This window comes from Equus quagga, chromosome 8 (genome assembly GCF_021613505.1).
Source record: "Equus quagga isolate Etosha38 chromosome 8, UCLA_HA_Equagga_1.0, whole genome shotgun sequence".
Lineage (NCBI taxonomy): Eukaryota > Metazoa > Chordata > Mammalia > Perissodactyla > Equidae > Equus > Equus quagga.
In genome coordinates this window covers 113,308,802-113,570,474 of record NC_060274.1, presented here as the reverse complement: position 1 = coordinate 113,570,474, position 261,673 = coordinate 113,308,802, and the positions used below count along the sequence as shown (strand labels likewise).

The window sequence follows — 261,673 nt, the reverse complement described above, 5'->3', positions numbered from 1 at the left end:
ACCTCTGTTTTTCATTTAATCTGTGCTAAGACCCAAACTGACAGCAGTCAGCGGAGCTGAAGGAGGGAGAAAGTTACCTGTGATGATGGCTGGGTCTGTCCAGCTGCCAGGACCGTCCCAACTCAGGCTGTCGGTGGTGGCAGTGTTGGACGTTGGTGCACTGTGGTTGGCGTTGGAGGGGGAGGAGGAATTGGGCAGTCCACCAAAGTTGATGTTAATGTTGGGTAGAAGTGCCCTTAGCCCGTCCTGCCATTCCTTCACATTTAAACTCTCTACAGAACTGCTGTTGTCTGGGAGATTTACCAACAAAAAATGAAAGATAAAAAAAAATAGGGGCCAACCTGGTGGCACAGCGGTTAAATGCACAGGTTCTCCTTCTCGGCGGCCCGGGGTTCATCAGTTCGGATCCCGAGTGTGTACATGGCACCGGTCGGCAAAAGTACCTGTGGTAGGCGTCCCACATATAAAGCGGAGGAAGATGGGCATGGATGTTAGCTCAGGGCCATCTTCCTCAGCAAAAAGAGGATGATTAGCAGTAGTTAGCTCAGGGTTAAACTTCCTCAAAAATAATTAATTAATTAATTAATTAAAAAATAAAAAGCTGACGTTAGAAACATATGTTGTCCTTTAGTGGTTAAGCGGGAGAAGAATTACTCTTTCTTTATTGAGCATGTAAAATGGCTTGTCCTGGCAAGATAAACTTGATTAGGATTTTGCTCCTGAGCTCAGAGCCCCTGAAAGAAGGGAGGACAAACTTGCTCAAGGATTAGGAGAGGGAGCTTCTTGTCCTTATGATAACCTCTTCACCATTTTGTGTTTGAAAATAGATACTCCACTTTAGACTCAGCGCTCCAGAGCACAATTTAGTTCCAGCTACACTGTGGAGTTTCAGGTAGTGAGGCCTTCAGCCAGCTGAGCTGCTTTACGCTCTGAAACCAAAGCAAGCCTGCAAAGTCCAACACAGGAGCTGGTTTCTGAGCCCGTCAAATGGAAGAAAAGTCATCTTATGAAGAATAAACATAAGCCGATAGGAAAAGAAAAGTAATTACGTTCTTCCTGTTATAAAACTTAATAATGCATTTCAGAGGAGAAAGGCAGTGATGAATAGGCTTTTGAATTTGAAAAGAGTGTTTTTCCACTAGTCACAAAGGCCAAGGAGGTAGGGGCTAAGCCACCTTTCAGATGGAGTAATTTCCAGAACAGGCTGCCACCTCTACTCAAACAGCGCCACCAATCAATGAAAACACGAGTCCTGGCGTCCTGCCGTTCCCTGGTTATATTTATGAATAGTGTCAAATATGGTAAGAATTATCAACGTAAAAAGGCTTTTTATAAATTGTGACTAAACTAACTTGATCTCCTACCATCCAGAATCCACATAGTATAACTAATTGGTTGAGGAGGAAAGGGTAAGTGTAACTACTACTCAGAATAACTGTTTTATTGAAAACAGGAATGTAGGTCAAACTACCAACTGGGGTTTTTGAGAAGAACGTAGAAAATTATTTCTAGTTCTACGGAATTGATTAGCAATCACCATTAAAGATGATGACAATGGTGATGTTGAATGATATTCTATCAAGCACAGGCTACGCTTGGTGAATTCAAAATTTTCTTTTTATAATTTTTCTTCTCACCAATCACTGATCTATGCCAAATTATATGTTTCAGCAAGTGAAGCATTTAACCCTACTGACCTTATTTATAAAAAGATAAAAAACTACAACCAAACCCAACAAAAGTCATCCCTGAATCTACTAAGATGAAGAAAAGGCAATTTACACCATACAGACAAATCAGTAGAAAGAATAATGAATTCTTCACACCTACTTCCATTTCACAATGAATGCAGGTTCCTGAAGCTCAGCCTTCTATTTGCATCCACTTTACATCTGTATTGTGTTGTACAACTTACCAGGCACTCTATAGTCAATTACTGTTTCACCTGATCCTCATGTTGTAAGCTAGGCAGAGCTGGGGGAATAACCCGCATCTAACAGATAAAGACTCCAGAATAACGTGCCCAAGGTCACAGAACTTATACAGTGAGAACTTGAAGCTAGACCCTACCTGAGTTGTTCTTTTCTTAATAGCATTAAGCTCTCTCTCCATCTACTTTGTATAGGCTATTAATTGACTTTTTAATGGGTCAAATATTTAAGGTGAAACTCAGGGGCCTATGAACCTCATGATTAAAAGGAGGCGAAAAAGAAACACAGCAGTTTTACAGAATGTCCATCAGCCCTGATTAGCAGGATAAAGAAATATTTTCCTGAAGGAACAAACTGGACTTTGCAGCCGGTGGGGGGGGAGGCGTGCGGAATTCTAATCAACAACACAAGCATTAGTTTCCCCCGGCTCCAACTGCATGAGGCATTAACAAGATGACACTAACAAAGTCCTAGAGGACCTGCAAGTACAGGGAAGTTTGGTGGCTGCGGCACATTCTAACCCTTAAAGTAGTCAAACTATCAGACCCGATGGTTTCAATTAATCAGAAATTGAACTCTAAACAGAGATAACTTCCTAGGAGGAAAATAAAATCCCCCTGATATAAAAGGCTGATGTACGACTACGTGGGAAACTCTGAGGAAGATTAATGCTCTTGAACATTTCTTTGTTGGCACAAAGAAAGGGTGACAGAAAAGAAATCAGCTAAATCTAACCCCATTAAAATAGCTCCCTCAGTCCAGCCACACTTGAAATCACCTCCTTTACCTCTCCCCCTGACTACCTCTGACTCACAATTGTTGTACCTGTGAGGGCTTCTGGTAATTCCATTCCTTGCGATACACACAGCAGGATTTATTCATCTCAGCACTATTGACATTTTGGACTACACGATTAATTCTTTGTTGTGGGGGGCTGTTCTTTGCATTATAGGGTGCTTAGCAGCATCTCTAGCCTCTACCCACTAGATGCCAGAAGCCTGTATGCACACGCACATGCACACACACACACACCCCTAGTTTTGACAACCAAAAATGTCTCCAGACATTTCCAAATGACTCCTGGCAAGGCAAAATCTTCCCTGGTTGAGAACCACTGACACAAATGAAGTTGATGCCTTGGTTCTAGGGCTCTAAATAAGCCCACTGGAGTACATATTTCCCTTTAAAATAGTATCAGGTCTCTGACCACTGGACTCAACTTGTTGCAACTTCATTTCCCTTTATTTACATAAGACTTCGCACTGGGGTACAATCCAACATGTAGAAGTCGGAAGATCTAATGGAGAAAACACTGGGCTGAAAATGGCGGACTTGCTGTATAAGGCAGCTCCACACTGGTAATTAACATAACTTTAGGTATATAGATAAGTCTCTTAATATCCCAGGACCCTGCTTCTTATGGAGCAATAACATCTGTCTTTCTCTCTCGTAAAGATAAACTAAAACAAGAGAAGAGAAAGTAATTTGAAGGCCACTTATTACTTGAGAAATGCCTAACAACAATTTTTTTCTCTTGTACTCAATATTGAACAGAGAGTAAAACTTTCCATAAAGCCCAGGCAGAGGATTCTCACTTGCCCGGTACTGGCTCCATGCACAACAATCTCCTAGGAACGCAGGGATAACACCCAGCACTCTCGCAGAGGCACTGTGTGTCATTCTAACTAATAACCCTTCGCACCAGCAAAATATTGCAAAGACAAAGAAGATATGGGAAAGCACTTTAAACTTTCCACAAGAAACTGAAAAAGATCAAGCAAAGTACAGTGAAAGTCAAGTTACGGAACATACTTTATATTAAAAATGACACTAATTTTATTTTTCAAGCGTTTAATTACTAGTAGTAGAATATGTCAGGAGCACTGTATATTTTTAAAGGACTGCTAATATGTTTAAATGTTTCATGATGTTAAAAAAACTAATTTCAATGTATACAAATGTGTACAGCAAAACACTATTTTCAGTTCTAAATAATTTGAGGGCAGAAGAGCAGGTCAAGTTGTTTGTAGTAGTTTTATTTTTCAGTGTAGAACTCAGAGACAGGATTTAAAGTACTGTCAAGACGCCACACATCGCACTCCCACAGTCCATGTGTAAGAAGTATCAGTATACTGTCAGTTTACCTGGCTGAGAAAGCCTTTTATTAAAGAAGAAATGATGGTTACAATTCTGCCAGCTTCCTGGTAGCCTAATACCCAGTCCATAACAAGTTGATCATCACACACCGAGCAAGTTGACAAACCTAATTTTCAGCAACAGCAAAAATTAGTATAAAATGCATGAAGATCAAAGTCAAAGCAACTATTTGCTGAGTGCCTACAGTGTGCAAGGAGGACAAAGCACATAAACCATGACTCCTGATCTCAAGGATTTTACAGCGTAGATGGTGAGACAAAGCAAATACGTGAGAAGTTCAACAACTACAATCTGAAAAAATAACAGAACAAATGTCCCAGGGTTGCAATAATTAATAAATGCTATAAAAGCTTAGTAAACAGAGAGTCTAGCCCCGAGGCCAAGTGATTAAATTTGCAAGCTCCACTTTGGCAGCCCGGGATTCACCAGTTCAGATCCTGGGTGTGGACCTACACACCGCTCATCAAGCCATGCTGTGGGGGCATCCCACATAGAAGAACTAGAAGGACTTACAACTAGGATGTACAAGCATGTACTGGGGCTTGGGGGAGGGAAAAAAAAGCACAAGATTGGCAACAGATGTAAGCTCAGGGCCAATCTTCCTCACCAAAAAGCATACCTTTGAAAAGAAAAGTTTAGTAAACAGAGAGGTCAGTTAGGCACACGTGTGGGAATGTGCAGGCAGGTGAAGGACAGAAGCAGTCATTCATTCATGAGTTGTGTTAGTTACTACATAGTCTCCCTGAGCCTGAAAAACCCACGACAGGTTGAAACTGTCTTTGGTATTTCTACATAACACTAGACTAGTCCAACTGCTTACTAGGGAGTATCGAGTGAGGCATGTTTTTAAGTGATGACTATATTCCAAGATCAAATTAAGCTGTGTTCTGATATCAGCCCTTTTATAGAAAATCACAAAGCAGGAAAAGATGAAGGGCTTAAAAAAAGAGCACACAGTTAGCATTATAGCTGCCAAAGTGGGTTTCTCTCCTTCCTCTTCCTCAGATTAACTGCAATATGATAATTATTATGAAATGCAAAACTACAGATAGCAAAAGGAGAAGATCTGCTCCTTAGGGTACGTTGTCACTGGTGACGAACCAATGGGTTTTTCTAGTTTGCATAAAATCTCAACAAATTAGTTTCACAGACTGCAAAACCATCTGAGGAGCCACTGGGGAGGAAGCTGAGGGGCCAGGGCACTAGGACACACATCCCCCCATCCTGATTTCCAGATTTCACGTATTAGGGTACCAAGTAAGATTGCATTTGAAAAACAAGGTCTGCTGCTAAGAGTGAAGACAGAAGACCTACTTATGACAACACAGTGAGAAAAAACATGTTTAAGAGGAATTCTAAAACAAAAAGCTATTCCAAGTAATTGTTTCCTCTAATACGGTTTATGCCACCAGGTCAGGGTTTTCTGTCTCTTCTTGGAATTCTTGCCTCTACCTTCTTTTGGGTTCCCCCTCCTCACGGTCTTTGCATTAAATAATAAACACACAGGCCTTATTAATTAAACCAGCCAGATGCAACTAAACACACAATCCACCAATCTCTACTGTCACGTTTGGGTGGGGACAGCTGGCCCACATATATTCAGCCCCAATCCTTAGGCTACTCCATTCTCTACTGCAGCCCTAGGGCCTGATCTTGTTGTCTAAAAAGCTTTCCTCTTCCTTTTCTTCACTGCTGTCCTTTACATTTCAAAGTCAGAGGCTCCCTCCAGTGTTTAGGTTACTTAGTGCAACAAATCTCTGTAGGTACAAGAGGTTGTGCATCAGAAATCTAGTTCCCATTATGGTTACCCCTTGCCAGTTAGACTGTCAAACCTTCACACGTTATAGAAGGACATGGCGTACAGCCTGTCTCAGCCACTACACCCCTCTCACACACCATCACCTTGCCCTGATTTATACCGTTTCCTATCAGCTTGGGGACTGAGTACATCTCCACCAGTGTTTGAATTTTTTTTTTTTAAAGCTTGGCACCTGACCTAACAACCGTTGCCAACCTTTCTCTTTTTTTCCTTTTTTCTGCTTTTTCTCTCCAAATCCCCCCAATACATAGTTGTATATTTTAGTTGTGGGTCCTTCTAGTTGTGGCATATGGGACGCCACCTCAACGTGGCCTGACAAGCGGTGCCACGTCCGCGCCCAGGATCCGAACCAGCGAAACCCTGGGCCGCCACAGCGGAGAGCGTGAACTTAACCACTCTGCCACGGGGCTGGCCCCACCACTAGTGTTTGATTTTAAGAAAGCATAAACTTTCTCAAACTTTAACCATATATCTCTAATCAACTCAAATATAAATGGATTATGCTTGTCTTATGTCAAACCAAACTTTAAAGAGCACCCAAAATTTCTCCTATTGGATCTTAAAAGAAGGCCTTCATGACACAGCTGAGCTGTACTTTAGGACAGCTACCAAAATCATTTCAAATTATTAACCAAAATTCACAGGAAAAATGACTACTTTGTGAATAAATTCTTTCAAACAGATCTATAAAATCAGTTTGTTTATGAAAAAGTGTTACTCTATTTAAACAAAAAGAACTGACACTCGAATTTCTAGGATTATGCTCATTATAAAGCAAGATAAACCAGTATTGCAGAGCAGATTTGCTGGGGCAAAAACAAAAATAAAGGGATTAATAGATCTGAAAGTAGAGATTAAACTAAGTGAATAATTGTAAGAACTCAATTGAAAAAGAGTTCTGAGAACAGAAGAACTTCAACAAACTAATAACAAAACACAGTCAAAGTTTAGTCCTACTAGGAGAAAGTAGTAGAAATGACATGAACAGGGAGAGGCCGTGAGGATCAGCTAAATACGATTCAGGCTTTCTGTCTTTACCTCCTGCCTTTCTCCTTGTCTAGAATGCTTTCCTGATCTTTTCAATTAAATTTTAGTAAATCTTCTAAAAGTCTGAGTCTTTTCAGTCCACTCAGATCATTCTAGATGATGACACTTGTGGTCTGAGCCAAACTCATTTGGCAGCAAACTGTGCTGTGCCACCCACTGGAGTTACTGTTTACATTTCGTGTACTCACACTTTCTCTCTCACAACTCTACTGAAAGGTTTGCAAGGGGTATTTCCTACATTCTTCAGCACGGAGCTCAATGTCTCTGAAACCTGACATGCTTCAATGCACTTGCTGAATCAAAGATTCAACTTGAGAGGAGCTGGAAAATCCCTTTCCCAAAAAGATCCTCTTTAATTCATATCTGTATCATGATATGGATCAAATCGTTCTCTCCAAAGAGATGCAAATCTTTCTGAAAGCAGGAATCAATAAGCTCTGGGCTCTAAAAGGCTTCTCTGCATGTAAACCGAGGGAAAGGAGTCACTAAGATTATATGTTTTCGATAGTGCTTGAGATGCCAAAATATAAGCAAATATAATTTTTAAAATACAATGCACTAAATTAATTTAACTTATTTATTTACATAAGGAACAGTTTTTAAAAATGATATTCAAATACTCTGTGTACAGGATGGTAAACAATTCTGCTAGCTCATAGTCTACCCATTTTTCTACTCTAGACACTACTCATCCACTCACTATGCACTTCACATACTTGATTACTTTAGTACCAACAATCCAAAGAGCCAAGTAGTTGCTTCGTTTTACACATGAGGAGACTGAGCAGGCTCTGGAATGTTACAGAATTTGCCCAAGGTTAGACAGTGAACAAGTGCTGAAGTCACTAATCAAACGCAGTCTGTCTCTAAAGCGTTTGTTCCCACCACCAAGCACACCACCAACCAGTCCTTGTCCTGGCAGGAGTCATGGGCCAAGAGAAGGGGGACACAGACAAGTTTAAATAACTACACTATGTGACAGTAAATGCTATTCTGGTATGAACAAAGCCCTGTGGGGCATAAAGCTAAATGATATGGGGGGACAAAAATCCAATGTAAGAAATCTATAAAATCTGAAATTGGGACAAAAGAATAAAACTGAGCCCTGACTGTGAACAAAGGGCTGTGAGGAGATCCAAGGACGATTGAGGGAGCTTGCCACCCGGGACAGGATACAGAGACCACCAGAACAGGATTTCACCAAAACAAAATATAAACTGCAGAGACATGCAAGGTGTCCACCACCCTAAGATCTCTGAGGTCTAAATCTGTTAGAAGAAAATAAACCTGATAAAATTCACTTCCTGACCATCTCTCCTTCCCAAGGTGGAAACAAGGAAGGAAACTTTTATTGTGGACATCTGACCAAAAAAGAACTGGTGGGCTATTGGGAACATAATAGAAGCCCTAAAAGTATGCAACATAATTTTAGGATTACGGAAGCAAGGACTGAGAATAACTAGACTTGAGTGCTTGGAGGACCGGCATCCTGGCGATTTTTGAAACTACCACGGTGTATTGCAATCACCTGTTCACTTGTTAGTTTTTTCTACTAGACTGTGAGTTCCTCCAGGGAAGGGCCCTTGATTTAATCCTCTTTGCATACAGTGAACAGTTCCTGAACCTGAACCTCAAGAGATATTTAACGTTTCCTAAATGAACAGCCCTGAACAGTTGCTTCTAGGTTTTTTGAGAAAACAACTTTCCAAAAAAGGTCAAAAAAGGATGGGTCAGGGTGGTCCCATGATTATAGAGGGTAGTGATTCACAGGCCACCAAAAATGCCAAAATATGACATTCTGACTATGCAATAATAAATAATCCTAATAAGGAAAATAAATTGGGAAGAAATCTAAAGCAACTAGTTGTTGCATGGAGAGAATCTCATTAGATTAGACTTTAAAAGAAACTTAGAAAAGATGGATGGAAGTATACAACCCACCTGTATGTAAGAGTATCATGATCTTTAAGGATTAAAATCAGAATCCATAATGATCTGAGGCTTGCAAAAAATGCTGGAGGCAAGAAAAAGCTAAGTTTGGAATAAGAGAAAATTAGGAAAAGCCACCACTCAGCCTGATGTCATAATGTTACGCCCCGACAGAAGACAGAGCTATGTAGTTCCATCACCATTATGCTTCCTTCCATCCTTTTTATAAGACAGCATGATCCTCAAGCCAGAACAGACGGATTAAGCAATGTGGAAATGAGAATGGATGTGGAGAAGAAGATGTCCATAGAGATGCAAAGACAGTAAAGGAAGCTCTACTCAATTTAAATGAGTTTAAAATCTCTAGGTGCAAAATGAATTCTATCGCAGGTATTAATCCTCACAGGTGTGATCCCAAAACCATTGTTAAGAGAAGTGCCAGAAAAGGAGGAAACAGCACGCTCTAGAAGCTACATCCCTATAATTAGCTCTTGGGAAAATTCAGAAACAGATTAGGAGCTGACGATTTCTCTGGAATCGAATATGACAGGTTTAACAAGCACTGACCTATTTCTTGTGTCTGGGGACATTTTTCATGGGAAATTACATGTAGCATTTTGGCTTAGAACCTCAGCTCCCTTCCAACTGAAATACACAGGAACTTAAACTTTAATTTTGAAGTGGAACAAGTAGTCATGTAGGCAGCTTCTACTGACACCTGTTTTCCACTGGAAATGTCCTCTTTCTATATTCCATGGTCCATTTCCTTCCCTCTTCTGTTGCCGGCCCAAATCCAAAGACTTTGCACTTAGTTCCATTCCCATCCCACTGACACATCAATCCCATAAAACAAATGGAGTAGAGTGACCAATGAGAGCCAAAATGCATTTCTATAGAATCAATCACATAAAAGTAATTTATTCTTTGGATAGACTTTTAGGATGTCATAAGTATAATATCTCTTGAATTCAGCAGTTTCTGGTCAAGTTCTCTGATGGTAACATTTTGGAATAAGATGGTAAAGTACAGCATGGATAACAGCAGTGTTTAGATGAGTTTTCACAGAACTCAAGATACTGTGCATCAGCCTCAAAGTTTCAGAGATGCTGCTTGGCTTAACTTTGACTCCATGCTTTTTATTATAGTAACAAAAGCCCCAAAGTTTATTTAAATATGTAAACGGACAGCCAATCTAGAGGTGACAGAATCAATAATTCAAACTATAACTATTCTCTCTTTATTTTTTACTTACTTATTTATTTATTTTTCCTTCTTCTCCCCAAAGCCACCTAGTACATAGTTGTATATTTCAGTTGTGGGTCCTTCTAGTTGTAGCATATGGGACACCTCCTCAGCATAGCTTGATGAGGGGTGCTAGGTCCATGCCCAGGATCTGAACCAGCAAAATCCTGGGCTCCCAAAGGAGAGGGTGTGAACTTAAGCACTTGGCCACCAAGCTACAACTATTCTTAAATTAAAATTCTTAAATTCATCACACAATTGATATTAATAACATTACTAATAACACTTATCTATCACATTATAATCACATAGTTCTTTTATATGACAAACTTGTAAGATGGTGATATACAAACAGGATACACTCTAACTACACCAATGAGAAAACATAAAATTTAGCAGGTATACATGCAGATTTTTTAAAATGCATTAGGAAAGTACGGGATGGAAGAGATCTAACTAACCAGTCGTGCGTATGAAAAAAGGTCTAGAGTTTTACTTAACATGCTTAAGTAAACAGTTTTACTTAACAATTTTACTTAACAGTTAAATCATACCTAATGTGACAGCTGGGTAATGGAACCTTTAAAAAAGGTAACATTAAGACCATTTAAATAGATGTGCAAAGTCTAAATCAGTAATTGTATGACACGGGGCAAATCACAAATGGTAACCACTCTAAGCCTTAGTATCCCAATTTACAAAATGGGAATAATACCTACCATACAGGATATTTTTATAAAAGCATTCTGGTAAACTGTAAAGGAATATATAAATATTAGTAATAAGAATAGTTTTAATTAAAAAATTGATCTATTATCTGTATTATAATATGAGATTTATATTTTAAGGAAGGCATTCATTGTCAAGTCAAAATATGTGTTGAGAAGAACAGGACTATAGAGAGAATTAGAAACCATGTTAAGTGTAGAATAGCCATTATGATTTAAAAACATAAGACTGTTGTGCTTTTTCTTCCTCCTTACTATTTATTCACATACTAGGGGAAAAACTTTTGCTTCCAATTTTCAAATGATGTCTCAATTTAAAAAGAATTAGTCCTAACAAGAGTACATCCTTTGCAGACCTACAAATATGATACTCGTGTGCATGATAGCATTTCAAAAGACCCTGATGAATTCAAACACTTATATGCTCACCACTAGTCCACTAAGGGACCTTAGTTTAAAAGTAGTTTAAAAATTAGGCCAGCCCTAATGGCCTAATGGTTGAATTCAGCACACTCCTCTTTGGCAGCCTGGGTTCAGTTCCCAGGCACAGACCTACACCACTTGTCTGTCAGTGGCCATGCTGTGGTGGCAGCTCACATATAAAAAGAGGAAGATTGGTAGTGGATGTTAATTCAGGGTGAATCTCCCTCAGCAAAAGAAAAATCATTTAAAATATTTATTTATTTAAGTGTTCATCCTTAGCTATGATTTATTAAGGTTGAATTTGGAAAAGAATACCAGAGATGGTTTTGATAGAACCAATTCTCAATCAGCGTTGAGTCTTACTGTGAAGGAAGAAAGGCAGGAAGAAAGAGGAAAGGAAGATCAGATGAATACATTCTCAAATATAAATGAGAAACTACAATTATTTTTTCATTATATCCTGGAGCTTTATACTGAGCTAGAACAAATATTTTAGTGAAGAAAATTAATTCTACTAAAAATCACACATATTTGTAAAACACTGAATTTTAGTCACATTGTCTAGAAGTATTAAGTGATTTTTAAAAGAGGTAGAACAATGATGTCAGCAACATTGCAGACTGAGCTGTTCCCTTTGTCTCTCCCCCTCTGGATTACAACTAAATGGACATTCATTGACCAATGGGGGATGCCCACACAACACAACAGGATGCCTGAGAGACCCATGCAACTATACATCTGAAGGTGGATGAGCCAGAACCCCAGAAAGCAGTGGAGATAGGTGAGTGCAGCCTTCCCACTCCCTGGCAGCAGTGAGCCAAGTTGCAAAGTCTTACACAGTAGACAGTGCAACTGTAAGGGAGGGATAGGCAACCACTGAGCATGCAAATGCTATCCTGGCCTTTAGAAGCACTTGCCATGCCACAGCAGCCCTGCCACTGGGTACACTCCTCACCAAGTAGCCACAGCAGATCTAGCTAGGGAGCCCCACCCACCAAGCACAGCAGCTGGCATGAGTTTAAGAAGAGGCAGAGGCAGCACAGCATGAGTGTGAACACCTTCAGAGGGGTAGCCCCACCTGTAGGAGCACCCACTGTGCCCCAGTGGACCCACCAGTGGGAACACTCCCCACAAAGGAGCTGCGACTTGGCCCCCATGAAGGTTCCCTGCCCACCAAGCACAGTAGCTCACTCAAATCACCAGTGAGCACAGTGCTGGACTGTGCCTGCACAACCCACCCACTGAGCTCAAGACGCATAGAGGCATCACACCAATGAGAGAGACCCACCAAGTGGTTATGGCCAGCACATGCAAACACAGATCAACCACACCCACACAACTTCCAGCAGAGAGGCAGAATCAGAAATACAGCTCCCACTTCCCATCAGTGGTGGCAGGTGGAATCTGTGACCTGATAATATGACAAAAGCACCAGCAAAGTTTCAGTTCATCAAACACCATGAAAAACCACAGAAACACTTCACAGCAGAAGGAAAATGACAAATCTCCAGAAACCAATCCTGAAGTCACAGAAATTTACAATCTAAATGACAGAGAATTCAAAATAGTTGCCATAAAAACTCAATGAGTTACAAGAAAACTCAGAAAGACAGTTCAGTGAGTGCAGGAATAAAATTAATGAGCAGAAGGAATACTTCACCAAAGAGATTGAAACTCTAAAAAATACCCCACAAAAATTGTGGATAGGAAGAACATAATTAACAAGATAAAAGATAATCCAGATTCCTTAAAAAATGGAGCTGACCTTAGAGAAGACAGAATTACTGATTTAGAGAATAGAAATAAAGAAATGTTTCCGGTGGAGGAGGAGAGATAACTAAGACCTAAAAAAAATGAAATGAAGAAATTCTTTGAGAAACATCTGACTCAATTAGTAAAAGCAACATAAGTATATGTATTAGTATAAGCAACATAAGTATTCCAGAGGAGGAAGTGAGAGAGAAAGGAACAGAGAGTTTGTTCAAAAAATAATAGCTGAGAACTTCCCAAACCTGGGGAAACAACGACTTACAACTACATGAAGCCAAGAGAAAAGCTAATTACATCAATGCAAAAAGCCCTCCTCTGAGGCATATAATATGAAAACTGTCAAAAGTCAATAACAAAGAAAAAATATTTGGGGCAAAAAGGTAGAAGAAAATAATCTGCAAAGGAACTGGTACCAGGCTTTCAGCAGATTGCCCTACAGAAACCTCAGGGGCTTTGAGAAAATGGAACAATGTATTCAAAATACTGAAAGACAAAAACTTTCAGTCAAGAATATTCTATGCATCAAAACCATTCTTCAGATATGATGGGGGAATTAAAGCTTTCCCAGACAAACAAAAGCTGAAGGAATTCACCAGCACTAGACCTCCCTTATAAGAATTCATGAAAGAAGACTTCATACCTGAAACAAAAAGGCAAAGATCTAAAAAGCTTTGAGTAAGAAGATAAATAGACTGACAAAATCAGAAAATTACACCTCTCTAACAGAACAGATTAGCAAACAATTATAACATTAAAGATAAAGGGAAGTAAAGCATCAAAAATAACTATAAATCCTCCAACTTAGTCACAAACTCACAACAAAAAACAGAATAATTTGTGACTACAATAATTCAGAAGGGGAAGAGGGAAGGGATGGAACCTGCTTAGGCTGATAGAGATAAGAGGCTATCAAATAATGAACTATCTCATATATGAGATTTTTTATACAAACCTCAAGGTAACAATGAAACAAAAATTCAGAGCAGAGTCACAATTTGTAAATAAAGAGAAAACTGAGAAAATCATCACAGAAAAAAAACCCAAACTGAAATGGCAGTCAGAAACACAAAAGAAGAGAAACAACAGAAATATAGAACAACCAGAAAATAAAAAATAAAATGGCAGTATTAAGCCCTCATACATCAATAATCACTCTAAATGTAAATGAACTGAATCTCGAATCAAAAGACACAAAGTAGCCGAATGGATTAAAAAACAAGACCCAACAACATGCTGCTTCCAGGAAACACATCTCAGGACATAACACTCACGAGTATATATGCACGTAACACAGGAGCACCAAAGTATATAAAGCAACTGTTAACAGACCAAAGGGAGAAATTAACAGCAACACAATAATAGTAGGGGACCTCAACATCCCACTTACATCAATGGAGAGATCATCCAGACAGAAAATCAACAAGGAAATAGTGGAATTAAATGAAACACTAGACCAGATGGACTTACTAGCTATATAGAGAACACTCCTTCCAAAAACAGCAGAATACACATTCTTCTCAAGGGCACATGGAACATTCTCAAAGAAAGGCCATATGTTGGGAAACAAGGTAAGCCTCAATAAATTTAAGAAGATTTAAATCATATCAAGCATTGTTTCCAACCACAATGCTATGAAACTAGACATCAACTGCAAGAAAAAGGTTGAAAAGCAACAAATTTGTGGAGACTAAACAACCTGTTGCTGAAAAGCCATTGGATCAATGAAGAAATGAAAGGAGAGATCAAAAAAATTCCTTCAGACAAATAAAAATGAAAATACAACATATCAACTCTTATGGGATGCAGAAAAAGTGGTCCTAAGAAGGAAATTTCTGGCAATACAGGCCTACTTCAACAAACAAGAGAAGTCTTAAATAAGTAACCTAACAGAACTAGAAAAAGAACAAACCCCAAGGTCATCAGAAGGAGAGAAATAATAACATTAGAACAGAAATGAATGAAATAGAGACTAAAAAAACAGTAGAAAGGATCAGACCGAGAGTAGACTCTATAAAACACCATGGAAGAGGGTAGATTCTCTTTAATAAATCTTGGACTCTCAAGAGGGATTCTTTAATAAACTCCTGATTAAACAAGCTGTAGGCTGGTATGTCCAGTAATTTTAGGTTGCTGAGAATAATACTTATGGTGGCAAATCACAGGGCAGTAAGGAGATCCAAGGAGCAGTGGCTTGTTGATCCAGCAGCATGGTTTCACAAACACAGTACTAGTGAGCAATGACTTGTACTTTGAAGCATTATCATTTTTAAATATCATAGTTGATATTTCAGCTGACACATATTGAATAAGTCCAGGGAGTTTAAAAATACTTTAGTGTCAGGAAATTTAGAGTTCTTCCATACTAGGCATATTTGCTATTAATCGAATAAGGAGACAAAAATATGTTATATATCTATATCTCCATCCCTGTTCCACTACATCTTCAGTAATTTTTCTTAAAGGTCACATCTAAGTATACAAATTATGAGGACCAAGAGTAGATTAGTTCAATAACTTGTATCTATTCACACAGCACATTCTCTTTTGGGGAAAATTGTCAAAATATTTTTATAGCCTGTTATGACAAAATTCTTAAGTTCTCTCTACCCTTCACCAATTTACTGCTTTTATTTCCACTTTGTTATATAAATAAAGCAGAATGGTCTAGTCCAACTAAGTAAGAAGGGATACCTTCCCTATGTAGGTGGCCCGCTGATTCTTCTCAGTTTGTGTGTGAGCTTGGTGGAAACTAGCTCATACCTGTAATATGGGCTCCTCAACTACCAGACTCACCATATGCCACACCTGCTCCCTGTCTAAATCCTTCCCAGCATAAGCAACATGTCTACCAATCCCTCACACTCACTGGGCTTACCTACTCCTCTCCAATCTCATCTCTGGCTTTTCCTAGGCCTTCCCCTTCACTCTGCTTCCACGTCATCCTACTGTGCTTTGAATAAGGAATGTTTATTCCTTTGTAGGAAGTTTTCCTTTGGATACTCTTCAACTTATGGGAAAACTGACCCAGGAATCCCCGGGCAATACCATGCTTTCTACAATTCTCTCTGATACAGTCTGACTCCTGCTCTCAATAAAGGACTGGAGGCAAAGTGGGTAGAGAAGAGACCATAGGGGTTAGAAAGCTAGCCTTCTTTCCAACCTCCAGCCCCAATATTAGACATCTATCTATCATCCTTTCTCTGGTTCGCACTCATCATTCAGCACTGAGTAGTCATCACACTGACCACAGTATTCTAATCTGTCATTCCCTTACAGAACTATGCCTGTTCTTTGTCCTCATCAAAATCTAAAATCACTGAACTCCCTTCAACACATTCATACCACCGGTTCATTTCCTGCCTCAGTGGACTCTTCTTTAAGCACAAAATTAGGTATTTCAATGTTGTCTTCTTGAATAGCTTTGTGTCCTTTTCTTCTTCACCTTCTGAAGAAATTCTCAAGATTTGCTTTGTCCACTCCTGATGCTTTGTGCTGAACCAGAGGAACACACAAAGCCGTATATGGATCTTCTCCCCAGGAAAAACTGGACAGCTGTACATACACAACCTCATAACTCTACAAGTACATCCAAGAGTTCTAGACTCCAGGTTAAAAATTCCTGATTCAAGGAACAGACTAGTCACTCTTTAAAGGTTAAAGATGAGAAAGCATATAAAGTTTCCCTTATGCATCATGCAGGATGTCTGACCAATGACGCAGGAATTTACCAAAAACTAATTTGAAACTTTTAGAATTTCTCATTCTTTACTATCATTTCATTTGATCAATGTACTTGCTTCTGAAGCAGTACTTTCTTTTACATGTTGTGTAATTTTTTCTTTACCTTAGTAGAATTACTTATGACTATGATTTTAAGACTCTACTTTTTTAAAAAGCCATCCTATATGAAATATTCAATAAGCAAAATGAGGAGGCTCATTATTCTCAAGCTTATAAGGTCTCGGAATTATGACGTTATTAGTTACAGGACAATCTTTAGCTCGTCTATGTGAAATATATAAGTTGAAGCCTAATTGCCCAAGAAGCATTTTCCTTGTGTGTGGTGTGTATGGAAGTGGGGAGGGAGGAGAAGCTGGCAGGGAGACAGTTCTGGGCTCTAGCAAGTCTGGACAAACAATCTTGGCAGTTTTGGGGCACTGGCTAAAACTGAGAAAGGAACGAGAAATTTACCACAGGAAAGAAGCCTTGTTTAACAGCTGTATCTCTCATTGCAGAGAAGTAAGTAAACGGGAACTAACCACCTCTCATGTCTTCCTTTGGTTCTTTACAAATCTCTAAGAGAACTGTTTTAAAGTCTTGGTCTACTATATCTGCCATTATGTCTTTTTGGGTTTTTTCATTTGTGGGACAGTTTCTACAGATTTATTTTTCTTTTGAATGAGCCATACTTTCCTGTTTCTTTGTATGGCTTGTGATGTTTTTGTTTGAATCTAGTAATGGGGTACTTCTGGAAATCAGATTCTTCCCCATCCACAGTGTTTTTTCTTGTTTTTTTGTTTGTTATTGATTTTGTTTTGTTTCTTGTTGTAGGCTATCTCTGTGCCAAAGATCAGTCTTAGGTGTAAGTCTTAGGTCTTCTCAGGTCTTTTCTGAGCCATCCCTGGAGATGCACACTCATTTTCCAATTTTCCCTGTATGCGCTGTTGTTTATGAATGTCCTAGTCTTTAGTTGATGGCCCTCAAAAGGGGGAAAAGTGAAAATGGAAAGGGAGGAAAATGTGCACTAGCCCTGGAAATCCCCTGGAAATCACTTCAGCCAGAGGGGGTGGGGCTTGCAACAATGGCATAGATGCAAGAACAATGGCTACCCACATCTTTGTCTGCATTTCTGTGATCAGAAGCAGTAATCAATAATCAGAGCAGAAATCCCCAATATTTGGAGGACAGGGTCCTTTTTGCCCCCTCTGACTCCCCCAAGCTGTGTGGAAGCTGCTCTGGAAGATGTGCACTGCTGTCTACCATATGACTAGGGGCGAGGCTGGGTAGCTGCTACTATGCTAAGAGCTGAAATTGACCAAAATTAATCACCAAATCTTCCCCTGGAAGTTACAAGCCTTCAAGAGACTTCAGAGTTCCAAAACAGTTGTATGAGACAGCTTCTGCCAGGTCAGTTGTTGTCTGGGTAGAGAGATGGATTCTTGGAGCTATCTACATCCCCATCTTCCTCACACTTGCACTGATCTTCTAATGTGGGAATAAAGGCTTAAAGTTGACAAAAAGCAATAATAATAGAAATTAAAGAATGAAAGCAAGATATTACAAAGGAAGAACAGAAGTGTCTTGATCTTGGTTCACCTTCCCAGCCACCATGATTAAAGAGCACTAAATAATAATTTTCCATATAGATGAGGTCATCCTTGCTAATGTCAAAGGCAATATATGAAAATATTATGCATTGAAAACAAATCTTAAAAATGTTTCTGGATTAAGACTTTGACGATGAAGATTTGTAATGCAGAAGGGCTGGGAGGAGGAGGAAATGGATGAAAGTGGTCAGTTTCCGTGTCTGAATGCTGGCAGCCAAGGTTGTATCTGCCTCACCTTTCCAGAAAGTTCTGGAGTGGGCTGTCCCAAAATATTTTGATGGTTCTAGTTTCTGATTATTATAAAGTATTTAAAAATGGCTTGTGGGGCCGGCCCTGTGGCTAAGTGGTTAAGTTCGCACGCTCCACTTTGGCAGCCCAGGGTTTCACCAGTTCAGATCCTGGGCACGGACATGGCACCGCTCATCAGGCCACACTGAAGTGGTATCCCACATGTCACAACTAGAAGGACCCACAACTAAAATATACAACTATGTACTGGGGGGATTTGGGGGGGAAAAGCAGGAAACAAAAGAAGATTGGCAACGGTTGTTAGCTCAGGTGCCAATCTTAAAAAAAAAAATAGTGGGTTGGGCCTGTGTTGGCCTTTCAGGGTTGTTTGGGATAAGAGGCTGGTCTGCTGCAGGGCACACTGCTGCTTTCACTGAGCTCCTACTCAGGGTTGCTGGGTGCAGCTGAGGCCTAGGCCCTAGGCCTTTCACATAGAGGACAGGTGGGATCTGTCCCCGGAGGTGCCATAACACTGGCTACTTGCAGCACATCCTGGGTTCAGGACACTGTTCTGATGGGTTCTAGAGAGTTCTGGAGGCCACTCACTCATCCTGCATGTTCTGGGAGCCCAGGAATGGTGCTGACGTCAACCCTGTGCTACAGGACATCACAGTAGAACCAGCTCCATCTGCTTCTTCTGGTAATAAAGACTCCTGTTGGAGTCCAAGCCAGATTCCACAGTGTTCTGAGCACTTTCTGGGGAGGTTCCTGGGCAAAGAGTGTATAATGTCCGTGGGAGAGCACACTGGATGTGGTAGTTTATTCTGTGTGCCAGCATGGCTAGGCCACAGTACTCAGCTATTTGATGAAACATTATTCTAGATGTTTCTAGAAAGGTATTTTTGGATGGGATTAACATATAAATAAGTAGATTTTGAGTAAAGCAGATTGCCCTCCATTATGTGGGTGGGTCTCATCCAGCCAGTCGCAGGACCAAATATACCAAAAGACTGGCCTCCCTGGAAGAAGAGAGAAATCTGCCAGTGACTGCCTTCAGACTCGAACTGCAACTCTTCCCAACCTGCCAGCCTACCGGGCAGATTTGGACTTGTCAGCCTCCACAATCACATGAGCCTACTCCTTAAAATAAATCTCTCTGTATATATATACATATGTGTGTAGAGGTATATATATATCTGTGTATGTATGCGTGTAGATGTATACGTGTATACACACATTGTACACCCTATTGGTTCTGTTTCTCTAGAGAACTCTGACTGATCCACTGAGTGTACAGAAAGAATGGGTCACCTGGCTCTTTACAGTTTACATGTCATTACAACAGTGGCTCCCCTCCACTGAAGGCCTCCCAAATGCTTTGACTGTTTCATTTTCCCAAGAGAACCTGACACACGGGTTAAGTAAAGATACCCTGAGATACAATTCCTGTATTCCTACGTAGTCCTAATGAGGACTGTGGTATCTTGTGTAAAGAAACTTGATTAAGTGCCAAGTTCAAAGACTTGATCTCAATTGTCCCTGTATTAGTTTCCTGGGCAGCTATAACAAATTACCAAACACTTACTGTCATGAAACAAATAAATTTATTCTCTTAGAGTTCTGGAGGTCAGAAGTCTGGAATGAGTCTTACAGGGCTAAAATCAAGGTGTTGCCAGGGCTGGCTCCTCTGGAGTTTCCAGGGGAAAATTCATTTCCTTGCCTTTTCTAGCTTCTAGAGTTGGTCCATATTCCTTGCCTTGTGACCCCTTCCCCAACTTCAAAGTGCATCTCTCCAAACTCTGCTTCCATCTAACCATCTCTTTCTCTCTCCTTTGACCTTCTCGACTCATTCTTTTAAGGACACTTGTGATTACTTTAAGGACCCACCCAGTTGATCCAGGATAATCTCCCCCATCTCAAGATCCTTAATTTAGTCACATTTGCAAAGTCCCTTTGCCAGATACGGTGACACTCACAGCTTCTGGTGTTTAGGACATGGATATCTTTGTGGGTCATTATACCATCCCTGATTAAAAACCCAATAATAGTGACCTTATAGTACGGCAGCTGTTCCTTAAGAACCTGAGACTGAAGACCCTTGCTTCCTGGGGGCAACCGATGTGCATAAAGATCAAAGCCTCTTCAAATCTGCTTCATTGACTACATTTTCTGCCTGTGAAGCCAAGTCAGCTCCCACTGGCCAGACGGTTTCCTGGTCACCTTGTCACTTCCACACTTCTACATACACTAGCCAGAGTCAACACAGAAAGTGTCCTCCTTGTGTATAACCTTAGTTGGTGAAAAGTCATGTGTTCTTTTATCACCATTTGCCGGTGAAGTTTTTAAACCACTTCTGCACTTTTGAACAGTTTTTCATTTCTGACATAGGCATCTTGTGTTGATTTATAATGTGTCCAGTCTGTTTGTTCTTAGAAACATTTTGCAGTCTCAGCCCATGAAAAACTGACAGTTATCTTTACGAAATCTGTGATGAGCCTCTACACACTTTTCTTTTTGCTGAAATTAGATAACATACTCGAGTGAAATGAAACCTTTGTAAAACTCTCCTGGAAGTTGATTAACAAACAGAAATTAACACTTTATTTTAGGATAGCGAGAATGGGGAGGAATTTTAATTCCACTTGCTACAGGACATCTCCACTCTACTTCTGCCTTGAACCTCACGCCATCAGACTTTCTGCCAGTGCCCCTTTTTGTTGGTGGCATCTACAGACCCCTGTTACTAATCCCCCTTCCTTGAGGATGTCAGTGCACCTGGCACCGTCTCTCCAACAATCCTTCATTGTTGAGTTCATATCCGCATAGCTCATCCTTCCCCACCCTGGTCTCCTGTTCCTCCTCCAATAACCTGGTCCTTCACACCATCTCAGCAGCTCATTCCTATGGCCACATTCTAGTCTAGACCTTGCGATCCACTTCCTACAGTCTCAATTTCAAGTAATTCTCTGACCACTGCCTCCTATTTTTCTAGCTCACTACCTCTAGTCCCTCAAGTCCAATAACACTTTAATTGGCCAGCATCTGAGTCCACTGTCCTCTCACCTCCTTCTCGTCCTCTCTTCTCTCCTCATTCAGGTTCAATTCCATGGTCAATCATAATAATCACTTTCTTGGACTCTTTTTTTCCTTATTATTTATTTATTTATTTATTTTTTGAGGAAGGTCAGCCCTGAGCTAACATCTGCCATCAATCCCCCTCTTTTTGCTGAGGAAGACTAGCCCTGAGCTAACATCCATGCCCATCTTCCTCTAGTTTATGTGTTGGATGCCTACCACAGCATGGCTGGACAAGTGGTGCATAGATCCACACCTGGGATCCGAACCGGTGAACGCTGGGTCATTGAAGCGGAGTGTGTGAATTTAGCTGTTGCGCCACTGGGCTCTTGCATTCTTAACATCATTGATCTGATTTCTCTTCATCGCACTCACTTGGCAAAATCTTAATGCTGATCAAAACAACCTTCACTTACACTGTGTCTGCACCCATGAAGCTGAACTGAGCTGACTGCTCTTATCTTAGATTCGTGACCATGAACTTCACATGGGTCCTCAATGCTGCCTGGCAGTTATGCCACTTTTCCCAAGTTCATTTGTTCTCTCTTTTTCTTCTCTTCAGAGACCCCTTCCACCTCTGTCCTCATCCTGATTCTCAGTTTCCTGTTTCACTGAGAGATCTGTGGGGTTGCAATCAGAAGCATCCACATCTCTCCACCTACCAGCTTCTGCACCCCTGTCCTTGGCTTTCCGTCCTGTTACAGTGAGTTAACTAATTCTTTAGAGCTAGCTCCCTCCCCTTGTGCTACAGAGCCCACCCCTTTGTTCCTCCTTGAGGATTCACTGCAGAAATTCCCTCCTCTTTTTCTTGCATCATCAAATTTTGTCTTTCTTTTAATAATTTTTGTTAGTATGTACACCTGCCATTATCTCTGTTATCTTTTAAGAGTCTAATTCTGTGGATGTGTGATAAGGTGGAGTTTAAGTGGTAGGGTCTGCCTATATAAAGTGCTGTAATAAATATGCTGTGGATCCAGGACCTGGGCTTAGCTCTAGGGGAGCCCAGATGTCTCTTGAACTACTCAAGAGCAGTCACATCCCCTCTTCTGTCCTTCTGTTCTTTAAATCCTGTCCAATTCTGCCATTGGATTTTATAGAGAAGCCACTGAAGCAAAGCAAAGACATTATTTCATTGGCCATTGCTTACACAGTTGCCTTATTTGAGAAAGCCTAGTTGGCTATTTGGGATGGGTTATTCTTTTTTTAAAAAAATTATTTTATTGAGGTCATATTGGCTTATAACATTGTACAAATTTCAAGCGTACATTATTATGTATGACTCTCTATAGATTGCATTGTGCTCACCACCAATAGTCTAGTTTTTATCCATCGCCATACACACATGCCCATTTACCACTTTCACCTTCCTCCCACCCTCTTTCCCTCTGGTAACCACTAGTCTGTTTATCTTCCACATAAGGGTGAAATCATACATTGTTCTCTGTCTGGCCTATTTTGCTTAACATAATACCCTCAAGATCCATCCATATTGTTGCAAATGGATTTTGTCTTTTTTATGGCTGAGTAGTATTCCATTGTATATATAAATACCACATCTTCCTTATCCTTTCATCAGTTGATGGGCACTTGAGTTACTTTCACATCTTGGCTATTATGAATAATGCTGCAATGAACATAGGTGTGCATAAATCTCTTTGTATTGTTGACTTCGTGTTCTTTGGATAAATATCCAATAGTAGTATAGCTGGATCATATGGTATTTCTATTTTTAGTTTTTTGAGAATTCTCCATACTGTTTTCCATGATGGCTGCACTGGTTGCATTCCCACAAGCAGTGTCTGAGGATTCCCTTTTCTGCACGTCCTCTCCAACATTTGTTATTTTTTGCCTTGCTAATTAAAGCCATTCTGACAGGTGTAAGGTGATAACTCATTGTAGTTGTGATTTGCATTTCCCTAATAATTAGTGATGCTGAACATCTTTTCATGTGCCTGTTGGCCATCAGTATATCTTCTTGAAAAAATGTCTTTTCATATCCCATGCCCATTTTCTGATCAGGTTGGTTTTTGTTGTTGAGTTATATGAGTTCTTTATATATTTTGGAAATTAACCCCTTGTTGGGTATATGATTTGCAAATATTTTCTGCCAGTTGGTGGGTTGTCTTTTCATTATGTTCATGGTTTCCTTTGCCTTGCAGAAGCTTTCTAATCCGACATAACCCCACTTGTTTATTTTTTCTTTTGTTTCGTTTGCCTGAGTAGATAATGGTATTCAAAAAGATACTGTTCAACTGATGTCATGGTGTACAGCCTATAGTTTCTTCTAGTAGTTTTATGGTTTCAGGTCTTATATTCAAGTCTTTAATCCATTTTGAGTTAATTTTTGTGTATGGTGTAAAATAATGGTCTACTTTCGCTCTTTTGCATGTAGCTTCCCAGCTTTCCCAAAACCATTTGTTGAGGAGACTTTCCTTTCTTAATTGTATGTTCTTGGCTCTTTTGCCAAAGATTAGTTGTCCATACATGTGTGGTTTTATTTTTGGGCTTTCAATTCTGTTTCACTGATCTCTGTTTGTTTTCCTGCCAGCATTATGCTATTTTGATTGCTATAGCTTTGTAATATATTTTGAAGTCAGGGGTTGTGATACTTCCAGCCTTGCTCTTTTTTTCTCAAGTTTGCTTTAACTATTTGGGGTCTTTTGTTGTTCTACATAAATTTTAGGATTCTTTGTTCTATTTCTGTGAAGATTGTCATTTGTATTCTGATTGGGATTGCATTCAATCTGTAGATTACTCTAGTAATATGGACATTTTAACTATGTTTATTCTTCCAATCCATGACCATGGAATATCTTTCCATTCCTCTATGTCCTCTTCAATTTCTTTCAATAATGTCTTATAGTTTTCAGTGTATAGGTCTTTCACCTCCCTGGTAAAATTTACTCCTAGATATTTTATTCTTTTTGCTTCAATTGTAAATGACATTGTACTGGATTATATTCCTGACTTCTCTTTCAGCTACTTTGTTATTAGTGTATAAAAATTCAACTGATTTTTGTAAGCTGATTTTGTATCCTGAAATTTTGCTGTAGTTGTTGATTATTTCTAATAGTTTTCTGGTGGATTTCTATATATAGAATCATGTCATCTGCAAACAACAAGAGTTTTCCTTCTTCCTTTCCAATTTGGATTCCTTTTATTTCTTTTTCTTGCCTAATTGCTCTGGCCAAAACCTCCCGTGCTATGTTGAATAAGAGTTGCAAGAGAGGGCAACCTTGTCTTGTTCCTGCTCTCACAGGGATGGCTTTCAGTTTTTCACCATTAAGTATGGTGTCTGCTGTGGGATTGTTATATATGGCCTTTATTATGTTGAGATACTTTCCTTCTTTACCCATTTTATTGCGAGTTTTTATCATAAATGGATGTTGGATCTTGTCAAATGCTTTTGCTGGATCTATTGAGATGATCATGTGATTTTATTCCCCATTTTGTTAATGTGGCGCATCACATTGATTAATTAGCAGATTTTGAACCATCCCTGCATCACTGGTATAAATCCCTCTTGATCATAGTGTATGATCCTTTTAATGTATTGCTGTATTTGATTTGCTAATGTTTTGTTGAGGATTTCTGCATCTATGTTCATCAGCGATATTGGCTTGTAATTTTCCTTTTTTGCATTGTCCTTGTCTGGTTTTGGTCTTAGGGTAATGTCGACTATGTAAAATGTGTTAGGAAGCATCTCATCTTCCTCAATTTTTCAGAATAGGTTGAAAGGATATGTATTAAGCCTTCTTCGAATGCTTGGTAGAAGTCTCCAAAGAAGCCATCTGGTCCTGGACTTTTGTTTTTTGAGCTGTTTTTGATTATTGTTTCAGTCTCCTTAGTTGTGATTGGTCTATTCACTTTCTTTATTTATTCTTGATTCAGTTTTGGGAGGTTGTATAATTCTAAGAACTTATCCATTTCTTCTACGTTATCTAATTTGTTGGCATGTAGCTTTTCACAGTATTTTCTTATAATCCTTTGTATTTCTGTAGTATCCATTGTAATTTCTCCTTTTTTATTTCTAATTTTATTTATTGGAGCCTGGTCACTTTTTTTAAGTTAGTCTGGCTAAAGGCTTGTCAGTTTTGTTTATTTTCTCAAAGAACTAGCTCTTAGTTTCGCTGATCCTTTCTATTGTTTTTAGTCTCCATTTCATTGATTTCTACTCTAATTTTTATTATTTCCCTCCATCTGCTGACTTTGGGCTTTGTTTGTTCTTCTTTTTCTAATTCTGTTAAGTGAAGTTTAAGACTCCTATTTGAGATATTCCTCGGTTTATGGGTAGGCCTGTATTGCTATAAATTTCCCTCTTAGGACAACTTTTGCTGTATCCCATGAGAGTTGGTATGCTGTATTTTCATTTTCATTTGTCTCTAGGTATTTTTTTATTTCTCCTTTGATTTCTTCATTGATCCAATGGTTGTTCCGTAGCATGTTGTTTAGTCTCCACATGTTGGTGACTTTCGTAGCTTTTTTCTTGCGGTTGATTTCTCATTTCATAGCATTGTGGTCAGAAAAGATGCTTGGTATGATTTCAATCTTCTTAAATTTATTGAGACCTGCCTTGTTTCCCAAAATATGGCCTATCTTTGAGAATGTTCCATGTGCACTTGAGAAGAATGTCTTCTGCTGTTTTTGGATGGAATGTTCAATATATATCAAGTCCATCTGGTCTGGTGTTTCATTTAAGACCACTATTTTCTTGTTGACTTTCTGTCTGGATGAACTATCTATTGATGAAATTGGGGGGTTGAGGTCCCCTACTATTATTGTGTTACTGTCAATTTCTCCCTTTAGATCTGTTAATAGTTGCTTTATATACTTTGGTAATCCTCTGTTATTTGCATACACATTCATAAGTGTTATGACCTCTTAGTGGAATGTCCCTTTTATCATTCTATACTGCCCCTCTTTGTCTTTCATTACCTTTTTTATCTTGAAGTCTGCTTTATCCGATATAAGTATGGCAAGACCCTCTTTCTTTTGTTTGCCATTTGCTTGGAGTATTATCTTTCCTCCCTTCACTCTGAGCCTATGTTTGTCTTTAGAGCTGAGATGTGTTTTCTGGAGGCAGCATATTGTTGGGCCTTGTTTTTTAACCCATCCAGCTACTCTGCATCTTTTGATTGGAGAATTCAATCCATTTATATTTAGAGTGATTATTACAATATGAGAGCTTAATATTGCCATTTTGTCTCATTTTCCAGTTGTTCTATATTTCCATTGTTTCTTTTCTTTTGAATTTCTGACTGCAGTTGCAGTTTAATGGCTTTCTGTGATGGTTTTCTCCATTTTCTCTTTATTTATGATTTGTGGCTCTGCTCTGATTTTTTGTTTAGTGCTTACCATGAGGTTTGTATAAAGATCTCATAGACGAAACAGTCCATTTTCTGATAGCCTTTTATTTCCACTAGCCTAAGCAGGTTCCATCACTTTCCTCTTCCCATTTTGTGTTATTGTTGTCCCACATTATTCCTTTTAGTTTTATAAGTTTCTGACTAAATTGAGTGTTTATAGTTATTTTTGATGCTTTCTTTCTCTTTATCTTTCATGTTATAATTCTTTGCTAACGTATTCTGATAGAGAGCTGCAATTTTCTGATTTTGTCTGTTTATTTATCTCCTTGCTGCAAGCTTTCTAAATCTTTGCCTTTTTGTTTGAGTTGGAAGTGGTCCCTTCATTGTTTCTTGTAAGACAAGTCTGGTGAGGATGAACTCCCTCAGGTTTTATCTGGGAAAGCTTTCATTTCTCCATCATATCTGAAGGAAAATTTTGTCTCAATTTTTTTCCTTGAGGAAAATTATTCCTGAGCTAACATCTGTGCCAATCTTCCTCCATCTTGTATGTGATATGCCAACACAGCATGGTTTGATGGGTGCTGTATAGGTCCATACCCAAGATCTGAACCTGCAAACCCTGGAGAGCTGAAGCAGAGCATGCAAACTTAACCGCTGAACCACCAAGCCAGCCCCCCTGAAGGATGATTTTGCTGGATAGAGTATTTTTGGCTGAAAATTTTTGTCTTTCAGTATTTTGAATATATCATTCCATTCTCTCCTAGCCTGTAGGGTTTCTGCTGAGAAATCTGCTGAAAGTCAGATAGGGGTTGCTTTGTAGGTTATTTTCTTCTTCCTTGCTGCCTTAAATTATTATTATTTTTTTTTTTTGGTCATTGACTTTTGACAGTTTTAATATTATATGTCTTGGAGAAAGTCTTTTTACATTGATGTAATTAAGAGTTCTACTGACTTCATGCACTTGTAAGTCCTTCCCCAGGTTTGGGAAGTTCTCAGCTATTATTTCTTTGAGCAAGCTCTCTGCTCCTTTCTCCCTTTCCTCTCCCTCTGGGATATCTATAATCCTTATGTTACTTTTCCTGAGTTGGATATTTCTCGAAATATTTAAATATCTTTGTTTTCTGTCTTCCTCCACCTGAAACATGTCTATATTTCTATCTTCTAAGTCTCGAATCCTGTCCTCCATAGGTCTGCTGTATTTTTTATGGTTTGTACATATTTTTAAATCTCATTGTGTTCTTCATATCCAGAATTTCTGTATAGTTTTTTTTAAGTGCTTCAATCTCTTTGGTGAAGTATCCCTTCTCTTCATTAATTTTATTCCTGAGCTCATAGAACTGTTTTTCTGTGTTTTCTTATAACTCATTGAGTTTCTTTCTGACAACTATTTTGAATTCTCTATCACTCAGACTGTAATCTTCTGTAACTTCAGGTTTGGTTTCTGGAGACTTATCATTTTCCTTCTGTTCTGCAGTGTTACTGTAGTTTCTTCATGGCGTTTGATGAATTGATCCTTTGCCAGTGCATTTGTGGTACTATCAGGTCACAGATGCCACCTGCCACCACTGGAGGGGGCAGGAGCAATGTTTTCTGATCCTGCCCCATCCACTGGTAGTCCTGCAGGTTGAGCCACTCTGCATTCACACAGACTGGCTGCAGCAGCTTGGAGGTTTGCACACACATGGGCAGGGCCTCTGTGCTCGGTGGGTGGGCCCAACCAACCTGCTGTGCTTGGCAAGCAGGGTGCCTTTGCAGGGGCTGAGTCACCACTCAGTGGGGAGTGTTTGCGTGGACAGGGTCACCTTGGTAGGTGGGCATTCCCGCCAGCTGGATTACCACTCTAAAAGCATTCATATGAGGGCCAGGCTGCCCTAGCCTCCACTCAAAGTCATGCCAGCCACTGTGTGAGGATCTGTGACCTGAATCACTGCTGCCAGGGAGGAGGAAGGATCCACTCACCTAGTTCCACTGCTCCCTGGGGATCCAGTCCACCCACCTTCAGGTGGATAGCTGAATGGATCTCTGAGGCATCTTGTTTTGTTGTGTAAGGAATATTCTGCTGGTTAATGGATGTCCATTTAGTTGTAACTTAGAGGGGAGAGACTAGGGAACAACTCACTCTGCCATGATGCTGACTTCACTCTGTGATGAGTTGGTCTTAAATTTCACTTTCTTGGATTCGGATGCATTGATTCTGGCTTAGGTTTCACTTTGCTTATGTAGGCTACCAAGACATCAGAGCACCCTCAACCTAATTGTCTCCTGTTTAATTATTTTCACAGGCTTCAAGACTGCAGCAGCAACAACTCCTGACTGAGTTTTCAGCCTGCTGATCTGCCCTACAAATTTCAGATTTGCAGTCTCCACAATTGTGTGAACCAATTCCTTAAAGTAAATCTCTACACCTGTACCCACACCTATACCTGTACCTATCCTATTGATTCTGTTTCTCTGACAGATATAGTACTGGCTGACACAGGAAGATATCATCAGTCAAGATAGAGGAAGATACCTGACTGATATAGGAAGAGTCCTTGGTGGGGAAGAAGGGAGAATGAGGACCATGTGAAGGTGGTTTTATGCAACAAATTCATCCCAGGCTATGCCAATATCCAATGCACACTGCAGGAGATGGGGAGGGAAGGAGAGGGACTGTTGGGGCTGAGGAGTGAAGGTGGGGACAACACTCCTAGTACCTGGCTGTGGGGAGAAAGGACACAGCATTTTGCTGAGGTCCACTTGACCAGGGGCCCACTGGCAGATACTGCTCCAGGAATGAAGTCACAGCCTTAGACTAAATAGGCTCAGGTTGGGGGTGGATGTAATGAGGGATGGGCTAGTCAGAGCCAGTACACATTGCTAAAGGCCTACTATGTACAGACACCTCTGTAACAACACATTTCTTCTTTCCTACATGGTGGCTTGTTCCTGGCTTGCTGAGTTGCTGGGGGTGGCTGGCCTGAGCACTGGTGCCATGAGCACTCCTCTTTCCTTTCTTCCCAATACAAATTCAGACAACTCACAAGCACAAAGACCCTGCCTGCCCAGCTGCCTGGAAAGCCCCGGTCTGTGCCTTGATTTGGACCATGAAGTGCTGGCAAAGCCAGGAGCCCTGCATATCCTCAGGGGGAGTCCTTGGGGGTCGCTTGGCTCGTGCCTCATAGGATGGAGCAGTGAGGCAGTGAGAGCTGGGGCTGTGGTGTCAGACAGACTGGGTTTGGATCCTAAGACTTAACCTGCATGTCAGTTTCTCACGGGGAGAAGAAAGAGTGAAAGCATTTGGGAGGCCTTCAGTGGAGCGGAGCCACCGTTGTCACAATGCATAAACCATGAGGAGTTAGGCAAACCCATTCTCTCTCTCTGCACGCTCAGGGGATTAGAGTTCTCCTGAGAAACATACATATGCACACACAACACACACATATACATGTCTACACACACACACACATACATATATATATATATATATATACAGAGAAAGAGATTTAGTTTAAGGAGTGGGCTCATGTGATCGTAGAGGCTAACAAGTCCAAAATCTGCAGGGTAGGCTCGCAGTTTGGGAAGAGATGTGGTTTGAGTCTGAAGGCAGTCACTGGCAGATTTCCCTCTTCCTCCAGGGAGATCAGTGTTTTGGTATATTCAGTCCCGCAACTTATTGGATGAGGCCCACTCACGTAAGGGAGGGTAACCTGCTTTACTCAAAGTCTACTGATTTAAATGTTAATCTCATCCAAAAATATCTTCCTAGAAACATCTAGAATAATGTTTCACCAAATATCTGGGTACCGTGGCCTAGCCATGCTGGCACACAGAATTAACTATCACATCCAGTGTGCTCTCCCACGGACATTATACACTCTTTGCCCAGGAACCTCCCCAGAAAGTGCTCAGAACACTGTGGGATCTGGCTTGGACTCCAACAGGAGTCTTTATTACCAGAAGAAGCAGATGGAGCTGGTTCTACTGTGATGTCCTGTAGCACAGGGTTGACGTCAGCACCATTCCTGGGCTCCCAGAACATACAGGATGAGTGGGTGGACTCCAGAACTCTCCAGAGCCCATCAGAACAATGTCCTTAACCCAGGGTGTGCTACAAGTAGCCAATGTTATGGCACCTCCGGGGACAGATCCCACCTGTCCTCTTTCTGAAAGGCCGGTGGCCTGGGCCTCAGCTGTGCTCAGCACCCCTGAATAGGAGCTCAGTGAGAGCAGCAGTGTGCCCTGGAGCAGGCCAGACTCTTATATCAAACAACCGGGAAAGACTGACACGGGCCCAAGCTACTTTTAATTACTTTATAATAAGCAGAAACTAGAACCATCAAAATGCTTTGATACAGCCCACTCCAAACTTCCTGGAGGCTGAGGCAGGTGCAACCTTGGCTGCTGTCATTCAAACTTGGAAACTGCACACCCTCGTTCATTCCTCCCCCTCCCAGTCCTCCTGCATTACAAATCTTCGTCGTCAAAGGTCTCCATGCACCTCAACATTATCATCTCATCGTCCATGGGAAGATCTGGTTCCTGCAAAACACAGGGTGGAAGAGGATTAAATTTTTATTCAAGGACTCCAGGCCCCAGGCAGAGGAGAAGGCCCCACCATCTCAGGTGCGCCCTGCTCCCTTAGTCCCTACTCCATGTTTCTTCAGCTATATCTTCTTCTCTAGCTTCCAGCCAGGTAAGGGCCACAAGCAGGGAGGAAGGTCCCATTTCCTTTTGACTCAACTCCATACTCTAGAAGCTCCAGAAAGGCTTTTCCTGGATATAGCAGAGCTGGCTCCTTTCCTACCCTGGGGATTTCCAGGATCCCATAAGAGAGACAGGGGAAATCTTAAAGCTTTATCCAAATGTCCATTAATAGGTGATGGTGAATTACACCATGGTGCACCTACTGATGGAGCACCGTGCAGCTGTTGCTAAAAAAGGAATGAGATTGCTCTCTCTTTGTGGGATATACTATTAAAAAGGGCAAGGTGCAAAGCCGTGTGCAGAGCAGGCTACCATTTGTGTTTGAAAGAACATATGAATGTCTGTAGCCTCCCTCTCAATGGCCGTACAAGAAACTGGTAATGGTAGTTGCCTTTGGGGAAGGGAATGGGGGAGTAACCAAGGGATACTGTTGGAGGTTCTTTGCATATTGTTTGGTAACTTTCAAATCGTAAACCATGTATGTGGGTTAGCTGTTAGGAGATAACATTTTTTAAGAAGCAGCATTATGTTTTTTTAGCAAGTGTTTCTCATTCCCTTTCTGATGACCCAGCCAAGCTCTCTGACTCCCTATCTCCTCTTTCCCTAAAAGAATATTCCAGGGTTTTTGCTTTTCCTGTCTCTCCCAAGCCAAGTAGAAAATGACCCCTGTAATTTGTTAGCCCTCCTGGTCAAGGGTTGATCCTCTTGTGCCTTGGGAAGCATCCCTAATCCCAGTCAACCACCTCTTGAATGCAGGACCTGGTCCCAAGGGTGATGGCCAGATTAGGGGATGAGCCTGCAAACGAAGCCTTTCCAGATCTGGAGAACGGTCCTCACTTACTGTGCTCTACCGGTGGAGGTGGGGTGCAGGGGGAGCCAGAATCTCAAAGAGGGGGGATCAGGTGGTTTCTGGGACAATCACCCAGGCCCCTTGTCCAGGGTGAAGGCAACAGCAAAGGTTGAGAAAGGAGGGAGTCAGAGCATAGGGGGGGTGCCAGGAGGCCAAGCATCCTTCCAGGGAACCATGCACTCAAGTCTCTGTCACTCAAAGGGCTCAGATGTCGTTCAAAGTGCTCCACCTCCTTAAGCCCCTGACAATGGTGTCTGAGGCATGTTTAAGCTGCAGATTTGTGAAATCAATGGGCTGTGAGAAGTGTTCGCTGGCATTGGGTGTTGAAGTGTGTTGGATAGTGTTCCCCCAAATTCATGTCCACCTGGAACCTCATTTGGAAATAGAGTCTTTGCAGATGTAATTAGTTAAGCTGTCAAGATGAAATCATCCTGGATTTAGGGGGTCCTTCAATCCAAATGACTAGTGTCCTTATAAGAAGATGAAAGGGACAGAGACACACAGAGAAGGCAGTGCAGTGACTGGAGTGACACATCTACAAGTCAGCGAATGCAGGGATTGCTGGGAGCCACCCAAAGCTAGGAAAAGGCAGGAAGCATTTTCCCCTAGAGCTTTCAGAGATGGCACGGCCCTGCCAACACCTTAATTTGGCCCTCTGGCCTCCAAAACTATAAGAGAATCAATTTTTGTTATTTTAAGCCACCAAGTTTGTGGTTATTTATTTATTAGAGCCCCAGGAGGGCAATACAGGTGCTCACTGGTTTCATCCACCACCTCCCATGGAGCTGACAGAGCCAGGCAAATGGGGAGGAGAAGGAAATCTCGCTCTTTCCAACAGTGGCTATCAAAGCCCGAGGCCTCCTGCAGCAGAACCTCTCAGACAGCTTATTCAAAATGTAGATTCCTGAGGCCCCATCTCGCAGCCCTGAAAGAGAATCTGGCTTCTGGGGCATCAGGACTCTGCATTTCCATAAGCTCCCAAGTGGTGCAAGCTGGAGCACCTCTGCTCTATACGGATACGCCAATCCCGGCTTGTTCTTCCTCCTCTGCCCTGTGTGGAGACAGGAAGCAGGGACAGCTAAGAGGGTCCTGCCAATCCGTTCTCAAGTGGGAAAGTGGACCAACTTCACTGTGTCCCACAGAAAGAGGGACGCAGTGGTGAGGGAGGGGTGGCCAAGGATTGGAGGGAGGAGGACACAGCACAGGGAGGGGCCGTTGGCTCCAAAGGAGATTCGCCCTGGTGGTCTCTGCTGAGGACCATGAGGGATTAGCGGGAAGAGGGCCACATCTTCCTCGGCCTATTGAAAAGCTGTCCTAATGGTTCTTAGACCTTTTCATTTTTACCACTTACCTTTTTAAATAAACACTTGTAGTTTTGCTAAATTAGTGAGAAAATCCATGGCTACAAGTCTGAAAGGGCCTGTCCCCTTGCCGGCTCAGGTATAACCCCAACCCCCATGAAAGCATCCAGGAACGAACTTTCTAACCAAGACCCCCAGGACTTACGTCACCACAAGCTGCACAGTCGGCTTTTTGGAAGCAGAAATGAACATCCTTCAAAAGCTGACAGCAAATATTACCCCAGGGTCTCAGAAGAGGAAGAAATAATTTGGCCTCTTGGAAAGGCATCAAGGAATCACACAACATTTAGGAACGCCTGCCAAGAGCCAGGCCCCTGGGGTCGGGTCTCTACTTCAAGGCGCTCCCAGTCTCAGGGTGCCCTGAAGAGCATCCCTGTGTCTCTTCCCTCAGTTTCCCCAGTCATCTTCCACGCCACAGGATGCATCAGGCTGAAGTCAGGCATCCACAGAGCAGGCCAGAGAGAAGGAAAGAATGTCCCCCAACGCCAGTGGCTCCTTGTGATGTGATCTGGGTGAGGTCCAGCTAGGGACCACCCTAAGGGAGGTGAGCGGAGGTCTCATTGCACTCTGCTCTGTCCTACCTGTTTGAACTGAGTGTTAACACAGCAAAGGCCTTTAAAAAAATCGATGATCTGCATATAGAGCTGAAACTTCTCCTCTGGATTTTCTGGGTTGCAGCTGGCAAACACTGAACTGACAACAGAAAGGAAGAAGAAACAGCAAATATTTAGAATCCTCATCTCTCCTCTGCTTGTGCCCCTAACATGTTTGGATTACAGTGTGAACCAAGCCCTTTTCAACACCCAGTTGAGTCATTGGACAGCCGGGAACCTTCTTGGAAGGTCTTCATTGCCTCAGTCTCAACGTCATGTCTGTAACCTGCTGGGAAAGCGAGACTTTAGGGAGACGGGCTCTTGTGTCCTAATTCAGTGCTCTGAGCTGTGGCCTCTGGAACAAGGGAGCAGGATTTCCTCTCTGCCTCAGAGTCAACCTGGTACAGCGCTATCTCCTGTGGCTGCTGAGGCAGCTCAGGGGGCACACTGCACGTCTGAGTCCAGTCCCTGGAGGTGCGTCCACTCAGCAGGTCTAACAGGAGCACCAGCTCTGACACAGAGAGAGGCCTGCTTTGCAGAGTCCTTTCCCTCTGCCTTCCTGGGATGAGGGGAGACGCCAACAACCAGGGCCACAGAGCAGAGGAGCTGGGAGTCGTGCCGGGACAACCAGCGTTTTGACCTCACTTCCCCCTGGAGGGAGGTCCCACAGTCAGCTGAGGAGCCCTCTGGCAGCAGCCCCTACCTTTTCTAGGGAGAGTAGCCAAAGATTTTAATAGGTTGTTTTTTGATCCACCAGCAGAGTAAGGGGTTCCAGATATGGCTTGGCAAGTACACTTTGGCAGCTTCTCCACAAAGTTGTCCCAGCACCTGAGCCCAGCTGAGAACCAGGAACGTCTGCCTCCAGCCAGTTTCAGCCAAACCAAGCTCCACGCACAGCTGAGAAGAGCTTGAGGCACCGCATAAAGTCGTTTGGAGATTTTGGACAAGTCTGTCCAGGCCGAGGTGGAGCAGGTGGAGCAGAGGAACAAAAACTGATGTCTGATATGCCTGCAGGAGGCCAGGTTCCCAGGGACAGCTGAGGTGCCTGGCCTCAGGGGAGAATGGAGACATTCGCTGGGGTCATGAGGACATTTTAGCCGTGACACCAGCACAGGTCTCTGAAGGGCCTGGTCCTTCAGGCTGTAAGACCACAGCTTTTCAAAGCAGTGAGGGAAATTCATTCCACACTAGCTCTGCCTGAGAAAACGCCCTGATGTTCAGATTGAGTCAAGCTGCTTGTTTTAAAGGCCCCCCAGAACCTGTTTGGTGTCTTCTCACTTCACGGGGTCAGCCATCCCCTCCCCGCTCCTCCCACATCCATGCCATCAGCACCAGGAAAGCTGCTTCTCCCCCTATGCAGCTCAGAGACCCCCCTAAGCTCAGGGCACAGGCCTGTTTTCATGTCGGCCCAGGTTCTCCACACCCCAGAGCCCCCTGCCCACCTCTCAGACTAGACCGATGCCATAACGGCCCTCAGCCACCTCACCCTGGGAAAACAGCGCAATGTGAACAATTCAGAGCTGATAGCCTGTTGTGTCTCAGCCCTGGGCCAGGATGGAAGAATTTTCTGCTCTGATGGAGCCCCAGACAATCTCATCCCCAGGGCGACGGCACAATCCTAGGGCCTGCAGCGCCCTTCGCATCCCAGAGAAAAGTGGGTCTCCAAGAAATGCCACTCAATTATGCGCCCGTCTGGGGGGCTGCCGGGGAGAGGCTCCTAAACATCCAGCAGGGGTACACACGCACACACTCACACATTCATCCGCACACCATCACACACACACACACTGTCTCACACCTCCTTCCTCACCTGGAGCTAGAGGTACTTGGAGCCTCACTTTTGTCGAGGAAACTTGCCACATCAAAAGCATCTTCAAAAAGGATCTGAAAGAAAGCATGGAACTTCGTGTGTCAGAAATAGCTCTAGGTTTGGCGCTTGCTCTGGGCTGCTGGGGGAGAGACAAGTACAAAGGCTCTCTCTTCAGCCCTCATCCCCAAAAGATGGGCATGTTAAAGCTGGGGCCCACATCCAGGGTCTCTGGTGTTGACCTTCCCAGGGTGTACGCATTAAGCTCTTGCCCGCCCAGAACAAACTGCAAACCCCGGAGGTGGCCGAGAGCGACAAGGAAGCCCTGTGGACTGCAGCGTCCTCTTTCTAAAGAAGGTGGGAGCTCAGGTGCAAGATGCAACAGCCAGAGCTGAGCCTCATTTCACACCAGCAAAGGGCTCATCCACACCGCCCGAGGTACAGAGACCATCTGAGCTCAGGATCCACCATCTAGCAGTTTCGTGCCAGAGCAGCAGAATTTAGAAGATGAGGGCGTTCTGGAGTCAGGCTGCAGGTGAGCCGACTCTCAGCCCTGCCGCTCACTAAGCTGTGTGACCTCGGACAAGTGACTTAGTTTCTCGAGTCCTCCTCCATGAAGGAGAATCACAGCAGTGCCACCCCACGGCGACGCTGCAGGAACGACACGCTGTATGTGAAGCCACCGCTCACAGTAACAGCTCAAATGTGCCAGCTACTATGGACACCACCTGCTTGAGAAAAGAAATGCATGCTTATCGTGGAAATGTTGGGAAATAAAAACAGATAGCGAAAATAACATCACTGAGAAACAATTCCACCCAAAGATGCCCAGTGTTGATATATTGATCTATTTCCTCCAGTCATTTCTCTAGGGGTATTTTATCACATATTCCCAATTTTGGAATCTTGCTATTTAGATAATTTTCAGTGCTGCTTGTCTTTAATTTTTAGAATAAGAAATATTCCACAGGATGTGATATACATTTGGGATTGAAAGATTTAGGAAATAAAAAATAGGATGCCTAGTTAAATTTGACTTTTACATAAAGAACGAGTAATTTTGTATGGGACATTCTTATATTAAAATTTTAACTGGGCATGCTTTATTCTGTCTGGCACCCCATTTACAGAGGCAGTCACTCAGAAGCGAGGGAGTTCTCTGGCCCTGAGCTGGTAGGTTCTGGCACATTCTGGCAGCTTCCTCAGGGTCTCTCCTCTCCCCTGACCTGGAACATTTTGCTTTTTTCCTGGAGGCCTCACATCTGCCCTGCGTGTCTTCTCACAATTTGCTTCCCCTGAACTGAACCCCTTGGGACTCTGGCCGTGTGAACTGGCCCCCTCCTGACTTCTGGATATTTTCAGGTGTCCTCCTTTTTGTCATCTGTTTGGTCACCTCAAAGAGGATCTGGAAAGGGGTCACTGAAAGGCCTGAGCTCTTGTGTCCATCAGCCCAGAAGCCCATCGGCTCCATGTTCCTCCCCAGCAGGCCTGAGGCAGGGACCAGGACCTAAACTCCTGCCCTCAACCAATCAGCCCACCAAAGGTGCAGGCGACACACTGTCCTCACCTGTGCAAACCACCCTTCCAAGTCAGCCTGGAGTGGCACGGCCAGGCTACTGGGCCCTTCTGGAGCGCCCAGCCCACTGATGGGGCCGCGCACCTCCCAGCACTGAAGGGCACCGTCCAGGTGCCTCCTGGGCAGGCCTGATCCAAGTTCAGGGGCTGCCCGAATAGCTGCTCCACAGCACGACCTCCCCAGGTGGACCAGGAACTACCGAGATTTCCTTGCAGCTCGTGTAGAGGCCAAAGCAGGGCCACCACGGCTCTGTCCCCGCCCTGGGCACAGTGTTCTCTGTGCCCTCACCTTTTCACCAGCCCCCAGTCAGCCTAAGGCTGGGGACGGCGTGAGGGCAAAGCCCTGCTTTGGGCACGGCTGAGGGACTCTGCTGCCAGCTCCCCTCAACACCAGCAGAGCATGAGCCCATAGCCCTTCCTGCAAAAGCCCAGAGAAGCCACTTCCATGACTAAGGGACATTGGATTCGGGGCGTTTCTCTTCGGCTCTGCTCTTCTTTAAGGACAGGTTCATGCTTGCACACTCACGCATGCGCGGATCTCAGCACTGAGGGAATGCTAATCCCAGCTGATGCTCCGCTTGCCGACCGTGGCCGTTCTTACAGCATGAACTCTGAGAGTGCGTTCACAGTGGAGGGGACGCAGCAGCCACCTCCCCGTGTGTTCCCCTCTCTTCACCGAGCGGCAGCCATGCTCTTTTGGGTGGAAATTAAACTCCTCTCAGGGATTGGACCTGATTGGTCCAAACGTAATCCTATCTTGGTTATGCCAGTCATTGGCTCAAGAATCTGCCAATCTAGCCAATTCTGGCCAATGAGAGGGCAGGAGAAGCATGGTGGAAATTTCTGGAAAAGTTATTCTTTGACCCATAAGAAAGCCACAGGCAATCTTTCTCTTACCTGATGTAGAGGAGGCAGAATGACAGCTTGATTGCTACCCGCTGCCATATCACAGTCACAGTGGGTGGGGACAATGGTGAGGGGAGAAAAGGGGAGAAACTAGCCTTAAGATGAGGCAGAGCAGGGAGAAGGGAAGAACAGAGTCCATGGTGACATCACTGACGTCACCCTGGGCATGAGTAGTACATTTCCTCTTGGCTTAATGAGCAAGTAACTTGCAACCAAAAGAATCCCAACTGATACAACCGTCTAAGCCTTCTCCTCTAAAATCCCCATGGAAAGGCCAGGAAACTAACAGGAGAAGAAGAAATGCTGTTCTGTGGCCACGGAGATTATGTTGGGAAAATCAAAAAGCCACCGTGTGAGCCAGACTCCAAACAGCACCCCAGACTTGCTATAGGACCGGAAGCAGATCCCTGGTGTGTCCAGGCCAGAGGTGACGGAGTCATTCCTGCGCACCCTTCCACCCCACCTGACAGGGTCTGCTCACCTCCTCTGGGGTGGAGACGAGGGAGCAGCTGGCCCCTTGGCTGTCGACTCCACTGTCCTTCACGCTGCCCTCGGCAAAGGCTGGCTCCTGACAGGCCCCTGTGAGGCCCGGGAGGCCACTGTGTTTCTGTGCCCAGGCCTGCAGGAGACTGGCCTTCCTCTCCTCAGAGAGATTCTGCCACAGGTGGGAGATGGCCGCAGAGACGATGGGGAGTGTCACCTCCTGCGAGGAGACAATCCCACTCTCGATCAGAAGGTCCATCATCTGCTTGTAAAAGTTGAGATACCTGCAACAGAAATGCACCATCCCCCAGACCTGAAGCTAGTGGCCGAAGGTCCCTCCCAAGTCATCTCCTTAGGGTTCTGCTTATGGGGTGCAATGTACCAGGGGCTTGGCCTCACTAGTCTCTGCGTGCCCCTGACCCCTGGAGAGCAGAAGCCATCTTGGGGGCCATGAATCACATAGATTTGTGCTCCCGGGTCCTTCCCCAAATCCTCCCAGAGCCTCCATGAAGTCTCTGCCCAATAGAAGAGAGGAGAGAGGCGTGACTGGCTCAGCTCTTCCCCACGGGAAAACTGCTTAAAATTCTGAGCCCATGAATGCGTGACATGATATGATGCAATGCCCACTTTAATGTGAGGCCTGAAAGTCAGGCTCAGCTGTGCAGTGAGCCTCTTTCTACTGGGCGAACGCCTCTGGAAGCCAACATTGCTGTCCAGGGTCTCAAGTGTGTGGAGGGGCAGTGGCAGTGGAGTCTGGGCCAGCCATTTGCTTGCCATTCTTACTGTAAGATCAGTAATGCTGCTGAAAGCAGACTTGTGGGGCATGTGTGTGTGTGTTTGGGAGGGGGAGGGTATTTAGCCCTCATAATCCATATCACAGCTCCCCAAAAGGTGCCCCAAATAAACACACAGTCTAAGTAAACACAGTGTATGTGCTGTGCCAATGTAGCTTCAAGACTATTTCTCTAGACCCTCTGCTAACCCCATCCCCAAGCTCCCCCCATATGGAAATTCTGGAGCTTCCATGACTCAGGCCCTGCTCTGAGAGTACACTGAGGCTGCAGCATGCCCCAGCTGGAGCCTCTGTCCCCTTCCCCACAGGAGCTCCAGGCATGCCCAAACCCGCCTCTCCCAGCTGTTCACACCGTTCAAATTCCATGAGGTCAGGCAACAAGGTGACTGGGGAGTGTAAGAGCTCCACATTTTTCTCCTCTTCCTCCTCGTCTTCCTCCTCATCTTCCTCCTCTTCCTCTTCTTCTTGGTCTTCCTCCTCTTCCTCCTCCTTTTCTTCCTCCTCAGCATCCTTCCCAACTGTCTCAACTGGGTACCAGGTGGTGAAACCTTTCTGATGAAACTTATTTGAGATCAGGCTGGGGTGAAGGAGAAACAAGACAACAATAGACTAACGTCCCTCATGAAATCAACACTGAAATTCTTAACACAATTTTAGCAACAATACATACATACATAAAGGTTAATGCATCATGACCAAATGGGGTTTGTGCTAGGAATGCAAGATGGCTGCTTCAAACTTTGAACATCAATCAGCGTAACTCACCATATCAACAGACCCAAGAAGAAAAACCACACGATCATCTCAATAGATGCAGAAAAAGCACTTGGCAAAATTCAACATCCATTCATGATAAAACTCTCAGCAAACTAGGAATAGAGGAGAACTTCCTCAACCTGATAAAGGCCATCTACTAAAACCTACAGCACACATAGTACATAACAGTAAAAGACTGAACATTTCTCTGTAAGATCAGAAACAAGACAGGGATGTCCATTCTTACCACTCTATTCAAAATTGTGCTGGAGCTTCTAGCCAGTTCAATAAGAAGAACAAAGGAAATAAAGGGATACAGATTGGAAAGGAAGAAGTGAAACTGTCTTTATTTGTAGACAATGTGATTATCTGTGAGAAAATCCCAAAGAATCTACAACCACACAACTTGAATTAAGAAGGGAGCTCAGCAAGGTTGCAGAATACAAGGTCAATATACAGTAACCAATAGTATTTCTAAATATTAGCAATGAACAATGGGAAGTTGAATTTTAAAAAGTACCATTTACAGATATATCTTCAGAAAGATGGCACTGTGAGCAGACGTTGAACTCGCCTCCTCCCACAAACACAACAAGATTACAACAATTTTAGGAAGAATCACCCTGGATTGAAAACTGAAAACTGGATAAAAAGAACCCCCACAACAAGGGACAGTCCTGACGAAAGCAGAAGAGGCAGTAACTCTGGCCAGAGAGGAAAAAAGCCACCTTTGGGAGCAGTGGAGCTTCTCAGCTGGCCAGGCGGGAGCCAACCTGAGGATATCCAGATAGCATCTCAAGACGCCTAAGAGTCTCATACTACTATACATCGGAAGGCGGATGGACTTCCCCCCGGGAGGAGGTAGAAATAGGTGAAAACTCTCTGATCCCCGACCCCCGGACAGCCTAATTCCTGCAGGAGGCTCTCTTCCAGCGGACTCCCCCATAGCATCGCCACACACCAAGGGCGGGAGTGTGCACTCACCAGCAGAGCGACGGTGGAAACAGGTGACAACAGCCCTACTCAAGCCCCCCGCGATTACACCTAAGCCCAGGGGGAATCCCCAGGGTCCCACACCCACCGGCAGCGAAGGCCTCCGCTTGCCGTTAGCAGGGAGGCCCTTCCCAGAATCCAAAACAAAGGCAAGCTCCTGGTGGGTGGATTCCCCGGCACGGCACCAGACCGCAAGCTGCTGCTGGGCCCACGGTCTCCGGCACACGGGTCGGTGCAGGGGGCACCCGGACTTCCCGTGGACGTGCTTGGGGACACGGTTGGAGCTCCAGCGCCCAGCTCTGCAGCTTGGGGGGAGGCTCCAGGGTCCTGCACGCCCCCCCGGCAGGGAAAGCCTCTGCTCACCATTAGCTAGGAGGCCCCTCCCAGAATCCAGAACAAAGGGAAGCTCCCGGCGGGCGGATTCCCTGGCAGTGAACCAGACCGCCAGCTGCTACTGGGCCCACGGTCTCCGGTGCACGGGTCGGTACAGGGGATGCCCAGACTTCCCGTGGATGTGCTTGGGGACTGGGTGGAGCTCCAACACCCAGCTCTGTGGCCCAGGGGGATGCTCCAGGGTCCCGCACCCCCCCAGCAGAGCAGGCGTCTCTGCTCTCCATTGGCAGGGAGGCCCCACCCAACATTCAGAACACCAGGAAGCTCCCTAGGGCAGAATTCCCCACAAGGCAGCAGCTTACAAGCCACCGCCAGGCCCACGGACTCTGGCTGTGTCCCAGACGAGGCAAGGGGCTCCCAGAGATCCCATGAGAGTGGAGTGGGGCAGAGTGGAGCTCCAGTGAAATGGCTACGTAGCCCAGGGGGGAACTCCAGGTTCCTACAGCAGCCTCAGCAAAAGCCTCTGCACAGCACTAGTGGAGAGGTCCCGACTGGCAATCGCAAGGCAGGAAGGCCCTGGGGCAAAAGTAGCACAGCTAGGTGAGCTAACGACAGACTGCAGAAGATACCCATAGCTCTGCTGGGACCTATAGTGGACAAGTGTGATCTTGTGGGCTCTGTTAGGGACAAAGCGGCGATTATAGGTGATCCTGCTCCTGGCTGCTGGGAAAGCCCATAACACCACTGCAGACCACAAGGAGGGAGTGCGTCTAAGTGGGCTGCAACAGTAGGCACCAGCAGCCTGAGGCCCCCTTGCAATTGCCCCCACAACCGACGAGGGACTCCACAGGACCACTGTGACTACGAGGAGGGGTCCAGGTCCAGTCAGCAACAGCTGACAGGGTTCCTGGTTGGTGCAGTCTAAACAGCTGCCCCCCCCCCGACACCAGTCGCAACAAGTGGAAGCAGTGACTAAACTCTATCCCTATCTGGAGGCACAAATCCACACCATCAAGCAGTATGAAAAAATATATTAAATCTCCAGAACAGAAGGAAAATGATAAGCACCCAGAACACAATCCCAAAGACAATGAAATCTGTAACCTAAATGACGATGATTTCAAAACTGGCATTATTAGAAAACTCAATGAGTTAAAAGAGAATTCAGATAGACAACTCAATGAGTTCAGGAGATATGTCACAAAAGAGCTTGACACTATAAAGAAGAACCAATTAGAAATACTGGAGATGAAGAACACAATGGAGATTAAGAAAAATCTGGACTCTCTGAACAGTAGGGTTGATAATATGGAGGACAGAATTAGCAATTTGGAGGATAGGAATATAGAAATGCTGCAGACAGAGGAGGAGAGAGAACTAAGACTAAAAAGAAATGAAGAAACTCTCTGAGAATTATCCGACTCAATTAGGAGATGCAACATAAGGATTATAGGTATACCAGAGGGAGAAGAGAAGGAGAAGGGGGCAGAAGGCCTGTTCAAAGAAATAATAGCTGAGAACTTTCCAAACTTGGGAAGAGAGATGGAACTTCATGTGACAGAAGCCAATAGATCTCCAAACTTTATTAACGCAAGAAGACCAACCCCAAGGCATATAGTAGTGAAACTAGCAAAAGTCAATGACAAAGAGAAAATACTAAGGGCAGCCAGGCAGAAGAAAATAACTTACAAAGGAAACCCCATAAGGCATCCAGCAGATTTCTCAGGAGAGACATTACAGGCTAGAAGAGATTGGAATGAAATATTCAAAACTCTGAAGGACAAAAACCTGCAGCCAAGAATACTCTACCCAGTGAAAATATCCTTCAAATATGATGGAGAAATAAAAACTTTCCCAGATAAACAAAAGTTAAGGGAGTTCATCGTCACAAAACCTCCTCTTCAAGAAATGCTCAGGAAGAACCTCATTCCCGAAAAATCAAAAAAAGGAAAGGGGTTACAAAATCCAGAACAAAGGAGATAAGCAGAAGGACAATAACACAAAGTAACAGCTTTCCATCAGGACAAAATGCAAAAGAACCAGAAAACAAGTGATAAAATGGCAACAGTAGGCCCCCACGTTTCAATAATCACTCTAAACGTGAATGGATTGAACTCTCCAATCAAAAGACACAGAGTGGCAGGATGGATCAAAGAACAAGATCCAACAATATTCTGCCTCCAGGAAACACACCTCAGCCCCAAAGACAAACACAGACTTAAAGTGAAGGGATGGAAGAAAATACTCCAAGCTAATAATGAACAAAAGAAAGCAGGTGTTGCCATACTTCTATCAGACAAAGTAGACTTCAAGGCAAAACAGATAGAGAAAGACAAAGAGGGGCAGTATATAATGATAAAAGGGATGCTCCACCAAGATGACATAACACTTATAAATATATACGTACCTAACACAGGAGCACCAAAATTTGTAAAGAAACTATTACCAAAACTAAAGGGAGACATCAACAGCAATACAATAATAGTAGGGGACCTCAACACCCCATTAACACCAATGGACAGATCATCCAGACAGAAAATCAACAAGGAAATTATAGAATTAAATGAAAAATTAGATCAGATGGACCTAATAGATATATATAGGACACTTCATCCAAAAACAGCAGGTTACACATTCTTCTCAAGCGTGCATGGAACATTCTCAAGGATAGACCATATCTTGGGAAACAAAGCAAGCATCAATAAGTTCAAGAGGGTTGAAATAATACCAAGCATCTTTTCTGATCATAATGCTATGAAACTAGAAATCAACTACAAGAATAAAGCTGGGGAAGGGCCAAAACTGTGGAGACTAAACAACATGCTACTGAACAAACAATGGATTATTGAAGAAATTAAAGAAGAAATCAAACATTATCTGGAGACAAATGAAAATGAAAACACACCGTACCAAATGATTTGGGACGCAGTAAAGGCAGTCCTAAGAGGGAAATTCATTGCAATACAGGCTCACCTCAATAAGCAAGAAAAATCTTACATAAACAGCCTCAAACGACACCTAACGGAATTAGAAAAAGAAGAACAAACAAAGCCCAAAGTCAGTAGAAGGAGGGAAATAATAAAAATTAGAGCAGAAATAAATGATATTGAAACAAAAATGACAGTAGAAAGGATCAATGAAACAAAGAGTTGGTTCTTCGAAAAAATTAACAAAATCGACAAACCCTTAGCCAGACTCACTAAAAAAAAAAAGAGAGAAGTCTCAAATAAATAAAATTAGAAACGAGAGAGGAGAAATCACAACAGATACCTAAGAAATACAAAGGATCATAAGAGAATACTATGAAAAACTATATGCCAACAAATTGAATAACCTAGAAGAAATGGATAAATTCCTAGACTCATACAACCTTCCCAAACTGAATCAGGAAGAAATAGAGAATCTGAATAGACCAATCACAAGTAAAGAAATAGAAACAGTAATCAAAAACCTCCCCAAAAATAAGAGTCCAGGACCAGACGGCTTCTCTGGAGAATTCTACCAAACATTCAAAGAAGATTTAATACCTATCCTTCTCAAACTATTCCAGAAAATAGAGGAAGATGGAGCACTCCTTAATACATTCTATGAAGCCAACATCACCCTGATCCCCAAACCTGACAAGGACAACACAAAGAAGGAAAACTACAGGCCAATATCACTGATGAACATAGATGCAAAAATCCTCAACAAAATTTTGGCAAACCAAATACAGCAATATATCAAAAAGATTATACACCATGATCAAGTGGGATTTATACCAGGGACACAGGGATGGTTCAACATCCGCAAGTCAATCAACGTGATTCACTACATTAACAAAATGAGAAACAAAAACCACATGATCATCTCAATAGATGCAGAGAAAGCATTCGACAAGATCCAACATCCATTTATGATAAAAACCCTCAATAAAATAGGTATAGAAGGAAAGTATCTCAACATAATAAAGGCCATATATGACAAACCCACAGCCAACATCATACTCAATGGACAAAAACTGAAACCCATCCCTCTCAGAATAGGAACAAGACAAAGGTGCCCACTTTCACCACTCTTATTCAACATAGTACTGGAGGTTTTGGCCAGAGCAATTCGCCAGGAAAAAGAAATAAAAGGAATCCAAATAGGCAACGAAGAAGTAAAACTCTTGCTGTTTGCAGACGACATGATCTTATATATAGAAAACCCCAAAGAATCCATACAAAAACTATTAGAAACAATCAACAACTACAGCAAAGTTGCAGGGTATAAAATCAATTTACATAAATCAGTAGCATTTCTAAATGCAACAATGAACTAACAGAAAAAGATCTCAAGAACTCAATCCCATTCACGATCGCAACAAAAAGAATAAAATACTTTGGGATAAATTTAACCAAGGAAGTGAAAGATCTATACAACGAAAACTACAAGACCTTCTTGAAAGAAATCGATGACGACATAAAGAGATGGAAAGACATTCCATGCACATGGATTGGAAGAATAAACGCAGTTAAAATGTCCATACTACCTAAAGCAATCTACAGATTCAACACTATCCCAATCAGAATTCCAATGTCATTCTTTACAGAAATTGAACAAAGAATCCTAAAATTCATACGGGGCAAAAAAAGACCCTGAATTGCTAAAGCAATCCTGAGAAAGAACAACAAAGCTGGAGGCATCACAATCCCTGACTTCAAAACATACTACAAAGCTACAGTAATCAAAACAGCATGGTATTGGTACAAAAACAGATGCACAGATCAATGGAACAGAGTTGAAAGCCCAGAAATAAAACCACACATCTATGGACAGCTAATCTTTGACAAAGGAGCTGAGGGCCTACAATGGAGGAAAGAAAGTCTCTTCAACAAATGGTGCTGGGAAAAGTGGACAGCCACATATAAAAGAATAAAAATCAACCATTCTTTTTCACCACGTACCAAAATAAACTCAAAATGGATCAAAGACCTAAAGATTAGGCCTGAAACAATAAGTCTTCTAGAAGAGAATATCGACAGTACACTCTTTGACATCAGCTTCAAAAGAATCTTTTTGGACACCATAACCCCTCACATGAGGGAAACAATAGAAAGAATAATCAAATGGGATTTCATCAGGCTAAAGAGCTTCTTCAAGGCAAGGGAAAACAGGATTGAAACAAAAAAACAGCCCACTAATTGGGAAAAAATATTCACAAGTTATTTATCTGACAAAGGGTTAATCTCCATAATATACAAAGAACTCACACAACTCAACAATAAAAAATCAAACAACCCAATTACAAAATGGGCAGGGGTCATGAACAGACATTTCTCCAAAGAAGATATACGGATGGCCAATAGACACATGAAAAGATGCTCATCATCACTAATCATCAGGGAAATGCAAATCAAAACTACACTAAGATATCACCTTACACCTGTTAGAATGGCAAAAATATCCAAAACCAAGAGTGACAAATGTCGGAGAGGCTGTGGAGAAAAGGGAACCCTCATACACTCTTGGTGGGAATGCAAACTGGTGCAGCCACTATGGAAAACAGTATGGAGATTCCTCAAAAAGTTAAGAATAGAAATACCTTATGACCCAGCCATCCCACTACTGGGTATCTAGCCTAAGAACCTGAAATCAGCAATTCTGAAAGTTCCATGCACCCCTATGTTCATCGCAGCATTATTCACAATAGCCAAGTCACGGAACCAACCTAAGTGCCCAGCAACTGATGATTGGATAAAGAAGATGTGGAATATATATACGATGGAATACTACTCAGCCATAAAAAAGGACAAAGTCATCCCATTCACAACAACATGGATAGACCTTGAGGGTATTATGTTGAGTGAAATAAGCCAGACAGAGAAAGACGAACTCTGTATGACTCCACTCATAGGTGGTAGTTAACATATGGACAAAGAGAACTGATCGGTGGTTGCCAGGGGAAAGGGCGGTGGGGGGAGGGCACTAGGGGTGAAGTCGTGTACCTACAACATGACTAATAATGATGTACAACTGTAATTTCACAAGGATGTTAACTTTCATAACCTTAATAAAAAAAAAAGTACCATTTACAATAGCCCCCAAAAACGTGAAATACTTCGGTTAAAAACTTAGATTTAAACGAAAAGCTCAGTCTAGAAAAGACAAAATGGATAAGTTGGACTTTACCAAAATTTTAAAATTCTGTTCTTGAAAAGACAGTTTTAAGATGATAAACAAATAACAAACAATAGGATATATTGGAGTATATGAGGAACCCATTTGCTGAAAAACTAATTTGGCCTAACCTTGTTTTTTCCAAAAGGGCCTGATGTGGCCCTTGCACATGCATTGTATGTCTGCTTTGAGTATTTGCTATGTCCCAAAGACAAGAAGAAACGCCCTCAAGATGAAGGTGCAACTTCCCCCACACTGGCATTTCCTTAAGGATACCCATCTCTCCCTAGGCTAGGAATTGATTGCTGCACTCACCTGTGACCACCCAGCTCCAGACAACAGACCTGCTACCTGCTGTGTCCATTGAGACAGCAGACCCTCTACCTGCTGTGTCACTGTGCTCTCGGAGCAATCTCGTGACTGTTGCAAAAGGGACATTTCAATCACATGTGATACATGTTCTTTGAGGTATGTAACCACCCTGTACAGCCCCACTTCTTTGGAGTGCTCCATTCCTTTGTGGAAGGACTCTCCTGGGCTAAATGGTCCTCAAATCTGGCTCATAATAAACTCAACCCAGTTTTGATTTAGAGATTGGTTATGGATTATTTGTGTGGACAAAGACAATGACACAACATGACACAATTTGGAAAACCAGGGAAAATTGTTTGCTAGCCATATACTAGAAAGAGAGCTAATTTCTCAGTATACATAAAGAGCTTTTACCACTAAATAAGAAAAAGACCACCAGCCCAACAGAAAAATGGGCAAAGAAGAGGTACAAAAAGTGCCCAGGAAGGGAAATATAAATGATCTTGAAAAAAGGCCCTTCGGCTCACTCATAATTTAAGTAATTACAATATAATAATCATAAGATATAATTAATCTACTCCTATGCTAGTACCACAGTTTTAATTATTGTAGGTTTATAATATTTCTGGTGAAAACATCCTCCCTAATTATTAAAATTTTAAAAGAAAATTAGCCATTCTCACATGGGCAAGTGATATAAGTATTGATAAGACTTTAGAATGTGATAAAGTTTGTATCCTAAACCAGTGAGGAAAGGATGGCTTATGTCATAAAAGGGGTGGGATCAGTGATTAACCGTTTGGGAAACGCCAATGCAGACACCCATCTCTCTGAGACTATCTCCCAGGCTGATTGTGAGGAGAGGGACAGGCTGATTTGTAAACTGCAGCCACAAACATGCTGCCACGTACACTCAACACATACACACACCACAACTGCCTCCTGCCCTCTGGGACCAAAATGGTGACCGGAGCTGTCTGCATGGAGTGCGATTATGGGTGCCATGTCCTTCTTTATACTTCTCTGTGTTCTCACATTGTCTACAATGTGAATTTTACTTAATTTTAATAATATGTCATTTCTCCTGATCATCTCCCTTAGGATATACTACACATTCATTTTTTTAAAAAATTCTGAAAATACAAAAAAGCACAAAGGAAAAAGTAAAGTCAGCAGTAACCCCACCAAAAACCATAGGACACATCACTTCATCTAGGCGGGCTCTTGGTGGGTTCTGAACATCAAGCACTTTCCGATCTCATTTTGCAGATTGAGTAAAATTTGCACTCTTGGGTCTCATCAGAGGCCAACCTGGATACACACTGTGCTTCCCATGCCATGGGGCCACCAGAGACAATGAGGGCCCAGCCATTGCCCCTAAAACCCAGGCTGGGCTTGAAGCAGCTCTGCAGGATGAAACATGGTGCAGGGGTTAGGTCATTCTGGGAGAGCACAGCAAAGGATATACCTACACGGCACACGTAAAGAGCGCAGATAGCGTTAAGAGTTAACTTTCAAATGTGAGATCATAAAAGGAAGAGAAAGACATTTCTCAAATCAGTCTCTCTTTCAAAGTCTGAGTCTGACCTTATGAACAAGCTTCCCTTTCAGCCTCTGTGACATCTGGGTGTACCGTTTTTCCCTTTCCTCTCTGAAATCCAATTTGGCTTATCTTAGGTTCCTATGAGACTTGAAAAGTAGAAAGAGAATTGGAGTTTCCTTATTTTCCTATGCATCCTTCAATAAAGCCATTAGTTGAGTTTTTTAAAGCTATAATACAATATGAACACTGTGATCTCATTTCTCTGTAAAATAATGTGCAAAATTAAAAAACTAGAATATTCTTTGAAACTAACATTGATTTTCCTTGAGAGGTGAGACAGTATGTGTTTTTACTTTCATTTGCAGGCTTTTCTGTATTTTTGACATTTTCTGTAATAAGCATGGATTATTTTTATAATCAGAAAAAAGCCAATGAATGTTACTAGAACAAAATAGAAAAGCATTCTCTCTGGCACAAGACTGTTCTAAATAGGTCAGCAGCTCCTCTTCCTCTGTTCTGCACTCTCGAGGGAAATTGAGCTGCTGTGACACAGCAGAGCAGTGGGAGAACAGCAGGTTCTGCTGTCTGGCACTTGGGGATCTTACCTGTGATTCCTGGAGTACATGCTGGCGTATTCTTCCTTGACCTCCTCTAAGCTGTTTGCATTCCCATCCTTCAGGCTGAAGTATTCTGTCAGGGAGTTGAAGGCAAGGGTCGGAGGAGAAAGTCAGGACTGTGTCAAGTCTCTCCTGCCTTTCTGTCTGGAGGGACCGTGGGTGTCCCTGAGCCTGCCCAGGTACAGTGCTAGGGAGTCAGGAGCCCAGTCCCACCTCTCCTTCTAGATGCGAGGGGAGAACAGCAGACCAGGGGGAAGGACTTCTTGAAGCGGCCCTTCTCAATCAGGACATCGAAAGCATCCCTTTCAGAGTTCAGCTTCCAGCAGCCTGCTACACCCCAATCCTCAGCCAGCCATCTCCCCCAAACTGAGCACCAAGGAAGGGAGCTGGGTTCTGCCCTCCGCTTTGAGTATGACAAGCCCTCATCCACTTCTTCTCTGGCTTCTCCAGATGAGATCAGTTCACTTCAACAGCACCCCAATAAGGAGCTCATCCTGCTCATGCAGCCTGATGACCTCTGTCTATCCCAGCAGACTGCAAGCTCCCTGAGGACAGGGGCGTGAATCCCATGGTACCCCTGGCCCAGGCACAGTATCTGGCACAGAGTAGGCACTCGGTAATTATTCTTGTTCAATCAATTTAACCCAATCTCTTCAGTTTTCAATAGAAAAATGGACCAGTCTTCCCCTGGGAGGGAGACAGGGGGTGGCAGGTGGGGCTCCATTACCTTTCAGCTTCAGCAGATTGTCCAGGGTTTGTTCCAGTTCCTGAATATGATTCTTCGCCTTATTCAAAACCTGCCACTGAGGACAGAGATAGACAATGCTGACGGGCTGGCCTTCCACCGCAGGGACTGGCTTTGTGGACACCGCAGCCCCTTGCCTGGTCTGAGACCATGCTCCTTCAGATGCAAAGTCACAGCCCTTGCCGTTGTCAGTAAAAAAAAGTAGGAAGTTTGCTCTGATGCACAGAAGGCACGGAGTTTAGTTTGTATTCTAGAAATGTTTCTCACCGAAGTACCAAAGTATTTGGAAACAACCAGGCTGCGTTCAGCAGACCACTGGCTGTGCCACTCGAGGCAAATAATTCAACTTTCTAGGGCCTCAGTGTTCTCATCTGTACAATGAGGGCGATATGAACAGAATTGTGAGGAATGAATGAGGCAATCCGATGGGAAGTGATACTAACATTTTAAACTACTGAGGACAATGCTACGTCTTTTCATGCCATTATCTGGATAAACCCCATGATGGGCCTCTAAGGAAGCCATGACTGTTGTCCCTGTTTAATCGATGTGTTAACTGAATTAGCAAGCAACTTCCTTCACATGGACTGAGGCCACCTAGCAGCCAGGCTCTCAACTACCACGTCATGAGGTACAATTTCAGGGGATAGAAATGGTTTTCTTCTAGATTTACTTCCATTTCTTACTTCGAGGCCCTGAGTGCCTGTTCCTTCTGTGGTCATGCTGTCAGTCTGTGCACACTTCTTCACTGGCTGATGACAGGGACTTTGGGTTTTAATGCACCGCTGGAAGCCTGCAGCATATACCTCCTCATGCAGGGGCCGTGGAGCAGAGCCATGCTGGATAGGCTCTTTGCTGCGAGGCCCAGATGTGGGATGTCTCCCCACCCAAACCCCGAGCACTGAGCCCCTGAGCCTGGCTCAGCAGAGAGAGGAGGAACAGCCCCCACACCTCTCACTCTCCAGATCTTGCTCCGAGAGCAGGTGGGATCTCTGTTGATTCTTCCAGCTAACCACAATCATGGCCCTATGTGGATCCCTGCACAAGGGTGCTAGGGGGCCTCTCTATGATTTCCACAGTGGTCCTGACCCTGTGCCTGCCGAGGAGCCCTTCACGGGCCTGCCTCAGAGAGAATCCCGTGCCAGCTCTAGCAGCAGAAAGCTCATGCCCCTCAAATCGTCCCTTTCCGGAAGTGTCACTCTGCTGAAAGCACCAGCCCAGGAAGGAAAGTCCACTGGCTGGAAACAGTCCCAAGATGATGAGCCGGTCTGGAGAGGCGGAGGATGGAAAGATGCCAGGTCTGCAGCTGTGCACTGGGGCCCCTTCCTGGGCCTGTCAGCCACCAGCTGACAGGTCCTTTCTCAACTCCAGTTCCCTCCTCTGTTACTAGAGGCTCTTGGGGACCTCTCCACTACTGCAGACCTCCTAATATGCTTCCTCCAATAATATCAACTCAAATCCTTCTACTCCCGCCCAAAACCACCCGAACCTTCCTCCATGGTCTGCCAGGGGCACCAGTCAGCAATAAAAAAGCCCTAGAAGGAGAAGGGCAAAATTAAGAGCAGGAAAAGATAAATGCTTACCTGGAGAGCCCTATTGCCTAGGGAAAGACCTGCTTGGTGCATAAAACCCAAGGGGCACACACACGCACGTGTGTGGGGGTGCGTGCATGTGTGTGTGTGCATGTGGGGTGTGTTTGGGGTAGAGATGCTGGGTCTGGGAGCAGCTCCCGGAGGCTCCCAACTGCCCATGAGAAGGAGGCCTAGCATCTCTGGCTCACCAGGCCTCTCAGGCCCAGACTCCATTCTGACGCGAGGCACGTCTGCAGCAGGTAGGGAAGGCCCAGCTCTCACGATTTACCCAGGTGCAGCAGCATGAGGGTCGCAGCTGATCGCTGACCCCACCCAGGCTGCAGCCCTCAGGGGTGGGGTGGAGCTCCAGGCCAGCCCCCACCTCACTCCTCAGTCCCTCCACTTGCAGAAACTTCTCCCCACACCCAGGTCCCCATACCTTTGAGGCTGTGAGGTCAGACTGGGAGTAAACGGTTTTCCTGAGGTTGCTGAAGAGCCCTGCCAGGGTGGCTCGGTGGTGGGCCTGGGACAGGCGTCTGCGGGCCACCCGGGTCTCAAGCTCCTGTAGCTGCGCCAGGGGGCGGGGCGTTGCTCTGTCGCTGGGGTTGCTGCCTTCTCCAGAGGTCTCCATTACAAGCTGCAATGTGATATTATGCTGTTTTTGCCCCAAATAATAAAGATACAATATTAAAGGAAACGGAAGGCAGACTGAAGCAGACAGAAAGTAGGAACCACTTCCAAGTAAAAGGTCCCAGACCAATGAATATAATCAATAACAGGTACACAATAGATAACAAATAACACAAAATCTGTTATTTAAGCTTGACTCCTAAAATCACAAGCCTCTCATATTTGACTTATAGTTGCCAGGCACTGCTGCTTTACACCAGGAAGTTTCCAGAACATTGCAGGTGCTCACCAGGCACTTGTTAATTGACTGTTGAGGCCAAGGAGAACAAGCCATACCCTGAGATCTCATTCTTTACAGTCTATTAAAAGCTGAACAGGTGTGTGTCCCACCCATTGAGGTGAAGAATGCACCCCTCTTTGATCGGAGTAGTGGTGACACAGGTGTGTATATATGAAAAAAATTCACCAAGGCGTATTCTCTAGATTTGTGGACTTTTCTGTACATATATTACATCTCAAAAAGAAGAGAATACACTCTTCTACCTGTGAAAGCAAAAAGTCACATGACGACAGAGGTGGAAGTGGGTTTGCCTTGTCCTGCTTCTGGTGGGCTCTGAGATGACCATTTTGTTGTCCTTTGTCACATCTGAGTTTACAAACCAGGAGCCCTTCCCTAGGAGATGCAATTCTGGGACTGACATGTAACAGTATAAACAAGAGACAGGGACCAGGGTCTCTCACCTGAGCTGTGGACCCCTGCATCAGGCGCTCACCCCACCACTCAGAGGCAAGCTGGCTCCCCACTGCTCAGCCAGCTTTCTGAACAGAGAGGCTGCGTCTTCATCCCTCTATAGCCCAGAAGGTGCTCAGTGCTGGGGTTTTGAGTGAATTAGAAGGGGAGCTCTCCCCTGAGCTCAGTCCTGCTACACAGGACAATGCATGACCTCACCAGGGGTCTGCCAGTCTCGATGTACATCAGCCACCTGGGGAGACTGCTGAAAATGTACTTGGCCAGACTCCACCTTGAAAACACTGGATCTGAATCCACCGGGTGGGCCCAGGCATCTGGTGGGCACACGGTCCCAGGTGATTCTGATACCTTCACGGTTTGAGCCCCACTAGGGCACGTGCAGTGTGACCTCTCAAGGCACCACAGCGGCAGCAGCTGGGAACAGAAGCTGTTCCGTAGCAGGAATATGGGGGGTGGAGGTGGAAGAAAGCTTCCCCTCTAAGTTCTGGGAAGAGAACTGGCCACAGGGATAGTGAACCCCATCAGGCAGCATGGGATTCTAAAACATCTTTTAGGTCAGGAAGCAAAACTCCTGTCCACAATATGGTCTTCACCGGCATGTCTACTTTCCCTCGGTTTGCTTCTCAGAACAATGACAGGAAGAGCGTAAGTGGGTGACACTTTACTGGGCAGATCCTGGTAAACTCCTGCAACATTTATCACCAGGAGTCACACCATCAGTGCGGGGAGGACAGCACAGAATCTGCAGAGGCCCAGCGGACCCGAGCGCTAGGTGAAGTTGGAGGCCCCATTTTCACAGTCTCCAATTTCCAGACACCGACGACAGATCTTTAACAGGAAGCAAAGTGGAACAGTGATTGTGTTGAACTGCCCAGGGAAAAATGAGACCCTTTGACCCTAAGAACATTGGTTTTCTTTGCTTGTTTAAATTAAAGAGAAATGAATGTACCTGGACACCAGGGAATATAGGTCAACGTACATAAAAAGAGACCCTGATGGAAACATTGTTCTAGATGAATGGAGGTAAAAATACCAGGGTCCTCCCAGGACCTCAAATTCTCTAATAGTCTTGGAATACTAATACCAAAGGCCTTTGGGCTTGTGGGTGTCTGAAGCTCTCTCAGTGCCAATGCTGATCATGTGGGTTTCCTCCCAGACTTCTAGTTAAACACACTCTGCCTGAACTATCTGGATGGCTGTGTGGACAGTTTGAGTCACTGGATAAGGGTGCAGCCCTAGGCCTCTCCCATAGGGGGCAGACCCTCCCATTACTGGCTCCCGCTGGGGGCAGTCTTCCCTGCCGGCCTGTAGGGGTGAAGAGGGCGCCAGAGCGTCCTGTTCAGCTGCTGGGAGCTGTGACCTCCAACTCACCCCGCCTGCGGCAGGCGCCCGGGTCAAGAGCTGGGAGATAGTTCCCCCTGGGATGAGAGCAGGAACACCTCAGGGAAGATGGGAGATCCTTCCACTCTGCTTAGAGGGGAGAATCAAGCCAAGTAGATGTTAAACTTGCTTAGACCTGTGCAATTTAAATCTCCCTCCCCGACGTGCTCCGTCCTGCTCTCCTCTAGGAGTGATTTGCTGTCACCCCCAAAAGGCGTTCTTCTCGAGTTATTTTTATTGACTTGCACTGTGGCGCTGACAGGAGCTTAGGTCGGCGTTTTTCAGACAAAGCTTTTGGTTGCAATGATACCCTTGGATGTGACCCGTCAGCACCTGGGCCAGTCATTTTAAAGCATCACGTTATGAATAAAGAACGCTCTACAAAGCAAAGATTGGCACTTCAGCTAGCATCTGTTGCCAGTCTTTTTTTTTCTTCTTCTCCCCAAAGCCTCCCAGTACATAGTTGTACATTCTAGCTGTAGGTCCTTCTAGGTGTGCCATGTGGGATGCCGACTCAGTATGGCTTGATGAAAGGTGCTAGGTCGGCACCCAGGATTTCAGCTCACCAAACCCTTGGCCATCAAGTGGAGCGCGGGAACTTAACCACTCGGCCACAGGGCGGGCCCCACATAACATTCTAATGATCCATTCTCTTTAGCAAACTCTAGGAAAATGCATGCAATATGCCAGATAATGTTCTGCAGGTCGCAGGCCGCTTCCTTTGATTCCCCGTGCTTATCAGATCATGTAAAAAGAAATCCAGAATCATCCTCAGAAATACATAGATCGTCACAGTGACATATGCAAACACTCATATTAAAGTCCGGCGCCAGACCTAAATGTTCACCTGTTCAGAGTCACAGGCTTGAATCAGTTCCCACGTACATAAACAGCCACATGGCCAAGTGCACCTTTCTGGAGGTGAGTGTGCTCCACAACCGCAGCGCTAAGTGATACTCACCCTTGGAACGAGATGGGCAGCCTTGCACACGACGTTCACACTGCCCGGACACGCGGGCCCCCTGAAGCCCTGACAGTGGTGACAGCGGTGACAGCAGTCATGGGCCTCGCGCACCAGCCCAAGCGGGGACTGCAGCTTCTGCCCGGGCCAGAGACAGATCTAGGACCTCGGCACAGCGGCGCGGACCAATCACAGCGCGTCGCCGGCCCCACAGCCAATGGGGATGCGAGGCGGCGGACCAATGAGAGTGCGGGCAGTGGAAGAAACAGTTACCAAGTTGTCAGAAGGCGACACAAAAAGCGGGGGAGAGTGGGGGGAGGAGAGGGACTGACCTTCTCACCTTGCCAGGTGGCTCCTTTTCAAGTGCAAGCCAAGTGGGATAGGAAGGGGATACCTGTGGCACCTCAAGTGTCCCACATGGCCTGTATGTGCCCAGGAATGACTAAATGGATGTCCTCCACAGTTCCACTCACCTGACATTGAGCTCCAGTTTCCTGATCCCTCCAGCGGACCTATGACACTTGCCTTATGGGGTTATCCTGGGGCTTAGAGAAGACCCCTTAAATACAGGGTCCAGAACACGGGCTCGTGTCTCAGGGGAAAGGATGAAAAGACGTCGGTGTAGAGGAAATAAAGAGATGCATAAAGGCGGACAGGGGATGATGTTTTAAATAAGGGAAGAAGGAATGGGGGGTAGGGCATAAGAGGGATTGCAAAGAAGAGATCTCGGATTTTAAAAAAAAGCTTGGATTAAAATTATCAAGAAGAAAAGGGAAAAAATGCTCACTCTTTGGGACAATAGGAAGCAGACGTTGTTCTAGCTTGGAGGAAAAAATTCTCTTTTCCCCAAAAATACAGATATACTCTTGTCTGTAGGCCCCTTTTTGCTTGAATCCCTGCACCCCTAAATATTTCATGATGGTCGTGATTCCGCTGCATCAGTTCCACACTAGGAGCAGCAGCCAGATGGGCGCCCCCTTGCTGCTCTGTGACCTGGGGCAGGGGTTAAACAGAGGTCACAGGGCCAGAAGAAGCAACGTGGGCTTGGGGATACAGGGATTTGGATTCTGACCTAGGATGCACCTTGCACTGACTGTGAGGACCGTAAATGAGCCCTAGAGAAAGCATGAAAATAGGGTACCTGGCTTGAGTGGACACTCCCGAAATTCAACTTCGAGGAGTGGCAGACTCATCTTTTAAAGGATTTTAGTGGAACATTAAACTGAACACTGTGTTATGTATAAAAAAAAAGTCTCTTGGAAAGCACCCAGTAAGAGTCAATTCTCCTTCTCCCTTTCACGTAAATGTAAAATGTTCATTTCACTGCAAAATTCTGCCCCAGTCAAGGCTCTGTCCCTTCTGGCTCTCAGGCAGCCTCTGATTCAGGGTCTCTGGGGGCCGCTGAAGAGCTGCTTTCTCCCTCTCTCCCCCCTACTCCTAGGTTTCTCCCCCCTGGCCCTACTCCTTGCCTCCCACCACCAGCCCCACTCACAGCATTGCTGGGACCCCGTGGGAGCAGAGGGTATTCGGGGAGTCTGTGCACCTCTGTCTTGGAGAGCCTTACCACTGCATCGAGAGGACACACAGAGGTTCTGAAACCTACCTGCCCCAGGCTTTCCTCTTAGTCACACCTCCCACTGCACCCCTCAACCACTACACACATCTGCCTGCCTGGATGCATCTCACTGGGGAGCAGATCTGCATTCAGAAGAAACACAGTCCCAGATGGGATGTTACTAAGAGGCTTATTTACCTGCAGGGTGAACCCTGGGACCTCCTGATGGCCTCTCACCAGCTTTGGATACATCAGAGTTCTCCCTGGCAACATCCACACACACCATCACCTGACGACCCTGACGCCTCCCTCACAGTAGCACAGATCCTGCCCTGAGATGCCCCCTGACACACACACAGCAGCATGGATCCTGCCCCGAATCACCCCCCTCCTTTCACCTGTTCATGAGCATTCCGTCCCCCTAGATCCAGCTCAGCACCAGTCCCACCAGGGAGCTTTCTAAGATCCCTGAATTAAGGCCAAACCAGGCATTCTGCACCATGTTCTGTGCCCCTCAGCTCTGGCTTTCTGGTTGGAGGAACAGCCTTTTGCACTTGTTCTTCATTGTGGCTTTCTACCCATTTCATGTGAAAAAGGGAAGGGGCATCAGGATCTCTCATCTTTTTATCCTCCACACAAAATGGGAGTGATGGCTCATGTACTGAGTATCTACTGTGTCCCTAATCCTCATGCACAACCCTGTGAAGGGTCTTGTCTCCATCTGCAGATGAGGAAGCCAGCCTCAGAGAAGGGTGGTGACTTACTTAAGGTCCAAACACCAAAGGTCCTCTCTGGTCCTCTGCTCTCCCTGCCTCCTTGGATGGCATTTAGTTCAACGAATATCAATGATCTTAGGTCAGAGAGAAATTTGCATGATTTGGTAAGTTTCAGAACAAAAGACCCTCAGGCTTGAAGGGAGCTCTGGACAGTGGCTCCTAAGGAAGGATGAGACAGGCAGCGGTCAACAGAGGGGCATGATCTCTGACCCCAGTTAGGGGCTCCCAGTACTTCTGCCAAGAGGAAACTCAGGTGCAATCCCAGGTGGGCTTTTGCCCACCATCTCCTTTGCACAGGGCCAGCCTTTGGCTTCCAGGGAAGCCTGTGAATACAGTAAGCTGCTTTGTGGGGAGCAGGTATTGCTAGGTCAGTATGGCTGGGCACTTTCTGCTGTAGGAGGGCAGACATGTGACCCCCCAAAGACGTTTCCCAGGGTGAGAGTTCTCACGCTTTTCTGAGCTCCAGAGTAAAGCTCCCAAGTGTTCAGGACCTGTCATCACAACTCAGCACCAAAGTCCAAGGGACTTCCTTCCAGCGTTTCTGTTTTATGGGTTTAATGTATACGAAAGTGCTTTGAAATGTGGAATGAGCTATACAAATACTGATAAAGTTGAGGCTTGAAACTATAAAACTCCTAGAAGAAAATATAGGGGGAAATCTTCATAAAGTTGGTTTTGGAAATGATTTCATGGGTATGACACCAAAAGTGCAAGCAATGAAAGCAAAACAGACAAGTGAGACTACATCAAACTAAAGGGTTTCCACACAACAAAGGAAACAATCAACAGAGGGAAAAAGCAACCTGTGGAATGGGAGAAAATATTTTTATATCTGATAATGGGTTAATATCCCAAATATACAAGGAACTCCTACTACTCAATCTCAAAAAAATAAATAACCTGACTTGAAAATGGACAAAGGACTTGAAAACACATTTCTCCAAAGAAGACAAACAAATGGCCAAAAGGTACGTGGAAAAGGTGTTCAACATCACTAATCATCAGGGAAATACAAATCAAAACTACAATGAGATATCACCTTACACATATTTGGTTGGCTTCTATAAGTATTAAAAAAATAAATAATAAATGTTGGTCAAGATGTAGAGAAAATGGAACCCTGTGCATGGTTTGTGGGAATGTAAAATGGTGCAACCATGATGGAAAATAGTATGGATGTTTCTCAAAAAACTGAAAATAGAACTACCATATGATCCAGTAATCACACTTCCAGGTATTTATCCAAAAGAATTGAAAGCAGAATCTCGAAGAGTTATTTGCACTCCCATGTTCATTGTAGCTTTATTCACAATAGCCAAGAGTTGGAAACAACCTAAATGTCCATCAGTGGATGAATGGATAAAGAAAATGTTGTATATACACACAATGGAACATTACTCAGTCATAAAAAAGAAGGAAATTCTGTCATAGTCAACTACATGGATGAACTTTGATGACATTATGCTAAGTGAAGTGAGCCAGTCACAGAATGAGAAATACTGCATGATTCTACTCATATGAATTATCTAGAGTAGTCAAACTCATAGAAACAGAGAATAGAATGGGGGTTTCCAGGTGCTGGGGGAAGTGGCCAGGGAGAAATGGGGGGTTACTGTTCAATGAGTACAGAGGTTCAGTCATGTAAGATGAAAAAGTTCTAGACATCTGTTGTACAACATTGTGCTTATAGTCAACAATACTGTACTGTAAAATTACAAATTTGTTAAGGGTAGATCTTTTCTTACGTATTTTTTACCACAACAACAAAAAAAGAAAGTTGAAGCTAAGCGATTTACTCAAAATTCAAAAGCTACTCAATGGTGTCTTAACATGAGATTTTCCCCATTATTATAGTGTCACTCATGAAACTTTGTGGTTAATGTAGTCTTTACTCATTCAAAAACTATTTACTGCATGTTCGCTGGGTGCTAAATGTTGTTTTAGGTGCTGGAGGTGCATTCATTAACATAACAGACATAAATGTTGATCTTTGTTGCATTTTAATTCTAGTGCTGGGGAGATTAAGAAAATAAGATAAATGCATTTATAGTGCATTAGAAGGTGACAGATTAGCCCCGTGTCCCAGCTAGCCAAGACACCCCCTTGCACCTCCCGACCAATGTTTCAACAGACCTCAGCAAAATGCCATGTCAAATGGAACATATCATGGAAACCATGATGTTCAGATTTCACAAATTTGCTAGGGATAAAGGCTATTTAACAAAGGACTCCTGAGAGTAGTCATGGAATAGGAGATCTCTGGATTTTTTGAAAATCAAAAAGACCCTCCAGCCGTGGACAAAATAATGAAGGACCTGGACCAGTGCTGAGATGGGAAAGTGGGCTTCAGAGCCTCTTTTTGCTAATTGCTGGGCTCACCATTGCGTGCATGACTATTCCATAGTACACGTGGAGCAGAAGGGAAAGAGGTAGGCAGAATTGAGCAATTACTCCCACTAAGATAAGTTCTCCCAAAGGGTCGCTGAAGGAATCTGCCCCATGGTTTCCCCAGCATAAGGACTTCAGGAGCAGATCAAGACCCTTAGAAAAGTATAAATGAAATCCAACTCCCCTTCAGCAAGCAGAGAAAGAAGTCAATTAAAGCCAGATAAGTTTTTGATTTTTATATTGCTCTTGACCTCTATAAACAAATTCCTTTTTTAGTTTTTTTTAAAAAAAGAAGGTGATAAGCACTAAGGAGAAAAATAAAGCAGGGAGGGAGAAAGGGTGTACAGGGGACGGGGTCCATTTTAAATAGGGTGGTCAGGGAAGATGCTCAGAAATGATGAGATTTGAGACACAAGTTGAAGGGGGCCAAGGAGCAAGCCATGCATATATGATGTGGGAGAATGCTCTGGGTGGAGGGCACAGCCAATGCAAAAGCCCTGGGAGTGTGCCTAGTGCAAAGCAAGGTGTCCCTGTGGCTGGAGCAGAGTGAGGGAGTAGAAGGAGGAGAATAGTGAGAGGTGAGGTTAGAGGGGCAATGGGGAGGGGTGCAGGGTTTTCATGGGACCACTCTGGCTGCTGCCTTGAGAACAGACAGCGAGGGGGCAGGGGTGGAAGTGGGGAGACCAGTTAAGCCATTACAATAGTACAGGTGAGAAAATATGGGAGCTGGTGGTGGAGAAGGTTAGAAATCACTGGATATTGGAGGCAAAGTCAGCAGACTATCCTGATGCATTGATTAGGGAGGGGCACCACAGCAAAAGGAGAGTCAAGGGTGGATCCCAGGTTTTGAGCCTGGAGAACTGGAAGGATGAAATGAAAGGATGGGCAAGACCATGGGTCAGGTGAGTTCAGTTCTTGTAAATCAATCATTGGTCAACTCCTTGATTAATTTTCTACATAAAACTAATTTTAATTATGCAAACAATACACATTCCCGTTGTAAAAATGAAAGGATTTTGACCCCACCCTGGTCTTCTTTCAACCTTTACAGAATTAACTACTGTTGTTAGTTTGGTATGAATGCTTCCAGATCCTTTGCTAGATGTTTACACACCTTTGGATATTCCCTTGGAAAATATAGTTTTGTTTTGTGGCTTTTTGGAGGACAAAAATTTTGCATAAGTGTATCACTCTGCACCTTGCTGTTTTCATGCAATGATATGAGTTGGGGATAAGCTCATTTTTGTACGTAGAGATCTACCTCATTTATTTTCACTGCTGTGTAGTATTCCATATATCAGACAACTATAAAGGAACGGTGAATTCATTTGAAAGTGAAGAAACCTTTTGCAAGGTGTATTAGGGTTCTCCAGAGAATTAGAAAAAAAATATATAGGGGCTTGCCTGGTGGTGCAGCGGTTAAGTGTGCATGTTTCCCTTCTCGGCGGCCCGGGGTTCACCGGTTCGGATCCCGGGTGCAGACATGGCACCGCTTGGCAAAAGCCACACTGTGGTAGGTGTCCCACGTATAAAGTAGAGGAAGATGGGCATGGATGTTAGCTCAGGGCCAGTCTTCCTCAGCAAAAAGAGGAGGATTGGCAGTAGTTAGCTCAGAGCTAATCTTCCTTAAAAAAAAAAAATACATATATATATATATATATACACACAGAGAGAGAGAGAGAGAGAGAGAGGGAAGCTGCCCTAGCTACTGCAGAAGGTGGAAGCAGGATTGCACAGGCGAGGAACTGTTTTTAGGAAGTGTGGCAATAGAGATGGGACTCCCCCATTCTGTCCTCCACTTGATGTTTGTGAAAGGAGTATTACTTATTAACCTGGGAGACTTGAATTGTTCCAGCAGTGAAAGTGAATGATTTTATAGACTCATAAATCTATGGACCTACTGCTGGCAATGTAACTCCATTATTGGTGGTTTACTGCCCTGTGCAAATGGGGACTTCACCACCTTCTAAGCTGGAAGGCAGAGGGGTTGGAGAGAGGCAGGTTCTCATTCTCACCTGAGCTAGCCCTGATGGACACGATCACAGTGCCCTGAGAAAAGGTGGCTCACTTTCAGTCTCTGGAATGTGTTACCTTGAGACAGACAGACCAAGGATCCCAGCAGGTGCCTGATACCAGCATGAGGCCCGTGGACTGTAAGAGCTGGAAGGACCTCAGGCTCCCTCTCATCCAAGGTCTTTATGTTGCAGATGAGGAAGCTGGGAGCCAGGGAAGTGACACAACTCGATAATCAGAGTTGAGTAGTGAGGTCGTATATTTGGTTCCAAAAACGGAATTGTATAAGCACAGGATTGGGAATTTCTATTCAGCAGCAGTTTATATTTAAAAGTGTTGGGGGGTTACTTGATAATACTTTTGTGTGAGTCAGCACTAAGATATGGTTGTTATCACAAATGAATATGTTATGTTTAAAGATATTCACTATATCTATAAAATAAAATTAATGTGTTCATAGTAAGGAAATTGAAAAATATTAAGAAGTATAAAGACAAAGTCAGAAATCACCCATAAAATCCAACACCTCTACCACCTAAAGCCAATAATTGTAAATATTTTGTGTGTACATATGTATCAAGAATATTATATAAAGCAATCATACCGCATCTACAGTTTTCTACCACATTTCTTAAAATTGAACTTTTTATTCTGAGATAATTGCAGAATTCACATGCAGTTGTAAGAAATAATACAGAGAGATCCCATGTACTCTTTACGAAATTTCCACCAATGGTAACATCTTACGAAACACAGTTCCATATCACAACCAGGATATTGACATTTACAATCTACTGATAGTATTCAGATTTCCCTGTTTTACTCATACACATTTATGTGTGAGTGTGTTTAGTTCACTACAATTTTATCACGTGTGGGCTCATGCACCCACAACCCCAGTCAAGATGCAGAACAGTGCCATCACCACAAGGAGCCCTTATGTAATCACACCTTCTTTCTCTCATATGACCCCACCCACCGCTGAGCCCTGGCAACCACTAATCTGTTCTCCAAAATCTCTAAATTTTGTCTCTTCAAAAATGTTCTATAAATGAAATCATAGCTTTTGGTATGTGTGTAACCTTATGGCATTAGCTTTTTTCACTCAGCTTAATTTCCTTGAGGTCCATCAAGGTTGCATGTGCGTCACTAATTAATTTCTCTTCATTGCTTCATAGTATTCCATGGTAAGGATGCACTGCAGTTTGTTTAACCAGAAGAGGCGAGGTAGACTGGCCTTGTCCTGGGTCCCAGTATTGCCTGTTTATTTTAGCTTTTACCCAAAAGAGCTGAAGGACATTTGAGTGGTTTCCAGTTTTTGACTATTATGAATAAAACCGCTATGAACATTCGTGCACTTGTTTTTATGTGAAGATAAGCTTACATTTCTCTGGAATAAATGCCCAAGAGTACAATTGCTGAGTCACACAGTAACTGCATGTTTAATTTATAAGAAACTGCCAGAATTTTTTTCTGGAGTGTGAAACGTACATTTTTAACATAAAGTGTGATGATGTCTCTAATTAGCCTTTAAAAAGAACGTGATTTTTAAAGACTACATAATATTGCATAGGATGGATGTAGCATAATTTATTTAAGGTCTTCTCGAATGCTGAAGATTTTGGTTGTTTCACATTTCTTTCCACACAGAAATCATTAATAGTGCCCTGCATGTGGAGTTGGCACAAAGCACAGGCCAGCAGGAACTGGTTCTTGCAGTGCCCAGAGGAGAGCAGGTTCTGAAAGACTGACTCATGCCAACTGCACTGCACAGGGGCCTCGGGAGACATCAGGCTGTCACTGTTTTCATCATTTGATAAGAAATATAACTGTCAGACAGAGAGTGTTTATGGTAGCACTGGCATAAACGACACCCCTGCCACCTATATTGGAAGGCTGTCACAGTCAGAAATTCTCTTGTAGTTTACCAAGAGAAAGACGCCGGAATGTCACAACTCTTCATGTTCTCAAGTGCCAGGAGAATCAGATGATCCATTGGTGCACTTGGCACCAGGAAAAGGGTGGGATGCCGCCAATGGCTCAATTTTGAGTGGTCTAGACTATCCTTCTCATTTTGGGAATGGCCTTGTCATAGGACAGAACACAAGACCTCTGCTGGCCAAGGCGCACAGAGAGCTTTGACGGGCTCTGCCCACAGTCACTGGCTTGATTTCTGTGTTTAAACGCTTTTCTGACTGACGCCATATTTGTTTTGTGAGTTGATGCCCTCAATCAAGTCCCGTGTTGTTGTTAGTGCCGTGGAGTGGATTCCATCTCCCAGCAACCGCATGTACAGCAGAGTGGAGCCCTACCTGGTCTTTTTGCACCATCCTCCCCCCTTCCAGCCTATATCAGACAAGGCTCTGCTGCTATTCATGGGGTTTTCATGGACAACTTTTGGGGAGTGGGTGGCCAGGTCCTTCTTCCTAGTCTACCTTAGTCTGGAAGCTCTGCTGAGACCTGTCCACCATGGGTGACCCTGCTGGTATCTGAAATACCTGTGGCATAGTTTCAGCATCACAGCAACATGCAGCCGCCACAGTATGACAACCAAGAGATGAGTGATGTGGTTCCCTGACAGGAACATGAACCCAGGCTTGGGTGGTGAGAGCGCCAAATCTTAACCACTAGACCACCAGGGCTGGTTCAATCCTGTGAGCCAGTAGCTTTTCTCTCTTTTTCCACTAACTGCATCTTTGCTTTCTGAGTAGATTCTGCAGTTTCACACTCAATGGGAAATGCAGGTTCCTCATCCTCAACTTCTTAGGGGATACCTCACTATAGCCTCCAAGTACTTACAACTTTCACTATCGTAAGTAACTTTCATTATTACAAATAACTTGCACTTTGATAAACAACCCATTCTACATGAAGCTTGCCATTTTTTTAAGGGAAATTTTAGAAGTGAAATTATCAGGTTCAAGAGTATGAATATTTTGGGGGGTTTGATCATTTATAAATTTATCCCTAGAAAAGTAGCTCATTCTGGAGCTTTATGAGAATGCCCACTTCACTTTATTTTTATCAACACTAGGCAGTAGTTTTTTAAAAAAATGCAAATTTGTAGGTGAAAATGGTATGTATTTTAATCTCTGTGTCATTATTTTTGGTGAGCTCCACACTAACGTGTAAACAAGCTGCCTCCTAAGCCAAGGCTGAGGATCATCAACAGGGAAACTGGGAATTGCTAGTGAGTCATGGGGGACCACTTCCGGCTTGCAGAAGTGCTCATACATTTTTATGGCACTGGCCACAGTAAGAAAAGATGTCTCTGCTGAAGGCAGTGGCAATGGATGCTCTGGACTGAGCAGGTATCTGGAGTTCCAGGCAGCACAGTCGTGTGGACTTTATTCACTCACTCATTAATTCACCAAACAGCTATTGAGCACCTACGCTGAAGGGACTATACCAGGCATGGGGGAAACTAGGACCAGCAAGACATACTCTCTGCTCTCGGAGTTTATAGTCAAGGAGGTAAGACAGACAGTTACAAAGCAATGTGGTAAGCTCATACAAGGTGCCATGCTGTGGGAACAGAATGAGAAACACCCAGTGCTACTGGAGAAGTAAGCTCCAGGGATGATGAGGCTGAGTCTTAAAGGATAGTAAGAGTTCAAGTGAACAGCCATGGGCAGAGTCAGGCAAAGGACTGGGTAAAAAGAAATCTCGGAAATTGTAGGGCACACAAATGGCAGCCCAGAGCATCAAGATTAGAAGTAAAGGCTGGCAGCGAAATTCTAAGGAAACCCCAGGACCTGGGATGGCTGCAGGCGCTCTTGCGCCTCTGCCCTGTTATTGCTGGCTGCCCAGGGTTAGAGAGAGTGACCCCTGCCCCATGGAGAATGCTCCAGCCATTAAAGAGACCCTGCACGGTTTTCTGAGCTCTAATGCTCCTCAGGAGGAGGGGTTCATCCTCATTCACCCAAGTGGCCTGTCTCACGAGTTGACTGACTCAGAGATGCTGCCGTGAAGCTCTCGGCAGAGCACTGGTGGACTTGAATCAGAAACGTGAATTTGAGACCTTAACTAAGTCATTTAGTCTCCCTAAACTTCAGTTTCTTGTTTCAAAGATGAATAAAAAAGGACTTTACAGGGCTGCATGAGGTTCAAATGAAATAAGGTATGTACAAGTGTTCTGCAGCTACAAAACATTATCAGTATTGCTATTAAGCTTAAAATAGTCACTTATACATGGAACCCTGTTGATGGGCAGCTGACCCCGTCTACCCTCTCTTACCATGAAATAAGTGATTCTCAAAGATATGTGTCCCTAAGAATCTCCTGGAGCTTGCTCCAAATGCACATCCCCAGGCACCATCCCAAGCAATTCTGACTGAGTAGGTCTGGGTTGGTCGCAGGAATTTGTAATTTAACAAAACCCTGAGGTAATTCTGAGGCAGTGGTGACACAATTACACTTTGGATAAACAGGAGCTGAATTCTACAGTCTAATGTAGCAATGTACAATGTACAATGTAGCTCCCTCTGAGGAGCAAGACTGAAGCCCTCATTCACCATTTCGACTCAGAGCCTCTGTAAATGCTTCTCACCCGAACCGGCACAGTTAAGTTTGAGATGTCTGTGGAATATCCAGATGGAAATATTGCCAGGGATTGGGGCGGGAGCTCAGGAGGAAGGTCTGGGCTGCAGGGAAGATTTGGGAGTCCTGAGTGTACAGGTAATAGTTGAAACCTCCAGGGGGGTGAGGTAGGATGGTGGCCATGCTCCAGGTCCCAGTCTTATTTACTGTCTACACGTCCCTGTTTGTTTTAGCTCCTACCCAGAAGAATGTGTCTGGATGCCCCACAGTCTCCTCTTCCTGAGTTCTGTCGGACCATGAATGGTATTATCATCCATCCAGACGCCCAAGCCAGAAACCTGCCAATCACTGACTGCTCCTCTCCTTACTCACCTTAGCCAATCAGTCACCAAGTCCAGTTGATTCCACTCCTCGATAATCCTCAGATCTTCCCCCAGTCTAGTCTCATCTCTTGCTTGGAATGTCACAGCCTCCTAACTGACCTCCATCCTCCTCCAAGCCCTGCTCCCATCCACTCCAGACTCTACTCTGCAGCCAGAGTGTATGTGCTTCAGTTGTCTCGCTTCTCCGACCAGCCGGAGCTGGTCCTGAGGGCAGAGACAGTGGTCTTGCTTATGAATACGTCCCTGACACCTAGCACAGTGCCTGGCTTCTAGTAGCTGCTCATGAAGTGTACACTGCCCCTCCACCGTCCCCGTGCTCCTTGTCCTCCCTTCTCTTCCAAGTCTAAGGCTCAAAGGCAAAGAGAGATGACTAGATTGGAAGAAAAGGTAACTTGTGGTTCACCTCATAGGCACCCACATAATTCTCTTTGCATAATGGAACAGCTGTGGCCCTGATAGTACCTTCTTAAGTGACCCCAGGCTACCTGTTACTTTCATAGCAGATGCCAGAGCATAAGCAGTAAAGGCTTAATCAGATCAACTAACTGCAACTAATGAAGGAGCTGGCGAATCCAGTGCCTTCTCCATGACATAAGACAACTCAGTGAAATATCTCCAAAAATCTTTAAAGAGGAGTAAAATGGTATGAAGAGAAGATGGGAGAAGAGGAATGCTTAGGATGGGAAACCGGTCAGAAGCCCACACACAGGAGTAATTCAAGAGTGTATATTCCTTCCAATAGGGCTGCCCTGCTGGGACCCTCACTGAAATTGCCCTCACTCATGCATTCAGTAAGTATTTATTGAGCATCTACTGTAAGCCAGATACAGTTTTAGGCTCTGGGGATATAGAAGCAAACAATTCAGACAAAAATCTCTGCTTTCACGCAGCTTATATTTTAGTGTGGGAAGGGAGACAATAAATTAAATAAGTAAAACATCTAGTTTGTCAGATGGTGATAAGCACTATGGAGAAAGACCTATCAGGGCCAGGGGTTAAGAACACTGGAGGTGAGAGCACTATTTTGTACAGGATGGTCAGAGAGGGCCTTTCTGAGAAGGTGACATTTGCACAAATCCATGAAGCCTCCTTCCCATGTTTGCTCAAATGAGCTCTCCACGTGGGAATCTAGGAGAAGACACTCCAAGCAGAGGAAAGAGCTTGTGCTAAGGCCCAGAGGAACTGCCTTTCATTGATCCGAAAACCAATCTTAGCTGGTTTTATAGGCTCTGGTCTGGGAAGGGCCAGGGCAGGAGGAGGCTGGGGAGGTGGGAGCTGTGGCTGCTCACTTCAGAAGCCCTCAGGGAAATCTAATTCACAGCTTTCCCCATAGAGGAAGGTTTTGGCGGTTGCTACTAGTCCAGATTTCCCAAGTTCACTTTTGAAGATCTGAGATCCCAGGCAATGTAGGATCTGGTCGGGTCCTCCCCGCAGTCACTCTCCTTTCCTGCCCGCAGGGCAAGGCTGGTTGCCTGGGGATACTTACAACTGTGGAGAAAGGTAAAGCAGGCGAAGAGACGGAACCAGTCCCTACCTTGTCTTGCTGTGGCTTGCTCTTTGTTATCTTTTCAGGTTCCTCTAGCAGAGATCAGAGGCCCTGGGGCTAAGTTCCCATATAGTTGGCTTGAAGGGTCTGGGCAGAGCAGCAGAGATGACTCTCAGTTTTACTTTGACAAATACAGAAAGCCATTCCACTAAAGGGAAAGAGAAAGGCACAAACCTTGCTTTTTAAAGGTGGGCTATTCACTGCTAAGCGTTTCACACACATTATCTCATTAAATTTTCAGGACTACTCTGCAAGGTAGGTGCTATTGTCACTATTTTACAGACAAGGAAAGTAAGGCTCACTGATACCGGCTATTTCCATGCTTACAAAAGTATTTACCCTTTGTAAACATTTCAAACAAAAAATCGTAAAAGATAGGAAGTGAAAGTCCCTCGTAATCTCACCTCTTTGAGAAAACTACAAGCGGTTAGCGTATGATCTTCTTGAATTTTTAAAATGTACAACACACACACACGTACTTTTCTTTTCCTTCTTTTCTTTTCTTCTTTACAAGAAACTGGGACCCTATTATACATACTGTTCTGAAACTTGCCTTTTCCTCTCAACAGTGTGTCTTGGTTATCCTGCCGCATAGTTAATCTTATTAACAAGAGCGGGGCTTTGGGGGGAGTTAGAGCTCTCTGACGACAGGCTTGGCTGTGGGACTTCCCACAAGTCACTCGGCCCCTTAGGGACTCCAGTCTCCCCCATTTGTAAAACGAGGGCAGGACACAGAGGAGTCTGCGCTGTAATGCCAATGAGCAAGGCACCTCAGCCCCCAGCCCGCCTCGTGACTATCTCCAAGGTCCAGCCCTCCTTGACTCGGACAGCGGCCGCTGCTTTCAATAACTCGGACGACAACGCCGCCGCCAGCGTAGCCAGGAAACTAACGCAAGCAGCGCGCCTTCCAGTCGCTCACCCGGAGAGTGCTGATGACGGACCGGTGGGGCGGGGCCGGGGCGGGGCCTCAGGCGCGCGGCGCGCGGGGCGTGTGTGCTGGTAGGCCGGCCGCGGCGTGACGTCCTCGGCGTCCGCGCCCCGCCCCGCCCCCCGAGGCCCAGGCCCCGCCCCCCGGTCCTGGCCCGCCGCGGCTGTCCCCGCTCTGGCGCAGCGATGGCGGAGGCCGTAGAGCGCACTGACGAGCTGGTCCGCGAGTACTTGCTCTTCCGCGGCTTCACGCACACCCTGCGACAGTTGGACGCCGAGATCAAGGCGGACAAGGAGAAGGGGTTCCGGGTGAGGGGCCGGCGGGCGCGACGCGGGCAGAGGCGACCCCGAGGGATCCCGGAGCGGGTTGTCCCCCAGCGCTGCCCTCCGGGGCGGGAGCGGCGCTGTCACCGCGCCGGGGGGACCGTCGACTTTGGCGCGTCAGGGCCTCACTTGACAGATGAGGAACTGAGGCCCTGAGAGGGCACGTGACCTACCTGAAGTTGCCCAGCGAGTCAGGAGCATCGCCTAGGCTAGAGCCCAGGTGCCCTGACTCCTGGTCCAGGGCTCCGTTCTCCATCCCAGCCTCTCAGCAGCTGCTGGCCTGTCGTGGGCCAGGATGGCCAGGAGGTTTTAGGAGCTAAGGTTGGGTACCTGGTTGAGTTTTGGCAACAGAAGTATTCCAAAGTTGGCTTCCGAAGGTACTGGGAGCAAAGGCTTCTGCAGCCCTCAGTGTTAGCAGGGTTCAAGTATCCGTGGTGTTTGTGTAAAATGGCTTTGTCACTGACTCCTTGGCAGTGTTCTTCGGCAGTTGAGGAAGCTTTTATTGAACATTTTAAAACGTTATACTTCCTCTGCTCAGACATGATTTTCTGCTGAGAAGCTCTTGGAATTTGTGTGTGTGTGATTTGTTTGCTAACTTCAGTTGGTGTTGGCAGGTGAATTGAGAGAGACAGTGAGCCATCAGCAAGAGCACTGGAGAGGAGTTAGGAGATCTGGGTTCTTGTCTTCCCGAAGCTAGTGTCTGCTTAGTGGCAAAAGCACATCATTTCAGCTGTCCAGGCCTCAGCGTCCTGATCTTTAACATGGGCATGTTGGATTGGTATTGGTATCCAAAACCTCTTCCAGACTGTGTTCTGGTGTGATTGTTCCTCACAAGGAGGTGACTTCTTTGGCTGACACACTGAGCAGTGGTCAGGGCTTTGGTGGTGCCTTGATGACTTGAAGGAGTCATCTCACTGTGAGTCGTGGAATCCTGGCCCGGCAGAGCTAGGAGGAGGACCATGGAGACTGTCTCACTCTCTGTATTTTCACTTGTTGAAGTCTTAGGCAACTGAGACCAGAGAGATGAAGTGACTTTGCCAAGTTGGATGAGTAAGTCAGGCAGATCCAAGACCTGAACCCAGATCCCTTGCTTTCTGGGCCAGAGCACTTTAACATCGTGGAAATTTCAGGTGTCAGAGAGTCAAACCACATATCTAACATCAGAAAATAACCTAAAAGCCATTACTGTTTTGAAAGTTTTATGGATTGCTAACTTTAAAAAAAAATAACATCTAGAAGCCACAGCAAAAGGAAAAAGCCATATTAACTCTGTGGAGTGAGGGGAGAATTCTGTTCTGTCCTTCATCACCTTCTCCATCCTTCTTTCTCTCACCAGGTGGACAAGATTGTGGACCAGCTGCAGCAGTTAATGCAGGTGTATGACTTGGCTGCTCTTCGGGATTATTGGAGCTACCTGGAGCGTCGGCTCTTCAGCCGCTTGGAGGATATATATAGACCCACCATCAACAAGCTGAAAACTAGCCTGTTCCGCTTTTATCTTGTCTACACAATCCAGGTGCCTGTTGGTACAGGGATCCCTTGTGGAGAGAGTTCTTTGATCCAGAAATAGATTTTCTTTTAACCCCTAGGGAAGACTCGGTATGTTACTCTGGGAAAAGGTGAAACAGTCACAGTGCAAGTTATTTTTGGCTGTTTTCCTGTGTTTTTCCTTCTCATCTTTAGATCATCTGATTTGTCCTCCTCATTCCTGATTCCCCTCTTGTTTTAAGCACGTAAGCCTGGGTGGTGTTTCAAAGAACATAAGTAGCTGGGTTAAAGTTTGAGTAATAAAGGTTATAGCAGACCTGGGGGAATAAGTTACTTAGATTATTTGAAAATCAGCTAGGAATTAATTTTTAGGATGGAATTTATCATCAGGGCTTCTGTTTAAACCAGCTTCTTTGAAATTACAAGGAACTTGAGAAAAGAGTGGTGATTTCCTTTATTTTATAAGTTTGTAGATCATGTTTGGCCACTTACCTAGCAGGCTGGTATCCGAAGGCTCTGTCTTGTGCAGTGATGAAGAATCTTACCTCTGGACTTCTGTCTCTTCCCCCTCCTTGCTCCCTCCTGTCTTGGCAGACAAACAGAAATGACAAGGCTCAGGAGTTCTTTGCAAAGCAGGCCACGGAGCTCCAGAACCAGGCCGAGTGGAAGGATTGGTTTGTCCTGCCCTTCCTGCCATCCCCAGACACCAACCCCACCTTTGCCACCTACTTCTCTCGACAGTGGGCTGACACCTTCATTGTGTCCCTGCACAACTTCCTGAGTGTCCTGTTTCAGTGCATGCATATCCTTTCAGCTGCCTGGGGCTCTGGGCCCAGTCTGAGGCATCTAGACAGTGTGATCAGTGGCCGCTGCTCTTAATGCTGTCATTTCTCTACAAAATGCCCAAGGATCGTGTGAGGGGCTGCACAGATTGTGGTTATTTTCATCAGTCGGCCGGGGAATCATAGGTCTCAGAGCTGACGCTGTGCACAGGGATGAGACTGTCATGGCAGTGGGGTGTTAGTGCTGGCCTCTGAGAGGAGCCCTCACCCAGAGCTGACACAGGTTGGTAGGCAGCTGCTTTTAGTGAAACTGCCAGCCTCCAGAGCACCCTCTCTGGGAGTGGCCTGTGCCCTGGTGGAGATTGCTTGCCTTTGTTGGGGTTAGGTAGCAGGTAAGAAAACTTCTTGGGCTGGAACTACCTCCATGTGACAGTGACCTCAGTGTTCCTCAACTTTCCAGAAACCAGAGCAGCTTTAAGACTATATGTGTGGATATTTGAGAGAGAGAGAACGTAAGTAATTTACAGCCTGCCGTATTTACCATTTTGTCCTGGAAAGCCTGCGATCCCGAGGCCGAGGCCAGGGGCATCCTCTGTTGCTCGTGCTCTAGGCTAGAAGTCTAGGGGAGGAGAAGGGAGTCTAGTTTGATTGGGGCTGCCTGGTGAGTCACTGATAAATTGGGCGTGTGGAGGCCTGCCAGCCCGCCGCCGGAGGCTGTTTGGCCTCTGGGAGGACCTTCTTCTGCGGGTGGTAAGAAGGGCACTCTCCTTTCGTGTTGTGGGTGAGTATGGATTCCACCCACTCGTTCCAAGTTTGTCTTTTTTCTCTCCCTGCTGCTCTTCGTGCTGAGGGCTTTCAGTTGAAACTAGCAGGGGGCTCAGCCCAGAGATGGTTATGTCAAGACTACATGGGACCTCTAGGGAAATTGAGAATGTCACTCCAGATCTTATCAGTAGAAGACAGTGCCTTGCAAACCAGGCCACGCTCATTCCAGCCACAGTCTCTTCCCCAGCACTGAGGCCCTGCCTGCTGTGTGCCCCTCCTGACTGAAGCTGTCTGAGATGTTTGGGAAAGACAGACACCCTGACCCAGAATGTGGATGTTCATGGGGTGGCGTGTGGCCAGCCCTCCTGCCCAGCTGGTAGAGCAGCTGGCCATCTGCCTGCAGAGCCACTGGCTGCCGAGCTCTCTTTTAGCCGAATGTGGCTAAAGCTAAGTAAACTGGCTGTGAAGCCCAGGCTCTTTACTGCTGGTATTTGGCAAAAACCACTCAGGTTTGGATTTATGTCCTCTCTGTGGGCTGGCTGGGCAGATTGTCATGTTCCTGTGAGTCTGTCTGAATGAAATCAGGCCAGGCCCAGCATCGGGGGAGAGACTTTTCGTAAAGCCGTGAAGAGCCCACAGCACCGAGTCTGTTCTCTCTTCCCCGCGTCTCGTGTTCAAGGATGTGGCTGCTGTGTCAGGAGTTTGGGAAGGACTTTTAATCGTTTCACAGGCAGGCTTACTCTTTAACCTTGTGCACCAGTCCCCGTGATCCTGAACTTCGACGCGGAATGCCAGAGGACCAGCCAGGTTCAAGAAGAAAATGAAGTTCTGCGCCAGAAGGTTTGTTCTGAACAATCTTGCTGCTTGGGAAGTGCTTCTACTTCTCGTGTGTGAGATAGGGTAGCGGTAGCGGAGGGCTGATCAGTATAGGAAAGCTCTGATGTCAGAGGAGCGTGTGTCACCAGGGAGTCAGTGTTGGGGATTCGGGGGCTGTAAGAGTCTCTGAAAACCAGATGCGAGGTTCATCTTTTAAGTCCTGTGTGTAGCATGAACAGCATAGAAACAGTAATGAACTTCGAAGAGGAAAAGACTGTATGTGCTCATGCCTTACGACTAACCTGTTTTCGTGTCTGTTTTGTACCCCGAGTCCTTTTCCACGTCTATATTGTTTACAACCCAGATATAGCTGTTCTGCTCAGCTCTGTGTTTCTCTAGTCTGGTAAAATGGCAGAGCCAGGAGACCCACGTTTGCTTTTACATTTTGCCTGAGGATCATTTTTCTGTCCTTGAAATTAAGATATCTTCAGAAAAAGGAAGATTTTCAAAAAAAGGAGAATTATAAGTTGTTTACATTTTAGAGTTTAAGATTTTTGGGTTTTGAGTGTGTGTATGTAGTTTTCTTCAGGCAAAAGGTCAAAAATGCTGAGCTTCATTTAAAACATTTTTTCTGGGAGAGTTCCAAAGTTTGATTGTGTAGATTCCAAAGATTAAAGCGGGATTGGGCAGAGCTGTTTTTCTCAGCGAATTCAGGAAGAAGCAAGTCAGGTGATAAAAGGGAAATAAGTCAAATGATAAAAAGGAAAAAAAGTGGCGGGCCAGCCACATGACTGAGTGGTTAAAGTTCTACATGCTCTGCTTTGGTGGCCTGGGTTCACAGGTTCGGATCCTGGGACAGACCTGCTCTGCTCATCAACCATGCTGTGGAGGCATCCCACATGTAAAAAATAGACGAAGATTGGCATAAATGTTAGCTCAGGGCTAATCTTCCTCAAGCAAAAAAAGAAAAAAAGAGGAAGATTGGCAGTGGATGTTAGCTCAGGGCAAGTCTTCCTCACCAAAAAAAAAGTGGGTTTTGTGTATTGAATGGTTTTTAGGTTTCTCACCTCCCTAGAGTCAGGTAACAGTGGCCACTTGCCCATTTTTCCAGTCCACGGTGAGCAGAGAGGGACACAGGCACTGAGGCCAAGGGCCAGTGGCCTTTTGAGCCAGTGAGGAGGGTGGGTTTTGGATGTTGATGTGCCTGATCTTCACCTGGGGAGGGAAGATTAGGCGAGGTCACCTTCTAACTCGCCACCACCCCCACGTAGCTTTTTGCACTGCAAGCGGAAATCCACCGACTGAAGAAAGAGGAGCAACAGCCAGAAGAGGAAGAGGCCCCAGTTCAACACAAATTGCCTCCTTATGTCTCCAACATGGACCGCCTGGGAGACTCGGAACTGTGAGTGTGCACTGCACCTTGCCACTCGGGGGGCCATGTCCCCTCCACTCCCCTGTCCCCTGTGTTCTCCCCTGGGGAACACCTCGCCAAGACCCTCCTCCTGGCACTCACTGTTCTTGTCTGAGCTTTCTGAGGAAGGTTCCCAAGGAGTCATTCCCCACTCCCAGCCTCTGAGCCTGCCCAGGGAGGGGGAGCTGCACAGCTCTGCCAGGGGCCTGTACATCCAGATGTGCACAGCCTGGATAAATAACCCCTGTCGTAAAGCCTTGGGAAGTTTCGGTGCATTGAAAGGAGCACCTCATGGATGAAAAGATGACAACCCCAGGTTGGATGCGTTCCGCGGTAGAAGCGTGTTCCTGTCAGGCTTTGAAGAGGTAGGCGGATTGGGAGAGAGGTATTTGAGTGACTGTAAGAAAGAGCCAGTTAAACATCCAGGTGATGATAATCAAAGTAGCAGTTGAAGAAACAGAGGCATAGACAGGTCACAGTTAGTGACTGTGGGTCAGGGTGCAAACCCAGGCAGGCAGACTCCAGGCCTACCTATGGCCAAGCGCTGCTCCAGGTGAAACTGCTCTGGTTTCTGAGCTAGTGCCGCCTGGTGGAAATAAAATGCAAGCCAAAATGTAATTTAAACATTGTTAGTAGTTATGTTAAAAAAATTAAAGAAACAGGTGAAGCTAATTTTAGTGATATATTTTATTTAGCCCAATATAACCAAAATATTATTTCAACATGGAAGGAATATAAACAAAATATTAATTTTTACACTTTTTTTCATTCTAAGTCTTGAATTCCAGTGTATTTTATACCTCCAGCACATCTGGATTTGTACTAACCACATTTCAGCAGTACATGTGGTCAGTGGCTATTGGACAGTGCAGCCCTGAGCTTTCCCACAGCCCTCAAAGAAGAGCCACAGGCTTCACCATTGTGCCAGATAGGCTGCCAGCTCCCTTCTGTACAAGAAACGGTACCAAGGATAATGCCGCCTTACAGCCTGGGCGTGTGGACCCAGCTAAGGCCCTGGTCACTGGCACTGTCCACAGCCCAGTCCCTAGCTAAGCCTCCCATGGTCCCCCCAGCCCTGTGACCTGCCGGTGTGTCTGCTTGACCAGAGCCATGATGTGCAGCCAGAGGAGCGCTGCCCTGTCCCAGTCGCCTCGTGTGGGCTTCCTGTCTTCACTGCTGCCTCAGAGTAAGAAGAGCCCCTCAAGGTTGTTACCTGCCCAGGGCCCCCCTCAGGCTCAGAGCTTGGCCAAGAAAGAGTCCTCCAGCAGTCAGGTAAGTGCAAGCCCTGCCTTTCTAACTCTTGCCAGAGGCCTCTGACATCTGATTGCACTTCCAGACCTACTGGTCAAGTGCAGACTTGTCTGCCCACCCCTTAGGCCGGGTTTCTTTGGTATGCTGATGAGATCCTAAATTCATGACTCCTTCCCTTTCTTCCTCCTTCCCTGCTTTCCCTTCACAGACAAGTGATGACTCGGCAGGATAAGAATATAGTGCAGGAACTGAGAGAATAAGGAGGGAAATCCACTTAATGCATTCTCTACCCACCCCCACATCCTCACCTCCGGCTAGAATGGCAGGTGTTGCCGCCAGCTAATGAGGTGGTAGGCAGATGCACGTGTGCTGACTAAGGGTAGTGCCAGATCTCGGACCCAGGTCTAACCCAAAGGGACTCCCCTCCTCACCCAGCCCGCTGCCGCTCTGACCATCGCCTACGCTCCTGTGCTGGCTCTCGAAGGCCTGCGACACTCTGCGGATGACGGCTGGATGGCAGTGAGAGGAAGTGTGCTGTGGAGGTCCCTTCCCTTTTCTCATAAATTTTCTCTGAACTCATGAGGGCTTATGACTGTGATTTGGTGACTCAAGCGTGAATTCAAGCAATTCTGGAATTTTGAATTTCTGGTGATATTAAGTAGTTTGTAGATAAAGAGTAAATTAGAGTTACTTCTGAATCAATGTATTTCTTTTACAACTTGGTATTTACTGATTCTGCAAAGGACTTTCACTTTTGTAGAAGCTTGCAAGAGATTCTTGTAAGAGAATTTCTTTTATGTCAGCCTACATCCAAAACAGCTGAGGGTCCCACGGACTGGTTTTCCTATGAAATTCCTATGGTCAGAATTCATTGCTTTCAGAAATGCCTGCCAGAGGGAAAGTTTAATGATCCAGAGTTACTCTTTATTGCTTGGGTAGGGACCCTTTCTCTCTTCATATATTTTTTTTATTAGTTACAGATAAAGTAAGTCATCATAGTGTCTCCCTTCCTCTCCTGCCACCCTTGGCTTGAGAACAGTTGCAGGTGACACAGCAGTTTGGGGCAGCTTGCTGCCTCAGGGAGGTAGGGGTCCACCCCAGGCTGCCATCGGGAAGGCGGGCCTTTTGCACAGCACTTGGGTTCAGTATTGCTGGTGAAGTGCAGGCGCTGAGCAGGACACTGGAGAAGAAAGAGCCTGGGCTCTGGAGTCAGGCAACTGTGCTTTCAGCTCTGGCTCCGTATTTATCACCCTGGCTCAGATTGCTTAAATTCACCCCAATTTATTTGGGATGATAATAATAGTATTTACTCGCTGCAGGGAGAGTTACTTGAGCTGATAGAAGAGCCCTTGGGATATGCAGTGCCTGGCAGATTATAAGGAGTTTAGTAGTTGGTGGTGTATCTGTGAAGGTACTGGCTTACTTGGTACCCGAGTCAGTTCCGAGACCAAAAGTGCCAACTCTGCCCAATGACTACAACCTTAGCATCCGTGAGGTTTGTTTGAGGCAATCAAAAATCAACCACGGTTATTCCTACGACTGTTTTTCTGAAGTTCAAACCTTAAGATTAGAATTCCAGTCCTGTGGAATGTGGCCGAGTAAGTCTTACTGTTTGCTTTGCAGATGTCTCTCACCCTTTAATCTTTTATAAGTGTAATAGATGATGTCTGGAGTGTTTGGTCCCTTGAAATGTGCATAAAATTATGAAATTCAGTTTTATTAACTTGAAAGAAAACAGAGACAGCTTCTCTGGGGTTAAGCCTCGGGCCTTGCTCTTTGCGTGTTCAGGAATTAAGTGTCATATGATGAGGTTGAAATGGGACTGGGAATTTTTTGTGCAGTTCATGTTCAAGAGATGGGGGTAAGAATGTGTAATTTGCAGCAAACCTTCCTTACCTTGCCTCTAAAATAAATTCAAACAAAGCTTGGGTCACTATGTGATATGTTAACAGAGCACACCTCTTTCCGTTTCCTGAATGGAGATCGTAGATGTCTACCATCTGAAAAATCCGATGATTGAGCCACTTGCTTTTCATTGATTTATTAATTGGACTTAGCATTGATGTTTCAATTCTAAAAATAACTAGTTTATTTGAGGTTCAAGAAAGTCACAGAATTTAGAGATGGAGTACCTTTTCCGGCCCACCCTCCTATTGAGTAGAGGAGCACACTCTGCTTGATTGCTTTCTGTGGTGCCAAACTCACTGCTTGTCAGTGTGGGGTGGTTTGCCTGTTAGAAGCTCTTTGTAGAAACCTCTCTATCTGTTGCTCACTGATCTTAGCTTTGCCCTGGAGCTACATAGAATAAGGCTTCTTGTTCGGACGTCCCTTCCTGTCTTTTCCGTGCTAAGCACTCTGGTCATTCCTCTATCTCCCTTCAACTGTTTACCCATGTGGTGTGATTTCTAGACCCCTCACCATCCTGGTCCCCCTCCTCTGAGAGGACATTCTAATTTTTTAATTTCCCTATTACAATTGATGCCACATTTGAGTGTACAGTATGAGATGCTCTCTTACAATACGAAGTGCAGTTAGTGGTCTCATCACTTCCTATGATTGTAATGATGGGTAGCTTTTAACTCAGTAGAAGATGACATTGGTTTTTTAATAAGCCACATTGCTTATTAGTGCATATTAAGCACATAGTCTTTTTCTCACTAATACCATGCCAGAGCTCCGTGTTTTTTTTTTTTTTACTATTAATGAATAAGCAAACAAAAACACGAAAGCTGTGTGACTAAATTAGCAATATGTGAAATGTTTAGGCTTTCCTATGTTAAATATTATTTACATATAGCATTGTAAATTTCAGTCACATCAGCATTTTGCCCACTTGTGATAGGTCAGCATAACTGTTGTCATGATTACTGAAATGTTCATAGCATTATGATGGCAAAATATGTGGTGATATACTCTCCATGCTTTCAATACGAATCTGGAGGCAAAATTTAAAACACAAATGGAAGTAACTGTAAAACCACACTTCCCAAGCTTTCCTGCCATCTCTATGATACTAGCCCTGTGGGCACCTCAACAGCAGGCGCACCCAGCCTGCAGTTTTACTCCTTCCCTCCAGCTGTGATTCCGCCCCTTCCACCCCAACTCAGTAAGCTATGGGACTGCAAGTGGGAATTATGTTATTATAGAGATAACCTCTAATTGGCTGTAATGTAAAGAAAGCAAAGTGTCCACAAACTTCTGTATTTGTAACTCTTATTAGTATCAAATTACCTCACAGCTACTGAGACCTCAGCGGTAAGAACAGCTGCCCTTGGGGCTGTTTCCATGGATCTTAGCAGAATGGGGGAAAAGGGAGCCCTCTTCCGCATCTTTCATTTTGTAATTTCAGTGTTATGAGGACCTGCCTTCTGGGTGGCCTTATTTTGCTTCAGGTGAGACCAAATTACTGGAACTTGTTCTCTGCCCCATTTGGATGACTGCCTGGCAAGCCGTCTTCAGGCCACTGAAAATTAATGTATATCCTTGTCCAGAGTGAGAAGCAAGAAGGTCAAATGATACAGCATAGGTTCAGATATCTCTGCTGAGCGGTAGGAGACAGGTAGGTTACGATAGAATATGACAGAATGTAATCTGGACAGTTGGAATGTTATATGAATCCAGTAGTTAAGATTTTTATGAGGTTTACTCTTAAAGTAAAACACTCAATTTCCGGTTATGTCACAGTAAACATTTGTTTAAGTTATGTACTTTTGTAACTAGACACAAGTTTCCCTTAACCTGCTTCTTAAAGTCTTGTGTGGACAGCTGCATTATTATTGTTTGGTGGTGTTCACCCTTCTTTAGTAAATAACTGAGATGCAGTTTGAGGAGAAGCTCTCTTTAAGCAGGCTCTGATGGGTCTGTAGCTCTCTTGGTGCAAACTACCCTGTCATAAAAGTAGTTCTTCTTAATTTATTGCAGTGCCCTTTGTTAATGCCTGTTTGAATTTTCATTTTGGAGTATAGTCCAGTCCCCAGCCTGGTGATGCACTGGACAACTTCCTTGCTTTCTTGCCTTAGGGGGAATCACACCCTTTGTACTTCTTATTGTTATATTTCCCCTGCTTGCTGGGGAAGTGTAACAAGTGGCTCTTGTGTCAGCTAGAGGAATTTGAAGTCCATCCTAAACCTCCCTGGTCCATCAATATGGGCCAGTTGAATTGAGCACTCTTAACACCAAGTGTTGAAAAGAGAAAGACACCATTTATCAGGTGTAGTGGGTGAGTCAGGAAAGAAGAGAGTGCCAAAAGGTGCCTGTCTCCCCTCTAGCATTCCCCAACTTTGGTCCCAGGCAGGATACCCCTGTGGTCTGTGTGCTTTCCCTGGGCATGAATGCGGTATTATATGGGTTCTTTTCCCTTTTCTTCTCAAATATCCAGTTTAAAGATATTGGTCAGGTTAATAAATCTGTCAAACCTGCATGATAGTTGTTTCGGTATTTCTGAGACTTCCTCACTTGCCATGATCCTGCTAGTTTGGAAAACAGCTGTCAACCCAGGAAACCGATTTTCCTTCTCCTTAGCACTGTTTACATAGCTAGCTGTGGAGTTCCCATAGCTGTCTTTTAGGTTAGGAAAAGGTGACCCTTACCACCAGTTCTTCTGTCCTTTCTATCAAAATGTTAGAGCTTTTTGAGACATGTTTTAGAATTCTTTATTTCTAATTTTATTTATTTGAGTCCTCTCTTTTTCTTGGTAAGTCTAGCTAAAGGTTTGTCTATTTTTTTTATCTTTTTAAAAAAAGAGCTTTTAATTTCATCATTTTTATTGTCTTTTTAGTCTCTATTTCATTAATTTCTAGTCTGATCTTTGTTGTTTCCTTCCTTCTGCTGACTTTGGGCCTTGTTTGTTGTTCTTTTTCCTTGAGAAGATTATTTATTTGAGATCTTTGTTTCTTCTTAATGTAGTTATTTATTGCTGTGAACTTCCCTCTTCGAACTGCTTTTGCTGCATCCCATAAGTTATGGGATGTTGTGTTTCCATTTTCATTTGTCTCAAGGTACTTTTTGGTTTCTTCTTTGACCCATTGGTTGTTGAGGAGCATGTTGTTTAATCTCCACATATTTGTGAATTTTTTAGTTTTCTTCTTGTAATTGATTTCTAGTTTTATTCCACTGTGATGCTTGATATGATTTCAGTCTTCTTAAATTTATTAAGACTGTTTTGTGGCCTAACATATGATATGTCCTGGAGAATGTTCCATGTGCACTTGAGAAGAATGTGTATTCTGCTTCTGGATGGACTGTGCTGTAAATGTTCATTAAGTCTATCTGATCTGATGTGTAGTTTAAGTCCAATGTTTCCTTATTGATTTTCTGTCTGGATGATCTCTCCATTGTTGAAAGTGGGGTATTAAGTCCCTAATTCTTATTGTATTGCTGCCTGTTTCTCCCTTCAGATCTGTTCATGTTTCCTTTATATATCTAGGTGCTCCTGTTTCAGGTGCATAAATATTTCCAGATGTTATATCCTCTGGTTGGATTGACCCCTTTATCATTATATAATGACCTTCTTTGTCTCTTATTACAGTCTTTGGCTTAAAGTCTGTTTTGTCTGATATACATTTAGCTACCTCTGTGGAATTCTTTAGTCTAATTTGCCCTCTGGATCAGTAGATATGGGGAGGACTCAATGGATTTATGTAACGAGGGCTGGCACCCTTTGGTCACATCCCAGGGAGTGAGCACGGCCCCTCTGGGGACCATGTGAGGGACGCCATGGTTACCTCAAGACCTCTCTGTTATCAGTTGTCTTGCCCACCTCTTGCTTCTGGGAAGGTAAGAGAAGTCTTCCAGTTTCTGAAACCCTGGAACCTGTTCAGTGTTCCATGGCCCATGGGATACCTCTGAAGAATGGCCAGAAGCACAAAGAGAGGGCCTTGTCTTAGTTATGTTATTTAGCTTCAGGATTATGACATTTCTTCTTATCTTTTCTATTCAACATCACATGTCTTCCTCTTTAAGGAAATGTTTTTGATGTTCTTAGGATGGTACCTTGCAGATGGTAAACCATTCAATGCGTAATATATTTTGGTGCTATTATCATTATTGTTCTTGTTGGTTTTCTTCTTAGGTTATTTCTTTTGGCTTGTCCAAGAACCCTACTTCTCCCAAAATAAGCCAGAATTCAGAGAATGAAATACCCTCTCTAGAAGAAACATCTGTTACAAGCATAAGTAGATACCACTGGAGGTCGCCTTGGTCAGAAAAACAAAAATAACAAATATCCTGTAGGTCAGCCATAGTTAGGCTCCAGGTAAACTGATCGTCCTTTAAAATTTTCTTTCTTAACTGTTTACATGGCTCCAAGGTCCCAAGGAATCTATGTTAATCATTTTGAGTTGTTTAGTGTTAACAAAAAAATAACAAGTAAAAGAACGAGAAAGCAACAAGCAGACTGTAGTAAGTTTATTCTCTTGACTAAGGTCTTGTGTAGAGACGGCTTGTGAGGAGGTTGGTCCCAAACTTGAGTGGCTGTTTGCATCATATCCCTTTGCTAAGAATATAAAACGAAGGGTAGGGGAGGCAATGTTGACCATCACAGTTTGTGGAATAAGGTTGGAAAAAGGCCAGCCAGAGAATCTGGAAAGGTGCTGAGGTGACAGCTCCTGTTAAGAAGGCTCTAGATTAAGAATCTTCTCTCCATGGGGGCAGAGTGGGGGTTATTGAATACATTTGCTATAACCTTGGTTGACCTTATCACTCTTGTTAGGAAAAGGAGCCAGAAGATGCCAGTTTCTTTCCTGTCTAGTTTGTCTTGCTCAAAGGTCCTTGAATTTTCAATAATTTCTGTTAAGAATTTCTGGTTGCCTAGTGATCATTTCCAAATACCTCAATATTTGTTACATCAGCTGGCTTAGTCATACACTTGGCCCAAAACAAGAGAGGGTCTTGTGTTCCTTTTTCCCTCTAGATTGTGTGTTGCATAAATATATATTTCTTTGTATTGCCCAAACATACAGTTGATAATGTTTCTAACACCAAGCGTAGGGCCTGACCTGCCTCATACTCATCACTTAGTAAGTGCTGGTCTCCTGCCCCGTAACTAAAGGGAATTATTCTGATCAGATGAAGGAGATAGATGTCTGTCTACCTCCAGGTGACAGCTGTGGCAGGCTCAAGGGTGCTGGTGATCTGTCCTCTTGTGATAGGAACTAGAGAGAGGAGAGGAGGGGCCCAGACTGCTCGTGTTTCACTCTTGCCCTTGCCCACCAGTTGAGATGGTAACATTTTAACTCCCTGCTCAGCACAGCCAGGGGACCCTTACCCAGGAGCTGTGGGTGGAGACGCTACCCCCGGGCTCCTGCTCCCTCCTGGCCCAGTGTCATGGCCTGGGCACAAATGGCAAGAGACTTCCCAACCTACTGTCTCTCCCTCTAGACCGCTAAGGGGAAGGAGCCGGCGTGTGGGCCCAAGGACGGGAAGAGCCTCTTCAGTGGGCTGGCCACCGGGGAGTCCAGCTGGTCGCAGCACCGGCAGCGGCGCCTGCAGGATCACGGCAAGGAGAGGAAGGAGCTGCTCTCTCTGACTCTGCAGGTATGGTTTGGCCTCTCATGCCTGCCGCAGGGACAGCATATGGCTACTATGGAGGGCTGTGGGAAATGGGGGAGCGCGCAGGACCTGCTCTCCTCTCTCTTGATTTCTGCTGCTGTGCAGAGTATGATTTTGCCTAACTGGGTCTAATTGCCTGCGCTTTGGCTGTTTTGCTCATATTTTGCCTGGCTCCTCTGTGGTCCCTTTTCCCAAAATAGCATTTCCCTAAGTAGGGGCCATAAGATGCCAACTGAAAATGTTCCCACAAGATGAGTTCTGTGATTGAATTGGTTTGGGACCCCTTGCATACAGCGTCCTCCCCCGAAGTTAACTGTGCATGTTAATAGCAGCATGCCGCACGCTCTCAGTCTTGGCAGAGAGACACTTGTTTCCCTTGGTTTAACCCAGAATCCCCAAGACTTGCTTGATCACAGGAGCCTGTCTTCCTGCACCGCCTGAGGCCCATCTGCTAAAGTGGCGGCCCTGAAGGCCATGTGCCCACACAATGTCGTGTGGCGACCCAGGCCCTTGCCATGCTGCCCCTGAGCCTCCCCTTGCTGCTGAACATAGCTCAGGGTCTGTTCTTCCTGGTAGCATAAGCTGCCTCCATTGTATCAGATGCTCTGGATTGAAGACAACAAGCCCAAGGGATTTACTGCCTGTGTCTCTTGTGTGTGCCACCTTGTTGACCATTTATCTCCTAATTGGGGCTACTTGCCTATTTTAAAGGCATTTCTGCCCCTGCCCAGCCCTGTAGTGGTTCTGCTTTGATGGTAGTAGACCCTGACACTCCCATCTCAGATCCTTCTGTTCTGGCAGGCCCTGCAGGATTAAAGATGCACCTGAGCTCAGCCCCTCCCATAAGGCTCCTTTCTGAGCTCCAAGGTCTCTGTGCTCTATTTTTTACCATAGAACTGCTCTTCCTGTGACCCAGAGGAGCATCAGGAGCCACAGGGTGGCGGAGGTTGGCTGATGCCCCGGCCTGGGTTATGTCTGGGTGAGCAGGTAGTGATGTGGCGGCCACCACTTAGTGCACCAGGAGGCGGAGACCAGGGCAGCTGCGGACCCCGGGGTGGCAGGGTATGTGGGGTGCCCTCTGGCGTCTGGCCTTGCTCTGCTCCGCTGCTGTCCTTGGGTGGCCATGTTTATGCCTGGCCCGTGACCTCAGCCTCTCAGTCACCCCCTCCCAGGAGGAGGTGCTGGTTGGCATGGTGGAGTACTCGTGAGGGCCGGGCTTACCTCTGATTGACCCGGCTTCACATCCACATCCTACCCCTTGCAGCTCGTGACCTTGGGCAGGTTACTGACCTTCTGCAGCTTTCTGTCTTAGTTTCCATGGCTGTACAATGGCGTTAATGATGGGATCTCAGATGGTTTTGGGGAGGATTAAGTGAGAGAATCACTCATACTCACATGGCATGGGGCACACAGTAGGCACTCACTAACTGGATTCTGTTGTAATTGGCCTGTGTAGGCACTGTGTATCCTGAGCCCCATCAGCCCTGACAGGGAGGGGCGCCGGTGACCCCTCCTCCCTTAGCAGGGCATATGTGAGGTGCAGGGTCTCTAGAAAGGGGCCGTCGGCGAAGCAGGCCCCTGCCTCTCCCGGGGTGAGGGGGCGCTGCTCTAGCAGTTCAGAGCTCTCCTCTAGGCTCTGAGACCACTGAGACCTCCCTCAGAGCACTGCGGCCAGGCATTCTGGATATCCCGTCGTGTGTCCCTGGAGGAGGCTAATTACTGGGCCCAGCGCAGACCTGTCACAGTGACTTGTCCCACTTTGTTTTGCACAGTGTGCAGAGAAGAAGCCTGAAGCCAGTGGCCCAGAGGGAGAGCCCTGCCCAGAGCTCCACGTGGAGGCGGCGGAGACGCTGACACGGGCCTCCACAGCAGGCCCTGACGGCGGAGGGGTCCGCCCCGAGCAGCCATTCATTGTGCTGGGCCAGGAGGAGTACGGAGAGCACCACTCCTCCATCATGCACTGCAGGTGGGTTCCAGCCAGGGCGAGCCCACCAGGGAGTACACTGACCGGGGTGGGGGCTGGTCTTCTCGGGCTGTGCCTGTGAAGGTGTGACAGGCAGGAGTATGGGGGAGAACAGAGGTACAGATGGTGGGATGGTCCCAGAAGGACCGTGGTCACCCCTGAACAGTCAGAGGAGGGCACGGCAGCTGTCATCGGGGGTCCTGCTCAGAGCTGCTGTTGGCCTGGTAAACCTCTCCATCCTTTCTAACCATGGGAGTCTGAGCTTTAGGAACAAGTTACCTCTTATTTAACCCTCTCAGACTCACTCAACTTTAATTTGCTTTATGTGGGTACTTTCAGGTAAATATTTGACATGGTAAATATTTTACATGGTAAAAACCTGCCCTTTCATGAACAGACCCTCCTGGGGTGGACAGAGGGTCGGTGGGTTCCTTGCTTTGACAGCCCTGATGGGCTCCGGAGCTGTGAGGCTGGAGGCTCTCAGTCTCCAGAGCCTGCGAGTGCTGAGCGCGGGGCCGGGGGCATCTTGCCCACTGTCCTGTCCCCAGGGTTACCCACAGGGCTCGGCAGACAGTGGCTGCTTCATAGGTAGTTCTTGGACAAATGAGTGAGTGAATATTTCTGGAAATCGTCCATGCCTATCCTTGGTGTGTAGGCATTTGGCGATTATTTTTTAAAACAACTGGCAAGTCAGAACAGCCATCACCTGGACGTTAGCTGAGGAGGTGGCCGACTGAGGCAAGGATGCTACCAGCTTCCCTCTTTCTTTGGCCTTAGAGTGGACTGCTCGGGGAGGAGGGTCGCCAGCTTAGACGTAGACGGGGTCATCAAGGTGTGGTCCTTCAATCCCATCATGCAGACCAAAGCGTCCTCCATCTCCAAGTCGCCGCTGCTCTCTCTAGAGTGGGCCACCAAGCGGGACAGGCTGGTGAGTAACGTCTTGCCTCGTGCTCGCTCTGCGGTCTAAGTGACGAATTCCCCAGGGCTCTCCACCGTCGCCTCTGGCACCACAGGCTGAGTTGAAGCAGCCAAGCCAGGCTGCCTCCCTTCTCTCTCTCATTGGGAGTTTGGGGACCACACATCCAAGAGTGTCCCAGCAGGCTTCTGTCTGGGGGCGACAGGGAGGGTACTGGACTCACAAGAATTGAAATTAGACTGCGGTGGGGCCTGGAGAAAGCTCTCTGGTCAGACGGCACAGGCCATCTTCCTACCTGTGGTGGTCTGGTCCCCTCTCTATCTGCCCTGGGAGGGACCCGCTACCTTCCTGTTCTCCCCCATTAGCTCCTGTCGTCTGTCCGCGTTTCTAACAACCCACCACAAACATTCTCAGCGGCTCCCACCTGCTGCTGAGACCTCTCGCTGTGCCAGCCCCGAGGGAAGCAGCTTCAGCTGTGGGTGGTGTCCTGTCTTGTTACAGGTCTAACGCAGTCGTGTTAGGAGAGTCTTCCTCCTTCTGGACTTTAATATTTGCGATAGGATCTGTAGTTAAGCAGGCAAAGTTGATTTATAGTTTTTTTCTTTCGTTGTGTTCATTTTGAGGGGATCATAACTGGCCCCCCAAGGGAAAAACCTTGTTTTTTCATAATTTCTGACAGCTGCAGGAATTATCTGCAGGAGCTTCCCCACACCAGTGTGATTTGTCCAGTGAATGCCGAGGTCATAACGTGGGTGACGCTCCTGGGAACACCCCCAGACCTGCCTCTGGTGCTTTCTTCTGGTGGTACTCGTTATTACCTTTGAAGCTTTTCACCATTAAATCACAAATTCCTGAAGGCAAGGAGAACTGCTTCTGCTTTTTCTAGAGGCCTCCACAGGCCCAAGCTGGAGCTGTCTCCAGAACACGCACACGGGGCAGTGACGCAGGCCTGGGGAGCACCAGGGCCGGGACCTAGGGAGGTGGTGGGGAGGTCAGGAGCGAGAGGGAAGGTCTGGAACATCTGGGATTTCAAACGGAAAGAAAAGGAGGGCAGATCAGAGGGTCTTCTTTAGTCAGCTAGAACATTCCCACTACTGCACATCTGAGCTGATGCCTCTCTGCCATCCAGATTTCTTTTGTGATTCTGCTTGTGTTCAAGATCAGCTCTCATGTCTTTATTAGATTTCAAGGAGGTCCTTTTTAGCCAGATTTCACTGATCTACCTGGAGAAGTGCCAGGGCCTCACCCCTGCAGCCTGCCCAGACTGGTCCCTCACAGGAGGGGGCCTGGCCCACGGTGGTCCTGCCTGACCAGCCTGACCCTGGGCTTTTCTTCACACCTCCCACCCTTTCTCGTTCCAGCTCTTGCTGGGCAGTGGCGTGGGGACAGTGCGCCTTTATGACACGGAAGCCAAGAAGAATCTCTGTGAAATCACTATCCACGATGATATGCCCAGGTGAGCTGTTGGCCGCCCCCCACTCACTGTGCCCTGTGGGCCTGGTTCTTTGCTGAGCCTCTTACCCCGTCTCCTGTAGCAGGGCCCAGCCTCAGAGGCATAGCTCATCTTTCCTCTGTGGCCGGCGCAGTGCTGACCAGCCCCACGTGTGTTGCAGAATCCTGTCTCTTGCGTGCAGCCCCAGTGGGGCCTCCTTCGTCTGTTCGGCTGCGGCTCCGAGCCTCACTTCTCAGGGGGACTTCTTGGCCCCGGACATCGGCAGCAAGGGCACTAACCAGGTTCCTGGCAAGCTGTTGCTGTGGGACACGAAAACTATGAAGCAGCAGGTACGGGCCCTGCCCCTGGGGTCTCCCTGGGGCTGTCACCCTCCCAGACTCTACTTCTGAGTCTTTTCACTCTCTTTGCTTTGGTCTCCTCAGGTTTTGATTTGTCAGGAAATTTGAGAGTTGAAGTGTTGAAAAGGAGTAATACCCCATTTGGGCAGATTGCTAGCAACTTAAGTCATTCACAATTGTGCCACAAACTGAGAAGTCACACACAGCCTATTAGAGGGCCCTTGTGGCTATTTAAAAAAATTTTAATTTAATTTTTGTTTATCTGTAAAGACTTCATTTATTTTTGAGCAGTTTTAAGTTCACAGCAAAACTGAGAGGAAAGCACAGAGATTTCCCGGGTAGGCCCTGTGCCTTCACGTGCACAGCCTCCCCCACTGTGCACAGCCCACCGGAGTGTGATACGTTTGTTACACTTGATGCATCTGCACTGACTTGTCATAGTGACCCAAAGTCCGCGGTTTACATTAGGGTTCACTCTTGCTTTGAACATTCTGTGGGTTTGGACAAATGTGTAATGACACGTATCCCCCATGATAATATCATACAGCGAATTTTCACTGCCCTAATAATCCTCTCTGCTTCACCTCTTCATCCCTCCTCCTGCCTACCCCTGGCAGCTGCGGATCTTTGTACTGTCTCCATAGTCTTGCTTCTTCCAGAATATCATCTAGTTGGAATCACACAGCCTTTTCAGATTGGCTTCTTTCACTTAATATCGTGCATTCAAGTGGTTGATTTTTTAGGAGACAACTGGAATCTCCTTCTGACTCCCTGTTAACTTAGAATTGCTTAAAAATTATAGCAGCAGCTAGAAGTAGTGAGGACACATGCGTATTCTTGAGAAGTGACAGCCGTGTGAAAGCTTGCTCATGGGGCCATGTGGCCCACCTTCCTCAGGAGCTGAGGACCTGTTCCCACCCAGAACAGTAGATGCTTGCAGCTGTGACCCGAAGGCCTAGGGAGATTAAATGATGTTTAAAGTCACCTCTTTAAAAGGCAGTGATGTTTCTTATTAAAGTTAGTTTTGTGCTCAGAAGTGGTGTGGCCTTAAGTTAAACAGATTGTTTCCTGATGTTGCTGGACACTTGAAGGGTCCCTGTCTTACAGGTGGGCTGTGTTCTGAGTGTTCAGTTTGCCCCTCACTGCATCTGCTGGTAGCTAGAAATGGTGTAAATTCCCATCCGGAAGTCTCACAGGTGTCTCTAGCCCATCAGGGCCACACCCGAATTCTTGACCCCCGCGCCCCACCACGCCTGTTCCTCCTCTCGTTTTCCTCATCTTGGCAAATGCGTCCCACTGAGAAACTGTGCCTTTCTGGGCCCAGCCTTCTCCCTCACCCTGCACAATCAATCCATGAGCAAACGTTGTCAGTTCCACCTCCAAGATGTGTTTCCAGTCTGACCACATCTATGCACTTACAGGGACACACCCTAGACCTGCTCTCTAGCGCCCCTCAGCGGACAGCTGCAGGACCTCCTACTGTGGCCACCACACCCTGTGCTCCCCACCGCACCCCCTGCCAGGGGTAGGCAGACAGTGCAGCACGTCATTCTTCTTCCTGCTCTGCCAGGTTTCTCATCCGCATTCCCTCAGGCCCTGCATGGTCCACTCCTCCCCACGCTCCAGCCTCCTGGTACTTCCTGCCCTTCTCATCCTGCACCGCAGGCCCTTCCTGCATGCTGTCCCCTCTCCAGAGGGTTCTTAGCCCACTCTGTCTGGCAGACATCTGTCCTCCCGCATCTCTTAGAAGCTTTCCCATATACAACCCAGTTTTATTAGGTCTTTCTTAATCTTTCTGTTTTCCTCAAGGCACTTACCATGATTTGTAATTTCTGTTTACTTGTTATTTTAAAATTTTTGATTAAATATGGAATACTTACAAAAGAAGATTGAAATTATAGGTATATGGTATAATGAGAAGAAAAGCCATAAAATGAGCACCTATATACCACGACAGTTTAAAAATGAAAGATTACCAATAGTTTTTATGCCCCTCTGTGCCCCTCCCCAATTTGGGTCTCCTTCCTCCTATCAGAGAGAATTATCTTGAATTTTGGTTTATTATTCCATTACATTTTTGCATTTATTTTTTATTTTTATGTTTTTTGCTAGCTTCAGTTCTCCCTGGATCCAGAGCCCATTGCTATCAACTGCACAGCCTTCAATCACAATGGGAACTTGCTGGTCACAGGGGCGGCTGACGGCGTCATCCGGCTGTTTGGTAAGCAAGTGTGCTCATGGCAATCCTGGTCCCCTCCTTAAATGGCCCAGGGAAGAGAGTTGGGTTTTTCCCGCTGGACTATAGGCTGGCAAACCCGATTCAAGATGCTCATAATAGAGATTAACTTTGGTCAGGGTCTGCTGTTTCCAGAACACCCTCTGTAATCACCTTGCACGTGGTCAGTTTCAGTGGACGCAGGAGGGGTGGAGCTTAGCAGCCCATCTGTCTTGAGCTGTTCCATCTGAGTCCTCAGGCCTAAGTGAGATCCAAGAGGACACACGAGAGTAATGCTGTCCTGTCCTCTTGGTGCGGCTAGTTGATTATAACATAAAAGCATTACAACAGTGTGCACTGGAATCATCTGGCGTGCTGTTTAAATATGTTCATGCTGCGCCTGTCCCAGGAGACCCAGAGTCGGAGGGTCTGGGATGGGACTAGTGACTGTGTCTTTAACAGATCCCCAGGGTGCCCTGGTGGGAAGTTACAGAGGCCTCCTAGGAAGGACTTGTGTGTCCTCCTAGACATACGGGCTCTGCCCAGGGATTGCTGAACCTTACTTATGACCTAGGGAAAGAAGCTGCTTGTGAGGCTCAGAAGCAGCCTGGCCTCTTCAGCAGGTGCCTCCTGTCATGGGCAGATGTCTCCCCAGGGCCCGGGCGGGAATCTTAGTGGCGTCTGTTGCCTCAGATATGCAGCAGCACGAGTGCGCGATGAGCTGGAGGGCCCACTGCGGGGAGGTCTACTCCGTGGAGTTCAGCTACGACGAGAACACCGTGTACAGCATCGGCGAGGACGGGAAGGTGGGTGAGCAGGGTCTGGATCAGGAACTTCCCTCCCTCTGGCTCAGGCATCTGAGATTCCAGAGCGCACCAGAATAGCATGATGGGCTGGGTTTAAATCCTGACCATAGCTTTTACTAGCTCTGACCTTGAGCCTCTCTCTACCCTGTTTTGTTGTCTGTAAAACAGGGATAATAAAAGTGACCAATCTGAGGGGATCTTTGTAAGATTAAATAAGTTCAGTGTGCATTGGCCATTCTTATGAAAGAGGAGTACCCACATCCTTCCTCCTTGTTGTAGCAAAGTGACTCATCCCGCTGTAGATGGAGAGGTGGGGTCCGGATTTGGGGCCAGGTTGTGCTGCCGTGAGCTTGGTTGTTGGGTGGTCACAGCATGGATGTGTCAAGTTTGCCAGGGACAGCTGCATAGGCCTGAGCAGAGTCAAGAATTGTAAAAAGGAAGCTGGGGGAAAAGGTAATACTAAGTGTCGCCTTGTAGATTCTCTGGAAAGATACGTTAGGATCCTTAGAAAGGTAACTGGGGTGGGAGAAAGACTTACTTTTCCTGTATACTCTCCTGAACCTTTTGGATTTTATACTATCTACCTGTGTTATCCATTGAAAACAGTAATTAAGAAATAAATTTTTCATTTGAAAACTATGGGAAAGGATTTTTAAATTAAAGCTTGACTTCCTATTTATTTGGGTAAGATTCTCAATTAAGAGAGGGTCACAGCCAGGTAGCCTGTCCACCTGGTAGCTGAAGGATTATATACACTACAGTGCATGAAGCTAAGTTTATAGCTACATCACTCATATTCAATTGATTGCACTACTGAGAAACTGGAAATATATTTGGATTTTGTCCTTTCCACTTTGTTCCTAAGTCGGAAAGATCTAGTTGGGTTCTGACCCTAAGAATAATGATGATAATAGTAATAATAACAACCACGATAATGGTCATGTGAAGTGTTCTCCCTGCTTGAGAGACGAGGAATCCATAAAAAGGAAGTTGCCTATCTTTGTCCCTTCCTGGGATCAGGCCAGAGAGAAAGTTCAGACTTTAATGTGAGGTTGCTGATTCTTTTTCTAGATTTTCTTCACTAAAAAAATTGCTTAAATTGTGTTGGGAAGAGATCAGACTGGGGAGTCATCCTACCACCTTTTCTGGTGGCCTGTAGACCCATCACCTCGGCTCCGGGGTCTGTCCCCACTCCTCCTCCCAGGCCTGGGTCCTGGTGGGCTGTGGCCAGCCCCTGCTGAGAGAACATTCTGGATGTGCTTTGTGGTTGCAGTTCATCCAGTGGAACATCCACAAGAGCGGCCTGAAGGTGTCTGAGTATGGGCTCCCTGCAGATGCCACGGGTCCCTTTGTGCTGTCTGGTTACAGCGGCTACAAGCAGGTTCAGGTCCCCCGGGGCCGACTCTTCGCTTTTGACTCAGAGGGAAATTACATGCTGACGTGTTCTGCCACAGGAGGCATCATCTACAAGGTACCTGGCAGGGTATTTTGGTGGGCAGGGAGGTTTCTCCCTGGAGGTCTGGGCTGGGCTGAGCATGGGCTTTCATCCCCATCCCTGTCTCTGCCCCACGTGACCATGCAGAAGCCTTTGACCCAGGATGGACAGCACCTGGAGCCTCCTTGCTAAGGCCAGGCAGGGGGTGATTCTCAGCTCCGGGAGAACAGGCAGGAGTGGGAGCAGAGAATGACACGCCTGTCCTCTCTGCTCATCCATTAGCTATCTTTTGACAAGATTCTGTCCCTTTTCTGCCTCTGTTCTTTGGGAATAATACTTATTACAGTTATGTGTCACTTAACGGCGGGGATTCATTCTGAGAAATGCATCATTAGGCGATTTTGTCATTGTGTGAACATCACAGAGTGTACTAACACAAACCCAGACGGTATAGCCTATTACACACATAGGCTACATGGTACTAATCTCATGGGACCGTTGTCATATATATGGTCCCTTGTTGACTCAAACATTATGTAGCACATGACTGTATAGAAACATTAAGAAAGAGGGAGAAGTGTGTTGGTTTGGAGGTGGTCTATTTTAGTTATTCTAATCTGGTATAGATTTATTATTTTATTAGAGGTCCTGTGGGTCAAGGACACTACAATCCATGGCTGAGACAGAAATTTGGGGGTGTGATTTGTCAAACCAATGATGTTTTGTTCCTCAGATTATATACTTGTTTGAATTCTCATGTCAGAGCTTCTCTGGCTCATGTGCTTTTTCATATAATTGTATGAAATTACAAATATCTTCTGTTTTACTAGTATTATCAAATAGACTCGCGCTGAAGATTTGTGTTGGAGCCTAAGCACGTGTTTCTGGTACCACGTGAATTCAGTTCTTAGCCTCAGGGTGAGCTCTTTGCCTGATGGTGATGTTTCATCTGTAGGTATAAAGAGTCACAAGGTGGAATGTTCTCTGCTCGGGGGCTATCGGTGCTCTCACGGCCGTGGCTGGGCAGGCAGTGGACAGCACATGCTTTGAGCAGCAGTTGTGTGCAGGTATTGGCCATGCACACAGGAGGGGGAAGTGTGATCCTGTGATCCTGGGCTGACATTTAGAAAGAGATGCACAAGCACCAGCACTGGCGATGGTGCATGGTTAAGGGTTCTGAGTGAAGGAAGCTGAGGGACTGTGTCCTCAGGGAAGACCCCTGGGGGCCAGTCTGTGGATGTGAGGACTTTGAAGGAGGAAGAGAAGTTGGGAGGGTGGGGAGGAAGGCAGGCCTTGGGGCCCCACAGGGGCAGAGGTGAGCGGGGTCACATGAGTGGAGTGAGGGGGAAAGGGAGAGTGCGAGGTGGGAAGGAAGGAGCCTTCTGGCCTGTTGACCTGGATCGTGGCTCCGGGAACTCTGGGTTTACCTTCAGTAGCCTCCTCTGTTCCACAGATGATGATTTGGGTGGCTCTTGTTCTCTCCTTAGAAGTTAGCTCCATAATTTCTTCTAATTGCTATTGGGAGATACTATAAAAAGCTTTCTGTTTACAAGCCTAATTTTATTTTATTATTTAAAAGTTGAGTTTCAGGTAGGCTATACTTCACTCTCCATGTGATTTTATGTGTGTTATGTGTGCGTTGTATGTATGTTTTGTGTGTATATATATGTATTTTACTTTTAATCATACAGCCTTTGTCATTTGTCCTGACCACTTTATATGATTTGTAGTCAGACTTGCTCTATAACCAATAATATATAACCAATTAATTGGTTCAAGGATTTTCCTCTGTATAATTTTTAAAATGCCAATAATGGGGTCTAATTACTTAAGGAATATAATGAACTTCAGATCACAGTTTTACAATCTATAAGCAATTTATGATTTCTAAAGATGTTTCTCCACAAAGGCCAAATACTTCCTGCCTCTTGCTCATAGATGATATGTGTAGGTGGCTTGATCGTTATTCACTCTCTCCTGGATTCCCCTTCCTTATCACCTTTGACCGACTCTTCACTCCTGTGCAGAGTTCTGGATGGCTGGTGCAGGTGGACTGGAGGAGAGCCATGAAGCTTGTACACTGATGGCCAGTCTGCCTGCCTCAGTGCTGTCCTGGGTGCTGCGGGCTGGCCACACTGTGGGAGGTGACCACGATCCTGTCCTCATGCAGCTTGCGTTCCCTGGGGGAAGCAAACATAAAACAAAGAAGCAGATACAGTCTGTGATATAATGCCAGGAGCAATAAATGAAGCTGGAAGAGAACAACTGGGGTGGTGCGGGGGGCACTGGCCCACAGCAGGTTAGAGGCGGCAGAGAAAATTCTCTGACTTTTAGCATGTATCAGGGACTTGTTTTCCACTTAAGATGGAATAACTGTAGTCAGGATAATGAAGTTATTTCCTGGTCTAAGAAATTAAACTGAGACTTTATGAAAAGGTGAGCATGTGTACCTGGGCACGTCCTCAGATTGGGGTGGCAGCCCCCAGGCTCGAGGAGATTTGGTGGATAAAGTGATTGTGTTTGTGAATGGTGTCTACTGATACTTCCTACTCTCTCCTGTCCTCTTGCAGCTGGGCGGGGATGAGAAGGTTCTGGAGAGCTGCTTGAGCCTGGGTGGCCACCGAGCCCCTGTGGTCACCGTGGACTGGAGCACAGCCATGGACTGCGGGACCTGCCTCACTGCCTCCATGGATGGCAAGATCAAGCTGACCACCCTCCTGGCTCATAAACTCTGATGGGACCTGCCCCAAGGGATACCCACGGAAACAGTATTATCCTGGGGGGTTGGGAGAGATGAGGCAGGAAGGCAGATGCTCCACTTCTGGCTCCTTGCCAGTGTGTGGAGTCTTCAGGGAAAGACTGTCTGGGGGCTTGGCGCACTGCCTAGCTGTGGTGACTGGAACAGGAGCCACACAGAGTAGTGGCATGTGTTCCCCGAGACCAGCATGCTGGGCTCTGCCAGAAGCATGCTGCAGATGGCGGGAGGAAAGCTCAGGAAGCAGGAGATGCATTGTGATGGCTGCTCTGTTGGCCCAGGAGAGATTGACAGTATTTTGTATATATTTGCTCATTTTTCTTCTTTTTTAAAAAAAGAATGCTCCTGTGGTCACCTGGTATCTCTTTCTGGAATGTGTGTGCATCAGACCGTCTCACTTCACCCTTTACCCTGGCAATGGTCAGCCGCGAACCTAGGTCCCCCACCCAGCTCTTACCTCCCGGCTGTGGGGCTGACCCGTATTGGAGGTTTGCTGGTTGCTTTGCTGTAGAAGTAAAACATCCTCTCTCTTCCCTTCCACTGGCTAACTATAGTTTGTGCTGTGCCAGTTGCTTTGGGCTCAAGTCAAGGAGGCCATAGTGTTCTTTTTCTTCTCTGAGAGTGGTGGAGCTTCTCCAGATGAGGGCAGGGTCTGAGCCTTCTGCTCATGGCTGCCGCTCTCCATCCAGTGGCAGCAGTTCTCCAGTTTCTGTCATTGGTGGCTCCTCTCCTCCTTTCAACTTCACATCCTGGAGGTTGAATGGAGTCCCGGCCAGCACCCTCTGCTGGTGAGAGGCCAGAGGAGCAGAGCAAGTCCCCCAAGTTGTTGGGGCTGGAACTTGGGATTCAGGTCATTCCTGCTGTGGCTCAACAGAGCCTCATTCCACTGTGTCCACATCCCTGCCCGTGACCTGCCCTCTGCTCCCTGGCTGGGATGGGACCGTGAAGAGGCAGATGCTCCCACAGGGGGAGGAGGAATGAGTGCTACTCCCCTTCTCTCACTTGTATTTCCATCTGAGGTGGGTGAGGCCTGGGCCTCGGGCTCCACCCTTGACAGGGTGCCCTTGTTGCTAAGCTGCTCAGGACACTCATCGTAGAGCCTCTTTGGGCTCCAGCCCAATTCTAAGGGGGCAGGTCTGGAGTGGGGGTACTCCCAGTTACCTACTTTTGGAAAATCCTGAAGAAATTGGTACTAAAGCCTTGGCTGCATTCTCCTGGGAGTTGGTGGAAAAGTAGGGAGGTATTTACGTGGCTTAATTATGAGAAGACACCAGAGACTTGGTAATAAGTAGTTACACATTTTTACCCATTTCTACCCTGGTAATCTTCCCTTTAAATGAAGAAGACCAAGACTTTTCCATTTATAATTTTTCCCATCTTCTGCATTGAAATAGCAATCTTATTTACATCCCCCAGTTATTCTGTAGGACATTTAAAAAGTGGTCATGTGTTTCATTTGAGTAAGAAAATTCATTGTTGACCTTTTCTTCAAAGTTTTTTCTCAGTTGCTGTCTTATCACCCATCTTCTCAGTATGGTCTCCACAACTTGCTGAATGTCTTTAAGGATTGCAGAGCAACAAACAACACGTGGAAAGCCATGTCTTCTCTCATGTCTTTATGCCATGGGCTCAACACCCACCTGCCTCTTGTTTTGAGCTTGGCTCGCAGCTGGTTGTGATTGAGGTTCCGCCAGGAGGGAGTATGTGGGGTTCTACAACATTGCCTAAAAATACAAAACCACAACGCTGTCTAAAAACATAACCCACACTAAACCCCATTAACCTCTGACCTTTGGAAATCAGCAAACACAGTATTACAGTGCTGTGGCCAGACCTGCCTGCTCCTGGCCTGTCTTTCCCCGGCTTTCACTCCACCCTTGAGTGCTTGTTAGGATGCATTCATCCTGGTGTTCCTCCCTGTCCCACCCCCTACCCGCTCCAGGATGAGCTCTCATCCTCCAATAAAGCATGTCAAACTTAAATTTACCTCTCCTTCCAATAGCTGCTCAGCCTCTATCCAAGAAAGCCAGTAAGAGCCTCCATTATCTTGGGCAAGAGCAGTATAGAAGAACGCCATCAAGCCAGCCCAGCCTCAGGCCTCAGAGCCTGCACACCTGGCACAGGTGTGGACCCTAGCTCTGGCCTGGGCAGCACGAGGGCCTCGCGGTGCTTTCCCCTCACTGTCCTGGGACCTGTCTGCACTTGCCCACTTCTGCTCAGGCCCCCTGAGCGCGGCATTCAAAATGCTTCATGGGGTAACTCCACCCCTTCCAAATCCCACAGTTTGGGTTTCCTACTCCTGCTTGGGCTTCTCTCCCTTCAAACAGAAAGCTTTTTATGCAGACACTCAGGGTTCCTGCTCCTCAGACCTCATTTTTCAGCTGGCTGTGGGAAGAGGTTTTAAGGAGACAAATCAGGAGGGATTGGTTCTGCTAATAGCAAGTATTTTCTGTTCCTTTATTCACAAAACAAAATGATGCTTCTCCACCAGTTAGACTGGGGTTTGTCCTGGCTCACAGCTTGTGAGAGCAGAGGACCCTCGAGGTCAGTGGTTCTAACACCTTCATGGAACCAGAGGAGAAGCAGGGCCTGCCCACTGGGTCACCCTCCTGAAGAGGCTAGAGGCAGAGCCTAGGTTCAACCTGCAACCAAATGGCCCCAGTGCACGGCAGCTTGGTTCTGTGATTTGAAACCATTGATTTATCTCCTTACACCTTGATCGATTTGTTTCCCTGGCCCAAACTACTTCCCTAGGATTGAGGATCGGTTTTCAAGACAAGAGGTGGAAGTGCTTCGGAGAAACCAAAGGCACCACGCAGTCGGAAGACCTGCAGGCACGAGTCTCCAGACCTTGGATCGAGCTCCCCTGTCCTGTGCCTCTAATATATGGAGAGAAATTATTCTATTAGCTGACTTGTTGTAAGTCACACTCCAAATGGCTGTCAGGATAATTTCATGTTTTGGGGGGGCAGACTGTCAGTTCTGATCATCCTTTTGCCTCAGTGCGGTAGGAGAAACTTCACCTATGACTGCTTGTGCTTGCCTTTTGAGTCGTGTCTTGGACCTGGGGGTTTCTTTGCCGGCCTCTTTTATGCTGCTTTAAGCTGTGAGTGTGATTTTAATTAAAACTAGATGCTGACCCCACATGTGAACCACAGTGCTCAGCATTGGGCTGAAAGGACACCGGTGGGGACACTGCGGCAGCTCTGTGGAGCCATCCTGTTCACAGAGGGGACACGTTGGCTGCCAATCTGAATATTAAATATTAGAAACACCTACTTCCTTTATTTTAAGATAACAAACATAAGCAGAGGCTTTAATTTCTCTTCCTGCACCCGAGGAGCTCACCTTTTCCCCCTCCCCCTGGGATGATGGCCATAGCAGGGTGCGTTGAACTTGGTTCCTGTGAGAATCCTGAGCTTTCAAAAATGCAGACCCGCACCACAATTTCTGATTCTGGGGGCCTGAGAATCGACACTTTAACAAAGTCCGACCAGCAAACCTCAAATGAAGCCACTTCTGGGGACTGTTAAAAAATATTCTGTTAAAAAGAAAATTATTCATGCCGCTTGTTAAAGACGTTAAGGCAGACTTTATTTCAAGGGGGGCACTACAATGGGATTTTACAGGGGAGGAGAGAGATCAGGCTTAACTTCCAACACAACAAGAAAAAGTGGTAATTTATAGCCGCGGAGCAGGATGGGGGTCAGTGGATGGAAGATTACTACTAAGAAGAAACATCAGGGCTAAGGGAGAATTTCGGCTAAACCGACTTCACAGGATTCTTGCTGAAGGTAATCTGGGTAATCAGACATCACCTGGGATGGTGGGGGATGAGGAACCCGGTCAGATTCTAGGGTGATCAGAATTGGAGGGTGGGGGCTCCTGGCTAAAATGACTTAGCAGGATTCTTGCTAAAATTGGACAGTGGAGAGAGGAGCAGGGAGCTCAAAAGTCAGGGCTGAGTTGAGAGTTCAGAGGAGACTAGAGTTCGGTCAAGGAGAGGCTGTCAGGACCCCGGACAGTGGGGCTACCCCGCCGCCGACCTCCCCGGCATCCGCTGGCGAGTCCCGGTCCGCGAGCGCGGACATCGGAGCTGCCTGCAGGGGGCGTAAGGGGGCCGCCGCGGGAGCAGGCGGCCGGGAGGCGGAAGTGCGAGACGGCGCGGGCCAGGGCAGCGCCGGGGAGGAGGTGCGTGCGGGTAGGGGTGGGTGCCGCCGGGCTCCAAGGTCCAGGCAGGGCGCAGGGCGCCAGCACCGCCCCGGGTCTGCGCCCCGGAAGCCAGGAACGGGGCGCGGGCCAGAGGAGCGCGGTGTGCTGGACTGGGCTCGGCCGGGCCGCTGGGTGATGCCGGGAGCGCTAGGCCCCGGGCGGGCGGCCGGCCTCCTTCTGCGGGCCGGGAGTCAGCGAGGCCCCGCGGGGATGTCCCCGTGCTCCCGGCCTCTCCCCCGCAGGTTGGCCCTGGTGCCGTCAACGCCTGGGCGGCCCTGAGTCGGGGCGCGGGCCCGGCGGGCCCCCGCAGCGCCGGCTGTGCTGGGCTCTCGGGGCTCTGGCCAGCCCGGCTGTGCGCCCCCGCCCGGGGCAGCGCGGCGGCCCGCAGGCTCAGGATTTGGGGTCTGTAGGACCTGGTTGCGCGTCCTGGCTGGCTATTTCAGACTTTTTTGTGATCTTGTGCAAATTGCTAAATCTCAGTTTCTCGTTTGTAAAATGGGCTTAATAATGTCTGCCTTAGGATCAAATATCTATCATCAACGGCAGCGCTGTGGCCGTGCGAGGCGGTTGGAGTGATCCTTAGAGGTGGGAATGACTTTTACCACTGCCTGAGTTGACACAAATGAGCTACATTGACAAAGGTCTCTCCCCTGTGGCCAGACAGGTTAGGATGATGTCCTGCTAATTTTTTTCTTAAGTTTTAACCATTCTAGGTGAGCAATAATGATGGAGTTATGTGTCAGAGAGGAAAATCTTATTCTTGGCTGATATTTTTCTAGGCAAATTATCTCTGCTCCAGTGAGATCCTCCCTAGGCAGGAGCCCTAAACCACTTTCACGGTTAACTGCTAAGTGGCAGGTAGAGAAATGCACCCTTTGAGTCACAGAGTGGGGACTGAGCTTTAGGTGGAAGCGCTGAGGTGGAATCTATTCAGGGTGGGGAGACGAGAGGCCAAGTTAGATGAGGGGCTGCCCCAGCCCTTCTGGTTGCCACATCCGGGAGCCAGGCAGAGTTGTGGTCCCTGACCCCTACTGCTGACTAAAATCTGACCAGTCAGAAGTATCTTTGGATTAAGGGAAGGGGTGTTGGCCAATGAAACCTTATTGTGAATCAAAATGGGTTTCTTGTAACCACACCAAGATAGAGGAAAGGAGAACTCTGGAGCTGGGGGAGCCAGGGGTCATTGAGAGATTTTAAGGGTAGGACAACTTGGGCACCCTGGGGACAGTGAGATCTGGGTGGAGAGGGAAAGAGGGGGCCGACTTCCTTTCGCCTGAGAGGGTGCTCATCCCTCTGCTCCTGCTTCAAATGGCTCAGTGCAGAGGCTACTGGAGGCATTTCTGGTTGGGCCTGGTGGCCTGTGTGGGGCCCCGGGCCCTGTGGCAGGTTGGAGGGTTGCTTCTCCTGAGCCCTCGGCCTGCCCGCCGCCACACCTCCCACTTGATGCCCTGTCAATGGCCCGTCTGAGTCTCCTTGCTCCTGCTCACTGCCAGGCTCTCCTCTGGCCTGCACCGACCAGCAATTTCAGCTGATGACTGGAAGTATTCTGGCTTATCAGAATTCACTAGACTTTGTTCTTCTCTGTAGGAATTAAAGCTTGACTACCACTCAGGACAAAGAGACCTATAATCCCTGACGAGACTGGGATTTGCTGTCCTGAATAAGAAAAGCAAGTCAGGAAGCTTGGGCTCTGACTCCTCTTCAGGAGAGACTGGAGAGATGGAAGCTTTAAAATCTGGGAATAAAAAGAGGGTCCTTCCCACATGGATGACAGCCCAGGCGGCTGAGAAAAGAATGGTGCCAGTGAAGACCCCCAAGAGGAGGAGAATGGCAGCAGTGCCGGCGGCTGCCTCAACCAGGTGGGACAACTTCTGGTCAGGGTCCTCCGGGGGAATCAGGAGGAAGGCGGGGTTGGGGGCGTCACAGTTGCGGGGCCCAGGTCTTCCATGTTGGCAGAGCAGCAAGGTGGGCGGGTGTTTCAGTCCCAAGACGTCTCTTCAGCTCTTATGAGGAGCATAGGCCGTGAGGGGCAGAGTGAGCAGTCCCCTCACACACAGGCGCCTGCTTCTGCCCGTTGGTGAACTTCCACCGTCAGGCCCTGGTGTGTCAGCTCCCAGGCAGTGGCTCCCCGTCCTGGGGTTGCACACATTAACCAAGCTCTTGGACACCAGTGGTCCAAATGCCAGTCTCCGTTTGCAACAAAAATCGTGACCATCAACTGGCCAAGATAAGTGGGCCAGGTGGCCCTGTCTTCCTGTGGCAGGTCTCCAGGGACAGGCAGATGAGCAGCAAGTCGCTGGGCCAGCATGAAATCAGAAGCTCTGGGGCGGGTTAGTTGAATGATGGTAATTTTGGGGGTCTTCAGGCTGCCAAGGAGGGGATGTCCCTGCACTCTGCTAGCCAGGGCACCAGGCACTCAGTGCTGCCCTCTGGCTCTTCGTTTTCTAAGTTTCCTTAATGGACCTGCCTCCCTTTCTGATTGCTGCAGCCCTTCTTTACTGTGTTCGCACATTCAGGTAGGTGTCAGTCAAGTCTTGGCCTGATGGTCTGATCTGCTCACATCCATTGTGTGTGGGTCAGTTTGACTTTCAGGAGCTGGCCATCATGCCCTATTTCCAGATCCCTGGGGGAGCTGGCAGAGGGTGGGAAGACCCCTACCACTGCCTCCATGAACCCCGTGCCAGTCACTGGTTACAAAGATGAGGAAGTCATGCCCATGCCCTGAGGAAGCTGTTGGTCTCCTCCCTAGTGGAAAGGCCCAGGGGATGCGACCCTCTTCTTGCTCTCCTTTTCTTCCTCCTTGTGAGACCTAAGACCCATCTGGCCCCAACTGTAGCTTCATGCCCTTGTTTCAGACTTCCTGCGGTGAACACTGTGTACTGCATGAACGAAGCTGAAATGGTGGATGTCGCTCTGGGCATCCTCATCGAGGTAAAGTCAGCTGTGTCTTTTCTTCCTCTGATGACCAAAAACTCTTTACAGGCAGAAAGTGGAGTAGGCCTTGGTTAATGTCAATCTCAGGTGGCCTTGGGAGCCCTCTCACCCGTTGGCCTGCTTCCGCCTGCACCATGTCTAGCACTTCTCTCAGGTCACACTCCCCTTGGCCTGTCCCCCTGAGAGCTGTGCCCCGCTGGGCCTGGATACCTGGGGTAGATGTGGCTGTGAGAGGAAGAGCAGCCTCTGAGTTTGCGGTGACTCCGTGCTAGTGTGTATGTGGAGGGGACAGGAAACCTTTGCTTTGAAAGGGTCTCAGTCGGGAGAGATGACGTCTGACCACTGCACTTTGCCACTGCTCAAGTCTCCTGGCTTCCTGAAGCGCACAATCATTGTCCCACCTTCGAGTTGCATAGTACTTTCTCGTGGTCCAGGTGCTTTTGTGTATTGTACTGTCTCATTTAATCCTTGCAGTAACCTGGGGATGTAGTTATTTCGGACATTATCCCCATTTGGTAGATGAGGAGATTCAGGCTCAGAGACTTTCCCTTGTTAACAGCCAGTAAGTGACAGAGCTTAGGGCACATTGAAGTTTTGTATCCTGTGCTCCTTCCATTCTGTCAGCCTGCCTTTCCAGATAAGTTTTTTGTTTGTTTTCCTTTCATACTTGGCTATCCCTCAGGCCCCTGCCCGCCTCTCTCCTGAGCTGGTCTTGATTTCTTCAAGAGCTGGGATGGTGGTGGGGAGGTGGGGTGGTGGGAGGGGAGGAGTGGGGTGAAGGGAGGGTGGGGTGGGCACTGATTCAGGAGCGGTGCCTGACCTGGTGCCCTGCTGGCTTTACAGTTGCTTCTGGATATGTTCTGCGCCACTGACCAGCACGTTAGGGAAATAAAATCCGTATGTTGTGCCTGCCATTTCTTCTACTCCGCAGGACCGAAAACAGGAAGAGCCCTCAGAGCAGCCAGCTCTGGCAGGCGCTGATAAGCCAGAGCTCTCCCCAGCCTGCTCAGCGTCACCCAGTTCTCCTGGGAGCACTGAGGACGAGGACAATGGGAACAACGCCCTTCCCCCAGGCCACAGCCCTTCTCAGGGGCCTGCGGGTTCTGACTCTGGCAGCAGCAAAGTCCCTGAGGAAGATGAGGATGTATTAAAGTACGTCAGGGAGATATTTTTTAGCTAAGGGACAAACTTCCCAGGACTTTCTGTCCAGAGCAGCTGCACGAAGCTGGGCTTCCCTCCCTGCCTGGGGACTGCCCCTGGGATGCCATGGCCTTCTCCTCCCACCTCCACCATCCCTGGGCTGGACAGATTCACCTTGGAGCAGAAGCCCCAGGACACTCTGGACCTTGGGAACTGAGGCATCAAAATGAGCTCCCATTGAATTCCTCTCTGCACTGTGCACTCTCCCCCTCAGGGGTCTCAAATCCCAATTGTCTGTTTTATTCAGTTGCCAGGTTCCAGGGAAAATGAGGTCATGGTGGTCAGACTTATTGGAACCAGAGTCAACTTAATAAGTTTAAAGAAAAAAAAGCATGGCTGCTAGGTACACTGGAATTCCTATAACTTAGTCAGCATGATCTCTCCCTAAGGAGGAAGCCCATTTTAAAAATAGCTTCCCTCATGAGGCAACCAGTCAGCCCGTGAGCCCTCACTCATCCCACCTTGAAGGCAGACCTGCTGCCCTCAGTGCTCTGCCGTCTGGGAGCTTGCAGTTCAGCGTCCAGATTGGCAGCCTCCTCACCAATCAGACAGGCCTCCTCCCTGAGCTGCCACCTTTCTTCCACTTGGCGGCCTTGGCCTTCGTCCCTAGGCAGCTGTAAAGGGAGAGTGGGACAGGACCCCAAAGGAGATGCTAAGGACAAGAGATCACACCAGAGTCCATATTTCTGCCTCTGTATTCAGTGTGGCTTTTGACAGGCATAGAATGAGGCGATCATTTGCTGTACAGGTTTTCCAGTAGACAGGTGCTGAAAAATACATGACATTCCCCAGTGTGTCAGTGGTGGACTGATATCCTTTCTAATTCTGGGGTGAGAGGTGGAGGATGCAGCAGGGGTATGTATGTGGAACCATTCGTCTGGTCACCTTCATCCCTGCCCAAGGATTTGGTATCTTCTGCTCTGAACTCCCAGTCTCTTTTTAGGAGTGGTTGACCAACTGACTACCCTCTGCCTGGCTTTGGGTCCAGGAGCCTTTTCAGGGGAACCTTCAAAGCCACCAAAGCTTCTCTTTGTGCTCCTATGTTCTGTCTTCAGTGAATCCCTCGCAGATCATTCCTGGGCCTCTGGGAGTGGCAGCATGGCAGCATGGGAGAGGGGTCATCACATCCCACCCACCACAGGAGACAGGAGCTTGCTAACCAGGGCCCCAAGGACACAGAGGTGCTCTCTCTTACAGTGTTCCCAATTTATCGCCATAAACCTTCACAGGGTTTCAGTTGGGCATTTGGCAGATCATCCTGGAAATCTGGCCCCAGGACAGGAATCCTTATCTCCCCACCATCCTGAGGATAAACTAAGAGTGGCTTGCTCGGATCAGTTAATTAAAGCATGAACTCTCGTGACAGTGAGCTACGTGGTTTTTAGAGTGTCCTTGGGAACCTTGCAAGTCCCAGAGGACAGACAACTCTACACTAAGAAGCCGCAGGTGCCCCAGCCGCCCTTTGTGCCTCTCAGCCTCCTTGACACTAGGTACCCCACCTCCTCTCTGGTGGGTCCCATCTGCTAGAGCTTGAGATCAGCATTAGCTATGAAACAGGATGGCTGAGAAGCCATACCAGCCCATGAATTCTCTGGCATGTTCTCTAGCATAGTTCACACTGAACCCTTGCAATCATGTAAGCCTTTAGACAGGACTAGCAGCTCTCAAGTTTGCTCTTGTCCTTTTCTGCCCTCTGAGGGAACACAACTGTGGCCATAAGCAAGAGGATGAGTAAAGCCTGGGCAATGCCCAGAGCTAGAAACCCAGGTCCTTGGAAGGAGAGTCTGACCCACTGCCATGTGCAGGTGAGGAAGAGGCCCAGGCCGCCGGCCAGCAGCATGGAGGACATCGCCAGGAAGCCCACCGCCAGCTGCCACTCTCCCCTGTTACTGTTGCACCAGCCAAGGAGGAGAGGCAGGGGGACAAAGAGGGTGAGAACCAGGGCCCCATACACGCCAAGCCTAGCCAGGGCGAGGCCAACCCGAGGCACCCCCAGGGCCTCCAGCTCAGGGAACTGGTAGCACTGTAGGGAGCCAGTGCCCTCGTTCCACAGGCAGAAGTTGTAGAAGCCGATTCTCAGGTTGGGCAAGTCAGTGAGGTTGCCAGCCTTCCAGAGGAGCGCGTAGAACAGCAGGAAGATGACCGTGACCATGAGGATCATGATGCCCAGGAACAGCAGCTGGTCACCCCGCCTCAGCCTTGGGAGGGTCATTTTCTCCTGCCCTTTGCAGGGCCGCCCTCCCAGGTACCTGAAGGGAAGTCACACCAGTGAGTGTCCAACTCTCCTTCTCTCCCTCCCAGTTTCTTCACAAGCTCATGTTCTCCCTTCTGGAATTCCATAAGAAACTGTGGCAACCCCCTCACCCTCACCACAAAGGACAAGAAATCTGAGGTAACCTACAGGCATGACCCACTTGATGAGTCATCAGCCGCCTTCTGGGCTGAGGTGGGGAGGAAAGGCTCTCCCAGGCAGCTCTGAATGCCTGAATGGGCTGACTGAATGCTCTGGCCAAAGGCGCTGCAGCAGCTTAAACACCACAAGCCACTGGAACCATTTGTGAGAGACTTTCTCAGATCCTTACTGAGGGGTGGCTTTGCCTGGGGTGAGGGAGAAGGCTCGCTGCTACTGGGACCTGAAAGAGGAGGAAGGTGCTGAAGGCCCGGGGACCCAGGGTCCGTCACTTGCACCACCTGGGGAGCTATAAGAATGACCATCGCTGGGCCACAAACCAGTCAGATCAGAACTTCTGAGGTGTGTTCTAGACACTCTGCCACTCACTCTAATGTGAGCCAGGGTTGAGGACCACTCCTAGACCCCCTGAGTTTACCTGCCCTACTCTGGGAACTCGTTACTGGGTTAAGACAAGATGCTGCCTGCTAATGAAGTCACATAGTAGTGCTCATTACTTTCTAAATGTCTACAATTTTTTCCTGACAACAGTAATATATGTTAATTATAGAAATCTTGGAAAATATTTTTAAAAAGAAAAAATGTATAAAAATAACCTTTTATCCCGCTACATACATAGAACCACTGTTAATTTTCTACCAATATTTTTTCCTATGTGCTGACGTATTTTTTAAAATCATACCATTGAACATAATGATTTTCTCACTGAATATTGTAAACGTCTTTTAAAGCTGTTAAATATTCTTCAAAAACATGGTCAATGGTTGCATAATAGTTCATGTCATAGATTATTCATTACACTATTGGACGGATTGCTTCCATTTTTCATGGTATGAGTGATAATCGAGGAAGACGGTTGTATGATTCTTGTTTGGAATCTGATTTTTCCTTAGGCTAACTATCTAAAAGTGCAATCGTTGGGGCCAAGGGTAGAAATGTTTTTTAATCATTTTACTGCATATTGCCAAACTGATCTAAAGAAAACTTGCTAATTGTACTCCCTCTAGTAGTATATAGTACACATTGTATATCCTTATAATTTTTGAAACATCTTTTCACTACATTTTTAATCAGAAGGACTTCTCCCAACTGGCCTCTAAAACAGTAGTCTGCATACTATACCTTTGTATTTGTAAATTTTCCATTGTTAAATAAGACATCCTGAAGTGCCTAGGAACTCAGTGCTGCAAGCCTTATGAGACACAAGGTGCCGGGGCCAAAATACAGAGTTGCCACTCAGTGCGCCAGCCAGGAGGGCCAGGAGGATCTGTCTGACCACACCCCACATTTGTTCCACAAGAACAGAAAGGGAGCAAATGGAAAAAAAGAACCTAGTATGAGGAAACAGGATGTGGGACAGGTGAGGGAGAGGGCGATGTCAGTCCATTCGGGCTGCTATAACAAATTACCATAGACCGGATGGCTTGAAACAGCAGAAATTTATTTCTCACAGTTCTGGAGACTGGCAAGTCCAAGATCAAGGCACTGACTGATTTGGTGTCTGGTGAGAGCCCACTTCCTGGTTCCTAGATGGCTGTCTTTTTGCTGTGTCCTCACATGGCAGAAGGGACAGGGAGCTCTCCAGGGCCTCTTTTATAATGGTACTAATCCTATTCTTGAGGCTCTGCCCTTGACCTCCCAAAGGCCCCACAAAGGCCCCAAGTTGAGCGCGAATAATGAGAATAAAGATTTACCACTGACTCTTGGCAGAGACCTGGGGATGTTGCCTGTGGTGAGGCAGCTGCCTGTTAAGCAGAAACATAAACCCATGCATGCAGCGAGGGCCTGAATCCATGCTGCCACCACCTAACCACGGTCCCCTGCCCCTGGCTTCTCTTTCAGGGGAGCTTGGTGGGGAAGCTCTGAAATGTCAGAGTGGGGCCCATGTTAGTGGGGGCCCTGGGAGCTACCCCTCTGAAGCACTTATCGGTCAATCTTTGAAGCTCTGAATTAGTTAAAACCCAAGAGGCTGAAGGTCCCCCATTTGACTGTAGTTGGGAGATTCTTGGAGCAATGATGCTGCTACAGAAAGATTTATCAGGTATAAAAAAAGCTATCTTTAGCCTATGGGTTTTTAGACTGGTATAATGAGAAGTTTTAACCAGTCCAGCCTGCAATATGGGAAAAATTCCCAACAGGAACCTATTTTCTATGGTTTTGCATATTTACCAAGTGTTTGTAAAAATCTATATCTACAGTTTTAACGGCTTTAGATATTTCAAGGGGTAGAATGGACTTCCAGGACTGGAACCCTGATTTCTACCATTTAGCAGTAGGAAATAAGGTTTGACTTGCCTCCATCATCCAGGATCCAATAGGTTGGGAGTTGGGGGTGACTATATAAATGTTCCCTTTTATTGCTCCTATTTCAAGCCTGTTACACTTGGGTTCAAAAAAATCATCATTATTCAGCATTTTTGACTTGAAAACAGAGCTCAATTAGAAAAGAGTCACGGAGGAGACTGCATCACCACCTCACAAGGCAGCTCCCCCAGGCGCCCAGCGCCTTTGTTTTCAACTTCCTCCTTTTCTCTCAGTTGACCTTTTGGAGGTTGTCAACAGATAGTGAAACAAAATAAAACTGGAGCCCAGAAGCACAGGGTAGGCATGTGGAGGAGGTGCCGGTCCCTGGTGTCCTCTCTTCTCACCTCTGTTTGTGCAGAGAGTTCAGTCCTAATTCCTGTGCCTGCTGCTTTAGGCTCACCACCATCGCACAACTTAGAACTGGAACTTGCAATTCTCTAGTGAGGCCCTGCCCTCTTTGGTCTTCTACTCTTGCTCTGCTTAGTCCCGTATCTGCTCAGCTGTCCCCCTTCTGTCTGCCCACCTCTCAGCCACTCCCCAACTCCTAAAGTCCTACCCTGATTTCTGCCTCTTTAAATCCTAACTTTTCACCAGCTTTCCTGGACTACTGATTTAGCCAAAAGCTAGAACTCTCTGCTGCCACCAGCTGTAATCTCCCCGAGAAACAGTCTTCATCTATTTTGCTATCCGTTTTATCCCCAGAATGGTGCCTGATACACCGTAGGAACTCATATTTTTTTGAATGAATGAAAATAGCGTGTAGAATCCTTCACTTATTTCATGTACATATCTTACATGTGTATCTTAACAAGAAAGCAAAGCTTCTTGAGGTGAGGGGCCATGTTTTATGTCTCATGAATATTCAACAGTGTTGGGATGGCTTCCACACACTTCCTATTGGAAATATGGACAGACTTCAGGAACTCATGGGTGGAGAGGTTGGAGGCTAGTCCTAGTTTCTTTTTCTAAATGTTTTGCAGTGAAAGTATATGGATATTTGGTTAGAAAACCCCATAGCACTCTTCTCCTCTGCTGTCAAAAGAGCCTGCCCTGTTTTTTGTTGTTTTTTTTTTTTTCAGCTTTTAACAATTCTAGTAATCACATCCTCACCACAATGAGCTTTTTAATTCCTTTTAATGATAAGCCTGGGTTTCCTTCAGAGAGCAAAAAAGAAGACTGCTGAGTCACTGCTGCCATTTTTAGGTGAACCTTTTCCTGTTTATAATAAAGTAATACATGCTGATTATAGAAAAATATGTGAAAGTATGGAGAAAAGACTGAAAATCACCTATAACTTCATGTCATAGGAATAACCACTCAACATTTCCTTTATAATATTGTTTTACATAGTTGGGATCACGTAAATATGTGTTTATATCCCACTTTGTAAACATCATTATTGTGTGAATATTTCCCTATGTCACTAGAAATGTTTCCTAACAATACTTTTAATGGTTCCATATAGCTATATCATAGTTTATATATTATGTTTTATGACATCATTGTGTAATATTATAAATAGTGCTATGGCGAATGTGTTTGTGAATCAATTTATCCTTCCACAAGCAGTTTAATAGAGTATTCCTCCCCAACGGAATCTTCTCAAGTCTTTTAACCTCTGATAATGACAAATGACATATCATTGTTATTATTTTTCTTTAATGAGTAAAGTGAAGTATTTTTCAAGTGTTTGTTGACCATCTCTGTTTCTTCTCTTGTGAAGTGCTATCAGTTCTTTTTTCTTTTTATCATTTTGAGTTTTAGTGTTTGTCAGTCTATATGAGCTCTTTAGAAATAAAGGCTGCTAGCCTTTTGCCATCCTAATTGTCATAATAAAGCTTAACCCTTTTGCTGCACTAGGGCCCCTGGACCAAGACACATATTTAGACTCTAAGTCTGTGTGTTGACTTGATGTTCGTCATTTGAGAGCCCCAGGGGAGCAAGTTCCCAGGGAGGGAAACAGAAGGAAAATATTCTCAGACTATTCATTTGAAGCAGGGTTTTTGTCTGTTTGATTTGTTTTTGTTTTTAGTTTAAGCACTTCTGAAGTTTTCACGCTGATAGGATGGTGGCTGAAGAGACGCAAACATCCTATCCTGTTCTTCTAAATTATGCTCTTGTCGGTTTCATATTCAAACAATGAAATTTTCATTAGGTTGTGTCTGAGGGAAGCCTGGAATTCTGGCAGATTGTTGCAATGAAAAGTCCCCCTGACTGTCCACCATGCTGGGTGACAGGGCCTCAGGCTGTCCAGACCCAGCGTGCAGGATACCCAGCAGGCAGAGAACCCATGATCAGAGAGCTTTTTCCCAGCGCAGGTTTGCAGGTACTCCTTGAATATAAGGAACCCTTGAGAAGGGTTGAGTGAGCAGGGAGGCCATTTCTTGCTATTGACACTTATTTACTTAAGATGGCTGAAGTACCGCTTGCTCTCTTGAGTTGCAGAATCAAAATGAACCTTACCAACTGCCCATATACCTTTGTTCCCTTTCATAGAGGTTTGTAGCTCCAATCTCCATCTCCCAAGCGGACTTTGTGCCTTTTTCTTATATGCTAAAATATCTATCTGCTGGTCTACTGGGTAAGATTCAGCACTCTCACCACCACAGCCTGTGCTCGTTTCCTGGTCAAGGAACCACACCACCCGTCTGTCAGTTGACATACTGTGGCAGCTGCGTGTTGCTGTGATGCTAAAAGCTATGCCACTGGTCTTTCAAATACCAGCAGGGTCACCCATAGTGGACAGGTTTCAGCAGAGCTTCTAGACTAAGAGAGACTGGTGAGAAGGACCTGGCCACCCACTTCTGCAAAATTGGCCGTGAAAACCCCATGAATAGGAGTGGAGCACTGTCTGATACTCAGTGGCAGCAGTGAGAGGATGGCACAAAAAGACCAGGCAGGGTTCGCTCTGCTGTCCACAGGGTCGCTAGGGGTTGGAATTGACTCGACGGCACTAACAACAACAGAAATATCTGTAGCTTAGTCATTGTATAACTGTTGTATACAAATCTTGATCATACACTTATTTTATAAGCTCTAATTTGTCACTGCTCCTAATCAGGGTTTTACATATTACATTTGCATCTTATCCAAATATCTGAGATCCCCACAAATTCCCTTCTCCTCTACTTCGTCTTATACAAAAACAACCAAAAAACTCCAAAAAACCTCATTCTGTTTTTTCAATTCATTCTTCCTGCCTGAATGTCTAATGATATTCAGTGAGCAGACTTTATCCAGAGCTGGAGTTTATTCACTCTCTTCTTGAACCATTTACCCGAATTCACCTGCGGTGCCTCTGTCACAGGTAATGCCCCGAGGCCAGCCTCAGAGAGCACCCCTACACTGGCTTTCCTATCAGGTGACCGCTCATCCACAAGCAGTGGAAATTCTGTTTCATTCATTCAGTGGTTAATAAACCCTTACAGCTTGCCCACTGGAGAGGAATGGGAGTGCCACCAGAGAATGTCCCGTTTAGTTAGACTTGCTTCTCTAGGAGGGTGGTGACTAGACTCTGGAACATGTGAATTCCTCCACCAGGAATAATATATGCTCTCCCTGGCAGGTGTGTATATGTTCTGGAGCTTGCCACCAAGGATGACTCTTGCTATCAAGGGTGCCCTCTTTTCATAGCAACATTAACAATAACTTGACATTCTTCCTGTCTCTTTAGGAACCCACGCTGTTACTGCACGTGACCCCTCTTGGACCTCCTCTCTTATTCTCTCTCCCCCTCCCTCCCTCAGCTCCTTCTACATTGGTTTCTTTGGTATTTTCCAAAAGCTTTAGGCAAGCTCAGGACATTTGTACTTGCCATTCTCCCTGCCGGAATCCTCTTCTATTAGTTACATGTCTCCCTCTCTCGCCTCCCTTGGGTCTCTTCAAATGTCCCCTTCTCAGTGAGGCAGTCGCTGGTTAGCATTTTAAAACTGTAACAACCCCCCTCCACCTCAACAGCACCCAGCACCCGGGACCCCTGTGCCCCTGCCCTGCTCTTCTTCCGTAGCATTTATCACTGTCTAACATTCTAAATATTTTATTTACTGTCTCTCCTCCCCACCCCTAGTCGAATGTAAACTCCATGAGGGCAAGGATTTTTGTCTGTTATGCATATCTATGGCTGGCTGGCTGTCTATCTATCATCTACCTATCTATCAAAAATCTGTCTTTTACTGTTATAGCCCCAACAACCAGGACTACCTGGCCCATAGTGAGCAGTCAATAGATACCTATTGGATGACATATGAATGGCTGAATGAACGTCAGCAATGGCACACAGAGCTTCTCTATAGCTCCTCCTCTGTTTATTTTTTTGACATGCTTCTCTGTCCTGGTTCTCTATCTTTTGGTCCTTCTCTGTTCTTTTTTCTTCCCATTTCCTAAATATAAGTTTTCCACAAGGTTCCTCTCTTGCTCAGATGGGTCATGTAAGGCTACAGCTTGAATAGTTGAACATTTTGAGACCACTTGAGAGAATGGACACTAGATGGTGACAGCTGAGGTCAGAGGGCAGCAGCTCCCTCCCTGACCCGGCATCACTAGAGGGGTCGCTACCGTGGCCTTGAGGGCTGCCTGGTAGAAGTTTTCTGTTGTCAGGCATTACACATTTTGCAAATTTTGCAGAACAGAAGCTTGAAAGAAAAAATAGGTAGGTTATTAGGTGGTTATCAGCTACAAATTCATCTCCTGTCCTTTCTTTTCACTAATGATTTAAGAAAGCTATAGGGGACTAGAGAGGGAAGAACTCGCTTCGAGAATTCTCTTTGATCACTGGAAGGGGTCTAAGAAGGAAGCTAATTTGACTGAGGGCTTATTAATAATTAAAAACTGACCTCAAAATCTCTGGTGCATTTGCTCTGCGCCAGGCTCTGTGCTAAGCATTAGTAGGTACTATCTTATTAAGTTCTCATGACAACCCTATGGGAGCAGATTCACTATTATTGTGTCCATTTTCAAGAGAAGGAAACTGAGGCTTAGTGAGGATCAGCAACTTCCCCACGTTCACACAGCCAGTGTTGGTGAGGTCTGTCAGGCAGGACTGTCGTAATCACGGTAAGAATCTGCCTCTACTGTGCACGACCCTGCAAGGCCTGCAGGACGTTATCATTATTCACACTCCATGTGGTAGAGACAGTGTGGAATAATGGTTCTGGGCATGTTTGAAGCTGTGTGTTTGGGTTCAAATCCCAGCTCTACCATTTACTAGCTATGTGACCTTAGTTACTTAACATCCCTGTACCTAGTTTTCTCATTTGTAAAAGGGGTATAACAATAGAAATTATTTTGTAGATGTTATAGAAATTAAATGAGGTAATTTATGTACAGCACATGGGACATTACCTAGTAAATACTATTTTAATTATCATCATCATCGAGAGGAAACTGAAGCTCAGAGAAGTTAAGCCCAGGCCACCCGGCCTGTCAGCGTGAAATTCTAGGGGAGACAAATAGTGCTGGAGTTTATTAACAGGGCTTCACTGGAGGACCTGAACTCCAGGAAGCTGTCCTCGTTGAGGTCTGGTGGTGAGGACTGCAAGATGCAGCCATTATGTAAGGATGTGGTGGTAAGAGTATGGAGCCAGCCCATGTGGGTTTGTGTCACTGTTCTGTCACTCACAGTCGTGTGACTTTGGGCATATCACATAGCCTCCCCGTGCCTACATCCTCATCTGTATGCATCTGCTGGCCTGTTCCTGGGGACGTTGTGAGACTGAAGTGAGTTAATCTTATCCCTACAAACACACTGGTGCCTGGCACTTGGTACATACGCTGCACCTGCTCTGATGATGCTGATTTGGGGGGAGAAAGGGAAAATGAGGGAAGAGCAAGGCAGAGGGGGAGGGCTGGGAGTGTAGCATGAATGGAGAGAGAAGTGAAGCCCTGGGAAGAAAATACTAGCATATAAAGCCAGAAAAATAGACTCTGACAGGGTAGAGAGCCAGGCTGAGTGCCTGCTTGCCAGACGAGGCTGCCAGCCCATACTAAAATCTCTCTCTGGCTGAACACATTTAGGATTAGTGTGATCATGGTTTGGGTGTGGCTCTGACAAAAAAAAAAGGGAAGAAGAAAGGGAAATGCATCATGTTTCCTTTGGCAGAAACCAAAGGTTCTTGTTTTTCAAAACCCAGCCACAGCAGTGTTTCCCATGTATTTAGGTTGTGGCAGCAGCCTGGGGGCCACGGGGGCGCAATGCAGGGCCAGGCCTCCCAGAAGCATTTAAGGAATGCTGTGCCATTGGATTCACTTAACTCTTCCATGTAAATAAAAACAGCTTTACCAGCAGAAATATGACATCAAGAGACTGCAGTATAGTCAGAGGCATCAGTCCTGCTCCCTCCACATGCAACTAGCTATTGAAATAGGCTGTTTAAATGGTTCCATTAATTTTAACCTGCTATTTGTTCAGTTGTTTTGTTGCTTATTAGCCTTTGCTAGCTGCAAAAAAAAAATTTACAAGGAGAAAAAAGTCCTTAAAAACAAGAAAATGCCTACACCTTGGAACCCACTGTCATTTGGTTTTTATTGGTGGAGCTCCACAGTCAAGTTTATGGGAGGCCAAGATTCACAGGAGCCAAAGCAGAGTTTGAAGAAAACAGTACTAGAAATGAGCAACTGCCCTTGGCTGTCACTCTTGGTTCTCCTGCTGCAGCCCTCTCTCCTATGATCACGATGGAGATTCACAGTCCCCCTCTACTGATGATCAGGATTTCATCCTGTGGCTCCATCCTGATACATTCTGTAGGATTCCCTGAGTCACAGGCCCTGGGGACTCAGTAACACACACAGAAAACCAGGTGCCACCTTCGCGAGCTTGCACTCTAGTTGAGGAGATAAACACCCAACATATATTCTAAAAAAGATAATTACAGAGGCCAGCTCCATGGCACAGTGGTTAAGTTCAGCACCCTCTGCTTCATTGGCCTGGGTTCAACGGTTCTGATCCTGGGCGCAGACCTACACCACTCATCAGCCATGCTGTGTCGGCAACCCACATACAAAATAGAGGAAAGCTTGGCATAGACGTTAGCTCAGGGCTAACCTTCCTCAAGTTGGGGGGGTGGGTGGAGAAGAAGATTGGTAACAGATGTTAGCTCAGGGAGAATCTTCCTCAGCAGAAAAAGATAATTATAATTTTTGCAAAGGTTTGGGAAAGACATAGGATGAAGGAAAGGAGAGAAACTGGCAGGAAGAAGTGATGAGTCTCGGAAATGTCTGCAAAGGAGACATCTGCTTTGAGGCTGAGGGATGTGAAACGGCCATCCCTGGTCTGGGCCAAGAGAAGAGCCTTCCAGAAAGAGAGTGCAGTAGTTTTGTTTTGTTTTTGAGGAAGATTAGCCCTGAGCTAACTGCTACGAATCCTGCTCTTTTTGCTGAGGAAGACTGGCCCTGAGCTAACATCCGTGCCCATCTTCCTCTACTTTATATGTGGGACGCTACCACAGCATGGCTTGCCAAGCGGTGCCATGTCCACACCCGGGATCCGAACTGGTGAACCCCGGACCACCAAAGCTGAACAGGGGCACTTAACCACTGCGCCACCAGGCTGCCCTGAGAGTGCAGTAGTTTTAAACACCCGCTTGGGAGAGGAACAGACCTGAGGTCAGGGAGGCTGCAGCCCAGTGACTGAGGAGAGGGGTTGAGATGAGGCTGGACAGGTGAGCAGAAACAAGCTCCCTGAGACCTTGTAGGCCAGGGTCAGAGGTCGGGATTATATCCTTCTAGCCAAGCGCTCCATTCACTCTTGCCCTACTCCCTCAGACATCAGGAGCTAGGCCCCCAGATGGGGGGCTGAAAGTGCAGACAGGAGCTGAGTCAGGGATGAGTGCAGCAATGCCAGGCGTTATGACAATTCTGCCGAGCAGCCTGCTGGAAAGACCAAGGCCTATGAAATGCAGTTTGCACCTAACAGTCAAAAGAAAAGTCGAGGAGGAGGTAAACAACAAGGGACAGTCACGAGACCTAGACCTTAACTTCTGCAAAAGGTATTTGAGAGCCGGCTGGAAGAGAGGTTAAGTTTCCCACAAACTTCACCTCCATCGCCACCAGAGAGGATGTGGTTCTCACCTGGAGAGTTTGTAATGCTTTGAAATGGCTTCAAACCACGCCAAAATAACTCAAAGAAAGCAAAGCACAGACAAATGGAGTAGCAGACACTAGGGGGCCTCCCCGTGCACCCCTCACGCCAGTATTGGGAACCTCGAACAGCTTTCCCCGGCCACTGCTGGCCTCAACCACTGCAGCCTTCTGCTGCCCGACGTGCTGGGCGCAAGGGCAGAGATGGCGTTCCTCGCGTTCTCTGCTCTGTCCGGAGACTGTGCCGTCAGCACCCCCACCTCCCTACCGCTGCCATGTGGACAAAAGGTACCTGTCCTAATAAAAGCGCTGGGGACCTGGGGATTCACTTCCCAAAGTCTACTGAAGGCTGGGTTTGAGCCAATAAAGTGAATTCGTATATCAGGACCCACAAAATGGGGGCCGCCCTAGTGGCCCTGCCCACCCAATCCAAGCCAAGTCAGCCTGCCCCCGAAGCTGCTGCCAGGAAACCTAACATACGCCAATCACAATCCTCCAACTCAGCGTGAGCCAGCTCACGTGACCCTAGAAGAGCGGCCCTGCAGCCTACATGGAAGGCCTGGACTCCCAGCCCATCAGGTGTGCCAGGTGACCTCTCCCCACGCTCTGTAAACGTGCTCTTGCCCCGGATCCCTCTGGAAGAGTCTCCGCTGCCTGTGCGGACTTGTACTTCACCCGTCCCTAGATTGTTTTCCCTTGAATAAAGGCGCGAGTAACCTCGTTACCAAATTGTTTTACTTTTGGCATTTGACAGAGCTACAGCTGAGGGGGTGTGAGCCCAGGGGTACAAAGTAAAGCTCTGCAAGATCTCAGGTGCTCATGAGAGCATACTGTCCACATATTTGAAGATGGAACTTCCAAAGATATTTGTTGTATTTATTACTTCACTTTAAGATGTATCGCTTGGAGGCCTAAGGCAGGCCAGAATCCGTGAAGCAGGAGTCAGCTCCCAGGTAAATTCCTAGAAATAACTCGGGGTCGGGGGATGGGGATTGGGCCAAATAGAACAGAAGGCAGGGGTACTGGACCAACTGCTCGAGAGAGGAGAATGTCTCAGAAAAGCCCTATATGTGAAGTTAATATGCGATAAAAGTGGCATCATAATTAAGTGGAAGAAAGGGTTTTTCATTAACTAATACTGAAGCAACTGATTAGTTAACTGAAAACAAAACTATTGTAGGTCCTCATGTCACTCCACATACCAAAATAAATTTCATTTGGATCTACGAGTGAAATGTAATGAACCGATTTTTTAAAAGATCTAGAAAAAGGTAAATATTTGATTTATGAATGAGAAAGAACACTCTGAACTTAAAAGCAAATGGAAACTACAAAGAAAAAATTTTACAGATTTAACTATTTAAAATATTCATTTCTGTACAACCAAAACAATATAAAAGTCAGTGAGCACGGAAAACATCTGCAACAAATATGAAATGATTAATATACCTGACATATAAAATGTTCATGCAAACAGATAAAAAAATTAACCCCCATAAAAATGGACAAGGACTATGAAGAGATATTTCACAAAAGAAGAAATGCAAAGGAGTTAACTGTAAAAAACTGTTTTTTCCTCCTCTGTACTCTCCACCAAATGTGTGGGAGTTTTCCCCCACCAAGCAATTCTCTTTGACACATAGATGGCCTACAATTTAACTTAATTCTGACACTATCTACCTGGAGTCAGCATCAGATCCCACAGTTTAAGAACTCAGTCCCACAAGATGTTCCCTACCTGCCTTCAGATGCCAATCACAAGTCTTGGTTGTGATTTGTGCTTCTGACCAACCAGCTAGGAGATTCCCATGACCCTTCCTTGGATTTGATTAATTTGCTAGAGTGGCTCACAGAGCTTAGGAAAACAGTTTACTTACTAGATTACAGGTTTGACGTAAAAGGATACAGCACAGGTAGAGTTAGATAGAAGAGATGCATAGGGCAAGGGATGGGGGAAAGGGGCGGGGAAGCTTCCATGCCCTTTCCAGGCATCACCTTGCCAGCACTTCCGCGTGTTCACCAACCCGGAAGCTCTCCAACCTTGTACTTTAGGGATTTTTATGGACGCTTCATTACATAGGCATGATTGATTAAATCATCATTGGTGATTGAACTCATCTCCAGCCACTCACCTCCCTGGAGGTTGGGAGTGGGGCTAAAAGTTCCAACCCTCTAATCACATGGTTGGTTCCCCTGGCAACCAGCCCCCATCCTTAGAGACTTTCCAAAAGTGACCTCATTAACATAGACTCAGATGTGGTTGAAAGATGTAGTTATAAATAAAAAAGATACCTTTAGCCCTTTATCACTTAGGAAATCCAAAAGTTTTAGGAGCTCTGTGCCAGATATGGGGCAAAGACCAAATATATATTTCTTACTATAAAGCACTATATCACATCAACATTACATACCTTATGTAATGTAATCAAAGATCTGCCAAGTAAAATAATCTATGAGTTTCCCTATCAAAACTGCAGATAAAAATACTTGAGGGTCCGACCAGTGGTGTAGTTTACGTGCTCTGCTTCAGAGGCCTGGGGTTCACGGGTTGAGATCCTGGGCATGGACCTAGCACCACTCATCAAGCCACGTTGTGGTGGTGTCCCACATAAAACAGAGGAAGATTGGCACAGATGTTAAAACCCTTGACACCAAGAGTGCAGTAAAACTGGCATTCTCATCCAATGATGGTGATGTGAAAATTCTCATAAACTTTCTGGGAGGCAATTTGGCATATCTTTTTGGCCAAATAATTCCACTTATGCGTCTGTCCTAAGGCAGCAATCAGAAATGGAGTCAATGATTTCTGTACAGGTATGTTCATCACCATATTACTTTGGCAAAAAATTGGAAGCAATTTGAATGGCCAACATTAGAATTAAATTGTGACCTATCAGGGTAGTGAAGTTCTATGCAACCTTTAGAAAAACCAGGTCTAAAATCATACTCTATAGTACAACTGTGAGAAAGACACTAACGAAATATTCTAAAATGTTAATGTTAGCCCTGGTATCTCTGAGTTATATTTATGAAAAAGTGAAATTATAGAACAAATAAACATAAAACCTTAGTAATTAGATAAAGCAGGGAGTAAGCTGGAAAGAACAAAGTTGAGAAAGGGGAATATGTGAAAAATTGAAAGGAGAACATCATGTTCCATAAACTGACGCTCAGATCCAGGACTTAGGGAGGGACAGGAGGGAGGGAGAAGATACTGAAAAATGTCCTTTCATCGTCATGAGGGAAGAAGGAACCACATACATGCATGTATTTTGTTTTCCTTTCCCAAAGAAGCCTTTGGTTTTACAGGTGAAGAAGCATAATCAAAGTTATCAGGAAAAGAGCCCACACTTAAAAAAAAAATCTTTTAAGATGTGTACCAACAGAACTAAAATCCCACTATGAATTTCCATCAAGGTGTGAGAAGCAACGTAGTCCAATAACATAGTGATCTGCTTTTGTTTGGCTGCCTTTTTCTGATGAACAATCCACTTTGCACACCACAAACGTTTATCTGTACAGACTTTGTGCAAGACCCTACTGCCCACAGTTATCCCTGTGTGTTTCTAATCAGTTATACTGGCATTACTCTTACCATTTTTGAGGCTGGAGACACACAGGGTGATGCTGAAGGGAGGGAAGGCGAGCAGAGAGTATGAGGGTAGATCATACATGGGAAGGTCACAGACAGTGACTACCAATAATTTCCCCATGCCCCTTGCTAGAACGTGAAAGGTCTGAGGAGAAAACAAACTCGTCTTACAAAGTGGCAGGCATCTGGGCAAGCTGCACTGCACGCAGAGGAGGTACTTACAAAAAGAAGATGCAGAACCCACAGAAATACTCATAAAAAGGAGGAGCAGGAGATCAGGTTCGGTTGATTCTTGTTTCTTGCTGGCTTCCTAATGTCAGGCTCCAGAAACGAGGACAATGGAGAGGGCAGTGGCAGATAGATGCAGTCCTGAGCTTTGGACCTGCTTACATTCTCAGTTGTTGTCCCTAAGTAAACAGCTCTTTAAACTTTGGTACATTTGTGCTGGCTGACGTCATGAATCAGCTGATTTCATTTCACTTTCATTTCTTAACTTGCCGGTGGCCCATGACTTTTGAGAAAGAAGTAATGTAAACAACACTTGTTGTTCACCGGACTGTATATGGTACCCACCACCCTGGAGCCAACCAACCAATTGACTTAAAGAGCCAGGTAAACGTCTTGATTATATCACACAACAGTTCCAGAAAGGAAATTGGCCAAAACACTCTCAAAGCTCCTAGTGATTTAAACTCCAAGATAAACACAACCTAGAATCTTACTCAGAAGGGACCTTCAAGGTCATCTGGTCCAAGATCTCGGACCCAGATCACCCCTTGGGAAGCAGTTATGCCCAGCTGTCCCCTCCTTTTCAGCTATGTAGGATGACTGGGCTTCTCTGGACACAAAACCTTGTTTTCTTAGTGTTCTCACGAGGGTGTTTAGGGCCATGCTGAAGCAGCTGAAACATCTCTTATTTCAAAATAAGAACAGAATGAAGCTTTTATTTTTGTCATCATAGGGGCTCCTAGCCAGAGTTTAAAAATTGCTTCCTTTGCTCACATGACCAGTTGGAAATTCCGATTTGGGGTTAAGCTTGGTTAAGTCAGTAGATAGCTACTTAGCAACATTGCTGAATCCTTCAGGGTTTCTCTTCCCCTCCCCCTGCACCCCTACCACCCAAAGGAGTTCTTTGTACTGCTACATTTTCCCCCTTGTAGGTCTTTTAAACTCAATCCCTAGAAAGAAGTGATGAGATCTAACAGAAAGGAAGAGCAGAGGCTTTGGATCAGGGAGCTCTGCTAAAGATTTGCAAATTATTTAACTTCTCTGAGTGTCAGTTTCTCATCTGTAAAATGGAACAATACCTACTTTGCACGGCTGTTGTGGAAACTGGAGATAATGTACGAAAGTGCTTGGTACGCTACCGCACACGCAGTAACGGCAGCAGTTATTATTAAAAGCAGGATTTCCAAATATCTAGTCTAGCCTTCATAATAATGCCTTCAAAGCAGAGACAAAATTAACGTTTTGGTACTGATATAAACTATTTACTCTGAAAACTGAACATAGTGAATGAAGTGATGCAATATGGAAGAGAGTGAAACAACTGCAACAATTTGCTGGAAGTTATAAAGCACATAGTTTTTAAAGAGTCAAATAATTCTTCAAAGTTTGTTTTGAAAAACAGGAGTCTCACACTCTTCCTTTTCTCCAGAAGCAAGCACTTTCATCTATTTTAGCTGATTCTTTAGGTATTTACCTCAGTTCTCTAAACATCATGCTTGTATTGCTACTTCTTGGTTTTTCGGTCTCAGGCATAATCTAATGACTCTCAACTACAGGAGATGAAGATTTAGCTTGCTTCTTCCTGACTCCACATTCCACAACTTCAAGTCCCATCTCCCTCCTCCTTCCAGATTATAAGATTATATTATAATCTTGTTTAAATCAGTATTCAGTATCTACAATATTGTAACTATGTAAATACCATATAGAGTAGCAAAACCATATAGAAAATTATGATTTCCTTCCCTGCATAACTTTTTGTCTTCCCTGGAGATAATAATTGCTTTAATTTTTCGTTTGTTTGTTTGCTTGCTTTTCTATGTACTTAACACTAATCCAACCCTCAAGTCTTTTTTCAGGACGTTTGTATGCATGGTACTTGATCTCCTCCTGAGCAAGGCTCCTCCAGCACCTTCCAACCTGCTCCAGTCTGGGCTGAGGGCCCTGACACCTAATACACAGCTGTCCTGCTGGAATCTCTTTTCACCACTGCCATCCTGGGATTCCTTTTGCCTCTATCCTGTGTTGGATCTCCTATTTTCTGCATCAAAGGCTTTTCTTGATTTATTCTTTATTCTACCTTTAAACTTGATCAATCAAAGTTGGAGTATAGAATTTTAGGTTAAAAATAATTCGCCTTTATAATTTTGAAAGCCTTCTTCCATTCCATCTAGCTTTCATGTTATTTTTGAGAAGTTTAAAGACATTCTGTTTTCTAGTTTCCAAAATTGATTTCCTTTCCTATTCGCATCCTTGCAGGTTTGTCTTAAAAAATAAAAATGATTATTATTTCAGTGGGTTTTTGAGAAGTAGCGAAATTAAATGTGTGTTCAGTTTGCCATTTTTACCTGGAAGTCTAATTTTTTTTTTTTTTTTACCCTAGGAGGGCTCTTTCTAGCTGTCTCTTTCACTGGTTTCCTCTGACAACATAGCTGACCTCTGGTTGAGCTTGCTGCTCTTATCAAGTTACTAGCCTCCTCTTAATCGCTTACTACCAAAATCTCCATTATTTTTGATAGTATCCTTAGGTTTGAACTTCCCCACACTCTGTTCCAAACAAATTAGTTTACTTTGGGAAAACTTCAGATATCTCTGTTTGTATGTTATGCCTCTCCTCCTAGGGCAAAATATCTGAACCACTGCCGTGGAGCTGAGTGCGGAGACAGTGACCCGCTTTTTCTAGAGGGACACCTCTGCTTTTTGAGCACGGTACTGGCTGGGGCAGTAGCCTTTTCACCTTGCCTCTCCCCGCATGGAACCTCCACCCTATAAACTAGCTCGGGCAAAGGTGACCGGGACTTCAGTTTTCTTGGCCTGCTGAATCTGAGAAAGAGCCTTTGACCTCTGGTTGGGTGGAGGAAGGGAAGCCCTAACCTCTTGGCTGTAGCTGCCTGGAATTTAGCCTCTGCAACACAGAGGTAGGGGCATGAGAAATGCTAGCAGCCCGCTCCTCCCAGGGAGGCACCAGAGCCCTGGGACTGGGAGCTAGGGACAGTGCCATCTCTGCATTCTTAGCCACATGCTCCCAGAGTGGAGCTTCCCTCATGGTGAACTGGGGTGAAGAGAGGCGAGGGTTGTGGCTTAAGTGCCACAGACTCTCCCTGCTCTCACGGAGATTTAGTAGATTTTCTTGAATGAATATTTCTTTATTTGTTGCCTTAGGACAATTTCCAGAAACTTTAAATTTTTTTTTTTTTTTAATTTTTACCAGTTATAAGATTCTCCTGGGAGACTGGGTGGAGGAGCTGCTCAGGCTGCTATTCTGGAACTGGATCTGTGCCCCTTTATTGTTTTCCAAAGGGAACAGTTTTAACTGCATAAAATCTAAAGACTTTGAAATAGCAAAGAATACAATAAACAAATATGACATTACAAACTCCATAAACTTACAAAATAAGAAACAAATGTTTGTAAATTTCACATCCCTTAAATTAATCGATGAATTTAGAACTCAACTAATAAAAATACTGATAGGTTTAACTGGGAATGCCTTTGTTGTTGTTTAGGTTTTTTGTTTTCTTAAAACTAGTAAAACCAATAAAAATTTATTGAGGGGAATATTAAGCTACTTTTCCAGATTTCTAATAAAAGAGATATGGAAATACTCTTTTGTTTTGTTTCAAATATCTGCACCTGGTTTTGTAAACCATTAGTGATGGTTTAAATAATAGTAAAAATATAATACTTATGGTGTCTAATTCTAGAATATCCAATGAAATGGAAATAATGTATCATAATTAAATTAAAACCACCTATATTTAAAAACACTCTTAGTAATTCTAATTCTATCAAACATCAATAAGAGCAAACAAAGAATCAATTAAGTAACAGCAGTTAAACTAAATAGAGGTAAATCTAAATTACTTTTAAAGGGTGGGAGGGGGCCAGATGTCCGGCAGTGGGTGTGGGTGTTCAGGGATTGGCTACTTTGAAGTCTGAGTTGAAAGTGCATGTGACCCTGGATCCCTGTGACCTCATGGCATGACTCTCCTCCTTTGGAAGAAGGAAGTTGCCATCATCTGTGTGATCTTCTCCACAATCGGCAACTACATGTATCACCTGCAGCATGGTTTCAGTCAGAGGTTTTAAGAGTTCTCTTTATCATTTACAGCCTGTCTCATTCATGTGTAATACTTTCCAAGCATTTTTATTTTCCTGGTCCTTCAGTTCCTATACTCTTTCTATCCACCATCTTTTTGGGAAAGCAGATTAGGCTTTCTTATAAATGAGTGTTTTCATCCAAACCATCCATTATTTCCCTCTGAAGTTGTTCTATATTTTTTTTGAGATGCCTTTGGCCTTAGTTAGTTGGGATTGGAAGGATTTTATTTTTTTGCTCAGGAAGATTTGCCCTGAGCTAACATCTGCTGCCAATCTTCCTCTTTTTGTGTGTGAGCCACCACCAAAGCATAGCCACCGACAGATGAGTGGTGCAGGTCCATGCCCAGGAGCCAAACCTGGGCTGCAGAAGTGGAGTGTGCTGAACTTAACCACTAGACCACCAGCACTGGCCTTGGATTGGAAGGATTTTCATCCATCTTTGACCAATCATGTCTGTCCTTGAAGATGAGCCATTATCACACAAGAGAGTCCACTTTTCTATTCATTTTTGAGAGGTCTACTGTATCCTCAAGTGAAGAGATGGACCTGGTCATATTTCTATTAAGTGCTGCCAAACACAGAGTGTTACCTTCAGAGGCCTGGCCTCTGTGAGAAGTGACTCGAGGGCTTCATAGCTTTGTGTAAACTCTTTAATCTTTTCACTGACACAACAATATTCTTCAACCAAGGCAGAAAAGTATTTGGCTAGCTCTTTATTTCTCTTTAAAGTATGTTGCCTTCTTACTAAAAAAAAAAAAAAAATCATAGCACACACTCAAAGGAAACCCAAAGGGCTTTGTCTCAAGTATTCAGATCCCACCACCAGAGCACTGCTCCAGGACTAACTGGAAAGATATTTTTGTTGCAGTCTGAAGGCCCTCCATGGCTCCAAAGGCAATGAAGCTCGGCCCCTGGTTGTTAGTATTCTGTGGACCACACTTGCCTGCCTGGAACTCTGTGAAGTGGTGTACTTCTAAAACAAGTGCCTAGCAACCATCAGTGGGGCAGGGCAAGTGAGGCCTAGGTGACTAAACATTACATTCTTTGTTCTGTTCATTACTGCACACACAGAAAGTGATATTATTTGTACTGTGCATTGGGGGAATATAAAAGACTGACTGCAGCCAGAGGAAACTAGCCCGTGAGCTCTGGCTACTCTAGGCCCCACCTGACATTACACAAAACTAGAAGATTAAAGTAGTGTCATGCTATAACTATAATGCATTCTCTGCACACAAGCGTGTCTGGACATAATGGTAAGACAAGTTGCAGTAGAGAACTCACATGCCCATGTTCCTAGGCAAGCCTCCTTCTTCTGATTTGAAGTTTCATTTTGTAGCCTTGAAGCCTGGTCCTGTCTAGAAAGGTTACAGGGATCTCCCTTCCCTGTAGGCTTGCTTGAGCCTGTGTTTGGTCAGCACAGACAAGCAGGGTCAGAGAAATGAAGCTCCTCACCAAAGGCATTACATCACTGATCTGGATTTCAATTATAAGAACTCAGGAGACATCAGCAGGAACTGTCAATGTCTTAACATTTCATGTATTTTCAATGGAGCCTTGTGGTAGTTCAGTCCAAGTGGTCTCCAATGGAGTGACTCATTGATGCAGCCTCCCTTCATCATGTGGCCCTGCCATTGTCAGCACTCGGTCATCTTCAGAACAGTGGTTACATCTGCAGAGGGAGTACATCATTCTATCAGCTGAATTTGCCATCTTTGTTTCTTTAAACAAAATCTCACTCTCTTAGTATCTCTCTGGCAGACTCAGACCCAGAGCCCCTTCTATCCATCACCCAGGACTCTGCCATGAGCAATTCTCTCCACACAGCCTCTGCCCATAGGAAAAAGGATAGAACAGTGAGCAGAAGCTGGTCTTGGAATCCTGGAGGGTGCCAGGGTTTGGTCCACCTATGAGTGTGGAGAACAGAGGCTCTTACCAGGCTTGGTGGTGAAGATGGCCAAATGCCTGATGAAGTGATCATTGTTTCTTTGTTTGTAATTTATTTATTTGAAAGAGAAATTGCCAATTAAGAGTTTATAACATGTTTCTGAAAGTAAAGAATTCAGCCATGGTAGAGAAGAAGATCTTTATTATGGAAAAAAATGACTTAAGCAAACCCCTTTTATATGCAGAAAGAGTGTTCAACCTTCTGGGATAAAAATGAAATATAACTTTTTTTGGTGGTGGTGGGCAGATCATTCTTATTTTAAAGCCTAATTATAAAAGAACAACTTAATGATGTCAAAATGAAAGCCCCAGAGTTACTGTATGTCTTTTGTTTCATTTTATAAAGTCCTTCTGCCTGGGTCAGTAGCATCAGTGCCAATTCCAGAACCTAGGCTCCACTAGGCGTCACTGCTGCCGTGTGTTGGGAGCCAACGGTGATACAGAATCTGGGTCACATCTGTGGAGGGGATGGGGTCACTGCAGATACTCAGCCCTCCTTTCACAGTGGCCTCAATTTTTAAAGGATTTTATTTGCAGGGCATAGAACTTAAGGTTGTCAATACCACACTGCCCTGATCACTGTAGCTTTGTATGAAGTCTTTTAAGTGTTGTAGTCAGGTAACATCAGTCCTCTGACTTTCTTCTTCCCTTTCAATATTGTATTGGAGATTCTCAATCTTTTGTCTTTCTATATAAATTTTAGAATCAAATCTATTGATAATAACTTGCTAGATTTTGACTGGACTTTCATTAAATCTATAGATTAAGTCGGGAAGAACTGACATCTTCACAATATTGAGTCTTCCTACCCATGTACATAGAATATCTCTCCATTTATTTAGATCATTGATTTATCGGAGTTTTATAGTATTCCTCATATACATCTTGAACATATTTTATTAGATTTATACCTAAGTATTTCACTTTTTGGTGCTAACGTAAACGTGTTTTTTATTTCAAATTCCAATATTCATTACTAGTATACAAGATAGCGGTTGATTTTTGTATTTTAACTTTGTATCTTGTAACCTTGCTACAATTGCTCATTAGTTCCAGCAGGTTTTTTTTGCTGATTCTTTGGGATTTTACACATAGACAATCATATTCTCTGTGAATAAATATAATTTTCTTTCTGTCTTTCCAAGCTGTATACCTTTTATTTCCTTGTCTTATTGAATTATCTGGGATTTCCAGTATGATGTTGAATCAGAATCAGAGAGTAGACATCTTTGCCTTGTTTCTGATCTTAGCAGGAAAGTATCTACTTCCTCATCATTAAGCATGATGTTAGCTGTAGACTTTTTTTAGATATTTTTTATCAAATTGAGGAAGTTTCCCTCCATTCTTAATTTGCTGAGAGTTTTTAATCATGAATTGGTGTGAGATTTTGTCAGATGTTTTTCTGCAATTATTGATGTGATCATATGATTTTTTTCCTTATTCTATTGATGTGATGGATCATATTGATATTTGAATGTTGAATCAGCCTATCAGTAGAATAAAGCCTACTTGACTGTAGTGTTTAATTCTTCTTATATATTATTGAATTGTGTTTTCTAATATTTTGTTGAGGATTTTTGCATTTATGTTCATGAGAGATATTGTTATGTAATTTCTTTTCTTGTAATATCTTTGGTTTTAGTATTAAGGTAATGCTGGCCTCATAGAATGTGTTAGGAAGTGTTCCCTCCGCTTCTATCTTCTGGAAGAGATTGTAGATAACTCATGTAATTCCTTTCTTAAATTCTTGGTAGAGTGCATCAGTGAACTCATCTGGGCCTTTTGGCAGGCTATTATTTATTGATTTAATTTCTTTAATTGACATGGGCCTATTCTGATTGTCCATTTCTTCAAGTGCAAATTTTGGCAAATCATGTCTTTCAAGGAATTGGTCCATTTCATCTAGGTTATCAAATTTGTGGGTAGGGAATTGTTCTTAATATCCCTTTATTGTCATTTTAATGTCTATGGGATCAGTATTGGTGGCCCCTCTTTCATTTCTGATATTAGTAATTTATGTCTCCTTTTTATTTAGTTAGTTAACATTGCTAGAAGTTTACAAATTTTATTGATGATAGAATATTATTCAGCACTAAAGAAAATGAGCTATCAAGCCATGAAAAGACATGATAGAACTTATATGCATATACTAAGTGAAAGAAGCCAATCTGAAAAGGCTACATACAGTATGATTCCAACTATGTGATATTCTGGAAAAGGCAAAACTGTGGAGACAGTAAAAAGACCAGTGGTTGAGTGACATCAGCATCATGGTGGAATGAGTTTTTCCCTTTGTTTCTCTCCTACAAGTTACAACCAAACAGACATGCATTGACCAAACAGAGGATTCCCTACACAGCACAAAATGACACCTAAAACATTCATGCATCTATACGTCTGAAGGTGGATGGACTGGACCCCCAGGAGGCAGTAGAACTAGGGGAGCAGCCCTCTTCCCCTCCCCCAGTGGCAATGATCCAAAGTGCATATCCTTACACAGTGGTTCATGAGACTGTGAATGGAGGTAGCGGGTACCCAGGCCCACCAGACTGGCCTTACAAGAAAGACTGAAAGAAGCCGTCCTTCCTGAAACAAAAAGGCAAAGGTTTACAAAGTTTGAGCAAGGAGATAAATAGACAGAAAATTGCAGCTCCATATCAGAATAGGTTAGTAAACAATTATAAAGGACTAAAGAAAAGAAAGCATCAAAAATAACTATAACCACTTCAATTTGGTCACAAATTCACAACACAAAAAAGAATAATTTGTGACAACAAAAACACAGAAGAGAAAGAGGAAAGGGGGAGAACTTGCACAGGCTAATGGAGATGAGAGGCTATCAGAAAATGGACTACCTCATCTATGAGATCTTTTATACAAACCTCATAGTGGCCACAAAACAAAAAATCAGAGCAGACTCACAAATCATAAATAAAGAGAAAACTGAGAAAAACATCACAGAAAACCACCAAACTAAATTGGCAGACAGAAATACAAAGGAAAATAAACAATGGAAATACAGAACAACTGGGGAAAAAAAGATAAAATAGCAATATTAAGCCTTTATATATCAATAATCACCCTAAATGTAAATGGATTGAATTCATCAATCAAAAGAAACAGAATGACTGGATGGATTAAAAAAACAAGACCCAACAATATGCTGCCTCCAGGAAACACATTTCAGGTCTAAAGACAAACATAGGCTCAGAGTGAAGGGATGGAAGATGATATTCCAAGCAAATGGCAAGCAAAAGAAAGCAAGTGTAGTCATACTTAGACAAAACAGACTTCAAGATAAGAAAGATAAGAGATATAGATGGGCATTATATAACGATAAAAGGGACATTCCACCAAGAGGACATAACAATTATTAATATATATGTACCTAACACAGGAGCACCAGAGTATATAAACCAAGTATTAACAGACCTAAAGAGAGAAATTGACAGCAACACAGTAATAGTAGGGGACCTTAACCCCCTAATTATGTCAATGGATAGATATCCAGACAGAAAGTCAAGAAAACAGTGGACTTAAATGAAACACTAGCCCAGATGGGCTTAATAGATAAATGCAGAACATTCCACCCAAAAAAAACAGCAGAATACACATTCTTCCCAAGTACACATGCAACATTCTCAAAGATAGACCATATGTTGGGAAACAAGGCAAGCCTTAATAAATTTAAGAAGACTGAAATCATATCAAGCATCCTTTCTGACCACAATGCTTTGAAACTAGAAATCAACTACAAGAAAAAAGTTAGGAAAGTCACAAATATATGAAGACTAAACAACATGCTACTAAACAACCATTGTATCCATGAAGAAATCAAAGGAGAAATAAAAAAATACCTAGAGGCAAATGAAAATGAAAACACAACATTCCAACTCTTATGGGAGGCAGCAAAAGTGTTACTAAGAGGTAAATTTATAGCAACAGAGGCCTACTTTAAGAAAGGTAGGCCACCGACCTGGTGGCATAGTGATTAAGTTCATGTGCTTTGCTTCAGTGGCCTGGGGTTCACAGGTTTGGATCCCAGGAGGGGACCTAACATCACTCATCAAGCCATGCTGTGGTGGCATCCCACATAAAATGGAGGAAGATTGGCATAGATGTTAGCTCAGTGACAGTCTTCCTCAAGCCAAAAAGAGGAAAATAGGCAACAGATGGTAGCTCAGGGCCAATCTTCCTCACAAAAAAAGAAATAAGAGAAATCTCAAATAAACAGCTTATGCTATACCTAAAACAACTAGAAAAAGAAGAACAAAGTCAGCAGAAGGAAGGAAATAATAAAAATCAAAGCAGAAATAAACAAAATAGAAACTAAAAAACAATAGAAAGGATCAATGAAACTAAGAGCTGTTCTATGAGAAGACAAACAAAATTGACAAACCCTTAGTTAGACTCAGTAAGAAAAAAGGAGAGGAGATTCAAATAAATAAAATCAGAAATGAAAGAGGAGAAATTATAACAGACAACACAGAAATACAAAGGATTATAAGAGAATACTATAGAAAGCTATACACCAACAAAATTGGATAACCTAGAAGAAATGGATAAATTCTTAGAATCATACAATCTCCCAAAACTAAATCAAGAATAAATAAAGAATCTGAATAGATCAATCACAAGTAAGGAGACTGAAACAGTAATCAAAAACCTCCCAGAAAACAAAAGGCCAGGACTAGATCGCTTCACTGTTGACTTCAACCAAACATTCAAAGAAGACTTCGTTGCTATCCTTCTCAAACACTCCCCAAAAATGAGAGAATGGGACACTTCATAACTCATTTTATGAGGCCAATATTACCTTGATACCAAAACCAGAAAAAGACAATACAAAAAAGGAAAATTACAGGCCAATATCACTGATGAGCATAGATGCAAAATCAACAAAATATTAGCAAATCGAATATAGCAATACATTAAAAGGATAATACACCACCACCAAGTGCAATTTATTCTAAGGATGCAAGGATGGTTCAACATCTGCAAATCAATCAATATGATATGCCACATTAACAAAATGAAGAATAAAAATCACAAGATCATCTCCATAGACACAGAGAAAGCATTTGACAAGATCCAACATCCAATTATGATAAAAACTCTCAATAAAATGAGCATAGAAGGAAAGCACCTCAACATAATAAAGGCCGTATATGACAAACCCACAGCCAACATAATACTCAATGTTGAAAACTGAAAGTTATTCCTCTGTGAACAGGAACAAGAAATGGATTCCCACTCTTGCCACTCTTATTCAACATAGTACTGGAAGTTTTAGAGCAATTAGGTAAGAAAAAGAAATAAAAGGGACCCAAATTGGAAAGGAAGAAGTAAAACTGTCACAATTTGTGGGTGACATGATTCTATATATACAGGAAACCCTAAAGAATCCATCAAAAAAACTATTATAAATAATCAACAAATACAGGAAAGTTGCATGGTAAAAAACAACATACAAAAGTCAGCTGCATTTCTATACACTGATAACAAACTAGCAGAAAGTGAAATCAAGAATGCAATCCTATTTACAATTGCAACAAAAAGAATAAAGTACCCAAGAATAAATTTAACCAAGGAAGTGAAAAACTATACACTGAAAACTACAAGACATTATCGAAAGAAATCAAAGAAAACATAAAGAAATAGAAAGATATTCTGTATTCATGGATTGGAAGAATAAACATAGTTATAACATCCATATTACCTAAAGCAATCTATGGATTCAATGCAATCAAAGTCAGAATCCCAATGACATTCTTCACAGAAATAGAACAAAGAATCCTAAAATTTATGTGGAACAATAAGACTCCAAATGGCCAAAGCAATCCTGAGAGAAAAGAACAAAGTTGGAGGTTATCACACTCCCTAAATTCAAAATATACTACAAAGCTATAGTAATCAAAACATCATGGTACTAGCAGAAAGATAGACACACAGATAAATGGAACAGAATTGAGAGCCCAGAAGTAAAACTACACATCTAGGGACAGCTAATCTTTGACAAAGGAGCCAAGAATATACAAAGAAGAAAGTCTCTTCAATAAATGGTGTTGGGAAAACTGGACAGCCACATGCAAAAGAATGAAAGTAGACCATTATCTTACACCATACACAAAAATTAACTCAAAATGGATTAAAGACTTGAATGGAGGACCTGAAATCACAAAACTCCTAGAGGAAAACATAGGCAGTACACTCTTCAACATTGGTCTTACCAGTAGCTTTTTGAATACCATGTCTCACCACGCAAGGGAAACAAAAGAAAAAATAAACAAATGGGACTACATGAGACCAAAAAGCTTCTGCAGAGCAAAGGAAACCATCAACAAAATAAAAAGACAGCCCACCAACTGGGAGAAAATATTTGTCAATCATATGTCTGACAAGTAGTTAATTTCCAAAATATATAAAGAACTCATACAACTCAACAACAAAAAAAATGAACAACCTCAGCAAAAATGGGCAGAGGATATGAACAGACATTTTTCCAAAGAAGATATACAGATGGCCAACAAGTACATGAAAAGATGTTCAATATCACTAATTATTAGGGAAAGGCAAATCAAAACTACAATGAGATGTCACCTTACACTGGTCAGAATGGCTATAATTAACAAGACAGAAATAACAAGTATCGGAAAGGGTGTGGAGAAAAGGGAACCCTCACACACTGCTGGTGGGAATGCAAACTGGTGCAGTCACTATGGAAAACAGTATGGAGATTTCTCAAAAAATTAAAAATTGAAATACCATATAATCCAGCTATTTCACTACTGGGTATTTATCCAAAGAACTTGAAATCAATAATTCAAAAAGATTTATGCATCCCTATGTTCATTGCACAATAGCCAACATGTGGAAGAATCTCAATTGCCCATCAGAAGAATCTCAAGTGCCCAACAATGGATGAATGGATAAAGAAGATGTGGTCTATGTAGAATGGAATACTATTCACCCATAAAAAAGACAAAATCATGCCATTTGCGACAACATGGATGGACCTCGACAGTATTATGTTAAGCAAAATAAATCAGACAGAGAAAGGCAAATATCCCATGATTTCACTCTTATGTGAAAGATAAACACAGATAAGGAGAACAGATAGTTAGCAGAGGAGAAGCCGGTAGGGGGAGAGTGAAAGGGGTAAAGGGGCACATATGCATGGTGATAGATAAAAACTACACTATTGGTGGTGAACATGATGCAGCCTACACAGAAACTGAAATATAATAATATACACCTGAAATTTACACAATGTTATAAGCCAATATGACCTTAATTTAAAAAAAAAGCAAAGACCAGTGGTTGCCAGGGGTTAGGGAGAAGAGACGGATGAATAGGCAAAGCACAGAGGATTTTTATGGCAGTGAAACTATTCTGTATGACACTATAATGGTACATATATTTCATTATACATTTGTCCAACCTCATAGAATGTACAATGCTAAGAATAAACCCAAATGTAAACTATTGACTTTGGATGATTATGATGTATCATATTAGGTTTATCAATTGTAACAAATATATCATTCTGGTGGGTGATGGTGATAATGGGGAGGCTATGCATGTATGGGGGCCAGGGAATATATGGGAATTCTCTGTACCTTCTGCTCAAAATTGCTGTGAACCTAAAACTTTTCTAAAAAATAAAGTCTATTAAAAGCAAAAGCAAAAATATAATTGTTACTCTTTTAATATCCCGAGTTCTCCTTCTACTTTCTTTGGCTAATGGATATGTTGTTGAGAGTATACTACCCAACCTCAGATCTTCCTAGTTTCATCTTGCTACCATGACCTAATTAGGCATGTGACCTGTAACTTTAATGTACCTCTCCTACCTGATCCTCATTCTGCTTAGCCTCATCCTGTAATGGACGCCATTATGGACCCGTAACCCTAGGCTGGTTGACTCTGTTTTCTCACTTACTGCATCCATCTTGACTTATTGGCCTGACATACCTGTTTCTCTAGCGTCCTTCAGGAATCTCACTAGTATGTATTGTCTTATGCATGACACACTGTGAGGTCCTCCACTTCCTTCCATGTGAATAAATGGCTGGAGATGTACATTCATCAGCTCTAAAGGAAACTGCACATCTAATCTTTTATATTTTTGCTAAATTGTGAGAAGCAAAATGACTATTTAAATCATAATCTATGCATTTCAGTGACATTTTGTGGCACACTTTTGCTGTGTACAATTAGCATCTTTTATTATATACTGTTTTTTTCTAATTGTTGGAGGTACACAACTGAGCATTTTACTATGTACCATCTTATTCTGTAATTATTTTACTCATGTGTGTTGTATGTACAATGAATCAGTAATCTTTGGGGGAGAAATGCCTTTTATATAACCAATGGTTCTTAGCACACCACAGATATAATAGAAATTCAGGAAATGATGTTTTCGACTGATTCATTGAAGTGCCTAGTAAGGGACATTAAAGTCAGTGATAGTACATGACATTCATTCCTTGAATTCTTGGGGTTTTTTGGTGTTGTATGAATAAGTCATTTTGAAAGAAATCAAAAGATCAGAGATTTTTTTTTCATCTTGGCAAGAATTAAATATAAATATCTAAATGACTTAAAATTTTCTATGTTGTGTCTGGATTTCTTTTTAAATCTCTGAAAGATATTCCCACTAAAGAAGCTGGGGTACTCAGGATTTGTAGTTTAGTGCACACATATGCATGTGTCGGGGAGGAAGAGGGATAGAGGGATGTGGAGGGCTTTCTTTTTCTTTTTACTATGTAAGCATATGTTATCTTTCACCCACAGTTTTCAGAGCAGCATAAAGCTAGATTATTTGTCCCTTTGGAATGTCAAATGGAAGGTAGGTTGGCCATCATTCTTATTTGGTTGCTACTCCTTATTTTTACTTAAATGGTGGGCTCTTTGCATAGAACTTGGCTGGTTGGATGCTTCAGCTTGAAGACTCTTGTCTTCGATAATATTTGCATCCTTCTCAAAACTTGGAATAATCTCCCATTTGCTGCTGACAGGTTTCATGTCTTTAGTCTTCGTGGCCTTGATTCGAGGATGTTTTTTCCTTTTCTTGAGCTCTTTGAGAGGTGATAAACTTTCAAATGACCTCTGGGACACAGGCTGGAGGCTTTCTGAAGAGCTTACCATAAGATTCCTCTGGCTTATAAAAGGGGGATTTCTGGGTGGTGTCCAGGATGTGCTGTATTTCTTTATATTTATGTAAGTAGCTGGCTTTAGTCTAGAAAAGAAATGAAAAGTGTGAGTGTTTGCCCAACATGCACCCTAGGTATTTGTAGCCCTTAGGTATTTGTCATAGTATAAGTCATATTTTTTTCCTTTGATAAGTTCATCTTCCTTTAAGACTTTTACCATTATTTCTATGAAAATGATCTAAGTTTTCATCTCTGGTCATGAGTTTTCAGCACTACTCCAGTCTTGTATTTCTAATTGCCTAGAGGATATGTTCACTTGGATACCTGCCCTGACCCCAGGCTTCCTAATATAATAGCCACTCTGGCCTCAGCTCCTTCCTTACACATCTAGTTGAAGTAAATGTTCTCTAAAATTCCACTTGGCTCTAGAAATCTACTTTTTTAAAATTCTATTAGAATGAACTCAGTATACATGCTATAAGGTTTTTTTCTATAGTCAGCAAGAAGATAAATATGAGGCCAAGAGAGGGAAGTTTTCCTCAAGATGGGGAGGTTTTGTAAATTACTAATTGCAGCCACTTAAAGTTTCTTAGTTTTTCTTTAGAATTCCATTTTTTCCACAAAATCTCAACTATATTTTTAATTAAACTTTTAATTTTGAGATAATTGAAGACTCACCTGCAGTTGGAAGAAACAATACAGAGAGATCCCATGTCCCCTTCACCCAGTTTCCCCCAAATGTAATATTTTGCAAAACTGTAGTTCAATATCACAATCAGGGTATTGCCATTGATATAATCAAGACAGAGAACAGTTCCTTCATGTTTTCATTTTCCAGTCATACTTACTTTCCTCCCTCCCTATCCCCTCCTTAACTCCTGGCAATCATCAATCTGTTGTCCGAATTAGATAATTTTGTTATTTCGAGAATGTTATATAAATGGAATCATACTGTATCTAACCATTTGGGATTGACTTTTTTCACCTAGCATAACTGTCTGGAGATCCATCTAGGTTGTTTTGTGTATCAGTAGTTCAGTCCTTATTACTGCTGAGTCGTAGTCCATGGCATGGATGTACCATACTTTTCTTAATGATTCATCCATTGAAGGATATGTGGATTGTTTCCAGTTTATGGCCATTACAAATAAAGCTTCTAAAAACACTTATGTACAGGTTTTTGCATGAATTTAATTCTTCATTTCTCTGTGATTAATCCCCGAGAGAGCAAGTGCTGGGTCATACAGTAGTTATATACTTGGCTGGTTTTTTTTTTTTACAAAACTGCCAAACTGTTTTCCAGAGTGTACAATTTTACATTCCCACCAGCAATACATGAGTGCTCTAATTTCTCTGCATCCTCATTAGCATTTCATGTTATCACTATTTTTTATTTTAGCAATTCTGATAGGTGTATAGTGATATCTCATTGTGGTTTTAATATGCATTTCTCTAATGATGGGAACATCTTTTCATGTGGCTATGTGCCATCTGCATATTCTGTTTGGTGAAATGTCTATTCATGTCTTTTGCCCATTTTTTTTTTTTAAGATTGACATTTTCTCTTTATTTTTGTGGTCAAGTGGGATAGATAAATATTCCAAGTCTTCTGGATTATTCTAAGTTAGCCAGTGGTCCCCTGGTTTGGAGCAGTTTCTTCTGCCTTGACACCATCCAAGCAAGACTTTATTGTTGGCACCAGCACACTGCCCAGCAGGATCTGAACCGGATGGTAGATGAGCAGGGGGACAGATATCAACGAGAGGTGCTCTTGGCCTGCAAACACTATCTTCAGCATTGGAATCCCTAACGTGAGGGATTTGTGTGTAGAACAGAAAATGATAGCCACGGTGTCTGCTGGTGTGAAACCCGAATTATTCCTTGTTGAAAAGATGAAGGTTAAAAGCATAAAACTCAGCTGAATAGAAAATATTATGAACAGTATGAGAATAAGGCTGAATTTATCCAGGTCAATATTTGGGTTAGAGAACGTGTCACAGAATGTCGTGTAGATGATCATGAGGAGCACACTGCTGCTGATAGCACCAAAAGGCAGTTTCTTTCTTTCAAGCCAATCCTTGATGTATCTTCGGACAATCTGTCCAATAATGAGAGGAACCACAACAGTTATAAAAAGCTGAGAAAAAATAGATGTAAAAGGCACAGAAGAGGATGAGCCAAGAAAAAGCAGCAATAGTAAGGGTGTTATAACGATGCCCAAAAAACTTCCAAAGGCTGAATTAAATAGTGCAGCTGCCTAGTGGGCTCTGGGGGCATCTCGGTGAGAGGAGGATCCTCTCCGGAGACCGAGACATCAGTGGGTGCCGTTGCCCTCTCTTTTGCCCATTTTTTAAGTGAAATATTTGTTTTCTTACTGTTTAATTTTGAGACTGCTTTAATCTAGATACTAGTCTCTTGTTTATGTGGTTCACAAATATTTTCTACTATTTTATAGCTTGTCTTTTTATCCCTCCAAAAGGGTCTTTTGAAGGGCAAGCACTGTTATTTTGATGAAGTTCAATTTATCAATTTTTCATTTATTGATCATGCTTTTGGTATAAAGTACGACTTTTGCCCAACTCTAGATCCTGAAGATTTTAAATTTGTTTTTCTAAAATTTTCATAGATTTATGTTGTGCAGTTAAGTCCATGATCCATTTTGAGTTATTTTTTGTATAAGATATGAGTTTAGGTCAAGGTTCATTTTTTTGGCCTATCGATAGATGTCTAATTTCTCCAGCAACATTGCTTGAAAAGGCTCTCTCTCCTCCATTGAATTTGTAGTTTTGTCAAAATTAGTAAAGCGTATTTGTATGGATGTATTTTGGTGTTCTACCTTTGGTTCTGTTGATATATATGTCTGTTCCTCCTGCAATACTATACTCTCTTGATTACTGTAGTTATATAAAAGGTCTTGAAATCATATAGACTGATTCCATTTTATCCTTCTTTTTCACAACTGTTTTTTGCTATTTTAGTGCCTTTGCATATACATTTTAGGATAATCTTGTCTATATTGACAAAAAAAATCTTGCTGGGATTTCAATAGGGATTACATTATCAATTTAGGAAGAATTAACATTTTTACTGAGTTGAATCTTCCAATTGTAAACATTCTATGTCTCTGCATTCATTTAGATCTTCAATTTCCTTTTTTTTTTCATGTTGTATAGTTTTCAGCATACAAGCCCTGTACATATTTTGTTAAATTTACACGTAAGTATCATTTTTTTGAGAGATTGTAAATGATGCTGTGTTTTTAATTTTGGTGTTCACATCTTCATTGCTTATATATAGAAATGTAATTAATTTTGTATGTTTATGTTATATTTTGAGGCCTTGTTGAACTTGCTTTTACCTAGAGGAGGTTTATTTTTGTAAATTCCTTGGAGTTTCTAGATAGATAATAATGTCCTTTGTAAACAGGGACAGTTTTCTTTCTTTCTTTCTGATCTGTATGCCTTTTATTTATTTTTCTTGCCTTATTGCAGTGGCTAGAACTTCCAGCATGACACTGAATAAGAGTGGTGAGATTGGACTTTATTAAGTTGAGCTAATTTCCCTAATTTTTTTCTGAGAATTTTACCATGAATAAGTGTTGAATTTTGTCAAATGCTTTTTCTGTGCCAACTAATATGATCACGTGATGTTTCTTCTTTAGTCTGCTAATATGAGAGATTACATTGATTTTTGAATATTGAACAAACCTTGAATTCCTAAAGTGGACCCCACTTGGTCATGGAATATAATTCTTTCGATACAGTGCTGAATTTTATTTGTTAATATTTTGTTAAGAATTTTGCATCCATATTTATGAGAGAGATTATGCTTTAGTTTTCCTTTTTTTGTACTGTCTTTGTCTGGTTTTGGTATCATGCCAGTAGAAGCTTCATAAAATAAACTGAGACGTGCTCCCTCCTCTTCTATTTTCTGGAAGAAATTGTGTATAATTGGTGTTAACTTTTCTTTAAATGTTTGATAAAATTCTCCTGTGAAACCATCTGGGGGATTTCTTTTTTGAGAGTTTTAAAATTATGAATTCAATTTCCTTCATAGTTGTAGGGAAATTCAAATATTCTATTCCATATTGTGTGAGTTGTGGTAGTTTGTGTTTCTTGTAGGAAATGATCCTTTTTTTAAGTTGTCAAATTTGTGTGATTGTAGTGTTTCCTATTATCTTTTTGATGTCTGCAGGACCTTTAGTGGTATCCTCTGCTTGATTCCCAGTATTAACAATCTGTGTCTTCTTTATTTCTTTCTCAGGCTTGCTAAAAGTTTGTCAGTTTTTATTGATCTTTTGAAAGAACCAATTGTTTCACTGACTTTCTATATCATTTTTCTGTTTTCAATTTCATTGATTTCTGCTCTTTATTATTCCCTTCCTTTTGCTTGCTTTGGGCTTATTTTGCTCTTCTTTTTATAGGTTCTTGAGGTGGGGGCTTAGATTATTGAGTTGAGACTTTTCCTGTTAATATATGCATTTAGTTCTATAAATTTCCCTCTCAGCGCTGCTTTAGCTGCATCCAACAAATTTTGAGGTATTGTTTTCATTTCCATTCTTTCAATATATGTTTTTATTTCCTTGAGGCTTTATCTTTGTCTCATGAATGTTCAGAAGTGTGTTGTTTAGTTTTCAAGTGTTTGAGGATTTTTCTGTTATCTTTGTATATTGATTTCTAGGTTGATTCCATTGTGGTCAGAGAATATACTTATATGATTTATATTCTTTTAAATATGTTGATATTTGTTTTATGGCCAGGATATGGTCTATCTTGATATATGCTCCAAGCATACTTGAAAAGAATGTATATCCTGCTATTGTTGAGTGGCACACACTATAAGTACCAATTAGATCCTGTTGGTCAATGGTGTTGTTGAATTCTTTTATATCCTTGCTGATTTTCTACCTAGTGGTTTGATCAGTTGTGGATTTGTCTATTTCTTCTTTCAGTTTTTGCTTCACATAATTTACAGTTCTGTAAATTTGTGCATATACATATAAAATCACTATGTGTTCTTAAGGGACTGACCTTTTTATCATTATATAATGCCTCTTTTGTCTCTGATAATTGTCTTTGCTGCAAACTGTACTTTATCTGATATTAACATAATCACTCCTGCTTTCATTTATCAACGTTTGCATAATATATCTTCTTTCATCATTTTACTTTCAATCTGCCTACACTGTCATATTTAAAATGAGTTTCTTGTGGACTGCATATCATTGAGTAACATTTTTAAATCCAGTCTTCCAATCTCTTTCTTTTAATTATTGTATTTAGACCATATACATTTAGTGTAATTATTGTTATCTTAGACCTTAAGTTTGCTTTGTTTTTTTTTTTGGTTTTTGTTTTTGTTCTTCTGTTTTCTTTTTCCTGCCTCCCTGTGAATATTTTTAAGAATTCTGTTTATATTTATCTATAGTGTTTTTGAGTATCTCTTTGAATAGCTTTTTGAGTGGCTACTTTAGACATTATATTACATGTGCATAATATCATATCTAATGGTGTTTTTATTTTAACAGTTTGAGTGAACTATAGAAATCTTACCTCCCTTTATGTCCTTTTACCTTCTCACATTTATAATTTCTTAAATATTTCCTTTACATACATTTAGAACCATCAAAAATTTACAAAACTTGGGAGTCTAGAAGATGGCAGTGTAGGAGGATCCTGAACTTGCCTCTGCCCATGGACACAAAAACCCAACAATTGCCTATGAAACAATTTCCTTTGTGAGTCATCTGGAAACTGGATGGAAAGAATCCCCACAATATGGGACAATACAGGGAGGGGTGGAAGAGCCATAGATATAACCCTGTTGAGGAAAAAAGCCCACACCTTAGCTATGGCACTTCACAGTCGGGAGCAATCTCAAAGGTACAGAGGTTTTCCCAGAGAAGTGGGTTATTCAAGCTCCACATTAAGCACCTGAGCCCTTAGATCCAGCACAAGAGAGACAAAAATACCTGTCTTTTAAAACCAATGGGGAATATGCCCAGGAAAACTATAGAACTTCAGGGAAGGGAAAACCTACTCTTAACGGGCCCGTGCACAGACTCACTGCACACAGAGACCAGCACAAAAACACTAAATAGAAAAGTACATAGTCCATTGGTAAAAAGAGACTCACTTACTAAGCTTGTAGTGCATCCCAGAAAGACAAGAGGCAGCTGGGTCCATCCCCCAGGGGCTGAGACACTGGTGGCAGCCATTATTGTGACCTAGTTCAGCTGTGCTGACACAGATGCTGGCAGGTGCCATTAGAATCCTTCATCTAACCTGTGAGGGCAGGGGTCTGCCCCACCCACTAGAGCACTAGAAGCAATCTATCACAGTCAGGCAGCACAGGTAGCCTGCCCCAGGACCTGTCTCACCCACCAGTGAGCCTGCTGCAGACTTACACCACTGGGCAGCAAAAACAGCCACAGAGGGGATCTGGCTCACCTACCAATGCCTTAATGGTTGCATGCTGCCATGCCTGGTGCCTGCCCTGCCCATCAGTGCTCCTGAGGCAGCTATGCACCAGAGTCATGTAGCCAGTTTGTGCCAGAGGCCTGCCTCACCCAAGAGCAAGCTGGCAACAGCTACATGCTGTGCAGCTAGCCTCATCGGAAGCCTGCCCCACCCATCAATGCATCTGAGGTAGCCAAGTGCATCATGGCCATGCAGCCAGCCATGCCAGGGGCCTGCAGCAGTTGTGTGCACCTGGCCTAGCAATGAGCCACACTGGGGACCTGAACCATTCACCAATAAAACTGCAGTAGTTGTGTCATACCAGACCTCAAAAACAGACATGCCATAGACTTGTCCCACACCACAACATGCCTATAGTATAACATGGGTGTAGCATAATATCTCTGGGCCTCATAACCAGCCAGCTGGGGGGACAACCCACCTACCTGTGCACCTGCAGCAATAGCAACCCTGCCACTAAACAAGGGCACATGTGGCCCACACAGGGGACACTCCTGGAACATTTGACATAGGTGACAAGAGGGGAGCACACTGCTGGGCCCCATAAGGCATCTCTTACAGAAGGCCACATTTCCAAGATTGAGAGATGTAGCTGATCTACCTAATACATAGATACAAGCACAAAGAAGCAGGAAAAATGAAGAGACAAAGGAATATGTTCCACATAAGGAAACAGGACAAATCCTCAGAAAAAGAACTAAATGAAACAGAGATAAACAATCTACCTGATAAAGAGTACAAACTAATAGTCAAAAGGAAGCTTACTGATCTAGAGAGAAGAATAGATGAACACTGTGAAAACTTCACCAAAGAATTGGAAAATATAAAAAAGAAACAATCAAAATTGAAGAATGCAATAATGGAAATGAAAAATTCACTATAGGGAATCAACAGCAGAGTAGATGGTACAGAAGAATGGATCAATGATTTGGATGAAAGAGTAGAGGAAATCACCTGAACTGAACAGAAAAAGCAAAAAAAATTAAAAAGAACAAGGATAATCTAAGGGACCTCTTGGACAACATCAAGCATATTAACATTTGTATTATAGGTTCTCAGAAGGAGAAGAGAGAAACAAAAGGGCAGAGAACCTACTTGAAGAAATAATAGCTGAAAACTTCCCTAACCTGAGGAAGGAAACAGACATCCAGGTACAGGAAGCACAGAGAGCACCAAACAAGATGAACTCAAAGAGCCTCACACCAAAACACATTATAATTAAAATGTCAAGAGTTAAAGATAAAGAGAGAATCCTAAAACTTGAAAGAGGAAAGCAACAAGTTACACACAAAGGAAACCACATAAGGCTATCAGCTGACTTCTCAGTAGAAACCTTACAGGCTAGAAGGGATTGGCATGATATAGTCAAAGTGCTGAAAAGAGAAAACCTACAGCCAAGAATATTCAAACCAGCAAAGTTATCATTCAGAATGGAAGGGGAGATAAAGATTTTTCCAGAAAAGCAAAAACTAAAGGAGTTTATCACCACTAAACCAGGCTTAAAAGAAAGGTTAAAGGGACTTATAAAGTGGAAAAGAAAAAAACACAAATAGGAATAAGAAAATTATCAAAGAAAAAAATCACTGATAAAGGCAAATATATAGTAAAGATAGTGGATCAACCACCTATAAAGCTAGAATGAAGGTCAAAAGACAAAAGCACTAAAAATATCTATTTCCATGATAAGAGGTTAAGGGACACACACAAAAGAGGTAAAATATGATGTCAAAAACAAAAAAATGTTGGTGGGGGAGTAAAAGTGTAGGGCTTTGACAAGAGGTCAACCTTAAGAAACCATAAACTTAATATAGATTGTTATTTATATAGGACATTATACATGAATCTCATGGGAATCACAAACCAGAAACCTATGGTAAATACACAAAAAATAAAGAGAAAGTAACTTAAACATAATACTAAAGAAAACCTTCAAATCACAAGAGAAGAGAGCAAGAGAAGAAGAAAGGAACAGAGAACTACAAAAACATCCAGAAAAGAAGAAATAAAATGGCAATAAGTACATACTTATCAATAGCTACTTTAAATGTAAATTGATTAAAGACATAGAATCCAATCAAAAGGCATAGGGTGGCTGAATGGATAAAAAAACAAGACCCATATAGATGCTGCGTACAAGAGACACATTTCAGACCTAAAGACATTCACAAACTGAAAGTGAAGGGATGGAAAAAGATACCCCATGCAAATGGAAATGAAAAGAAAGCTGGAGTAGCAATACTTATATCAGACAAAATAGACTTTAAAATAGAAACTGTAACAAGAAACAAAGAAGAGCATTACAAAATGATAAAGGGAACAAGAGGACATAACACTCGTAAATATCTATGTACCCAACATAGGAACACCTAAATACATAAAGCAACTGTTAACAGACATAAAAGGAGAAATTGGCAGTAACTCACTAATAGTAGGGGACTTTAACACTCCACTTACATAAATGGATAGATCACCCAAACAGAAGATCAATAAGGGAATATTGGCCTTAAATGACACATTAGACCAGATGGACTTTGGAGACATATACAGACCATTCCATCCAAAAATTGTAGAATACACATTCTTTTCTAATGCACATGGAACATTCTTCAGGATAGATCACATATTAGGCCACAAAACAAGTCTCAATAAATTTAAGAAGACTAAAATAACATCAAGCATCTTTTATGACCGCAATGGTATGAAACTAGGAATCAAATACAAGAAAAAAACTGGAAAAGCCAAAATATGTGGAGATTAAACAAAATGCTATTGAACAACTATTTTGTTATGAGTTTCTTGATTTTGCTGATATTATCATACTTGATCCCTTGTTTGTGTGGGCCCATATTATTGATTTGCTTATCTTGTATTAGCTGACATATTAGATTTAATTTCTGTTAGGCACTGCCTTCCCCAGCATGATAGCTACCCCATTCCACTAGAAACTGCCAACAATTGCCTATTTTTGTAATTTTATTGACTTTGGTATTATGCAGTAAACAAATACGTATTAATAAAAATTTAGGAAAAAAGCATAAAGAGGAATATCATCTTCTGCCAATACTTTATCCAGAGATAATCATCATTGTAAATATGTGCTTCCAGATTTTTTTCTAGGTATGTATGTGTTTGAGTGTGTATAATACACACACATTAAATACACATAGATAGTCTATAAATGCAACCATACCAAATCAAACTGTTCTGGGGCTTTTACTCACTTATATATTGTGAACATCATTCCATGTTAATTAATATACACTTACAATATTTAATAACTTTTAATATTTCATTTTATGGATTACCATAATTTATTTAAGCAATTTTCTATTGTTGGACGTTTAGGTTCATTTCTTTTTCTTTGGCTTTTATAAAAAATACTGAAATGAACATTACTCAGAAATCTGTTAGCCTTATCTAGGCTTTTTTTCCTTAGGATCAATTTCTAAAAGTGGAATTTCTTAGTCAAAATGAATGTAGTTATCAAGGATTTTTCATTCACATTGTTGGATTGCCTTCCAGAAACTCTGTACCAGTTTATCTTACAACGATGTGTGAATGAATTCTTCCAATGAGAGGCAAAAATGAACAGTATGTCATTATTGTTTTAATTTTCACTCTTTGGATTTAAGTGAGATTGAACATTTTTAAATGTTCATTGGCCATGTTTCTTTTCTTTTGTGAATTTCTGGTTCACAGCCTTTGCCCATTTTCCTGTTAAAATATTCATAATTTTGTCATTGATTTGTATGTGATCTTTGAATATTAAGTATATTTGCCCTCTATTTTTCAGTTATATTATAAAGAGAAATGTCAAAGCATAGTGATGAAGGACTCGGAGTCAGAATGTCGAGTTGGGGTTGTATCCAGTTCTGCTACCTATTGGCTGTGTGACCTTGGACAAATTACTTAACCTCTTTGTACCTCAATTTGTCATGTGTAGAATATAAAAATGTGTGTGTGTGTGTGTGTGTAAACATAGAACAGTGTCTAGCACATAGAAAGTACTTTATCAACATTTGTTGATAATATTAGTATTATGTTTATCATTTTCTGCTTGTCATTGTCTTACTTTTATTTATATAGGTTTCTTTTTGGCTTTAATGATGGTTCTATTTTTTTATCTTTAAAAGAAATCTGGTCTCATCTTTTCTACTTTCCTTTGAGTATCAATAAGTTGAAGTAACTCAAGTTAATTATGTCTAATTTTGGTTGTCCCCTAGGATTATAAGGTTTAAACACACCTGATAAATTTCAAGTCAGGCTATGGTCATACTTTATTAATGCATACTTTATTCATAGATCCAAATTAATGAGTGGTTTCATGCAAATAAACAATCAAATAAGACTTGATAACATACTCATTCACATATCCAACATTTTCTTATGGCTTTGGTCCTTTATCAAATGTGGAGTAGCTGCTACCATTTTTAAGAGCCTATTTTGTTTCTTAGGATAATTAATTAATAAATCTTGCTTCCTTCTAAAAAAATGTATTAAATAGCTAAGAATGACAAAACTGTATTGACTTACTTATGTTGGATTTGGAAGTTGGTTCTTGGATTGGATATCTGTTTTATCTCAGTGGTTTGCACGGGTTTAGTTCTTTCCACAATAGGGAGCAAATACTGCAATATTTCTTGAGTTTGAGCTATTCTTTTATCCCTGTAGATTCTTTTTTCATCATCTGTCCAATTTACTCCAGTCCTTTTTCTTTGTAAAGATGTACATTCTTTCATTTTGCTTCTTAAGTTGTGGCACAGATCTGGGAAGCAACCACAAAGATATGTATAGATATACAGACTGAATTGATTTAACAATTATCTATTGAGTATTATGTGCCAAGGATTCTATTTAAAAATTCTTACCCATCTGAAGCTTACACTTTAATTACAGGGGAAGAAAATAAGCAAATAAAGAAGTCAAATGCATGATATGTTAGATAATGATAAAGTTTACAGGCTAAAATAGAGCTGAGGAGGTGAATAGTGAATTCTTGGGAGAGGGATTGATTTCCATTTTTAAAACAGTGTTCAGAGAAGGCCTCCCTGTGACATATCAAAGGAGTTAGGGAGTGAGGCAAGCAGATATCAGAGGAAAGAGCACTCTAGGCAAGGGGAATACTAAGTGCAAAGGCCCTGAGCGAGAAGCATGGTAGTGTGTTCAAGGAACACTAAGATGGCACCAAGGGCTAAAGCAGAATGAACTAAGGGGAAAAAAAGAAGATAAGAACTCAGATCAGTAATTTGGACTCAGTTCACATATGGCCTCCTAGGCCATTTAAGGACTTTGATTTTTACTGAGCATGAAATGGGGAGCAACTGGAAGGCTTTGAGCAAAGGGGTGCCACATCTGAGATTTCTTTTAATAGGATAATGCTGGTTGCTGAGTTGAGGATAGATTGAATAGGGGCAAGAGTAGACAAGTAAGGAGATTTCCTGGAAGGCTACTGAAACAATCTAGGAGAGAGGACAGTAGGTTGGACCAGAGTGTTAGCAGTGGCCAGAAGGGTAAGAAGTTGGGAATTGGGGAGAGGGGTGTGATCCTGGATATACTTTGGGATTTTCTAATGAATTAGATGAGGGGAGGGTGAGAGAAGAGGGGAATCAGTGGTGGCTCCAAAGTTTCTGATATGAAGAAATAGAAGGATGGAGATATGAGGAAAACCATGGGAAGAGCATGTTAGAAATCCCTGCTTTATTAGATAATATGAAAGAATTTTAATTTTGTTAATTTTGATAATAAAAGTAGAATAACATTTTAAAAAGTATTTATCAAACTGCTCTGAAAAATAAAGTCTATTAAAAAAGTGTTTATTCCACTCCACATGTTAGGATGGCTACTATCAAAAAAACAAGATAACAAGTGTTGGAAGGATGTGGAGAAATTAGAACGCTTGTGCACTGTTGGTGGAATGTAAAATGGTGCAGCTGCTACAGAAAACAGTATAGCAGTTCCTCAAAAAATTGAAAATAGAATTACCATATGATCAAGCAATTCCACTTCTGGGTATATACTCAAAGGAACTGAAAGCAGAGTCTTGAAGAGTTATTTGTACATCCATGTTCACAGCAGGATTACTCACTATCTCCAAAAGGTGGAAGCAACCCAAGTGCCCATCGATAGATGAATGGATAAACAAAGTGTAGTATATGCATACAATGGAATATCATTCAGCCTCAAAAAGGAAGGAAACTCTGACACCTGCAACAATATAGATGAACCTTGTGGACATTATGTTAAGTGAAATAAGCTGGTTACAAAAAGACAAATTCTGTATTTGTCTTCCAAATATTTGATTCCACTTATATGAGGTACCTAGAACAGTCAGGGGGTGGGGAGGAGGGAGGAATGAGAAGTCATTGTTTAATGGGTATGGAGTTTCAGTTTTACAAGATGAAAAGATTCTAGAGGATGTGTGCACAACAATGTGAATGTACTTAACACTGCTGAACTTTACACTTAAAAATAGTTAAGATGGTAAATTATATGTCATGTATATTTTAACACAATTTTAAAAAATTAAATATACATAGGAAGAAAGGGGGAAAAAAGAACCCTGAGTAAAGCCTGAAGGAAGACTGGTAGATGTTTTAAACGATGTGGAAGGATTACTTATAATTATAATGCCTAAATTCGTAGGTAGACAGCATAAGAAAAAGTAGAATACACTTAGAATGAAAGCAAGAAATATACTCTGCTTTGTTAAAAAATGTTTATCTGGTTAGAAATATACACTGAACTATTTATAGGCAGAATGATATGATTTGCTGAATTGGCTTTAAATACTTTAGCAAGAAAAAAAAGGAAGTGGTGGGAATATATACGAAACAAGAATAGCAGGATGCTGATAATGATTAAGGGTGGGTGATGGGCACCAATGGGCTCATTATTCTATTCTCTCTACTTTTGTTTATGTTTGAAATTTACACAATAAAGCTTTTTTAAAAAAGGAATTGTCTATTATTAAAGGAAAAGGAAACAGATGACTAAAGGACCCATTAAATTAAGCTCGACTTGAAAGATAATGAATGAGAGTAAGTATGGTTACGATATCTGGCAATGCTGGCAGATGAAATTAACTTACCTACAGCCTCTGGAGAAGCCATTCCTAGCCATTCAACAAACATTCACTGAATGCTTATTATGTATCTGGCATTATGTTTGGTTTGGTAAATAGGTATGAAAAATATAGTCCTTGCCTTTAATATACTAACAGTTAGGACTAGAGAAGGAAAAGTAAAACATCAATTAGAATATATTTCTATGGAGGCAGGACACTTACTCTAGGATTTCAGAAGAGGGACTTCTAGCCATACTTAGGGATAGATAAGGAAAGCCTCCTAATTCTTAATTAATCTGAGTCTTGGTGAATAAGTACAAATCGGCTAAGTAAAAGAAGGGGGTAGTAATCCAGGTTGTGGGACTAACATGGCGTAGTCACAAGTATGGTTTAGAATGACTGGAATATCAGGTAGGTATGAAGAAGTGGTTCGAAACTAGAGGCCTTGTTTGTAATAATAACACTTTTGAGAGATTTCCTGAGACAGGAATGATTTGTGACTGGTAGATGCTTAATGTTTTTTGAATTGAATTGTTAGAGGGCCATTGAAGATTTTATGTAAGCAACTGACATAATCCGCGTTTTTGAAAGATCACACAGGCAGTCAGGAGGATGACAGGGTGAAGGAAGTGAAACTTGAGGCAGGGAGCTAAGTTAGGAGGCTAATGCAGTAATTCGAGGTAGGCAAAAAGAGTCTGAACTAAAGAGCAGCAGTACGATGAACAAGCAGATTCAAGAGAATCTTCGGGAGTAGAATGGATAGAGCTTCTCACTATTGAATACCAAAAACAGAGATGTGGAAGATTAGGATATATTCACTCTCTTCAGTCAACTGAATCTCTGTATTTGTACTATATCTAATCAATACATATAAACTCTTCCAGAACTGAAGATACATAAGTGGACCTCTCAGTCTCTGGCAGAATCCATCTCATTTCCTATTTGATAAATTCAATAATGGAAAAGGGTAGACTTCCTTCTGTAATAAACTGAGTGCTAATGGAGATATAACATTTTATAGGAAAATGTATACCCCTAAATGCATATATTATAAAGATAGGGGGCAACATCAAAGAAGAAGAAAAGATAGCTCTTTCTGAAATGATTTGCTTCAGTAAAAAAGAAAAGTGTAGAATTTTTATTAGCATGTCATCAAGACTCAATAGGACATATATCTATGAGATAATGTAATCAAGAAGTGATAAGAATCTCAGCTCAGGAAAGACTGGATAAAGTTGAGAAACATAATTTTTAAATTAAGCATGTGGTGGAAGCAGTGGGGAACACTGAAAAAAAAAATCTCCCTTTTATGGCAAAATTCCATGAATAATACCTGTCTCCAGTTTCTCTCTTCCTATTTAAAAATACACTTTAACTAGATTTGCACCTCTGTCATTCTACTGAAATTTCTCTGATCAAGACCCTCAATAAAACCTCTATGTTGTAAAATCCAATAGTAAATCCATCTCACTTGACTTCTCAGAAGCATTAGACTTAGTTGATTATTCACTCCTCTTTGATACACTTTTTCACTTAGCTTCCAGGACAACGCGTTCTCTTGGTTTTCCTCCTACCCTACAGGGTGCTCCTCAGTCTTCGTTCATTGGTTCTTACTCTTTTCCTGATCCATCAGCAGAGTTCCCAAGGACTTGCTCCTTAACTGTCTTCTATATTTACACTCACGGAGGAATCTCATCCAGCCTTAAAATACATTCACGCCTTAAAATACTATCTTTATACTGAAAATTCCCAAGTGTATCTCCAGCCCAGATCTCTTTTCTGAACTCCAGACTCACCTATACAGCTGCCTTCACTTTAATGTCTAAAAGGCATTTTAAAAGCAAGATATCTAAACTTAATTGCTGCTCCACCCTCAGTCTTTGCCATCTCAGCAGATGATAAGTCAATCTAGCTAGTTGCTCTGGCCCCAAACCTTGGAGTTTCAACAGTTGTAAACACCTGTGAAACCATCACCACAATTAAGATCTAGAAAAGATAATCTCTAACACATTCCTTGTGCAGTCTTCCCTTCATCCCCTCTGCTATCCCCTCCTACTCCAGGAAACCTTTATCTGTTTTTTGGCTCTATAGATTAACTTGCATTTCATATATATGAGATTTCATAGAGTATCTACTTTTCTGTATCTGGTTTCTTTTACTTAGCACAATGATTTTGAGATTCATTCATGTTGTGTGTATCAGCAGTCCATTACCTTTTTATTCTATGGTATAGAAACAGCATCAATAAAAAGGAGGTATTGGGAGTGAGGCAATTAAATAGATTTTTTTCAAGGCTATATTAAACAAAAATAATTTTTTTTCTTATTCATCTCATAAAGAGATTAAATAAGGCAAGTATTTTTCAGAGGCAGAAATAAAATGGCTATTAACCTTCTCTGTTTATAAAAGGACTTCCCATATCCAGATTTCATAGATTTTTATTAATGATAGCTATATTTTTATTTATTTAAATCCTAAACAATCAAAAAAACCCTTCTGGGGCTGTCCCTGTGGCCGAGTGGCTAAGTTTGCGTGCTCCACTTTGGAGGCCCAGGGTTTTGCTGGTTTGGATCCTGGGCGCAGACCTAGCACCGCTCATTAAGCCATGTGAGGTGGCGCCCCACATACACAACTAGAAGGACCCACAACTAGAATATACAACTATGTACTGGGGGAGTTGGGAGAGAACAAGAAAAAAAAAGATTGGCAACAGATGTTAGCTCAGGTGCCAATCTTTAAAAAAAAAACAACAAAAACCCTTCTGTTGGTATCCTTGTCTTCTCAGTCCAACTGGGAGTTTGTTTGCTCATAGGACTCTGTAAAGAAGTCACTTTGAAACAGTTTCCATACAAATCAGTGCTCTTGGGATGAATTATTTTCTGGATTGGCCTCTCACCAGTTCCTAAGAAATGGTTTTTTTGGACGTTGCTAAGCCTCTGAATCATATTTTGGGAGCTGAAAGAAATTAGGTACTCTGATTTCAATGTCAACAGTGAACTGTCTCATCAAGTGTAATATAGTGCCTTGTTATATTTGTATATTACACCTCACATAGGCAAAGTATTCTTACAGATATTATCTTACTTGGGGCTCTCACCAGGCCTGTGATATAGGCAGGATGGCCAATGATATCCCCATCTTACATCAGAGAGGGAATGTAAGGGAATGTTACAGAATCAGACAAGTTAAGCTCTTTGCTCAAGATCACATAGCTAATGAGAGGGAGGGGCAGGTCTAGAATTCACATCTTCTAAATCCAGTACTTTTTCTATCACTTTCTCTTATCTTGATATATCATTTGATTTCTTTCCATAGATAGGCCAAATAATATATTTTTAAAAATTAAGCCTTGGTTTAAATTGATCAATTCTAGATCTGAGTACAGGTTATGCTCAAGATGGTTTCTTACCTAATTTTCTGGGTTTTGGGGTCAGGAGAGTCTACATATTTCAACAGAACCCATTTTATTGAGTGGAAACCAAGTTCTCAGAAGAGGCCAAGGAAGGAAGAAAGGGCATACCATGTCTCCTCTGTTGTGCAAATTCAGTCTATTGTCAAATATTTACCCAGTCCACTGTTTAGATGGTTGTTCATATTATTCCTAAGGACAGGGAAACTTGCCAAGGGAGCTAGCAATAGAATAATTACTAGTGTAGACAAAACTAAAAGGCTATGTTATCTATATTCTCCCTGACTTCCCTTTCTATTCCTATTTCAGTTTTTAGGTACTGGTATTATCACTAAGTGACCGATGCTCCAATTGCTATTACAGATAGTAAAACATTTGATAGTCATTCATTCTAAAGTGCTAAATAATTATCTGATGCTAGAAATTTCTTCTTAAGAAGAGAAACCCAGGGGCCAGCTCCGTGGCCGAGTGGTTAAGTTCGTGCTCTCCGCTGCGGCGGCCCAGGGTTCGGATCCTGGGCACGGGCATGGCACTGCTCGTCAGGCCACGTTGAGACAGCATCCCACATCCCACAACTAGAAGGACCTGCAACTAAGATATACAACTATGTACCGGGGTGGGTTGGGAAATAAAGCAGAAAAACTAAAAAATAAAAAAAAAAGAAGAGAAACTCAGATAATGCAATGATAAATGAGTAGAAATAAATGTCTAACTGTAGATTTTTAAGGCATCCACTGGGATAGTTTGAGGATACTGAAATCTCAGAAGCCTTCAAAACACATCATATGGGCACTCCTGTGTATAAAACTGCCCTAGTCACAGATACTGTATAGAATATAAGGAGACATCCAATTAGCAATTGTTATCAAAATGTCGCTTTTACCTGTTGTTTTAATTCAAAATCAGAATCTTAGAAAACAGAGGAAAAAGAGTAAGGTAGTCAGGTAGGAGAAATCAAATGTAGTTCTCCTACCTCAAATATCTTTGTAGAGGACAAGAAGGGGCTTGTCTAGGTATTTTCATTTAAAAAAGAGAATATACTATAAAGTTACTGAACTTAGACTTTTAAGATTAACAAAACTTAATTTTTTACTTTCTCAATAATAACTTCATTCATATATTTAATGGCTGGCTTAATTGATCTTATCTTCAGTTAATCTGTCATTGTTTCATTCAGACGTATGAAATACGTTAGTATATATTTCCCTTGTTTTAATTAAACTGTTTCAAGAGAATAGCAAACAGTAGAAATACCTATCCACTAACTGTCAACAGTTCAGAACTGAAAATATGTACGTTAGGATCTGTTAAGGACAGCTACATGTATAGTAGGGTGACTAATTTTTAGAGAGCCAATCCAGGACACAGTCATACCAGACCAAAAGAAATAGTATAATATATTATAAATAATTGTACACTCAAGTATTATGATTTTAATATAATGGGTGTTTATTTAAAATTTTATATTTTTTTGTATTATTTGCTTTTCTGTTACATAAACCCATTATTCAAGGAAACAATAGGAATAATTAACAGTGGCAATTAGTAGTAATTAATAGAACAAAGTAAACAAATAGTATATGTGAGAATAATATAACAATATATTTATATAATGCTTCTTTCTTTCCCCTGATACAGATTTTAACTTTTTATTGGATATTTAAATTTTATACACCATATTGTTATGTTTTTGTTATTGTTGTTGTTTGGTGAATAAGATTGGCCCTGAGCTAACATCTGCTGCCAATCTTCCTCTTTTTTTTTTCCTCCCCAAAGCCCTAGTACATAGTTGATTATCCTATTTATAAGTCATTCCAGTTCTTCTATGTGAGATGCCACCACAGCACACCTTGATGAACAGTATGTAGGTCCATGCCAAGGATCTGAACTGGTGAACCCTAGGTAGCCGAAGCAGAGCCCACAAACTTAACCACTCAGCCATGGGGCCAGCCCCTATTATGTATTCCTAAGACACATAAATATAAGACCTTTTAAAAGTTGAATGTAAACACAATGGGGCTAATAAATACCTATTACCTATATTTAATTAAAATTAACAATGAATGTTTATGTCTCATGATAAAGTAGGATATTTTTGCTCTTTGTGTTTCCTTTTCCAGTAATACTCCTCTGAACTGCTTGCCAGCTTTTAGGATATCCTTCTTTTATTTTATGTAGTCGTAAAACCGAACACATTCAAGATCAAGTTCTCTTTGACTTGCAGGTCTCCTCTTCTCAAGCTCACATTACACTGATTCCTGGTGGCAGTCCAATGCAATGACATCAAGTAAGGTATGCTGTCAACAGATGAGTTTGAGCATGGAATACGACTTTACTTATTAAGAACAGCAGATTTCTAGACTTGTAATGAATTAGTTTCCGGCTCTCCAAAAATGTCCTTCCACTTTGTGTCTATAGACTGGTTTTAGTAGACCAGTGTTTGGGCTTTCAGACCTTCTGCCTCTTTAAATTCATTATGTAAGGTCACCGTATTTAAAGTGTCCATTGTTTTTAGACATTCTAAAGCACATTGGATGTCATCATAAGTTAAACTTCTCTTTCTCAGGGAAAATGTTTTTAAAGCACAGAGATAGTTTGACCCTAAACTGAAGGTAGACTTCAAATAAATTGCAGGTTTAGCGCCGTTTTACTGGCTTACCCCTTTCTGGTGACATATTTTTGAATTCTGAGTCAGTCTTATTTACCCCAACATATCATTTTTTTCACTGTATGAGTTTTTGTTAAAAGCTACAAATAATATTGAACAACTCAGGCGCAGTTAATTCATCCTTTTCTATGCTCCTTATGGCCTCTTCAAAGATCATGCAACAGTTTTACAGAAACCGTATATAAATTGTTTTACTGTAGTCTTTCCCTCTATTCTCATCTTCAAACTATTTCCAAATTAGAGGAGGACGTTCTTCTTATCCCACAGGTTGAAAATGTGATTTAATGGCAGACCAACATTTTAAAGTCTTTTCTACTGGCCAGCAACAATGATAGCCATCTTGTAGGCCCAAGTCTAAGGAGGCTACCTTCTTCCATTTCTATGAAGCCAAAAATCTCATTAAGTGCTTCTGCATGTTTTGAGGAAACTAAAAAGTGAGCAAAAACTTTCATCACAGATGGCAAATCACACCCTCTGTTTTAGTACAAGGTGTGCAAGACATTTGCAGGTAAGATTTTTTATTTTCTTTGGTAAGAAGTTTATAGACTGAATGAAATTTTCCAAAATTTACATTTTCACTGTCTGCCAAAAATGCAGACAGATGAGCAAAGTCCAATTTGTATTTGGACAACATATTAACAATATTTGGTTTTACATTTTCTTTTGTGGTTTCATAAAAATCAAAGAAATCAATATTTGAGACCTCACTTTTCAAATTAAAGCACCTAAGCGCTAGAGGGAATTTTTTTGATTCAGTGTATCATGTGATACACTGTAGAAAACATTATCGTTGGTAAGATCTGACAAAATGAACTTTACATTATAAGAGGCTAATACATCTGTCACCAAAATTTCCCCTTTGGTTGATCCACAGGACATTTTAGTGGAAACTTCTGAATCATGAAATGTAATTTTACTCAGTTTCATTAAGCAACCAAGGGAATTGTATGATAATGAATGTTCATTCATGTGGTATGCCCAAACGAGTCCACCAGCTATTATTTTTAACTGAGCATTGGTGTCTTTTGGGGAGGTGAAAAAACTTTCAATGGATTTTGAAGTACTTGCTTGTCTCACCTTAGACTTGTGAGATTCAGTCTCCTTCGTGATGCCCAATACCAAATTCTTTTCTCCAAACTGTACACTGAGCTCTGTTGTGGTTATTTAGGCCCCCTCTCCCACTACATTGTATCTGCATTAAAACAACAAATTTAACTTTTTTTTTTTGGTGAAGTCTGGCTCCTGCTGGCTTTGATATTGTAGCTGTTGTCCTTTAATTACCTGGACTCTTAGAAACTTGGTCCCAATATCCACAATGTTAAAATTAAACTAACTCTATCTCAAAACAAAGCACAAGGGCTAATTCACAGGTAGAGTCTAAAATGAATTGTTAACACTCCTGATTGCAACACACTTAAGTTGCACACTTAAGTCCCATCACTTAGAGATGTACCAGTGGATGATCCACTGAATTATAAATCATGGTCGCCAACCTTAGCAGTAAGGGGAAAAAGCAATGACAGTGACTATGAAAAGTGCATAACCTATGCTGTATCCATTCGACACAAAAAAAATTGTATTGTTGAAGAGGTGGGAACACTCCCAAACTTATTTTACAAGGCCAGCATTACTAAAGCCATATAAGAACATTACAAGAAAAGAAAACTACAGATCAATATTCCTGATGAATTTAGATGCAGAAATTCTCAACAAAATACTAGCAAGTTGAATTCAATAGCACATTAAAAGGATCATATACCATGATCAAGTGGAATTTATCCCTAGGATGCAAGAATGTTTTACCATACATAAATCAATTAATGTGACACATCACATTAACAGAAGGAAAGATAAAAATCATATGATCATCTCAATTGATGCAGAAAAAACATTTGACAAAATATAAAATCCTTTCATGATAAAACCCAAACAAATTTGGCTTGGAAGGAACATACTTCAACATAATAAGGGCCATATATGACAAGCCCAAAGCTAACATCATACTCAATGGTGAAAGCCTGAAAGCTTTTCCTCTCAGATCAAGAACAAGACAACACTGTCCATTCTCACCACCCTTATTCAAGATAGTATTGGAAAACATAGCCATAGCAATCAGGCAAAAAGAAATAAAAGACACCTAAATCTGAAATGAAGGAGTAAAACTGCCTTTGTCTGCAGGTGATATGATCTTATCTAGAGAAAATCCTAAGGACTCCACCAAGAAATTGTTAGAAATAATCAATGAATTCAATAAATTTGCAGGATCAAAAATTAACATACAGAAACCAGTTGTGTTTCTATACACTAACAATGAAAGATCTGAAAAACAAATTAAAAAAAATCTCATTCACAATAGCATCAAAAACAATAAAATACTTAAGAATGAATTTAAACAAGGAGGTGAAAGACCTGTACACTGCAAGCTATCACACTTTGATGAAATAAATGGAAGAAGACACAAATAAGTGGAAAGATATCCCATGTTCATGGATTGGATGAATTAATATTGTTAAAATGTCCATACTACTTAAAGCCATTTATAGGTTCAGTGCAATCCCTATCAAAATTCCAATGGCATTTTTCACAGAAATAGAAAACATAATTCTAAAATTTGTATGGAACCATAAAAGACTCTGAATAGCCAAAGCACTTGTGAGAGAGAAGAACAAAGTTGGAGGCATCACACTTCCTGATTTCAAGCTACAATACAAAGCCATAATAATCAAAACAATATGGTACTGGCATAAAAATAAGACACATAGACCAACAAAACCAAACTGAGAGCCCAGAAATAAACCCTTACATATATGGTCAAAAAACATGTGACAGGAAGCCAAGACTACTCAGTGGGGAAAGTATACTTTCTTCAACAAACGGTGTTGGGGAAAGTAGATAACCACATATAGAACAATGAAATTGGACCCCCTATCTTACACCACTCACAAAAATTAACCTGAAATAGGTAAAAGACTTAAACGTAAGACCTGAAACAATAAAACTATTAGAATAAAAGATAGGGTAAAAGCTCTTTGACATTGGTCTTGGCAATGAGTTTTTGTATATGACACCCAAAACACAGGCAACAAAAGCAAAGTTTAATGCAGGACTGTATCAAACTAAAATGTTTCTGTGCAGCAAAAGAAACAATCAATAAAAAAAAAGGCAACCTATAGAATGGAAGAAAATATTTGCAAATCATATATCTGATAAGGGGTTCATATATGAAATATATAAAGAACACATATGAGTCAATGGCAAAATACCAAAAAATCTGATTAAAAAATGGGCAAAGGAACTAAATAGACATTTTTCCAAAGAAAATATACAAATGGCCAACAGGTACATGAAAAAGTACTCAATATCACTAATCACAGGGAAATGCAAATCAAAAGTACAATGAGATATCACCCCACACCTGTTAGAATGGCTATCATCAAAAAGACAAGAGATAAGTGTTGGCAAGGATGTGGAACCCTTGGTGCACTGTTGGTGGAATGTGAATTGGTACAGCCTCAAAAAATTAAAAGTAGAACTACAGTATGATCCAGCAATCCCACTTCTGGGAATATATACAAAGGAAATGAAAGAAGATCTCAAAGAGATGTCTACACTCTGATGTTCATTGTAGCATTATTTACAATAGCCAAGACATGGAAACAACCTAAGTGTTGGTCAATGGATGAATGGATAAAGAAGGTGTGGTATATATTTATACAATGGAATATTATTCAGCCACAAGAAGGAAGGACATCCTGTCATTTGTGACAAAATGGATGAACCTTGAGGGCATTACGCTAAATGAAATAAGTCAGATAAACAAAGACAAATACTGTACGATCTCATTTATATGTGGAAATTAAAAAAACAAAACTCACAGAAGTACAGTAGATTGGTGGTTGCCAGGAGCTGAGAGGTGAGGGAAATGAGTGTTGGTGGTCAAAAGGTACAACTTCCAGTTAGAAGATGAGTAAGTTCTGGGGACCTAATGTACAGCATGGTAACTATAGTTAACATTACTGTATTGTATACTTGAAAGTTGTTAAGAGAGTAGATCTTAAATGTTCTCATCACACAGACAGACACAAAATGGTAAGTATGTGAGATAATGAATGTGTTAACTAACCTTATTGTAGTAATCATTTCTTGACATACATGTATCATCACATTGTACACCTCAAAGCTACACAATATTACGTGTTAATTATATCTCAAGAAAGTTGGAAAACAAAAAATAAACCCTCCCCCCCAAAAAAATGTTGCTTTCAGTCTCTATTTTTGCAAACTGAAAGCAATGATGGCAAAAGGATTTTGTACTTTTTCCCAAACTTCTGCTTATCACTGAAAACTCAGAATTTTTGCATCCTGGGGCAACTTTAGTGAGATATAACTTACGTACCATGCATTTCACCCATTTAAAATGTAAAATTCAGTGTTTTTTTTAATATATCTGCAGAGTTGTGCAACCATCACCACAATCTAACTTTAGAACATTTTCATCGCGCCAAAAGGAAACCCCATACCCATTAGCACCCACTCCCTATTTCTCACTCCAACCCCTAGCCCCTGGCAAACACTAATATACTTTCTGTTGTATGGACCTGCCTATTCTGGACATTTCATATAAATGGATCATAGAATATGCAGCTTTTTGTGTCCACTTTCCTTCACTTAGCATGTTTTCAAGGGTCATCCATGTTGTAGCATGTATCAGTGCTTTATTCTTTTTTGTAGTTGAACAATATCTCATTATATGCATATATCACATTTTGTTTATCAATTCATCAATTGATGGACACTGGTTTCTACCTTTTGCTATTACGAAGAATATTCTAAGAACATTCATCTACAAGTTTTTGTGTGGAGATATGTTTTCATTTCTCTTGAGTATATACCTAGGAACGAAATTGCTGGGTTATTTGTTAACTCTACATTTAACTGTTTGAGGAACTGCCAGACTATTTTTCAAATTGGCTACACCATTTTACATTCCCATCAACAATGTTAAGTTTGCGTGCTCCGCTACAGGCGGCCCAGTGTTTCGTCGGTTCGAATCCTGGGTGCGGACATGGCACTGTTCATCGAGCCACGCTGAGGCAGCATCCCACATGCCACAACTAGAAGGACCCACACCTAAGAATATACAACTATGTACCAAGGCTTTGACTGGAATGCCATGTTTGAGAGAGACATGCATAAACTCAGATATGACCAAGGGGGAAAGGGAGCATCCTATAATCTTATTATTAAATCCCAGTCCTTTAGTGGGTCTGTGTCCCTGGGCTCTGACCTTAGCAAGCATTTCTTAGCTTTCCTTCCTCCAACCCTTCAGTGAGACAGGAAGGCTAGAAGGGGCTGACTCTGATGAGGGGAGGAAGAGTAAGTATTGCGAAATATACCCAGAACATTCTCCATGACAAAGGTCTATTCTCCAACTCCAGCCTTTTACATGTTGGAGCTGAAACTAGACATCCCCTTAGTAGGTTTACATAGTATGAGTATGTTTTCTTCTAAGAGTAGCTTTAGCTTTTACATTTTGGTCTGTCATCCATTGTGAATTAATTTTGTGTATGGTGTAAGGTAATAAGTCCAACTTCATTCTTTTGCATGTGGATATCCAGTTGCCCCAATACTATTTGTTGAAAAGACTATTTTTTTCTCCATTGAATTCTCTTGGAACCTTTGTTGAAAATCAATTGACAATAAATATACGGGCTTATTTCTGTACTCTCAATTCTATTTCACTGATCTCTATATCTACCCTTATGCCAATACCACATTGTGTTCATTACTGTAGCTCGGTAGCAAGTTTTGAAATTGCAAAGTGTGAGTCTTTGAACTTTTTCTTTTTCAAAATTGTCTTGGTTATTCTGGGTCCTTTACATTTCTATATGAATTTTAGGTTCAGCTTGTTAGTTTCTGTTTCAGCTGAGAGTTTGATAGGGATTGCATTGAACCTGTTTATCAATTTGGGGAAAATTGCCATCTTAACAATATCAGGTCTTTTGATTCATGAACATGGGGGTATCTTGCCATTTATTTAGATCTTCTTTAATATATTTCAACAGTGTTTTGTAGTTTTCAGTGTACAAGTCTTGCACTGCTTTTGTCAAATTTACTCCCAAGTATTTTATTCTTTTGATGCTATTGTAAACAGAATTGTTTTCTTAATTTCATGTTCAGAATGTTCATTGCTAGTATATAAAACTATAATTGGTTTTTATAACAGATTTATTGAGATCTAATTCATATACCATAAAATCCACCCATTACAATTGACTTTTATGTGTTAATATTTTACCTTGCAACCTGGCTGAACTCATCTGGTAGTTATAATAGTTTTTGGTGTGTGTATGTGTATTCCATAGGATTTTCTATATACAAGACCATGCCTTCTGCAAACAGAGACAGTTTTACTCCTTTCCGTTCTGGATACTTTTTATTTATTATTTTTGCCAAACTACCCTGCCTAAACCTCCATTATAATGTGGAATAGAAGTATTGAGAGCAGACATCCCTGTCTTGCTCCTAATCTTAGGGGGAAAGCATTCAGTCTTGCACCATCAACTACTATATTAGCTGTGGGATTTTCATAGAAGGCGTTTATTAGGTTGAGGAAGATTCCATCTATTCCTAGTTTGTTGAATGTTTTTGTAAATCATGAAAGGATGTTGGATTTTGCCAAACACTTTTTCTGCATCTACTGAGATTATGTGCATTTTGTTCTTTGTTCTATTAATATGATAGATTACATTGTTTAGTTTTCATATGCTAAGCCAACCTTGCATTTCTGGGATAAATCCTACTTGATCATTATGTATAATCCTTTTCATATGTTGCTGGATTCAGTTTGTCTTACTCTTTGTTTGTCTTACTCTTTTGTCTTAATTCTTAATGGATTGAGAATCTTGTAAAGAAAAATGCTATGTATTTGTCCCCTGGAATTCTAACAATTACCTTTTCTGAGAAACTTTCTCTGATACTCCCCTATCTCCAAATAACTTCTATGTAATGCCATAGCATGGTACATTTTGTGCATAGTGTTATCACTCAATTTATCTCACTCATTGTAACGAACTGTATATGAGTCTTATTAAACTTTGATACCTACTTCTTAAATGATGAGTAGCTAATCTAGTTGAAGAGAGGGAGAATTATGTTTCAGGCAGAAAAGACAGTATGAGCAAAGGCAAGGAGCTGAGAAGACATGTATTTTGAGGCTACAAGATCATCTTTGCTGAGGCATAAAGTAAAAGGCAGAGAATGGCAAGAGATAAACCGGGAGAGGTAGTCAGGGGCCAGTTCATTGGAAGTCTTGTATTTCATGTTAGAGAATTTGGTTTCTATGCTGCAGCAAATGGTTGTAAAAATATATATATATATATATTTTAAGTAACAGACCATTATTGAAAGAAAAATTGTACAACAAGTCTACTCATGATGAAAAAGGGTTAAATGGGCTAGGTCCCAACTGCTTGGCTTCCTAATCAACTCTCACTATAGCTCCCCAAGTGGTGAGTCACAAAGTGCGGTCTGTAGATGACCCGTATCAGAATTATCTGAGGTATTCTACAAAAAAATGCAGATTCAAGAGTTGACAACAAAGACCAACCTAGAATCAGAAGCTGGGGTTTTTATAAGCCCCCCAGGTAGTTTTCATGGACACCAAAATTTTAAAACCAGATGTTCTATAAGACAACTGGCCCATAATCTTCAAAAATGCCTGTGCTGTGAATGAAAAGAAAGGCTGAACAATTGTTCCAAGTTAAAAGAGAATAAAGGGATAGGACACTTAAATGCAATTCATGATCCTGAATCAGGGAAAAGTTTTGCTCTAAAGGACATTATTGGGACATTTGGCAAAATTTAACTAGAGTATGATACAAATAGTATTGTATCAAAAGTTGAATTTTCTGATTTTAATGTGAGAGAACGTTCTTGTTCTTGGAAAATATATGCAGAAGTTGTTTGGGAATAAAGGAGCATAATGTCTGTAGAAATGGATTGGGGGAAATATAGAAAGAGATAGATAGATAGATAGATAGATAGATAGATAGACATAGCTCTTTGTACTATTCTTAAAATTATTTCAAAATTAAAAGTTGAAAAATTATAAAGAGAAAGCCTAAAAAATTTTAAGTCTCAGGATTGTGCCAACTTTAACCACTGTTAGAGAACTGAGAATTACTGAAAGGCTTTAGGGTAGTGGTGTTACATAATCAGATCTGTGTTTCTGACAGGTCATTTCTATGGTACTATAAAGGGTGGAATTAGGATGGCAATATGGGTAACAAGGAGACCAACTAGAAAACTATAGTATTCCCGGTAAATAGGTGATAGGAGTCTGAAAAGAATGATGGTAGTTAAGATGGAGAAAAAGGGATTATGAGGTAGAATCACTTGGATTCAGTGGATGACTGGACAGAGGGATGGAAGTGAAAGGAGGAAAGACGGTAACTACCAGGTTTCTAGCTTGGTTCTGTAGATATTACTGCTGCCAAAGTTATAGAGAATACAGGAGGAATACCATTTAGTGTAGAAGCAGATAAATTTGAATTCAGATATTTGGGACATCTATGTGAAGATGTATAGCAGAAAGTTAAATACAGGAGTCTGAAGCTTTGACAAGAGGTCGAATGTATGTATAGCTATGTATGTACTTACATGTATACACACAAATATATATGTGCATCTATGCAGGTATACACACATCTGTATGTAGGACAACAATATGATATAATCAAGGTCAAGAGCTAATGAAAGGCTGAATCTAAGCAGACTTAATTTAAGAGGAATAAATTTAAAGCCCAGTACATTGAGCCAAAATACCAAACCAAAATTGAAGAAGTAGAGAATGGAGGAGACACAACTTAGCAGCAGCACTGTAGAAATAAAACTTTATAGGTTTGAATATATATAAATCCAATTTGTCAATATTTTAGGATAATATTCAAAAGAAGAAATGCAATCTTAGACTGCGTTAATGGAAATCTAGTATCTAGAAAGAAGCAAATGAGACTGATGGTTTACTGTATATGCATTAGATGACATCTGCAATACTGTGCTCAGCTTCTTTCCAGCTTGAATAGTGATAGAAAGGAGTAAATAAAGTGGTAAAGAGACATGAATCATGCTGTATTATAGATGGTTGGACGAAATGGAAGGAAGGTTTCAGGGAAATACATGATATTTTAAAAAATACTTATGATCTATCATGTGGAAGAGGTTTTACATTTGTTCTCATTATTTCAAGGAGAATCAGAGAAAATGAGTCAGTCAGAAATGCTTACCTGTAAGGTTCCTTCTCTCTTTGTTTTGTGTTATTAAAGAGGTAGATGAAATTTACAGGGACACATGTTTTTAACTCAACATGAAAAGAACTTTCTCAATGTCACAGCTCTCTAGCAATGGAATGAACTGTATTGCAATTTGTTAAACTACTAATCACCAAGTGTAGTCAATCAAAGGGTGGATGAGTCTGGATCCTGTAATGAGTAGGAGGTGAGACGAGTACTCTTAAGGTTTCTCTCTGCTTTAAGATTCAGTGAGAAGGGAAATAAAGATCAGACAATGAGATCAATATTCTTTTTTTTTTTTGACTGTGTAAAAATACAAGAAAGCAAATTGACATATAATGAATTTCTACTGGCTTCCTCTATATATTTCTAGAGCTAGAGGAAAAAATAAAAATTTGAGATTCAAAATTTCTGGGAAGGTGAATTGTTCCTTGGCCGTCCAATGTGAAGATAATCTCCTAGTTTCTTATATGTTGATCAGATACATATTATTCAATAGCTCAGATCAGATGATAGTTGACCACCCGTTACTGTCTATATCCCCATTTTACTCACCCAAAGCTTTATTAGGGAATTGTCTTCTGAAGTATTCAAATATACAATCATCTGATACATTTGTCCTCGTATCTAGAAAAGATGGTAAAAGGTCATTAGTAGCATGAAAATAATTCATTGACTTTTTTATTTCATATTTTTATCTTCTAAATGAAAAATGCTAGCAGATAACATGTAAACACTAGTTTAGCTCAATGAAATTAATACAGTTCTCAAATCTTATGAATTTTTGTTGCAATTTTGCTATATATAGCAAAAGTCTAGAAAATATCCATACCCTTTGGGTCTGCAATTCCTTTCTAGTAATCTGCTATAAATAAATAATTAAGAATATATACAAATAGGAAGTTATAAGGTCTTCATTGTTGTTTACAATAAAAAACGTAAACAAAGTTTAAGAACGAGGGTGGCTAAATAAATTAAGGTTCACTCTTACAATGGAATACTTTGCCACCGTTTATTACCACGTAAAGAAGTTAATAATACACTTCAATTTTAAATGAAAATGTAGGTTCCAAAACAACCTGAAGATTCTGTGATTAATTAACATGGAGTGTATGTGTATAGATGTAGAAAAAGCTCTACAATAAGTATTCTAAAATGTGCTCTTTATTTTTAATTTTTGACATTAAATTTTTATCAGAAGAATATATAAAAGTTACATATAAAAAGTAACTGATTTGCTTGACTGATCACTACGAAAAAGAATAATTAATTTAAAATTCAAGTAAATTAACCATTTTAATTATACTAGAATTTTCCCCTTTCCTTGGTGTGGTTCTTATCCCCATTTCTATTTTTAATTAGCCTGCCAAATCATAAACTAAAAAGATATATGTTCATGTATATGTATTTTTAACTAGGTTACCTCAAATCCTTTTTAGAAATAAGTATGGTATAAATATACAAAAATAATACTCATACACATAAAATTAAAGAATTATTTTAGATAAAATTAAAATATTGCTCAAATTAAATGAATATTTTTCAAAGGACCTTAAGGAAAGATAAGGAGATAGAAATTAAGAAAAAGAATACCAGAAATGTTAGTCAATCAGAGATTCATATCAGACTCATCAGATTCCAGTAGAAGCAAGTGAATATTCCAAAATTTAATTTCTCGCCTGGCCTCATCCTTTGTTAAGTTATAAAACAAGAGGACCAAGATGGTTTTTAGAATATAAAATCTCTATATTTTGTTTGGGGAAAAAGCTTTCAAATCAGAGATATCCCTCAAGTGTGTGGACCACTCACTCTCGAACCCTCCAATGTAACTGACCACTCCTTTCTCTGTGCTCTCTTGGAACTCTGTCCAGACTATTGACATTGCATGTGTAACACTGCAATGAACTTGTTTACTTGTTTATCTCTCCCTATTAAAAGGTGAGCTCCTGAAAGGAAGAAATGATATAGTATACTTCTTAATATCCCTAGCACCAAGCACAGTGGCAATCTCAAAGTTGTAGCACAAAAAAGTGCTGAGTAAATGAATTAATTGTTTATGAGAGGGCGGAAGCAGAACATTACCTTTCACATCAGAATTTGATTCTTTATGTCTTTGCACTAAATGTCCTTTATTACAAACCTAATGAAACACAGAACCAGAGGGAAAACAGTACTATGTTATAAACATGAAAATGAGGTAGACATCCTATATGCTTTATGGTACAGTAATTTTCAACATTCGTCATTTTATCCTCAGAGGTTTAGAAAAGACAAAAATAATCTCTTAAATCAGAACTTTCTGATATCTTTCACAACACTACTTTTCTCTTATAGCAATGAGTAGAAGAAAATATTGATACTAATGGAGTTTAAAATTTTTTCACTTCATATAGAACTTATTTAAGATGAGAAAGAAACCAAAAAAATGTATACTTATAATCTCACTTACTTAAATGAGAAGAATAAAGATGTAGGAAGATAAGTGTGTAAAATGTGTGAGAATATTTAAAATTATATGAAAATGTATAAGCGATTCCAAATCTGTGCTTATATAGAAAAGATGAAAAATATTTTCTTGTAGCTTGTAAAGAAGTCCAGAGGAAGAAAGAGAATATATATGGCATTGCTTTCTATCTTGAAAGGAGTTAGCAATATGATCCAGTTAAAGAGACACAAAATGCTATAGAATTGTGGCGGCTAATCTCGAGTAGTTTACAAATCATTATGTGACCACGAAAACATTTTAAATGGTTCCAAACTTTCGTTTCTGCATCTTTGGTATGTGGATGTTATAAAGAATTTTCCAAAATGGCCTGAGAAAGGAAAAACGAATTGAAAATATTTTTGCCAAGCTGTAATGCATATCAATTCACGATGAAAGTGGACGATGAAATAGAGTTAAAATCCCTTTCTTTGTAGATAAGATTGATTGGCAGCAAAAAAAAAAAAAAAAAAATGATATAATCAGTATGAAAATGGAAGGAAAATGTAAAAACCAAAACTTTATTATTGATTATTGAAGGGAGAGAGAAAGGGAAATATTTAGAAAAAAATTACCCAAAGTTAAAAGTAGCAGTGTCATATAGTCACTAGAATTTGGAGAGACAAGGGGTGAGAGTAGGCTGAAGAAAATTTGTTTGTAATGAGACTTGATTTGATAAACTCTTAATGTCATTTTTAGCCCTCTTCCCTTGATTGAAATGATGCTGTGAACCATAACAAACTATTACATTTATCCCATAGAAAATCACCAGGCGGTGTCCTTATGAATATGATCTACAAATTCTAACAACAGTAATCTATAATTGTTTGCTTTTGCTGAAAATCTTCAAAATTAATTACTAAGAGTGTCCTGGTAGGAAATAAATTTAACCAAAAAACTTTAAAAATAATTTACTAATATTATATTAGGGATGTATTGATACCTTAGAAGCAAACCATTAAAATAAGAAATATTTCAAGAGCATGAATTTAAGTTGTCCTCAGGCAATAAGATGACATTATTCACTCTTCTTGCTAAAGATTATTAGAAAATAAATTTTAAGATCAATGACTAAGAACTTCCATTAGTTTATGGACACACTTAGAATGTATGCAACTGTCTGAAATGACCAAATGATGATTGTTTTCCATTTGGAAGATTCAATATTAATTATAGATTATGATTTCATAACAATTGTAAACCGCCAATCAAGAAAGACAAAAATACGTGAACATTTAATATAAAGGAATTTATCATATTTTACATGGTTAAAAAAGAAACAAAAGGCCCAAAATGAAGTCACTCTGCTGAGCCCCACCAAGTCTTAAAACCTAACTTATTTGTAGTTTCAACCTCTCTCAGGGGTGGAATTTTAAACCAATCAGTCTGGAATTTCCTGATGAACACCAGTAAGGTAATCTGTCTGATAAGACCCCCTGCCTTCCCCTGAGGAAAGGTGACATTGCCTGAAATAATCAACTCTTAACTTCCTTGTCCCACCCTCTTTCTGCCTATAAAAACCTGCCATTTTGTACAACTCCTTGGAGCTCCTTTCTACTTGCTAGATGGGACACTGCCTGATCCATTAACCACTGAATAAAGCCAATTGGATCTTTAGACCTACTCGATTGAAGTTTTTTCCTTTTACAACATGAACTATAGCTTGGAAAGATGAGGAAAACCACTATGTGGACATGTTTATGAGAACTAAATAAATATGTCTCACAATATCTACATCCAAAAAAATAAGAAAACAAAACTTACTTTGGTTATTGGGTTGTACAAATGACTTAACACAAGATCAATTAGGGAGTTTGTTTACCAAACAAATTTTTTATAATCTTGGCCCTCCCCCAAGCATAATCACATTGTTCAGATTGCATAATTTACAAACAGAGAATTAGATATCAATTGTCAAAATTTACAATATTACGTAACAATATGCTTTACAAATAGAATTTAAAATTTGTGAGGAATACTAATACAAACGAGAACATGCATACTGCTAAAATCTGAATAAGTTCTCTGGATTGTATCAATGTCAATTTTGTGGTGTTGATATAGTATGATAATGTATGTAAGATACTAACAATGGAGGAGAAGTGAAGGATGCAAGGGACCTCCTGTATACATTTTTTTATAACTTCCTGTGGATCTATAAGTATTTCAAAATAAAAGGTTAAAAAAAAAAAGAACTAAGGAAAGAAGAGAGAAAAATAATTTCAAAAGTTCTTGGGAAATTAGTTTCGGCTAATTCAATCTATATTTGGCAGATGACAGTGTATTGGGTGTTCAATATCTGCTGAATAAACCTGTTACGGCTAACTTTAAATTCCCTACTGCTGCTGGATCACTATTATTAACACAGGAAATATTTGCAAAACAACTTCTGATATTTTTATTTGTTTGAATATTTGAGTAGAAATCTTCTAATTTTCTGAATCTGATAAAGCCTGGTCCCCAGGTCTCCAACTTCTGGGTTCTCCACAGGTAACAGATGCTTAAGAACTCATTGATTGGATCCAAGCGTGGATTGTTTGGATCCCATCAACCAGAGATATCACTTTAGCCGTCCTTCATCTTGTCTGTCAGGTTTATTTCCTAACTAGAGAATTCTGTTGAATTCTGGGTACTGATCTTCCTCTCCCTACCCCTTCTGGAGCTTATTATTATTTATTTGTCTGTTTCTTTAGTGACCAGCTAGATTATTTTAGTGAAGTTCATTATCCCCTTGCAGAGTTAACCCTCTGATTTTGCTCCTCAGGGGTGCAGACTTGGGTATGCCCACACTCACCCGGGGATGGCAGTGGTTTTGACAGGGCTGTCTTTGACTGTCTCTTTCCCTGACAACACCCAGCTGTTAAATTCCACTAATTTCTGATTTATAACTCTATTGTTTCCTGGGGCATAAATTGCTCTACAGACTAATCCAATCAAATTCAGGCTCCTTTAAAGAGATAGTTCATGAGGGCAGTGTCTGAAATTTGTTCTGACACCAGGAGGGCTCCTCTCAGCAATCTCTTTCCCCAGTTCTCTCTGGCAAACTAGCTGGCCTATAGTTTAGCTTTTATCTCTAATGAATCTACCAATCTCTTCTCAATTGCCTTTTATCATACTTGCACTGGTTTTGAGAATGCCCTTAAACTTGAATTTCTCCAGGATCTATTGCAAATTAAGTTACTTCCTTGGGGAAGAGATTAGGCGCTGTTTAATCTGGTTCTCTCCCAAGGCAAAATTTCTGACCTGAGTGTCTCTGGAGCTGGAGGTGGGGACAATGGCATTCTTCTCTCAGTGATACCCAACTTTAGGAGCTGAGCTGTAGGTGGAAAGAGGGCAGTAGTCTCAGGTCTTCTCTATCTGCCTCTCGTGATGTGGAACCACCACTTTACAGACCAAGGCAAGGCAATTAAGGCCAAAATATTCTCGGTGATGTAGCACCCAAGGTACAGTCTCATTCTCACGAATGGGGTCTGGATGAAAGAAGGGAGCCCCTACCTCTTGGCTGCATTCAGCTGGAACTTAGCTTCAGCAACAGGTAGCTGGAGGCAGGATAACAAATAATGATACCATGCCCTTCCTGGGAAGATAGCCCTCTGACTGGTATCTATGGGGAGAGGGGGACCTGGGTTCTTGACTGCACTAATCTGAAGTGGGGTTTCAGTCTCATTGAGCTGGGAGGGAGGAAGGAGGGCGGAGTCAATTCAAATATGACAGGCTCTTGCTTTTGTTAATCAAATTTTAGTAGATTTTCAAGAATAGATTTTTTTTTCCTTTGCTATATCCCCTTACGACCATTTCCAGAGACTTTAAATGGTTGTATTTAAAAAAAATAATAATTTTCACCAGTTTTTGCAAGAGGCCCTCACACTGTCATCGTGGAAGTTGATCTCCCAGCACCATTTATTTTATACTTTGTATTCCTATTTAATTTTTCTTAGTTTTAATTTATTTCTTCTTCCTAATGACAAATAAATTGCAAGCAATAGGATATATTGGAGTATATGAGGAAACCATTTGGTGTAAATGTAATTCAGTCTGACTTTGTTTTTCCAAAAGGCCCTAACATGGCCATTGAGCATGCATTATATATCTGCTTTAAGCATTTCCTGTGTCCCAAAGGCAAGAACAAATGCCCTTAAGATAAAGGTACAACTTCCCCCACATTGTCATTTCCTTAAGGATAAGCATCTTTCCCTAGGCTAGAAATGATTGCTGCACTCACCTGTGACCACCCAGCTCCAGACAACAGATCTGCTACCCTGCTGTGTCCGTCAATCACTGTGCTGACAGAGCAGTCTCGTAACTATTGTAAAAGGGACATTTCAATCATATGTGAAACATGCTCTTTGAGGGTATGTAACTACTCTGTACACCCCACTTCTTTGGTGCCTTTCCTTCCTTAGGGAGGGAAGGGCCCAGGCTATATAGGCCTCACATTTGGCTCAGAATAAACTCACCCCAATTTTCATTTATAGATTAATGATGGATTATTTTTGTTGACACTATCCTAGGTACATCTTTGTAAGATGCCTCAAATACTTTTCTGAGTAAGGGAAGTATAAGTGAAATTTAATTACAGGACCTTAATAAGACCCTCCTCTCATCTTCCCAGGGTTTTTCATGTTTTTATAAACTATAAATAATATGAGAAAAATTTTAATTGTTAACTTTTCCTGGTGAAAAAATTAGGGTGTAAGAAGTGAAGGAGGAAATAACTTGCCATTCTCAATATTTCAATAATTTTTTCAAAAGCTGTTAACAACCAGATCAATGAATATTTACCTCTTGCTCTTTTCTGGTATTTTGATGGCTTACTATGGTAGAATTTCTTTCCTTCTTTGTTTTGAGATGTTTTTTCTTGGTTTCTATCTAGATAAAAGAATCATATTTAAAATCAATATTTAATCAACACTTCAAAGACAGTATATATACAGACATAAAACTAACTTGAAACTTTCATTTCTAGGAAGATGAAGTGTTTTTCCTATCCCTCACATGAAGTATAACTAAAAACTCTTGGTATTATATACAAAATAAACAGAAGAGGCTCTAAAAGTTGGAAAAAAGAAGACATCCTGGTGAGGCAGCTCAGGAGTAGAGGAGTAGCATGACAATGAGCAGTTTTCTTTTTGCCTCATATATCCCAGCCTTAGAGCTGGAGAAGCCAGCAACCCAGAAATGCCAATGAATGAAGAAATAATGACTGAAAACTTTCCAAATTTGATGAAAGACATGAATGTAAACATCTAAGAGGCTCAATAAACTCCAAGTAAGATGAAATAAATAAAACCCACACTGAGACACATTATAATCAAACTTTCAAAGTCAAAGACTAAGAGAGAATCTTGAAAGCAGCAAGAGAGAAGCAAATTGTTACATGCAAGGGATTCTCAATATGATTATTAGCAGATTTCTCATCAGAAACTTTGGAGGCCAGAAGACAGTGAGCCAATATAGTCAAAGTGCTTAAAGAAAAAAAACTGGCAGAACTGTCCTTTCAAAAGTTAGGGAGAAATTAAGACATTCCCAGATAAACAAAGGGTGAAGGAGTTCATGACCACTAGACATGCCCTGCAATAAATGCTCAAGGGAGTCCGGCAAGGTGAAATGAAAGGACACTAGACAGTGACTCAAAGCCATGGGAGATAAAGATCTCAATAAAGGTAAACAGATGGGTAATCATAAAAGCTAGTATTAATGAAACAATGGTTTCAAACTACACTTTTTGTTTTCTACGTGGTTTAAGAAACTACCACATTTAAAGAAAAAAAAGCAATTATCAGTGGAAAAGCTAGTACTACTATAACTTTGGTTTGTTACTCCAAATCTTGTTTTCTACATAATTTATGAGACTAATACATTTAAAAGAATTATTAGTCTATGTCTTGGGGCATACAATGTATAATGATGTAATTTTGTGACAGATATAACAGAAAGGGGTGGGAATGCAGCTGTAAAGGAACAGCGTTTTTGTATGTTATTGAAGTTAAGCTAGTATAAATTCAAATTAGAGTGTTATAACTATAGGGTGTTAAATGTAATCCCTATGGTGACTTTAAGAAAATATCTATAGAATATACACAAAAGGAGATGAGAAAGGAATTAAAACGTTTCACCACAAAAATTCAACTAACGACAAAGGAAGATAGTAATGCAGGAAATGAAGGACAAAAATACTATAAGGCATATGGAAAACAAATAACACAATGACAGAAGTAAGACCCTTTTTATCAGTAATTATTTTCATTGTAAATGGATTAAACTCTCCAATCAAAAGACAGAGATTAGAAGAATAGATTAAAACACATGATCTAATTGTATGCTGTCTATAAAAGACTCAATGAGATCTAAAGACACAAACAGGTTGAAAGTGAAAGAATGGAAAAAGATATTCCATGCAAATAATAACCAAAAGAGAGCAGGGGTGACTATATTAATAGCAGACAAAATAGACTTTAAATTTTAAAATGTTACAAGAGACAAAGAAGGACATTATATATTCAATATAGCAAGAAATTATAACCATTATAAATATTTACATACTTCATGGCAAGCCATTAAAATATATGAAGTAAAAGCTGAGAAAATTGAAGGGAGAAATGCATAGCTCTACAATAATAGTTGGAGACTTCAATACCCTACTCACAATAATGGCTAGAACCAGACAGAAGATATGTAAGGACACAGAGGACTTAAACAACCAATAAACCGACTAGATCTAACAGACATAGACAGAAGACTCTACCCAACAACAAAAGAATACACATTTTCTCACATAGTACATCTTCCAAGAGAGACCAGACAGTAGGCCATGAATTAAGTCTTAATAGGTTTTGAAAGATAGGTATCATACAAAGTATCTTCTCTGATCACAATGGGATGAAGTTAGAAACCAACAACAAAAGGAAAACTGGAATATTCAAAGAATTGTGGAAATTATTCAATACACTTTTAAACAACCAATGGATCAAAGAAGAAATCATGAAGGAAATTATAAAATACTTAGAGTTGAATGAAAATAAAAACACAAAATAGCAAACCTTATGACACACAGCACAAGTGGTGCTAAAAGGGAAATTTCAAGCTATAAATGCTTACATTAAAAAACAAGAAAAATCTCAAGTCAACAACTTAACATTACAACTTAAGGAATTAGAAACAAACTAAACCCAAAGCTAGCAGAAGGAAAAAAGTAATAAAGATTAGAGCAGAGATAAATGAAAAAGAAAATAGAAAAATAGAGAAAAATCAATGAAACCAAAAGTGGATTCTTCAAAAAGATCAACAAAATTGACATACCTTTAGCTAAATGGACAAAGAAAAAAAGAGAGAAGATTCCAATTACTAAAATCAGAAATGAAAGTGGGGGTATTACTACCTATTCTACATAAATATAAAGGGTTATAATTGAGTACTATGACTAATTATATGCCAACAAATTGGATAACCTAGATGAAATGGACAAATTCCTAGAAATACAAAACCTACCAAGACTATATCATGAAGAAATAGAAAATATGAATAGACCTACAATTAGCAATTATATTGAATCAGTAATCAAAAGCCCCATCCCATTGATGTTGGATTTGGACAGATGACTTGATTTAGCTAGCAGAATGGTAAACAAGGGCTTCAAATATGCTTTCATAGCTTGGCTTGCCTTCTTGAATTCTTGTGATTTACCATGAGCAGAACATGCCCTAGCTGGTGGTTGGTCTGCAGAAAAGGAGGAAAGGTAGAATAGACCTGAACTCAACTCACAGTCTGGAGATAAGTTCAACTGATCCCTGATTAGCCTAGTAAGGAGCCACAGATGTTCTACAGATCCATGAACAAAAAATAGATATTTACTATTGTAAGCCATAGAGATTCTGAGGATTTTGTTTTAATGGAGTAAAATATAAATAATATAGAAATTGATACATAGAAGTAGGATGCTGTCCTAATAAAAACCTAAACTATGTGACAATCACTGGCTTTGTGACTGGATAACAACAGGTGGTGTGGAAACTATTATGAGAAGCTAGAAAAATACTGACGCAAGTTATGAAGGGGTGATACATTTAGTAAAACTGTCTTCTGTGATAGCATGAAAGACAGAAAATGTACCTAATAGATTTGGGACATTGGAAAAACAGATTTTGAGGTAGAATGTTTGGAGTATGAGTTGGTTGTTGCTAGCTTCATTTGATAAGGTGCTACAAGAAAGAAATCAGTTCAAAAAAATCTTTGGACAAAAGAATTGAATTGAGAGGGAAAACAGCCAAAAATTCCGGAATTTGTAAGTTGGCTTCAACATAGCCTTAAGGCAAAGGTAAATCAAAGTTATGGCTTTTTACATCTTTGGTAGACAATCTCTTAGATGGCCTTTAATCATCCCCATCTCCTAGTATTCATACCCTTCTGTAATATTCTCCCCTTGAGTGTGGGCTCAGCCTAGTGACTCACTTTTAATGAACAGAATATGGCAAACATGATGGGATTCTGCTTCTGAGATTAGGCTACAACGAGACTGTAGCTTCTATCTTGTGTGCCCTCTCTTGCTTGCTCACTCTGATGGAAACCAGTTGCATGTCGTGAGTTGCCCTATGGAGAAGTCCACATGGCAAGGAACTAAGGGAGATCTTCAGCCAACAACCAGCAAGGAACTGAGGTCCTCAGCCCAACAGCCTGTGAAGATCTGACTCTTGTCAACAACCATGTGAACTTGAAAATGGATCCTTTCTCAGTCAAGCCTTCACGTGAGACCACAGCCCAACCAACACCTGCATTGCAGTCTTTTGGAAAAACTTAGATAGAAGCACGCAGCTAAGCCACTCATGGATTCCTGACCCACAGAAACTGTGTGATAATAAATGTTTGTTGTTTCAAGCTGCTAAGATTTGGGGGTAATCTGTTACTCAGCAATAGAAAACTAACGCAACATCTATCTTAGTCCATTCAGCTACTATATCAAAATACAACAGACTAAGTGGCTTATAAATAACAGAAATTTATTTCTTATAGTTCTAGAGGCTGGCAGGTTGAGATCAGGGTGCCGGTATGGTCAGGTGAGAGCTCTCTTTTAGGTTGCAGCCTTCTTGTTGTATCCTCAAATGGCAGAAGAGGCTAGGGATCTCTCTGAAGCCTCTTTTATTAGGAACTAATCCCATTCAGAGGGCTGTGCCCTTATGACCTAATCATCTCCTAAAGGCCTCACCTTCTAGTACTATCGTATTGGGCATTATAATTTCAACATATAAACTTTGGGAGGACAGAAATACTCAGACTACAGCATTCCACTCCTGGTCCGTCCAAATTCATGTCCTTCTCACATGCAAAATACATTCATTCCATCCCAACAACCCCAAAAGTCTTAACTCATTCCAGCATCAATTCTAAAGTCCAAAGTCTCATCTCAATATCATCTGAATCAGATATGAGTGAGACTGAAAGTATGATTCAGTCCGAGGTAAAGTTCCTATCTAGCTGTTAACATAGAAAGCAAATAAGTTATATGCTTCCAAAATACAATGATGGGACAGGCATAGGATAGACATTCCCACTCCAAAAGGGAGAAATAGGAAAGAAGGATGGAATGATGGGTCTCAAGCAAGCCTAAAACCTAGCAAGGCAAATTCAGTGAGATCTTAAGGCTCAAGAATAATCCTCTCTGGCTCAATGCTCTGCCTTCTGGACCCAGTGGGGTGGCAGCATCACCCCTGTAGCTTGGAGGGGTGCTTGCTGCTCATGTCCAACTCTCTGTAGGGGCCCTGCCCACACTGTAGCTCACAGCTCCAGGTGCCTGCCACCTACCCTGTTAAATACGAGGTGAAAGTGGCCCTGATGATCTCTTAGTCACCTTCAGGGCCTTTTTTTCCTTGTCTTGAAGAATAGCACACTTTCATAGCCAAATAGTTCTACAGTACCATCCTGTAAAATTCAAGAAGTCTGACAGCCTGCCTTCCTTCTGTCCTGTCTCCATTTTCTTCAGTTTAAACTGGCAGTTTTCCTGTTGGGGTGACTGATTATTTCTGTGGTTCACACCCACACTAATCTCCTTATCTAATGGTTAGTCCTCTACACCCGTACTGTTCTGTTCTGAAAACACATTCTCATTTTTTATAATAAGGATAGGCTGAGAATTTTCCAAATATTTATGTTCTGGTTCCTTTTTGTTTAATAATTCCTTCATCAATTCATTTATCTCTTCTTGCATTTTACTATAAGGAGTCAGGAGGAACTAAGCCACCCCTTCAACACTTTGCTTAGAAATGTCTTCAGCTAAATATATAATTTTATTGCTCACAAGTTCTACCTTCCACAAAACACTAGAACACAAACATAATTCAGCCAAGTTCTTTACCACTTTAAAGCAAGGACTACATTTTCTCCATCGTCCAGTAACATGTTCCTCGCTTCTGTCTGAGACCTCATCAGAATCACCCTTAACATTCATAGTTCTACCAACGTTCTGTACATGATTATTTATGCATTCTCTAAGAAGATGGAAACTCATTCTCCAGCTCGCTTCTTTTCTTTCTGAACTCTTACCAGAATCACCTTTAAAAGTTTCTTCATGGCAATATCAGCATTTTCTAACATACACTTCTAACCTCTCAGTACCCAGTTCTAAAGCCACTCCCACATTTTAAGGCATTTGTCACAGCAGCACCCCACTCTCAGTACCAAGAGAGAACCATCATAGTTTTTCTTAGTCACCACCTACCACCAACACATTGGAGGTTAGGGTTTCAGTAAATGTACTTGGTGGGGGCACAAACATTCAGTATATAGCATCACCTAAACTCCTTATTCCTCCCACGGCTCTAATTTTCTCCTTCAGGCACTTATCATCATCTAACACGTCATATATTTTACTTATATTTTTATTTTTAGCTCCACTAACTAGAATATAAGCTACAAAAGGGAAGGATTTTAGTCTCATTTTGTTCATTGCTCCATCCCCAGCACTTAGTTGGAGCTCAATTTATTGTTGTTAAATAAATGAATAGCGGACTAGCAGCCGGGTGATGTATGTTATGCTACCAACGCTCATTAATCAGTGGCGTGGCTTTTGAGAGGTATCTTAATCTCTCTGGATCTTAACTCTTCTCATCTATAAAGTAAAGGTCTTAAAAACCCCTAAGGTTAGAAAATTCTATGATTCAAAGATATGAAACACAATCAGAAAAGAAAATTATTGCTATACAATAATTATACAACTGCAAACTGTTTTTTTTCCTGATTCTTAGTCACAGTAAGAAGAGTACCTATTTAGCAAATCCAACACAGGCAGAAATTTTCAACAATACCTGAGAAGTTAACTTGAGAAGATAAGTCTGAGAGTCACTGGATTCTGAACTGTCAGAGCCTCGGCTGCTACAAAAAAATGATAATCAATTATTTGACTTTACGGAATGTTTTGGTAGCATTTTAAAGTTCCAACAGTTACTTTTACTTTCTTATCTTATTGGAATGTTAGAAATCGTTCTAATTATAAGAAGAAGAATATTTACAAAGGAGGTGTAGACGTTTGGTAGTTCGAGGCATCTTAGAGTATAAGAAGAATGACTGAAATCGTTCAGAACACAGCAAATATAAACAAATCCACGAGTTCAAAATGATACTCTCCATCTGTGAACAAACTTATTAGTCACCACTGGAGGTTGCAGGGACACTAACTCAAAGTCTGAAAATTTATAAATAAAGGGGAAGAATCAAATATTTGTTCTGCCTTTCCTATAGGAACTGTACTAAAGTTAGTACCTTCCTTCTTCCAACAACGTTCCCTTAGCATTGAATTTTGCATTTATAATTCACTAACCTAGAGTATTTATGTGGTATCTCTATAAATGCGTCAGTTATCTGCAGGTAATGACAACATTAAAAATGATTTGAGTATGCCTTTCACAAATAGTACATAGTAGGTGCCCAATTAATATTACCTGAATAAATGAATAAATTAAGTCTGGTCAAAGCAATGTGCATGGGAAAAATTTTCCTCTACTTATAGTCAGGATTTGTAGTTGAGAGTAATGATTATATCCTAGTATTATTATAAAGAGCATAGTAAAACAGAACAGCAAATTACATTACTTTCACTGTCTTGACTTACCTAGACTCTAGCTCCACTGTAATTTCTTTCAGAGAAGCATCTGAATCTTCAAGGACTTTTTCCAAGTTTATACGTTTTTCCATTTCTTCTAATTCTTTCAGGCACTGATAATACTATGGGAAAATGAGAAATGAGTTAATTACAAAATAACTTTATTTCCTAATTAAACTAATTGAATATCTATAGACACCTAGAGCAATAGCTATTGGGACATCAAGTACCAAAAACCCCAGATACTGGTAGGATAGTAAAAGAAAGAAACTGCTGTAGGCCCATAGGCAGGTTATGTTATCTGATACACTGGAGTCTGATGCATTACCAAATAGACTTGCTTACCTTGGTTTGGTCTGGATCACAATAGTCCAAGAGAGAATCACAAAAATGATATCCCATTGACTCCAAGTCTGTTGTGTTGAAATGAGTGCCTCGTTTATTACCTAAAACATCAATAAGTTTACCCACCCTTGAGGTTGAGTTAATCATTTGTCCTTAGCAAGCAGGTCTAAGCTGCAAAATAAAGAGTATAAACGAAACATCTGATATGATTCCATATCCTGTGCTTAGGATTTTCTTCTCTGGGGTAGGTCATTTCACAGCTTACTGCTTTCCCCCGTTCCTTTTCGATCAACTGGACCAAAGGTGACTTAATAAAGATTAATCTGTGTTGTAAGGCAGAAGAAGACTCAATTAAAAAGTTATGGAATACTTGGTTACCAGTTATAAATATCCTAATAATCACTTGGAGGAAAACTTGGGTAAAGATTCTAATGTTTTCATCATCATTTATAATGTTATATAATATAATATAATAATGTTATATTTGCTTCAAAGTGCTTTAAAAACTAGTCAGAAATTACATGTGTGGATTTCCAGCACTTTCTTTTGAGTTGATACATTTTCTAACAATGTGACAATTAACTTAATATGGAGTATTCTAAGGAGATGCTAGATGTGACTAAAAGATTTCTTTTTTAAAAAGATTGGCACCTGAGCTAACATCTGTTGCCAATCTTCTTTTTTGTTGTTGTTGTTTTTTTTCCATTTCTTCTTCTCCCCAAAGCCCCACCCAGTACATAGTTGTATATTTCAGTTGTAGGTCCTTCTGGTTGTGCTATGTGGGATGCTGCCTCAGCATGGCCTGATGAGCAGTGCCATGTCCGCCCCCAGGATCCGAACCAGGGAAACCCTGGGCTGCCAAAGCTGAGCGCACAAAGTTAATCACGCAGCCATGGGGCGGGCCCCTAAAAGATTTCTTAAATGGAACTACAGAGCACATTTTCATTTTTAGTTCAAGGAACCAAGTGCTTCCATTAAAACATAAAGTGACCAAAAAAAGCCACCCAGTCTATTTTGGCTTGCAAATAGCACACCCACTAAAAACGTATCTATCCTGATATTTTAGGAATGAGCATTGCTTTTTCTTGAAATCATTAAAGTCATCAGTAGGAACCCTTTCTAAAACAACAAAAACAAACAATTAAAGATTAGTTCATGAAACAACCACTTAGGTATTCTATTTATATGCTAAAACTTCTTTTTCTAAACAAAGGAAAATGATGAGATAGAGATACATATAGTTGGAGTGGGAGTTTGTTTATTCATTCTATTTATAGAATTGGTTAGATATCAGTATGCATCCAAGTGGTGGGGGCGGGGAGGGGAAGTGCTGACTATCAAATTGCCTATGCTATTAATCTTACATTAAATATGTCTCTTTGGTTTAATGCTCTGAAAGCCATGAATGAAAACGCTTGGTCTTACCCAAAGTAGATCCACAAAAAGTGACCTCCATGGTAAAGCTGTTCCTGATTCCCATTTTCCACATTACCACTCTTCCCGTTCCCTCTTTGCTCTTCTGAACTTTAAACTTGCAAGCTGAGAATGAAAACTGGAAAGAAGCAAATAAAAAGAAGACCCATTGTTTTTTGGATAACGATATCTTTGTTAGGAAGTAGGGTTGAAAATGAAAAAGTTGTGCAAAACCAGTAATTTACTCTAAAGCTTTAGGAGCTGCTTTTATTTCCTAACCAATAGAAATAATTCATTTTAAGGATGACATATTTACATTTCTAAGAACTATATATTTAAATTCTGGTAATAAATTTTACTTCTTATCTTTGTATAACATATGCATTCAAAACCAGTTGATTAATTCTCGATATTGTTGGGATAAAATTTTATACTTTAAAAAAGTTATAGGAATGGACTTAAACCTGTCTAGGAATAAAGATTAGTGTTGTAGATTTTCAGAATAAAGTACTTTATTTTGACATGAAAGATTATTTAAAAGCTGTCCTAAAAGATTGTTATAACATCAGTAGCTACAAAGAGTTTTTCTAATTTTATTTTTTTAGTTGACATACAATAAAACTGATTTTTTGGTGTTCCATTCTATGAATTTTAACACATGTACAGATTTGTGTAGTCACTACGGCAGTCATCATCTCTAAAAGTCCCTTGCACTATCCCTCTGCAGTCACAAGTATTTCATTTATTTTGGAGCTACGGTAAATGGTATTGTTTTAAATTTTGGTTTCCAATTGTTCATTGTGAGTATATAGAAATGCAATTGGTTTTTGTGGGTTGACCTTGTATCTTACGATATTGCTAAACTCACTTATTAGTTCTAAGAGTTTTCTGGTTAGATTGCTTTGGACTTTCTATGAAGACAATCATGTTGTCTTCATTACTTCTTCCTTTCCAATCTGTCCACCTTTTGTTTCTCTTTCTTACCTTATTGCACTCATTAGAACCTCCAGCATAAGGATGAACTGAAGGGATAAGGGTGGATATCCTTGCCTTGTTTCTGACTTCAGGAGGAAAACAATCAGTCTTTTATCCTTAAGTATGGTGTTAGGATAATGGGCATTTTTTTCCCTCATATTTCAAATGATTGGTCACTAAACATTCCATATAGTTGCTTTGTTATGGTCATTTGTATAAACCAGTCAAAATAACTAATAAAAAAGCAGTTTACTGAATAAGGTTATCCATTCTGCTGTCTCACATGGGTAACATAGTAACGGAAAAGTTAAAACTTGGAAAAGGTGCTTACTTTATCTGGACAATTTTTGCTCAGCATAAGTGGAAAGATTCGTTGCTGTAAGTATACTGCCTTACATCTATCCCTACCATCACAGCCATACATGAAGATGTTCTCTTTCCTACTATGGCCATGAAGGTCACAATATAAAATAACCTCTCGTTTCTCCATCAATCTACCAAGAAGAAAAAAAAAACAGGTTACTAAATTTTACCTTTGCATTCACATATATATATTCATACATAAAATATGAATGCTTTAACCTTCTAAGGACAAAATTTACCTTACTCCCAAGATTTTCTCCAACAGGATCCCTCTGCTTTGTTATTCTTGTTTTCTTTTGTACACAGAAAACAGCTTACTCCTACCTTTGCTCATTAGCTCCCACATAGATTCTTTCTAACTGGAATACCTTCTTTCTTCATCTTTGTAAATGGAAATACTACCCCTCATCTCTCAACACTGACCTCATGTCTTACTTCCTCTCTAGCTAATCAAGCCCATAGATTTTTGTGTGTGTGTGAACTCCCATAGCACTTAAAATTGGTACCACTTCCTGGCACTTGCCTAGGAAAGTGTTCACAGTTTTGATATTTAATCTTGCTAAGGGTAGGGAGTGCTTCCAATCATCTAAACAGTGCTACGCACACAAGTCCCCAAATATTTGTTAAAAATTGAGTGCCTAATGACTTGGCACTGAAGCCAATTAATATTTAATCCATGATTAACATGGAGAATAAATATCATAGAGAAAAATGGTACCAAAGTTTGAATTGATTTTTTTTCTGGAAAATTTCTAACAAATAATTTAAAGAAATTGTTATATATGTCTTAAGAGCACAATCCTTAGCCTACGTCATTTAGGTATTTAATGAATATTAAAGCAATATAAAAAAAGCTCCCCAAATTACTGATGAAAATAACTAATAAAGAGGCTTTCAAAAGGTAAAATAGTGGTGGTGTTAAGGTGGTAGGATTATGGGCATTTTGCCTTTTTTTTTTTTCATATTTCCAAACTTTATATAGCATTATTATATTACTTAACCAAAATTATATATACTAATTATTATATCTTGAAGGATAAATACCAAAGTGTTAGCAATGGTATTTGTAGTAATATTAAATGTATTATTTTTATAACAAAAATATTAAGACCTAAAATCAAAACATTCAAAGCGTAGCTTCTAATAGCTACTGGAAACAGTATTCCTTTAACTATAGTGAACTTTCAAACTGAAGTCTATTACATGTATTAATTCATTGCCCTTTTCTCATCTGGTACCCAATAAATTCTAACTGATAACTTAAGATTGACATAAAACCACTAAATGATCATTACAAGTTTTTAGAAAACTAACTAGATTATAAAACAAGAATATCAAGCTAGATACTTAAATATGAAATATGCTATATATTTCTAAACCAACACTTCCAGTTTTAATGATCTTTTGGTTTCTTATGAGTCAAAAGCAACCTCTACTTCTAAGCAATTAATTCCCAAAGAAATATTATTACTTCTGAAATGAAACAAGATATTAGGGTCTCTCATCTTACACTAATTTAAATCACTTTTAAAACAGTTTGGATTTTTTTCTTAGCCACAGATAAGATATTCTAAGTATCTTATACTAAGTTTCCTATACTAAAATCTACTCTCTCTTATTCTCACATTCTTTAAATATACTCAATCTTAGGTATACTTACAGCTGCTCATCTTTCTACACATATATGACTGACTTATTATTCTACTTACCTGCCTATGATTAATTGCATTAAGGTAGTTCTCTTACTTGGAAGTCTTTCTGAAACTTACTGAATAGATTCCTGCCTTAACCTTCTCACAAGGCAATCTGAGAAGAACTGAGACATTTATTTTCCATAGAGAGAAGCCAAGGGGCCTTGGCCTGTGATCCATCTTGTGTTGGAGCCTTAATATCAAAAAGCATTAAGTAGACATTATGGATACTCTAATAGGCATCCCATCACTCCCTTTTTGTAAAATAAAATAAACTTTTTATTTTGGAATAATTTTAGATTTATACAAAATTTTCAAAAATAGTAGAGAGAGTTTCCACATACTCCTCACCCAGTTTCCCCTAATGTTAACATATTACATAATTGCGGTACATGATTAGAGTTTCCAATGTTGAAGATTTTATTCTGAGCACTTTAGTAATATATTCTCATTTAATCCTCCTGTCTATGAGGTAAGTATTATTTTTCCTATTTTATAGATGAGAAAACTGAGGTTTAGATTTGTTGTTGTTGATGTAGTATCTTATAGGATCAGTTCCTATTATAGTGCATTTTAGTTCAAAACATGTCTTAGGCATGTACCATATAGAAGACAGCATACCAGGTCAGGAGTAAGGTATGAACCCTGGACCAGGGACGATTTGAGTCTAGTGGGTGAAATAAGCATATGAATAGATCATTTCAACAGATCATTAGATTTGTTTTTAAACTGCTCAAGGTCACACAGTTCACAAATGATCTAGCAGGGGTTCCAATCTCATACGTTTAACTCTAGCTCCACACTCTCAACCAAAAAGGTTAAGAGGACGTGGACTTGGAATGGGTGTTCTCTGACTCCAATAAACCTTTCTGCTCTAGCACATGCCTATTCTTGATTGTTATCACCTGAATCCATTAAAGAATTCACCCATTCAACAAATGTTTAAATATTATGTGCATTTTACTTCTTCGGATTCTTGGAAAATTTAGAGCTGTTCGATTTTTTTTTAGGAGCAAATAAGAGTACTATTCATGAAAGCTTAAATAACTATATAACCCAATAATCAAGACTCATCATAGAGCAATGTATGATCAACATAGTGCCAGAATGCTCTGTGAGATGTAATTAATTTTCACATATAAGGGATTCAATAATCCCAAAGTAAATATCAGTGCTACCATGAGCTTTAGCAAGAAACCAAATTTGAAATATGCAAATTTAACTATTAGTTTCACAAAGACATTAAAATGTTCTGGAGCCTATTTCATTATTTAAGAGAAGGCTAGTGAATCCAGTGGCATGCCAGAAAAGAACAGAAACAGAGTCAGGAAGAATGGGGAAAAAATTAAGTAGCAATAGTTAAACTATTAAGAAAAGGTAGAGTAAAATGAGTGAGAGTGTGGGAACAAAATTCTTACTACCAAGTTTACTAAATAAGCAGAAAGTTAATTTGAGGCTTATTTTACCTACGGATCATGTTCCGGGTATGCCAAACAGAAGGAAATGATTCCTTTAGGACAGATGTATAGTTACGGTTTAAATCCCGTCCAGCTAAGGAACACCGATAATTTCCCACAATCACACCATCTGGATTCAGCATGGGTACCACCTTGAAGATGAAAGTGTCCCGAAGCAACTCCGCATCACTTGAGTCTCCTAAAATATAATCTAGGAAGCCTTTCATGATCCAAGAGCTGTTGGTTTCTCCTGGATGTACCCTTGCAGTCAAAATTACGGCCTTTCGCTTTCTTGAGTCGTTCTTCAAGGGTGTAGTGATCGTTAAAACATACACCATATTCCTAGCAATCGTGTGGCACAAGACACGTATTTTACAAAACTTTGAGCGTACTGGGTCATTATTAATGCTAGAAAGGTATTCTTGCAGGTTGGTGTATGTGTATGGATAGCAGTGAGCAAAGTAGCAGGTATCTTTGTTGTGTGGAAATTGAAATGTCCATGTCAGAGAGAAATAATGGCGCCCATCTTGCCCCTGATTGTTCCTATAATACTTGATTTGGTCTCCTATTCTCTTCCAGCCAATATTATGAGACTTGGCCTCTTTTTCAGAATAAAACAGTGGACGCATACCCCTATTGTAAAGACTAGCAGGCTTGGTGAAATTGATAATGGTGAATCTGTAGACTATTCCTGCTTGGGTATTAGTGACTTGGAAATAGTACCACTGGGTGTGTTTATTTGTGAAGAGGTCAGGGCGCACCGTCAACTGGTATTTATATTCTGCCCTAATACACAAAAAAGGAGGGGAAAAAAGCACATAAAAATGATATTCAAGTTTAAGTTAAATAACGAAAATTATTTTATTTTTACCTATTAATAGAAAGCTTTTTGGGGAGGAAATAATGTTTATTTAGGCAACATCCAACAACAAATAATTGCAAGAGAGAAAAGTTTAAAAATTTTCTTTTGTTGGTTGTGAAACTGCTTCCATGCTAATTCTAAAGACTTTTTATTCCTTTGTAATTCAAGAGAAGACATAAAAATGGGCATATGATAAAAAATTCTATATTTCAACCCAATTATATTTCCTATAAAAGAAATGATTACAGAGTTCATGAAACTGAATTAAAGTTCAATGTTTCTTTTTTTAATTCAGACATACATGTCTGTTTTCTATTAGAGTCTAACTGTAGGGATCTGAAATAATTATCACTGAGAAAGGCTTAAACCATACGTAAATTAATATGACCACATAGACTACAAAATTTTAAATTCTTTGAGGACTATATTTGATATAGACTATATATTTGACATTTGCATCCTCCATACTTCGTCATCAAGGGTACTTAAATAAAGGCAAACTTTTACTGGTATAGTATTTATATATATAACAATCTTTCCTGGTTAGTTGTGACTTTTTTCTTTACCAAGTAACTTTCTCTTATATCAGCAGTATGCATTTAGTGTGAGTGTGTAGTTATAAACAATGACCTAGGAATAAGTGAAATGAATGTTGCAAAATCCTGATAGCTGTTGAATCTAGGTGATGGGTATATGGTAGTTAATGTAGAACTGTATTATTCTTTGTACTTAAGTGTATGCTTAAACATTTTCATAATAAAATTTTTTTAAAAGAATGCCCTTGGATAGCATGCATGTTCCCAAGCATATCTTATAGAACACTCATCCCAAGAATTGTTCCATTAAAAATTTAGAGAAGCTGTGTGTGTGTGTGTGTGTGTATGTGTGAGTGAGACACAGGGACAATTCATATTGGCATACTTAAAATGTACAGTACAGAAACTTGCTTAACTTTAACTCATAGTTATAAAAATTATTTGAACCCAGAATTTGAACCTTTCATACCCCCACCCCAAATCTCTAATTAGCATCTATACTTCAAGGAATGACAGTTAGGTAATGGGTACTAAAACTTTAATGTACTTAATACAGAAAATAAGAAATAGTTGAAGGTCTAGCCCCTCAAATAAAAATAATTAAAACCTACACTTTGACTACCTTCTGTAGATTACCACTCTCAAACCTTGCTTCAAACATCAAAGTATTGTCACAGTTATCCACAGGCTGCTTCAAGGGTGTTCGGTTGCCCCCAACTCGGGAATACACAAAACAAGGCTCTTTGTAAGCTGAGGAGAGAAGACCATAAAGATATCAAACCATATCTAAAGTATACAGGCTATTCTGCATAGAGTTTGGAGCTACAGTACAAGTATAATTGAAGTGTCACTAAGGATTTCAAATTTTAAAGTAATTTGACATTAATATGTATTTATGTTGAAGTAAGAAAGACTTAAGAGTATTTAGACTAGAAAAGCAATGCATAAAACAAATTAATGCATTTCTCACATTAAATATACTTATTCCACTTTTGGTTATTATGAAGTAATTGGTCCCAAACTTGTCCTTTCCCTGTAAATGACTATAATACTGGACAACAAAATATGAGCTAACTGTTTTCATACATTTGGACAACACATAGACCGGAACTATATAGGGTTCTTGAAAGGAGATAAATACATGAAGTAAGCCCATGTTTAACCCTGGCTTTCTTCCTGGGAGTACTTTTGGACTACATCCTAGGAAAGTAGCACTTAAGACTAGCATAACAGTCTTGCTGAGCTGAAGAGGGAAGATTGTTACTTGGGGCTGCTGCAATTTGTGAGGCAGGACACCAGAGAGAGGAAAGCTACAAAGAGGGAGAGCTTCAACAATCTACATGGTGATTCCCCAGTCTTTGACTGAGGGCTTGACAATATAAGCACAGGATAAGACTAAGCAAGATGGGAAAGAGTGCTACTGTGGGACTGAGATATCAGAGGACATACAATTCTAGGATAGACTGGAATTCTAACCTATCCAGAATGGACAGACTTCACTGAGCACCCCAGGCATTCAATCATGACTCCAAAAAGACTGCACAGTAGGCATAAGAACCACATTCAAGAGTAAGGGCCATGACCTAGGACTAGGGACAAAATGAAAACAGACTTGCTCTTACAAAAAAATAAAACCAAGCCTGAAAGAAGCAAACTGATCTGTCAGCAATTTGGCTGCCTTCCAGATCAAAATTCAACATAAGTATAAAAAAGAACACAATACAGACTCCTACACCAAATCTTTCACAATATCCTGCATATGATTAAAAAAAATCATGAAGCATGAAAAGAAGGAAAAATGTGATCCATGTTCAAACATACACACACACATATTCAACAGACTCCAAGATAACCCAGATGTTGGGATTAACAAAGGACTTTTAATACAGTCATGTACCACATTATAAGATTTTGGTCAACGACAGACTGCATATATAATGGTGATCCCATAAGATTAGTACATATAACCTAGATGTGTAGTAAGCTGTACTATCTAGGTTTGTCAAATACACTCTGTGATGTTTGCACAATGACAAAATCATCGAAGGACACATTTCTCAGAATGTATCCTCATCATTAAGCACCGCATCACTATATATGTTAAAAGACTTAGATGAAAAGAGAGAGATAATGAACAAGTAGATTAAGTAATCTCAAAACAAGAAATGGAAACTATAAAAAAGAACCAAATGGAAATTCTAGAAATAAAAAGTACAATAACTGAAATGAAAAATTTACTATATGGTCTTAAGAGAAATTTAATATTTCAAAAGAAGGACTCAGTGAACTTAAAAACAAATATCCAAACTCAAGGACAGAGAAGGAAAACAATGAAAAAAGACCCAGTGGCATGTGGGGTACAGCTAGAAATTCAACATATATGTAACTAGAATTTCAAAGGACAGAAGAGAAAGAATAGTGTGGAAAAAACATGTGAAGAAATAATGGCTTAAAATTTCTCAAATTTGGGGAAAAAAAACCCCCACCCTACTAAGCTATGAATCCAAGAAGTTCGGCAAACTCCAAGCAAGATAAATATAAAGGTAATTAAATCTAGGCAGATCATAGTCAAATTGCTGAAAACAGCCAGAGAAAAGGATATATCATCTATATGCAACAATTATATAAATTATGACTGAATTTTTATTAAAGATGACAGATATCAGAAGACAAAGGAACATCTTTAAAGGGAATATCTTTAAAGAAAAAAATTTTTAAATAAAAAATGTCAACCCAGAATTCTATATATCCAGCTGTTTGAGGACTTCCCTCTCCTTCAGCTACAGGTTTGGAAGCCATGCTGTCCTCCTACCCTTTCAGGCCTAGAAGACATAATGCTTCTGCTCTGTTGACAGTACTATGTTGCTTCACCATCCTTTGTCAGTCTCCCTTAACCCTGTCCATACTTTTGTAAGTTATACTTTCATTAAACTTTCTCAAATTGCCCCAAGTATGCCATCCAATTCCTGACAAGACCCTGGTTGACTCACCTCAACTATCTTAATTTTTTTTTTCCTTTTTCTCCCCAAAGCCCCAAAGCCCCCCGGTACACAGTTGTATATTCTTCGTTGTGGGTCCTTCTAGTTGTGGCATGTGGGATGCTGCCTCAGCGTGGCTCGATGAGCAGTGCCATGTCCACGCCCAGGACTCGAACCAATGAAACACTGGGCTGCCTGCAGCGGAGCGCGCGAACTTAATCACTCGGCCACGGGGTCAGCCCCAACTATCTTAATTTTTTATCAGATCTTATTTAAGTTATGTGTGGAAGTTCTAAGGCAGGTTAGTCACTTAAATATCTGAAATCAAATTTAAAAAATCAGAGATGCTTCTCTCCAGTTGTTTAAAAATATGTGAGTATAAGATTTATAGAATTACTTACTGTATAGAAAACAATCCCTGTGAATTTCTCTGGTTTTCCAGCCCTTTAAATAAAATACATAAGCTCCCTGGAAGTTATCTTTTATATATACTCTAAGACACAGAATTCTGATGGTGAAACTCTTCAGGAATCCCATATTTCCTCATGTTGGTGCTTTAGGAGCAGCACAGTTTAGGATATAGGCTGAGATTTCTATGTTTTATTATTAGCACACTATCATAAAGCAGATATGAAATTTTGCATTACTAGAGCTCTCAAGGTACAATTATTGATCTTGAGCATCAAGAACACTTTCCTGAGATATAATCTTAGATGCTATTTGCAATGTGGGGTATTTTCCTCTTTTTAAGATGACAATCCCAAGAAATGCATCAAGCTGGCATGAAATGAAAAGAATACCGTTGCATGAACATCACATGACCTATCAATAAGAGAGGGGAACAATAGTTGCAGGGCACTGCACTGAACTTATCTTAGACAATTGAAGTGAAGCACAATTCCTTTTAAATATAACTCTCCATTCAAATGGCCAATGTGATGTTTTATTTTAAAGTAACTTTGCATAAACTGCAGTTCACTTTCAAGAATATAATTAGCACTAAGTTAACATTTGAATCAATGTGTAATCAAACATCTTGATGGGGACAGGGACTTCGTGGTAATCTGCAATTTACACTATAAACAGGAAAACAAATGTAACTAAGAGATTAATCCAGGTACCAAATTATATTTTATAGCAACATGTCTCATTACGTACTCACCATCTTCAGCCAGATAAACCACAGTATCTTCCTTGGAGTTTGGATAAACTGGTTCAGTCTCCAGGCCTGTTGGGATGTACACTGGCTCAGGATAAAAAGGAGTCCAATCTGGAAAAAAAAGAGAAAACATTATTTGAATATGATTTCAAAATAAAACAAAAATTTTATTGTATGTTTTCAAATTATTCATTGATAGATCTAAGCTAAAATTTAGTGTTTCATGCACAGCTGGATTTTACCAAGGGTTTCTTGGAAGTAATAATGCACATTCTCACACTGTAACAAAACCCCTAATATTTCATCTGCACCTTGACAGTGAGTAGTTTATGATTATTTGGTGCCATTATAGATTTTACGCTGATGTTTCTATTTCTCCTGAGCGCTTGATGCCTTTTTGACCCACCTCTGGAAATCTTGCTCCACCTTTTAGTCCCCTTTTCCCTGTATCTCCAGCCTCTTGCTTGACAATGGTTATCCCCTAAGCTTATAAACATGTTCAAATTTCTTCTATCTCCCCAAAGGAAGGCTATCCTTGGACCCCCACCTTCTTTCTTAGCTATACCAGCTTTCCTTCTCTTTATTATTTTTAGGACCAAATTTCTTAAATGTTGTCTGAAACATGCTCAAATGCATAACCTATTTTTGACCAAATTTTTGACTATGATCTGTTTGATTGGAAAAAAATGACTTCACAGCCCAACTACTCTAGTTGTTCCTACTTTTTAGTGGAACAAGAATTTGGTGATGACTCATTCTCCTACTTCTCATTTATTATTGATGGGTGTGTGCCAGACTATGCTTATCTCTGGGAATAAATATGCTCCAATAGAGGGAATCAGTATCTATGATCCCAAATACATTCAATGGAACAATTAAAAAAAAAAAGAGGGGCTGGCCCAGTGGCTCAGCGGTTAAGTTTGCATGTTCTGCTTTGGCAGCCCGGGGTTCGCTGGTTCAGATCCCGGGTGTGGACATGGCACCGCTTGGCAAGCCATGCGTGGTAGGCATCCCACATATAAAGTGGAGGAAGATAGGCATGGGTGTGAGGTCAGGGCCAGTCTTCCTCAGCAAAAAAAGGAGGATTGGCGGCAGATGTTAGCTCAGGGCTAATCTTCCTCAAAAAAAAAAAGAAAGAAAGAAAAAGAAACTAACGATGAGAAACAAGTACTACTGGACAAACAAACATTTTGGGGATTATGTGTACAACTGCTTTAGCAAAAGAAGTGTATTTGTCATAATGAATAGGGTCAAGCCTAGCTACGGAGAAAGCACAGACTAGAATATTGATGCAAATATGCATCACTGCACATTGCAGGGTTAACTGAACACACAACCAAATAATCTGATAATAAAAAATAAAGCAAATTACAACTAAAAAGTGACATTCTCATTAGTTGAAAATCTTAAGCAACTCAAACTAAAATTAATCATGAACTAATAACAGCATTGATTCTCAAAATTTGGGGAATTTCAGTTATTTGCCTTTGTGCATGTTTAATATCAAAAGTTGCATGACAGCCGATTTCCCAGTTAAAGAAATAGAGATTTCATTAATCTCTTTATGCTCTTATTTAACTACTTATTAATCAATAGTCCTATTGTAAAGAAATATGAAACTCCATCATTAGAACTCAAGAAAGAAGTTGTACAATAGGGTCAAATTTGCAGCTTATCAAAGTACCCTTACTGAGGACCATATTTTGGCAATCAGTCTTAGCCTACTGCAATCTACCTAGCTTTTGCTCTTTTCAGTCCCATACCCACTGTTCCATGAAAACTGTTCTTGGCATCGTATTTGAAAAAGAATAGGCACTCAGTTAAATGTCTATAGCTTAAGTGGGTGGATGAATGGGTAACTGGACAACTCAGATGGAGCTCTTATGCATAAATTCCCTAATTTAAATGATGGAATACTGAACCATTGCGATAAATGCTTTGTGTCTTGCAATATCTTCATTGCAAAGAAGCTGCTCTAGAGCTGGGACTGCTTAAGTAGAGATTTGGGCTGAAAATGGAAGTATTTCCAGATTTTCTGAGAATTAATTCACATTAAAGAATTTCATCTGTATTGCACTTTAACACCAAGATGGATTCCTAACATAAAGACTTCTTTATAGCTATCCAGCGTTAGCTTTTGTAGGTGTCATTAAGTCAAGTAGCCAAGCAAGTTCTATACTCTTTTAGAAGCTTCCCATTATCAAAATCTCCTGCCAACTTTGTTGATTTCTTCTATCCAAAAAACCACTTAAAGGTGGTGGTTATCGCTGTCCCAAGAGAACTCAGATGTTTATGCAAATATGCTGTTTCCCAGTTCTTTCAAAGCCGCAAACTTTTGAGGCACCAAAACAGCACTGCAGTCTTTTCAATTCTCCTTGGGTCAAAGTCATGTCCCAGAAGAAAAGTGGAGAATGCACTTAGCATTTACCATGTCTTATGAGCACCAAAACAGTGCTGTTTCTGCCATTATGTCTCATGGATCACCTGGTGAACTTTTTCTCTTTGTCCTTTAGCCCCTTTCTCCATAAGCCTTAGGTTTGGCTTGAGGGGCCAATATCTGAGACAACACTATGCCCTCAGTCCTATACCATACATTTTTTTTTCTTGTTAATCTTTTTTTTTTTTTCTTATTGAGGTCATAGTAGTTTACATCATTGTGAAATTTCAGTTGCACCTTATTTCTTGTCTGTCACCACATAAGTGCTTCCCTTCACCCCCTGTGCCCACTCCCCACCCTCCTTCCCCTGGTAACCACTGAACTGTTTTCTTTGTCTGTGTGTTTGTTTATATTCCATGTGAGTGAGATCATAGGGTGTTTGTCTTTTGCAGTCTAACTTATTTCGCTTAGCATAATCCCCTCCAGGTCTATCGACCTTGTTGCAAATGAGATGATTTTGTCTGTTTTATGGCTGAGCAGTATTTCATTGTATATATATATATACCACATCTTCTTTATCCAATCATCAGTCAATGGGCACATGGATTGTTTCCATGTCTTGGCTATTGTGAATAGTGCTGCAATGAACATAGGGGTACCCATGTTACTTTGGATTGTTGATTTCAAGTTGTTTGGGTAGATACTCGGTAGTGGGATAGGTGGGTCATATGGTAGTTCTATTTTCAGTTTTTCGAGGAATCTCCATACTGTTTTCCATAGTGGCTGCACCAGTTTGCATTCTCACCAGCAATATATGAGGGGTCCCTTTTCTCCATACCCTCTCCAACATTTGTTATTTTTAGTCTTAGTGATTATAGCCATTTTAACAGGTGTAAGGTGGTATCTTAGTGTAGTTTTAATTTGCATTTCCCTGATGATTAGTAATGTTGAACATCTTTTCATGTGTTTATTGGCCATTTGTATATCTTCTTTGAAAAAATGTCTGGTCATATCCTCTGCCTATCTTTTGATCAGGCTATTTGTTTTTTTGTTGTTCAGTTGTGTGAATTCCTTATATACTACAGAGATTAAAACCTTGTTGGATATATGATTTGCAAATATTTTCTCCCAATTGGTGGGTTGTCTTTTTGTTTTGATCCTAGTTTCTTTTGCCTTGCAGAAGCTCTTTGGTCTGATCAAGTCCCACTTGTTTATTTTTTCTTTTGTTTCCCTTGTCCAAGAAGACATGGTATTTGAAAAGATCCTTTTAAATTTTATGTCAAAGAGCATATAGTACCTATATTATCTTTCAGGAGTTTTATGGTTTCAGGACTTATCTTCAAGTCTTTGATCCATTTTATTTTTTTCTAAGGTGTGAGATAATGGTCTGCCTTCATTCTTTTGCATGTGGCTGTTCAGTTTCCCCAACACCATTTATTGAAGAGATTGTCGTTTCTCCATTGTATGTTCTTGACACCTTTCTTGAAGATTAGCTGTCCGTAGACGTGCAGTTTTATTTCTGGGCTTTCAGTTCTGTTCCATTGATCTGTGTGTTTGTTTTTGTCCCAGTACCATGCTGTTTTGATTACTATGGCTTTGTAGTACATTTTGAAGTCAGGGATTGTGATGCCTCCAGTTTTGTTCTTTTTCCTCAGGATTGCCTTAGCTATTCAGGGTCTTTGGTTGCCTCATATGAATTTTAGGATTCTTTGTTCTATTTCCATGAGGAATATCATTGGGATTCTGATTGGGATTGCATTAAGTCTATAGATTGCTATGGGTAGTATGGACATTTTAACTATATTTATTCTTCCAATCCATGTGCACGTAATCTCTTTCCATCTCTTTATGTCATCATCTATTTCTTTCAATATTGTCTTACAGTTTTCATTGTATAAGTCCTTCACCTCCTCGGTTAAATTTATTCCTAGATATTTTATTCTTTTTGTTGCAATTGTAAATGGAATTGTATTCTTGAGTTGTCTTTCCATAAGTTCGTTACTAGAGTATAGAAATGCAACTGATTTTTGTAAGTTGATTTTGTACCCTGCAACTTTACTGCAGTTGTTAATTATTTCTAATAATTTTCCCATGGATTATTTAGAGTTTTCTATATATAAGATCATGTCATCTGCAAACAGTCAGAATTTCACTTCTTCACTCCCTGTTTGGATTCCTTTTTTCCTTTCTCTTGCTTAATTGCTATGGCCCAAACCTCCAGTACTATGTTGAATAAGAGTGGTGATAGTGGGCATCCTTGTCTTATTCCTGTTCTCAGAGGGATGGCATTCAGTTTTTGCCCATTGAGTATGATGTTGGCTATGGGTTTGTCATATATGGGCTTTATTATGTTGAGGTAATTTCCTTCTATCCCTGTTTTCTTAAGAGTTTTTATCATAAATGGCTGTTGGATCTTGTCAAACGCTTTCTCTGCATCTATTGAGATGATCATGTGGTTTTTATTCCTCATTTTGTTAATGTGGTGCATCATGTTGATTGATTTTTGGATGTTGAACCATCTCCGTGTCCCTGGTATGAATCCCACTTGATCATGATGTTGATCTTTTTGATGTACTGCTGTATTCAGGTTGCCAGTGCCTTGTTGAAGATTTTTGCATCTATGTTCGTCAGCAATATTGGTCTGAAGTTTTCCTTTTTTGTGTTGTCCTTTTCAGGCTTTGGTATCAGAGTGATGTTAGCCCCGTAGAATGTGTTTAAAAGTATTCTGTCTTCCCTAACTTTTTGGAATAGCTTGAGAAGGATAGGTATTAAATCCTCTCTGAAAGTTTGGTAGAATTCTCCATGGAAGCCATCTGGTCCTTGGCTTTTATTTTTGAGGATGCCTTTGATTACTCTTTCAATCTCTTTACTTGTGATTGGTCTATTCAGATTATCTATTTCTTCTTGATTCAGCTTTGGGAGGCTGTAAGAGTCTAAGAATTTATCCATTTCCTCCAGATTGTCCATTTTGTTGGCATATAGATTTTCATAGTATTCTCTTATAATCTGTTGTATTTCTGTGGAGTCTGTTGTTATTTCTCCTCTTTCACTTCTGATTTTGTTTATTTGAGCTTTCTCTCTTTTTTCCTTTGTAAGTCTGGCTAGGGGTTTGTCAATTTTGTTTATCTTCTCAAAGAATCAGCTCTTTGTTTCATTGTTACTTTCTACTGTCTTTTTTGTTTCAATAGCATTTATTTCTGCTCTGATTTTTATTATTTCTCTCCTTCTGCTAACTTTGGGCTTTGTTGTTTGTCCCTCTTTTTCTAATTCTGTTAGGAGTAGTTTGAGATTGCTTATTTGTGATTTTTCTTGTTTTTTAAGGTGAGCCTCTATTGCAATGAATTTCCCTCTTAATATGGCTTTTGCTGCATCCCATATGAGTTGGTATAGTATGTTTTCATTTTCATTTGTCTCCAGATATTTTTTGATTTCTCCTTTAATGTCTTCAATGATCCATTGGTTGTTTATGTTGTTTAGTCTCCACATCTTTGTCCCTTTCTCGGCTTTTTTCTTGTAATTAATTTCTAGCTTCATAGCATTGTGATCAGAAAAGATGCTTGTCATTATTTCAATCTTCTTAAATTTATTGAGGCTTTCCTTGTTTCCAAATATACGGTCTATCCTTGAGAATGTTCCATGTGCACTTGAGAAGAATGTGTATTCTGCTGTTTTTGGATGGAGTGTTCTATATATATCTATTAAGTCCAACTGGTCTAGCTTTTCATTTAATTCCACTGTTTCCTTGTTGATATTCTGTCTGGATATTTTATCCATTGATGTGAGTAGAATGTTGAGGTCTCCTACTATTATTGTGTTTTTATTAATATGTTCTTTTAGGTTTGTTAATAGTTGCTTTATGTACTTTGGTGCTCCTGTGACGGGTGCATAGATATTTATAAGTCTTATGTCTTCTGGGTGGAATATCCCTTTAATCACTATATACTGCCCATTTTTGTCTCTCTTTTCCTGTCTTATCTTGAAGTATACTTTGTCTGACATAAGGATCGCAATACCGGCTTTCTTTTGTTTGCCATTAGTTTGGAGTATCCTCTTCCATTCCTTCACTCTGAGCCTGTGTTTGTTATTGTAGCTGAGATGTGTTTCCTGGAAGCAGCATATTGTTGGGTCTTGTTCTTTAATCCATGTTACCACTCTGTGTCTTTTTATTGGAGAATTCAATCCATACATATTTAGGGTGATTATCAATACATGAGAGCTTAACACTGCCATTTTATCACTTGTTTTCCTGTTCTCCTGCATTTCCTTTGTTCTTGTCCTGTGTATTTTGGTCTACCAATTGAGTTATGTAGTTTTTTATGTCGTGTTTTTTTGTTTTCTCCTTATTATTTGTGTTTCTGTTCTGCTTTTTGTTAATGGTTAAATGAGGTTTGTATTCAAAATCTCATAGACAAGGGGCCTGCCTGGTGGCACAGTGGTCAAGTTTGCATGTTCTGCTCCAGCGGCCAGGGGTTTGTCGGTTTGGATGTCAAGTGTGGACCTATGCACCACTTGTCAAGCAATGCTGTGGCAGGCATCTCACATATAAAACAGAGGAAGCTGGGCACGGATGTTAGCTCAGGGCCAGTCTTCCTCCTCAAAAAGAGAAAGATTGGCAGCAAATGTTACCTCAGGGCTAATCTTCCTCAAAAAAAAAATCTCCTAGGTAAGATAGTCCAGTTTCTGATGGCCTCTTATTTCCTTAGACTAAACTAATTCAGTCCCTTTCCCCTTTCTCTCCTAAGTTGTTTTTCTCACATCTTATTCCATCTTGTGTTGTGAGTTTGTGATTAAAATGACAAGATAATCTTTGTTTTTGGTGTTTTCCTTTCTTTTATCTTTAATGCTATTCCTGAGTATTTATTAACCTATTCTGATATATAGCTACAATTTTCTTATTTTGCCTACCTATTTATCTCCTTACTCTGTGCTTTGTAACCTCTTTCTCCATTTTTTTTTTCAGGTATGAAGGACTTCTGGAGGATTTCTTGGGGGTGGGGGTCTCTCATGGCTACGAACTCCTTTAGATTTTGTTTATCTAGGAAAGTTTTTATTTCTCCATGATATCTGAAGGATATTTTCACTGGATAGAGTATTCTTGGCTGAAAGCTTTTGTCCTTCAAAGATTTGAGTATGTCATTCCAGTCTCTCACAGCCTGTAAGATTTCTTCAGAGAAATCTGCTGAAAGCCTGATAGGGCTCCTTTGTAGGTTATTTTCTTCTGCCTTGCTGCCATTAGTACTTTTTCTTTGCCATTCAATTTTGCCAGTTTCACTACTATATGCCTTGCAGTAGGTCTTTTTACATTGACATGTTTAGGAGATGTGATAGCATCTTCCACATTGATTTCCATCTTCTTCCCTAGGTTTAGGAAGTTTTCTTCTATTATTTCTTTGAACAAACTTTCTGCTCCATTCTCCTTCTCTTCTCCCTCTGGAATACCTATAATTCTTAGGCTGCATTTCCTAGTTGAGTCAGATATTTCTTGGAGACTTTCTTCATTTCTCTTTAGTCTTAGTTCTCTCTCTTCCTCTATCTGGAGCACTTCAACATGTCTATCCTCGATTATGCCTATTTTCTCCCGTATGATGTCCACTTGAGCATTCAGGGAATCCACATTCTGTTTTTTCTCTTCCATTGTGTCTTTCCTCTCCAATACTTCTGGTGGATTCTTCTTTATTGCTTCAAATCTTTTGTGAAGTAGCTCCTGAACTCATTGACTCATTTCTCTACATTTTCTTTTAACTCACTGAGTTTTTTGATGATAGCTATTGTGAATTCTCTGTCACTTAGGTTACATATTTCTGTATCCTCAGGACTGATTTCTGGGTTCTTGTCATTTTCTCTTTGGTCTGGAGATTTAACATAATTTTTGATACTGCTAGAAGGCGTGGGTCTGTTGTTTCACATTCTGGTATTATTTGGTTGCAGTTACTGCCTATTGCCACTGGGTGGGGGTTAAGAGCTGCATATTCTGGGCACTCTGCATTCTGCTGAGATCCCAGGAACCAGAGCTGGTGCTGGGTGGTTTGGGGGGAGGGACACTTTCTTCTGCATGCTCTTGGGGTTTTCTCACTCTGCCCTCGCTATCTGCTCTCCTACGGTGTTGGCTTGAAGAGGTCACCCCTGCGTTAGCTTTCACCTCGGTGCGGGTTTTACCCTAGGCTGCGAGGGCCCTCAGGAATCTTTGACATTCCTGCAAATGAACATCCCCTCTCCCATTGCTTCCCTCCCAAGGGCCACCTACAGTCCTGGATCTCAGCCTTTTGGGAAGGGTGCAAAGTTTTCTCTTACCCTATTCCACCTCCTCTGAGGGGGGCTCCAGCCTCTCCATCCTCCATCATGTGACTGTGTGGGTCTCTCAGATGTCTTTTGTGTTGTGTTTGGAGGTCCTCTGTTGGAGTATGAATGTTTTTTCATTGCTTGGTGGAGGGGTGAGATTACCAGGAAAGCTTACTCCATTATGAATGATGCTGATGTCGCTCTCAAAATAGATTCATTTTGTTTTAAAGAAAAAAAAAAGACAACTCCTTGCCAAAGACTACCGCTTGAGGCTCTAACCACCAGGGAAGCAGACAGGCCTAGAAAAGTCTGAAAACAGCTTATATTTAAGTTGCAACCCTATACAAAAGTTAGTTTAGAATGTAATTCTTGTAAGACTAGCAAATATTTTGTTTTAAAGTGTTTGTTTGATGTTTCCCCTCCTTTATTTGATTAGTGTTCAGTTCAAATTTGTAAATAATACTGTTCTTGGTAACAACAGAATACTGGTTCCTCAGAAAGTCAATAAATACATATCTAGACAGTGTCTTCATGATGGTAAATCCGAACCTGTGGAAGACATTTATTTGTCCTGTATCTGTCATCCTTTTATGAAGAAAAACATAATAAAAATTAACAGCTCCAGCACTGATTACATCATACTGATGTAAAAGCCTAAGTGGATGACAATGGATATTCCATTTTCCATTATCTCTTTTTTCACTTGGTCACTGTAATACTTTTTATCTGCCATCAAGTTCACCTTTGATTGATCCCACTTTTTGATGATTAATACATAGTATATGCAAGTGATCTTATAAAACAGATGTCCAAAAGTCATGGAAAATTCCAGGAGTAATAAAATTTCTGAATTAAAGGTGCTTAATTTGGAATGCTTTTGATAAGTGATTACATTTTATTAAACAATGTGTTTACTCTATAAAAATTTAAAAGTATACCTTAAGCAAAAAGAAAAAATATCCATAATCTCATTACACAGAGATAAATATCAACACTTTGGTTTGTACCTTTTCAGGCTTTCTCTCCTTCAACTATCCAGCAAAGATGCTTTTAGCTACAAGTAACAAAAATTCTCAATGTAAACTGGTTTAAACAATAAGAAAATTTATTATCTCACATGTCTAGAAATCCAGAAGCAGAGTGGATTCAAGGTCTGGTACAATCAGTGGCTCATGGTCATCTAAGGCACAGTTTCTTTGTCTCTCCACTTTGTCATCCTCTACTTTGAGGTCCTCCTTAGGCTGGATCCCTTATGGCTGTAAAATGTGAACAATGTGGCTGCCAGTAGAACAGTGTCATGTACTAACTGACAGACTAATTAACTGAAGTGGAATTGATACTTGGGAGTCAATCACAATGTCTTCTTCATGTACATGACATCATTCTATATAAACCAATCATCAATTTGTTTTCCCCATTCTACTTAACTAAATATCTTAGAAATTTACTTTGTTAATATACATAGATCTCCCTCATTTTTTAAACAGCTATGCAGTGTTCTCTAATACAGATTACCACTATTTGACCACAGATGAACATTATAGCTATTTCTTTAGTGGTGGACATTTTGGTTATTTCTAATAGTTTATTTACACTGCAGTGAACATCCTTATAATATGCTGCTATTCATGTGTTTGAATGTCTTTAGGTTAGATATCTATTAGTAGAAATGCTAAATGAAAGAACATGTGAATTTTACATCTTGATATATGAAGCAATATATACTGCCCTTGAAAAAGAGTAAGCAATCTCATTTATATCTTGGTGCAATTTGTTTGAGGATACCTTTTCTCACTTAGGTTACAAAGTTATTTCATTTTTTTCTCTCTCTTAAAAGCAAAAGGAGCCTATTGGCTCTCAGAGGAATCAACCTAACGTTTGCATACAAGTGAAATCTCATTGACTATCCCCATAAAACTTTGTCTGAGACTACTTTAGAAAAATCTGTTTACAATCTCCTAGAACTGCAGTGATGTGTTGCATAACAACGTTTCAGTCAACAATGGACCACATATACGACGGTGGTTCCATGAACTTAGTACCATATCGCCTAGGTGTGCAGTGGGCTACACCATCTAGGTTTATGTAAGTACACTCTGAGATGTTCACACAACGACGAAATCACCTAACGACACATTTTGCAGAAAATACCCCCATTGTTAAGTGACATGTGACTATATAGCATTTATTAATAGAAATTCTTTGGGTATTGATTATAAAAGGTGTTCCTTTCCAAGATTATGTTCCACTTTTCAGCAGTGAATAAAAGGTTCAAAATAGGTGATGGACCTGATTTGGCCCATGGGCCACAGTTTACTACTACAGAGCCTGAACTCTTAGCTATTTTGGTATATATATTAGTTGGCTTTCACTACATAAGAAAACTCTCCAAAACTTAGTGACATAAAGCAACAGTCATTTATTTATCTCAACTAGGTGATTCTTCTGGTATTGGTTAGGTTCACTCATATTTGAGCAGATTTGGCTAGGGGCTGGCTGATCTAGGATAACCTCAGCTCATCTCTGCATCATTCTCATTATCCAGCAGTCTAGCGAGGGATTGTTCCATGGTGACTGACCAGGGTTTAAGAGAAAGCAGAAGTGTACAAAGCCTCTTGAGGCCTAGGTTAACACTGGCACACTATCACTTATGCCACATTCTACTTGGGTAAAGCAAGTCACAAGGCCATCCCAGATTCAAGGGGTGGGGAAACAGAGTACACTTCTTGATGGAAGGGGATTCAAAATGACCTTTCAAAGGGTGAGGATACATGGATGGAGAATTGTGGCTACTTTTTAAATTGAGTAAAATTTACATATTAAATATAGTGCAATGTACAGATCTTAACTGTATGTTTCAATGAGTTTTGACAAATATACAGATGTATATATATTTTCCTTTACTGAAAAAAGAAACATGGGGGCCAACCCCATGGTCGAGTGGTTAAGTTCATGCACTCAGCTTTGGTGGCCTGGGGATTGACAGTTCAGATCCTGGCTGTGGACCTACACACTGCTCATCAAGCCATTCTGTGGCAGCATCCAACATAGAACAACTAGAATGACCTACAACTAGGATATACAACTATGAAGTGGGGCTTTGGGGAGCAAAAAAAACCAAGGAAGATTGGCAACAGATATTAGCTCAGGGCCAACCTTCCTCACTAAAATGGATTTAACAAAAAGAAACAAACAGCCAAACATTTTTTCAAAGTGGTTGTACAATTTTACACTTCCACTAGCAACGTATTAGAGTTCCAGTTGTTCTACATTCTCATATTTGGAGTCGTCAGCCTTTTAAAATTTTGCCATCCTAGTGAAAAGTGGTATCTCATTGTGGTTTTAATTTTCATTTCCCATGTTGAACATTTTTCCATATTCTTAATAGCCATCATGTCTTCCTTTGAGCAATGTCTGTTGCAGTCTTTTGCCCATTTTTTTAATTAGGTTTTTTTCTTTTTAGTATTGATTTGTAGGAATTCTTATATTCTGCATACAAGTCCTTTGTCAGATATGTGTTGGGGATTGTTTGTAGACTGTGGCTTGCCTTTTCATGTTATTAACTGTCTTTTAATGAGAAGTTTTAAATTCTGATGAAGTCAAATTTATTAATATTTCATTGTTTCTTTTTTCTTTCTGGGTTTTCTCTAAGGAAGTGTTGCCTTACCTTATGATTATGAAGATATTGTCCTATGTTTTCTTCTAGGAGCTTTATAGTGTTAACTTTTATATTTAGGTCTATGGTCTATCTTGAATTATTTTTTTGTGTATTGAATAAGGTAGAGGTCAAGGTTTATCTTTTTCTACATGGACACCAGCTTGTTACAGTATCAATTATTGAAAAGACTTTCCTTATCCCCACTGGATTGCTTTGGTGCCTTTGTCAAAAATCATTTGGACATAAATATGTTGGTCTATTCCTAGAGTCTCTATTCTGTTGCACTGATGTATTTATCTATCTTTTTTTGCCAATTATTTGTGCTCATTTTTAAAATCCACCAAATCATACTTCTACCCATAGCTCATATGGCCAGAAACAAGCCAGATGTTTAAACAAAATGTTTATTAGGAATTATACGTATAAGAAGTACAAAAACAGGGGCTGGCATGGTGGTTTAATGGTTAAGTTTGCATGCCCCACTTCAGCAGCCCAGGGTTTGCAGATTCAGACCCCAGGCGTGGACCTACACACTGCACATCAAGCCATGCTGTGGCAGTGCCCCACATAGAAAATAGAGGAAGATTGGCACAGATGTTAGCTCATGGCCAATATTCCTCACACAAACACATAACAAGTACAAAAAAAAAAGAAAGAAATACAGCTCAGTGATTTATCACAAAGCAAAGACCACTTAGGTCAAGAAATATTACATTGCCAGCACCTCAGGTGCCCCACTTATACCCTCTTCCATCACTAGTTCCTCCCTTCCCTTGAAAGGTAACCATTAGCCTTATTATAATGAAATCACTTCCTTGTTTTCATTTATAATTTCAGAACCCAAGTATTCATATATATGGATATACATAACATATAGTCTATATCTACATAAGTATAGATATGAAACTATAGCTTTGGGGGCCAGCCCCATGGCCGAGTAGTTAAGTTCATGTGCTCTGCTTTGGTGGCCCAGGGTTTCACTGGTTCAGATCCTGGTCGCGGACATGGCACCACTCATCAGGCCATGCTGAGGTGGCCTCCCACACAGTACAACCAGAAGGACCTACATCTAGAATATACAACTATGTACTGGGGATCTTTGGGGAAAGAAGAAAAAAAGAAGATTGGCAACAGATGTTAGCTCAGGTGCCAATCTTTAAAAAAAAAATAAACTATAGCTTTCTTTTGCCTATTTTTGAACTTTACATAAATTGAATTACACAGTATGTATTCCTCTCTGCCTTCTTTCACATATTTGTGAAATCAATCCATCTTGTGGCATGTTGTCATTTTCATTGCTATATAACACATTACTACATAAAAATGCTACAATTTATTGATCCATTTCTACTTATAATGGACACGAGTTGTTTCGGTTTGGGGCTATCATGAACAATGGTGTTATGAAAGTTTTACAAATGTTCCTTGGAGCACATGTGCCCACATTTTTCTTGAGTATATACCTTGGAGTAAGAATTCCAGGTTGTAGGGCATGCATAGCTTCAATTTTAGTAGATAATGCAAAGCTGTCATCCAAAGTGGTTAAACCAATGTATACATCCACCAGCAGGTTGTGAAGGTGGCTCCACATTCTCATCATTGCTTGTTATAAGCTAAAATTTAGCCTCCTATGACTTCTATGAAACAGTACTTAGCCTTATTAATAAACAGGAAATGCAAATTAAAACCACAATGAGATATATACCACTTCATAATAAGGTTCAGTACCATTTCCCATGCTTATTGGACATTTGGATATCTTTTTTTGTAAAGTGCCCATTCAAGTCACTTGCTCATTTTCCTATTAAGTTGTCTTTTCTTTACTACTTGTAGAAATGCTTTTTGTATTCTAGATATGACCTCTTTGACAGTTATGTATTGCAAATTGCAAATATATTCTCCCAATCTATAGCTTGCTTAGAGTTTTTTGATGTACTAAAGTTCTTAATTTTACTATAGTCAAGTTTTTCAATCCTTTCCTTTATGGTCAGCATATTTTACGTTCCATTTTAGTTTTTCCCAATTCCAATGTCATGAAGATATTCTCATATATTATTTTCTAGGAATTTTGTTGTTTTGACTTTCACATTTATATCTATAATCCACTTGCAATTGACTTTTGTTTATAGTATGAAGTTGAGGTGAGTCTTCTTTTGTTTAATATGGAAATCCAATTATTCCAGAACTATTTATTGAAAAGACTATCTTTTAATTATTATTCTGCAGTTCCACATTTGTCATAAGTGTCCATTTCATCACCTCACAAATAAACCCTGTACCCTTTGCCTATCACTCCCTTCTCAATCCTCTAGCCCTCAAGAGCTAGGTAGCCATTAATCTCCTTTCTGTATCTATGTATTTGCCTATCCTGGACATTTCATATAAATGGAATCATACCATATTTGTCCTTTTGTGTCTGGGGCTTCTTTTACTTAGCATGTTTTCAAGGTTCATCCATGTCGTAGTATGTATCAGTACTTCATTCCTTTTTATGGACAATTAATATTCCATTGTGTGGACATACCACATTTTGTTTATCCATTCATCCACAATTGGACATTTGGGTTGTTTCCACCTTTTGGCTATTATGAACAATGATGTTATATTAACATTCATGTAAAAAAAAATTTTGGACATATGTTTTTATTTCTCTTAGCTATATATGTGGGAGTCGAACTGCTGGGTCAAATGGTAACTGCATGTTTAACTTTCTGAAGAAGCACCAAACTGTTTTCCGAAGTTGACCCTTTGCTGCACAATTTTATATTCTCACCATCAGAGTTTGAGGGTTCTGATTTCTCTACATTCTCATCAATGCTTGTTATCTGATCTTGATTCTAGTCATCATGGTGGATGTAAAGTGGTATCTCACTGTGGTACTAATTCGCATTTCCCTGATGATTACAGATGTTGAACATCTTTTCACATGTTTATTGGCCATGTTTACCTTGACTGGGGAAATATCTACTCAGATCCTTTGCACATTTTTTAACTGAATTGTTTATCTTTTTATTGTGAGTCATAAGAGTTCTATATAAGTCCTTTATGAGATAAATAGTTTACAAATATTTTCTCCCATTCTGTGGGTTGTATTTTCACTTTCTTGATAGTTTTCTCTAAAGCACAAAAGTTTTTAATTTTGATGAAATCCAATTTACCCATTTTTTATTGTTATTGCGGCTTGTGCTTTTGAGGTTACAGCTAAGAAGCCATGGCCAAATCCAAGGTCATGAAGATTTACTTCTATGTTTTCTCCTAAGAGCTTTATAGTTTTGGCTCTTACATATGGGTCTTTATCCATTTTGAGTTATTTTTTTATACAGTGTAAAGTAAGGGTCCAACTTCATTCACATTGCATGTAGCTATCTATCCAGTTGTCCCAGCACCATTTGCAGAAAGACTATTCTTTCACAATCACCCTTGTTGAAAATCAGTTAACTATAAACATATGGGTTTATTTCTGGACTTTCAATCAATTCATTGATCTATATGTCTATCTTCATGCCAGTACAACATTGTCTTGATTATTGCTAGTTTGTAGTAAGTTTTGAAATTGGGAATTGTGAGTCTCAAAAAGTCTCAAATCTTTTTAAAGATGTTTTTGCTATTCTGGGTTCTTTTGATTTTCTATACGAATTTTAGGACAAATTTGTCAATTTCTATAAAGCAGACAGTTAGTATTCTCATGGGAATTGTATTGAATTTGCAGATTAATTTAGGTAGGACTGCCATCATAACAACAGTAAATCTTCTGATCCATGAACATGAGGTGTCTTTTCATTTACTTAGATCTTCTTTCTTTTCTTTCAACAATGCTTTGTAGTTTTCAAAGTATAAGTTTTACACTTCTTTTCTTAAATTTATTTCTATTTTATTCTTTTGATGCTATTATAAATGGAATTGTTTCCTTAAGTACATTTTAGTATTGTTCATTAGGAGTGTACAGAAATATAATTGATTTTTAAAATATTGCTGTCTTTCAACCTTGTTGAACACATCTATTAGTTCTAATAATTGTTTTTCAGTGGATTGCTTAGGATTTTCTACATACAATATTATGTCATTGGCAAAGAGAAATAATTTCACTTTTTCCTTTCCAATCTGGAGGCTTTTTACTTCTTTTTATTGCCTAATCACGCTGGTTAACACCTCTACTACAATGTTGTATATAAGTGGCAAAAGTGGATATCCTTGTCTAATGTTCTGATCTTTGGGGAAAGCATCCAGTCTTTCACCATTAAGTATGATATTAGCTGTGGGATTTCACAGATGCTTTTTTATCATATTTAGAATGTTCCCTTCTCTTCCTAATTTGATTCTTTTTTTTAACATGAAAGTGTGTTGGATTTTTTTACAAAAATGTTTTCTCTAGATCTATTGAGATGATAGTGCGTGTTTTGGTTTTTATTCTATTGATATGCTATATTACATTAGTTCATTGCATCACATCAATTACATTAACCGTTTTTTGGATGTTGAACTTACCTTGAATTTCTGGATAAATTCTACTTGGTCATGGTGTATAATTCTCTTTATTTGTTGCTGGATTCAGTTTACAAGTATTTTGTTGAGGAATTTTGCATCTACATTCATAATAGATATTTATAGTCTGTAGTTTCTTGTGATGTCTTTGTCTGGTTTTGTAAGCAGGGTAATACTGGTCTCATAGAAACATTCAGGAAATTTTCTTTCCTCTTCTATTTTCTGAAAGAGCTTGTGAAGAACTGGTAGGAGCTGTTTGGTAGAATATTAAACAGTAAATGTTTGGTAGAATTCAGCAATGAAGCTATCTGGGCTTGGGCTTTTCTTTCTGGGTAGATTTTCTATTATGAATTCAGTCTTTTAAATTATTATATGTCGATTTAGATTTTCTATTTCCTCTTGATTCAGTTTCAGTAGTTTCTGTCTTTACGGAAACTTTCCAGTTTGTCCATTTCATCGAAGTTATCTAACTCATTAGCATTCTTTATGAGTCTGTATCTGGTTCTCATCTAATTTGATAATTATATCCTCAGTTTTCTGGTACAGTCTTCTCAGGACAGTTACATACATCCTCAAAGTTTAGAATACTCAAGCCTTTAAAAGTGTTCCAATTATAGCAGTGAGTTTGTTCTGCACTTGAGTCATCTGTCACAAAGCTTTACGTAACTTATCCTTAATAAGGGTATCCAAAATGTAGGTATTCCTCCAAAAGGTTCACAGCTTTTGTGTACACCCAAAAGTGCAGTAGTGCTGAGCAGCCACTTTATTTTGTCTTAAGTAGTTGATATCAAAGATGACTATTTCCTATAAGGCAAACTAAATGACTTGTTAAGTAATTGCTAGGATATGCCATTTCTACATGCAGCCTCAAGTACTAGTTCAAGTTAGTTCACTGTTACATGAACAAAAGAACATTTAGGAGTAAAAGGCCCTGTGAAACTACAGTTGTTGCATACACTGGTAGTTGCCCTCCCAACATTCATTCTAACTTTCTTCTGGTTTGTTTTTACTACCAAAAACCTGACTATATCAGGGTGGCAATGAGCTCGACTAAAAACCTCAATTTTCCAGGTTTCCTTGTGGCTAGGAGTAGCCACATAATACAAATCTGGCCAATGACATGTAAAAAGAAGACTACGGATGAAATTTTTGGGAAAGCTATTTTCCTCATAAAAAGGGACAGAATCAGTTGGCATGCACAATTTACCCTTTGTTTTTCTTCTTCCTCTTAACAGGGTCTCTCATAAAGCAGAAGCTTTTAATTTTTTTTTTTAAGATTTTATTTTTTTCCTTTTTCTCCCCAAAGCCCCCCAGTACATAGTTGTATATTCTTCGTTGTGGGTCCTTCTAGTTGTGGCATGTGGGACGCTGCCTCAGCGTGGTCTGATGAGCAGTGCCATGTCCGCGCCCAGGATTCGAACCAACGAAACTGGGCCACCTGCAGCGGAGCACACGAACTTAACCACTCAGCCACGGGACCAGCCCCAGAAGCTTTTAATTTTGATGAAATCCAATTTATCAATTTTTTCATTTTATTAATCATGATTTTGGTGTCAAGTCTGTGGACACCTTGCTTAGCTCTAGATTGTAGAAATTTTCTGTTTTAAAAAGTTTTATAATTTTATGCCTTACATTTAAGTCTATAATCCATTTTGAATTAATTTTTGTATAAAGCACTAGACTTAAAGTGAAGTTCATTTTTTTTTTTTTCTGGCCTATGGATGTCCAACATGTGTTGAAAATGCTAGCTTTCCTTCACTGAATTGCTTTTGCACCTTTGTCAAAAATTAGTTGGGCATATTTCTGTGGTTCTATTTCCATGTTCTCTATGCTGTTCCATTGATCCATGTATAAATCTCTCCACTAATACCACAGGGCCTTGACTACTGTTGAAATCAGATAGGCTGATTCCTCCCACTTTATACTTCTGTTCAAAATTGTTTCAGCTATTTTAGTTCATTTACCATTCCATATATATTTTAGAATAACTTTGTCTATATCTACAAAAAAAAAATCTTGATAGGAATTGCCTGGGAACTGTATATCAATTTGGGGAGAAACGACATCTTTACTAGATTGAATTTTCTAATCCATGAACATGGTATATTTCTTACTTAGATCTTCTTTGATTTCTTTCATTAGCATTGTGTAGTTTTAAGCATGTAAGTCTTGTACACGTTTTGTTAGATTTACACCTAAGTATGTAAAATTTTTGAGTGGTTATAATGATAATGTTCTATATTGTAGTAGGGGTTTGGATTACACCGATGTATGCATTTGTTGAAATTCATTGACTGATACACTTAAATTCAGGCAATTCATTAATGTAAGATTATCTCAAAAATAAAAAAGAATTATTCATATATATATTCATATATTCAAAGGAAATTATAACAATTACAAAAGAATACTTTGAATAAATCTATATAAATGAATTAAAAATAGTTCTTGAAAAGCATTATTTTTCAAGGAAAATACAAATAACCAAAACTGTCCCTGGAACAGATAGAAAATCTAAACAGAACCAACAAAGAAGAAACAGAAGTTTTACAATAAAAATATTCTCTATATCTCTAAAACAAATAAAAAGTATGTCCAGACCCTTTTAGGGTAATTCTATCAAACTGTAAAAGAATAGTTAATTACAGTATTTTTCAAACTGTTTTAGAACATAGAGAAAGCATTCTGGATAATATTTATACCAAAACTTAAACAAGTATAAAAGCTAGAAAACTACAAGCTTATCTTATTTATGAAAACTAAAGCAAAATTGTTGAATAAAATATTAACAAACAGAATTGAGCAACACACTAAAAATAATGCACCATGACTAAGTGCAGTTCATTCCTATATACAGCTGGTTCAATATTAAGGAAGCTTCTAAGCATTAGCCAAAGAAATACCTCAAATGAGAAAATTATGACCCTTTCTCTCCAGAAATTGAAAAGGCATCTAGTAAAATTAGGTAATTATTCTTGGTCAAGTTTCTTAATAATATAAGATAAATGGATACTTCCTTAATAGGATCAAAAGCAAATTTATTTCAAACCAGAAGCCAATAGTTTGCTTGGGGGGAAAACACTAAAAGCATTCCCATTAAAGTGAGAAACAAGATGAATATAAAACTATTAAATATTTTTTGAAAGTACCAGTCAATGTGTTCAGACAAGAAAAGAAGTATGAGGCATTAAAAATTGGGAATGAGGAGATTTAATTACATTTCTACTAGATGATGTAATTGTATAACTAGCACATATACAATAATTTAAAAACTAGAAATGAGAAGTGGGTAGTTTCAAAATTAATACACAAAAATTAATAACTTTCTTCTGTAAAACAAGTTAAGAAAATAATATGCAATAAAAATTCTATTTAAAATAGTAACAAAATAAAATATCTAACAGTAAAACTTAGAAAAGGTGAAGGAAAAAAATTTTAAACTATACTAAGGGAGATAAAGGAAAACTAGAATAAAGAGTGAGACATACCTTGTTCTTGGATAGGAAGACGCAATATTGTAAAGATGTCAGTCTTCCTTAAATTAATCTATAAATGTAATGTGATCACAATAAAGTTACCAGCATTAATTTTGGGACAAGTAGAAAAACTTATTTTAAATTCCATATTGAAATACAATTAGGCAAAAGTAGCCAAGAAATTGGAAAATTAAAAGAAAGAAAAAAGATGATGGGGGGGGGTCTGTTTACCATATGACAAAATTTATAGTTTTAAGGCTATAGTAATAAAAGTTTTCAAGTCATATACAAATAGACAGGTTAATGGAGCAGAATTCAAAATGAGACTTAGGAGTTTAGTATATAATAATTGTGGCATTTTCAATCAGTAGACAAAAAATAATTTAACAATTTTGATGGAACAACTGGATAGACAGTTAACAGAACTGGATTCAGAGCTCACTTCTTGCATCAAAATGAATTCCTGATGGATAAAAAATTTAATCACAGAAAATACAACTTGAAAAGCGTTAAGAGAAACATGGAAATTTCAAAACCCAGAAGCCACAGAAAAACAATAGACAAAGTGATTACATAAAAATTAAAAATTTCTGCATGACAAAGATAAAAGGTAAATGACAAACTGAGGGAAAAAAGCATGCAACATATATTACATAGTAAGCCAAGCTCCTGAATATACAGAGAGCACTTACAGATCAAGAAGAAACCACAAAGTACAACCAACAACAAAACGGGCAAAGGATTTTATTAGACAGTTTATATGAAAAGTCAACAAATATACCTGTTGGCCATTTGTATGTCTTCTTTAGAGAAATGTCTATTCAAGTCCTTAGTCCATTTTTTAATCTAGCTATTAGTTTTTTCCTTTCGAGTTGTAGAAATTCCTTACACATTTTCGAGATTAACCCCTTATCAGATATATGGCTTACAAATATTTTTCCCATTCCATAAGTTGTCTTTTCACAGTGTTGACTGTTTCTTTTGCTATGCAGAAGCTTTTTAGTTTGATGTAGTCCCATGTGTCTATTTTTGCTTTTGTTGCTTGTGCTTTTGGTATCATATCCATGATATCATTGCCAAGAAAAATGTTATGAAGCTTTTCCCCTGTGTTTTCTTCTAGGAGTTTTACAGTTTCAGGTCTTATGTTTAAGTCTTTAAGGCATTTTGAGTTGATTGTTTGGTAAGGTGTAAGATAAGGGTTCAATTTCATTCTTTTGCAGGTAGATATCTAATTTTCTCAACATTCGTTGAAGAGACTATCCTTTCCACATTGTATATTCTTGGCACTCTAGTCAAAGTCAGTTGACCGTATATGCGTGGATTTATTTCTGGGCTCTCTATTCTGTTCCATTGGCCTATATTTCTGTCTTTATACCAGTCCTATACTTTGATTGTTGTATCTTTGTAATATATTTCGAAATAAAAAAGTGTGATGTGTCCAACTTTGTTCTTCTTTCTCAAGATTGATTTGCCTATTTGTGGCCTTTTGTGGTTCCAGCTGAATTTTAGAGTTGTTCTGTAAAAAATGCCATTGGGATTTTGATTGGGATTGTACCATCAACATCACTAATCTTCAGGGAAATGTAAATCAAAGCCACAGTGACATATCATCTCACACCTGTTAGGATGGCTATTATCAAAAAAACAAAAGACAAGTGTTGGAGAGGATGCAGAGAAATTGCAATTCAATTGAAATGTAAGTATAAATCCACACCAGATTTTGAAGGCTTAATGTAAAAAAAAAGAAGAAAGTAAAATATTTTGGCTATATTTGGGTTAAATAAAATATAATTTAAAATATATTTTGGGTTAAATAAAATAAATTTCACTTGTTTCTTTTTACCTTTTTAATGTGGCTACTAGAAAATTTAAAATTATACATATGCTCACATTCTATTTCTGTTGGAATGCACTGTTCTAAAATCAAGATTGGCAAAGTAAGTGTGCTAATGTTTGAATCCCCAAAACTGCTAAGAACATACCAATATGCTGGACTTTTTCATCAATGACCTCACAGTTGTGTGGCCACCGTGTTGGGCTCAGCGGACCAGAAGAAGAGACACCATATAAATCTCGTGGTTCACGAAGACGTGGCACCCATCTCCCTAGCTGATATTCCAACAGTATCTGTGTTGTCCGGGGGAAAAATGGGTCACTAATAGAGTCAGCTGAAACAAGATTCAAATATAATCATGTGTGAAAAGAAGGAAAACTCCAATTCCTCTTTTTTTTATATATTCCTTTTTTCCTTCCAACACCATTACTTTGTGAATATTTATGGAAATTGTTATATACAATTCATAGCATTTAAAAATAAAAGTACTAATTAAATTTTGTAACTATTGATCTTCATAATAGCTAAGAGTTGTTGACCTCAGATACTATTAATTTGTGCTAAATTCTCTCTGCTACTCCAAAAACATTTGTTTGTTGCAGCTTTACTAGCAAACTGTCTACTGGTGAGTCTTCTTAAACTTAATCACAGAGGTAACTATTTGTCTAATGGGTTAAATACACTCTCTGACCAGAATTCCTCACCACCTAGTAAAACTACTCTTTCAAAGGTTGCTAGTGAACTCTCAGTCACAACTTTTTCTCAGTTCTCATTTTAGTGCTACCGCGTGACACAAACCCAGGAACACAATTCATATAGAATACGACGGGGTTGCCCCAGGTAGGTAGTGCAAGAGGCCCTGTCTCTTTCAATGGGATAACTAGGGCATCAATTTGATGTTGATAATCACCCCTCCTCGAGCTCATTTTCCATCTTCAATGATGCTACGCTTCCTCGTTTTCTCCCTATCTTTCACATATTTGATTCTTCATTTGTCTCACTGACTCCTCTTGCTCTTTCACCTCTGAAGTGTGGCTTTTTACCTAGACTTAGTTCTCAGCTGTTTTTGTGCAATAGTGGATACAGCAGTTGGACTAGGAGTCACACAGACTGAGTTCTATTCTACCGCTTCGTTTCTATATGATTTTGGTTGGTCAATGCAGCCTCTTTGAACATAAATCTTACTGCATGTAAATAAGGAATAATAGTACTTTCCCTTGGTACTTCTCAGGATTGTTATATAGATCCATTTATTCAACAGAAAGGTATTAAACATCTAGTATTCCATTATGTAAACAGAGCACATTTTGTCTAATTTACAGTATGACTCAAAAACAGCAAGGCAGCTATTTATGAATTAGGAAATAAAATTAGATCCATAACTCATACTATTCATAAATGTAACTTATAGAGAAATTAAATACCAAAATTCAAACAAGTACATAAAAATATTTAAAGAAAACTTAGATGATTATATTGATGACCTTGGGGTAGGGAAGGCCTTTGCAGCTTAAACAGATGTAAAAATACCCACAAATGAATAATGAAAAACTTAACATCAAAATAATTCTAAACAATGGAAGCAATGTAAACAAAGTTAGCAAAATATTACTATGAATGAGCTATTCCTAACAAGAGTGAGTATACATAGACAAGCATATGAAATAATTCTCTATTTCTTTAGCAATTAAGGAAATGTTAGTTAAAACAGTGAGCTACATCTTTTCTTCCAACAGATTGGAAAAATTTTTAAACAAAAAAAACCATGGCAGGGCAAAGTCCATAAAATAGTACTGCAAATTTTCTATGAGTATGGGTATAGATATGTGTATAGATACAAAGAAACAGGTCTAGAAGGATACACACCAAACTGAGAATAGTGGTTATCTCAGAAGTGATTTGTTTTAGGATGCTGGTGAAAAGACAAAATAAATAAATAAATAAAGGTCTTATCTTCAATTTCAGAATATATGTGATAGGTATATGAATATTTAGAAAAAACAGTGTGTATTTGAAGTACAACTTTAAACTTTAAAAAATAAAGTATACATCAAGATACCCACATACATGTACACTTGCAAATGAATGACTTTATTAAAGAAACTCTTCATATAGGCACACTTCCTTTAAGTAAAGATGTGCTTCCAAAACATTGTGTCCACTATAACTGGAGTTGAACTGCAAATTCATTTAAAGAGCTAGTTATTTAAAGAAATAACAAGGTAAATCCTTACGTTAAGTGAAGTCCTTTATAAAGTAATGACCACTTTCATTTAGCTTAATTAAAAATCAGGTTTACCTAAAACAAACCTTAAAAGTTTGAACTCCAAAAGATTCTTATAAAAATGGATACATTCTCTCTCATCCAATAACAGAACATTATTCCCTACATTATTCAATCTGACTTTTTTTTTCTAGTTTCTTCATGTTCTTATTTTTAATCTTTCAAGGTCTTATCATAAAGAGAAGGGAGAAAATATGGATAAGTCCAAACCTGTTAAAAGTGCACACTGGTGGATATCTTCACTTACAAATTTCATGAAGGTATCTGCATCCTAAAACAAGAGAGTTTTAAAATATTTCTCTTTTAAAAACCAACAGTTTCCAAATCCAGAATTTTTTACATCTATTTTAATAATTCTTAGAATTGACTGCATGTCTTTAATCTCTAATATATAAAAAACATTAAAGGATTATTACAGGCTACTGGTCTCAAAGCACCCAACATTTCAAACATCCTGAAACTTTAAAGTTTTCCCCTTTCACTCCTCCTCTTCCACAGAGTAAGGTCATATTGATGATTATAGGGAACAAATAAAGTTTAAAGATTCTTGGTAATCTTGGCGAACAATTTAAATTAAGAAATAAAAATTTTAAAAAGAGAAAGAAAGAAAAGAAACACAGAGAGCCATAGACTTAAAAGGTTATACATCATTTGGGGGACTTATTTTGGGACCTTAATTTACATACGTGATAATTTATACTTCATTAAAACATGAAAGAAATCTCTAATACTAGGACCAAACTATTTTTAAATATAGTAATTTTAAATATACTAGTCCCCTCCTTATCCACAGGAGTATGTTCCAGTGGATGCCTGAAACCATGGATAGTACTGAACCCTATATATACTATGTTTTTTCCTATACATACCTACAACAAAGTTTAATTTATAAATTAGGCACAGCAAGAGATTAACACAATAACTAATAATAAAATAGAACAATTATAACAATACATTGTAAAAAAAAGTTATGTGAATGTGGTCTGTCTCTCAAAACATCTTATTGTACTGTCCTCATCCTTCTCCTTGTGATGATGAATGTCATATGAATGACACAGGTATTGTGACGTGGCATCCCCGGGTGGTAAGGTGTGAGATTTCATCACGCTGCTCAGAATGGTGAGCAATTTAAAACTGATGAATTGTTTATTTCTGGATTTTTTCCATTTAGTATTTTTGGACTGTAACTGAAAACCAGGGAAAGCAAATCTGTAGGTGTGGGGGGACTACTGTATATACTACATTTTATTTTCCTCCCTTTTCCTTCCACCATGTCCTTTCCTTTGTTACATCAGAGCCACATAAAAACTATTATGTCGATCCACAGCAGGTTTAGAACAAAGGGCTTTCCAATACTATGATACATATAATAATGTAGCACAGTAGAATTAGTAGATATAAGAAAATAGTGGACATTAATTATAAAAATAAAACCTAGTGATTTAACATTCACATTTTAATAAAACTCAGAAGCAGCTTAGCAAAAATATTTTCTCAAAAAACCAATGTCAGTATAGTTTCTCTTTCGAGACAGGGCATACTGCGCACAGTAATATCTTGGCTTTCAATCAAATTATTTCCCAACTTAAATAAGTGATTTGAACATCCAATTGGTTTTTACATCCAATTGATTTTATAATTTTTTACTGTAAATTTACAGTTTATAGCACAAGTTTTATCTCAAATTAAGTAGGATAAAGATGAGAAAAACATACTGATTCATCTTCATCACTGATTGTTCTGTCTGAATAATCTTCCTTTTCTGAATCTTCTGACATCTCTTCCAGTATTTGGTTCGAAATTTCTTTTGTTAGGTACGTAGGCTGTAAAACAATTTCTAAGAAACTTACTTGACAGTTTTCGAGTTGAAAGTGTTTATTACATTGAGTACCTCAAAATTCATTGTATTTAATTAACAGTGACCACAGCCTTCTCTAAAAACTAAATTATTTAGGCCACAGCTAATTAAACCTTCAATTTCAAAGAGTTGAAGAAATTTCCCATTTCTATGAGAGAGAAAATCACAATAAAAGACAAATCAAATAAATAATTTAATTGAAAAAGGAATTTCGAGTGTACACAGCTAAATCCTATACCTACAATTAAAAACCATAGAGCAATAGCAAATTCAAAACGATCCTAAGGCATTAAAAAGACCATGAATCAAAGAAAAATTATAGTTACCTATTGGGGCAGTGAAATGTAGCAATATAGTTAAAAAAAATTTTCTGCTTAATCTTCAATTGACCAACAGTTCAAATGAGTACAACAGACTTTTCTCTTGATATTTTGGTTAATATTCTGTAGATACTGTGTATGTTCTAGTATTCAATTATATTAGTCCTACCGAAATCTCAACAGCTATCAGAAGGTTGTATTGGAGATGACCATGACCCCTCCTACGCAAGTATCTTTCCAAGTGGTTATTATTAAGATAATGGAAAAATAGAAATTCTTTGTTAAGATTCTATTATTTTTGAATGACCAAAGAAATTTACCAATTTGAATCTATTGGTTTATGCTCCTCTCTACGAAAAGCACGTTTTGCAGCTTGGACTACCTAGAAGAAAGTCCAAGCTTCACAGCAAATAACGACAAATGCAACAGAGGAGTCTGCCCTGTGGGCGACGCCTTCAGCATTAAGAGACTGAAATTTCAGTCTGGAGATCACCACAATCCCAAATTTGGAAAAAAGGATTGGCCTAAATCTTGATTCTATTTCCGTAGGGGAGCACATGAGACAGGCCAACGCGCTGACCAGCCGTAGAGCAAAACCCGAGCTTCAGGAAAGCCACACACGCAGATTATCTAACGGACGCTAAGTGTGTATCTTCCACGTCTGAAAGCAGAAGACGCGAAGGCAGGCGCGTGCACGCCCAGCCGCGCCCGGGCAGCTCTGCGGGCAGGCACGGTGATTTTCTCGGTGGGGACCACGATTAAGCCACACTTCGTGTTGGCAAAGTCCTCCTCCCACACTCACTTCTGGACACGGCAGTGTGGGGAGGAGCTCATTTTCCGGCGCGCGGCCTTTCCACGCGCACTCGCCTCCCGCAGGGGGCGCCCAGCCTGCGATGTCCCTTCCCTCTCGGCGCTTCACTGTCCCGCCTCGGCCAGGCCCTCGCCCCGCCCCGAGTGCACTGGCCAGGCCAGTCGCCCCTTCCGCGCGGGGAGCAGCCGTCCTGCCCGAGACACCTAGCGGCCAGCAGTGGAAGAACGCCGCTGTAGTGTAGCAGCCCCAGCCACGCCTTTCACCAAGAGGTTGGGCCAACTCGTTACCAGGGCAACGGGACCACCCTCGCGAGACTTCAGCGAGCCCTCGGGAATGACCTAGCCACCAGCGCTGAGAGAAAGAGCCAACGCGGGATTTCGACCAGAGGAAAGGGAGAGCCCGGAGGATGACGGGAAGTAGGGGGAGAGGAGTAGCGGGCGGGGGGACTGTCAAGCTGGGGGAGGGCAACGCGCGGAGGCTGGCGGGAAAGTTTAGGAGTGGAGAAGGCGGGACAAGGATTTGTCCCTAGGGTTCCACAAGTCGGTTGTTTGTCACGTCCCTCGTCTAAGGAGGCAGTAGAGCATCCTGGTTAAGACTTCTGCTTTGTTGGTCCTTGTTTGTACCCATAGTGAGATGCGTTCTGCACCCTTGTGTGACTAATGATCTTTATTCAATTCGGAAGATGAAACTTTTAAAATGCTTGATAGAGGAGGCTTAAAAATACTAGGGTGAATTCTCAAAATTCTTAGCGCAGAGATTCTTTAAATATAATAACCGTTAGCGCATGTATTGAACACATTTTCTGGGTCACTAAGCAAATCACTTTACATGTGTCTCATGTAACTTAATATGATCTTCCCATAACAGGCTTAGACCTTATTGCTCTATATCCTATCTTGATTTCCCCGTGACCTTTAGCTCTGGTGGATAATTTAATATATTTGGAACAGTTTTCCAAGTATAGCTGAAAAAAAATTCTTTAGATGTTTGGTGCCTACATGAGGCATTATATGTCATGATATTTGTAATGTAGAAATGGAGATAATGGACTGTAGCCAAGTTTGAAAGTAGAATAAAGGGCAAAGCACTATGGCTTATGCGTGAAAATGGGTTAACATCCTCTCTTTAAATTTTGTAAATTTCCAAGAAAAAGAAAATAAGTTTTTTTGAGATCAAAGATTTAGAATTTTGTGCAGTTCAGAAAAAGAAATAGAGCATATATTAGATGAAACTCTCTTGAAAAATAGTTACCCTTTATAGTTGCACCTTGTTTTAGGCCATACATGTGTTACTAAAGGTAACATACACGGAATTTTTCTATATGGAATCTATTTTTCTGTTGGATTTTAGAGTCATGGTGGCAAGCCGTAGGATGTCAGACATGCGAGGTGAAGCTCTGAGAGGTGATGTAACCAGATTACACAAAAAATTAATGGCAGAGCTGGGACTTGTGTCTCATGATTTTTAGTCCAAATATTTACATGATCATATTTCAAGTAATCCTATAGAGAAGAATTATTTTAGTGTATAAAAAATACATAGGCGGGGCCAGCCCAGTGGCACAGTGGTTAAGTGTGCACATTCCGCTTCTCAGTGGCCTGGGGTTCCCTGCTTCGGATCCCAAGTGTGGACATGGCACCACTTGGCAAGCCATGCTGTGGTAGGCATCCCACATATAAAGCAGAGGAAGATGGGCACAGATGTTAGCTCAGGGCTGGTCTTCCTCAGCAAAAAGAGGAGGCTTGGCAGCAGATGTTAGCTCAGGGCTAACTTTCCTCAAAAAAAAAAAAAAAATAGGAATTCAGAAAACCTTTGAAAACCATAATCATTCTTGTAGTAATTCAGCAAATATTTATTGAATGTCTACTACTTATCAGAGATTGCTCTTGGTGTTAGGCTATTGCAGAGACTAAAACAGACATTCCTCATGGAGGTTATGTACTCTTGGAAGAAGAAATGATATCAGACCCAAAGTGAGTTTGCTCACCTGTCACGCAGCAAGCCAATCTCTGACACCAGGTGTAGTCGAAAAAAGTAGGAATTTTATTGCAAAGCACTGAGCAAGGGGAATGGGCAGCTCGAGCTGCAATCCCAAACTCCCTGAAAAGCTACAAGCAAGAGTTTTTATTCAGGGTTTTAGGTAGGGGAGGGGGAGCACGTGGCCTCGGGGGCTGAAGTTCTAAGAGTCCTCTGCGCAAGTGTAACCATCTGTTCTATGTGTTGCCCGCAGCGGAGTTTTTAGTCTTCGACGTCTGAAGTTTACAATCAATCATTCTTGCTTCTCAGTGTTCCTGTAAGATGCTCAGTCAGGCAGAGGGCTGTCAGCAAGTTCCTCTCTTATCAGGGATCCTCCTGCTGTTCTGTAAGGCAAACTCAGAAACTTTGGTTATTTTGTTTCCTATGTTAACCTTGTGGGTACAAGGCACAGTTTCACCCTAATCCAGAGAAATTTTAACTCCTTCATCCTCAGTTTCAGAAAGACAAACCAATAATAATAATAATAATAATTAATAATAAACACTCAGGTGATGATACCTGCTATGGAGCGAGTTAAAGCAGGGAGAAAGAGAGAACATAGGGGGTGCTCTGGGTGGTGGGCCTTGGAAGGGGCGGCTCTTTCGATGGGGTGTCCAGGGAAGCATCTCTGACCAGGAGGCGTTTGAGCAGAGACCTGAAGCAAGAAAGGGATGAGCCATGTGGATGTCTAGGGGAGGACCTTGCCAGGCAGGGGAAGCAGCAAGCACAAAGGTTCCAAGAGAAGCCCTGTTATGAACGTTAGTAGGTGGTACTGTTCAGCCAAAGCTTCGCTGGAGTCAGTATCGTTTTTAAGCAAAGAGATTTCATTAGGCCTTGTTTCTTCCCCAAATGAATTTAAAATGGTTTTCTTAAGCACCTGCTTCTTTTTGACTATCTGTCTATCTACCTATTTTTACTCCCCTATGCCAGATAGTGGTATGTAGTGAAAATGAAATTCTTTGCATTTAAGTTAAAGTGGAAGTAAGGCCTGGAGTAAACTTCTACCAAGGCCTTTCTGTCAGTCTGAATTTTTGTCCCCCTTCCCTGTGATCCTATCAGAGAAGGTTACTGGACAGACTTCTTGTATCGCCAGCGTCTGCCTTTTGGGAAGGCAGCTTTATCCCTGCAGCAACTTGTCCTCCTCCAACTTTTTGGTGAATTTATTTGCTCCAAGTCTGCAGTATAAAAGGCAATATAATAAAAGTAGAGTAAGAAAAGAGGAAAAGAAAAACCAAAACAGTCCTCCAAAAGGCACGATTCCTAGAGCAGGAATCAGGAGGAAAGTTCACTTTAGCAACATGGCCAAATGTAAGTTCTGTTAGGAATATAATTCATTTTGTGTGATTATATCATTTTGATTCGTTGAACAGAGGCTTGAATGTATATAGCATAAAGTGATAGGACAACGAGTTATTTATGACGTCACAGAAGTTAGTCTGGGGCTGTAGACGTCTTGTCACAGTTTGGCTCAGGAAGCCAGACTGGGTCCCTGGAGCCCCAGTGTCATCTGGGACCGTCGTGGCCTTCCTCAGCCTCTCTGGGTCTACATGTCCCAGTAGAGGCCAGACCTCTGGAACTGTTTCCAAGCTCCAATCTTGAGATCTGCCCCGGCCAGTCCACTCTCCGAGACTCAGCTCAAGGGTTATCCCCAGAGTGAAGTCTTTCCTCGGCCCTCTGTGACTGGTAGAATTCGTTTGTTTTATTGGTTTGTATAATATGTCTAAATTTGGGGGCTGTGGTGAAGCATCCTTCTCCTGAACACTTGGAAATGAGGTGGTAAGAGTGCCCCCTGCCTGCTCAACAGATAAGGACCGGATAATCACCCCAGAGAGAAGGATTGGTTCCCAGGCTCAGTGTGATTCTCATGACAAAGAACATGAAATGGTCTTTTTTTTTCTCCAATAACTGCCCCTGAGCTAGGCCATGGTAAAATGCCTTTCCCGTTGAGGACATGTTGGCCTGATTCCATAACTTTGCAGCAATTTTCAGCTACTAAAACAGTTCCATATTGGTATTTAAGATTTCATTCTGGGATTTGATATTAAGTACATTTTAAACTTCAATTTCAAACTCAATTCAGAGCCGCCCTCCTCCTCACCCCCAGGCAGCTCTGCGCTTGGGAAGTGGGAGGGAGATGGTATTTTGCTGTTTACTCGTCCCTTCTTCCTTCTAGGTGCCAGTTCCTTGTGTTAGGATGAGCAGGGGCTGGGGAAGCCAAGTTGCAGTCTACACGGTTGGTCTCAAGTGCTGTCTTTGATCTTTGTCTGTGGGCTTCATGAGGAGAGCCGTGGCTCCGACCTGGCCCCCTGACAAGGGACCCTCTTCAAGGCACGCTTCTGCACAATAGCAATCTCTTGTGACAGATTGTGGGGAATAGAAGTTAGGAACGTGGGCTCAAGAGCTGACTCCCTGGGGCCAAATATTCTGCCACATAATAGCCCTATGACCTTGAGCAAATTTTTTAACTTCCCTGCACTTCAACTTATTTACATGTAAAGTGGGGATAATACAATGGTATTTACCTTGTAGGGCTGTTGTGAGGATTGATGAGTGAAGAACATGTAAAGTAAGGGCCCAGTAAATGTTCTGTCATTATCATTTGACCAGCTCATCTCCAACTGGTGACACTGATAACCATGTCCCTCTGATACTTGGGCATCTACCTGCCTTGCTATGGTGATCCCTGCACTATATGCACTCTATATAGACTATAGAGTGTCACCACTGACCCAGTGTCATCTTCACAGCCAGCTCTAGGACTGGTGGACATATATTAGATCTGTGTTCCATACCCTGGCACAGCACTGTCCTGCCTGGCCTGCTCTTTTTGATTCCCTTTTCTATGGGCTCAGCTAGCATAGAGACAAATTAGCCAACTCCTGGCTAGGCAGCCATCCAACAGAAAATAAAATGCCAGCCTCCCCTTCATTCAGACACCCATGGTCCTTATTAGTGACTCTCTTGGAAGCTCCCTCTCTTGGAAGCAGCACCTTAGTCTACAGAATATAACATTCTGCTCACAGGAACCTAGGGTTCTCGTGAGGACAATTTCTCATTGCAAACTAACGCACTGGCATTCTGACTTTATACAGTATATTGAGTTTCTGAGCTTGGTTCATTTACTGGTGCAGCCACAAAAGAAGAAAATAGATCTCTTCTCTGGGTGCTGACCAAATCATTTTTCAGGCTGTAAAGCTTAATAGCAGACCTTGAACTGAGGCAAGTTAGTGCTACGTGATTACTCTAAGAAGAGCCTGGCTATTTTTCTCCCAGAAGTACCAGTCTTCTATTTCTTCACACAACTCTCTCCTCTTTGCCTCTGTTATGCCCCTTTACCCACCTCTGTCATAGCGTCAATTAACACTTTATTGCACTCAATCTATTCATTTCTTTCTCCTGCTATTTAACTTCAAAGCCCCTTGAGGGCAGGGGCTGGGTCTTCAGCTGTCTTTGTACCTCTGGTGCCCAATGTCGACTGGCATTTGTAGGCCTTTAATGAAGACGTCTAACAAATTTGCTGAGTGTTTAGTATGTGAAAGGTACAGTGCTAAGAACCGTGAGCACGAGGAGGTGTAAGATCTGGTTGTCAATGAGGAGTGTGCTCTTGTAGGGCAGGCATGCCCATTTTGAGTTGGGGATTCTTCTGCTGTGCCTCTATAACACTTGATGTAAATCTCTGTTTAGGATTCACCACACAGTAATGTCAACATCTAGTCTTCTCTAATAGTTTCTGAGCCTTTGGAAGGGGAGGTCTGACCTTCCCTTTGCATTCTGATTGCCGAGTCCGGTGCCTGATGTTCACAAGGCAGGCACTCACAATAAGTGTGTGAAATAACTAATAAGAATGAAGGTTTATACAAGTTGGTGTGCTGGGGTCATAGAGTAAGTTTTCTTAGATAAGGTGGGGCTCAAACTTGGTTTCAATGAACTTAGGGATGGAAAGAAATAATGCTGTTATATTAGATAACAGACAACGTGTAAGCACAGATCAGAATGTACATAGTATCTTCCAGAGAGATTTGGGTGAAAATATCCAGCAAGTAGAAATATAGGACTGGTGGTTCCCAGGGATGTCAATTTTCAAGATATACTCTTGGGAAATTGGAACCATATGGCATAGGGGAATGGTTTTCAAAGTATGGTCCGTGGGACCAGCAGTATTAGCATCATGTGAGAACTTGTTAGAAATGCAAATTCTCAGGCCCCACCCCAGACCTACTGAATCAGAAACGCTGGGGCAGGGCAATATGTGTTTTAAGAAGCCCTTCAGGTGATCCTGATGCACCCCAGCATTTGAGAACCACTGGCATAGAAGGTTGAGAGTATGGACTCTGGAACAAGAATACTCAGCTGTGTGATCATGGGTAGGTTACTTAACCTCTCTGGGCCTCAGGTCCTTCCTTATAAAATGGAGATAGTAATGGTACCTACCTGCTAAGGTTGTTGTGAGGATTAAGACAGTTTATATATAAAATGTTAGGTCACAGGAGGTGATTTCATTGTATTGTTTCCACTGAGAATCTTTAAAGCACAAATTCTCATAGAGAGCCTAGAGTGAAAGAGACCTTGCTACTCAAAGTGTGGTCTCCAAAGCAGCAGGAGCGACTGCAACATCACCTGGGAGTCCTTCAGACGTACAGAATCTCAGGCCCCTCCCCATACCTGCTGTATCAGAATCTGCATTTTACAAATAGGTATCGCTTTGAGTGGCAAAGAGGTGTTATACGACTCGACTCTAGACCCACCAAATGAGAATCTCCTGGGAGTGGAACCTACGTATTTCCATGATTTCCACCATTGATTCTGAGGTTCACTAAGGACTGAGGAACCCCGGGGAACTTAGGACAGCTGATTTCCATCACTTGAACAAAACTCAAGCACCTGTGTTACTAATGTTGGCAGGTACTAGGCGTACAAAAGACAGCATTTATTCTAAGAAAAGCAGGATGGGATGGAAGAATGCCAAATAAGGTTGAAAACAAGCTAAGAAATTCATCTTGTGTTCTGTATGATTGTAGTTCTTTTGTATAATTTTTATATTAGTACATTCGGCAAGAGATCATTGAATGAAGTTTCTTTATCCAAGTGGAAATGACCAGTTGGGCCTTCTAAAACCTATTTTAATGAAAAATTTTTTGGAAATCATATTTCAAGATAGCAAAAGCCCTCATCACTTAAAGCATGCTTTTGGCAAAACCTCTGCTATTAAACTGTATTAGAGTAAAGAGGCCCACATTCTTTATGGAGCTGAGATGCAGGGCTGAGTTGATACAGGAATTATAAATCTGGGAACAAAAATGTTATAAAACAAATTAACCTCTGAGAACTCTAAAAATTCCGCTACACAAATTGACAGCAGCACATCTAGCAGAGTTTATAAATTTGGTTGCTCCTGAAGTCATCTTCTCTCTTATCCAGCCCCATTATGTGTGGAGCACTTGGTGTGCTGCTGGGACACAAAGGAATATAAGGTAAATTTTTTTTTTGTCCTGGACTACCCAAAGTTGAAGTGTTCTCTTCTTTCCCTAAACACTGAATTATGTACTACATAATTCTTTGACGATTATCTACTAGAGTCGTGTGATATTTTCTCTCTTAAATTCTTGAATTGGTACTCAATATTTTGTAACTTCTCATGTCTTTATCATGTATCATTTATCTCCCCACTAGAATAATGTAGTTGGTTCCCCACACTGAAGGCAGGTGGCAATCTATGTGAAGACCAGATTACTTCAAGCTCTTACTTCACCCTTACTTCCAGGAGGCAGGCCTTTGGAGATCCAACCATAAACTGGAAGTAATTTGCTAAATCCTCATCCTTGACAGAAGGTTATGACTTTTTCCTCTGGCCCCATTGGGGTGCAAAGTCTCATTCAGCCTCTCAGCTGTCTCTTGTAAGAGATGAGCATACGTTCTGAAGCGGAAGTAGTCCTGGCATAAAGGCAAGAGAGAAAAGTAACATAGAACAGGTGCGCATGACTAGGATGCTATTTAAATGGAAAAATGTCAGTAACTACATTACAGATGAGAAGACTAAATACACTAGTTAAAACTCAAAGAGGATCAGACGGGATTCAAACCCAAACCCAAACCATTTGATTTTCAGAGACACGGATCTAAAACTGAAGGATATACAAAGGTTGAAAGTAAAGGAGTGGAAAAAGTTATAGCATGCAAGGGCTAACCAAAAGAAAGCCACTGTAGCAATGTTAAGAATAGAAAAAATCAACTTGAAGGCAAAAATCCTTGCTACAAATCGTCACTTCATAATGATAAAATATTTACTTCGCTACAAAGATATAATCATTCTAGATTTCCATGTGCACCTAAAACATGACCTTAAACTACAGAAAGCAAAACTAACAGAATTGCAAGGAGAAATGGACAAACCCATAGTCATAGGGGGAGACTTTCACAGTTCTCTCTCAGGAATAGAACAAAGGGACACAAAAATCGGTGAGGATATAGAATGTTTGGACAACGTGATTACTACACTTGACACAAATAGACACAGCACTCGAATAGAAACCTTTTAGGTCATCTCCTTACTCCTTTGGAAGAACACGTATTTAGGGTCGTAAGATGTTTTTTACTTATCCATTCCTTTATTTGGAGCACACCTGCACACAACGGTAGGAAAAAGCCTACAATACAGACCTGTTTCTGTCTCACTCAAGAGACTCTTACTTCTTTGAGCTCATACCCTGAATATGCACCTTGTAAAAATAATTTTCATCCATCCCTACTCCCTTCAGTTTAGTACTAGATTGTATTATTTTCGTTGCTTAATTTTGTGAATTGACTTTGATGACAACTGTCTTATTGTCTAAACTTATTGTCCTTCTTGTTAGGATGTAGAAGTTAAAAGTAGTAATAATTTTTTAAGTTACATCAACTTAGTTAATTCTGTCAATCTCATGGGCAGGATTTAGGGGACTGTTCAGGAGCTCTGGACTCACAATTTTAAACCTTTTTGAGAAGAACCTCAGATTTCAGACCGAATAGTGCTACATAAATATGCAAAATTACCACAAAAACCATCTTTGGATTTCAATGTAATTGCCAGTGCCTTGCAAATAGTAAGTATTCTGCAAAATGAATGGTGCATATTAAATGGGTATTTCTACTACAAAAAACAATATCTTTGGGAAAACAGTACTGCTATCTTAGGAGCAAGAGGGGTAGTGTGTAACAACACTAGGAATGAGAGGGAGGATGGAGGAACACTTGATAATTTTTTTCTTTTGGTGAGGAAGATTTGCTCTGAGCGAACAGCTGTTGCCAATCTTCCTCTGTTTTTGCTTGAGGATGATCAGCCCTGAGCTAACATCTGTGCCAACCTTCCTCTATTTTGTATGTGTGTCACTGCCACAGCGTAGCTTGATGAGTGGCATAGATCTGTGCCCAAGATCCAAACCCACGGACCCAGGCCACTGAAGTGGAGCATGCTGGACTTATCCATGATGCCACAAGGCCGGCCTGATAATTTTTGTTTTTTGAAGAATTTTTTTAATCCCTCTTTTTAGCCTTTTCTATACATTTTTGGTCAGCTGTCCATACCAGAGCAATTTTCAATATTTTGTTAGAGAACTGCCTGTAATAAGAAGTATTTAAAAAATATGAAATGGCTTTTCTTCTTTAAAGAGTGAAACCAAGACTCAATCTGATATAAACATCTTGCTATGCCATCATCTTTATTACAACAGATATAACTCTTGTAATCAATATAGTACAAAAAATCAGTGAGGCAAAGGCATTTGGAGGAATTCCATTTATTGTGGATGCATTTTCACAATATATATTTATTGCAGCAATCAATTATCAGTGAAAAATATCAAGTGTTTATAAAATTTTTAGGAATGGCAGATTCACAGAACATGCTAGTCACCTTGCAGTTTTACCTCTTAAAGATAAGAAAGAAAATTGTAATCAAACAAGTAAACAAGGAATTTATTTTTCAAAAGATTAAATCCAAACTGAACAAAATTCTACCCTAAAACTTATTCCATCCAAATATTGGAATAAAAGCCAGGATTGATATATTCTCTTAACTTTAGACTTTCTAGAAAAAATATATAATAGTGATCAGGAGAAGCTCTTATTCAAAAGCACAACAAAGCAATGTTACCTCGCCATAGGCCTTAATTCAAACTTCGATCCATTTCACTTCAATGATGTGAGTCGATGTGAAATGGGGCACTGCATATGAATTCTAGTTCACCTTATCATAGACTCATGTCTACTCTGTCATGGGTGGATGACTTGTGCAATCTTGGCGGCTTTCCTTCCTTTGGCCCAAGTGTGCTAAAAGCTAGAGAATTCAACTACTCTTTAATGATTTATGAGGAAAATAGACTTTGGAAGGCAGTGGTCACTCCTCAGGCCAGCCCTGCCCTGACTAGCTCTTCCAGGGGAATACTGTAGATTAGAAAATAGTCATTTAGAAGGCTCTCTCATTGTGGTAGGAATTGAGAGTAAGACAATTTTGGTTAAGTCAAATGAGGTATAAGTTTATATAACTACACTCTATGTATATCTCTATGCTAGAACACATTGCCAAGACACTGGAACATTCTTATCATCTATTGTGAAGAATAGATGAACACTTAGAAGCTAAAATAAGATCTGGTATTTGGCTTGTGTGTGTAAAAATGAGGAGTCGATAAAGACTCTCGGCAGAAAAAGTAAAACTAGTAAAAGTTACATATATTTTTTGAAAGTTCAACACATTATCAACTTATGACAAGTATCAATGACTAATGAAAGTAGAAAAGTTTAATTTAAAAAATGTTTCAGTATATCAAAGAGGGAAGTATTGTCATGACTCCTAGATACTGGATTTTGCTCACTTTTCTCTGCTTCCAGACATTAGCCAAAGTTGGTCTTTGTATACCCATACATGGAATTCCAATCTGTACAGTCTTGTCACTAAAATTCTTGTCTTTAAATTTTAGAGAAGGAAAAGATCTCAGATATAATCTAAGCCAGCCTACTGTGAACTTGATTGTTAAGAATAAAGTTTTGAGCAAGCTTTCGGTTTGACCCAGATAGACGGTAGATTTAGTAAAATTCATGCTGGACTTCAAGATTGCCTTTAATTATAAACTAAATACTATGTTTTATAGAAAATGTCAACTCATTTTGACGCAACTAATCTCTCTTTTTTCTTACAGGTTATCTATCGGGCATTGGAAACATATCGATACCTATTCTGCCATGTCTCTATTGGCAAATATGAAATATTAATATAATATTGTGATCTTTAATTTTTAAAAAGCTGTGATATTGGCTAGTTACAACGTCATATTGCTAAATATAATAGTCTAGCACATAAAAAAGCTTTCTACCATTCGTGTGTTTGTATACGTGTATGCACATACATACATGATCAGGTCATCTAAAATGTGGTTCACTATCACTACCAAAGAAATCCACAAAGCAACCAACCTAAAGAACGCACTACCACTGTCAGCTAACATCATAATCCAATTTAGATATTCATCAGCATGAAAAAAGTAATACCTTAACAGTACATATTTTTTTTAAGACAATCATTATTGCAGTATCTCATCTGAAATGGATTACTTTCAGAAAGTGTTACAATTGCCTACGAAGATAGTTTCTTCCATGCTTTATTCTAAAGTGCAGAAACAACATGACTTCTGTATTTAAAAAAACCCACGATGGTTTGTTTTTCTGGATACTGCACACATTCCTCAGGCAATTTTCAACTTGAATCTCCTTTTGTTGACTTCCAATATGGCTGGTATCACCGTTCAGACACAGAGTTTTGATGATCAGTAGAAAAGTCTCTATTTCACAGCATGGGTTTCTTTAGAAACAGGCTCCTGTGCAAAGGCAGTACTTTTACCATGAACATCTCTAGACTGTGATTATTAAATATAGTGATAATATACATAGGTTTACTGGGATAATGAAAAATAAAACAAAAGGAAATGAACTCAATTTAGTAAATCAACATAAATATAAAACAGAGCAAATTAGCCCCCTTCGGTGAGCTGGTCCAGCATCTTGAGCGGCTCCTTTGGATTCTTTCTTGAACCATCTCAAACCTGCTAAGAGAAGAGAGCTTTAAATTGGCAGCCCACAGTGTTTCAGGCAGACACTTTGTGTCAGAAGAAACAAAAAGGAATTATAATATGGCAGGAATAAATATTTACGAAAGGGAGGATTATTATTGGCATTCTGTTCAAATACGCTCCTCTTCTTTCAGTCTACGTTTTCTTCTGTTGATTTTTTCACTTTTCTATTTCTTTCTTTCTCCTTTATGTTCCCCTTTCCCTATCTTGGGCTTCAGCCTTGCTCATTGCATTCAGAGTCAAGAAGATTTTTTTTTTATCTCCACTATAAGAGCCAGGAATCTATAATGTGCATTCCAGAATGGGCATACGTGACTTGAAGGGCTCAGTCCTGGCCGTCAAGTCACCATGGTGAAGTGGCGGATGCTTATCTTTAGTTTTCTCCCATTTTTTGTTTCCTCCCTCCTATTCTTACCCCACTTCCCTTGAAACTTATCTGACCCATAGTCTTATTCCTATACCATTATTTTTCCTTAGCTAGCTGCTAAAAATCCTTGCTGAGGTATTCATGGAAGTTAAAGTGTTGTGAATTGGTATTTTCAAATGCGTTGTGTATTTTCATTTCAAAGGAATGACTGCGTGCACAGTGAGTTTGACATTTTGGAGCAAAGGAGCTACCTCCTCCGCTACCTCATAAACTCAGCGCTGGGCCTGGTAGTTATATTATTATTATTACTGTAGGAAAAGTTTCATGGCACAGACCAAGGAGGAGGGGTGGTGGTATGAAGCCTCACCCTGTCACCTTTCCACCTAGCACCAGCATGTTGCACAGTTCCAGGGAGTACCACTCATGCTGTCTTGTGAGTAGTGTTCTCTTGAGTCCTCCCATTAGAGACTGTATCTTTACTCCACTTCCCGGAACCCTGACTCAGAGGAATGTTATCCAGAGGGACTCCATTATACCTGTGATGATGGACTATGGACAGCTGACATCCCCTACTCAGAAAGAAGACTGTATAAACATTTGGACTGTCATATCTGAAAGGTCAGAGACTTATGCTAGAAGGCTATAATAGCTTAGGCCAACAAAAGTTCATTCTTCATTTAAAAAAAAAACCTAAAAATAATACCTTTATCCTCTTCCATCAGGAGAAAATTGTATAAGGGACTTTAAAACTTTATATTTTCTGCTGAATATACAATCCTTGAAAGCAGCATGTATAATGGTTAGGAATGCAGGTTCAGATCAGACTGCCTGAGTTTCAGTCCAGGCTTTGCTATTTATTTGCTGTGTGGCTTTGGGAAAGTTACTTAACCTCTCTGTGTCTCATTTTCCTTAACTTTAAATGGGGATAATAATACTTCACATGGTAGTTGGAAGGTCAAATGAAATAATGTAGGTTAAGAAGGTAGACCAGTACTTTGCATATAGTGGACGCTAACTAAGTGTTGTTTGTAGTGATGATAGTTATTACTAGGTACTTTTAATATTACCAATGACTTAGAAAACTGAACTTATTTAAAAGTCATTTTAAGTAGAGAGGCTGGGCTAATGGATTTTCTTGGAATGTAAGAGTGATCAAGAACTCATAGAGAAGATGGAGTAACACATTTAGGCAGCTGCACCAGACGTGAGAGCATGTAGAAAGTTGGAAAATAATGCTCTCACTTCAGTGGGTGTTCTCCAGTCACCTTTGAGGTGTTCTTCAGTCCTGAGTTTGCTTAAAAAGTGATTCTGTCGCTAGAGTTCTAAGTGGACTCATAAGCAGGCTGTTCTAATCTCACTTATTGTTGGTTTCTGATTTCTCTCTTTTCAGTTTTCCATCTATTAATGAGTCTTTTCCTTTAAGAGAAGACTGGGATTATTACTTGAAATGGGGAAGGGCTACAATTAGGAGTTGAATTAGCTCCTTATACAACAAGGGGTCCTATTTTTAGCCTGAGGTTCATCTAGATATTGTCCAGAGCTCCCTTTATGAAGAATGAACATACTCTTTGAGCAGAAGACCAAAAAAAGACAAATCCAAGCATTCTTAGCCATGAGTTTTCATAGGGTAGCAAAATTTGCCTAACCTTGGAATATTATTTTAATATTTTGCCATAGCAACCTTGAATCCCAGGGTGCTGGCAATGTAACCCCTTAGAATGGTTCCAGAAAGCAGCTTTGGAACCACTCAGGAAGACAGATGTTTCTCCCTAGGTGATCTTCCAATGGCGATGACTCCAAGTCTGGACTTTGTAAGGAAATGTAGACCATGGTTATACCATCCAGCCTTCTGCTGTCAACACTCCTACCACTATGGCATTCCCAGAATGTCTTCCTGGGCACTACTCCATAGGTTTGGATAATTTATGTTGTATGACTGACAAACCTGCAATGCTAAAAGGCCCCATGAACTTTGCCTTTCACTGTACAATATACAGGTCTTTAGAAACTGATGGTTACCCAGGCAAAGATCTGTGGACCAGTGATATTTCTCATTTGACCCTGGGACATCATACTGCAGGATACAGCAGGAAAAGAACCCATGAAAAACAAATCTTCCAAGTAGATTACCTTAGTGGGGGAAGTGACCTTATCCACAGATTGCTTTTCCCAGAGGTTCCGCTTGCCAGATACGTCTCCTGGCCTCAAATCCTAGTGAAGAGAAAGCAGAAAAAAATTGATAGGCGGCCATTTATATTTTCTGGCCAGATCTAAATAAATCACCATATCTATTGTTTCTTTGTTTGAATCAGTTTCTTGTTTAATATGCTTTATCCTAATGATCCGAAATGGATGGCATCCAAAGGATCATTGGCTGTTTTTTTATGTAGAACTTGACCTGTGTTATGATATGAGAATGGGCTGGAAATATGCAGCGTTTAGGTCCTGTCCTCTCACTAAGGACTTACTGTTTATTGGTCAGTAAACTTGGAATATAAGCATATTTAAAATAATGTAGCCTATTTTTAACTTTTTATGCTCTTAGAAGTGACTAGAGCATAGGTTTGTAATAAAGAATTCCTTTGGAGTCGGGTAAGGATTTCACCCTTTGCAGATGAACTTTCTTTTGGTGCCCTGCTGTGTCCCTTCGCCCTTACGACTTTAGTGCATGCCAGCCTGACTTCCAACCACCAACACCGCATTTCTTGCCTGAGAACTTTCCCTGGCTGTAGATGCCCCCGTTTGCCCACCCAGGAGGTGGCTGGAATTTCAGAGAGTTAACATGCCCAGGAGCAGTCCTCAACCACTCACTGATGAGCTTTGGTGCAAAAATATTTCTCAGGCTCACTCATGCCTCTGGTAGGAGATCTATGAGGCATGGCTTCATGGTGGCTTCCAGGGTTTTCCCAGTTGGATTAAGTTTTAATAGCCCACGTGGTTTCTTGCTTAATAACATTCTTTATTGGCTGTCTTCTTTCCCCCCATCTCACTTCCTGCAGTGTTTTCTTCACCGCCAAAGTACACGACTTGTACTAGAATCACTATCTTAGGGTCCACTTCTGGGCAGCCCAAACTAAGACACTTTTCTAATTGCACTTTCCTAGGACTAAAATCGTTGTGTGTTTCCTGGGGAGCAAGTGGATAATTCAGAAGTGTATCAGTAAAACCTAGCCCCACAAAAATAAACATGGACCACAAATTGTACCCATAAGAGAAACTGACAGTTGATGACATATGTGAGAACATGAGGAAATCTTGGGAAGAAAACACTAAAATATGATCGATAACAGTTATATAGATTTGATTCTTTATTTATTACCTCATAATTAATTTAGTTTGGATAAGAATCCAAATTTCTGTTTCCATTTACTTTTCTTCCAGTATTTGCTTATATTAGTACTTGGCAAAAGGTAGTCTGTAGAAAATAAATGTGTTTTACTGAAATAGTAATGTTTATTTTGGCACACCCCTTTCTCATTAGGAAGGCAAAATTAGTAGTAATTGCATTTATCCGTGGACACCACTCTAAATGGACATATTTTTGATAGATAGTATTGAGATTTCAACACTGAAAATGCACTGGTTAAATGGTCCTATGTGAAGCATTTCAGATTTGCCTTAATCTTGCTGATTTTCTGGATTTCCAATGTGGCATGAATTCCTGATATTCTATTAGAGAGCTACACCTATTTAACTTGGAACCAGTAAGCAACAAATCAGATTGTTTTTAAAGAATTCCACTACATTCGCCAATGTTGGTTGAAGCTGCCAAACTGTCTGGAAGACTGTTTTAAAATGTTGGAAACTATAATTAGGAACATGCTAATGGAAGCTCGGGTAAGTGGCTATTATTACTTTATTTATTTGATTCATAGAAGACAAATATTTTTCTTTCACATGAATTTTCTTCTGCCGAAGAAAATGGATTGTATCTCCCTTGAAACCTGCCCATGAATCTTTCGAGATCACTTAAAGAATGTAAAGAGTCTATTTGAAGAAAATATTAACTTCTAAGTGGCAAGCTGGAATTTTAAATCAAAGGGGAAATAGAAATAAAATTACCTGACCAGACTACATTTTAGAGAAAGACCCACTCCTGAAGAAATGGGAGAAATGAAGGCCGGAGAAGCACGTTTCCCATCAACCAGAGATCAAAGAATGAAGAAGAGAATGCAGCTGAGAAAGACATTGTTGGTTTTTGTTTTTAAACAAAAAGAGAGATAAATTAGCATTTTAATTGCTGTATATAACATGTAGTTTAGACAAGAACAGACAAACCAGCTAAAACAGACATACAGAACTGAATTCCAGCTACAAAGTTACACTGAAATCCTGTAAATTCTACCCACAAATAGCAATAGATGTCCCAGTAAGGAATCAGGTATAGATCAATGTTTATTTTTAAATAAGTAAATTTTCAGGGACCCCAAATAATATTGATTTGACAAACTGTTTTGAGCACTTCTAATTCTTAGCATATATGAAAATTATATAACTTGGTATAGGATGGCTTTTCTCTTCAGTGAATTTTAGAACAATGCTAATCCCAAAGGAAAGACTAATTTCCTTCTTGAGGTTTCACTGGGTGAGGACCATTTTGGTGAAGGAATTTTCGTCTGATTTTTCCTTAATGGCCACATGCCACACATCTGCAAACACAAACCTAGGCTCTCCTCTCCAACCATATATGCCAAAGAATATAAACAAGGGACTGAGAATAAACCACCTCTGGTCCAAAATTAGAAAGCACCTTTGGAGCTTCCTATTTGCTGTCATCTTTATGTAATCCTCTGACATCCTGGGCTCAGAGTCAGACTGACCAGAGTCCCACAGGTGTCAAACTCAGATGCTGGCCAGGCTGGAAACACAAATGCCTGAAGAGGCTTGGTGTAAGAAAATAAGGAAAAGAGGGAATCAACAAATTCAAGAGTACATGCCTCCACACCTCAAAAATGTGTTCAGATTATAATTTAAGAAAGGAAAATAAAGCACAATGGTGTGGGTCAAACTACACAGATCTTAGCTGCAGGCCACCAGTGTGAGACCCCCTGAAGAAGACCTGGACAAGATCCTTGCTCAACCTGTCTTTCTAAGCTTGCTTCCCAGACTTGACCTCTGCCAGCCAAGTTTTATGCAGCTGCAGGATCTTTCCAGTTCTTTCCACAGTTTGGAAATTTCATTTCTTTTCTGCTGGACCCAAAGTGTCTGTAAATTACCCTCCTGTCTTGCTGGGCTCCAAGTCACGTCCTCTCCCAAAGAGACCACCATGTTGCTATCATACTTTGACAGAATGCTGTCTCTACTACCCCTGGAATGTGCACACACCTTAAAGTTGCTTATTAAGGATACTCAAATTAGCTCTTTATTTACCATATCAGTTACATACTGCTTTCTTCTGATCTGGCCTTCATTTGGGAAGTCACCCTAGTCTACAAAATCCAATGGGACGTGGAGAAAAAAAGAGATCACTACAATCTATACTAAAGGCTACATTCTTCTTCCCTTTTCTTTCCGCCCTCTAGTAGATGGTCTGGCAAATTACTTACTAAATAGAAAGTAAAGCAGACAATGATTTTGTAATTTTCCTGTAATACCATTTTGTCCTGCCATTTTTAGGAGGCTTTCAATAACCTCCGACAATGAGGCTTTTTGTGGAAACCTTGACACAGTTATACGTACTGTAATAATAACTGAATTGAGTCTTCTAACCCTCCCATTGGGATGACATAGACGGTGATAGGCTCATTAGTTAAAGTGCTGGTGAAAGGGTATGGGTCAAGTCCCGGACCAACATATGAGTATAATCTGGTATAGAAATGAAATAGATCACAAATACTATAAATGTGAAAAAAAATGACCCTCTCTTCCAGCAATGTGCCATACTCATCCAAGAAGGAAACATTTACCTTTCTCTCTTTATCCTGGCTATCTTGAGAGATCTTCAGTGGGCCCATGAACCTGCTGAACCTGGATTATATGCATGTTTTGGGGGAGAGGATCCTTAGGTTTCATGAGGTTTTCAAAGGGCTCCATAATTCACAAAAGTTAATAGTTACTGGTCTGGAACCACAAAACTTATATAAATTGCCATTTAAAAAAAATAATTTCTACTCTTTATATCACCTTGGGTGCTGGGGAAACATGAGGCACTAAAGAGCACATACTTTTTGGGTAGGGTCCCTCCCCTCAACTGTCTCCTTTTATAGGCCCCTTTCCTGTATTTACTAGGAGAGGGAAAAAAGATGTTTTTCAATATATAAAGACTTTCCAATTATAAATTGTGCTTACATTAGTTTTATATCTCCTGTGAGCCCTTGGGCAATGAATCTTGGGCTGAATATTAATTAAATAACTATAAGGAGTTGCGCCCAAGAAGAGTACGGAAACGTTTCCATTTCTTCTTTTTTCTTTCTAAGTTGGAAAAGTAATCAACTTTAGTGACTTTGGAGATTAAACATGGAGCCAATGGATGCAATTAAATGCTCAATGATGCAGAGGCCTAGGCTTTGGAAAGCTTTTCTTCTACCTCTGGAATGGAGTGGTTATAACACTCAAGTCTCTGCCCCCTTGGGCACCAACAAAGGTATAAAAGCCACCTTAACAGAGAAAGCTCACCAATATAGAGTAGGGAGCTTAATAAGGTTTTTGATTATAATGATAAGTACAAGGCAATTATCAAATACATTCAGTGAAAAGACTGAAAGAACATTTTTATAGTAAGATAGCCACACTTAAGAAAATATTAGATTTCCAAAAATAACATTTATAAGCAGTTTTTATAGTTTCTACTTTTACTGGACTTTTAAAAATGGCCTTCCTTTGGAGGTGTCGACATAAAATTACGACAATTATTTCAACAACTACCCAATAACTATTTTTGTGCTAAGTTACAGAATTTGGCAAATTAGAAAATATGGGTTCAAAATAGCCAACACACACATTCTTTTGGGAATAAGTTTGGGGTGCTCTTGATAGAGAAGTGGCCAAGGTAATTTGACATTTTCATTTTCAAATTCCTAGCTATAATTTATAGAATAGAAGCTAAACAAACAGACCAGTTAAGAGTGTAAATTTGAACTGCCTCCACGTCCAGGTCAATTACAACTCTCAGGGTAAAGAGGTGATTATAGTTCCATTTTGCCCTCTGGGTATTAGGGTGCAGCTGCTTGGGGCGGTTCTCTCTGAATCTGCACGCCTCCTTGCTTGTTATTCAGTAGTGACAGCAAAGAATAGGAGTACTGTCTTTCCCAGGCAACAGACCAACTGCCTGTTTTCTTCCGCTGCTGGAAGCTGAGAGATCAAAGAAATTCAGAAAAACCCAAGGCTACTTACAGAAGGTTTGGGAGCAGGTGATTTGTTTCCATCTGGGGTTTTGGTCAGCCATTCATTGATGCGGCTGGAAACTCCCACCTTCAAGCCAGCAGTTTCCTACAGAGTCAATCGTGCAAAATATTAAAGGAAAAAATTAACTACTGGGAAAGAAATCTTCAAAGCAACCTCAAAATGCTCTTAAGTATTATAATCAATTTCTGATGTTACATTTAGTATTTGAGTAAAATAAACCTTAAACTTGATATTTAAAGAACATGTTATCTGGTTTTCTTTTCCCTGCACCCTACTGCACCCAGACCCCAAGGGTTGAAGATTAATTTCAGGCACTTGATTTAGAATACTGTGGCCAGAGCATAGTATGTAGTCTAGCCTCACGGAACATATTCTTTCTGAACTTGCTTTGGCATTCATTGCAAAAGAAAGCAAGCATTATACTTTCTTCACTGCTTTTATTATTAACTGGTGTGATTCCTAAAAAAAAAAAAACGAAAAAAAAATCCACCCTCCAAAATTAAAAAGCAAAAATCCTATGCTCACCTTATTTGGTGTGCCTGAAGCAGCAGGGGGTGAGAACACATTCCCCTTCTCCCACATGCTCTTGATATTGCGCACACCTTCGGCAGGGACAGGAAGATCCGAGGCTGCAGGCTTCGTAGGTTTTGCAGTTTTTGTTCCCTGAAGTGTGTGAATTACTTTTAGGATTGGCACTGATAAGTTTGTTCTCACAAACTTCTAGTGAGCTTATCTTCCTCAATATTATCATTTAAAAAATTCATTGTGTAAACCCCTTCACCAATGATAAGAGTCTTAATTTCTATTGTAAAACTACCTTTTGATGACATATATACCTCAAACTGAACCTTAAGATCTAGATCAGAGGGTCTTACAAGAGAGAAATATGTTTTTTATTGGGACAACAGTTATTGTTAAGGTGATGTTCTACTTCATTTCTTCAACAGATACTTCTTAAGTGCCTACTGTGTGCAGGGCATTGTGCTAGGCTCTGGGAATATAGTGGTACTCACAACAGTCTGCTCTGGAAGCTGCAGTGCACTTACATTTTAATAGAAGAGAAAGATAGTAACCAGTTATTTCACATTGTGGTGAGTGCTATGCAAGATAAATGTAGGGCTATGAAGCATACCAAGAGAGCACACAAGAGGGGAATGATACTTAGTTTAGGGGAGCAAAGAAGTCTACTCTGAGGAAGTGACGTTTAAACCCAGAACTCACAGAAGATCTGGAAGGGACTAGGTGAAAAAAGGAGCAAATGCCATTCCATGCAGAAGGAACAGCATATGCAAAGAACCGAAGACAGCAACATGTTCAAAGACTGAAAGATTGAGAGACCTCTGCATGGAGAACATAGTGGAAGGAGGAAGAATGGATGTAAGGATGAAAGGTGTCCTTTCGAGATACTTCTCCAGCAGTAGTGATGGGTATTTTCAGAATCATGCAATTGCTCTGGTGGTCTTGTTATGTGGTCTGGGGCATGTATTGTCAAGGTGGTCAGCTAGGGTAAGTGGTACCATCAGTGGCCCATGAATAAAAAAATCTCCCTGGACTATGTCCTGAAGCCACAGTCTTGGCTTCACTGACCCTATTAGAGCTATGATCACTTCAACCACAGAAAATAACTATCTGCAATTTGTCTTATATTTTAGTGGACATTTAATTTTGTGAAAATCACCTCTTGTGGGTTAGGACTTGATTATTTATTTGATAAATCATCCAGACCTCTCTCTTTCTTATTCCCTCTTATCGTTTGCTTGTGAACTATTTTACAAGTATCTCTACTCTGCAGTACAAAGGAGAGGAGAAAAGCAAATAAAACTCATCCAATTACTTTGTAGCAGTTATTCCGATACAGAAGAAGGCTAAATTATCAACTGAAGTATACACAAAGGAGGGAAAACAGGATCACATCTTGATCAATGGCACCCTACCTTCTTAGTGCGCTAGTATTTGGAAATACACATTATTTCCAAATAGAGTAGAACCCCTAGGTCAACTGGGTGGACAAAAAGTTGGAATAGACAGAAGCATGACACTGTGGTCCTTCGAGTATAAAAGAATCAATTTGAAATTGATGATTAAACTCAGGCTGGCTACCATCTTTATATTAACTTATAGTACTACTTTTATTGATAATTGAAGTTTTTATAGACAAAAGAGAATTAACCAAAGTTGTAAGGGACTGGTTTAAACTACATATGGTAACATTTTGTAAGGAATTAGGGATACTGAAGATATACTTATGAACATATTTACCAATAAACCCATTCATTAAAGGATAACACCTTCATTAAAGAATACTCAGGCTGAAAGTAGTAAACAACAATTTATTGAAAGCTCTTCTATAATTTATCTTTATTACTGTTCTTCTCTATAAATAGTTCAAAGTATAAAAAAGCAGCATTAATATTCTAACATACTAATGTGGTTATTGGACTTGATTATTGTCCTAAGTGTTTCTATCATCATCTATATAATCAGAGTTTATTTCTTTTTGACCATAACTCTGAGGACATCTCTCACCTCAATTGCACTGGTGTATTGCTCCAGTCTGCTGTCAATTTTGGAGACCACTGCTGCTTGATGAGTTGATTTGACACCACTGCTAAGTGAATAAACACACACATACATGCATAAAAATACAAGAGAGAATCTTTCCATATATATAATGGCTGATGATCCTTAGTTGAATAATCAACTGTATTTACCTTTTCTGCACAGACTTATTCAAAAATTCTGCTCGCTCTTCTATCTAGGAATTGAAAAAAAAACAAACCCAATTAATATTTTCAGCTTATAAACAACGTTTCTCAGCCCATGCCACTGTCTCGCCTGAACCTGCTGAATAAAAGCACCAAAGAGCGTCTAGGGGCATTAGGGTGCTGTGCACAGCAGCTCTGCTGGAGGAAAGCTCCATGTGAGGTATTTGAGTGAGATTTGGAGGACAAATGTAGTATTGGCAAATGATAGGGAAAGTGTAGAGAAATGTAAAGTTTTGGAGGCAAATTAAAGACTAGACAGAATTGGAATAAAAATGCCTCTGAAATAATATATATCAGTGGCAAACATAATTACATTTCAAAACTATAACAATAATTTTTTCAAAAACACATGCTATTACCATTTAGGATCTATTTATATGATATAGATGTACCATGCTATTTGATGAACAAAATTTTCCTACAATGTTTTAACTATATTTTTGGTATGTAATAGGATCAAATAAGAAAGACAACCAGGAACTGTGAACTAGTGATCCACTGCTGAGCCTGACTGCCTAACTTGATGACTGTCACGCCTATTGCTGACCTTCATTTGCCCCGAATGTATAGATGGGGGGGTGGTAGATTGAGACTCAGGCACAGCTCATCAGTAATGGCTGAGGCCTCCCATGAGAGCCCTATTGCCCAAGTGGGAATTAAGGAAATAAGCCCAGAAAAACTGTGATGGATATATATGAAATGGGCAGTTCAGCAGTCTTTAATAAACTTTCTTTTTTTTTTTTCTGCTTTATCTCCCCAAATCCCCCCTGTACATAGCTGTATATCTCAATTGCAGGTCCCTCTAGTTGTGGGATGTGGGACGCTGCCTCAACGTGGCCTGACGAGTGGTGCCATGTCTGCGCCCAGGATCCGAACCCTGGGCTGCTGCAGTGGAGTGCGCGAACTCAACCACTCGGCCACGGAGCCGGCCCCTAAACTCTTTTTCTTTTAAAGCTAGGAACTTCTTTTTGCTGCAACTGAAGCGACTAAATCCAACATTATATTTTACTGAAACTATATCACTCAAATCAGATGTTCTTTATAAGTCAACAAATATTTTTTGACTCCTTATGATACCCAATTTCAGGCTAGAAATATCCTCTGCACCCAATACCTATCAAAATCAGCAGATAGTAAAACGTTCCCTGTATATGACAGCATGTGCCACAGCACACACGTGCTAAAAGGGTCTGTTTTATGCTCCGTTCAGGGCAGCCAAGGAATCTACTAGACTACAGTTCCCCTAGGCTGGTGTGCTTGAGCATCCTCTATAGTCTTCTGACATGTTAGTGGCTCTTTCTGGCCTGGACTGACCTGGGACTCATGGACTATTAATAAATACCCTTAGGCTTTTTGGAAAACATGCTTCACTCCTAATATCAGTTGAATAACATGTTTATAGATGTTAGTGAGAGCACTTGATTTTTTCCAAAAACTTCTTAGAATCACAAAAGCAAATTCATTAAAAATAAAACTTTATGCAAAAAGGTCCTCTAGGTAGCCCTGAGTTTATGGGATGTAAAGGGTCTTACATCTTTTTTCCTGATTTTAACATAAACTTGGAAGTGCATTTCTGGAGAAAAAGTTCCCAGTTGAAGGTGAAATATGTTGAAACCATGCAATTCTCTGGCACTTTTAATATTATCCATCCAGCCAGCCATCCATCCATCCTACTTTTAACCCTACCAGCCTGTCAGCTAAACAATCAATCAGTAAATTATATATTGAGGACCTACTATATAAAGTTGAATGCTCAACAATGTATAAAACAGTGTCCCATTCTTTAAGGAGAACACAATTTAGTAGAGGAGACTCATAGAAAATATAAATAAAATACTTAAAATTCAATGGTAGGTCTCATATTGAAGATAAGAAGACAATGCTGTGGCTATAAGAGAAGTGACTCTGAGTAGTCGGAGCAGGCTTTTCAGTAGTGTTGATATTTGAGCTGAGATGTTTAGTTTACAGTCTCCATAGCTTTATAAAGGAGTTTATGAAAGTGGGGTTGGGAGCGCATGAGTCAGAGGGGAGAGGACATTTCTAGTAGAGCAAATACATGTACAAAGATTTGGGGAGCAGAGGAAAAATGGGGGAACCGAAGAACGAAGAAACATCCAACGTGGCGGAAAGACGTGGGCATGGTGGAGGGCGGTGGCAGAGGTAAGACTTGTTCTTTGTCGCGCTTCCTGCATCATTCTGACTCAGGGATCATCTTGCTATCCTTGGCCATCACATTTATTCAAATTACAGAGGCTCTCGGACTGCAACTTTTCCTTTTGTATCTACAATATTCAAGACGGCTTGACTTCATTATCACATTTCGTGGGGACTCACCACCCATTTGCCGATGCACTCTTGGTGGAAAATTCCTTAACTTAGTGGCTCTAGGTAACGTAACAATTTGTACAGAATTTGTAAATTAAACATTCTGTATAAGTTTAATGAGGGTAACTGGGTCTTCTGAAGACCAAGTGGTGGCAGTGTTGCCTAAATAAAAGTCAAGGGGAAAAAGTATACTATTAGTTTTATTAGAAAATCAGCTCTCTCCTAACTGCACACTCACTCCACCACTAATATATGAAAACAAGAATAATAAAAACAAAATTTTAAATTTAACTTACATAAAATTTATTCTTTGCGTGTGTTATGTAAGAAAAATCATTCACTGCTAACATAATTTATGAGAAACCATGTTCAGGGTTTCCCAGACAAGGAATAAATGTCATGAGAAATTAACAAAATACACTAGTTGATAATATTTTTAGGTCAAATATCCAATGTTTTTCCTCCCATTGGCATTCCACAATGTTAACTTGTGACCATTGATAAGAGGTGCCGGGCCAAGAGTATCAACAGCCATCAGAATTCAACTGGAGAATATGAAATTGAGCTCTAAAACCAGAACCACAGCAAGTTGTTCAAGGCACATACTATGAAGAAAAGCAATAGATTGTTCCTAAAAGCCTGTCTCTATTGTATAGAAATTAAAAATGTTTTGTTTCCTTTTTAAACATCTACTTTGATTGCTCACACATGCTTCTCTCCCAGAGGGAGCAGATAAATGGCTTCCTGGGAACAGTCGATGAAATGGGAAGTTAGGAGTCTGGTTGAGGGAAAGACCAGAGAAGGAAGTAAGCTGAAAAATTTGGCAGAGAGGAGATATTTGAAGAGAAGGAGGACAATGGATTGTAGTTTCTCCTGAAAAGAAGAGTAGAAATTAGAAACTCTGGATAACTACTACTTTATTCATGTTACCAAGACTATTCACAGAAAGCTTAGCTTGGGCGGGATTTTAAGGAAGGTAGGAAAAAAGAACATGGCATTCTTTGATCATTGATGAGCCAGGAAGAAAAGGACCCAGACCACAAACAGAAAGGACTCCAACAGCTGCACAGCGATAGCCTGAACTGAGTGGGCATTTTTGCCTTGCTGATCTTTCTTCTACAGCAGGGGTCTGCAAACTATGGCCCATTTGCCTATGGGCCAAATGCAGCAGCCCATGTTTTTCATATATCCCTTAAGCTAAGAATGAGTTTTATATTAAGTGGTTGAAAAAATCAAAAGAAGAATATTTCACGACACAGGAACATTTTATGAAATTCAAATTTTGGTGTCCGTAATTAAGCTCACCTACTCCACAAAGCTTCTCTCTACTCATTTTGCTCAGTTCTGAGGTCTCACTATGCTGGTAGTCTGCATCTGGTTACCTCTGTAATCCTTGAATTCCCCTGAGGCAGTCAATTATATTAGTGTCCTAAGAGTAGCGACCTTGCTTTGTACGCCTTCCTCATGGTACATAGCACACAGTAGGTATGTTATAAATACCAAACGGTAAATAAGAAAGGCCCCCTGTGCTTAGCTTGGATTCCCCCTGAAGCAGACCCTGAGATGAGAGGGTTCAAGTATAAGTAGTTTATTTGGGAGATGTCAGAACTATGCTTGGGACCCAATCATAAAGACTAAGTGAAGTCATTTAGGGATAAAATATGCTGATTTTCATGTGAAACAGGACTATAAAATGTAAGTAACTGGCTTTTGGTCATTTACTGTGGCACAGGATATGACCTCACAGACATTTACAGATAACACACATGCACACACTTAACCAGCTGAAGCCTGGCTGTAATTTTTTTTTTTGTTCTTTGCCAGTATTGTTGATGCTCTGTAACCCAGCCAGGCTGATGGAAAATGAGGGTGAAATAAAAGTCTTAAAAGTTCCAATCTCTGAAGATTCATTCATCCATTTACTCATTCAACAAATACTTATTGAGTATCTTCACTGTGCCAGGTGCTCAATAAATGTTAACCCTCAAAGCAAAAAATATATTTGAAAATAATGGCAGATTGAGTATAAATAATAGATAGTACTTTCTTGACCCTGCTCTCTTTTATTTACCATTCCATCAACCATTCCATCATCTCCCTGCCTCAGCTCCTTCCTGCTCGTTCTCTTTTCTCTTGGCAGCACTCCTGTCTTACATCAGTTAGGAGCTATGCTCCTTGAAGGCAGGAGTGGACCAAAGTCATCCTGGCAAAGGACCCTGTGCGAGTCACATTCATCTCCTCCTGTGCTAATAGCTTTCAGATTCGACCAGGACCATTTCCAGCTGCCCTGCTTTCAATAATGACAAAGAAAAATGAACAGCTAGCATGAAAAGCAGCTTAAAGCTTTATAATATATTTGCCCATTTTCTAAACTTTCAATGTGTCCATTTTCAGTTACTGAAAGCAATGAGGCACTTGGAGAAGATGGGTCAGTGAAACCTAGAATAATCGCTGAATGTCATTTTAACGTATACCGAAGCATCTAATAAACAACAGGTACAAATTTCTCCCCTTTCTCTCTCTTTTCCATACGTTGAAAACAAAGAGAAGCTGTGAAACGGCTGCAGGAAAGACCAAAACATAAATGAAGCAAAGGCTTCGAATAAGGAATAACTAAATAAGGGGCTCAGATCAAGTTTCTACTCTGTTCTAACAGAGGTATTATAAGAAGGTTTTCTGCAGGGAGGATACCTTGAGAGATGAACCTTTGGGAGTGAAACATTTGAACGGCTTCTTGTCCTCTGATAGGCTATCTTCTGGCATCTTCTGACGTTTCTCAGCAGCTTCTGCCCTTCGCCTTTCAATCTCTTCCTTTAGCCTCCTCTTCTCTTCCTAAGAGAGAAAGAAGAGATGACAAGGACATGAACATCAGCTTCAAGCCAAAAGGAAAGATTGCTGTAGGGGAAAGAGCATAGTCCCCAAGGGAAAAGGCCGAGGTTCTAGACCGGCTGCTGCCCCTTCCTCAAGGGCGCTCCCTAGTGGTTAAGCCTGAGTTCTCGAGTCCAGCTGTCTGACTCGCACGCTGGCACTGCCACGTCCCAACTGTGCAACCCCGGCCACATTACTTATCTGCTCTGTGCCTCAGTTTCCTCATCTGTAAAGTGGGGATAATAATAGCACCCAATGGATAGGGTTTTATTGAGGACAAATGAGAAAGCCTACAGAAAATGCTTAGACTAGTCCTCAGGATATTCATCATTATCGTCAAGATCCTGCAAGTCATTTAACACTGACCTTCCATTTCTGTAAGTGGAAAATTAACGTAAATATCCCTTCTACTTCCTTCCCAGGAGAGTTGTGAAGACAAATGAGGTAACGTGGAAAGTTACGTAAATATATGGTACTAAATTTTTCAAATTGTAGAAGAGATGATTTTATGGTGGTCCACACCTCAAGTGAGTAGCTTATTTTAAATGGTTTGACAAATCTGAAATGGTGTAGCTATTGCACCACGGCAGTGAAATCACAGATGTTTACAATCCGTCTCATTAGCCTCTCTGTCCCTTCTTTGCTGGCCTGTCTTCTCTCCCCTGTCTTCTCTCTCAGGCAAAAACTCCAGAGCTCTAGTCAAGTTGCCCATCCTCTATGAACGATTTTCTGGGATTCATGCAATTTTTTGTAGTTTTCAAACTGTAAGATCTTTATCATTGGATGCTTTCAAGCAGAGACTGGATGGGTCTATCTGTCAGAAGATGTTGCAGAAGGATCCTGTGTGTTATGGACTGAATGTTTGTGTTTCCCCAAACTTCATATGTTGTAATATTTACCCTCAATGTGATGGTATTAAGAGGTGGGGCCTTTGCAAGGTGATTAGATCATGAGGATGGAGATCTCTTGAATGGGATTAGTGATTTATAAAAGAGGCCTCATGTGAGGACACAGAGAGAAGACAGCTATCTATGAACCATCAAGCAGGTCCTCATCAGACACAGAACCTGCTGCCCTTGATCTTGGACTTCCCAGCCTCCAGAACTGTGAGAAATCATTTCTGTTGCTTGTAAAGCACCCAGACTATGGTAATTTGTTATAGCAGCTTAAACTGATTAAGACACTGTGGTAGGAGGTTAGACCAAATAATCTCCTAGGTTCAATCCATTTTTAAGAGTTCAGTCTGTCTTCATTGATTCTCTCCTCCTCTAAACAATAACAACAATGATAACAATAATTATGTAACTACCACCTCCTGTGTGCCTATTATGTACCAGGCACTGTGAATACAATGATCTAGTTAATCATTGCATTAATCCTGAAAGGAGACATTATTTCACAGACAAAGAAAAGAAGTCTTAGAGTGGTCCAGTAACTTTCCCAAGGTCCCAGCTTGCAAGTGGCAATTAGGATACAAGCCCGGTTGTGTTTGATTCTAAAGCTCTATCATCCCAATTACTTCTCAACCAGAGGCCATTGGCTCATTGAGAGCTGGACTTGGAAGAGATCTTAGAATAATTTATTTAAACTTTCCACATAGTTCTAGGAAATTCTATAGAAGATCCACATCAGAAAGTCATCGAAAGTCTTTTTGCATATTTTGAATGACGAGAGATCACTGTCTCCTAAGATTAGTGGGAAAAGCTCTAGGCTGAGTTGGAGGACCTGGGTCCCAACACTGATTCCATTGCTTTTTAGATGCGTGACTTCACAAAAGTCACTCAAACTATTCGATTCCTGGTTTCTTTGTCCATAAATTGGGAATAATAATGTACCCAGGGATGAAAGGAAAGGATGCACCTTGTAAACTGTAACAATATAAGTTGTGATTTGTTAAGCACTTTTTCTGTTTTCAAAATTTGCCTTCTTGTAACTTTATCTGTTTTGTCTAGTTCTGTCTTAAAAGGTTTGTTCATAATTATTGGGCTCCCACTATATGACTGACACTGTGCTGGGTCCTGGGTATACAGTAATGAACAAAGCAGATACTGTCCCTGCCTGAGAAAATCTAGTCTACTTACTCTTCCACTAAAAAAACAAAACACCTTTCTTAAATCTTCTCTATAAAACTCTTCAAATAGCAAAACAACTATTATATGACTCTTAGGTCTTGTAACTAATCTGCAGAACTTTTCATCCTTCTCAGCTTTCTACTGTTCTTTATTGAGGGACAGTAAAGGGTAATTAATGAGTTAAGACAAGTGGGACCTTGGGAAAATTACAAAAAAAAACACCTCTCTGTGCCTCAGTTTGCTCATCCGTAAAATGAAGACAATACATGTACCCATTATCAGAGAGTTCTTATGAGCATTGGATAAATTAATATGTATAAAGATTTTAGAACCATGCCTAGCACACAGTAAGTTTACTGTTCTAGAAATGTATTTGTAAGAGTCCATGCTCAACAGAGAAGCAGCATTTCACCTGGGAAAAAATCATCCTCTGGACTAGAAGGGTCACCTGAGATGTGTATTCAGGGGCTGGGGTAAGTTGCAGCGCCCCCTGGCTGGACGGGCTGTGCTCTCCTTACCTCCTCTCTGACTTTTCGCTCTGCTTCCTCCTGCTTCCTCCTCTGCTCTTCCTCCTCCAGAACCTTTCTTCGCTCCTCCCTCTTTTTCTTCAGCTCTTCCAGCTCCAAGGCGGCCTCCTGCTGCTTCTGTTTGAGCTTCTCGAACTCTTCGCTCTCGGTTTCCCCGCGGCGGCGGCGAAGCTCCTCCAGGCGCTTGCCGGCTTCCACTTGGGAACCGCCTTCAGCCTCCTTGGCCTCACCCGCCTTCGCTCCTGGGCGGCTGTGGAGAAATGCAGAGGAATGTGACACAAGTCTGTCTTGCAGCCTTCCCTGGAGGGAGGACGTCAGTCTGCAGGCTTTGCATTCCGCACTGCAGAAATTTCCACTGCCCATCATTTGACAGTGGCTCTTCACACCAACCCAAGGTGTAGGTTGGGGTCAGCCCGGAATCTCAAGGTCTGAATCTGAGTCCCCGCTCTGCCACTTCCTCGATTTCCTTAGTTGTACGATGGGGCAAACAGGCCCTGTCGGTAGATTGTAAAATATTGCAACCCCTATGGAAAACAGCATGGAGGTTCCTCAAAAATTTAAAAATAGAATTACCATGTCATCCAGCAACTCCACTTCTGGGTATTTATCCGAAAAAAATGAAACACTAACTTGAAAAGATATTTGTGCCCTCATGTTCATTGCAGCATAATTTATAATAGCCAAGATATGGAAACAACCTCAGTGTCCATCCATGGATAAAGAAAATGTGATATATGTACATATACAACAATGGATTATTATTCAGCCATAAAAAAGAAGAAATCTTATTTAAACACTTATCAACAAGTAGTGAGGGCATCCTTAACCACATCTGAACATAAGTAGCCTATTTCTGACACTCTTGTCTAACGAACAGATGAATTACCACTGTCTAGTGTCAAGGAAGAATAAAACACAAAATGAGTTCAACATTACACAATTGCCAATACTGATCTTATGTGTACATCTCATGCTTTTTAAATATTGAGGTAGTTCTGAATATATTAAGCCCTTTAGGACAGTGCTTTTCAAGCTGCAGTTTGGAAAATCAGTTTAGTGAACTGTAATCAGCATTTTTAAAAATGAAATAGAAAACATCAGAGTGCATTGCATAGAACACGGGAATTCACCATTTCTTGACATATTTGTTTCATTTATAAATATATATGTAGAGATGTCCTGGGTTATGATGTAAAATTTATTTCTTACTAAGAGTTGAGGTTAAAAAGTTTAAAAACATTGTGCTAGATTCTTGACGGTTAAAAATGAACTCTTATTTTGAACTCAGTCAAGGTTAAACTTGATGTTGCTCTTTCAGGGTCTTATAGGTTCATAGGCCTGTGACTCCAGAGAGAAAATTTCCACTCTCAGTTAATTTAAGGTTTTTCCATCTTCAGAGATGAGTTTGCCCTCTCTGTGTTCATCATGTCAGTGTTCAGTTGGACTGGCAAAACACATGCCTATAGAAACTTCTCTGGATTCCACTAGGTGTCACTCAGCCTTCATTTTGGACGTTCAAAACACCCATCATTAGGGACTGGTTAAATAAACCACAATAGTCCATCTGGTGGAACACTCTAACGTCTTTAATTGTAGGCTTATATTCATTGGTATAGAAAGCCAGCTAAGATTATGTGCAATGCAAGAATCAATTTAGATATAGATTTATAATTCTATTCACACATATACATACTATAGGTATATATGTGTGTCTATTTTGAGTGTATATACATAGAAAATATCTGGAAAAAAGTGTTACTGGTGATTATCTTTACATGATGGGTGCTTATTTTTATACTTCTATTTTCTGAATGTTTTATAATGAGTACAGTTTTCCTATAATCAGAAAAATTCTCATATTAAACAGAAAGCAAAACAAATCCTTGTTTTGTACTTTCTATAAAACCCTTGGTATAATCTGCTATTTCTATAACTTGCTTATTAAACTGAGATTTTTTTTGTCATGTTTTACAGAAAACAACCTAGTTACAAGAAAACAGGAGTATCAAAGGGGGCAGTAATTAAATCAAACATAAGGAACGATGCTTATATTTGTCCACATCGCCTCTGCTCAGATATGCTGGCACGCCCTTAGCATTATGGTGCCACTAATATTTCTTCCAGAAGGTTTTCTTCCCTATGCTTGGTTTCTTTAGTTGTAAATCACAATGAACCTCAGACATTTCACCATTAAGAACACAACTTGTTTTCAGTTGAGCTTATCTCAATAGAAGCTCTTCTCCCTTCCCAGCTCCCCACTTTATAACCACATGGAGCAAAACCAGGTGTCTCTACTTCTATCAGCATCAACTTCTAATTGAATCTAAAACTAACATATGTTGGCAGCTAGACAAAAACTAATAATATGGTGGCAGTTTGTTTCTTTTTATTTTTTTCTGTCTAAAGCTTGAAAAATTAAGGCAAGAGTCACATTTTAGAGCTGTCAAGGGACCGGCCCCGTGGCCGAGTGGTTAAGTTCACACGCTTCGCTTCGGTGGCCCGGGGTTTCACTGCTTCGGATCCTGGGCGCGGACATGGCACCGCTCATCAGACCATGCTGAGGCGGCGTCCCATACAGCACAACCAGAGGCACTCACAACTAGAATATACAAGTATGTGCTAGGGGGCTTTGGGGAGAAGAAGAAGAAAGAAAACAAAGATTGGCAACAAATGTTAGTTCAGGTGCCAATCTTTAAAAAAACAAAAAAAAGAGTTGTCAGCGCTTAACCTGTTGCCATCCCCTGTGACTTTTCTCTCTGAATTACTCAGCTTTCTGGATTTCCACACAATGGGCATGTTAATTATTAATTTGAGCTTTGACTAAAGCTAGTTGGCAAGTTTGCTAATTGTTAACCAAACTCCTATGGACAGACTTTTTAACATTATTTCTTTTAACAAAAATGTACTCTTACCTACAAACATATTTTAAACCATCAAATAATAATATTACGAGGTAATATTCATTGAACACTTTTCATGAACCTGACCCTTCTCTAGGGCTTTAGAATACTAAAATTCTGGCACTTCAGCAAGCTTTGGACTCAGCTTACCAGCCTGAATCAACTTGATTTCTAGATTTTCTATGAATTCCCAGTTAGCCTTTAATTTTCATATCTACTCTCTTGCCAATCCCAAATAATATCTATAAGTTCTACACTTTTAACTCCTTCACAGTTAATTCATGCCTTTGAGACATACCTTTTCTTCCATATTCTTTAGGCTTTCTTTGGATAAATGTGACTAGATTTCTGCTCAAATTTTGTATAGAAAAATTGTTTGGGGGCAACTATATTTACCTAACACCTTAGCATCTTAAGAGCAGCCAGAAACATCCATCCCTAGTAGCGCTGCCTACTTCTGAATGTTACAAAGTCTGGTGTGAGGAGCATGTCTGACTTCTACACGATACCTGCTGGGGGACTTTCTTATTTGCAAAGTTCAGATAAACAGGGTCTATAGGCAAAGTTGGTGCCAAAGAACATCCCCATGGGATCCACATTAGGGAGACCCAAGACTCTTTTCCAGAATACTGGGACAGCAGCCAGTGACATAACAGAGGCTGGAATTTGTCACCAGTGGTTGGAGGGTGTATGTGTGCAGGAATGGGGCACAGAGAATTGTGTAGCCGGGTGTCCATGGCAGGCTTCTGCAACTTGAGTCCTTCTACAAAACTGGTGAGGAACTCTCAGTATCCAATGTGTCTAGAAGTGAGGATTTACCTGCACATATTTGTCTATCTGTCCTGAAATCAATTGCCTAGATGTTCAACACGATGGGTGGAGTAGGGTGAGATGGGAAGCTGAAGCTATGAAAGAGGGTTTTCTAAACTGTATTAGATGGAGCCATTAGTCCCATGCTCTCTTCCTCCCTCTTAGAGATTTCCATGCAAATTAACATCCAGGGCTTTCCTCAAAGTCCTGTGGTAAAGAGATCTGATAAACTTAATTTAACCCAATATTTCCCAAGTATCTGGCCACAGAACAATCTTAATTTTATGTAATTTTTGTTTACAACCTTTAGAAAATATATTCTTGAAAATGGTACTGAGAAGGGTCTCTTATGAATTTGGCCGGACCATATAGAGAATGAATGATATAGTTAATGACCATATAGTTAATGAATGATATTAACCCCAGTCATAATATTTTCTAATGAACTGATCTTACATGAGCAGATTAAGTCAGGGAACAAAAACATAGCTGCCAAGCATGATCTGCCTTGCTAAATAATGGGAAAAGCAGATTAAACCTTGTCTGAGCAATGACTACTGGTCTTCTGTTAGCGATTGACAGCCTGACTTGCTGACTGAGTATCTCTCAGACAATGGCCAATGAGCTCACAACAAAAGTATGTTGCCTGTTAGCACGTTTCTGTCTGGAGACCCAGGATAGGGAGACCAATTTTTATTTTCACATATGAACACAGTCACTGTTTACTAGTCACTACTTCTTACCTGAAAGCATTCTCGGTGTGTTTAAGTTTGTGGGTCATGAATTCCCCATTCTGTGACTTCACTTCTGTAAATCCCTTCTTTCCATCCAAGAAGCTCTTAACTTCTTCTTTGCGCTCTTTGTCCTTTTTAAACTTCTCATCTTTGATCTAATCAACAATACACATCAGGAAGAAACATAATGATAAAAATTGTATTAGGTTTTGCTTGGTGTCACCAAATAAGACCCAAAATTGTTAGGAAGCCAGAAAACTGAGAAGTGAAACAAACCACTGGAGAACAATGTGGTAGAGTCAGGGTCAGAGGAAATCCTCAGAGCATGAGCTATGGTGAGCTGTGAGCAGAGACCTTGACCACAATTTTAGGAAGTCAAGATCATCCCCGATTTCACTGGAGTTTTATTTTCAAGAGCAGTGGAGGTGTTACCGTTTGGCAACTATTATGTTCTGGGAACTCCGTGTAAGAGAGGCTGTTTGCAGTTTCCACTGGGAAGAGCGATTATTAGCGTGGCTTTCGTGTGAGAATGGCCAGGCTGCTCGGACAGATTTCTTCTTGGACGGAGGGTACTTCTTTGAGAAGGACACAAATGTGTTGAGGAGCAAAGAAGAGGAAACCTACCAAATTAGCCAGGTCTGCCAAGCCTATTTTGATGGATGTCAGAGGAAGATTACCCCTGTATTCTAATCAAATGAGTAACTAGGACTCTGAAGCTAGAAGACATAATAACCCTACTTTTAGGGGGATGACACAGAGATCTGTGGACCATGGTTGTAGTCAATTAAAGCACTACAGTTAGAATGGAATAGGAAAACTCCAGGGTTTAGGTTGACTTCCATGGCAGGTAATAATTTAGTCTCCGGAAGTGGTTTTGTGATTATTGTGGGAGACAGAGAGAGGTGACACACGGAGAGCAGGTGTTAGCTTTAATATTCTGTGGTTTTCGTGTTACAAGTTCCTCATGGTAAATGAGACAGATTATTTCAAAGGAAACTGAATTTATATAGCTTTGGGGGAGGTAAAGAAGTCCAGATTACTTTGCCTATTATCAACTCGCCCATTATTAAAAGATGAGTGTGAAAACAGGTGGGGTTCATTATTGCTCTTTTCAAGACAAACAGTGACAAAGTACTAACATGGTAAAGAAACCCACAGAAGAAGGGTGGAGCATGAGAACTTAGGGCTCAGGTGCTACCCACAATGGTCTCCCCTTACCAGCTCACTCACCTCTTTCCAGCTATTCTTCAGATTTACTCCTAAAGTTCATGTTTTACTAAGCAGAGTACAGTTTTTTGCACTTTACTGACAATCCTTCAATAGTCCTTTACCTGATTGCCTTCTCTGGGTATTATTTGACTAAATTACTACAGAGGGACTATTCACTACCATGTTGCCCTAATTAGCTAAGATTTTAATCTTTCTCTCTCCAAGGTGTATATACCTAGTCTATCCCTCAGACATGCTGAAGAGGAGAGCTGGGTTTTTTGCCATTCTCTCTGAGAGCTTTTTGTGGAAGTCAGGAAACCTGAGTTTTAGTGCCAGTGCTGTCAACAAACTAGCTGTGTTACTTTGATCAAGTCACTTAAATTCTCTGGAATGCTGGCTTCTGTATATAGAAAGAGGGAATTGGACTAGATGATCCCTTCCTAATCCTTCATCCTGTCATTTCCCTCTTGGCTCCTGATTTATCATGAGGGGCTACAGAGAAGAGAAGGAAGCTCCTGGCCTGTCCTACAGCTTAATTTCGGCTCCTTGGTGGCTGTCCTTGCCCAATCATAAGTGGGTATTCATTGGGCAGGTGGGAGTCTGCAGGCCCTATTCTCATCTCAGCCTACTGTTGTTGGATATAACCCCAGAAACCATGGACTGGAGTTTAAATCCTGGTTAAGAAGTATCTGGGAATACAAAGTGGAGGGTAAGGCGGTCCCATTTAAGGGAACCCATGAGACAAACCTTGAGTCAAATCTCACAGTTTATGAAGCACTATGCAAAGAGAAATTCCCAACTCATTTCTCCTATTGTGGAGTCAAAGATATTTCCATTCTCCCAAAATGCATTATCTGATTTACTGGCCAAAAATGTATGTAAAATAGATTTGTAAAACAATACATGTCTAACAGAAGAAAAATCCTCCATTTTTTCAAGCTCTGCCTTTATTGGCAAAAGTTATGGTGGATGGTATGCTTATTATATTCTCTTTGGAAAACTTTCTTAGAAAAATTCCCAATGAAATAACGATAATTTGAGTTTGACTACCAATTATTTTCTTTTTGGGGGAAATCATTAAATAAATTAATTCCATAATGCCTTTAAATTTTATCTTAAGGAGCATCGTGGTCTGTATTCTACAGCAAATTCAACCCAAGCTTATGGGATTCTGAGCCTCTTGGGCAAAGCATTAGATCTTGAGGCCAAAATGTTACGATGAAGAAAATCTGTGCTGATGGATTAATAGGTAGCCAAGTATCCTGAAAGAGTTAACGTGCTTCATATACAGGTAACATTAGCATATGAAAGGCTCTGGCCAAATGTGACCATTGGGACAAAACTCTGCATATTTGAGATATCCAAAGGGATACCATGTGAGTGTGTGTGTAGGGAATGGGAATTCAAGTGACATGCCCTTGTGCTAGAGAGACACTCAAAAAGTTGATTGAGCAAGTCAAAAAGGATGGAGCTGTCAGTCTCTGTCGTGTATTGCTTTGCATTATTTGATTCCAGAATAGTGAGAAGAACTGGTACAAGTTACAGTTTTTCAGATTAGGTTTAACATACTTTTGTTAGATCCAGAAGCCTCAGTTCTTTTTCTGGGTCCAATGTCTATCACATGGATGTCTGTGCCATTGAAAGTTTGGTCCATGGCCAACATGGACCTCACCGGGAAGCTCAGACTCCACCCCAGACGCACTGAGTCAGATTCTGCATTTCATAAGATTCCAGGTGATTCGCACGGACACCAATGTTTGGTAAGCTTTGGCCTACAGGATATGAATATCAGTTTCCATATTATAAGAACAATTCCACTGGAAACTGTTTTTCTGATATAGGCCAGAAAAAAAAAAAAGAGCTTCAGGGTGAATAACTAAAAAGAGACGTTTTATAGTTGGAGAGGAGAAAAAGAAAGCTAAATTAATTTTCAAGGTTGGTGATCATCTGTGATCTGTTGCCACAAACAGAGTTAAACTCCAGTGGGAGAAAGAAGGTTTTTTGTCTGGTATTAGAGTAACTTCTGGAAATGTTTTTTTCAGGGAACGTTCACGTGATGTTTGTGTTTACCTAGCCTACTTAGCTCCTTGAAAGGAAACGCTTTTAATATTAACCAAAAAAAAAAAAAAGGGGGGGGGAAGAGAGTGTTAATGGCTAAATCTTGTAAAGTATGATTTAAAGTTGTCTACATAAAGCAACCACACAACCAGCTGGAGAGGGAGAAATCTAGTCATTCAACTAGCAATTTATGTACACAATATTAAAACAGGAATGATAGTTTTTTGGGTTTTTTTCAGCCTGAGTGGAATAGCTAATCTGGCCTTCTGCAAAACACAGGCCAGAAGTTTTGGGACACTGGAATGTGCTGTAGGGCGAACTGGGAAAGGGTCAGGTCTGAAATCATTATACTACAGACATTGTTGAACTGGGGCTTTATCTGAAAAGAGGCAACAGGATGATTTGGATGACCGCTGACGAGCCTTTTCTAGCTCACGGACACAATACACGGACATAGAATGCTTTGGTCATTAAAAATAAATCACATCTTAGACTCGGAACAGTGCCTTTTCAGCTTCCCCTCCCTCACGTAAACTTTACCACTGAGTCACGATTTCACGCCCTCTTCCTTCTGTAGTTAAAGACACCCACCATGAAACACTAGCTTTATAGAAGAAGCCATGTGGGACATCTCTGCTTGAGTTTAGTTCCCAGTAAGCTTCATTGTTTACAGGTGAATTTGTAGGTATTTTTCTGTTACAAAATGAGAACAGTGGTTCCCAATGTGTTCAACTATATCCTCAGCTACCTCATTGGAGCCAAATTCAGTTTTCCAGTCATTAGCATTTCCGCTTTCTCCTCCCTTTAAACGTACAGTGTTCGCATTCAGTTTTCGCTCCCAAACCACCACAAGTTCTCTTAGAAACAGGGAGGAACACATATCTTAAACGAAATAAATATAACATGAACTGTGGGTTCTTACTTTTTTATGTGAATCTTATGAGAAAACGTTTAAGAAAATAGCCATCCCCCTATTTAACCTGGTCATTTATTTTCTAAATGTGGATTTTTCTGTTTCTTCACATATGCCATAATGGACAGAGAAATGTAGCAAGAGTCCATTTGAGTTGGCGCTCAAAGCTACGATTCAGTCCCCTGGGCAAAGTAATTCAAGTCTTCTTACCTTTGATAATTTAGTTTTACCACATTCGAGTATGTAGAACTTATTAGATACTGTCACAATTTTTAGGATTACTTGGGGCTAACATAAGCACAATGGTTAACACAAGGTCAGGCTTTCTGATGGGCATTTTGAATATGTTGGAACATAAAGCTATTCTCTCTGCCGCAGCTTCTGGTCCACTGACTCATTTACTTACCGACAGTCAAACACCCTGGCACCAGCTCCTGTGTGTGCCTCAGAAATGCAATGCAGAACGTTTGGCCAAATTTTTCTTTTGAAAACCAAATATCATCTTCAGTTCATCAAATTTTCTACTGAGATGGGGGGGCATGTTTTTCCTTTGGAAAGTTAAATCATTAATCAAAGCCAATTGGAGATATTTATGATTGAAATGAAAGTAGGATGGTTCAAGGAAAAGAAAATAGCACTTAGAAGAGTAGAAAGCTGGAAAGATGAATCAGAAGAGTGTTTTTCAAGCTTTCTGACTGTGACCCATAGTAGGAAAGGCAATTTTATCACAAGGCAGTGCTTACTGCCTACGATGCCCTCTGACGTTTCCCATTCTATTTCATGTTTTTAAAATGCCGATTGACCTGTTTAACTAATTTTGAGATGCTGTAAGTTGATTTCACCAGTCAATGGATCATGATTCATGGCTTGCAAAACACTGGATTAGAGGTTACAATTTTGAGATCATCAGACCTGAAATGTCATGGAACACTGCTCTCCGTTGCTCTGTGATTAGATTATTTCTCAATAATATTTACCTCTTCTTTTTTGAAGGCAGGCTTGTCTTCTTGGGCCTTTTCTCTTTTAGTTTGCACTTTAGCCCTCTTTTCTTCTTCCTTTTTATTTTCAAGAACGGTAAGGTCACTCATTTCAAAGAAGCCCTTTCTAGCTTCCAGGAGTGAGAGAGTGCTCAGGTCACTTTGCATGTGACGCTGGGTGACTTCTTTTGCTGTCTCAGTGCTCAGATCTCCCCCTGTGCCAGTGGTTCTAAACAGCCACGTGGGATCTTTTCTTCCCACCCCAATTTTTTCTCGTGTGCCTGCCATTGTGCTCACTGAAATCTAGCGTGACATGGTGTTTCTTGCGCAAGTTTACAAACCCCGTATGTGGTTTGGTGCATTCTGTTCCTGATCATCTCAATGGTAGCCGTGTTCATGAGCCCCTTGTAAAAAGCAGGAGTGAAAGACAACTCCAGCGCAAGGCAGGCTTTGTGATAGAGAGATCTCTTTGGAAAGGTGAATAGGCAGGCATCTCTTTTTTCCTTTTGGGGGCGGGGGCAGTTAGGCATAGTGCTTTTAATGCAGACTTGCAGACAGAAAAAATCTTTTGTAGCTGATAAACATTCCCCCCGCCAATATTTCCACCCTTCCTCGTGCTACGTGGATTTATTTGCGTCATCCACATGGTAAAAGAAGCAAAATGTATGCTCTTAATTACCAATCAGTTATAAATGGATGCCACCCGAGTCACATGGCTTTCTGCAAGTCTACACTCAGCTCAGGTCTACATGAAGGCAAATCATGGTTTTGACATTTTTAATAAAAGGTCCAAATTGGCTTCTTTCACTCCCTTATTACCAGTTGATTTCAAGGAGTCTCTTTTTGCCTTCTTAAGATGCTATTTCTGAGCATGATTCTTTATGTCAATTTCCCACCTCAACTTTTACAATTTTGTATTAAATGCCAAAACCATGGGTAAGGTGAGGAGTTATGGTCCTCATGCCTCATGCAGACCTAGGGACAGAGGTAAGTTGTTAAAAGGAATGAGTTTATATTCAAGTGCAGAATCATAAGTCAACGCAGCACCACCACATTGGGTTAATTCATTTTTTTGGTATTCATAACAACGAAGCACAGAGCAATGAATTTCTCTCTGGCTGTCCCAGCAAATTTGGTCGATTGAATATTTAGCCATCAATCGATTGCTTCATGCTTGCATATTGCTATGGCCTAAAAAAATGAACAACTTGCCAAATGATCAAGCACGTGGGGCTGTAGGAACGTGGCCTCAGACTCAAATTTGATGCGCATTACATTTCTCATAAGTCACAGGCATCACACATTTGGTGCAAAATGTTTACTGTACCTGTTTCTTTTGGACAGCTGTCTGAAGTTTATCTTCTTGTGCTTTCTTTTCATTTACCCATTTCCCTTCCATTTTCTCTTCTACCTTCCCCCCTTTTATCTTTTTCTCTTGCAAACCCCTTCTTTTCTCTTCTAGCTGCTTCTTAAGTTTCTGTTCTTCTATCTTAGCTTTCTCTTCTTCCTCTGCCTTTGCCCTCTGCCTCTCCTCCGCTGCTCTTCTCTCTTCCTCCTTAATTCTTTCCCTCTCCTCTGCCTCCCTTCTTTTTCTCTCCTCTGCCTCCTTTCTTTTTCTCTCCTCTGCCTCCTTTCTTTCCCTTTCCTCTGCCTCCCTTCTTTTTCTCTCCTCTGCCTCCTTTCTTTCCCTCTCCTCTGCCTCCCTTCTTTCCCTCTCCTCTGCCTCC

General features: G+C 41.0%; 6 protein-coding genes and 1 long non-coding RNA gene across 14 annotated transcripts in view; 3 read left to right on the top strand and 4 right to left on the bottom strand.

Annotated features, from left to right (window-relative positions):
- Positions 1–31,261: 31,261 nt before the first annotated feature.
- Positions 31,262–73,296, bottom strand: STRA8 (stimulated by retinoic acid 8). Its single transcript, XM_046669391.1, has 9 exons — positions 73,201–73,296; positions 53,487–53,684; positions 51,459–51,534; positions 50,720–50,804; positions 40,389–40,613; positions 39,242–39,527; positions 36,283–36,356; positions 34,461–34,572; positions 31,262–31,503 (listed from the first exon to the last, which is right to left on the bottom strand). Exons 2-9 carry the CDS (start codon positions 53,676–53,678, stop codon positions 31,429–31,431), a joined length of 1,125 nt encoding a protein of 374 aa, XP_046525347.1. The 5' UTR covers positions 53,679–53,684; positions 73,201–73,296; the 3' UTR covers positions 31,262–31,428.
- On the top strand, positions 71,038–97,521 carry LOC124243632 (WD repeat-containing protein 91). Of its 2 annotated transcripts, none has more exons than XM_046669390.1 (15): positions 71,038–71,205; positions 72,557–72,736; positions 73,303–73,510; positions 75,013–75,095; positions 76,343–76,473; positions 77,589–77,754; positions 85,111–85,266; positions 87,054–87,247; positions 88,022–88,172; positions 89,522–89,616; positions 89,774–89,942; positions 92,064–92,172; positions 92,860–92,972; positions 94,246–94,443; positions 96,978–97,521. In XM_046669390.1, exons 1-15 carry the CDS (start codon positions 71,083–71,085, stop codon positions 97,140–97,142), a joined length of 2,241 nt encoding a protein of 746 aa, XP_046525346.1. In that variant the 5' UTR covers positions 71,038–71,082; the 3' UTR covers positions 97,143–97,521. The 2 variants fall into 2 exon arrangements, with proteins under 2 accessions (XP_046525346.1, XP_046525345.1); XM_046669389.1 differs by having other exon boundaries at positions 77,556–77,754.
- Positions 97,522–100,087: 2,566 nt separating this feature from the next.
- Positions 100,088–106,030, top strand: CYREN (cell cycle regulator of NHEJ). Its single transcript, XM_046669393.1, has 3 exons — positions 100,088–103,233; positions 104,230–104,305; positions 105,240–106,030. The coding sequence occupies exons 1-3, from the start codon at positions 103,094–103,096 to the stop codon at positions 105,486–105,488; spliced, it is 465 nt and encodes a 154-aa protein (XP_046525349.1). The 5' UTR covers positions 100,088–103,093; the 3' UTR covers positions 105,489–106,030.
- A 155-nt stretch (positions 106,031–106,185) lies between these two features.
- Positions 106,186–122,265, bottom strand: TMEM140 (transmembrane protein 140). The gene is made up of 2 exons (XM_046669392.1): positions 122,110–122,265; positions 106,186–107,757 (listed from the first exon to the last, which is right to left on the bottom strand). Exon 2 carries the CDS (start codon positions 107,718–107,720, stop codon positions 107,163–107,165), a length of 558 nt encoding a protein of 185 aa, XP_046525348.1. The 5' UTR covers positions 107,721–107,757; positions 122,110–122,265; the 3' UTR covers positions 106,186–107,162.
- A 143-nt stretch (positions 122,266–122,408) lies between these two features.
- LOC124243637 (uncharacterized) lies at positions 122,409–157,377 on the top strand. The gene is made up of 3 exons (XR_006889731.1): positions 122,409–122,499; positions 156,497–156,564; positions 157,208–157,377. It is a non-coding gene; the product is annotated as an uncharacterized LOC124243637 (long non-coding RNA).
- AGBL3 (AGBL carboxypeptidase 3) lies at positions 137,047–220,044 on the bottom strand. Its single transcript, XM_046669388.1, has 17 exons — positions 219,953–220,044; positions 218,688–218,795; positions 217,183–217,243; positions 214,837–215,022; positions 192,586–192,693; positions 189,057–189,195; positions 187,057–187,833; positions 183,868–184,030; positions 182,574–182,700; positions 181,149–181,249; positions 180,813–180,925; positions 180,010–180,076; positions 173,498–173,572; positions 168,316–168,373; positions 166,789–166,860; positions 148,334–148,565; positions 137,047–137,407 (listed from the first exon to the last, which is right to left on the bottom strand). Exons 2-17 carry the CDS (start codon positions 218,748–218,750, stop codon positions 137,047–137,049), a joined length of 2,703 nt encoding a protein of 900 aa, XP_046525344.1. The 5' UTR covers positions 218,751–218,795; positions 219,953–220,044.
- A 9,689-nt stretch (positions 220,045–229,733) lies between these two features.
- CALD1 (caldesmon 1) overlaps positions 229,734–261,673 on the bottom strand; it is a 181,021-nt gene continuing 149,081 nt past the window's right edge. For 4 of the 7 annotated variants that reach the window (XM_046670620.1, XM_046670626.1, XM_046670621.1 and 1 more), the window contains 9 exons: positions 254,799–254,944; positions 250,337–250,595; positions 247,570–247,710; positions 242,500–242,543; positions 242,315–242,396; positions 240,314–240,451; positions 239,777–239,872; positions 234,575–234,655; positions 229,734–232,053 (listed from right to left, as the gene is read on the bottom strand). In XM_046670620.1, the coding sequence (XP_046526576.1) occupies positions 232,045–232,053; positions 234,575–234,655; positions 239,777–239,872; positions 240,314–240,451; positions 242,315–242,396; positions 242,500–242,543; positions 247,570–247,710; positions 250,337–250,595; positions 254,799–254,944 (996 nt within the window). In that variant the 3' untranslated portion in view covers positions 229,734–232,044. The remainder of the gene's footprint in view (positions 232,054–234,574; positions 234,656–239,776; positions 239,873–240,313; positions 240,452–242,314; positions 242,397–242,499; positions 242,544–247,569; positions 247,711–250,336; positions 250,596–254,798; positions 254,945–261,673) is intronic. The other 3 variants (XM_046670622.1, XM_046670627.1, XM_046670623.1) reach the window with 2 other exon arrangements.

Coding starts and splice junctions, on each gene's coding strand:
- LOC124243632 (XM_046669389.1), top strand. CDS start 71,083: ATGGCGGAGGCCGTAGAGCGCACTGACGAGCTGGTCCGCGAGTACTTG. Junction 76,474..77,555: donor CGCCTGGGAGACTCGGAACT/GTGAGTGTGCAC, acceptor TGGTCCCCCCAG/CCCTGTGACCTGCCGGTGTG. Junction 87,248..88,021: donor TCCTCCATCATGCACTGCAG/GTGGGTTCCAGC, acceptor CTTTGGCCTTAG/AGTGGACTGCTCGGGGAGGA.
- AGBL3 (XM_046669388.1), bottom strand. CDS start 218,750: ATGTCAGAAGATTCAGAAAAGGAAGATTATTCAGACAGAACAATCAGT. Junction 217,244..218,687: donor TCAGTGATGAAGATGAATCA/GTATGTTTTTCT, acceptor CTCTTGTTTTAG/GATGCAGATACCTTCATGAA. Junction 168,374..173,497: donor ATACCAGAAAAGAGCAAGAG/GTAAATATTCAT, acceptor GTGTTTCATTAG/GTTTGTAATAAAGGACATTT.
- CYREN (XM_046669393.1), top strand. CDS start 103,094: ATGGAAGCTTTAAAATCTGGGAATAAAAAGAGGGTCCTTCCCACATGG. Junction 103,234..104,229: donor CCGGCGGCTGCCTCAACCAG/GTGGGACAACTT, acceptor CCCTTGTTTCAG/ACTTCCTGCGGTGAACACTG. Junction 104,306..105,239: donor CTCTGGGCATCCTCATCGAG/GTAAAGTCAGCT, acceptor TCTACTCCGCAG/GACCGAAAACAGGAAGAGCC.
- STRA8 (XM_046669391.1), bottom strand. CDS start 53,678: ATGGAGACCTCTGGAGAAGGCAGCAACCCCAGCGACAGAGCAACGCCC. Junction 40,614..50,719: donor ATGTACTCCAGGAATCACAG/GTAAGATCCCCA, acceptor CCTTCACCCCAG/CCTGATCTCAAATAAGTTTC. Junction 31,504..34,460: donor TTAACACTCAGTTCAAACAG/GTAGGACAGAGC, acceptor TGTGTTTTGCAG/GAACCAGATCTTCCCATGGA.
- TMEM140 (XM_046669392.1), bottom strand. CDS start 107,720: ATGACCCTCCCAAGGCTGAGGCGGGGTGACCAGCTGCTGTTCCTGGGC.